This window comes from Mauremys mutica, chromosome 3 (genome assembly GCF_020497125.1).
Source record: "Mauremys mutica isolate MM-2020 ecotype Southern chromosome 3, ASM2049712v1, whole genome shotgun sequence".
NCBI classification, from domain to species: domain Eukaryota; kingdom Metazoa; phylum Chordata; order Testudines; family Geoemydidae; genus Mauremys; species Mauremys mutica.
The window spans coordinates 168,469,871-168,758,228 of NC_059074.1; the positions used below are offsets into that span (position 1 = coordinate 168,469,871).

The window sequence follows — 288,358 nt, forward strand, 5'->3', positions numbered from 1 at the left end:
AGCCCATTTCTGTGGGGACAAAGAAAATTCTGCATGCACAACATTAATTTCTGCAAAATTCTGCATTGCACAGTGGCGCAGAATTCCCCCAGGACTATTTACTGACAAGCCATAATATTAGAGGCCTGCTTTAGACAAGACAGCATTCCTCCAGACAAGTGTGATGGATACGTAAAGAGTCTGAACCTGCTCCCAATTAAGTCAATGGGAGTTTGTATTGTATTAAAAGATAGAGTTTTCCCAAATTCCATCCTTTCATGTCTTTGTTGAAGCTCTGGTGGCTTTGTATTTCACCAGCAGTAATCTACAAGGGTAGATCAAAGAATGATAAATTTACAACACTAATCTAAAAGCTAGTCATAATGTAGGGGAATGACTGAATCATGGTAACAGGAATTATTTGGTTTTAGTTTGGGAGACAATTTTTAAAAAGATCATATTTGTTGAGTACAGTTGTCTACCGATGTTAATGGTGCAAGACACCCAAAATTGAGTTAATTGCCTTATTTTGCACTCTACTTCAGTGCCTTGTGATAAGAGGTGCTGAGTACCCTCACTCTCAAAGTCAAGTGGCTGAGGACAACAGAAGTTGAGGGTGCCTACCATCTCACAGGACCAGGCCCTTTCTGAGGACAGAGAATGAACAGACTAATATAGAAACACAAAGTAGGGGTAAAAAGAAAACCACCCAAAAAGCGTCAGGCAGGAAAATAATCAAAACAGGCACTACTGTAGCCAATAGGAATGATTGCAATCGTTTATGGATGAAAGTCTCTAGAGTGCTGAAAAACTGTCTTCTACAGTATCTGCAATAAAACCAGTCAGTGGTTTGGGTACTCTTGCCTACTCCACTATAGCCTGTGAACTTGTTTAGTTGATAAATAGAGCCTGTGACACCAGTAAAAGGGCATGCCTTCATTTCTAGTAATCACTGTGTTTTGAACCTTCATTTTATTAACATGCTCTGAGGATTTTAATTATGTTTAGAAACTATGCTGTATTTGTCAAGTAGCTGAATCCATAGCTCTCGCATACCAGCAAATCCTCAGCTGCTGCTGTCAGCCAAGGAGCTAGACCCTACTTTAAGGCTGAATTGTGGCTTTGCCACAAGCCCAGCACAAGGGGCAGCATGTAGATGTGCTGCCGCAGGAGCAGACCGGGACTGTGACCGCGAGTGCCATGTCCCCTCTTGCTCAGGATGAAGTTATCTGCATCAGTCCTATACCTGGCACAGATTCACTCTCCCCAGAGCAGAGATTCCAGATGTTCTGGCTGGCAAACGAGGGAATGGAGCCAAGGCTCTGTCCATTCCCCACCCACCTGCACAGGAAGCTGTCCTCTCTCTTGCACTTCTATATTACTGGCTAGTGCAGGGGAGTAACATTGCACCTGGGAACTTCATACTCCCTTGGATTGGCCTGTTAGGTCACAATCTGGCCCTTAATCTTTTGTGCAATTCAAGTATGAAGCCAATCATTCTCTTTCACCTTTCTAATCCTTTTTGCAAAGAGCCATGTATAGTATGGAAGTTTTTAATCCTTTCTTCAAATATATAGGTATATATATTACAGAAAAGACAGAAACCCCTTTTACGTGTAGTTTCTCCAAGAAACTTTGCATATTTTATGTCAATCCAAGGGGTAAAAAATCATTATAGTGTTATATCAAAAACCAGTATCAATTCAAGGACTGTAATCTCTGTATAATCCTAATATATAGGAGAAAAATAATTTAATCATTTGATACATTCTTGTAAGTGCTGACTGTACCTTTAAAACAGAGGTATGAAGGGTAAACAACAGAAAAAGTCAAGAGAAAATAGAATCATGCACAATTTTGAGGGAAGCAAAAAGGCCCTGTTCTGATTTCTTTTTACTACATACCAGTGTTTTTGTTCTTTGGATTGTCTGTTTCTTGGTTGAGGTTTGTTCTATCTGAATGCATACAAAAAAGACTCTGTGCATCAGCTACTGGGGTAAGGTTTGCACAAAGCTTTATCTAAAGGCAGATTTAGAATATGGGAGTGTATATTCACATTAAGCAAATAACAAAACAAAAAAACCTGCAAAACACAAGTCATAACATTGACCTAGGAATAAAGAACAACATAGCAGTCACCCGTTCTACCGCCAATTTATAAAAATCCCCACGTGAATTCCAGTAGATGATGATGTGATTAGTTTTGAAAGACAAAAACATTTGACCACATTCTATTACCTGTATATGATGTCCATGTAAAATTAGAAATTCCCTTAAGCTCTTCATATACATTTATACTGCAGGAGCCTAAATAAGTAAGACCTTTAACTTTGTGATACGCTTGTTGAATCTGAAGTCTATGAAAATCATGTATGAAAATGTTGGAAAAGCATCATGATCTAACAAAAAAATCTCGTTAGATGTACTCAACATGCGTCTAGACATGTTTTGTCTAAATTCATATGTTAATGTCTTATATGCAGGGGCGGCTCTATAAATTACGGCGCCCCAAGCAGGGCGGCGCGTGGCGCCGCCCTTCCCCGGTCCCGCAGCCGGGGCAGAAGTGTCTGCGGCGGGTGCGCTGGTTCGCGGCTCCAGTGGAGCATCCGCAGGCATGCCTGCGGGAGCTCCGTCCGAGCCGCGGGACCAGCGCGCCCCGCCGCAGTCATGCCTGCGGGAGCTCAAGCGGAGCCGCGGGAAGAGGGGACCCTCCGCAGTCATGCCTGCGGCAGGTCCGCTCATCCCGGGCTCCGGTGGATCTCCCGCAGGCATGACTGCAGAAGGTCCGCCGGAGCCAAATGCCGCCCTGCCCCGACAATGCCGCCCCACGCGCCTGCTTGGCGCGCTGGGGTCTGGAGCCGGCCCTGCTTATATGTCAGAATTGTTAATACATGAAAATGTCATTCCTAAACAATCTAACTTTTCAAAAGGAATTTGATTGCTCACATCATTTAGTGTAGTTTGGGTTCCTTTTCCAGGTTACAGACTCACCAAGTTTAATTTGTAATATAGTATGTGGTGACCTGAGATATCCCCTATGCTCTGCAATGGATTTACCTTGTTCAGTAGTCACTGTGAAATACTGTACATCACTTTAAACAGTGAAACCTGTACAAGAGACAACCCTTGACAGACACTATTTGATCTTAGAAGACTGCCTCAAAATATTCACAAATATACGTGGTTTATGACCCTTGGTTACTTATGACTTTTTTCCTGGTAGTAACTCAGTAAATAACAAGTGTGTCTATTGTAAGTGAAACCAAAATGAGCTGGGGAAATGGAGGTGGTTTTTCTTATGTACATAAAATTAACATATTTTTATTTAAAAATTTATGAGTTTGATGTTGCACCTCACAAACTGAGCAACAAACAGAACTTGAAGGAACACTTTATACTGTACCACTACTTACAATGTTTCTCGCTAATCAAAGTTCTTGGATGTTTGAATAACCAAAATGAAGTTTATTGTGCCTTACATAAAAAACAACATGCAAGACAGGAAAGAAAATTCCTGTGGCAATGTTCTGAGAAATCCTTAAGTCAATAAAAATTGAAGGCCTGTTCTGCAAATACAACCATCCGTTTGTATTAGCAGCTTCAACTACTGTGATATGAAAGGCACAAAATAATGTCAGTTGAAAACTGTAACTGGAGATTTCTTAGGAAAGGGGTTATGAAATCATTAAGTATGTGAGTATCTGAGAATCACATGATGTATCTTTAACATTATACACTTGCTGTATGCAATCACACAGTACCCGACTGTCTTTGTATCCCAAAGTTTGAACTGTTCAGAGGTAACAAGAAAGAGTTTCTTTCTTTATCCAAATTCACTACAACATCAGTAATTCTCACCAAAAATAATACAGCAATCATACCCTCCTTCTCAGTGAACACTGCACTGGGGACTTCATTAAGAAATAAGAAATAAACTGCAGTATGTTTGCTCACATACTGTAGAGTAGCAATTAAGATGAAATGAAAATTATTGTAATATATAAAAAAATCCATTTTGAGAATCCTGACTTAAAAAACGGTGTCATTACTTATTCAGTCATCCACAATATTTAGTAATCTGAATTGGATCTGGTGGTCAGTGTGAATTAGTGAGACTCTACTGTACTTATGGTACTTAGGCCCAAACCTCAGCTACACATACACACACATTTCCCTGATGTCGGTGGAAGTTGTGGGTATATATCCAAAGGGAAAATTTGTCCATTATGCTACAGCTTTTTTTTTACCATGATGTTGCTATGAAGCCAACCGTGCCAGCCTTAAATACATGCAGAGCAAACGGACCCATACATTTGGGAGTTCAATGTTCCATGCAAGCCCTGACAACTCATGGGTTAGCCCTATTTCTCTCTGCCACCCGGAAAATAGAGAGGAAATAACTCTCTTCTAGATCCCCTGTATTCCTCCTCCAGCAACAAGACTAGAAATTATGGTTCTTGAAACTCTGCAATTCATATGACCAGCCATGGAAACAAAAATATCTTTCTTTTCCCCAAAGTCATAGAACTGGTCCTTTGCCTTAGCAGTTTAACTACTACTGTTTCTTTTGTGATCTTTCAACATATTCTTCACAATATTGACATTTTAAAGAAATGCATCTCAATTGGTTTAATGAAAAGATATTTTTAGTAAACTAGTGCTCTATGAGCTTCCTATATTGGAATACATGAATACAGGAAGTGCTTTCAACAGAAAGTTACATAGTTTTACAGTACAACCTGTCTAAACAGACTTGCAAGGGACCAGAACAGTGATCTGGTCTCTTTGGGTTAGGCAGAAGCACAGGCAAATGGGGAAAACCCCAGTTTATGCCACAATGTGGAGCTTGTTTCTGTCACAGATTGAAGAAACATTTATTTTATGTCAAAGTTCACCTGATTTCACTGAGTCCTAGAGTTTTTCAGACTAATTTCACATCAGAAATGAAGTTAATGCAACTAAGTGCCTAAAAAACAAAATCAATCTAAAATAACAATATAGTCAATATTAAGCTTTCTTCCCAAGTGGTGGTGATTTTTTGTTGTTGTTTGGTTTTCTTGTTTCACAGTTTAATAATTTGTTTCTTGTATTAAAGGCCAGTGTCCCTTAATCGGGATGTTGGCAGGTCAGAAACTAAAAAAATAAGAGCACTAAAAAACCCCAACATGATAGGAGGATTTTATAATAATTTGGGGATTTTTACATAAAATATATTTGAATTGCTAAATAGAAAATAATCCCAAACCAAACAGTGTTGAATGCATCAAGGGGATGGAGCGATTGCTATCTTGTCTGTGTACAGAAAGGTTTAATCTGACACTAGTGAGGTGTCTGACAAATTAATTGAAGAAAATGTGTCAAATGTTCTGCTCCATCGCACATTGTGCATTTTTAAGGTGGAATGTTGAATTTGTTACTTCCATAACAGATCTCTTGGTGGTGACTAAGGGACAGTCTTGTTAAACATGGAATTCCCTGGAACCACAACTGACCCTTGGTACTACCTGTTAAGACTCTAGTAATGAATGCCATCTGCAGATTTGTTGTCCTTTTGATTCCTTCATTTCAGTCCAGTGATTTAGCTCCTCTTCTCCTGAGCTGTTGAGACCTAGAGAAATCCAGCCTATCATCTCTTTTCGTTTCATGCTGCGTTTATTATACACAGACAGTATGAGCGTCACATCTGAAAGCTGAAATAGTGCCACTTGAAAAATGAAGGTTTCTTTGTATACTGGATTGGGCTGCCCTCGGCGGATGGATGTCTTGCACTTGGACATCTCCTGACCCATGGAATTCAGCAGTGTTAACTTAACATATGTATCTACAAAATAAATGACATTTTGGAATGTTAGCTGTGCGTTAGACTAGGACTTTTTGCTAATGAGATATATAACAACATACTACATAAGGATACGGTGTATACCATGTTGATTGAACATAGCTCAGTTTGGACATACATAGTTATAATGTGAAGAAGATGATAAGTAAGCAAAAATATTTGTATTGCGCTAATGACATAGCTGGTATTTTCACTGAGTTAATGAATTTAGTTAAAGGTATTCCTCATAATCCTTCTCTTCCCCACCCCCTCCCCGACATCTGTACACAAAGCAGACTTGTATAGCATTAACACTTAGCAAGCTTCAGCTAGCCACAACACCGTAAAGCATATCACTGAGTTTTCAGAAAATAAGAACACACAAAGTGGAATGAAGACAACTAATGAAGAGGAAAAACGAATGTTGGTGTGCAGCAATGACATCAAAACAGCTACGAATGAAATGCTTAAAAAAAATCTCTGCATGGATGTGGTTTCTTACTTAAGGCTTTTTTATTCTGTTTACATTTAAAGACCAAAATGTAGCCAAATGAATATTTACAAAACAGATTAAATCTCTTTTATAGTTCCTAGTTTCATGCAAGATTACATTTAATGCCTTTTTGAGAGAAAATAAATAATCTTTGCACAATTTAACATGGTTCTTTAAGATGTGGCTTGCCTAGTGCTTTAGGAAGTACTTTCAAAATGCTGATGTAATGTTTAAAATATATACTGTAAAATGCATTTTAACACACATGATTTTTAGTATTTGAGTGATAAGCCTTTTATTTTTAAAACTGTATTTTTTCTTGTTTGTCATGACACCTGCATACTGTATACAGCATTTGTATTTCATAAAGTTATTACTCATTTTAAGAAATATACAATTGTCTGAAAAAAATCTGCTTTTATATTCCTATTGTATACATGACAAGAAGATTATTAAAAGATAAGAGCTTGTGTAAAAAAGAAGCTCATTGCATGTTTTCACTTTTTAGATACTCTGAAATACCATCATCCATAATCAGAGATAAGTGCTACCACTACTTTTAAGAGTGCCACAGATAATAAATGTACATTTTGGAAACTAACATGGTGGACAGCCGTGGACAGCTTTACTGCTGGCAAGTTTTCTTTTGCATGAAAAAGACAACATCCAATTAGTCTCTACAGGAACTCACCTCGGATTATATAAACCTGTCCACCTATCAAGTGTTTTAGACAACAGAACAGTCCGTCTGACAACAGGGGGTGGAAAGCAGTAAAAGAAATAATGACCAGATGTCAATAGTTTGGTGAGAGAGGGTCAAAGGTTAAAGTTTAAGAGGAAACACTGTTCACTGGAGTGGAAGAACACAAAACCTTAGCAGTTCTGTTCAGATAGAGGATTGAACAAAAGGATTGTTGGGTAAAATTTAATGAAATGAGAATTTTGTACATTCATTGTGTAATCTTTACCAAAAAAATTACACTGCTTAAATAGCAGGAGATCTTAATATTAATAGTTATTGGATTTAAAGCACATTGAACATAGAAAGAATCATGCAAGTGATCAGGTTATAAAAGACTAGGTTGATATCACTCTATTTTCTTTATCAAACCTTATGCTTTTTCATGCAAACTCCAGCATATTAAGTAAGACTACACACAGTAATTATGCTCAGTATATTACAAATTATAGGATGAAAGATTATTGACCTGAAAAGTTAATCCTATAAATGTATAATGATTTTGGTCAGTCATTATATTTAATGTTACTTTGTGACTGTTTGAAGCAGAGATGAAGTTGAATCACAAAGTGAAACTGATCTAAACTTCTGCACAGTTCACAGATGCTCAGACCTGGGATTCAAATATGGGTCCATCTCTAGTTTAAAATTTAAACAATTAATTAATTAAAACTAATGCATATAATTATTACATGAAAGTTTATGCATTACTTTAACATTTTAAATTATAATGGAATTTTAAAAATACATAAAAGTTCATCAGGATTAGTACACTCACCTTCATCACACTATAGTGATAATTATACTATAGATACTATATCAGGTCAAATTCCAAACTCTGATTGTTAGTATAGGTCAGTCTGTAGCTTGATGAGTTCACTACAACCCTTATAACAGTAATAGAGATGCAGGAACCTTTCCAGGTTTGGTTTGAAAGAACTTTGCCCAATTTACATGGGTTCACAATCCCTCATCTACGAAAAGGGTCATGTCTGAACAAAACCTTACTTTTCACAGGTGAATCTCACTGTGATCCATGGGTGAAACTGGGATTCTATGGGATCATGAGTGTTTTAGCACTCATATCAGAACGAGAAATTAGATTACATCTCAGCTTTATGGAAACAACAGAAATCTGATCTCATGTTTGCACATACAGAATTAGGCCCTCATTATTATATTAATCAAAACATAAAATAATAAGGTAATTCCCAATAACTGGGAAATGAATGAAAGTAGAATATTAGGGCACTGCCAGACTTGCCAGAAATAACAAAAAAAACCCAAGATCTAATTTGCATAAAATTTGTACACTAATGTATTACAGGAAACTGTAGCTTATTACCTCTCTCCAGCACCTAACCTCTTCTTTCTTCCCTAGGGGAACCCAGAGTCATCTCTCCCCTACCTTGATTCTCACATCTCCACCTCCATCCCATCACTCAACCTTCCATTGTCCCTCTCCACACTCATCTCTCTTGCCTGTGAGAGCCCCATCTCTCCATGCATCTTCTGCTCTTCTCCCTCCTCTGGGGTCTTTGGGTCCTTCATGTTTCTCCATCTCTCTCTCTTGCTCTCTCTTTCTCCAGCTTTTCCCATCTCTCTAATCCCCAATCTCTATTAGTTTTTTACTCCAAAGAGATGTCTCTGGAGCTGCTGCTTGGCAACACAAGGGGAGCTAAAATTACGCCATACCCTTCTCCAGCCATGACCACCAAGCTCAGCTCCATCCCTGCAGAAAGATATTTAGAGAGGGAGATGGAAGAGAAGGCTGAGACAAAGGTAATGAGTGGGATAAGTAAAGAGCCAGGGGACGGAGAGGAGAGAGTCTCAAGCCTTGGTGTCCCACTCCTGACTCAGCTGCTAAAGAGGAGAATCCCACAGATGGGCAGGATATGAAAACAGCTTTTTTAATGTAGGTAGCCTGCCAGGTAAGCCTGCAAAACAGTAGGAAAATTGCGGATTGGGGACACTGTTCCCTCCAATTTTCCCCAGCCATGTGTGGAATGAATTTTGTTATGTGCACCAATATGGAGGTGATGTCTGACACATCTCATGTCTGACACATCACCTCCATATTGGTGCACATAACAAAATTCATGTGGTGGGGTGGGACTGAGTGGTTCGGAGTGTGGGAGGAGGCTCAGGGTTGGGACAGAGGGTTGGGGTGCAGGGGGTGAGGGCTCTGGCTGGGGGTTGTGGGCTCTGGGGTGGGGCCAGGGATGAGGGGCTCAGGGCTGGGGCAGAGGGGTGGGGTGTTGGGGGGATGAGAGTTCTGGCTGTGGGTGCGGGCCCTGGAGTGGGGATGAGGTGAGTTTGGGGTGCAGTGGGGCTCCCCGGGGCAACGATGGGGAGAGAGGACTCCCCCCACAGCTCTCTCTCCCTGCAGCAGCACCTGGGCTGGAGGGGAGAGGCGCCTCTTCCTTGGCCGCTGCAGGTCTGAGGCGAGGCAGGGCTGGGCTGGGCTGGGTTGGGGGGGGAGGGGGCACCTGTCCCCCAGCCGCAGCAGGTTTGGGGCTGGGCTGGATCAGGGCTGGGGCAGGTCTGTGGCTTGGACAGAGGCATCTCTACCTGCTGCAGCCCTGAGCGCCTGCACAGCGCTTAATAGGCAGCTGTGTGGCCGTGCAGTTTAGAGGGAACTTAGATTGGGGAATAATGTGGCTAAGGTCAGAGCCTCCAGACATATTTGGCTATAACCTGCTTGAGTTAGACAGACGCCTACTGAATTTTGCCAAGTTGGATCAAAGAATTAGAATAGAATCACATAGAAACCAAATAAAAAATGGATTCTGATTAGCTGGGCTTATTCTCCACATCACATGAGAAGGAGCAACCAGTCAGGGATGGAGGTAGGATTGTTCTGGAGTCTCCAGGAATTTAAGATTAATCTGTAATTAAAGATTATGTCATGTAAGGAAACGTCCAGGAATACATCCAACCAAAATTGGGAACACTAGACAGAGGAAAAATACCATCTGGCTTATTCCATGTGTCTTATTTCAGCAAATTATGCTCAAACTCAAAATACAAACAGAAAATTTGGAGCTATTTTTAGACACAGGTTCATCTCAAACCAAGGTTGAGTTTGAGTACATTTTGCAGACTATGTTAGAATGAAAAAGTTTTCCCAGATCCATCCAATGAGGAATTTTCCAATTTAAGTGGTGAGCTGTACTGCATCACATGGCAAAGGCTAGAATTTGTCTTAGATTGTCTTCTCTGAGATTTCCAAAGTTAAATATATTTTCCAAATATATCACATACATACACAAGCCCATACACAATTAAAGACTGTAGCATCATCCCCTAGTAACAGCAACAGCTTCACCATATCTAAACTAGTGTTAGTTGGCACATACTTTTTCTTTAAAAACTAACTTTTTATTCCTGGCCTGTGATGTGAGGCATTAACAGTTTAGCGATTAATCATTATAATAAAGGTAATTTATTAGTCAGTCATCATGAAAAATTAAAACAGTCTTGTCAACTTATAACTAATATTTTGAATTTTAGATTTTTGCTATTTCCCAACTGACTAGAAATATAAAACATGAAACAGATTAGTTGATGAGTGCTCTATTTCATTTTGACTGGGTAAGACTAAATGATAGGATTGAAGTTCCCACCACTGAGAGCCCCACAAGTGCAGAAGTATTAGGATGATTTAAAAAAAAAAAAAAAAAAAAAAGATTATCACTCACTGGGTGGTCTGTTTGCTGCCAAATTTTTGAAGTGGCTGCCTTTTATCACTTCTGCTGATAGTCTTCCAGTTGTGGCATTATAAAGTAGGCCGATGAGGATTTCTGGAGCTGAGCCATGTACCAGGGACTGACAAGAGGAGGTACTTTCACTGCAGGACATTTCTGACATGCTTATTTGAGAGTCACAGCCCTGTAAGCAGAAAAAAAATATTTTGATGTGTTTTACAGGGTGAAGCTACTGGAGATCAATTTTTAGTGTAGCATTTAGGGAATTGGGCAAGTGACTTTAACAATAACAGGAGTTGCATGCCTAAACCCCTCATGCACCAGATGAGAATTGTAGTCCTTTAGTGTATTTGTGTTTAGATATACACTTGAGGTAATAAAGAATAAAGCAATCTGGAGACAAAGTTATTATTAATATTGTGTTTTCATTATTAACTAGTCAGGAAGAATAAAAGGACCAAGACAAACACAGCATTTAGGGTCTTTACTTACTTGAATTTATAAGATGAGACATACAGTGTACTTTGCTGGCATCTAAGAGCCTACTAAACTTAGGATATTTGCTGTTTTTCCATAGATAGAAATCACCATTTGAACTTGGAACACAATAAAATACTGGGAATTTTTATTTCTCCTTTGTAAAGGTTATTCGCCAGATTGAAAACTCATGAGCATACAGTTAAAGACACGAGGAGAAACAAACACAAACACACACTGCCAAGAACCAGTTTGTTTGGTAGGGCAGATTAATTGAGCCAGGCATATGGAATGTAACAGGCCTCTGTGCCCTGAGTGGCAGGGAGGGAAAGTCATGTCAAGGGTGGGCAGGCAGTGATCTAGTGTCCTCCCCCTGGGTTCCTGCAGGAAGGAAGCTTTAATTTCCACCATGGGAGCCTCTAAGAGGATGCACATCTCCCAGCCATTATGACTGTGTTGCATCTTGATCCAGGCTGATCACACCCACCTTGGCCCCTTTCAGCCCCTCCCCCCAGCAAAGGAAAGGTTACAGCTACTTTACACTATCACAGTTATTGCCCCAGTGGACTTCCTACTCTAGGGACTATATGCATATAGTAACTCTAGTGTAAACAAAGCTCTGGGTTGTATTTGGCCCAACTGCTATTTGCTTGGAAGCTGAGGAGAGAATTTAAAATGCCCAATTTACTCCTTTAAATTCCTCCCTCAAAGATCCTAAGGGCCTGTCTACACTGCAGCTGGAAGTGAGCCTTCCAGCCTGGGTAGACTGACTTGCACTAGCAGGACTCAAGCTAGCACACTAAAAATAGCAGTATGGACACTGCCACTCAGGTAGAGATTTGGGCTAGCCCCCTAAGATCATGCCCACTGACACACACCTTTGGGTCTGAGCTCAGGTAGCTAGCCCAAGTCTCCATCAGAGCCATAATATCTACACTGCTATTTACAGGGCGCTAGCACAAATCTGTCTACCCAGGCTGGGAGGCCTGTAAGTTGTACCTGCCTTTTCTTCAGTCAAAGAGAATTTGGGGTGGCTCCTTTCAGACTCAACATTATTTAAAGGAGTTGCTGGGGGAGCGATTGAAGGAGGGGAAATGGATCCATTGTTCTTTGAGGTGTTTGCTTCTCCAGTGTTCAACACACCCATACCCTTTCTAGAAATTGGTGGTAAGGGACAGTGAGATCAAGTCTGGGACCATCCCTGGCCTAGGTCAATCTTAAAAGCAAATGAAAATTTTACTTTACTCATAAAGCATGAATGAAATACAGAAGACCAAATTATAGCACAGGTATTAGTTTAGTCTAGGAGATTGCATTTGAAATGGAACCCTTGTCCTAATTCTCTTCAACAGAAACAATACGTTCAAATAAATGTAAGGATGATACAAGCTTCCCAAAGCTTATTCCAAGAATTCCAGATCTTATATGTGAATGCATAATGGTGTTACCAAATACATTCCTGCTGGAGAAGGTCCTAACCCAAATCTTCAGATCCCAGTCCCCTGAACCATCCAAATTTGCATTTTCAGCCTTTGATAATTCCTCCCAATGCTCATTATTTAGGGCTGAAAATGAGCTATGAAGTGTTTTTTAATTGCATTTACTCTCTGCTTCTTTGGTATGAGCAAATAAAAAGCCCACATTCCTCAACCTAAACTATGAAGTACAAAGTGGAAAGCTGAAAAGGAACATGACTCAGGTCCAGCAAGCACTGTGTACACTGTACATTCCAAAAGCGCTGGCTGTCAAGAAACAGATAAAATCAAGGTTTGGCCAGTCGGTTTTTATAATGTGTTTTCATAACTGCAGGTATGGCATACAAGAACAATTTTTCACAGCTGTTAAAACTACATATATTTTCTCTCTGTTGAGCTTATTCAGTTTGTCTACTTAAGCTGGAATTACACCCCATGATTGCATGACAGATATACCCATATATCGGTCAGTATAATAGGCAGTGGTGTGAGCCTATCAGCAGCCTAACCGTTGTCAAGTTTTTGTAGGCATCAGGGCAATGGAGAGTTTTAAGGAGGGATCTGAAGGATGATGAGGTATGTTTTCTGGAGTCCCTTTCAAATGGAGGGATGCCAGTGGTAAAAATGACGGGGTAGGAAAATGTTTTTGCAGCAGCATTCTTAAAGGATATGAGTGGGGCAAGGCTGCATTTGTCAGAGCCAGAGACAAGGATATTGCAGTAATTCAGATGGCAGATGATGAGAGCCTGGATGAGAGTTTAGCTGTGTGGATGGATTGGTAAGGCCATATCTTAGAGATATTACTCTGAAAAAATCTGCAAGATTTAGACATAGCCTGGATATGAGTACCTAGAGAGAGGTCCAAGTTGAAGATCACTGAGTGACAGGCAGAATGGTGGTGTTGTTGACAGTGATTGAGAAAGAGACTTGGGGGGCGGGAGATAAAGAGCTCAGTTTAGCCATGTTGAGCTTGGGCACACAGCTAGACATCCATGAGGAGATGTCAGAGAGATAGGTCAAGATTTTAGTTTGGACAGAAGGAGACAGGTCTGGGAGTAGAGAGATAGATCTGTGAGTCATCAGAATAGAGATGGTAGGTGAATTTGTGTTTGCAGATGAGATTACGAGAGATAAGATATAGACGGAGAAGAGAAGGGAACCAAGGAGAGAGCCCTACAGAACACCCACAGGAGGTTCGAGGGTGATGAAGAGGATACTCCTAAGAACACACTGAAGGAGCAATTAGAGAGATAGAAGGAGAATCAGGAGAGGACAGAGTCATGGAAGCCAAGGGAGAACAAAATGTCAAGAAGGCAGCCATGGTTATTAGTATGAAAGACAGCCGACAGGTCGAGAAGGACAACTATGGAGTACTGGTTCTGAGCTTTGGCCAGGAAGAGGTAATTATAGACTTTAGCAAGAGCCATTTCAGTGGAGTGCAAGAAGTGGAAATGAACGGTGGGGATCTAGGATAGAACTCGAGGAGAGGGACTGCAGACAGTGATTGTAGACAGTGCATTCAAAGAGACTAGAGATGAAAGGGAGAGGGAGCAGTAGTTAGAGGTAAGTGAGGTCAAGGATGGCTTTGTTTTAAAAAGGGAAAGATTAAAGAATGTTTATATTTGGGTGGAAAGAGCCAAGGAGAGTGAGAGATTAAAGAGAAGAGTAACGTAGGGTATGAGAGTGGGAGCAAGGGAGATCAGGAGATGAGATGGGATGGGCTCACTGGGGCAAGTGGAAGTGTTAGAAGAGGAGGAGAGCAGATGAAAAACCACTGTGTCTGTTACTGTGGAGGAGGAAGAGAGAGTTGTAGGAGGGAAAGGGAAGGGAAACCAAGGGGAGGGAGAATCATGTCATATTTTGTCAGTTTTCTCTTTGAAGAAATTAATGAGATTCTGTGCAGAGAGAGACATGGAGACAGGAGGAGGGGAATGTTTGAGGAGTGAATCAAAGATAGCAAAAAATGACTGGGATTGTGGGCATGGGATTAAATTATGTTGGAGAAGTAGAGCTGCTTATCTAGCAAGATGGCAGAACTGATGAAGAGAACAAATCTGTAGTGGAGGAAATCAGCCTGGTCACAGGATTTCCATAAACACACTCTACAGTGTGATAGCAGAAGTGGAGGAAGTGGATGTTGGGGGTGAGCCAAGGCAGGATGGACCTTGTGATGGGAGAGAGAGGCCAAAGAGACAAAGGGGAAGGAGGGTGGAGCATGGAGACAATCAACAACCACATCAATAGAAGAAAGGGAACAGAGGACAGGGAGGAGAGGGCTGAGAGCAGATGAAAATGCATCAATGCTGATGGACTGGAAGTCATGGAAAAATCGGTTGCTCATCTTTGTAACTGTTGTTCTTCAAGATGTGTTGCTCATATCCATTCCAATTAGGTGTGTGCGTGCCGCATGCACAGCCATTGGAGAATTTTTACACTAGCAACACCTGGTGGGTCAGCTGTGGAGCTCCCTGGAGTGGTGCCTTTATGGCGCTTGATATATACCCCAGCCAACCCAGCGCTCCCTCAGTTCCCTCTTGCTGGCCACGCCGACAGAGGGGAAGGGGGGCAGGTTTGGAATGGATATGAGCAACACATCTCGAAGAACAACAGTTACAAAGGTAAGCAACTGTTTTTTCTTCTTCGAGTGCTTTCTCATATCAGTTCCAATTAGGTAACTCACAACCCTTACCTAGGCGGTGGGGTCAGAATGAAGTAATGTGGATAGTAGGACCACTCTACCAAACGCCGCATCGTCTCTGGCCTGCCGGACGATGGCATAGTGTGAAGCAAAAATGTTTACTGATGACCAAGTTGCGGCTCTGCAGATCTCCTGGATTGGCATGTGGGCCAGAAAAGCCGCTGACGAGGCCTGAGACCTTGTGGAGTGAGCGTTGAGGGGTGGGGTAGGAACACCGGCCAGATCATAGCAAGTACGGATACAGGACATGATCCATGAAGAGATCTACTGAGAGGAGACCAGGAGGCCCTTCATCAGGTCCGACACCGCAACGAAGAGTTGGGTTGTTTTCCTGAATGGCTTCGTACACTAAATGTAGAAGGCAAGGGCCCTACTGACATCGAGGGAGTGTAGCTGCTGATCTTGGCAACTGGCATGCAGTTTTGGATTTTAAAAAATGGAAGAAAAACATCCTGGTTGATATGGAAGGTTGATATCACCTTGGGAAGAAAGGCAGCGCGAGGCCGTAGCTGCACCTTATCTTTATGGAAGATTGTGTAGGGTGGTTCTGAGGTAAGAGCCCTGATCTCGGAGATACGCCTTGCCGATGTGATAGCGATGAGGAAAGCTGTTTTCCAAGAGAGGTATAAAAGGGAGCAGGTGGCCAGCGGCTCGAACGGGGCCCCCATGAGCCTGGCGAGGCCCAGGTTAAGGTCCCATATGGGTAGAGACTTGTGGGTAGAGACGGTCCAGGCCCTTCAGGAACCTACCGACCATGGGATTGGCGAAGACAGATCGTCCGTTCACGCCCAGGTGAAAAGCCGAGATGGCCGCTAGGTGAATTCTGATAGATGATGTTGCCAGGCCCTGCTGTTTCAGGTTCAGAAGATAGTCCAAAATGAGAGGCATGGACACCTGGAGGGGGGGCATGCCGCGATGAGTGCACCAGCACAAGAATCGCTTCCACTTAGCCATATACGTGGCCCGAGTGGAGGGCTTCCTGCTGCCCATCAGAACTTGCTGCACCAAATGCAAACAGTGGAGTACTGAATGGCTCAGCCATGCAGCATCCACGCCATGAGGTGGAGAGACTGTAGGTCAGGGTGACAGAGGTGGCCGTGCTCCTGAATGATCAGGTCTGGAAGAGGAGGCAGCGGGACTGGAGCGTCCACAGAGAACTCCAACAGTGTGGTGTACCAATGTTGTCTGGGCCACGCCGGGGTGACCAGAATCAGTCGTGTCCTGTCCCTGCACATCTTGAGCAAGACCTTGTGCACAAGAGGAAATGGGGGAAAGGCGTAGAATAGACGACCCGTCCACGGGAGCAGGAAGGCATCTGTGAGAGAGCCTGGAGAGCGACCTTGGAGGAAGCAAAAAGCCGGGCATTTGTGATTGTTGTGGGAGGCAAACAGGTCGACCTGGGGAACCCTCCACTTTTGTAAGATGGAGTGGATGACATCCGGTCGAAGTGACCACTCGTGGGAGTGGAAGGACCCGCTCAGGTGGTCCGCCAGCGTGTTATGGACCCCTGGGAGAAAAGACGCCACCAAGTGAATGGAGTGGGCTATGCAGAACTCCCACAGTCGAATGGCCTCCTGACAGAGGGGGGAGGAATGTCCCCCCCCCAGCTTGTTGATGTAGAACATGGCCGTCGTGTTGTCCGTGAGGACCGCCACACAACGACTGTGCAACCGCTCCTGAAAGGTTTGACAAGGAAGATGTACTGCCATCAGCTCCCGTACGTTGATATGGAGAGAGAGCATGGATGGGGCCCATAGGCCCTGCGTCTGGATGTCCCTGAGGTGGGCGCTCCATCCCAGGGCTGACGCGTCTGTGAGGAGGGACAAGGAGGGCTGAGGGGTGTGGAAGGGGACTCCTTCGCATACCACCCTGGGATCTAGCCACCAGCAGAGAGAGGCCAGGACCCGCTGTGGGACGGTGACCACCAGGTTCAGGCTGTCTTGATCTGGGCGATAGACTGATGCCAGCCAGGCTTGTAGCAGACGGAGCCGAAGTCTGGCATGCCTTGTCAAGTATGTGCAGGAAGCCATGTGTCCTAGAAGACTCAAGCAAATTCTTGCTGACGAGGTTGGGAAGCTCTGAAGGCTTCGGATAAGACCCACTATAGCTTTGAAATGAGCGTCCATCAGGAGGGCTCGAGCCCACACAGAGTCCAGGACTGCTCCTAGTCTCTGTTGGTTCTAGTGTTGACTTTGCCACATTGAGAAGGAGGCCTAATAGACAAAACGTGTCCATGACCAAGCGAAGGTGGGACGGCACCTGTTCTTTGGTGCACCCTCAGATAAGCCAGTCGTCGAGGTAAAGGTATACCTGCACCCGCCGTTGATGAAGGAAAGCTGCCACGACTGCCATACATTTGGTGAACACCCGGGGGACCACAGAGAGGCCGAAGGGAAGGGCCGTGAACTGATAGTGTTTGCGGTTGACCACAAAGAAGAGGAAGCGTCTATGCGCCAGATGTATCGCTATGTGGAAATATGCATCGAGGGCGGCGTACCAGTCTCCAGGATCCAGGGAAGGTATAATGGTGCCCAAGAGACCATGTGGAACTTCAACTTTACCATGAACTTGTTGAGTCTGTGCAGGTCCAGAATGGGCCGAAGCCCCATCTTTGCCTTGGGGATTAGGAAGTAACGAGAGTAAAACCCCCTGCCCCTTAGCTCCCTCGGAACCTCCTCGATCGCCTCCATGGCGAGGAGCATCTGAACCTCCTGTATAAGGAGTTGCTCGTAAGAGGGGTCCCTGAAGAGGGATGGGGAGGGAGGGTGGGAAGGAAGAAAATTGGAGAGTATCCCCTTTCCACCATGTGAAGGACCCAACGGTCCGTGGTTATGAAAGACCAAGCACGGTGGAAATGAGATAAATGGTTCAAGAAAGGTGGGGTAGGATCCTGAATTACATCCAGTACATCGTCCTCGGACGTCCCTTCAAAAGGTTTGTTTAGAACCTGTCGAGGGCTTGGATGGGCCCTGGCCCTGCCCGGACTGGTGGCTGGAGGGCTTCCTCCTACAATTACACCCTCATCTCCTATAAAAATCCTGCCTCAGCCGAGGAGGGGGATAGAAGCGTAGTGGAGGCTGCTGAGGTTTAAAGGGGTTCTGCTGGGTAGCTGGTGTGTGCACGCCCAGTGACCTCATTATAGCTCTTGTGTTTTTAAGGCTTTGCAGCCTTGAATTGGTCTTGTCCAAAAACAGGCCCTGTCCATCAAAGGGGAGGCCCTGCAATGTTTGCTGAAGTTCCAGTGGCAAGCCAGAAGCTTGCAGCCAAGAGATTCGTCTCATTGCAATCCAAGAAGATAAAGTCCACGCAGCAGAGTCTGCGGCATCCAATGAGGCCTGCAATGAGGTCCGTGCCACAATTTTGCCCTATTCTGCCTAAGCCCCAAGCTCCTCTCTGGACTCCAGAGGTACTAACTCCTTGAACTTCAGCATGGAGTTCCAAGAGTTAAAATTGTATCGGCTCAGGAGCGTCTGCTGATTAGCAATCCTGAGCTGAAGTTCCCCCAAGGAATAAACCTTGCGCCCAAATAGATCACGGTGACTGGCCTCTTTTGACTTGGGTGCTGGGGCTTGCTGGCCATGACATTCCTTTTTGTTCACCATGGCCACCACCAGTGAACAGGGTTGTGGGAGCGTATAAAGTTAGTCATACCCCTTAGAGGAGACAAAATATTTCCGCTCCACTCCCTTAGCAGTCGGGGGAATGGATACGGGCGTTTGCCAGATTGTTCTGGCGGTGGTCTGGATGGTCCAAATAAGGAGTAGAGCCACCCTTGATGGAACTTTGGCGGACAAAATATTGACCACAAGGTCCTCCACCTCTATCACTTCCTCCACTTGAAAGCTCATATTCCGCGCCACCCTACGTGGGAGGTCCTGGTGGGCGTGGAGGTCTATCAGAGGGGGACCCGATACTGCAGTGCCTGCTACCACCTCGTTGGGTGAGGATGAGGAGGACGACACAGGAGGAAGAGGGTCATCTGGGGCCTCTTGCAGAGCAGGCCCAGTTGCCCTGTGCCAGCGACCTCGGTGCCTGGACCAGGAACTGGAGTTGGAGGAGGGCCTGAGGCTGGGAGAGAAGTCACCACAGTCTCCATGCCTCCAGGGGCAGGTCGGCTAGCGGTAGCCTTTGGTACTTGTGGCTCAGACGAGGCTGATTGAGAGGCCCCAGATGGAGCACCTTGGGCCTGGTGGTACACCCAGGGCATCCAGAATGGCCATTGAGTGGACCCTTGAGCTGGACCTTGATCCTGTGCCTGCCAATGTCCAGCCGCTGAGTCCAGATGACTGTGTTCCAAATGGTGGCGATCTAAGAAACATGACCCTGACTCTGACCCTGACAAATGACAGGCGGAAAGTGATGGCCACGGTGGTGCTGAGTGGGTCTGTGCTGAGTCATGCCGACAAGACGGTGGAGAGCAGCGCCGCAGTGCAGAGGAGCGGTGCTGGGATCTGGACCGGTACTGGGACCTGGAACGGTGCCTGGATCTGGACCTAGGCTGCGACAATGAGCAGCATCGACAGCAGCGTCGGATCCGGGATCTGCTCCTCAATGGCAACCGGTGGATGGAGCGGTGTCGAGACCGGTGCCGGGAGCCGGAACGGTGCCACAAGCACGACCAGCCCCGCAAATATGACCGGTGTAGCGATGGAGAGTGGTGGCGGAACTGTGAATGGTGCTGCGACTGTGAGCAGTATCAGGAGTGGGAATGGCGCTAAGAATGGGATCGGTGCTGCAGCTCGACTGATGGTGCCGGCAGATGGATAAGTGCTGGCTTGCCCCGGGACGGTGTCACACATACAGGTACCAGCGCCCTGGTCTGAGGCTGAGGGGATGCCGACACTGTCATGGCAATCAGATCCTTTGCAGCAGCAAAGGGATCTGGGGTAGACGGCAACAGGACCTCAACGACGCTATGAGTTGGGGAGTCCAGTCGCACCAGACTCAACAGCTCCGCCCCCCGGAGCTGGAGTCAACGGTGCGAAAGCCGCATGTTGCACCCCTGGGTGCTCCGCTGTGGGATGTGACTCTGCGGACAGTTCCAGGGAGGCTGGTCTTTGCTGAGGTGGGCCAGGCTTTTCCGGTTTCCGGTGCTGCTTCTGGCCAGGAGAGTGGGAGTGGTGCCAGACCGATGATGTCGGCTGTGGTGCTGGGAAACGTTGGTGCCACAGGTCTCTATCAGAGTCCAACCGCGGTGCCGTTCCTACTGCTTCCACCAGGATGCTGCACACCTAAGTGCTTGGTGCTGGATCTTGGCATGCCACTGGAGGCTGAGGGCTAAGAGCCGCCTCCATGAGGAGCTGTCTTAAATGAAAGTCCCGCTCCTTCTTAGTCCAGAGACGAAACCCTTTACAGATCCTGCACTTCACAGCTTGATAAGATTCCCCTAGATACTTCAAGCAAGAGTCATAGGGTCGCCCGCTGACATGGGCTTAGAGCAGGAACCGTGGATTTAAAGCCCAGAGCCTTGGGCATGAGCCCAAGAGAAAGACGGGAGGGAGGGAAACCCCTTCAAACCCACCAACACTAACAACTATAACTATTAAACACTATAACTACAACTATGAACTATGAACAAAACTATGAGGAATACGCTAGGGAGAGTGGAGGGCAGCACAGTTCCAACAACTATCACAGGCGGTAAGAAGGAACTGAGGGGGCGCTGGGTCAGCTGGGGTATATATCAAGCACCATAAAGGTGCTATTCCAGGGGGCTCCACAGCCGACCCACCAGGTATTACTAGGGTAAAAATTCTTCGACGGCCGTTCATGCGGCGCGCCCACACCTAATTGGAATCGATATGAGCAAGCACTCGAAGAAGAAGGTTGAGTGACAGGACAAGGGGAGGGGCTGACGGGCAATGTTGAAAGGGACCAAGTGATGCTCAGAGAGGGAAAACTCAGCAACAGAGATTAGCAAGAGAGAGAAGTGCTTGGTGAAGACTTTCTACACATAGATGGAAGCATGGACAATGTCACAAACTAAGGACTAGAAGCATTTTCATACATGGCAACAGCAATTGTCCATCACAGTGACCATTATGGGGAGATCCCACTAAACACTATAGCAAAAGCTATATGAACTCAAGGAGAGTCTAAATTAGCAGGATTTCTTCTCTACAGTATTTTTCCCAGTGTATGCTGCCCTATTTGAGTGTTGATGTGGAGATCTACATTGAAACAGATCCATTTATTGCCTTCCAAGTGACCCTCTTCTTGGTAGCAATGGCTACTGGTATTTACCCTCACTTAGTCCTTAGTCTGTACATTGCATGAAGATTTAAAAATGTAACAGTATCACTGGGCTCCTTTCCAAGTCCTATCTTGTTTTTACTCTGTGCACATGGTAGAAAATCCAAAAAGAGGTCACCAGTCTTTTCAAGAAAGTGCGGAAAGAAATGATATTGTATTACCCGCCTTCGGATGGTACCGATATTTTGATAAATAAAAGCACAATAAACAAGTGCCAACTTTTAAAATATTAATTATGAAATTGTTAACCAATACAACATGAATATAAAGATAGACACAATAAAGCTTTAATCTTATGACAATAATGGAGTGCTATTTCTGCCTTTCATTGCCATCTAAATCTGCCTTGAACCTACCTATAAATCAGCATGGAGGCCACTTCATCGCAGCAGTTTCATTGTGAGTAAGGTAAAATAAATTATTAATAATATCTTCTGCTTTTTATCCACAGATCTCAAAGCACTTTATAAAAAGATGGCAATATCCTTATTCCCATTTTGGGGATAACTGAGGCACTGGGAAATAAAGTGGTATGTCCAAGGTCATCCAGCAGAGCTGAGACTAGAACCCAGGTCACCTGAATCTCAGCCCAATGCTCTATCCTTAAAACCTGTCACAATATGTTTAGCTACACTGACCTATTCATAAAGGTGTTTGTTTGCATAAGATAATTATATTTTTCCTAGATTATCTGTGACAAAAATATATTTTTAGTACACTAAGTACAAAATAAAAATACTAAGTGGTAAAAACTTTTCCAAGCATTTGGTCAGAAGGGTAATATCTTTACATTAAAATGCCCTGATTTCTAGCTTTCCAGCTTTATACATCAGAGCTATCATCCCCTGTTGATCTTTAAATCTTTTCTGCATACACCACAGGCCTGGGACTTTACTGCGAGGTCTCTCAGAATTGATGTGATCAACATCATTCGAATGAGTGAATTTACATCCGATTGCAAGATTAAAATGTACTGTGTATGTACACATCTGAGATTAAGAGACTCTCTCTGTTAACTTCTTTGTATGTACCAAATAGAAAACAAAACTGAACCTTTTAAAAAGAATCCCTAAAGGAGTATATCAGGTACAGGAATGTTTCTATCAAACACATTATAACTGGTTCCTACTGCACAACCATCAATAAACCAAAAGAAATACAAGACCTTTTTTCCTCATATAGAGGAAAATACATATAATGCACAGAGTTGGAATGTTGAACTCCTGAGGAAAGTTTTCTTACTATCTGAACCTTAGCCCTGTGGCACATGAGGAGTGACTCCCTATTCCTGGGAGTTCAGTTCTGTTTTCTTCCCTATCAGCAAACAGAGTTAACTGGGTCAAATTAAACAGCAGACATTATTCCCTAGAAAGCATTGAAAAACCTGGTATTTGCATTGCTATTTCTTATGTAGAGTTTGTGATGTCTTGGGTCTCAAACTCAGGCCTAGGAGTCCTCAGGCAGGCACCACATCCTAGCCGCCACACAATGTGTTCTTAAATGTGGTGGGCCAAGAAGCTGATAGGACTATAGCTTCAGCCAAGGCATCACCCACAGAAGCCCCAATTGGAGGATTGCCCTGCTCCACCAATTGGTCCAACCACGCTATTTAAGCCAGAAGTCAGCATAGGAAGTTTGTCTGAGTAACAAGCTGAGTTCCTATTGTGGCTGCATTGGCCCCTGCTTGTGCCTGCCTGTTGCATCCAACCCTCTTCCTGATTCCTGCTCCACTTCTGGCTCCTGCCTCACCCCTACCCTCACTCCTGTTCCCACTATGCTCCTGCTCTATGCTTGATCCTTGCCTCTCCTCCTATTCCTGAGCTTACACCTCATCTCCAGTCATCAGTTACTAGTCTTGGCTCTGACTCTGGCCACCAACTTCTTACCCTGACTCTGGCTTGACCCTGGGCTCTGGCATTTGGCATCTGACCTTGACTCTGTGACTCTCAGCTTTCATTCCTGGTTCTGATTCGGGCTTGCCCCCTGGCTCTGGTAATTGGCAGTTGACTCCGGTGCTGACCCTAGGCTTCGTTCCCCAACCTGGACACCTGCTCTGCTCACTAGACCTGATTCCTGCTCTGACTACTAGGCCAGACTGCCTACATCCTAGTCCATAGCACAACTTCTTTGTTTGTCTTTCTTTGTTTTTTATTATTAATCACAATTTAATTGAAATAGGATGTTTGTTTCTTACATGTTCATCTCCTCCTGTGACTTATTCTGGACTTGTAGTAAGAGATAAATTCTGCTCTCAATTCAATTGAGCTCACACTGTAAGTGCAAGTACTGGGGAAGGGATATTTTCCTTCCCAATGTTTTAGGTAGGTCATTTGTCCAAACTCCTATCAGGGCCCATTTGTCATATAAAATGCTAATCCTGGTCTGCATGAGTGAAAGAGGTTCTGAAGTCTCCTGGCTGCCCAATATTCTAATGAAAGAAATCTCTTTTGCTTTGCTAAACCTGAAGTGGGCTGTGTGAGGAAGAAGCTTTGAAGAAGGCCATGTTTGCGGGGGAATCTTACATGGGTTCTACTTCCCCATATTGCTGTTTTTTTTTCCTTGGCTTTGTTAATATTGAGTATTTCATAGAATCATAGAAATGTAGAGCTGGAAGGGACCTCCACAGCTCATCTAGTCTAGCCCCCTGCCTGAGGAAGGACCAGGTAAACCTAGACCATTCCTGATAGGCATTTGTCTAATCTGTTCTTAAAAAACTGCAATGATGGGGATTCCACAACCTCTCTTGGAAGCCTATTCCAGAGCTTAATTGGTTAGAAAGTTTTTCCTAATACCTAACCTAAATCAACTTTGCTGCAGCTTAAGCCCATTACTTTTTGTCCTACTTTCAGTGGACATGGGAACAATTGGTCAGTCTTCTTTATAACTCCCCTTAGCATATCTAAAGATTTATTAGCATTCCAAGCTGGTGCTTGGGGCGGCAATCTTCAAGGGGCGGCAGTCCCTGTTGTTTTGCCCCCAGCAGCGTGCCGAATTGCTGCCGGGGACAGCGGGGGCAGTCCATGTGCCCTTAGGGTGGCACGTGCGTTTCCGCGGTGGCGGCAATTCGGCAGCAGCTTCTATGTTTAGCTGTCCGCCCTAAGGACACACGGACTGCCCCCCCACCCCGTCTGGCGGCAATTCGGTGCGCTGCTTGGGGTGGCGAAAACTGTAGAGCCGGTCCTGGGTGCCCCCGCAGTCTTCTTTTCTCAGACTAAATATGCCTGGTTTTGTCAACCTTCCTCATATGTCAAGTTTTCTAAACCTTTTATCTTGTTTTGCTCTCCTTGGGACTCTCTCCAATTTATCCAGTCTTTCCTAATGTGGCACCCAGAACTAGACACAGTACTTCAGCTGAGGCCTCACCAATGCCTAGTAGAGCAAGACAATTACTTCCCATGTCTGACATACAACATTTCCATTAATACTCCTGGGAATAATATTAGCTTTTTTTGCAATTGCAGCACATTGTTGACTCATATTCACTATAACCCCTGGACCCTTTTCTGCAGTACTACTGCCTGGCCTGTTATTCCCCATTTTGTAGTTGTGCATTTGATTTTTTTTTCTTCCTAATTGTAGTACTTTGTACTTGTCTTTATTGAATTTCATCTTGTAGATTTCAGACCAATTTTCCATTGTATCAAGGTCATTTTGAATTCTAATCCTATCCTCCAAAGAGCTAGCAACCCCTCCCAGCTTGGTATTATCTGCAAATTTTATACACAAACTCTCCACCCCATTATCCAAATCATTAATGAAACTATTGAATAGTACCGGACCTAGGACAGATCCCTCTGGAATCCTGTTAGATACATCCTCCCAGTTTGATAGCGAACCATTGATAATTACTCTTTTTCAACTAGTTGTGCACCCCCGATAGTAATTTCATCTAGACCACATTTCCCTAGTTTGCTTATGAGAATGTCATGTGAGACTGTGTCAAAATCCTTACTAAAATCAAAATATATCAAGTCCCCCTATCCGCTAGGCCAATAATCCCGTCAAAAAAGGAAATTAGGTTGGTTTGGCATGACTTATTCTTGACAATTCCATGTTAGCTCTTACTTATAGCCCCATTATCCTCTAGGTGGTTACAAATTGATTGTTTAATAATTTGTTCCAGTACCTTTCCAGATATGAAGTTAGGCAGATTGGTCAATAATTCCCCTGATCCTCTTTGTTCCCCTTTTTAAAAACAGGTCCTATGTTTGCTCTTCTCTCATCCTCCATGAGTCCTCCAAGATAAATACTAACAGTTCAGAGATTGCTTCAGCTAGTTCTTTAAGTACCCCTAGGATGAATTTCATGAGGTCCTGCTGACAACCATATGTAACTTATTGAAATATTCTTGAACCTGTTCTTTCCCTATTCTGACTTGCATTCCTTCCCCCTCATCGTTAATATTATCTGATCACCATTAACATTTTTTAATGAACACTGAAATGAAATAGGCACTAAAGGCCTAAAGGCCTCAGCCTTCTTGATGTCTTCTGTTATTAGCTCTGTTTACTGGCCAAGGGTATATCTACACTACAGGATTATTCCGATTTTACAGAAACCATTTTTTTAAAACAGATTGTATAAAGTCGAGTGCACGCGGCCACACTAAGCACATTAATTTGGCGGTGTGCATCCATGTACCGAGGCTAGTGTCGATTTCCAGAGCGTTGCACTGTGGGTAACTATCCCATAGTTCCCGCAGTCTCCCCCGCCCATTGGAATTCTGGGTTGAGATCCCAGTGCCTGATGGGGCAAGAAACATTGTCACAGGTGGTTCTGGGTACAGCCTCACCCCTCCCTCCGTGAAAGCAGCAGACAACCGTTTCGCGCCTTTTTTCCTGGGTGAACTGTGCAAACGCCATAGCACAGCAAGCATGGACCCTGCTCAGCTCAAGACAGCGATCATGGATGTTGTAAACACCTCGCACATTATCGTGCAATCTATGCTGAACCAGGACCTGCAAAACCAGGCGAGGAGGCGGCAGCTACGGCAGCGCGGCGACGAGAGTGATGAGGACCTGGACACAGAATTCTCTCAAACTGTGGGCCCCTGCGCTTGGAGATCCTGATGGTAATGGGGCAGGTTCTAGCCATTGAACGCCAATTTTGGGCCCAGGAAACAAGCACAGAGTGGTGGGACCGCGTAGTTTTGCAGGTTTGGGATGATTCCCAGTGGCTGCGAAACTTTCGCATGTGTAAGGGCACTTTCATGGAACTTTGTGACTTGCTTTCCCCTGCCCTAAAACACCAGAATACCAAGACGAGAGCAGCCCTCACAGTTGAGAAGCGAGTGGCCATAGCCCTCTGGAAGCTTGCAACGCCAGACAGCTACCAGTCAGTTGGGAATCAATTTGGAGTGGGAAAATCTACTGTGGGGGCTGCTGTGATGCAAGTAGCCAAAGCAATCATTAAGCTGCTGCTACGAAAGGTAGTGACTCTGGGAAATGTGCAGGTCATAGTGGATGGCTTTGCTGCAATGGGATTCCCTAACTGTGGTGGGGCGATAGATGGAACCCATATCCCTATCTTGGCACCGGAGCACCAGGGCACTCACTACATAAACCACAAGGGGTACTTTTCAATGGTGCTGCAAGCACTGGTGGATCACAAGGGACGTTTCACCAACATCCACGTGGGATGGCCGGGAAGGATTCATGACGCTCGCGTCTTCAGGAACACTACTCTGTTTAAACGGCTGCAGCAAGGGAATTACTTCCCAGACCAGAAAATAACAGTTGGGGATGTTGAAATGCCTGTCGTTATCCTGGGGGACCCAGCCTACCCCTTGATGCCATGGCTCATGAAGCCATACACAGGCAGCCTGGACAGTAGTCAGGAGTTGTTCAACTACAGGCTGAGCAAGTGCAGAATGGTGGTAGAATGTGCATTTGGCCGTTTAAAGGCGCGCTGGTGCACATTACTGACTCGCTCAGACCTCAGCCAAACCAATATCCCCATTGTTATTGCTGCTTGCTGTGTGCTCCACAATCTCTGTGAGAGTAAGGGGGAGACCTTTATGGGGGGGTGGGAGGCTGAGGCAAATCACCTGGCCGCTGATTACGCGCAGCCAGACACCAGGGCGATTAGAAGAGCACACCAGGAAGCGGTGCTCATCAGAGAAGCTTTGAAAATGAGTTTCATCACTGGCCAGGGTAGGGTGTGACTGCTGTGTTTGTTTCCCCTTGATGAACCCCACCCCCTTGATTGACTCATTCCCTGTAAGCAACCCACCCTCCCCCTTCGATTACAGCTTGCTTAAGGAAATAAAGTCACTATCATTTAAAAATCATGTATTTTTTATTAATTCATTATAAAAAGAGGGAGAGAACTGACAAGGTAGCCCGGGTGTGGTTTGGGAGGAGGATAGGAGGGAAGGAAAAGGCCACTAAAAAAATTTCAAAATAATGACAGCCTTTTGGTTGGGCTGTCCACGGGGGTGGAGTGGGTGGGTGCACGGAGCCTCCCCCCACACGTTCTTACACGTCTGGGTGAGGAGGATATGGAACATGGTGAGGGTGGTTACACAGGGGCTGCAGCGGCACTCTGTGATCCTGCTGCTGTTCCTGAAGCTCCACCAGACGCCGGAGCATGTCAGTTTGATCACGCAGCAGCCCCAGCGTTGCATCATGCCTCCCCTGATCTTTCTGCCGCCACCTATTATCTCGAGCATCCCTCCTGTCCTCACGTTCACTGGCATCTTTCCTGTAATTTGATACCACGTCCTTCCACTCATTCAGCTGAGCTCTTTCATTGCGGGTCACTTCCATGATTTCCGAGAACATTTTGTCTCGCGTCTTTTTTTTCTGCCGTCTTATCTGAGATAGCCTTCGGGATGGAGTAGGGAGGCTTGAAAAAATTGCAGCTGCATGAGGGAGGGAAAAAAGGGAGAGAAGTATTTAAAAAGATACATTTTACAGAACAATGGTTATACTCTTTCACGGTGAACAACACTATTCACCTTACATAGCACATGTGATTTCACTACAAGGTCGCATTTTGCATCTTAATATTGAGTGCCTGCGGCTCTGGTGTTAGAGATCTCATAGATGCAGGTCCGGGCAGCAGAATTCAACTTGCATGCGGCCATGGTAAGCCATTTTATTTCGGCTTCTGCAGCCTTTATATACACAGTGCCCTCCTTTCCCAAATACCAAGCAAAGCCCATTCAGTGCTGCTTCTTTCCTGTTAACATTCAGCAGCAGAAACCACCACCCGCCATCCAATTCTCTGGGATGATCGCTTTACCCCTCCCCGCACCGCGTGGCTGGTATCATGGAAGATCACTGCTAAACATCCCCCTTCCCCCTGCGTGGCTGGTAGCAGGGAAGATCCCAGCTAGCCAAACGCGAAAAAGCTCAGCACCAATCACCACCACCCCCTCCCCGCTTCCCCCTGCTTGGCTACCTGCAAGGAAGGATTTCTTTTAAGCAACAGGCAAACAGCCCAGTAGGAATGGCCATCTCTGTCCCCTTAATTAAATTCCTGAATTTCAACCGGGTTACCATGAACGATATCACTCTCCTGAGGATAACACAGCGAGATAAAGAACGGATGTTGCTTGAATGCCAGCAAACACCAGGACCATATGCAGCTAGGCTTTTTGTCATGCAATGATACCAGATTATTTGCTACATGCATGGCATGGTCAAGTGTCCTACCATGGAGGACGGAATAAGGCTGCCCTGCCCAGAAACCTTCTGCAAAGCTTTTGGAGTATCTCCAGAAGAGCTTCATGGAGATGTCCCTGGAGGATTTCCGCTCCATCCCCAGACATGTTAACAGACTTTTCCAATAACTGTACTGGCTGCGAATGCATCCCAAGTCCTCAGGGCAAATTAATCATTAAAAAACGCTCGCTTTTAAACCATGTTTTATATTTACAAAGGTACACTCACCAGAGGTCCCTTCCATGGCTTCATTGTCTGGCATAATGGCTTGGGAGGGCTGGGAGGGTAATTCCGTCAGGGTGAGAAAAAGCTCCTGGATGTTGGGGAGAACGGAATGCTGTGTACTCTCTGCAAGCTCGTCCTCCTCCTCCTCCTCCTCATCTTCCCCGTCCGCAGAATCCTCAGGCATGGCTGAGATTACCACCCCCACCTCAGACTCCACGGACCGGGGTGGGGTACTGGTGGCAGACACCCCCCCTAGAATTGCATGCAGCTCAGCGTAGAAGCGGCATGTTTGTGGCCCTGCCCTGGACCTTCCGTTTGCTTCTTTGGTTTTCTGGTAGGCTTGTCTGAGCTCCTTAACTTTCACACGGCACTGTACTGAGTCCCTGGTGTGGCCGCTCTGCATCATGGCCTTGGAAATGTTTTCAAATGTTTTTTCATTTTGTCTTTTGGAATGGAGTTCTGTTAGCACGGAATCCTCTCCCCGTACAGCAATCAGATCCAGTACCTCCCGTGCGGTCCATGCTGCAGCTCTTTTTCGATTCTCAGGAGACTGCATTGTTACCTGTGCTGATGAGCTCTGCGTGGTCACCTGTGCTGGTGAGCTCTTCACGCTGGCCAAACAGGAAATGAAATTCAAAAGTTCGCGGGGCTTTTCCTGTCTACCTGGCCAGTGCATCCGAGTTCAGATTGTTTTCCAGAGCGGTCACAATGGTGCACTGTGGGATACCGCCTGGAGGCCAATACCGTCGATTTGCGGCCACACTAACCCTAATCTGACATGGCAATACCTATTTGAGCGTTACTCCCCTCATCGGGGAGGAGTACAGATATCGGTTTTAAGAGCCCTTTATATCGATATAAAGGGCATCGTTGTGTGGACGGGTGCAGGGTTAAATCGGTTTAACGCTGCTAAATTCGGTTTAAACGCGTAGTGTAGACCAGGCCTAAGTAGTGGACCTATACTTTCCTTTGTCTTTCTCTTGGACCTAATGTATTTATAGAACCTTTCTTCATTCATTTTTATTTATTCTTTGGCAAATGATGACATTACCTTTTGATGAGCACATTTATATTTCAGTAGTTTAGTACCAGGGCTGCCCAGAGGGGGGGGGCAAAGGGGGCAATTTGCCCCGGGCCCCGGGCTCCGCAGGGGCCCCCAAGAGAACAGCTGAGGCTTCCGCCTCTGCCCCTCTCCTGGAGCCCTAGTGCATCAAACGGTGTCCTCAGACAGCGCCGCAGCGTGTCTCCGCCGGGGCCCCTGAGCCCCGCCCCACTCAGAGTCGCGTGGTCAGGGGGCAGGGCTGGGAGCTCCAGGCTGAGTTCAGCTCCCTCCGCTTGGCGTGGAGCTCCCAGCCCCGCCCCTCACCACGCGGCTCTGAGCGGGACGGGGCTCAGGCCCCACCGGAGACACGCTACAGCTGTTCAGCGAGGCGCTGAGACTCCGGGTGAGGAGGGAGCCGGGGGTAAGAGGCTGGGGCCAGGGGGGTTGGCTAAGGGGCAGGGAGTCCTGGGGACAGTCAGGGCACAGGGAGGGGGCAGAGGTTGGGGGAGCGGTCAGGGGGCAGGGAATGCGGGGGGTTGGATTGTGGGTGTTCTGGGGGGGGTGGATAGGGTCAGGGCCGCCCAGAGGGGGCGGGGCAAGAGGGCGCAGGAGCTTCTTCGCTCCCGGCCTTCGCCAGCGGGGGGGTCCAGCCGCTCCGGGGCGGAAGGACCCCCCGCTGGCGAATTACCGCCAACGCGGGACCCGCCGCCGACGTGCAGCCCGGTCTTCGGCGGTAATTCGGCGGCGGGGGGCCCTTCCGTTCCGGGACCCGCCGCCGAAGTGCCCCGAAGACCCGCGGCGGGGACCCCCCCCCCGTCGCCGCCGAATTACCGCCGAAGACCGGGCTGCACTTCGGCGGCGGGTCCCGCTTCGGCGGTAATTCGGCGGTGGGGGGCTCCCGCCGCGGGTCTTCGGGGCACTTTGGTGGCGGGTCCCGGAACGCAAGGGCCTCCCGCCGCTGAAGACCCCGGACCCCTGGAATCCTCTGGGCGGCCCTGGTTTAGTACTACTTTTGAACAAGCACTGGCTGATGTGGTGTGTCCTGTGCTTTTTTGCCCAAACTTGTCATTGAAAATTCTGAGAGCTCAAACCTACAATGGAGCCAGCACTATGTTGGGCAAGTATAACAGAGTACCAATTATTAATACTTAGTAGTAGTATTTATGCACTGTTGATCGAAATGTGGGAACCCTACAGACGACGAAACAATAGAAGTCTGTTATAATTTGTGAACCAGTTGGACTGGTGAATGATGTGGGCACATTTTGTGTCCGGTTAAAATTATACATTTTCCTACCTGCACAGGTTAAAAATGTGCCTTCATATTTTTATGAAACAAAAGCATCTGAGTCTTCTCAATTTTAAAAATATATGTAAGAAAGATCAGACCTTGTTGATAATCTGTCAGTAGCAAAAATGTGATTCACAGCATGTTAGTTGTGGAAATGTCTAATATTAAACCACTTAACATATATTGAATTTTTTTGGCCAGCTTTTGATTTTTATTTGTACTGTATCAATATAATGTGTTGAAATACCAGCCTCAGTGCCTAGCTGATCTGAATTTGATATTGTTAACTTTCATTTGTTTCAAGCATTCAGCCCTATATGTACTATTATTGTAGGCTTTTATAGAGTTAAGTTGGACAATGCTACTCCAAACAGTCACAGACACTCTCTGAAGACCTGTATGGTATACACCTTTTTTACGAGCTTTGTTTGGGCAGGAAAGAGAAAAGTGGAAAACTAAGTGGGTTTTGTTTGTTTGTTTGTTTTTAAGGCAAAACTGTTCAAGTAAATACATTTTTCAAACTTTTGCACAGTGTACCAACAACTCACAATGAGCACAATAACATGGTCTCTATTTGATACTAAATCTCCAAATTCACCAAAGACTACAGATTTAGGAGGAAATTTAAATTCCTCATTCCCCTTGATCTCCCAGTACTCTCCTGTGCCCAAAAGAGGATGATCTGCTTTTTCTCAGTGGCAAAGAGGAAAATTTTAGAGCACATGACAGTTCAGGAAATCTGCTAGATGGTACAGTATGCAATCACTTAATCATCATATGTTTTATAGGGCTAGCTCCCAGGAAGTCAATTTAACCTAATGATAATGAATGGCACTGACGGCTACTTAACTGGGACAGTATTAGCATAAATTCTGCTTAGTGGGAACATATTCAGCAGATCCAAAGAGTTAAGTGATGCTTATATCCTCATGTTAAATATGCATGAAATAATAAGCTTCACTCTGTTAGTAAAGATGTTGCCAACTAGCAGTTAAATGAAGAAATAAAGATTAAATGTACTGAATACTCTTTTTAATCTAGTTTTTTCCCCCCTAGTACAGCATTGTCATTTTACAACTTTCAAAACTTTTTAAAAAACGCTCTCTCTTTACTGGCTATCCTTTTTCTTATCTACATATGGACACTCACAAAAGTTAATCTAGATTAACTAAAGGTGTGAATTTAAACTGGATTAGTAAAACCACATTAAACCCCTGTTTGGACACACTTATTCAGAATTAAAATGATCTTAACTTGGTTTAGTTTAATTCTCTTTAGAAGTAAATTAAGCTAAATCACATTAAGGCCAGTTTAATTCTGAATTGGAGTGTCTACAAAAGGGTTTAATGCGGTTTAATCCACTTAAAAAATTATTTGGATTAATTTTCCTGAGTATCCCTGATTAGACACACCCTAATACTTTGGAAACCATAGGACGGTAACCTCCTAACACATTATGGGGGAAATCTTGACCCTACTGAAGTCAATGGGCATTTTGCCATTGACTTCAATAGGACCAGTATTCCATCCTATGTGTAAGCAAAAAGCTCAGGAGTAAAATTACCAAAGCCTATGTCCCTTGACTTTCACTCTGGTGTCAAGCTACTACTCCCCAGAAATTAGTAGACCAGCTCATCTGAACGCCAGCCTATACAGGCTGCAAACCATGAGCACACTAGGAAAAATCAAGGTTGGATGCCAAACGCTGAAATTTATCAATCTTCAAGGACTAAAGTTGGACCAGAAGCTGGAAGTTGTCAAGTACATGCAAATTCCCAGTACAAGACTCACATCTGGACAAAGTGACACAGGAACTGGGGACAAGACAGGCTGGGGATTTAAGCACATAACCTTAGACAGGTCTGTATGCAGATAAACCAGTATATCTGGCAGAAGAGGACTGTATTCCTTGCTGTCCAACATTATTCATTTTGGAACTATTCATTTTATAAGAAACGTTTTTTTAACAGGATACTCTGTAAAGTACATGTAAAGTTAAGATTAAGGTTAATAATATTCAAAAATTACAGAAGGAATTAATCTCTAATATTCTGTCATGTTTGTTTACATGAATAATGTTTTTCAGTGGCAAAAGATGTTAATGAAGGCCCCAATCCTGAAAACATTTAACCACATGCTTAATTTAAGCACCAGAATTGCCCCATTGATTTCAGTATATATACGTAAGAAAATTTACTAAATTGGAGTTACCATATGTTCTACTAATTTACCATATTGTATCACTCTTGTGAGTCAAATTGTTTTAGACTCTGAGCCTACTAGCATATATAAAAACTTTAACCACCTGACAAGGCTTCAATTCAAGACAGCATTCCTGATCAGGAAGCATGCTTAAGCATGTGCTTTAACTGCTTTCCTGAATCAGGGCCTAACTAAGCATACTGCAGAGTCCTATTCATGTGCTTAAAGCTAAGCTTGCAGAGTTAAGTACTGAATCAACTTAAATCACAGGAGCAATATCAAATGTTTTACAAATATTACCATTGTGTAACTTCAGTTTATGAAACAACATTCTCATTTGTATAAAATTTAATACTTTAAATGCTGGCATGTTTTCTATTTGCAAATCCGAAAATAAGACTTTATATCAACTATGATTCAACATTAATAATATTCACACTAAATGTACAATTGTTTTGATGGTTATTAAATTATTATCTATGCGGTTATAATCAGATTGCCTCAAAATTGCTAAAATGATAACTTTTCATCAAAACCTTTTCCCTTTGCTTTGTTTTTTTTTTGCTCTCAGGAGAACAAGCTACTGAATGTACTATTCAAAAAAGCTCATTTTATTATGGGCAAAACATCTGGAAAGGGAGATCAAATGAAAAATATAATTCTTTCATTCATTATAGTCAAGGGACTAAAACTCTTATGTACAGCCTTAATTTATCACTACGGAGACTATAAAGTTATATAAAATGTCCTTACTTGTATTTTAAACAGTTAGAAAAATATGCACAGCCAAATTAATGTAACAAGAAAAATGCCATATTATTCAAAGTTCAGTTTTGTTTCCAAACTCAAGATATTATGAATAAATTAGCCATAAAATGAAATGACAAAATAGAATTTATGTTCTCAAAACTGGCAAAACAGCATTCTGTCTTCCTGAAAGACTTTTAAAAAGCCAAGTAAGAGCCCTGTGTAGCTTGTCATATTTTGAGAACACTATTACTGCTTAGCGTACAGTAATTTTATAAGTCTCATAAAAGATCTTTTTCATACTAAATCCAAAAGAACAAAATGTTAATATGTACAGAAATAGTTAAACATTTTATTTCATTTGGTCATAATGTGCATCTGTTTAGACTAAATATTTAAATGATATCTTTACTTTCTACCAGAATACAGAACAGTATCTAGTTGCTCCACAGTTAAAGATCTAGCTAAGTTTCTATTTAAAGCTGAATTTCATAGCTCGTCTAAGATCCAGAAGAAAATTTAGATTAGCCTGCAAATTTGTAGGGCATGTCTGGGAAAGGGAATTTAGAGTCATTTGCACTAGAGATTTCAGAGAGAGAGAGAGAGAGAGAAAACACTCCAAAAATATCTGTTTTTAAAGTTGCAAAAGTCTTAACGCATTTTCCACAGACCTAGAAATAAATCAGAGCAAAAGAGACATAAAACTTATATAGAATCATATAATATCAGGGTTGGAAGGGACCTCAGGAGGTCATCTAGTCCAACCCCCTGCTCAAAGCAGGACCAATCCCCAACTAAATCATCCCAGCCAAAGCTTTGTCAAGCCTGACCTTAAAACCCTCTAAGGAAGGAGATTCCACCACCTCCGCAGGTAACACATTCCAGTGCTCCACCACCCTCCTAGTGAAAATGTTTTTCCTAATATCCAACTTAAACCTCCCCCACTTCAACTTGAGACCATTACTCCTTGTTCTGTCATCTGCTACCAGTGAGAACAGTCTAGATCCATCCTCTTTGGAACCCCCTTTCAGGTAGTTGAAAGCTGCTATCAAATCCCCCCTCATTCTTCTCTTCTGCAGACTAAATAATCCCAGTTCCCTCAGCCTCTCCTCATAAGTCATGTGCTCCAACCCCCTAATAATTTTTGCTGCCCTCTGCTGGACTGTTTCCAATTTTTCCACATCCTTCTTGTAGTATGGGGCCCAAAACTGGACACAGTACTCCAGATGAGGCCTCACCAATGTCGAATAGAGGGGAATGATCATGTCCCTCGATCTGCTGGCAATGCCCCTACTTATACAGCCCAAAATGCCATTAGCCTTCTTGGCAACAAGGGCACACTGTCAACTCATATCCAGCTTCCCGTCCGCTGTAACCCCTAGGCCCTTTTCTGCAGAACTGCTGCCTAGCCATTCGGTCCCTAGTCTGTAGCAGTGCATGGGATTCTTCCATCCTAAGTGCAGGGCTCTGCACTTGTCCTTGCTGAACCTCATCAGATTTCTTTTGGTGCAATCCTCTAATTTATCTAGGTCCCTCTGTATCCTATCCCTCCCCTCCAGCGTATCTACCACTCCTCCCAGTTTAGTGTCATCTGCAAACTTGCTGAGGGTGCAGTCCACGCCATCCTCCAGATTATTAATGAAGATATTGAACAAAAATGGCCCCAGGACTGACCCTTGGGGCACTCTGCTTGATACCAGCTGCCAGCTAGACATAGAGCCATTGATCACTACCCGTTGAGCCTGTCGATCTAGCCAGCTTCCTATCCACCAACTCTCTTTGCTGAGTCTAGTGTATAGTGCCCAAAAGATGTGTAATTTAAATTACTAAATGCGATTAGACCTTCTTTTGAGAATTACTTCGTGGAACTATGAAGTATTGGTGATCCACTTATGGACTGCCAGCACAATGCATAGACTTCTCAGCTACATTACTGACAAAGCTAGAGCTACCAACTCCCCCAACTCTTCTTTACCCCTCTGAAGCTAACAGGGAATGTGGAGGGGATGTTAGGGAGAGACCTGGGAGCTGAAACTCTGTCGAGAGTGCAGCTAACAAGCTCATCTCTCCCAGCAGATTTCCCAAATGGCAAACTTCCTATAGATGACCAGCTCAAAACTGGAGTTTGATGAACCAAAGCTGGTTCCTCAAACCAGGACTAGAGCTCTACAGTCTACTCCAGCTGCTGCTCTCCCTATCTGCTTGTCCCTAAGTAAGACGAGACAGAGAAAAGGCAAAGAGGGGACAAGGAGATGGAATATTTGTGGAGCAGACATACAAATTCCACTCCTGAGCTCTGTCCCACTGGTCCTATCTGTCCCCCCACCCCATTCTCAGTAGACAGAAGGTGGATTATTTAAGGTTGCTGAAGGCTGACGGGTACTTTTGTCCCCTCATCAGGCTCACTGCAGTGCCTGTAACTTTGTCAACCAACATGACAGCTGAGACAGGCAGAATGGGTCCAGCAGTGGAGTTCCTGTTTCAGCTGCACAATTTGGTCCAATTGCTTTTCTCCCCATTTCCCCGCCCCATACTTGCTCAGCCTGGATCCTTGGGATAGTAAGGATGGGAGAGGAAAGTGGGAAGGGAAGTACCTGCAGTAGGTTGTAAGGCACAGCCAACAATTCCACTGCTGGGCCTGTTCCCGGAAAAGGCAGAGAAGAGAGGACAGTGGCTTTTTAAATTGGCTCGGGAGCAGTGACAACAACTCAATCATTGATACAACTTTTCCCCTTAACAAAGATCCAGGTCTTGGTCAGTGGGGGCACTGTGTCAGGGGAAGTCCTATTTTGTTAAAAAAATTGAATTCAGAAACAATTGAACATTTCTAGTTTTGACAAACCCAGGAAAGTTGGGCCCAGGGGTGCCACTGGCTGCCCTTCTGAGGCTGGGAAAGTCAGGATGAACTAGAGAGGGAGTGGATCACCTAGAATGCCCTTGATTCATGCTACATAGACTTTGTCTAGGTCTTGGACTCGGGTTTCAGCCTGGCTAGAAGTGGTCTCTCTGAGCCAGGAGATGACCCATATGAGGGATGACACTGGCAGGAACAGGCCCAGGAGTGGACTTCAACTAGAAATGTTCAATTTTTTCTGAATTCCAATTTTTTAATAAAATATGACTTCCCCTGGCACAGTGCCCTCACTGGCCAAAACCTGCATCTTTGTTAAGGGAAAAAGTTGCATTAGTGATGGAGATGCTGTCACTGCTCCTGAGCCAATTTAAGAACCACTGTCCTCCCTTCCCTGCCTTTTCCCACCATCTGCCCCCTCACTGTTGCCTGTTATGGGTAGAGGAGGATAAAATGTCCACAAAGCTCCTTAATCCTGCTAGCCAAGCCCATCTTAACTCCACAAATTGCTCCCATCCTCAACTGAGAGAATCCAGTGATTTTATCATATCCTCACTCCCTTTCTAAGAGATACATTCATTCACTCCTGGAACAGAAACAATACTGTGTGACTAGGTTACAGTTGAAACCAATTTGGGAGTAATCGATCTGCTAAAATTTGTTTGCATAAAATATTCATTGAATCATTTTGGATAATGAACACACTTGCAATATTAAAAATCTGTTCACAATACAGAAAAAAGAGGCAATGGCTGTCAATTAGACGGTTTTCTCTGGATAGTTCACCCAACACTAAAAAAGGCTGGCAGTGGTGTCCCACATGATTTGTTCAGGTCATGTTAAATCTCCTGGACAGAGGATCCCGGATGTTTTGCAGTTTGGAAATTATCTGCTTTAGTCTTACAGCTATCAAGTAAACTATAGAGAAGGGTAAGAAGTGAAGATAAGATGGATTCTCTTGGGATTCAGCTGCCAGTTGATTAAGCACATCAGAAATACAGGAAGTGTAATGTGAAATACACAGCTCAAGGTCAGAATTAGCTGAGAGCCAAGCACTGACAAGAGGCTAACCTGCTACGGCTATAAAGGTCCTTCTTAAAGGGACTGTATAAATGGAAATGTTTATCTGAAACAGGATGAAGACTGCATGAATAGAAAAAAAGGAATGACAATCATGAGGTCTGAAATGAAGAAAATAACCCATAGTTTTTATGTTAAAATGTACGATCCAAGGAAAGGAGAAGAACCCAGAAAGGAGTCACAGAGGACAGAGCATGTAAACTGAAAATTGAAATCACAGCACAAGGAAGACATAAATCAAATAGCAAAGGCAAAAAGAAAAGGGGATGTATATAGACAATTTCCTTGGTTTGATTAGTGTCATTGTTAATTCCTCAATCCAGAGCTACCCCTCTAGGCACAAAGACTAGGGGCAGGGAGTTCAGGTGCTTTGGCTGGAAAATCCAAGCCTAAATTCCACCCACTTGGCTTCCTGCTAGAATATTCCCAAAGCTGCAAAAGATAATAACTTGTTCCAAGTTAAACAAGCCTTAGCTGTGAGACTTTTGGGGGGTGGCCAGCAAAGGGGAGGGAACATACATACACCAAGTTTTGGAAGAGGGCAGAAATGAAAAAAGATGTCACTAACTGCTGAGTTTATGGATGATTTCAGATTAGTGGAAACAATAACCAAAGAAAGAAAATAATCAGTTAGTGTTCCAATTCTTCATGTCTCCATTGCTGTGGGAAGTAGCAAGCGGGGAGAGAAAATAAAATAGAAGTTGGGGAATTGAGACTATCAGCATCTCTAAGGGAAATGGAAATTTACCTTGGAACCACGGACTGGAGAATATGCCTCCTTTGGCAGATATGCCTGAAGAAGTCTTAAGGGTCAGTTTGTTGTCTTTGAAAGTAGAAATTTTATGTCAGGTGTTGACCTTGCAAATCTTCAGCTAAAGCTCTATCAGGATGTTGTTTGTAATTTTAGGCAGGGCTGATGAGAGTGGGGGAAGCCGGTACAAATTACCAGGGCCTGGCAATCTGGAAGGGGGCCCGGAGCCCGGCTTCGTCAGCCCTGTTTAGCCAGTCCACCCTTGCTGGGGGGGCCCAAAAATTTTTTTTCACCGGGGCCCGAACCCGCTCTCGGCGGCCCTGATTTTAGGTATGGCTTACCAGCTGCTCTGTATGGTTCTTTGATGCAGCATTTAATCCACCCAGCCCTGATTTTGTGGATTTAACCCATATGCAATCTGAGTAGAAGAAAATGAAGAAGGCTGAAGATTTTCTGACATCCTTGGTGCATTTGAAATACATCTTGACTGCCCTTAGCCTGATTCCTCATTCCGATACACTGGCTTTACGGGGTTTAACTCCACTTACTTCTCCACTGATTTAGATCAATAAACAAACATCTGCTGGACACAGAGCTTCTGTAATTGAAGTAAAAATTTACATTCTGAAGTGTGATTTTTTTTTTTACATATCCTCACATGGAGGTGCAACAGAATCATTGGTGAATTTTACTAATAGATGGATTCGATTTGCTCCAAATAGGGTATATAAGGGGTGGGCCTTTCTCAAGACCAGAGGGAGCTGGTGACTGGCATACAAGAGGTCCTGCAGGGAAAATCCTAGTTTAAGGTTTGATAGGTTTTATTGATAAATCAATTAAAAGCTAACTCACAGTAAAGGGGTAAATTTGCACTTTGTACAGAACATATGTGCTCTGCTCATAGTGTGGAAACTCCATCTCCTTCCATCCCCTCTTTCAAGTGTCTCACCAAACACTTTGGCTCCTGAGCATTTTGAAGAAATTCTTTGTCTTTTGAGTATCTATGGCTTTTAAGGATGCTTGGAAGACAGTTGAAGGAATGTCTGAAATCTCATTTCTAAGTTCCTGCAATGTTTCCAGCTACAAATTCTTTTGGGGGAAAAAATAACTCCCAATAAAATACCCATATCTATGGTTAATGAACCCACAATAATATCACTTTTAGGAAGCAGCAAAGAATCCTGTGGCACCTTATAGACTAACAGACATTTTGCAGCATGAGCTTTCATGGGTGAATACCCACTTCGTCGGATGCAAGTGGGTATTCACCCACGAAAGCTCATGCTGCAAAACGTCTGTTACTCTATAAGGTGCCACAGGATTCTTTGCTGCTTTTACAGATCCAGACTAAGACGGCTACCCCTCTGATACTTTTAGGAAGAGAGATTAACCTAGATTTTGGCCCCGATTCTATATTTTCCTGCGATGGTGGCTAATTTTTTTAAACATTGTCTAGCTTTTCTGAGTCATGGGTTAGCCCTTCCTTACTTAAAAGTGGAAGATAAGCAGCCACACATCAAGTAATGTCCCTTAATACTGAAGCACTTATCCATGGTCAATTGTATCAAAAGGTCCTAGGAAGGCCAGAATGATCAAAATGGCCAACTGATTCTAATCTAAAACAGGCAGATCATCATTCATAATCATGACAGCCAAGGTCTAAATTAAAAAGGAAGGCTGGAAACCCAGATTTAAATCCCTCCCAGGATACCAGTGATGTCTAAGAACCGGGCCTGTTTGAATCCTGGGCTGGGGAGGGATAGCCCTAGACCTTCACAAAAAAAGATGAAGTTTAAGACTGAGCAGTAACTGATAAGTAATCCGATATTAGAAGTTGATTTCTTGTAAAGAGAGTATACCTCAGCTAGTAGCTCAAAAATTGTAAAGAGAGTGTTTCATTTCTGGAACACCCAAACCCATATACAGACTATGTTTTATAATTCTTCAAAACAACCCTGTATTTCAGAAGTTTCAAATAATCTCTTCTATAGTATGATGTGGACTCGAGTAGAAAGCTTCCTTTGTTAATCTTTATAGAGAGGATTCATAGACCATGGGACAAATTCACCACTGGCAAACAGTTGGCAACTCCACTGAATAAATTGCCAACATTCTAATCGCACAAAATGGAACTCTCTTGCTCCTCCCATGCCCCGCCCCTGCCCTGAGGCCCTGACCCTTCTCTGAGGGGATGATTTAATGGAAATACACCTTCTTTCTGACCTTCAGCATCCTTGGCATTTGAGTCAAGAGCCAAAAACGCCACTTGTCCTACATTGTGTAATCATTTTGTGACATGGAGAAACAACTACTAGATATTGTTGCTGTCTGAGACCATTAAACCCAATTAGAGTGAAATTCAGTTCAGCATTTAGCCTAAGTAATCAAGCTTTATGCAAGAGAAAGGCACCCCAAGATGGAGTCAGGATACAGAGCTGAAGCACAACCGTACACATCTACTGCCCATGGAGTGGGATAGTGGTTGCCTGCCCCCCACATGATTCCACTGGACCTGAATAATCATTGCTCCCATTGATCTACTGCCTGTCTTCAAAGCTGACCTACATGCTGCAGAACACGGGGTTAGTACAGAGGTCCCCTGATGCTCTGCCCCATGTTGTCTTAACACGGAATTTAAGTGGTGTCGAGAACTGTGCACTAACCCTCCACACCAGGAAGAATTTCACTCTTAATTTTTTACTAAAATCAAACACGAACCAAGGCTTTCAGACCTGAAAGATCAGTGTGTTAAGTCCATGCACAACACGCATATATCTCCTGAGAGCTACCTCATCAGAACCTTACCCAGTACATAGAGACTGTTCTTATACCGTATAATAGCCTAAATGCATAGCATCATCTTTCCTTTGCAGATCAACACATTTTAAAATTTCCAAAGTAGATCTATTCAGTTTTTCTGGTTACAGCCAATACCATTTTGAACAACCTATTGCTGAGCTGCCTTTTCATATAATACATGACAAAGTTCTGTCAAATTCACACAGCCTTAATTAAAAATCACATAACATCTTTGGTTAAAATTTGGAATCTGAAAGTCTGCTTTTCTTCAGGTATGATGCAAAACTGAAATTTATTTTGCTTTCTTTCCTTTGATTTATCTTAAGTATACCTTATTGTAAGGCTCACTTTAGACCCAGATTTAGCTATATATCAACAAACTCTGCTTACAAAATACCAGTAAGCACCAGTAATATGATTTTGAAACTGATATTAAAGATGACATTATGCCAGGCTTCTGATATTTCTTGTTGCATCACTGTTTTAGACTTTTGTCTTGCACATTAGACAGTGTCTAATTAGTGTCTCACAGTAAGCTCAAAAAGAGCTCACAGCCCTATATGTTTAATTTAGCTCAGTCCTGTTAACGTTTGGTCTTTTTTAATCCTCTATTAAACCTTGTCAAAGAAACCACAAGTGTTTCATCATCCGTACTATGAACTTCCATGCCTGATTCTACTCCTCCATATTTTATACCAAGGTAACTCAATTAATTGACTTCAGTAGAGTTATTCCTGGTTTACTCCAGTTTAAAAGAGACGAGAATCAAGCCATAACAATCATAATATCTTACACTGGAGTCTGATTTTCTACTTTCAGGATTTCCTTCAGCAACTGGATAATTAACAATTGGAATCTTACACTCTTTTCATACAGATCTCTCAATCTCATTGAAACCAGTTCTACCAATGACATGTTATATATTTGGAGTTGCCTATAATAATATACCTCTACCTCGATATAACACTGTCCTTGGGAGCCAAAAATCTTACCGCATCATAGGTGAAACTGTGTTATATTGAACTTGCTTTGATCCACTGGAGTGCGCAGTTCGCCCCCCTCCTCCACCGGAGCACTGCTTTACCGCGTTATATCCAAATTTGTGTTATATCGCGTGGCGTTATATCGAGGCAGCAGTGTAATTATGTGTTGGCCTCATTAGTGTAAAGTTTACTATAAGCATATATTGAGATAATTCAGTAGAAGGACTGTCAGAAAGTGCATCCAGGAAGGTGGGAGTGGATCCAGAGATACACTTGAGGGATAATGCAAGAGCCATTTGCTTTGAGGCTGTCTGCGACCCCCTTGATGGACTTGCCAGACAGGTTTCTCCAGGACCAAATCAGTCTCTGTGAAGGGTGAGGTGTATCAATGGAACTTGGGGGGAGGAGAGGGTGTGGAGTTTAGAGAGATACACAATCCTTCAAAGACGAGACAGGTTTTTGAGACTGAGAACCCGAAGTTTTCTGTGTGCTGGTCTGTGAGAAGTCAGACCTACCAAGGTCCCTGTCAGGAGGCTGGTTAGAGAGTTTAGGTAAGATAGACATGTGTGTAGGTCTTTTGTTTTAAGATCCTTTTCTCTGGAATGCTTTGTTTGTATGGCTAAATAAACAATACTTTTGTTTTGAGAAGTCTGATTTGGATCATGATACTCTGTTGGTCACAGGCCCCCCCCCCGGAAGAATCACAGATACCAAACCTAGCCAGATCTGATGGGTAAACACTGTTGATCCACAGGGCACTGAGATCTGTATGAGTACAGAGTTGAATTACATGTTTACAGTACACAGGTTTATGTGCAATTTTGAATTATTATCCAGTCTCAATAAGAGATTATTAAAGAAAAATCTGTTGGATAAAGTAGACTTTGTGGTCCTGAATCAAATATACAAAAATATATTTTTAAATCTTTCAGTGTTTAGTGATAACAGGATCTTACTTTGGTAGAGATGATTTTATAAACTACATTAATGTATTTATGCAATGTAGCGTAAAGTCATTGATACTTAGATTAATTTAATTTTAGACAGAACTTTAATTATATAAAATATTATGAACAAGATCTTTCATTTGAAGTTGGTTCATTTACTGTAAATTGAAATGGCTTAGTTGTTTTTCCCCTTTTAATCTATTAAACTGGAAGGCCACCTGCTAATAATTAAGATAAATCCGTATGTTCAAATTTTAATATTCAACTCCAGATTTCTAAAATAGGACAATGAATGCAATGCATTAGGGGAAGACTTAGTATGGGAATACAATCATCCACAGGTCTAAGACACAACCATTTTTATTAGGGCTGTCGATTAATCACTGTTAACTCACGCAGTTAACTAAAAAAATGAATCATGATTAAAAAAATTAATTGCGATTAATCGCAGTTTTAATTGCACTGTTAAACCATAGAATACCAATTGAAATTTATTAAATATTTTTGGATGTTTTCTACATTTTCAAATATATTGATTTCAATTACAACACAGAATACAAAGTGTACAGTGCACACTTTATATTACTTTTGATTACAAATATTTGCACTGTAAAAATGACAAAAGAAATAGTATTTTTCAATTCACTTCATACAAGTACTGTAGTGCAATCTCTTTATCATGAAAATGCAACTTACAAATGTTGATTTGTTACATAACTGCACTCAATAACAAAACAATGTAAAACTTTAGAGCTACAAGTCCACTCAGTCCTACTTCTTGTTCAGCCAATTGCTAAGAGAAACAAGTTTGTTTACATTTACAGGAGACAATGCTGCCTGCTTCTTATTTACAATGTCACCTAAAAGTGAGAAAAGGCATTCACATGGTACTTCTGTAGCTAGCATTGCAAAGTATTTACATGCCAGATATGCTAAACATTCACATGCCTCTTCATGCTTGGACCACCATTCCAGAGGACATGCTTCCATGCTGATGATGCTTGTTTTAAAAAAATGTGTTAATTAAATTTATGACTGAACTCCTTGGAGGAGAAGTGTATGTCTCCTACTCCATGGTTTTACCACATTCTGTCATATATTTTGTGTTATGATAGTCTAGGATGACAACCCAGCGTATGTTGTTTGATTTAAGAACACTTTCACTGCACATTTGACAAAACACAAAGAAGGTTCCAATATCAGATTTCTAAAGATAGCTACAGCACTCAACCCAAGGTTTAAGAATCTGAAATACCTTTCAAAATCTGAGAGGGATGAGGTGTGGCGCATACTTTCAGAAGTCTTAAAATAGCAACACTCTGATGCAGAAACTACAGAAACAAAACCACCAAAAAAGAAAAGCAACCTTCTGTTGGTGGCATCTGACTCAGATGATGAAAATGAACATGCATTGGTCCGCACTGTTTTGGATCGTTATTGAGCAGAATCCGGCATCAGCATGGACGAATGTCCTCTGGAATGGTGGTTGAAGCATGAAGGGACATAAGAATCTTTGGCACATCTGGCATGTAAATATCTTGCGACGCTGGCTACAATAATGCCATGCAAACGCCTGTTCTCACTTTCAGGTGACATTGTAAGGAAGAAGAGGGCAGCATTATCTCCTGCAAATGTAAAAAAACCTCAATTGTCTGAGTGATTGGCTGAAGAAGAAGTAGGACTGAATGGACTTGTAGGCTCTAAAGTTTTACATTGTTTTATTTTTGAATGCAGTTTTTTTGTACATAATTCTGAATTTGTAAGTTCAAATTTCATGGTAAACAGATTGCACTAAAGTATTTGTATTAGATGAATTTAAAAATACTATTTCTTTTGTTTTTTTACAGTGCAAATATTTGTAATAAAAATAAATATAAAGTGAGCACTGTACACTTTGTATTTTGTGTTGTAATTCAAATCAATATATTTGAAAATGTAGAAAACATCCAAAAATATTTAAATAAATAGTATTCTATTATTGTTTACCAGTGAGATTAATCGTGATTAATTTTTTTAATAGCTTGATAGCCCTAATTTATATAAAACTTGCCAGCCTCAGTCTCCAATGGCCATGAATCCTCATGACTGTGATGAAATTTAAAAGTTTTAGTTTTAAAATGCTTTTCTGAGAAGGTAATGAGTTGACAAATGTAGCACTACTATATCCTGTAGGACTGCTATATAATGTGTGCCACAGGTAAAGAGCAACATGAAACAAATGCACCATGCATGAAGAAATGTACAGACGCCCCCCAACTTACGCAATCGTTCCATTCTGGAAAGCCTTGTGTAACTTGAATTTTGCATAAGTCGGAAACGTATACCCGTACATTACGCAAAAATTTTCGCAACTCAAAAATCCTATTTCTGGCTTATGGAACTTTTTCCAGAAGTGCGAATTTGCGTATGTTGGGTCTTGCGGGGAGCGTCTGTATAACAAATGAATAAACATCAGCTTCTAAACTGATAAATATGAATGCCTTACTTCACTAAAAATAACAAACTAAAATGTTTCTTGCACAATTCCAGAGGCCAAATTAAGCATCTTTCCACAAATGTTTGATGCACACACACCTGCCCAGTGTCTAGTCACTACCATTGGGATCACATCTAGTATATCCAAGGATGGAGAGTGAGAAATTTAAATTGAATTATTCACAGCAAAATGACTAGCACAGGGATGTAAGGTGAAAGATCATTATGCCTACTCATTAAAAGGCATAACAGATATACGCACAAGGAAAATTATTTGTAAAGTACTGCAAGTGCTGTCGCCACTTCTGCAAGAAATCTTTCTCTATAGAGAGTTTTAAAAAGTGATCATTTCGATTGCAAAGTTGGATTAGGTAGCTCAGTAGTCAAGAAGGTGTTCAAGTGTACTAATACAGGTTTGCAGCAAGTCGAATCCGAACACCAAGCCTTCCTCCACCTCCAAGCCCTCAATTAGGAATGGACAAAATATTTTATTAAAATAAATGGAATGTACTACTCAGATGTGTTGGGATTTTCCACACTGTACCCCCAAAATTAACTTCTGAAATCAGATCCAGAGGATATTAAATGTATTTTTTTTGTTCTATCCCAAACGGCAACTTTCTGGTGGACGGTGTTAAAGGGGAGGGGTAGTGTTTTGATTTTATTCAAATAATTTTTGCTCATCTGCCAATAAACTGTTAAAATTGTTTTTCTACTCATACAATACTAGAGACTCTGATCCAATTTCTTGCACAAGACAACAATTTTTCTTATTTACTTGGATGAAAAGAATGATGAACAGTTTTCCAATCCCTTTGGAGGAAAGTGCAGAACCACTTCGGTGATCCTATCTACTTCAGATAGATCAACAAAATCTTTTGTTCAGAGGTATCAGGCTGCTAACTGATCTAAAAGAATCACATGGACACACAAACTTAGATAATCAGCCAAAAAGACCAGAACAGCTGAAATCTGATAGTGAGCATATTTGAGTATTTTCCTTTTGTGGGGAAGAAGGAAAGTAACAGAGAGAAAAATATATTCTTTACATACATACTCCCTTTTTATGGTAGAAAAAGAGCAGAGAGGAGAGCAGGGGGAGAAGAGTGATGATAAGGCTCTGGATGCAGCGGAGAGAGGATATTTTATCTTGGGTGAGGAACAGGACTTGTGAGGTTATGAGGAGGAGTTAAGATGTGGTACTGAGCCATGTATAAGGAACATAGCAATGTGGATGGACTTCAAGAATACCCACCAAGGACTGTACTTGACTCAATACCAGTATGTCCCTGAAGTGGGGAAGGTTGCCACCAGACACACCAGTAACCATATGCATCTGTGGGGTAGGGGCAGAGGTGAACTAACCTGTTGACCTGGTCTCCAGCTAGAATCATAGAATCATAGAATCTCAGGGTTGGAAGGGACCTCAGGAGGTCATCTAGTCCAACCCCCTGCTTAGAAGGGATCCCTGCTAGGATCCCTTCTAAGTATTTTTAAAGGTGGAGCTGAAGCTATGTTCCATGAGACTTATGCAGGACATGCACTGCTCCCAGACTGATTATTAGCAAATAAGAATTTATTGATATACTATCAGGCAGCAGCAAGTAAGATAAACTTGTTCAGAAGAGACTACTACAGATGTTTCAGTGAAGTTAGAAAGGTTCGGTGACACATATGTTTAATGTTTAACATATAAATATATTTTAATTTTAAAATATATTTAATATATAAATTATCTAATATGTACAATTAAAATAATGAGAACCAGAGGGGAGAAGAGAGCTACAATATCTTTATGTACAAAGGATCAATCAAATACAGCTAGTGTTTAGCAACAAAACAGACTAACACTAGCATAAGACAAATTTGGTTCTGGATTTAGAACCTATGTAAGTACGAGATTTATAATTTCCAAGTTTCCCTACTCAGTTGTAGCTGCCCAAATTAAAATAATCCTCTCCTTTTCCCCTTTAAGTAATCCTAGCCCTGCTTTTAGGACTACAAGGACAATAACATTACAAAATGCAAACCTTAACTTTACTGTGGAATCATGTACACTTCAGAGCATGCAGTCATCAGTCAGCCTTCCCACTGAAAAACTATATCTAAAACCATAGTACACAGCAACCCTTAGAATGTATGATGTTGAAAAGATTTGGAAACTGGTTCACATAAATCCAGAAGTATGAATTCCTATTCAAACTATCCAAACATATGAAGGCTTCTTTCAGGCCATTTGACCTTCCATTCCTATGCAATTCCTATACCAGCAACAGGCTATGTAGAAGACCCTTTGACCCACCAATAATCTCCATTTCCCCCATTCCTGGTATTCTTTTAGTGAAGGAGCGGGAGGGGAAGACTGAAAGCCTGGTACCTATATCTACCTTCTTCAGTGGATAACAATCTCAGTATCATCTTTGATGTTTTTCAGAGACATAGCTCCACTCTCACTCCCAAGGGCTGGTCTACACTATCATGGTAAATTGACCTAAGTTATGCTACTTCAGTTACATGAATAACGTGACTGAAGTCAACATACCTTATGTAAATTTACTGCAGTGTCTACACTGTGCTGTGTCAATGGGAAATGCTCTCCTGTCAACTTACCTTACTCTTCTCAGGGAGCTGGAGTACCAGAGTCAACGGGAGAGCGCTCTACCATTGACTTAGTGGGTCTTCACCAGACCCACTAAATTAACACTGCTACATCAATCGCAGCAGTGCTAATCTACAGTAACTCCTCACTTAAAGTCTTCCAGGTTAACATTGTTGTGTTGTTACGTTGCTGATCAATTAGGGAACATGCTCGTTTAAAGTTGTGCAATGCTCCCTTATAACATTGTTTGACAGCCGCCTGCTTTGTCCACTGCTTGCAGAAAGAGCAGCCCGTTGCAGCTAACTGGTGGGGGCTTGGAACCAGGGTGGACTGGCAGCTGCCCAGCAAGCTATCAATTGCCCGCAGTTCAGCTGTCCCTCTCTGCACTGCCATGTGCTGCTCCTGCCCTCTGCCTTGGAGCTGCTCCGGGAAGCCTCCTGCTTGCTGTGTGGGGAGACTGGGGAGAGGAACAGGGGGGTTAATGTCAGGGTGTCCCCCCCCACTCCTGCCCCCTGCTTACCTCTTCTCCATATAGAGCAGAGTGGGGACACGACAGGGCTCAGGATGGCGAGAGCTTGCTGGCCGCAGCTGCTGTCTCAACTTCCTGATCTTTTTAAAGGCAATGTACTTAGAGTGGTGTCAGCTTACTTAAAGGGGCAATGCACATCTCGTTCTCTCTCCTACACACAGGGTGTGTGTCTCTATCTCTGTCTGCCATGCTGTCTTCCCTCCCTCCACTCGTGCTGCCTTGTGGAGTGTGAGGCTACATTAACAACAATGTGTTAACCCTTGAGGGCTCAGCCGAATGCTATTTCATCATTTAGCAGTAAGGCATTCCCTGGGAAATATCCACCCTCTTCCACCCTCTAACTTCACCACCTCAACCAAGCTTCACAATCATCATTGCTCTGTACAGTATTAAATTGTTTGTTTAAAACTTATACTCTGTGTGTGTGCGTATGTGTGTGTGTGTGTGTGTATATATAGAAATAAAAAACTATATATAGTTTATTGTCTGGTGAAAAAAATTTCCCTGGAACATAACCTCCCTATTTACATTAATTCTTATGGGAAAATTGGATTTACTTAACATCATTTTGCTTAAAGTCGTATTTTTCAGGAACATAACTACAACGTTAAGCAAGGCGTTACTGTACTGGTAAGTGTAGACTGGCCTTAGAAAATAAGTCAAAATTACTTCTGATGAGCACATGAGGTATATGCTCATCTACGGCCTGATCCACTGGCTTCAATGAGCTTTGAATCAGACCCCTAATCAGAATTTCAGCCATGTGACAAAACCCGACCGAGCTTAAAACTCAAAACTTCATCACAAGAAAGCTCTTGTTAACATCCAAAGGGATGGGGGAGCAGAAGGAACTCAACTTCAGCACAATTTTCACTGACACAAAAATGTTACAAAACATATTTCATTGTTGCAGGACCCTCAGACACTTAAAAAATAGAAAATTTAGTGTATTTTCAATTTTGTTTCAAATATTTTTCATTGCTCTTGTATTAAGCACTTCAATAGTAGGAAAGTTTACTTAAGGTAAGTGAACAGTATTTGTCCTCAGAAAGCACTATCCAGGATTCCCTTGTGTTCCTTACAGAATCATAAAAAATGGGAGATGATAAAGTCCTCTTATATCACCTGCTCCATTACCAGGACTCCATATTATATTTTTTATCTGATTCTCATTTCAAATCCCAACAGATTATTGTCCTTTATAGATTAATGTGACTAAAAATAAATTAAATATTTTATTTTGCTTGTCCTCTGAAGTCATTAAAATAAGGGTTTCCACATCTTCAGGTTTCCTATTTCCATTGTTTCTGGGAAAGCAAAACATGCGTATTATATTACAAACTGGATTTTATTACAGAAGACGAAAATCACCTACTAATATAGATTTTTAAAAATGAAAGCACAATGGTTAACATGTTGATAAATCAAACCTGTAAAACTAATCTCAATATAATAATTTTATCCTCCTATTACTACTATAATATTTTATAGTGAAAATACCAAAGTAATCAAAATGAAAAAGTATAGGCAGGTTCTACACATGAGAAATAAATTTACCTAACAGTAGCTAATTGGATCCTCTCCCCCAAACTATTATTTTGCATAAAGTGTGCATGACAATGGGGAGGGGAGGAGTCAGTGGAAGTGTTGTCTCTATAAATATATAAACTATTCCTAATCAATTCAGGACAATTTATATAATTACATACTTATTCTGCTTTGTACAATACTCACAGAAAGACTGTAAGAAGGCTCCATTATCACTGGTACTGACATCTTCCCTTGAAGATTCAATTTGGTTAAGTAAAAAATCTTTTCCCCCACAATCCTCTCTTTTTTCATGCGACGTACACCATACAGTCTAAACCGAACTGCATAATTCCCAATCATCTCAGATTCAACGTGATTAAATTTGAATGTCTCTGCGAAGACAGGGCATGGTCCCCGCTGGATGCTGGTTTTTGCTCTCTGTTTCTTTATAGGTAGGAGAACTAGATGAACTTGCCATGAGTTTCCGCCTGTCCTGTTATATGTTGGGATGTCTGTGACAGCTGTCACTGTTACTAGAAGCTTCTGTTCTTGTGAGTCATAGTCAAAAGTCACATCCAGCGTGCCATATTTAGCTACTGGCTCAGGATCAAAAGGTTTAGGAAGCTGTGAAGATGATCCTCGAGCTGACATATCCTAAGGAAAGAAATATAAATGCTTTTATTTATTTATTTTTGGTATTCTATTATTAAAACTAGCATAGAAATGCATGGTTTTCTCTAAGCAGCATGATGTGACTATGATCTTTTTGTTCACTTCATAAACAAGGTAATTAAACACTGAAGAATGAAGAGGTGGTTGACTGGCAACCAAGGAAAATCAAAAGCTACTTCCAGCTGGTCAAAATAGACAAGCCCAGGCACCATCTGGAAAAGAAAAAGCTAGAACTAATAAAGTTATATTAATGACTTAATTTTTTCAGTTCCACATAAGCTTAGATAAATAAACTATCATTCATTGTGAGGTGCAATCCAAATGTCTGATTCAAGTGAGGGGTTCTGCAGAATTTTTTTAAAAAAACCCAATACTCAAGTTTAACATATTTAACACATTAATATCTGATCTGATGGTAACAGAACATCGTGAACTATATAGGGACTAGAGCAAGTAATGGGCCAAATGCTGCAGTTGGTTGCACATACAACTCCCACTGCAGTCAGATGTACATGCAGCAGATGGCGAATATAGGTTGTTAAATGTAACTTCTTAGAAATATACAAGAACCATACCTATGTCAGAAATGTCTTCTGTATATCAGTTCTTAAAGCAATTATTGCTAATGCTTAATTTTTAAAAACTTCAGTGTTCTCATTAGGTGTGCACTTAAAAATTTAATAGCTAATAAAACAGTGAAGACACGCCGTTACTTTCTGTTTCAAATAAAATCACTTTGTTTGCACAATGAACCCTTCTTTAATATGGGATGATTTTTCTCCCTTACAGCATAAGTAGTTTACTACGAATTTACTCCATTTACATGGTACTGGTAGGTTAGTGAAAGTTAACCTAGCTGTACCTACAAATATATTCTTATCATGGGGCATGATTAAGGTTGTATTTTTTAAGAAAATAAGTGCTATTTTGTGTGAAGCAATATGTCAGATTTCATAGAGCAACTTTAAATTTAATAAATACAGTGAGTGCTTCATACAGTGCTAGAAATGTTTCAGTATATCTATCTATCTATAAAGAAACAAATAACTTCTACTCACTATTTGACAAAAATTTTATTTTTAAAAAGTCAAGTATAAAGAAATAATTTGTGTGCTTCCCATTCAAAAACACAACAATATTTCAATAAAACCAACAATCTGGAACTCCTCCTATAGAAAGTGTTTTTTCAGTGGTGTTCATTCTGACATAGCATGATGTATAGATGAAAATTCTCTGGCATTTATCTGGCAGAACATGAAAAGAATCTTTTAACACATGCACTGTGGACTGACCCAAAAGATGACTGACTACTAGAATGACTGGGACAGTCCCAATATTTGGGGCTTTTTCTTATATAGGCACCTATTACTCTCCACCCCTGTACTGATTTTTCACATTTGTTCTCTGGTCCCCCTTCTGACTACAATATTTATCAATCTATATTTTTTTCCATTTGGGAAAGCCAGGTTGCCTATGTATGCACCTATGTTTTCTTTTCCCATGATTGTCCTGTGATCGCTGGTCTGTGTCAGCAGGCTCAGCGCAAGTAAGCGCTAAGAACAGGCCAGCTATTTCCAACAAAGCCCTCCTCAGCTACCTTCGTCAGCAATATTGTTTGTTCAGTAACAATCCACATCTCTCAGGTTTTTCCTCTCTGCATTAGCAGTTTATTTTTAAAAAAGGGGGCATAAAGTTTCAATGCATGTTTTACACAGCAAATTGTCAACTCCACATTTTCCATTAGATCTGTGATTACCATAAAAATAATACAGTCATAGTCATGATCAGTGACCAATTTCTACGAGGACATCAGGAGGGAGCAACAGGTCCTCAAACCTCCTGGATGTCATTAAAATTACATTAATCTCCATTTATTTATTTATTAGGGAATGGGAAAATTCTAGATCACTGAGGGAGCCATTTGACCAAAGGTTGGGCCTGAATTGAATTTATAATACAAAATAGTTCTGATCAAGATAAAGCAATGGTTCTGTATGCTTGCATACTGTACCTCAATAAACCTCAGTCCAAGGACTGATACAATTAGGAGCTAAAGAAATGCAATGGCTAGTGTGACAAAAGATACTGTATAAATAAGATTTTTTGAAGTATAATATAGATCACTGTATTATTCATATAAGAAGTATTTATTCCAAACATGTAAAACCTTAATGTAAATCCTGAGGTCCTTTCATATGGCTGAAGATATGACTTGTTCATATCAATGAATAGGAGATGCTATAATGTAGCTTTTTTGATCTAAAAATTGTTTGCTTCTGGTTTAAGAATTGATACTATTGATTGTCTTTACACATTTTAGACATCTACATATTAAAAATATTAAAAATTCAGTTTAGGAAGAATAATCATTACAAATTACAAAGAGAAAAATTAGAAAGTAAGTACATCATAAATCAATTACATTATCCATAATAAAAATATTTCTTTAATCTCAAAACCATAAGGATACTTAATCAAGATTTTTCTCCAGTTCTCTAGGGAGTTTAATATGAAAGGCACTAAGAGACATATAATTTTGATTGATTTATTGCTAAATTATTAATTGAAAATTGTTATAAGAAGCAAATTGTTAATATATAGCTCCCCATGAGAATGTATATCATAGCTTTTACTGGTTTAAAAAATAAACTATTCCTGCTGGGGAGTTGTTTTAAAATGAAGTGTCATTGAGGTCATTATAGAGAGCAAGTTAAAATCTTATTGCTATATTATTTGGCAATATACATTTTTCTTCTTTATAATAGACCTTTGAAGTTAATGTACACAGTCTCTGTAAGATATAAATATCTTGATTCTAATTTACAAGTTCTACAAGAGAAGTTAATATACTACTGTGTTACATCCAAGATGCCTACAAGTGCAGTGCTAGACTGTATTTCATTTACCTCTGGGCTAAGGACAGCAGTACTATCACTGGGTACATCCTCTTCATATCCTTTGTTATGGAAGCTTTCTATTTCATGTCCAGTGCTTCCTTCACTTGGGCACTTGTATGAACATCTTGGACTGTTGCTACAGTGGGAAAATTCACATTTACTGTCATCAACTTCAGAGGGTGTACAAGAGAGGTGAGGAGAACCACTATCATCCTGATATGGTGGAGGCTGCAGTTCATCCAGTGGAGGTGTTCTTCTCATTCTTTGAATACAGTTTGCTGTGAATAAGTGATAGGTCTTTACTTATACACTTTCTGAACTGAAAACAGATGTAGCATTTGGTTATTATTAACTGCTTTGGAAAATGACTGAATTTGAACATCTGGACACAACATTTAAACACAACAATTATCTTCAATTTCTTGATGTTTCAAATTAAATAGGATACTCCTGAAAACACACTGTATTAATAAACAAATAACTCGTCTCTTTTAGAGACAACATATAGGGAAAAAAGCAAATTACTTGAATACATGAATTGTATATGCATGACAAATATTTTACACAATATAAAAACTCTGGCCCTGATTGTGAGATGTGCTAGGCCCCTCCAACTCTATTGTATGCAATTCACTAAGTCAGAGTTTTGGGAGTGTGAAGCAGTTGGGCAAATGAAATCCACTCCCAGCCCACAGTGGAAGATTGCTGAGTAGCTCCTATGTGGCTGCTATTCCAACAGGCTGAAATAGTGACTACAACTCCTTCATGTCAGTTGTGCGAAGTATCAGGGACAATGGATCCATGTAAATGAAGATCTGCAGCCTCTCTCCTTGCCTACCGGCAGTGTGGCTTAGTACATCATCTTATGTAGGGCTGGCACAAAGGCCTTTTTTTCCATGGCTTGTAGGGACCGCATTGGCACCTCTGAGCAGGTGCTCAGTCAGTGGACTACCTGTTCAGCCTTTACACAGAGTTTAAGTAATGCAAAAGACTAGCAACATGCCCCTTCTCATAGGTGAATTTCACCCACTGAACTTAAACTTAATGGCTTCTCAGCATCATATCCTCTGTTAGTTATTAAAATCAAAGGGCTCAAAATTTGGGTATCTGGACATTAGACACTGGTCCCTACTCACTGAAGCCATTGGAAAGATTACTACTGACTTTAATGAGCTTTAGATCAATCCCCAAAGTGACTTGATTTTCCAAGGGGCTGAACATCTTCAGCTTCCACTGACACCAGCTGGACAGATAAATCTGTTTCTACTCAGCATCATGGAAAATCAAGGTGCCAGAATACAGATGTAGAAGCCTGATTTTATGCACTCATTTCAAATTTTAGCTTATTGCTTTACTACTTGGCACTACAAAGTAAACTGCAGATGGGAAAATAAAATATGGTCTGTGTTAGCAGAAGCAACAGAAATTCCAAAGACATAGGTAAAATATGTACCATAGAATCATAGAACTACAGGGTTAGAAAGGGACAGCAAGTGTCATCTGGTCTAACCCCCTGCCAAGATGCAGGGCTTCCAGGCTTATTGATGGGTCTTGGTAAGGTTGTTGAAGAGCTGGCTGGTACATAACATCAGTTTTTGTTCAGCTGATGGTAAGGGCAAAGTTATGAACAAGGTCATACTGCTGCAAAAAGGTAGGTAGTGGTCAGATCTGCAGCACTGACTCACCCCCTAAGAATGTAAGGGCGAAAGGCTTTAAAGGTGCAAGCCCTGGTGTTCAAAACCCCTTTCTCCATGCAGCAGGCAAGGTAGCACCTACCCTTCCCTCCCCTTGAGGTGTGATTATCAGGTGGGGTTTGAACCTGCTGTGGGCATTGCACTAGTCGCTCCTTTTTAGGGGGCTGGGAAGGAATTTTTCCCGCACTACCATATTGGCTTCAATGGAGTGGGGTGGTTTTTTTGCCTTCCCCACAGAGGGTGGCAGGGAAGACTTATTATGGTGGGCACAAAAGGTGGCAGGCTATATGTCGCAATTTATTTTGTAAGTGTGGGGTGGATGTCCAGTGCAGGTACTCCAGAGGAAAGGTATCCAGTGATCAGATAAATGGCCTGGTAAAGGACTTAAAAAGGAGGTGCTGGTTAAAGGAACAGAACGGTGTGGAGTTAGGGGCTCCTATGGTTGGAACGGCAGGGAGCCAATCCCCCCCTTTCCGATAGTCCATGTTACCTCTCCTATGAGGGAGGGTGGATGGCAATGGATTTGCTAGAGGGACCTGGATGGAAAAGCATGGGTAGCTGGTGGAAGCCCCCTGGGTAATTACAGAATGAACATAAGGTTACCTGCATTGTACACTTTTATCTGCTGGGTAGTCACAGACACCTAATAATAAAGTTGCATCCTGATTAAATCCATATCAAGAGTCTCCTTCTTTTGGTATAGTCGGACAAAGTCACTAATGTTATTTCAAATCTAAAGCAACAGTTTCTGCTCAAAGTGGCAAAATGCCCACAAACAACATTAAATGAGACAACTACCACCATACAGCTATGCCTCAATTTTTTATTTTTTTAAAAGTTGCAATCTACAATGACAATTTTTTTTCAGTAATTTGTGCACAACTTAGAGAAACTAAAATGTGTCCGGATAGCTATAAGCACCATAATTGTCTTAAATGAGTAAATAAAATGACTGTGAGATTCATTTTTGTTTCCACTTTGATGAACTCTCTCGTGTCCCTATGGGAAAACTGCATAAGACTGTGTGACAGAAAAGGTGCTCTTAATGTAGGTGGAGTAAAAGTGAAGAGAAGAAAATTCCTTTTAAGCAGCTAGAGTGATTCATAAATGTCAGAAAAGCAGAAACATAAATGCAAGTTTCTAACTATTTATTTTTGAAAGCTTACTTACCAAAGAGAACTACAATGTAAACTATTAAAAACAGGTTTTGAATGCCGATATTAAGGATCTAAGTACACATTTGTATAATCAATGTAAACAGGCACAAACCATTTCAGAATAAAAAAAAAGCCCTTAACTCAACATAAAGAGGTAACTAAGTCTTTAAAGGAATTAGACTGAAAATGGTTTTTGAGGTAAAGTATTTTTTTTTAAAATAGTAACAGTGGACCTTTTGGTATTAAGAATCATCTAATATTAGATAGACCTTTCTTCAGGTTAAATTTTATTTCCCCTATGTGTGCACACAGATGTAAATGATCAGTGCTGCAGAATACATATCCATACCACTTGTCCAACTCTTAATCAGAGAGGGCACAATTTCCTGATATACTGAGCAACTGCTACTCCCCTGACTTGCGTTGGAGCAGCAAGTAATCCAGCACTTCTGAAAATCAGGCCCATTATCTCACGGCTGCCTAAACTCTTTCTGATCAATTGTGCCTGTTCTCAATTTGTTTAAACTCTTGCCTCAAAGTTCAGAGTCAAGCAAACAGAAGTATGGATTAGTAACTGCCCAGCATTGTAGGCCTAATACATTCTGGATGGAATTCCACTGAATTCAATTGAGTTACACCCGAGATTAATTTGGCTCTGCATTTTTCTATTTTAAGAAGCCCCTCCTTTACAAACCAGTAGCACAGAAGCATTGCCAGTATATGCCTTTCCAATCCTACGTATATTTGTATTCCAAATAACACTTCAGCAGTCACTGAAATGAAGTAATATGGGTACTTTCCTCAGGCCTTGTCTACACTACAAGACTATTTCGAATCAACTTAGTTCGAATTTGTGGATTCGACCTTATGAAGTCCAATTTGTGTATCCATACTAAATACACTAATTCGAATTTCTGAGTCCACATTCACGGGGCCAGCGTCGACTTTGGAAGCGGTGCACTGTGGGAAGCTATCCCACAGTTCCCGCAGTCCCCGCTGCCCATTGGAATGCTGGGTAGAGCCCCCAATGCCTGCTGGGGGGAGAAATGTGTCGAGCGTGGTTTTGGGTAAGTGTCGTCATTGAACCGTCAATCACAACCTCCCTCCCTCCCTCCTTGAAAGCGCCAGCGGGCAATCTGTTCATGCACTTTTCTGGTCAGTGACAGCGCGGATGCCACAGCACTGCAAGCACGGAGCCCGCTGCGATCATCGCCGTTTTCTCCTCCACGCACTTTATCGTCCACCTCTTCCACAGTCAGCTGATGAGAAATTGGGCTACTTTGCAATGGTGCTGCAAGCACTGGGGGACCATAGGGGACGTTTTGAAAACATCAACGTCGGGTGGCCGGGCAAGGTTCATGATGCATGTGTTTTCAGGAACTGTGGGCTGCTCAGACGCCTGCAGGAAGGTAGTTTCTTCCCGGACCACGAAATAACTGTTGTGGATGAGCAGATTCCTAAAGTCATCCTCGGGGACCCAGCCTGCCCGCTAATGCACTTGCTCATGAAGCCCTATACAGGCGCCTGGGACAGCGACAAGGAACTCTTCAAATACCAGCGAGCAGCGAGCAGCGTGACCTGTGACTGTTCAGTTTCTTTACAGAGAAGCTGAACCTGCCCCTGTTTCTTTACCCACTGACTGTTGACTCTCCTCTTCGGTTACATACCCCGTTCACCCTGTTTCCCCCACTTCCAACACACGTGTAAACATAAAATACATGTCCCATTGTTACTGAAGAAAGGTTTCTTTATTCATGACTTTGCGTTAAAGGGTTGAAACTGGGAGGCAGACTGTGCTGGGTAGGGTGTGCGGTGATGTAAAGACCGCCTCTAAACTCAACGAATGACAGGCTCCTGCTCCTAGAGCGGTCCGCAGTGCCGGAATGCTTCTTTCAACGGAGCCTGCCATCCCTCTTTTTCGAATTCTGTGTGCGGGGGGATATGTGACCTTGTGGCGGAGGAGTACGGATACAGATTCCTTTGCTGCATGACTCAGCGGTCCAGGACAAGGACCGCTGTATAAGATCTGTAACCGCCCTCCCCCGCTACAAAGTCACATCCCCCCCCGCCCACACAGAACCTGGAAACCACCTCCCATACCGACCATGGTGCCTACTGACTGCACTGTGTGTGTGACCCGCTGCTGATCCTGCCCCCGTGTCTGTACCCTGGGAAAGGTGACTGTCCTATGCAATTAACAACCCCCTTCCCCACGCCCCCCATTCAAACACAGTCTTCTTTGAAAAAACATGACGGAAACAGTAATTAACAGCAAAGTATTTTTATTACTTAAGTAGACACTTAGGGGATGGAACTGGGATTGGGACTTGTGTGAGTCCGGAAGGGAACGACTTCTGCAAATGTAGGGTATGAGAGCTTTTTGGTACTTGAGCACTCTGCTGGGGTGCAGTGACAGTTTACACGGCCTCTGGCGCCCCTCCTTCTGGTTATTTTGGGTGAGGGGGGTATGGGACTTTGTGGCGGGGGAGGGCGGTTGCAGATACACTGCAGGGGGGCTCTGTCCTCCTGCGGTCCTGCAGAACATCCACAAGGCGCCTGAGCGTGTCCGTTTGCTCCCTCACTAGTGCAAACATTGTTTGAGTCGCCTGCTTGTCTTCCTCACGGCACCTCTCCTCCCGTTCGCTGTGTGAGCGCTGGCACAGAGAGACGGTCTCCCTCCACTGGCTCTGCTGGTCCGCCTCTGCTAGGTAGCAGCCCATACTTTCATCGAACATCTTGTCCCTTGTCTTTTTCTTTCTCCGCCTAATCTTTGCCAGCCTCTGCGAGGGGGATGCTGTGGCAGGTCTGGAGACAGTGGAAGCTGTGAGATGGGAAACAGGGAGTGAATTCCTTTCAAAGATACATTTTTGCGAACAATTAACTGAGTCTAGGCTGTCTCTGTGAATTCTGGGTTGAGACCCCTGTGCCTGCTGGGGCACGAATAATTTTCGCGGTGGATTCTGGGTAAATGTCGCCAGTCATTCCTTCCTCCGGGAAAGCAACGGCAGACAATCATTTCAAGCCCGTTTTCCCAGAATTGCCCTGGCATACGCCATAGCGTGGCAACCATGGACACTGTTTTGCCTTTTGTGTATGTCACCGTATGTGTACTAGATGCCGCTGACAGAGGCGGTCCAGCAGCGCTACACAGCAGCATGCTTTTGCTTTTGCATGACAGCAGAGATGGTTACCAGCCATATTGTACCATCTACCATACCATAAATTGGTAATAAGATGGTAATAAGATGGGCATGGTTACCTGTCCTTTTGCACTGCACCATTTGGTGCTGTCATAAGTGCCCCTGGCCGAGCAGCCAGGGGCGCAAAAGCCAAAATTGGGAATGACTCCCTGAGTCAATCCCTCCTTTTTGGTATCTAAAAATAGAATCAGTCCTGCCTAGAATATGGGCAAGTGTACTAGAGAACAACTGTATCAGAGAACCAGAGAGCACAGCTGCTCTGTGTCAGATCCTGCATAGATTATGAGCTGTATGCTATTCACAGGGGGTGCTCCTGCAACAACCCCACCTGTTCATTCCATTCTTCCCCAGCCTTCCTGGGCTACCATAGCATTGTCCCCCAACCTGTGTGATGAAGTAATAAAGAATGCAGGAATAAGACACAGTGACTTGTTAGTGAGAAATGAGTGGAAGGCAGCCTCCAGTTGCTATGATAGTCCACGTAGGACATTAAGGAGTGTGGAGGAGAGGAGCCCAGCATCCTGCTGCTAGTCCAGGGGCAATTGAATCTTTTCTTTACACATGAAGGGTGGGGGATGATGAAGCTCAGCCCCCTGTTGCTATGATGACGATGGTTACCAGCCATATTGTACCATCTACCAGGAAAAATTAGGTTCACCTGACACTGGGGAACCTGACAGATAGTAGTCGGCATGGTTACCAGTCCTTTTGCACTGCCCCATGTGCCAATAGGCTGATGTTGAGGACGGATACCCATCTTTTTGTACCATCAGCCATCCATAGCGTGGGGGGAGCAAGGATGTTGGTGTTGAGTGCTGCACCATCGCGTCTATCTGCAGCATTCAGTAAAGATACGGTGACATGTAAAAGAGTCAAGAGAGGATTGTTTTGCCTTTCACTTCTGGGGGTGGGTGGGTGGGGCGTAAATTGCCGAGCTATGCCCTGACCCACCGCGGACACTGTTTTTGTCCCTAGAAGCATTTGGAGCTCAGCCAAGAATGCAAATCATTTTCGGAGACAGCAGGAACTGTGGGATACCTTGCGTCCTCAGTCACCCCTCCCTCCATGAGCGTCCATTTGATTATTTGGCTTTCCGTTACGCTCGTCTCGCAGCAGCGTGCTGAGTCTCTGCTATGCCGTCTGTCCGGAGATTTTTTAAAAATACTTTGGACCAGGCGTAAGATTACAGTAATTCCCCTAATTAGATGCATGAGTCTCCTAGCGAGATCACCGTGAGGACGGGCACTGAAGGAGATAGAGAGCGCATGCTGCGTGAAATCTATCACGAACCACGGACCGATGCAGCCGTGGTCGGGGAGGCAATGCTCCCTGAATACCGCATGAAAGCCTCACGCGGAAAAGGGTGCTATCACGGAGCACCCAATAAGGCAGCTCTCCCCAGGAACCTCCTGCTGATGCTTATCGATTAACGGAAGTAGAGCTTCGTGGAGATCTCCCAGGAGGATTTCTGATCTATCACCATATATAGAGAGACCTCCTTCTCACACACTTCAGATTCCTGTTATATTAAGAATAAAAGTTAACATGGTTAAAGCACTTACCGACTGCTCCTTCCCCTGATTCAGGATCCGGGTTCATGGCCGGGGAGGGTTGGTAGGGGATCTCCGTGACGGTGATGAATAGATCCTGGCTGTCGGGGAAACCAGCGTTGTAAGCGCTCTCGCCTGCCTCGTCCTCCACAAACACTTCCTCATCTTCCCCGTCCGTGAACATCGTCGAGGAACTGTCCGTCGACACTGTCCCATCATCAGAGTCCATGGTCACTGGTGGGGCAGTGGTGGCAGGCTCCGTAGCGTCCGTTTGCCGCTTTGATTTTTTGGTAGCCTTGTCTGGGGTCCTTGGTTTTCACGCGGCGATGCGTTGCATGACGGCTGTATCCTCTGTCTGGATCATGGCTTTGGAGACCTTCTCGTAGGTCTTTGCATTCCGTTTGTTGGAGCGCAGCTCCGAAAGTACAGACTCCTCGCCCCACACACCGATCAGATCCAAGAGTTCCCGGTCAGTCTAAGCCGGGTCCCTCTTTCTATTCAGAGATTACATGAACTCCTCTGCTGGAGAGCTCTGCATCGCTGCCGGTGCTGCTGAGCTCGCCCCGATGTCCAACCACGAAATGAGATTCTAACTGTCCAGAAAGGAAAAGGAATTCAAATTTTCCCGGGTCGTTTCCTGTGTGGCTGCTCAGAGCATCGAAGCTCGGACTGCTGTCCAGAGCGTCAACAGAGCGGTGCACTGTGGGATAGCTCCCGGAGCTACTAAGTTCGATTTGCATCCACACCTAGCCTAATTCGAGCTAGCCATGTCGAATTTAGCGTTACTCCACCTGTCGGGGTGGAGTACCAAATTCGAACTAAAGAGCCCTCTAGTTCGAATTAAATGGCTTCCTGGTGTGGACGGTTGAGCGGTTAGTTCGAATTAACGCTGCTAAATTTGAATTAAAGTCCTAGTGTAGACCAGGCCTCAGACAATGCAGGTCACACAGAAAAAGGGATGTTAGACAACCATTTTCAGAGAAGGAGTTCAAATATAGCAGAAGCCATTAAAAATTAATACTTGCCAACTGCTACCATACAATTACCATGGATCTCCCCCACCCTAACCATAAGGGATACTGTGGTAGCACAGATACCATTATGTGCTAATTTGGCAAATGATGGTTTATAAATGGCTATCATTGTTTATGTATTGTTGCATGCATTAAAGTACTATCAGCAGGAACTCTGTGAAGAGACAATCTAATTGTTGATGGACATCAGAGACCAGTGAAATCACACAGAATCGATCAAAGCTCAAAATAAGAAGTTGGGCATTTTCCCTAAGAATTTAACTAGTAAGAAGCAAAATTATATAACCAACAAATAATATTTATTTGATCAACTTGTGTATAGATCAAAGTTTAAAATTAAAAAACTATGTTTCTGTATGTCAGCCCTTTCTGAGAGATTCTATTGATTGGGCATGTTAAGAACTATAGGTAAGAATCTATGAACACAAGCAGATGATGGACTGCTGGTACAATCAGCAGTCACACTGAGTAAATGGCCATTAGTGGACTGAAGTCAGAAGTAAAGATTTTCTTTAAACTCTGTCAAAAGATGGATGTTAGTCTATTTTCAAGAATGCCCCTCTCTGGGCTTGATTCAAAGCCCACTGAAGTCAACAGAAGTCTTCCCCTGCTTCAATGGGATTTCCATAAGTCCCCATAGAAACAACCTATGCCAGGCTGAATATTACTATAAACATACCATTTATAATTATGTGGACTATGTGAAAATTTTCACAGACATTTTTCAGAGCGGAATCATGCTTTAAGGTTTCAACAGCTTGCTGAATAGAATGCTTTTCTTCTCACATTTTTTGTTGTTTATAAAATGCTTCATCCCCAATTTTGTTAAATTTTTCCACTTGATTCTGGTCCATTACCTTCCACTTTAGTCCCAACAAAAGTATCCTGCTATTGGTAAAGCTCTTTTCTCTGTGTTTGCAAATGTAGGATCTTCAACTATTTCCCCCAAATGGTCATCATCTCCACAATCCTACCATTCTTTTATTTAATTTTTCCAGTCCACTTCCAAGAATGACCATCTCATTAGCATCTGGAAACTACAACCTTATTCCTGTGGTTGTACTTCCCTAGACATATAAACAATCAAAACACACTTTTGTAAGTTATCTTTGAACATCTTGTCATAAACATACAGTTAAGGGTTAATTCCTCTTTTACCTGTAAAGGGTTAAAAAGCTTGCATAACCTAGCTGACGCCTGTCCAGAAGGACCAATAAATATATGTAAATACCATCTCATAGAACTAGAAGGGATTCTGAAAGGTCATTGAGTCCAGCCCCATGCCTTCACTAGCAGGACCAAGTACTGATTTTGCCCCAGATCCCTAAGTGGTCTCCTCAAGGATTGAACTCACAACCCTGGGTTTAGCAGGCCAATCTGGAAGGGGAAAAAAGTCTTTTGTCTGTACTGTGTGGGCTTTTGCCGGCAACAGAAAAAAAAAGGAGTCATCCCACTCCTATAGGGTAGTAAGTATTTAGAGAAGAAATGTATTAGATTACTTTTATTTTCTTGTTTGTAAGTTCTTTTGCAAATAAGAGGGAGGATAAATTTGGGTTCTTTGTATAACTTTAAAGTTTTGCCCAGAGGGAAATTCTGTGTGTTTTGAATTTAATTGTCCGTGAAATTATCTTTCATTCTAATCTTACAGAGGTACTCCTTTCACCTGTTTTTCATTAATTAAAATTCTTCTTTTAAAAACCTGATTGATTTTTCATTGTTTTAAGATCCAAGGGTTTGGATCTGTGTTCACCAGGACTAATTGGTGAGGGGGATTCTCAGGCCTACCCAGGAAAAGGGGTGTAGGAGCTTGGGGGAGGAATTATTCTCAAGTCTGTCCAGGAAAGGGAGGTTAGGGACTTGGGAGGTATTTGGGGAAAGGCAAAGTTCCAAGTGTCTCTCCCTAAATATTTGGAACACACTTGGTGGTGGCAGCATAAATTTAACCTAGGCTGGTAGAAATAAGCTTAGGGGTCTTTCATGCAGGTTCCCACATCTGTACCATAAAGTTCAAAGTGGGGAGGGAACCTTAACACATCTCTTGTAAATTTTTTCTTTAAATATTCACAATATTGTGGAAGACACGCTTTACTGAAAACTTCATAACGAACCTGGTTCTGAGTTTCTTTAAATCAACAAACCTTATATAAATCCAGAATTTTTTCAAGTCATCTTTTGTAGTTTCCATGAATATCTTTACTCTCGGTGGCATCTTTCATTCCTCTGCAATTTTGCTACATACAGTATTTTTCATACTTCATTTTTTAATCTAATGTAAATTTCAAGTTTTAATCCTTCAGGGGGTTCTATGCAAATGTTAAGACAATTTTAATAAAACATAAAATGAAATACATGTTTAAAAATTAAAGACAATTTTTTATTCTAAATGATTAAGCACCCTTAGCTGTTTCTGGTATGCAGCTCAGACAGTCCAAATGTAATTTTCACATTTTAATATTTTGGATGGGAATAAAGTTCAACTGACTGAATAACCCTACATCATAAGGAGAGGACAAAATATAAATATATAATATTGAGTGAAGGGTTTATCTTCCCTTTAAAATGAAAAGATTATGTGTGTGTGTAAAATAATGTTATTTTACTACAAAGCAGATTTCTTGGCATTTTAATTTTTACAAAGGAAATTATGTACATATGATTCGCCTACCAAAATGTGGGGAATCAAAGGTCAACATGGAATGTATGTGCACAATGGGAGGGAGCCCTTTTTTAACAATCTTCTTTTTCCAAATGCTATATATTTTTGTTTTTATTCATAATACAGTAATCGCTGGTTTCTTTTCAAATTTAGAGGTTCTTAAAGTAAGCTGGAATTGACAGAACCAGTATTTAATCTACTATACATGCTGTACCAGCACACATGAATTATTTTGTTAATGGCACTTTTTCTTTGCTCCCAAGTATTTAAAATATCTTATGTTCATGCTCATTATGGGCTTGATCCTCTGCCTGTGGAAATGTTGGCATTCACTTCCATTTCAGGTTTGAATCCTATATCACTACACTGCATTTTCATTACATTCCAAGAATAGTTTGATTAATCATAGATGAATATATTCAATATTGATTGTCATATGCTAGCACAATTACTTTTTATTAGTATTAATACAAATGATTAGAGTATAATTTTTATCTGATAGAATATTAGATTCCCTAGAAATGTTAAATGTCATTTATGTACATTCTTTAGAGCAACTTCCAAATTTTCTCTCAGGAGAAGTAAAAACTCCCACAACTGAGACTATTGTTGCTGGTATAGTAAATTCCATTTAGCTTGTAGTTTGTTTCGGTTTGCTGACAAAATGTGGGAGCCTGCAGAGTCTACTGTACTTTTCTGTTGACTTCTGCTGCAACTGCTGCTTATTATTCTGCTGCAACTGTTTTTGACCTGAAAACTATTCCATTAGCTTGACCAGAAATGCATCCCTTGTGTAAGGGATAAACAATGATCAGTGCTGAATTAGTGAAGTGATTCCAAGCTTCTGAGTGCCAAAATGGACTAAAAATAGAAGTACATTATAAAAATGAAGGAACTAAGAATGGCTATCTGGTATCTACTCCTTATATTAAAAATTACATTTATCATTGTCCTGTTTCTCACCATCTCTCTCCATCCCTCCCTTCATCAGAAATGAATCTTGGTATGTCTTGAACTCATCTGCCTTCTACTTGAATAGCATTCCCTGATAACTTACTCTGTTTTTAGTAACTTGTGTATGCAATGATTGAGTTCCCATTTTATTCTTAGTTTCTTAAATATTATGTAACAATTATCCTGTACAGTGCTTTATATTGTCAAAAGTCTACCCAAATACTTCTCGGCTGTACTTATTTAAATATCTAAGCTTATTAGTATAACCATTTATATTGATCAATTTTAGCAAATTCTCTCAAGTGTTTTAAAGTTTCTGCTACATGAGCTCAAAATCTCCTCTTTTTCAGTGAGATTATGCACAAATCTCTAAAACCTTTCCTTGTAACAGAGATTCTAGAGACCTGAAATGATAATAGTTGTCTTACACTATACCCTTATCAATAATATACATCCTTGGGGATAGTAACCTGTACTGGATACAGTTCTTCAGGTAGTGTTGCCTTATGCAGTACTATTTCTTGTTTTGTATTCTCTTCTTCAGTGGATACAAGCTAGACTCTGGTTTCACCTTTTTAACTAGGGTTGTGCACAGCATCAATAACGTTAACTATTTGCACATATTACTTTCCAGAATTGTGTACTAAGTTGACTAATTAGTATGTATTCCTTGGGTTGCATCTTTGTTCTACTACTAAATTGTGTTTTCAATTTAGCAAAGTTTCTAGCTACTAACTGAGAGAGAGAGAGTTTTGTTTTTGAAACAAAACATGGGCAAATCAAAGATATTCACAAATCGGCACAAAACATTCATGATGGCCAATAAAGCCACTCAGTTTCTAGAGTACAAACAGGGTAAGTATAGAACTATTGGTGGTACTGATTGCACTGCCTATGAATAACATTGCCCAACATTCCCCCATTATATGATCCTGCTTTCAGTTGTTTATAGTTTTGCCAAACTTTTACTATTTGTCTGAAATTTTCCATACTGGGTGCTTACCTTTGCCTGAATTGCATTTGGCAAATTTCAGCCAAAAACAAGTGAAATTCAGCCAAAATTTTGGAAAAGAATTTACACATTTCTAAGAATGAAGTGGGGGGGGATATGTTGTTTTGCCCATGTTAAAAAATTCTAGCCTTTTCTTTAAATGGTTTAGTATCCCGTGCTTTGGAACAGGGACTTGAAGTTAAGCAAAAACGTATTCACATGTTTAACTTTGCACACTCTGAGTAGTTCCAATGACTTCAGTGCATAAAGCCAAATTCGCGTGTATGTCTGCAACATCAGGATCTTGGTGTGTCTTATTTTAGTATCACATACGTAACATTGCTGTATGTTGCTGAAATTATTGGTGTGTCCCTACACAGAGATATTTATTTCAAGACTGACCTCTCTCTCCCTTTCCTATTCAGACCTGGAATGCAATATCCTTTGATAAATCAGGTGAGATATGCATAATTCAATAATTTGGTAACAGACTGGAACATTTATTTTCCAGGAATGAAATAAAGCAAATTTTAAGGTCAATGTTGATGGAGATATTATTTATAATTTATTTTAAATTGCATGTAATTTCTTATTAGAGAAAGACTTCAATGAAATTTTGTTAAAGTGTTTAGAATTCTAGAAATTCTTAGAGAAATCTTCATATCCACACAAGAGGTTTTTTTTAATAATTTTCTCTTCCCTTAAAGCAAGTTTTTCATCCAACAGTTCTCTGGCAGCATCAAAGTCTCAAAATATAGACTTTGTGCCATATAACATGAGGCATAATTTAACTGGATAAAGTGCCAGAAATGTGAAAAGGCTATCGATGGGTGCAAAATCTTACTTCAGCAATGCAAAATGGTACTTTCTCTACTGGTTACTCCAGCATAGTCTAGAAACCCATGAATGAGCTATACAGCAATGCCCATTTTTTGTCACTGTATTTGCTCCAAAACTTGGTCTCAGAGACAAGGAAAAGCAGGTATTGATAATTAATATATATAACATGGTTCTTAAACATTTTAAAATGTGGAACTTGTTTCAAAAAAGTTAACATGCAACTTGACAAACATTATCAGGATAAAAATCTTTTCCAGATGTCACAGAAGAGTTAAACTTATTTTTCAGTAATTGTTACATTAATAAGAATATTAATATATACTAAATACAATCCAGTCAGCAGTTCAAATAGCCATACTTTCCTTAATTCCGAGAATTCCACTATTCTTACATTTTAGTTGATTTTCCATATCTTCAATTTAACAAGGCATGTAAGTGTTGTCTTTAAGAAGAGCTGTTGTTACAGTTGAAGATACAATTTCCCTTTTTATAGTTTCTTGGGAACAACTCCAGTTTATGCATTTAAGACTGTTACCATGGCAGCTAACTCCTGTAGTTGTATTCTGAAAAGTAACTCTCAAAATGGCAATGTGAAGTTCTACATATATTAGGCCCCATTCATCATTGCCTTGAGATTCCTTTGCACCAAGCAGACTGGAGCAAAGCAACTGTAAAACAGCTCTAAGCCCCCCATATTCCCCTTCTGAGCTGGGGGCTTCAATGCCAGACACAGAAGCCTCAGGTGAAGGGGGCAGTCTTTAGCAAGACAGGAGGAAAATGAACATGGACCAAAGGAGAGTAGGGGTGTGGCTGGAGTGGGCATATGTTCCCGTGATTCAATAGCCCTAGAGTGACCACTGCAATAGGGCAAAAGTTAGGATTTCTAGCTGTCTACTAAGGTACTTATATAGTCCCCATTTCCACAGTATCTGAGCACCTCACAGTCTTTAACATATCTATCTCCAACCCACCCCAATTACTCCCATTTTACAGACAGGGAATTGAGGCACAGACAGACTTAGGCTAGCACTTTTTTCGGTATCACTTATGTCACTCAGGGGTGTGAGTATATGACATAAATTACACCAAAAGAAGTGCCAGTGTGGACAGCACTATGTCAGCAGGACATGCTCGCCTGCTGACACAGCTGCCACCTCTTGTTGGGGGTGGTTTAATTATGTCAGTGGGAGAGCTCTCTCTTGTCAGCATAAGGAGGCTACATGAGTGATTTTACAGTGCCACAGCTGCACTGGTGCAACTGTGCCACTGTAAGCTTGCTAGTGTAGACATGGCCGAAGTGACTTACCCAAGGGCACACAGGAATTTTTCTCTGCTTTTTCATCTCATGCCTTTCAAAAACCAAATAATCTCAAATTCACCAGAATGTCCATAGAACTATGTATCTATGGGGGCCTGTGGCCTCTAGGTTCCTAGCTACTTTAAGAGATTTGCTGCAGCAGAATTTCTCAAGTTGTCGGCTATGCACTGAAGAAGAGGGGAAGAAAAAATATAGACTGAAACCAAGGGAGCAGATTAGGGGGAAAGAAAGAGGGCGGGACTGGAAGAGACAAAAGGAAAGGGGAAGAGAGAGAAGTATGCTGAGTGATTTGGAAGAGAAGGTGGTGAACCTGCCAGAAAGGAAGGTGACTGGGAGAAGAGAGACTGAGAAGTGGGAGAGAATTTTGAGAAAGAAGTGAGTATTCAAGAATTCTCATAGAGGCAGAGGAAGGAAGGTGCAAACTGGGAGAAAGAAGAAAGAGGTATTAATCAGAATTTTTAAAAATGGAAAATTACATACAAAGAAAAAAGAAAAAGATACGGAAAAAAGGAGGGAGAAAGAATGGACATAAACTAGATGAGATACATCAATGAGACACAGGGATGCAGGCCACCCAAATCTGCCACAGGTGGTGCCTCCAATCTAGGAAAGTTTGGAACCACTCACATACAGGTGCATGTATGCTATCACTACTGTCAATCATATTGTGAAAATAATTGATACCAATACTGACGAAAAGATAACAGAAATCTGAGTTACTTCATACGGGTGTCAGCAAAATCTAGAGAGCACAGCTAGTTGCCTTCCACTAGAAGCAGCAGGATGACTCTCAGATTTATTATCTGGAATTTTTCTTTGACAAAATATGCATTTAGTTCCCTGAGATTCCAGATGGGTTTGAACTCTCTTGCCTGCTAAGGTATCAGGAAGTACTTGAAATAAAACCTTTTAACTTTTTCACCTGGTGGCACAAGCTCGATAGCTTTCTTTACCAAGAGGAAATTAATTTCCTGAAACATCTCTTCATAAAAAAGGGCCTGAAAGCATTCCTGAGAAAAGCAAAATGAAGGGCTGGGTTCTAGGATCTTGTAGCCTAACTGACCAATTGTCAGGACCCACATGTCAGAGGTCATAGGGGCCATCAGAGTAAAACTCTCCTGGTCTCCTTCTAACAGGGTGTTTATGGTAGGCTAATAACTATGGCAGACTAGTTATAAGCTTCAGAGCCCTTCAAAATCTTTACAAATATTAATTCCTGCTAAAAGGGGGCTTAGGAACCCATGGCTTTTGGGACCACTGTAAATGTAAAGTGCCCAGAGAGAGAAATGGGCAGCAGACACATTTAAATCCAAAGGTAAACACATACCTTGGCATCAGAGATAGAACCTTTCCTTCCCATTAACCTAAAAAGAGTGGGAAAGTGAGGGACAATATGTTGAAGGTGGCATTAGTCTACTTTGCTTTCTCCAAAATGGCCTCAACCTGGTTCCAAAAATGTGTTCTCCTGCTTTGAGCTTTTTTCTGGTGAGAGAAAGCAGCAGACAGAGAAAGGGAGAATACCCAATCTCCTTCCTGTGTCTTCTCAAACAGATTTCTTGCACTTTCCTCTGATTTATCTGTTACTTGCCACCGTCAGAGACACAATGTTTAACTAGATGGACCATTGGTAAATCCTATGTTCCAGTGTTCCCCACAGACTTCAGAAGCAGGTGATAACCTGAACCTTGACAAGAGTGGATGAAATTGAGTCTACATAGTGAAGACAGGTACACTAAACTGCTGCAGCTGCCACCAGGATGCAAGGCTATATGCATGTTGGGTTGGTGAGAACATGGGAGAGGTGAGTGTCTTATCTTTAGCTCCCTCAATGTGGTATTTACAAGTGTTACAAGAATGCTATCTCAGCCTTGTTCATATCATAGGGGATTCAGTGAAACAGGAATACTTGCCATCTATTTAACTCATATGTAGTTTAACTCACAAAAATAAGAGTTGGTGAGTATAGTAGTCAAGAGGTGATGATGTATTTACTTATCAGGCTGTGTAACAGACTAAATGTATACATGCACATAAAAAGATTTCTCTGAAGGAGCATCCTAAATTAGCAAGATGTTATAGACCTAATTTGAAATTACTGTTTGGTACTGTTTGTTAAATAAGAGATTTGAAGGTGGTGCACAAGCAGGTAATTAGTAATCAAAGTCTGACAGCTACAGTTGCAAGATATTTGTATGATAAATTTCAAAATTGAAAATGGCTTATTGCACTCTACATGAAATTAATGTACACCCATTCAAAAGCTAAATAATTATCTGGAGAAATACCACTAAAACATTTCAATACTTTGCTGCAAGTCTAGCAGCATAACATCATTTTGGTTCAATCTATGCAGACCAGGCCTATCCATGTTCTACCAATAATATTTGGCTGTGTAGATGAGTCTTCAAATCATATTAGCCAGAATTATATTAACACTGGTTTATATTAGAAGAGTACTACTGTTTCAAATCTCAGCGTAAAGTGAGCCTAACTACCTTATCCAATGGTTTACAAAATCAACATTACATATTATATATTGTGTAATCCAGTACAGGGATCACATTATCTCAAAATGTCTGTACAGCACGTGTTTAAAAACACTTGAGATAGTTCAGCTCTCCATGCAGTTAATTATGCAGCTCATTTCTGATCTGCAGTAGTTCTCTTCTATTCCTGAACCTCATCTGAATCTACCAGCCATGCTATATTCTACAAATCATACATATTGGTAGTTCTGTCATATGGAAAAAAAAACAGGGACTAAAAAAGACTCACCTACTTCATTAATATCTATGATATAACCCAGGATTTTTACAAGGTCAAGCGCTACTACAACAATTCTTGCTGTGAACTAGTTTCAGACTGAACATCATAATATCACTGAGAATTGGTCCTTTGTCCAAATTAATAAAAGACATGGATTTCAGATAACAAATTTAATAATTCCGTAGTTTTATACTTAGTATAACTATAAGTCACCATATAGTTAAGCGCTTCATAAATAAAACTCAGTATTAAGAACAATTTAGGGTCTATGAAGTATTAACATCAAGTATAACTAAGATTAGATTTATGAAGTAATAACTATTACACCATGCTGATATTGGATAGCAACTTATAATTCAGCAAATAAAAAAGCCTTAATTTTCTTGTAATTCAAATTTCTACAATAAATATGGTAGCTTACACTACAGAAAGAGATGAATGCAAAAAAAAAAACAACCCAACAACCTGACATTAACATTTTCACCAGTCAGCAATTCAACAATGTTGAAATGTGTAGCTTAACTCAAAATCAAATGAAGCAATTTAATAACTTAAAATAAGAAATAAGTATTGAAATGTTAGAATGCTGATAAGTGATCACAGCTGCACCAGAATTAGTTTCTATAGCAACAGAGAAGAAATAATGTGATGAATTGCACTGCAATACAAGATGAATTCTTTACAATGTAATTCAAACTGCAAACTTTAAAGAATTCATTTTATTAAAAAAAATTAAATTATTGAAGTATATCATATCTTACATTTCTTTACCCTTTCTATTTTGTTTTTCCTAGAACCAATTCTAACCCATCCATTCAAATTTCCAATGATATTTTCTATTCATCATTGCAACATGCACCCTTTTTAAAAAAAGAGATTAAAGTCATGTTAATCTAAAAATATGGATTTTTAACCTTAGTCTGATCTGCATCTTTCAACCATATCTCTCGTATTATTCCTGCATAGAGGCACATATTAAATGTACCTTTCCAGTAATACATTTGTAAAACACAAAGGAAAGCTTTAAATATGATATTCATAAGAAGCTGCATCATTGCTATGGGAATTAACATTGATATGCAACTTCTAAAACTTGTAGTCATGAGACTTAGACTACCTTTTATCAGTACGCTCTCTCATGTCCTAAGCATGATTAACAAACGGTAACAAATCTATTAGTATTCATAGCTGCATACCCTTAATATGATAAGAGAAAAGCCTATCAGCTAAGCACATCTTTATATTTCAAATGTTGCCATTTTTAAGAGTTATATTGTTTCACTGCATCTTTTCTGTTTCTAGCTATTTTGGGAAACTAATTAAAAGCATATACCTGAACCTTTTATGTATTTTGCCCTTATAATGAGACCTATTACTGTGACTTACTCTATCCCTCCGAGTTCCAAAGTATCTCTGAGTTACCATGGATACGAATGACATGCTTTCTCTCACAACTGCTTTTTGTGTCTTATTAAACATCAGAAAACTGACACACTAGGAATCTGAGGCATCTATACAGGATGAATATCTAATCACTTGGTAGCACTCCTCATGCTTTCAAAAATAAAAATACACCATTCTTTAAATTTTTAATAAAACATACCAGTAGGTTATTTCCTACTTTAAATCTACTACTGTTTTTAAAGAGAACTGAAGTGAAAGTGATGATGTACATACAAAACTAAAACTAACCTGATCAACTCCAAGATAGAGTTATAAATGGTGTCCAGTGGGAAATCAATGACCTTAAACAATTTTGGGTTTGCTGTTCATTTTGAGTGGAGAGAATTTAAGTGTTTCTGAAGTGATACCCAATGTTTCTTGTGAAATACAATGTGATGCAAGTTTCAGAACTCATCACAGGAATGGAGACTCATTGGGCAAAATTCAGAGATGAGGCAAGTTAGATACCTTTAAAACATAGATTAATACCTTTAAGACCTCTTCATGTCCTCTTACTATGTGTATATGTGTTCAAGATGTCCAAATTGGTGTAATTTACATTTCAAGGAACCAGAAGAATGTGTAAAAAGTTGTAAATTAACATAATGGATGGTCTGTGAGTTGATTTTCTTGTTACACTCCTGTCTTCTGACCCTTCTTCATGTTAGTTACACCAATTAAGACTCCCTCACACTCAGACAACCAAATTCTGAGGTGATGTAAAAAGCAGAGGGTACATTATATGCTGGTGCTAACCAAGTCTAAGCTGATGTAACATACTTGGGTAGAGGGGAGGGGCAGCAGAAGAAAATATTAGTTGCACTCATTTAGACTCACTATAGGCTGATTCAGAATCACCTCTAAATTTGACCCGTTGAGTTTAACATTATGGTAAAGTGTTGGCTGCAAAGTGACTGCGCCACAACTAAGGTGGGGCAGAGTTTGTCTGGGCTTACCCAGGAGGGACAGCTCTGGTTTATGGTGCGGGGGAGAGGGGAAAGTCGGAAACTGCTGTAATGCCAAAGGGCATAAAGGTACAAAACCTGGGTGGGGCAAGTCTCTTTGTTCCACGCAGCAAGGAAGCCAGCACCCACCCTCCCTTCCCTAGTGGAGGCGAATGGCAGGCTGGGTTATGACCTGTTGTGGGCATTACGCTAGTCGCTCCTTTTAAAGAGGGTCTGGGAAGGAATTTTTCCCGCACCACCAGAATTGGCTTCAGTAGAGTGAGGGTTTTTTGCCTTCCCCACAGCGGGTGTGAGGGAGAACCTTTTCTGGTGAGAAGAAAAAGTGGTAGACCATATGTCACAACTTATTTTGTAAGGTTGGGCGGATGTTCAGTGCAGGTACTCCATAGGGAGGGCAGTCAGTGACCAGATAAATGGCCTGATAAAGGACTTAAAAGGAGGTACTGGATAAAAGAACAGAACAGGGGAAGGGATTGGGGAGTCCTCTGATTGGTACAGCAGGGAGCCAGCCCCTTGCTCCCCCTGCCCCCCTGTTCTATACAATGAAGTTCTATATAATAAAGTTGCGGCCTGATTAAAATCCATAACAAGTGTCTCCTGTCCTTCTTGCGGTGTACCCAGACAATGAGTGTGGCAAACACAACTACTATAAAGTCAAAAAGGAAGGGAGGTCACTACTGTGAAACAGGCATCCCAAAGCAGAATAATGGGTGACAGTGTTAAGGCATATATTCAAAGTGGATAACTACCGTCTAATCACTCTTCAGGATGGCATTCTTTATGAATCTGGGGAACTAAAGATTTTGTAAAAATAACTGGAAGTAAATATTTTAGACTTTTAACTTTATCACATAACACACAGGATAGATAGAGTTTTAGAACATTTCACTTCCTTTTCTCCTATTAGAACTCTTTGGCAAATAGAACTTCTGTCCAGAAAGAAATTCCAATATTTTGACATTTGTTTTCATCATGAAGCAGAACAAAACTCAAAATATTTTTAAAAATTGCAGGACAAAGTTTTAAAATTGTATTTTAAAGTGTCATAATGAAAAAATTCGACATTTTTGATCAAAATGAAATGTTTTGTTTCTACATGTTGATCTGAAACAAAATGTTTCTTTGAATTTTCCTATCAAAAATTTAAATTTTTTTCAAAATTGAAATTTTTCTGTGAAAATTGATTGTGAAAATCTGCAGATTTCATTGGGAAATTTTTTCAGCTGAAAAATGTCAGCCAGTTGTAGTTCACATACATACACTCTCATTATTTGTATTAGCTTCCCAGGTTTTTTCCTCCCATGCTTTGGTTGAAGGCAGTGGGGGATGGCAGAGCAGTAGTACATATGATGCCACAGTCACTGCAGTTTTTTTTATTTAACAACAAGAACTATAATGATATTATAAACAAGGAGAACATACACTAAATAGGGCTTTTCTGCACACAGAGTGAATTTAGATCAATGTTTACATACAATAGTTCATTGTATATGCAATGGCCAGGTGCAAGCTGGCTCTCCGAGCTGGAGAGCACTAAGTGGGAAATGATTGGATTTAATAAAATAGCTACACTGGAGGCAGCAATGGCTAAATCTGTTAAAACAGTAAAGCAAAATGACACCTTCTCCTGCACTCCCTAAGAGCCTCTCAAAGTATTATACTTTCAAAGGCTAAACAACTTCAGGGAATGCAGCTCTACCAGTTCAACTCCCCAGGCTTTGAAGGAACACCCAAAAAACCTTAACTCTGCTCTGTGGTGACATTATACAAAAAACATACAATTATGATTAATGCATATTAGTGTTTGTGCCCCCAGCTTGGAGGAAACTAATTTTAAAGATATATTTAATGTTATCTCCTTTCCCCTGCCGCCACCAGTGTCACTATAGGTCAGAGTTAAGGTTGTGTGGATGCTATACGTGTGTATTTTCATTCTTTAATGTGTTTGGATTTAAGTTTAAAATTAACTTTGAGTTTCCTGAGCTTATAATGCTTTCTTTGGGATACCACTAAATCCATTCAATGTTTGTACACTCAACTATAAACTCCATGTCTGGGAATTTTTGTCTGGGAATTTCTTTATTTTTAAATATTTCATATATAAACACTCAACAAGAAACCTAAAGAGAATGCTACCATGTGATATTTTTGAAAAGCTGATTATACACACTAGCAGCCTTGCCTTCCTTGAGTACTTCTTTAGCACCTCTATCATCCAGTGGTCCCACCGATTGCTCAGCAAACTTCCTGCTTCCACTTAAAAAAAATTGCTGGTAGTTTGTCTCTTTTGATATTTGCTCTTCAAATTCTTTTTTGGCATGCCTAATTATACTTTTACCCTTGACTTGCCAGAGTTTATGTTCCCTTCTATTTTTCTCAGTAGGATTTGATTTCCAATTTTTAAAAGATGTCTTTTTGTTTCTAAACACCTCTTTTATTCTGTTGTTTAGCCCTGGCGGTATTTTTTGATCCTCTTATTTTTTTCATGTGGGGTATTCATATAGTTTCAGCTTCTAATGTGATGTTTTTAATAAGTTTCCATGCAGTTTGCAGGCATTTCACTCTCATGACTTTTCCTGTTTAATTTCCAGTTAACTAGCCTCCTTATTTTTGTGTAGTGTCCTTTTTTGAAGTTAATTGCTACTGTGGTGGATTCCTTTGGTATTTTACCCCCTGTAAGGATGTTAAACTGAATTACATTATGGTCACTATTCACCAAGCGGTTCAGCTATATTCACCAATTGGACCAGATCCTGTGTGCCACATAGGACTAAATCAAGAACTGCCTCTCCCTTTGTGGGTTCCAGAACTACCTGCTCCAAGAAACAGTCATGAATGGTGTCTAGAAATTTCATCTCTGCCTACCAACCTTAGGTGACATGTATGGGGATAGTTGAAATCCATTATTATTGGGTTTTCTTTTTTTGTAGACTCTCTAATCTCTCTGAGCATTTCACAATCACTGTCACTATCCTGGTCAGGTGGTCCACAGTATATTCCTACTGCTATACTCTTATTATTCAAGCATGGAATTTCTATCCATGTTGAAGGATAAACTTTCAGTTATCAAGAATAATGGGTAAAATGACCAAGTGCTAAACTTCTTAAATGATTCATTTAAAATATTAATATTAATTGATAGAATAAAATTAACTGATTTACTTGTAAATTCTCATTCAATTCATGCTATACTCAAAGAATAACCACTATAATTTTGGGGGAAATACACTGAATTCTCCACACATAACACAGTACTTAAATACTTACCTTAAGGGAAAAACTCAACTCGACCTTAAGTATGAAGCTAAAAGTAGGCATCTAGATATTAAAGTAATTTTCAGTGGGTATGTCAAGGTTCCTTCCCCACTCTGAACTTTAGGGTACAGATGTGGGGACCTGCATGGACACTTCTAGGCTTAATTACAAGCTTAGATCCGGTAACACTGCCACCAGCCAGAATTCCAGTGTCTGGCACACTCCCTGTCCCCCCAAAACTTTCCCCTCCCTGGATAGCCTTGAGGCTTTTCCACCAAGTCCCTGGTGATACCGATCCAACCCCTTGGATCTTAACACAAGGAGAAATTAACCATTCCCCCCTCCTTTCCCCCACCAACTCCTGGTGAGTCCACACCCAATTCCCTGGGATCTTAAAACAAGAAAGAAAGAAAAAAATCAATCAGGTTCTTAAAAAGAAAACTTTTAATTAAAGAAAAAGAAAGGTAAAAAATCATCTCTGTAAAATCAGGATGGAAAATATTTTACAGGGTAATCAGATTCTTATGACACAGAGGAACCCCCCCCCTCTAGCCTTAGGTTCAAAGTTACAGCAAACAGAGGTAAAGTCCTCTCAGTAAAAAGGAACATTTACAAGTTGAGAAAACAAAAAGAAGACTACCACGCCTTGCCTGGCTATTACTTACAAGTTTGAAACATGAAAGACTGATTCAGAAAGATTTGGAGAGCCTGGATTGATGTCTGGTCCCTCTCAGTCCCGAGAACGAACAACCCCCAAACAAAGAGCACAACAAAAGAGTTCCCTCCACCAAGATTTGAAAGTATCTTGTCCCCTTATTGGTCCTCTGGTCAGGTGTCAGCCAGGTTTACTGAGCTTCTTAACCCTTTACAGGTAAAAGAGACATTAACCCTTAACTATGTGTTTATGACAGGGTAGTTTTAAGTTCAGACAAAATTTGGAATCTTTTAACTTTTATTAGCCATTAGACCAGGACCTATGAAAGCAAAGAAACTCAGGAGTCTTCATAGAGATTTTTTTCATTCTGAACATCACTGTCTTGAAGGATTGTTAGTCATTCCACCTATCAGGTTATTCAGGTGCAATGAAAAAGACATGAACACTTAAAAGTTTTTAAGAAAAGTGACTTTAAATATATAACATAGTATTGTATTCCTCATTTTTGACTAATCAACTATAAAATTTTGTTTTTAAAATTTAACTGTGTATTTGAGTTACAAGAACACACGCAAAATTCTCTTCACAATAGTATTTCAAAAATTACCAAATTACTTATTTTAAATGGTACTAAAACTGTGTTCTCAATGCTGAGACCTTCAACACAAAGTTTCAGATTGTGTCATGCTTTTACTGTCAAGTTAGGGATGTTTACAATACAAGAGTTTACTGTGGAAAAACATAATGATCATTAAGTATAATGAGGCAAATGGAACCACTGAAATACATTTCTTGAATAAAACAGCAAGTATCAGGACCTTCAGCCAAAGCCATCTTGAGTATACTCAAATATCAGTTTTAAACAATTCATAAAGGATTGAGAGAATTTCCATTCAAGTCAATGGAGATACTCCTGATTTACACACCGTGAGAGCAGGATCTGGCCTTCTGTCTGCAAAAAGGTAACATACTTCTTTCTGATCTTTCTATTACAAGTTTTATTTTCTAGTGTTGAATAATAAACCAGTTATGATAAATAACAGTAACCTTTCCCCCGTTCAGGTAGTGGGCTTACACATAAGTAGTAACTGTTTCAGCTAAACAACAGCAACAAATAAAGAAAAATAAATTACAAAAATACAAAACAGTTATTACAAACTACACCTGAAGTCAGACTCTTAGGTATATCTACACAACATTTTGGAGTGAGCCTCCCAGCCTAGGCTAGTGTGGCTCAGGGCTTGTCTTCACTACTGGGGTAAGTCGATCTAAGTAACGGTACTCCAGCTATGTGAATAATGTAGCTGGAGTTGACGTAGCTTAGGTCAACTTACCCTGGTGTCTTCACTGCACTGCACCAATGGGAGACGCTCTCCAGTCGCCTTACCTTACTCTCCTTGGGGAGCTGGAGTACCAGAGAGCGCTCTGCTGTCAATTTAGTGGGTCTTTACCAGACCTGCTAAATCAACACCCACTGCATTGATTGCAGCAGCATTGATCTCCCCGGTAGCAAAGACAAGCCCTCATTCTAGTGCTCTAAAAATAGCTGTATGGACAGAGCTTTGAAGATGCGGCTCAGGCTAGAGCTGGGTTCTGAAGCCTCCAGCCTGAGACACAACTTCGAAGTGCAGTCTATATAACATTTCAGAGTGCTAGCACAGGCCCAGTTAACTCGAGTCTGTTGACCTGGGCCAGGAGGCTGGCTCCTGCTCCCTACAAAATGCTGTGTAGACATACCTTTAGAGAGATCATCCTGGTATAGTTTTATTCCGCAAGATTCACATTTTCCAGATATGTACTCTCTTATTAGCTCTATTTTTAACCTGCTGCTCATATATTATACTTAAAATTCAGAACATGTTTACATTATCCATCCAGCAGGCTAATGGAACTGCACACCAGACAGTCATGCATAATTCAAATCAATATCCTCAGGCTTGCAACTCTAAGTCAAAGCTGCTTTTAAATAAGCTAGGGTGTGACTTTAACATGAATAAAGTGTATCTAATTTTTAACTTTATCTGACAAATTGATACACTTTGCAAAGTAATGTCATAAATGTGCTGCATCTGTATAATAATGCATTTGTAAACTACTGGAAAAAAGGATAAATAACAAATAAAAAATAAGATAACTATAAAATAGTCCTAGAAAATGAGCTCTAAATCTAACAATGTAGAATGGTTCAACAAGATTCAAATACTAAAAGACACAAAAAGTTAATAGACAAGTTTTTACAAAATGTTCTGTTAATATCCATAAAAGTTACAGTGTCAGAAGTTTAGGTGGTATAGAGAGTGATTTCTCCTTTACATATCAGGAATGAAATGCATTCAGTTTAGTTGGCACCAACACCCTATGCCCAGATTAATATGACTAGTACAGGCTAAGAATTAGAATATCGGAGGTGAAATCCTGGCACCACTGAAATCAATAGGAGTTTTGCCATTGACTTCCATGAGGCCAGGATTTCACTCCAGGAGCCAGATCCTCAGGATAAAATGACAATTCACTAAAGATGAGGCTCTGCCCCCAGATGTCTTACAAATCATGGAGGTCTCATGTTGCCACTAGGAAAACAATTGTGAAGTTCTTAAAAATTAAGGTAAATTTCTAACACAAGAAATGTTGCACCCAAATTGGGGCAATTATATATTAGACCTCATTCTGACAGATAAAGATGAATTGATCACTGATCTAAAAATTGATGGCTACCTAGATGCAAGTGATTATAACCAATTTCATTTGTTATTTTCGAACACAATATAGTAACAACCAGTAAAACAAACACTAAAAATATCAATGGAAATAATCGGTGGCCAGTAAAAATAAGGACAGCAAGAAGGAATTATTTAAATATCAGGAACAAATGAAATACTAGTGATGATATAGGTCTCATACTAGACAGCAAAGTTGTCAATCATGATGTAGAAAAGGCAGAAGTATTCAATAAATATTTCTGTTCTGTATTTGTAAAGAAGCATGTTGATGTAGTCATATCTGACAGTGATAATGAAATACTTAATTACATCAATAACCAGTTACCTATTGAGGTTACACATTTTTAAATCTGCAGGACCCATGAGCATAAAATGGATTGGTCAAGAGGGAGCTCTCTGAAACATTAATGTTGATTTTTAAAGATATCATGTAGCCTTGGTAAAAAACTAATATAGTACCAATACACCTCTACCTCGATATAACGCGACCCGATATAACACGAATGTGGATATAACATGGTAAAGCAGTGCTGGGGGGGGCGGGGTTGCGCACTGTGATGGATCAAAGCAAGTTCGATATAACGCGGTTTCACCTATAACGTGGTAAGATTTTTTGGCTCCCGAGGACAGTGTTATATCGAGGTAGAGGGGTATATAAAAAGGGTAACAGGGATGACCCAGGTATATAAGCTGGTTAACTTGACATTGATCCCAGATAAAATCATGCAAAAGTTGATCTGGGACATAATCACTAAAAAATTAAAAGATAATTAAAATCACCATGATTTTATGGAAAATAGGCCTCATCAAACTTGCTATTTTTTGATGAGATCACAAGTTTGGCTGATAAAGGAAATTGTGTTGATATAATATATTTAGACTTCTGTAAGGCATTTTGACTTAGTACTTGTCTACATGGAGAAGTAGGCGCAGTAACACAGGGTTTAAATTTAAGTATCAGGAGGGTAGCCGTGTTAGTCTGGTTCTGTAGAGGCAGCAAAGAATCCTGTGGCACCTTATAGACTAACAGACGTTTTGCAGCATGAGCTTTCGTGGGTGAATACCCACTTCTTCGGATGCAAGTCTTGCATCCGAAGAAGTGGGTATTCACCCACGAAAGCTCATGCTGCAAAACGTCTGTTAGTCTATAAGGTGCCACAGGATTCTTTGCTGGTTTAAATTTAAAGTGCATTAACTACTTTGCATTCACTCCTCATATTGGCAGCTTTACTGCACACTGAAAGTACCATCAGGTGATTTAGCTTAATGCACTTCTAAAATATTAGCAGAGCTATTGCATACAAAGGCACTCTTAGGTCTTCTCTATACAGGGACACTCAGGAAAGTTAATCCAAATTTACTTTTAAAGTGAATGAATACAAATCAAATTAAGGCTACTTTAATTCTATATAAAAGCATCCACACAGGTATTTAACATGGTTTAACTAATCCACTTTAAATGTATACCATTAGCTAATTTGGATTAATTTTCTTGAGTGTCCCTATATAGACAAATCTTTAGTCTGCAGTGAGAGCGTTCACAAGGGGTAGTGCATACTAGTTAGTGCAATCTTTTGCCTTGTGTAGAAAAGCCCTTTGTCTCACATAACATCATGATAAAATAATTAGCACTGTACAAAATCAATGTACCCCACATTAAATTGCTTAAATGCTAGGTGATAGACCTTAAAAAGCAACTGTAAATGGGGTGTAGTCATCCAATAGAGGAATATCTAGTGATGTTCTTGGCTGAGTGCTACTCAGTATCTTTATTATTTGGAAGTATTAAACCATTATTGGTAAAATTTGTGGACAACACAAAAATTGGAGGAGCAGTAAAAAAAGATGGAAATAGGTCAGCTGTACAGGCAAACTTAGATTACTTGGTAAGGTTGGCTCATTGTAATAAACACAAATGAAAGCTCATACATGTAGGAACAATAACAGAGGCCATACTTACAAAATTACAAATTGGAAAAAAGAGTTCAAAAAGAGCTACAAGAATGATTCAAGATCTGGAAAAACATACCTTATCATAAGACTTGGATCTCAATCTATTTAGTTTATCCAAGAGAAGGTTAAGAAGTGACTTGATCATGGTCTACAAGTATCTATGTGGGAAAGAGATTTCTGATAGTTTTGGTAAATCTTTAATCTAGCAGAAAAAGGCATAATGAAGTGGAATGGTTGGAAGCTGAAGCCAGACAAAGTCAGACTCGAAACCAGCTCATTTTTTTTAACAGTGAGGATAATTAACCTTTGGAATAACTTACCCAGGGATCTGGTGGTTTCTCCATCACTTCAAGTCTTTAAATCAAGATTGGATACATTTCTCTAAAAAATAAGCTACAAGTCAAACACAAATTATGGGCTTGATGCAAATTTTACTGGGTGAGATCAGGCAAATCCAAAATCTGACAATTTGTAGGAAACTTTGTCAAGCTCCTTCCTTCCACTATAAATGATACTCACAATTTCTACAACTCTTTTAGTCCCAGAACTCTCCTACTCTTCCCACCCCCCAAAAAAACCCCTACCGCAAGCAGAGTTCTGACCCCATAAAGGAAGAAGTGCCAGAGATTCCATGAAGTCCACTAAGGACTTTGCTATTGATTTTAAGTGGAAGATGCTCAGATATTACAGTGATGGGTGGCCAAATAAAACTGATTATAGATTAGAGAGCTCTATTAGATACTGTCACTTGTCCTGCAACAGTCTCTTCTGCAGATTGGTCTGTTTCTAGATTTTCAAACCACTGTATGATATTTTCATTAGGTATGATAAACTAGGATCCAGGGTAATATTTTCTAAAAGTCAATACACTTTAGGAACAATATGCTGAAACCATGCATACATCTTTCTATTTCATGTAGAATAATGTGTTTAAGATAATGATTGGATATTTATATTACACCTAAAGTTTCAAGGTCAGGTTTTTCAGGGCCCTTACATGAATGAACATTTTAAGATTTCTGCAACACTGACAATTATTACAAGCTTTTATGTCACACAAGTGAAAGAAACACATCTAGTTTTCAGTGTAAACAACATATCAACAAAAATTCTTGGTTCTTCAAGAATGTGTTCTTTTACACTGATACCGTACTACATCTGTGTTTGTACTGCATCTGATTTCTGTGTCTTTTTAATAATGTTAAATGCCCATACACAGTATTATATTAAGATTTTCCATTTTAGCCCAATTATTCACATAGGCTTTGCCAAGTTACTTACAGAAATCACAAAAAGATCTCATTCTCAACCCTTTGAGAAATCCCCTGATCCAGATGAGAGACTTATTAAACGAATATGTTTTAAATTAAATGAAAACCTTCCTGTAATTATTAATGCATGATTTCCATCACTTCAGAGACATCCCATAGCTAGGGGTGTATTTCTTCAAAGACTCCACATCATTGCAAAGGGTATTTCTTCAAAGACTTCAGAATGCTGGCAGGGGTAGCCTATTTTGGGAGATCACTTTGCTCACTTGCATCCATCAGAAACAAAAACTTTACATCGTAGAGTGGATATCCTCTTCTGAGATTGTTGTGTTGGGAAGGAGGATTCTCTTGTTGACAATTTTCATATCGCCATCACTAACTTTGAACTTAGTTACTACTTTTTAATCTGATGATCATCTATTGTACATATTGTTCAATATTTTAAAATGACACTATCTACCCTCTCTGCTGTTCACGACTGGGTAACACGTGGCTTTGGGGTAAAGTTTTATGTTTATCTAAATTTCCTTCACATATATCAACAAGAGACATGCTACTCTTCTCCAACAAGAGCTTGTTCAGGCATTTTTTCAACTAAGACATCTCTATTTACCTGCCCTATCTTCAAACTTGATCCTAACCTGACCTTGGATTCTCTTCCTCCTGCCACCATCTTCCATGTCTGCAAATCTACCTACTGCTATTTCCACGATATTACCTAGGTATACTACTGTGTAATTCCATCTCTGCTGCACTATTCATCTTTGCTTTCAACTTCTCTCACTTTAATTACTTAATTTCAGCTCCTGTCTATGGACTTTATACATTACAGAACTCCAGATTCCAATATGTACAGCACGTTTTTTGGCCCTTGGAGACACCAGAAACTGTCTTTTATTTTGACCAACTGCTAGTGCCTCAGTATCCTCCTTAATGAATGGGAATCAAAGTGGCTCTCTTACAGCTTCACAAAATTTGTGTCAGAAAAATATATCTATCATCGGGTGACCACAAATCCAGTCACTGGAAAATATTGTACCTCCCAACTCTGAAAAGAAGGAGGAAAGATGAGTAGAAAGCCAGTAAAATGATATCTTCACAGAAGTCAAATTACAAATTATGAATTTCATTTTTTCTAAAGATACCGTATTGACGGATTCAAACTTCTGGAGACTAAAAATCTCAAGAGAAGCCTCAAAACAAATATACATTTTTAAATGCTAAAGAACAAGAAGCCATCTGTGGTGGTTTTATATATTTTGGATAATTGTAAATACCTCCCAAAATGCATTCCCCCAAACAAAAGGTGGGACAGTTAGGGAGAAAATACCGAAGACAAAGTCCAATTTAAAAAAACCCTGCAGAATCAACTTCTCCAGTTATTTTGAGCCATGATGTTCAATGGACTCCTGGAACTTACTCACAGAAAGGTTTATTGCTCTTCAGCTGGATAACTAAGGTTCAACTTTAAAGAGTATGGTTAGAGTCTGTCAGCATCTATCTAGCCATTCCTTTTCATTTGCTATGGAGAAAGGCATCTTTCTGAATCACTTTGATTGTTACACATAATAGGACAGCAGCAGGCAATGCAGTAGACTTTGAAAGGATCTCACAGAAATTCCAGCATGACCTGCAAAGAGTCTAGCTGGAAAATGTGTACCTCTGTTTGGCTATTTACCACGTTACACAACTACAAGCTAACATTGGGATGGTTGTTATAAGTGCACATTTCTGAACATATATACAATGGAAATGACATATTGTATTATCATATTTAAATAAACTAATGAATTACTTAATCCTTTAAGAATGAATAATTACCATCTTTTCTGCAATATGGGGAATGAGGAACAATTATAAAAGTAGGAAAACCTAGCATTCTAATTAGAAAAGTGCTGAGAGTTTAGGTTATGCTATTATGCAGTTATGGAGAATATTTTCTGTACTGATATGGAGACATAATCTGATGAATATCAGAATGTTATCACTGTATTTACACATATTTTATTACAGAACAGGAATAAGTAATCTAATTTGCCAAATATAATTTTATCCAATACAATTTCACTATTGCTATCATTTGCTACTCAGTGTTCCCTCTCATTATTTTCCTGTATGCAGAATAATCAGCACTGAGAGCACAATTTTGAACACTATGAACACTTTGTGCATCACAAGAAATGAAACGCTGTTCATACACTCGCTCTTGGTACAGGTGCTCTTTTCCACTGGAGACAGAAGAGGACATCCCTAGTTCCGCTTTCCCCTGCTGGCCAGCAGCAAGATGAACAGAAGAAGAGGCGAATTTTTCCCCTTCTGACAGGAGCTGAAGGAAGAGGAGGCTGCTCAGACAAATCTTTACCACATGGAGCTGAGTGGCAGGTTCAGAACTCTGCATGATGTCTGCCAGTAGGGAGCAGGGCTTAGAGGGAACACGGTTCACCACATAATCCTATCCTCACATCAAAACACACAAAATAAGGTAGAAAACATTTTTCAGTCAGTCTTAGCTAAATATAAATATACTACAGACTTTAGACTTCTCCAGGAGCCTAGAGTCTATTGCTGCTTTTAACTTGGCAGCTCTGACACTGGCAGTGGAGTTTGAAACAGAAGCAGCTGGGGAAGAAGAGAAGACATTAATTTATCACAAAAGCTCTCTCTTTTTTTTTTATGGCTGCTTTTTTCTTGTTTTCAAGACTGCACTGACAAGAAAACTGCTTTTAAAAAATACATTCTCTGTTTTCTTCCAACTATGTCAATTTCCCACACTCATTAAAATCAGAGCCTTTCTACCTGAAGCTGCTCCTAGACTAAAAGCTTCTACATACTCCAAACTTCTGAAGGACTAACACTGCTGTGAACCTACTAAGTTAAACTAAAAACTAAAATAAAAATAGTAAAGAAATAAAAACAAATACATAAATTTATTGCACCATATACACCTCTGCCCTGATATAACATGACCCGATATAACACGAATTCGGATATAACGTGCTAAAGCAGCACTCCAGGGGGCCAGGGCTGTGCACTCCAGTGGATCAAAGCAAGTTCAATATAACGCGGTTTCACCTATAACGCAGTAAGATTTTTTGGCTCCCGAGGACAGCGTTATATTGGGTTAGAGGTGTATAACTATTTTCCCTCATCATTTTCTAACTGCGAGACCCAGTAGACAATAGAGTAAACTCATAAGGAAGACTGCTAAGGCAACATCACTGATGTGTTCACAAACAGAACAAATGAAACAGTACGGCCAGAATGTTATCATTTTAATGCCATTCACTTTAGTAGAACTGCATCAGGGATTAATTTGACCCTAAAAGCCACTTTCCAACCTTTTGATGATTTATTAAATTTCAGCACATCACTGTATATTGCAAGCTTCTAACAGCCTCTGCTCTTGGACCTTCAACAGAACAGTGTGTGTGGACTTGGCTGTGAGTAGGTTTTCCAGAGCCAGACTGCTGCAAAATATTGTAATTTTTTAACTTATACTTGAGACCCATAAAGACTGCTTATTTATCCACAAGTCATCAGAACAAATATACTATATTAGGACACTGCAACTATACAGGCTCAATATAAGACTCTGGTTCATGAAGCAATGTATTCTTAGTATCATGACCCTGGTTGTGGAATGACTTTAGATGTAAACTGACCACATTATGATCTAAGTTAAAGAATTAATTCTTTCAAAAGGCTTTCCCCCAGTAAAGGAATGTCCTCACAATATGTTCCAGAAGAAGGTAGCCAGACAAGAGAAGGAAGAAAAGGAGGAAGAGAAATAGGATGAAAAGGAAGACGAAAATTGCCTAGAACATGAAAAGACTAGGAACTAACTTCCCTTTGGGCATAATTATACTACTTTTTGTCATTTTGAGCACATAGATATTGAAGATATATGCAACTTAGAAATACCATGGATAAATTAGGCATTTGTGTGTATACCATGAGCCTCATTCCATCTCACCAATGCAGACCATGCTTCCCATGATTTTTTTTAATATATACACTGTAACATAGACATAGAGCTGTGTACTGGTAATCTATTTATTAGGCCTAGACGCTAAATCCCACTGGGAGCCTCAGACAGCTGCATTTTCTGTTAGTGCTGGATTTTGTATTTAGATCTCTTATTTAACTGTAAGACATGTATAAACTCATACACACAGATGGCTCTCTAATGCCCCTATATTAAGAGGCTCAAAAGCATGAACTGCTCTCTCAAAAATTCATAGTATGGAAATGTACACTCTATTTCTCTCACTAGCACAGGAATAAACATTTTGGCTTTAGATAAAAATACACCCCTAGTTATCAAAAAGATACAGTACAAATTCCTGAACAAAGTGTATCTCATTAAATTAGCGGACGAATCCTGATAGGTATGCAGAGAAGTTCCATTTGCCCCATCTCTGCCTACATAGACTGTAGTAACATTATGCTTTCAGCCTTGGATGGGGAGCATCATTTGGACCAACACTAGACTCTGGATTTATGGTTACGTGAGAAGACTCTGAACCACATATATGTCTTAGAAATCAAGGCAATACATTTGGTTTGTGTTACATTTGCACCGCTCAGGCAAAATAATTGAGATAATGATAGACAATGCCATGATGATGTTTTACGTATCAGACAAGGAGGAGCCAAGTCATCCCCTTTAAGCCACAAATCTGGTCTGCCAGAGGAATTGGTGCATCCACCATCAGTTCACCTCAAGAGTACTACACCTCCGGGATTACAAAACTCCTGATCAGATTTCATGCAGCTATGAGCAGCCAATAAAGGACTCTGTCATTCACATGACAAGTGGAGTCATCTGTAAATTCTGTGGCAGTTAAGTTGAATAGAATGTGTCATATCTTTTGCTACATGGAGGGGGTCTGAGTCCCAGTTCACAGTCAGACACATTCCTCATCTGTTGGACTCCCAGAGTGATGCATGCTTACCCATCAGTCCCTCTGATACTGAGGGTTTTGAGGAAGCTCAGGAAAGAAGCTGCAATAATGATCCTGATAGCACCAGGGTAGCCCACACCGTTCTGATGTGCAGGTTTTCTGTTTAACCTCCAGTAACATTGCCTCTGAATTCAGACATAGTTTTCAAGAGCAGGAAAATCTATCCAGATCCAGAGACTCTGCATCTCACAGCCTGGATGCTGGCTTCAGAAAACTTTTTCTAGAGATATCCAGAAGATTCTGATCCAAAGTAGGAAAGACTGACTTATGCAGAATGACTTATGCAGCCAAGCAGAAAAGATTCTCCATCCAAATGGAGAATATGTCACCTCTCTCCCACAGAGTTTTAGATTCCTCCTCTTTTAGATTATTTTCTGCCATTGAAAATCTGAGGACTTTATGTTCGTTGGCAGCTGTATGAGCTCACCATCCCCCTATACAGAATCATACTGTATTCTTTTATCCTACAATGGTTGGGTTCCTTCCTTAAAGACTTTAATGCATGTATTTCCCTTCGTGGGACCCCCCTTCCTCCTTCGATCTCCATGTCATTCTAGCTGGGTTGATAGTTCTCCCCCTTTGAACTTTTGGCATTATGCTTTTCACACTATCTTTCAATGCAGACAGCCTTCTTAGTAGTGGTCATATTAGCCTGCAGGTTGTGGGAATTGCAGGCACTCATGGACTCACCATACACATTTTCCACAAGACAAGGTCACACCTGATCCCCATCCAAAATTTCTACCCAAATGATCTCTAACATTTGCCCAGACCAGATCATATAGTCACCTGTTTTCTTTACTAAATCTCACTCCAATGAAGGGGAGGTAAGACACACATATGTACTAAGAACCCCCTTTTTCTGGCTGGATAGAACTAAATCATTCAGGGTCTCACTAAGATTGTTTGACATAGCTAGGAATGTCTGTCTGTTACCTGCTGTCAAGAGAGATGAGGTGGGTTGTATACTAGTTTCTACAATATGGATTTCAATGTTGTTTCTTTCATTTTAGTCCTAGTTATCTGATGATTTAGTTAGTGAAACATCTAAGGGCTCATGTTTGCTCTCAACCATCAGATAAAGATGCCAGAGAAATTGGTTTCTTGAGCTGAAAAATGTTCTCAGATACATTGGGGATTCATATTGTCAGTTATCAGGCCCTCATGACCTGATATCAATTCCAGCTTTAGGTCTGGAAATGAGCTCGTTCGGAACACTTTTGTTGAAATGAAATTTTGCTGAAATATATATTTTTTTATCAACACCAAAATGTTTTGTGGCAGCATGTCAGTTTTAACAGTGCTTGAGAAAGCATGAGAGAGACTTGCACTCTGTAGCCCAGTGGTTAGGGCACTGGCCTGGGATGTGAGGCTGAGGTTTGAGTCACTGCTCTGCCTAATTCAGAGCGATCAGTGATGAAAAATATTGCTCTGAATCAGACAGGGGAGCAAGGACCTGAACGTGGGTCTCTCATGGTCCAGGCCAGTGTCCTATTGACCAGGCCACACCCAGAATTCTGTTTTCATTGAAAAGTTCAAAAGGTTTTCGCGTGACTGCAATGTGGAACAAAAACAAATTTTGAAACCTCAATAGTTGCCATGAAATGGAGTCGTCATTTTGCAGCCAGCTCTACTGGAGACTTCTTTTGCTTGACCATCTCCCTGAGTAGCAAAAAAAGTGGCAAAACGTTTTAATGTGCTGTTAAATTTAATGAACCCTTATATAGGTATTGCTTCAATTTAGCATGTGATTCCTATTAATGTAAATGGTGGTCTCATGGTTCAGTCTAAGCATGCCATGCGGAAATAAAACAAAAATGTCTCTAATCCTGTAAACTCATAGAGCACTCATTTAAGTTTTTCATCTGTTCATGGAGAGTGTGTAGGTAGTTCTTGAATTTTAAACTGGATAGCTGTTGGCATTCTTTCATCTGTGAGAGACAGTGGGAATTGCAGCCTATGATGTAGTTGGTTTGCAATGTTTCATGTGACTGAATAGTCTAATCCAAGATTTGCATGATCTTTAGCAGTTATTGCAAATGTATGTATCTTGGTTGAGAGCTGCTTGCTTCCTACTGTCTCTTTTCTCTTCAAGATATAGGAGCCAGCTTCTGTCCTGGACTTTGATACCCTGATGGAGACGATGGCACCACTTGTTATGATCACTTGCCAAGATTTCCCATTGGTCAGGATAAATTCCAAATTCCTTCATAGCTTGCTTGCAAGTGTCTTTACAGTGAAGCTTGGGATATCCTGTTGTTCTTGTTCCCTCTGATAGCTCCCCCGTAGCATGTCTTTGGGTATACATCCGTCTTCCAACCTACTCAGATGGCCCAGCCAGTGCAGTCATCTTTGCTTGAGCAGAGCTGTCACACTTGGTTAATTAGCCCTCTGAAGAACCTCTGCAGTGGTGACTTTATCCTGCCATTTGGTGTTGAATTTGTGGTGTAAACAACATAGGTGGAAACTATTTGACCTTTTCTTTTCATGAACATAAGTTGTCCATGTTTCCCCACCATACATGAGAGTTTTAAGGATGCAAGCGTGGTACACTAGCATTTTGGTCTTGATGGTAAGCTTTGCGTTGTTCCATGCTCTTTTAGTTAGTTTGCTAAAGGTGGTGGCAGCCTTTCCAATGCGAACATTTAGTTCTTCATCCGGTAAGAGGTTGGTGGTCACTGTAGAACCTAAATAGCTGAACTTCTGGACTACTTCTAGCTGGTTTACATTTAAGGATCTTGTGGAACCCCCTGTCCTAATACATGGAATCCTAGAGGATTAGAGTTGGAAGAGACCTCAGGAGGTCATCTAGTCCAACCCCCTGCTCAAAGCAGGACCAACCCCAACTAAATCATCCCAACCAGGGCTTTGTCAAGCCGGGCCTTAAAAACCTCTAAGGATGGAGATTCTACCACCTCCCTAGGTAACCCATTCCAGTGCTTCACTACCCTCCTAGTGATATAGTTTTTCCTAATATCAAACCTAGACCTCCCCCACTGCAACTTGAGACCATTGCTCCTTGTTGTCATCTGCCACCATTGATAATAGCCTAGCTCCATCCTCAGTACAACCATTTTCTTTATGCTGATGTGAGAGCAAATACCTGACAAGCACTTGAAGGTGGTCCATGAGTTCTTGTAATAGATCTTCATTGTGCGCTATGAGGGCAGCATCATCAGAGAATATAATTTTTCTGTTTAGCACCTTTTTTACTTTGGTCTTTGACTTAAGTTGGAACAGGTTGAAGAGTTTCCCATCTGATCTTGTGTGGAGATGCACTCCATCTTGCATGTCCTTAAAAGCACAGTTCAAGAGTACTGAGAAGAAGATTCCAAAGAGGGTAGGGGCAAGAACACATCCTTGCTTCATTCTGCTTTTTGTCTCAAAGCTGTTCAAAGTGGACCCATTAATTTTAAACTGGATACATCTATATTAAATTAGTATATTTATTTCATATTTTTTATTTAAAAATGCTTGGAGCCAGATCTTCAGTTTGTGTAAATCAGCTGAGCTCTAGTGACTTCAGTGGAGCAACATCAATTGTCATTTTAATGAATAAAAATAATTCTGATGCTACTATATTTCTTTTGCAAGTTCCCCATTCAGGAGCTGAATGGAGAAAATTGTTTAAAGATATCGCCAGTGAATGGTGAATAGGGATTCCCAGCTTCAGGTACTGCAGGTTGGAAGAGATGCAGACATGCAGAATTTGGTTAGTCTGAATTTGCTTTTGTCATCCAGAAGAAACAACAAGTGGATGCTACATGAAGCGTTAGTTGGTTCTGATTTTTGTTTTAGTTGGTAGAAACAAGTGGGAGATAAATTAGAGAGAGTACATTGTTCTCTGTAAGTTTAGAAATTGTAGAATATTATTCATTGTTTCCTTGCTTTATGGTTTAATTGTCCGATACTGTATGCTCATTTTATAAGACTTTTGCTTATATTTTGTATTGTTATGTCGATGTGATGTTTGTTTGGGAGGTAGATGGACTTCAATCAACCTTGCATAGAAAGAAAGTGAACTCTACCAAACATATGTGAGGCGACGTGACTTAGCAATCTCAGACACATCCTTATCATTGTCTGATATAACTTATAACTGAGTTAGACTAAGATGTAACTGAGTTATAAGTTCTGCCATGACCTCAAATGTCATCTCTGGTGAGTATGGACTTACTGTTGTACAGTCTACAACAGGGGTCGGCAACCTTTCAGAAGTGGTGTGCCGAGTCTTCATTCATTCACTCTGATTTAAAGTTTCGCGTGCCATTCTGAATTTGAATTGACTAACAAATGCATTGGGTTTTCTCATGTCCAGAATCAGGTGCCATCCTCCTTTTATTGATAATTAGAAAATAATGGGAATAAGCCCCCTATCTCCTGTATTAAAGAGGACCTTCTTCTATTGCTATAGTGGTTAGAAGTGACTCTACCTCTTGCTGTAACACAGAACGGTCCCTTAAAAGAGCTAGGGCAGGCGGGTGATGGTAAGGAGAAAATGGAACTGTATAGAATACTCCACGTGGATGATATGCAGGACCCAGCAGTCCAAGGTGATTTGCTTCAGGCCTCTTGAAAATAAAACAAATGGTCCCCAGTGTGGGAAAGGGATATAGAACCTTCAGATGTGGTCCCAGGCAGCCCTTGAATTAACATCAAACCAGCTATCTCAACATGTTCACAGGTTGCACTGCTCACGAAGTAGTAGCAGCTGAGGGCCTTCCTCTACAGAATCTTTGTTTCTTCTTCGGTGGCTCTGATTGCTTTTGGTATAACGCACAGTAAGAAAAATGTGTCTGCCTTGAATATGTCTGGTGTTTTGTCTGTCCGAGGGACCTAGGAAACATGGCCCACGAGTCTTTTAAGGGAAGTAAGGCATGATCAACTTTACTGATTAACATATCATAGCCCTCAAAAAGAGATCCTCTATTGTAGTCTGCACTTCCCTAGGGATCCCTGAGGATTGCAGTTATGATATTCACTTCATAGTCACACCCATACCGCAGTGTCATCAGGTAATGATGAAGAAATGGCAGCTGGGGCAAGTTCAGCATGCTGATGGTGTTCATCTTTAGAAGCTTGTAACTGGTGAGGTTCAGCATCGGAAACCAGGAGTTGCTGATATCATTGAGCCTTTAGGGACTGTACCAGGGAGGCAATCTAACCCAGTAAAAGGGCAGAAGAAGAGGGCCTTCTAGCATGTTGAAGACCCCCTGGCATCCAGCAGTGAGCCAGAAGGAAAATGAGTAGGGGGCATGGTAGGGAGTCCCTCCCTATATCCCCTGTGATTATGATGATAGTTTGGGGCTCTGAAATCCCTATCAAAAGGCATAAGTTTCATATGAGTGTGAAGTATGTAGATGAACTCTCCCACTATATTGTGAAGCTGATGAGGAGAATACGACTCTTCCAATGGTGGAATAGACCTGGCAGAGGGTATCACGACATGAGCTGGGAAGACCCCTTGCCAGTACCAAAGATGCACCTGGTTCCTTGGCTGTTGGTGGATGATGCTGATGGTAGTATCTTCAGTAGCAAAGATTATAGTGGTGACTTGGGAAGAACAAATACCACTAAATCACCCACTATCATCAATCTTGGTACTGAAAAGCATCGGTACCATGAGCAAGTTAGAACCTGTCAGCATCAAAGTAGATGGTGGGGGAGGGGTCTTGACCTAAGAGTTTGGTCAGTAACCTGCTGGAGTATGTGGTGAGAAAGTTTTCTTTGCAATTAAGATAGGTTTTTTAAGTAGATGTTAGTAAGCATTTTAACTTTATTTTTCTTGTAACTATTAATGACTTTTATGCCTCATTACTTATATTCACTTAAAATCTCTCTCTTTGTAGTTAATAAACTTGTTTTATTGTTTAAACTAATCCAATGTGTTTAAATTGGAGTATCTGGTTAGGCTATTTAAAATAGTAAACTGGTATATTATTCCCTTAAAGGAATAAAGGACTTAATTAATCTGTGCTGTCCGTACATTTCTGGGGGATGATCCAGAATTAGGGATGTGTTGGGGATTACTCTGCAGTACACCTAAGGCTGGTGAGAGCCAGGGTACAGCTGGGAGGTTGCAGTTACACACAGATGCTCAAGGTGTGGCTTGCATGCTACTACAACAAGGCATTGTAAGGTACCCAAGGTTGCAGGAATGGGGTGACAACCTCTTACTGGTCTGGGCTGTACCTCTGGTATGTCACAGCCAATATTTAAAGGCTGGAATACAGTACCACATAGTCTGTGCAGGAGACAGCATGCAGAAGCTTTTTAGCAGGCACTGAAGCACATAGCCCAAGGCCTTTTTTGGGTGCCAGAGGGACCTATATGAGGCCTTGTTCTACTTTTAGATGATGCAGAATAAGGTGATCTCTGCCTCTTTTTCGTATTAGGTCCCTCACACAGTGAACTGTTTTTGTGATCTGTACAAGAATAGTGCTGTGTCCTATCTCTGTTAATTGATAACGACTTAAGGGCAGGAACAGCTGAGTGCTTTGAGGAACCAGGAACTTATAATAAATAATAATAATAATTGGAGATATACCAATCTCCTAGAACTGGAAGGGACCTTGAAAGGTCATCAAGTCCAGCCCCCTGCCTTCACTAGCAGGACCAATTTTTGCCCCAGATCCCTAAGTGGCCTCCTCAAGGATTGAACTCACAACCCTGGGTTTAGCAGGCCAATGCTCAAACCACTGAGCTATCCCTCCCCCCAGGGAATTGGCCCCAGAGCCAACACTCACATGCGCATTTCCAGAGGAAGGCTGCTCAGATCTAGGTGGACCTTGTTTACCTGGATCAGAAGCAGGTCTCATGGAGTGGTCCCAAAGAAAATATGTTTTAGGAGAGCCCCTCTTGTTTTTGTGTCCATTTAGAAAAATAAATGGCAAATCGAGTATTTCTCAAGAATATCTCCATCACCAAAGCAAACTAAATACCTTGAATAACCATTACTGAGGGCTACAACTACTTCATACAAGGGGCAATATTTAAACCTTGGATATTTTTGTTCAGTCATAAGGACTGAAGCCTGGAACTCAGTAAGCAAAAAAACAGAATAAAAATACTTGAATGGAAGTATCACAATCCCATGCTAACAACTAAAAGCTACACTAAAGGGATACCTATACACAATTACATTTGTTTAGATATGCAGGTGTGCACAGATAGAGACACTGCTCACAGTACAAGCTTGCAACCCTGGGCAATAACTGAGGAACAGTTGGCCCCACTCCATCTCTTAAGTCCTCGGGAAGAGAGAGGGACATGTGGGCACAGCAGCACTCAATGTGCAGGCATGGTCCCATTGGGCACTGCTGGCCAAAGTCCAATCTCAAGTGCATGGAGCAAACACATCGAGAGTGGAATACACATGGACAGGCATTCATAGAAAAAATCTGAGGTTTCAGTATATTTGGGATTATCACCTAAAAATCTTCTGCAGTATAAATTTCTGTAAATTCATCTCACTTTCATTGAATGCATGTGTTTCAAGGGTTTTTGTGTGGTATGAGACCAGAGACTTCAGTTTTCTAGGTCATGAGAGAAAATTCCTCAACCTTAGAATACAAGACAAAACATCTATCTAGAGAAATGTACTGAAGCATAAAAGCTCGGTTGAACTCCTCAAGGTGCTTCCTTGATTTATACATCAAAGATATCAACAAACCAGTTTCTCTCTTCAAAGCAGAGGATTCCCAGGCAATTAATTGTGTGTCAGGAGTTCTACAGTTCTTAGAGCTCTATAACCTAGTCCTGATTCAATCTGACGAAACTCAGCACTCAGGTTTAGGAAAAAAACATTTAGAAGAGACTGATAGTTTTGTTTGAGGTTAGGGTGATGTCACACTCACTTCCAGGACCTGATATCATGATGATGATGAGTGCAGCATAAATATTTAGGCTGATTGCCAGACCCGAATGCTCAAAACATCATTTTCAAAGATAGCCACATCTACACTAAGTGTGTGTTACCAGTTCAGGAATACTGATACACCAGTGATTCTCAACCTAATTATCATTGTGGGCAGCATGGCCAAGGGAAGGCACAAGAGGTGCTTCCACTGCCACACCAGGGGCTATTTAAAAAGGCACTGTCCCCATAGGAAGAGGGGGAGCGCCAAACAAGGGGCCCAGCCTGAGCCTGACCAGGTGATAGGGACAGGCAAGGCTGAAGCCCCAAACATGGAACTGTCTGGGGCAGGGGGGCCCCAGCTGAACCCGGGGACCCCACAAGAGTCAGGAGGGCTACGGTGGGAGCTCAGGGGCACTGGGAGACCACCCATGCTTCGAGGGGCACTGGGGTGATAAGAATGCACGGGGGAATCCCTAAGGGGGAGGGTGTGTAGCGGGGTGGTTACCCCGCTCCTGCCCGGAGGGGTTAAAAGCAACCCTGGAGAGGGCTGTGGCTGGGGAAAGGCTGATTGGGGAAGCAGCCACAGCTGAGGCCACGCCCCAATCAGGCCACGGCTGAGGGCCAGAGGCTGTAGACACACTCTCTCTAGCTCCTTAAAGAGAGAAGGACCTGGCTGTCTGGGAAGCTGAGGAGGGAACCTAGGGTGGAGCAGTGCTGGGGAAGGGCAAAGGGAGCTCCAGCCTAGAGAAGCCCCAGGCTGCAGACCGAGGTAAAGGCCCACAAAAGGGTACTAGGGCTGCAGAGGGGCAGCCCAGATATAGGCAGAGGCAGCTGGTCCAACCCCCCTTGCCGATGATGAGTGGTTTACCGACTGCTGTCTGCCCCAGTAAGCAGGAGCTAAATGGAGACTGGCAGTAGCCACTGAGGCAAGGTGGGGATAGGGGGTTGGGGGTTCCCCTGCGAGGGGACACCCAGAGTGAGGGATACTGTGGTGGGCAGAACCCCTGGGCAAAGAGGACCAGGGTTCGGGAGGGACATGGGGGCCAGCAGCAGGTGAGACATCAGCCGGCAGAGGGTGCTCTGGAGCTGGAAAAGTGCTAATTCCTTGGACCACCAGCAGGAGGCGCTGTGCCAGTGAGTCATCGCCCCACCACAGTCCCCCTCTTGGTGTTCCACACCAGGTGTGCTAGTACCCCTTGCACCATCAGTCAGAGATTTCTCATAGCAGTGTCTGTTTAGCCTGCACATGCATGTCAGTCAGTCTCGTGCCCTGTGCCATTGCTATATAGCACTGCGCGTGCAAGCCACCCTCAGTTCCTTTTCTACCGCAAAGCTACATAGAAGAGAAGGGAAGGAGGGCAGGTAATGGAGCACCCATAGGGATACACATCTCAAAAGAACCACAGTTACTGCACAAGGTGGCTAACCACTTCTTCTTCAAGTACTGTTCATACGGGTGCTTCACTCTATGTGACTACCAAGCAGAACCCTGTAAGGTGGAGTGGGCTTCAGAGTTGAGTCCAATACTGAGAAGATATCTGAGCAGAACACAGTATCAGAAGCAGAGTCGTGAGTTACAGCACAGTGTTCAGTGAACTTAAGTACAGACGCTCAAGTAGCGGCTTTACAGATATCAATAATGGGGGCATTCTTGAGGAAGGCGTTAGAAGTGGCAAGAGATCTTGCAGAATGAGTGCATATATTTGAAAGTGGTTAAATATTGCAAGACTCGTAACAAGAGTTAATGCAGACTGATATCCACTTGGAAAGCTTCTGGTGAGAGATTGTTGACCCTTTTAATTTATCTGCTAGCAAGACAGACCACCTATGGGTCTTTCTGAAGGACTCTGTCCTACCTAGATAAAAGGCAAGGGCTCTCCTGATGTCAAGGGTGTGTAGCAGTGCCTCCTGGTCATCTAGATGTGATTTGGGATGGAAGACAGGCAGGTGAATTGGCTGATTGATATAGAACTCAGAAGAAATTTGGGTAAGAATTTGGGGTGGGGTTGCAGTGTGACCTTGTCCTTAAAAAAATACTGTGAAGGGTGCCATCAGAGTCACTATTTCTCTAACCTGTTGTGCCAATGTAATGGCTATCAGGAAGCAGGTAACCATCAGTTCAAGCGGTGGTCTTGTGAGGCATTTAAGCACCAGATTAAGATTCCATACCAGAGTAGGACATTGGATCAGTGGATAGAGGTTTCCAAGCCCTCTGAGGAAACTCACTGTGGTTGGTGGGCAAAGATGGAATAACCCTCTAAAGGGGGTGGGAAGCCATGATGGTTGCCAGGTGGACTCTTGTGGAGCTTATTGATAGTCCCGAGGTTTTTAGAGTTAGGAAGTATATCTGGAAGTGATGAGGTTACCAATGAAATATGCTTGAGGTCACACCAACTGGCAAACTTTGTCCATTTTTGAGAGTACGTGTAGCGAGTAGACTATTTCCTGCTGTGTAATTGTAACATTTTATGCCATCTGAGCAGGTTGCCTCTAATCCCATGAATTATCGACCACCCATGCTTTGAAATGAAGCACTGCGAGAGTGGGGTGAAGAATCCTCCCACCTTCCTGGGAAAGGAGATGAGCAGTGGTGTGAAGAGTGACTGGAGAGCAAACCATGAGCTGTATCAGATAGGGAAACCATGTTTCCCTGGGCCAGGTCAGAACCATTAGGATGACGCTGGCTTTGTCTTTCTTTATTTTGAGTACAACTTTGGCTATTAAGGGAATCGGCAGGAATGCATACTGGAGAGTTGATCACCACTGAAGGTGAAAAGCATTCCCCAGGGATTGGTGACCCAGTCCACCCTTCAAGCAAAAGTGTGTATATTCTTGTGTAACTCTGTGGCAAACAAATCTATCTGAGGGGTGCTCCATTGACTGAATATGTAGTGTAATATGCTGGGGTCTATTTCCCACTCAGTCTTGGAAGAAGTGCCTGCTGAGTGCTTCCACAGTCACATTCGGAGCCCTTTGGAGACAGGCTGCTGTGATGGCGATCTGGTTGCACATGCACCAATTCCAAAGCTGTACAGCCTCAGCACAGGAGGGGGATCTCGCTCCTCCTTGGCAATGGATGTAAAACATGTATGACATATGGTCCATCATGATTTTTATGTGTTTGCCCCCGATCAGTGGTAGGAACCAGAAGCAGGCATATCTGACCACTCTGAGTTCCATGAGGTTGAGGTGTAAGCATGCCCTCTTGCAATGTCCACTTGCCCTGCATTATGTAAGTGTCTAGATGCACTTCCCACCCTAGCAGAGAGGCATCCGTTGTTATGATGACCATTGGGAAGGAAGTGCAAATGGAACTCCTGTGCACATGTTGTGATGGCCTTTCCACCAATTGAGGGATTGTTTTACAGAAGTAGGTATGAAAAGCTGCATATTTAAACTGTGTTTGGTTGGTGAGTAAACCGTTGTGAGCCACCTTTGAAAACAGTGTATTCGGAGCCTCGTGTGTTCTGTAATGAAGGTGGTGGCTGCCATGCGCCTCAGCGACTGAAGACAGTTCTTGACTGTAGTTGGGGAGCTGAACTGAATTGTGTTGGGTATGTTGGAAAGAGCCACAAACCTGTGAAGAGGGCAGGGGCGGCTCTAGACATTTCGCCGCCCCAAGCACAGCAGCATGCCACGGGGGGCACTCTGCCGGTTGCCGGTCCTGTGGCTCCGGTGGACCTCTTGCAGGCGTGCTTGTGGAGAGTCTGCTGGTCCCGCGGATCCACCGCGGGAGGTCCACCGGAGCCGCGGGACAAGCGGACCCTCTGCAGGCATGCCGCCGAAGGCCACCTGCCTGCCGCCCTCCCGGCAACGTGCCCCCCCGCGGCATGCCGCCCCAAGCACGCGCTTGGCATGCTGGGGCCTGGAGCCGCCCCTGGAAGAGGGAGATACACTCTGAATCGAGGTGTACCCCTCCGGATTCTAAACTTTGTACAGGGGTCAAAGTGGATTTTTGAAACTTCAATTGCAGGCCCAAATTTGAGGAAGAGACGTATTGCCTAGGAGGTTGCTCAAATCATCTGTTCCAGGGAGCAGCCCTTCAGCAGCCAATCATCCAGGTACGGGAATACTAAGATACCTTTCCTGTGGAGCTGTGCTGCTACTACCGATATGACTTTCAAGAAGACCCTCAGGGCAGATGACAGGCCAAAGGGGAGCACCCGTATTGAAAGTGGTCATCGCCAACAATGAAATAATTTGTGGGATGGGTGAATACCAATATGGAAATACGAATCCTGAAGGTCAAGGGCTGAGAACCAATCCCCTTACTCTACTGATGGAATTATCGCTGCAAGTGTCATCATTTTGAATTACTGTACTTTCACATAGGTATTTATAATCTCAGTCTAGGATGTGTCTCTAACCTCCACTCTTTTTTGGTACCAGAAAGTACCTTGAATAAAACCCCTTCCCTCTGTGCTGCTGGGGACTGATTGGGGTCACACTGGGGTGGGGTTCATTGGTGCATGTGCAGTAAAGTGGATGGTGTATCCTGTGGAAATCATGTCCAAAACTCACTAGTCCATAGTGATCAACTCTCAGGAGCACCTGAAGTGGTGACGGTGTAGTCAAAGGATGGTGAATTGGTGCAGCTGAAGAGGTTGAGAATAGCAATTAGAGCCTTCAACCAACCCATCAAAATTGCTGCTTGGAGGTGGATGTGTGCGAGGAAGAAGGCTGAGAGGCAGAAAGTTTCCTTCTCTGGAATCTCTGCCTCTTTCGATGACATTCATACAACCTCTGAGAGGTAAAGTATTGAGCGGGACAGGATATCTGGGCCATATGGAACTTACTGTGCTCCCTCTTGTAGGTGGGTGTGTAAATGCCAAGAGAAGGAAAGGTAGTTCTAGAGTCCTTTAATGTTCGCAGAGACTCATCTATTCTATCTGCAAACAACTTAGACCCATCAAAAGGAAAAAGTCCTCTTCTGTGTTCTGGACCTCTTTTGCGAATCCAGAAAGTTGAAGCCAGGAAGCTCTTCTCATCATTACTGCTGTAGCGATTGAATGGGTGGCAGTATCAGCAGCATCAAGGAAGGCTTGTGTGGCATTATCTGATTAAAATATGACCATGTAGATCATTGTTACTAACACTGTTGTATAATTGCAACAAGTATGTCAAGTAAGGTGCCTATGGAAAAGTTATGATATGTTGAATATGATTATGCTATTTGTATGCATGTATCACTTTTGTATTTGAAGTTATGAGTATTGGCTCTTGTGACAGGGTCAGGCCAGATGGCTACAGGAGAGTGATAGAAAGCAGATATATTAGCCCCAGGTTAAGTAGGTCCCCTTTCCCTGGGTAAGGTAACAGGGAAGGTTCCAGAACAATCAGGAGCTTTCTGGAAACAATTAAGGCAGACAGGCCGATTAGAACACCTGCAGCCAATCAAGAAGCTGCTATAATCAATTAAGGCAGGCTAATCAGGGCACCTGGGTTTAAAAAGGAGCTCACTTCAGTTTGTGGTGCGCATGTGAGGAGCTGGGAGCAAGAGGCGCAAGGAACTGAGAGTGAGAGGGTATGCCACTGGAGGACTGAGGAGTACAAGCATTATCAGACACCAGGAGGAAGGTCCAGTGGTGAGGATAAAGAAGGTGTTTGGAGGAGGCCATGGGGAAGTAGCCCAGGGAGTTGTAGCTGTCATGCAGCTGTTACAGGAGGCACTATAGACAGCTGCAATCCACAGGGCCCTGGGCTGGAACCTGGAGTAGAGGGCGGGCCCAGGTTCCCCCCAAACCTCCCAACTCCTGACCAGACACAGGAGGAGTTGACCCGGATTGTGGGTTTCACCAGAGGGGAAGATCTCTGAGGCGAGCAAATCCGCCAATAAGCGCAGGACCCACCAAGGTAGAGGAGGAACTTTGTCACACTCTGTATTTCAAATATGTGGTAATGTCCACAAGAATCATAGAATATCAGGGTTGGAAGGGACCTGAGGAGGTCATCTAGTCCAACCCCCTGCTCAAAGCAGGACCAATTCCCAACTAAATCATCCCAGCCAGGGCTTTGTCAAGCCTGACCGTAAAAACCTCTATGGAAAGAGATTCCACCACCTCCCTAGGTAACCCATTCCAGTGCTTCACCACTCTCTGAGTGAAAAAGTTTTTCCTAATATCCAACTTAAACCTCCCCCACTGCAACTTGAGACCATTACTCCTTGTTCTGTCATCTGCTACCACTGAGAACAGTCTAGATCCATCCTCTTTGGAACCCCCTTTCAGGTAGTTGAAAGCAGCTATCAAATCCCCCCTCATTCTTCTCTTCCGCAGACTAAACAATCCCAGTTCCCTCAGCCTCTCCTCATAAGTCATGTGCTCCAGCTCCCTAATCATTTTTGTTGCCCTCCGCTGGACTCTTTCCAATTTTTCCACATCCTTCTTTTAGTGTGGGGCCCAAAACTGGACACAGTACTCCAGATGAGGCCTTACCAATGTCAAATAGAGGGGAATGATCACATCCCTCGATCTGCTTGCAATGCCCCTACTTATACAGCCCAAAATGCTGTTAGCCTTCTTGGAAACAAGGGCACACTGTTGACTCATATCCAGCTTCTTGTCCACTGTAACCCCTAGGTCCTTTTCTGCAGAACTGCTGCCTAGCCACTCGGTCCCTAGTCTGTAACAGTGAATGGGATTCTTCCGTCCTAAGTGCAGGACTCTGCACTTGTCCTTGTTGAGACAAGGTATTTAGCCTACACATCTTGAAGGGACTATTCGAAGTTAAATAAGTAACACAACTCATAATGGACCATGGGAGACACCTATCTATACTTAATCAACTTTCCTGCGAACATTCCATCTGGACTATAGGTAATGGCTCCTGCTATGACTAAGCGAAATGATGCATGGACATGTGACTTGCCCGTGTGACCCCAAACATCATCTTGTTACCTGTAATTTTCAGTTTCTCTTCACTTGGAGAGGCTATAAAAGGCACTGGAAATATATCCATTTTGCCTCTTTCCTGCTCAAACCTCTGGACTATAAACTTATACTAATGGGAGCATTCTAACCTTCCAATGATTTGGAAGCAATCAGAGACTTAACAAGAAAGCAGTTTATTCCATCGCTGCTACAAACCTGATCCAAGAACTTTGCAATTATTGTATTGTGAAAGTAGAATGAATTATGTTACAAAAATAGATAGGATTAAAGAAATGCTGTCTGTACCTTTAAGGAAAGTCGCTGGAATGCTGGAGTCCAGGTGTCAGGAAAACAGACATTAACATAGAACAATTGCACCGTTTAAGGGCAATTGGTGAAGCATTAGCCTTAGATCGATAGGAGTTAGTAAGGAAGTAGGATATGCATGCTACGCCCCAGGTGAATTTTGCTGTTTTCTCCTTTGTCCCTTTGTTTGATTCCCGCTCTTTTATCTGTATAAATAAGATTGTTTGGGTCTTGCATGGCCACTCACATTATCTGCATGATATTGGCGGAGCGCTGCGCTAATAAAAACAGAGTGGTCTGACAAATTGTGAGTCTTGATTCTAACTTTGACAATTTGGAGGTTCCACCGAGATGGCAACCGTCTTCACTGGGGCTGTGTGATCCCTGACCGTTTTGTGGGACGACCGTGGCAGCCGGCACCTGGGCATTTGGCCCAAGCGGTCCTCCTTCTGAACGGAAGGGTGCACAACCACAGTGAAGTCTACGCCATCGAACCTGTTGGTTCCCACTCTGTTCTGGTAGGGATCCCAGGATCTGGCATCAGGAATCTGGTCAGGTAATTATATCTGTGTTTTGTCCGGACTGAGGACTGTCCTGTCTCTGTGTCTATCCGTCCTCTCTGTGGAGTGTTTGAGTCTGGGTGCCGTCTCCGTCCGGGGATTGGCCGACCAAGGGGTTCCTGTCCCCGCGGTCTGAGTGAGTGAAATCTGCACAATCGCAGCCGCACCACACCTTGGGTAAAGCCCCTGGTGTGAAAGCAAGGGCGATTGAGGCAGTAGCCTGTGGGCTCCTTTTGTGTGTGGCACCGGGCATCGCTCTGACGAACCCGAATTTCCTTCTTGTGTGATTGGTGTGTAAAGTCCTCCTGTATGGGTAACCAGACGTCTAAGTCGGGGCAGTTCCCTAAAGGAACCCCGGCTCATTTTATGCATTTTAGGAAGGGTCCGGACTCCTGTAAATTTCTGGAAAAATGGTCTAGGCTAACTCAGGGAGATCCCAAAACTCAGTGGCCACTGTTAGGATCTTGGGACAAGGACCGAGTAGACGTCTTAAAAGACAAACTCGGCCAATCTAAAACTAAATTGGCAAAAGGAGAGGTTGACTGTTTCATGCAATGGTGGGAAGAGGCAAATCGTAGATGGACAGAATCAAAACTCGCCTCTCTCAAAGATTCAAATGATAAGTTAAAAGCTTTATTGGAAACCTCCTCTCCCACCACTAGACCGAGCGCTCCCCTTTATCCTGTTCTCCGAGCAGACCCCCCTTCATACTCCTGTCTCCGGGTGGGAAAAGACAAAGAAAACCCCTTGCTAGATTCCGGGGACGATGATGAGGAAGACGCACTAATTGGCCTGGCAGCCTTGCGTCGGATCAATAGACAGCCACCCATGGCCCCAGCTCAGGAACAACCGTCACCAGATTTCTCAGCTCCTGAACAATTCCCAGAAATCTCCAGTTCAGACCTGTCTGGATCATCTAGTACGGCTGAGGCCCATTCCTCTGAACCCACTCTGCCCCGTAAAAGCTCGCGCTTGGGCCTTAAAAATGTCCAGGCTCCCCTCCGAATCCTGCATACTGAGGGCCGAGAAGGGGGTCCCACTTGGAGCTATAAACCCTGGACTCGCACAGAGCTCCTTTCAATTGTAAAAGGCTTTCCAAAGCCCCGGGAAAATCCTACCAAATTTGCAGAGGAATTTTTGTTAGTATGTGACACCTATGAACCCTCTGAGGCAGACCTCCTGCAGCTGTGCAAGCTACTTGTAGCAGCCCCAAGTGAGCATGAAAAATGGCTCACAGCAGCAAATTGGCTCACTGCTGACCGCCACTCTACTTTACCGGACACTGGTCCTGATACTGATTACCGGAAAAAGTGTAAAGAGCGAGCTAAAAATCTATTTGAAGCCATCCCTCAGGTATGGACTCCTAAAACCAACTGGATGGTCATAAATGGCTGTAAGCAACGACAGGGAGAAAACCCGGGCGACTATCGCACTCGGCTAACTGACATTTTTCTGCAACATTCTGGTATACAACAGCCAGACAGAAATGGACAGGGCGCCCTGGCTAGTGCGTTTGTTAATGGCCTCCTACCTGCTATTGGCAATATGCTAAAACGAATAAGTGTTGGGTGGGAGACTGAAACCATGGACAAATTGCAAACAGTGGCAGAGCATTGCCAACGTACTTTAAAGGGAAAGGAGGAACAATCAGCTCAACAGTTAATGGCCCTGCAAATACAGCATTATTCAGGGCAGGGCAAACAGTTCCGGGGAAAAGGGAAAATACCAGGGACGGGGACGTGGTCGAGGGAGGGGCAAAGGAACTGGTTTTTCGGGTTATGGGGATGTTTGTAATTACTGTAAACAGCCTGGACATTGGAAGAACGAATGTCCCAGCCGCCCTGGTAATTCTGTAAATAACCAGCTAGACCCCCTGCCAGCACAGCCAGTCAGTCCCCAGCCTTACTTTGTCTCACAGCAATGATGGGATGCCGGGGAACCTCAGGAAATTTTAACTCCTTTACTACCACTCACTCCTACGGGTGAGTGTGTGTTAACTATCAATGATCTTTCTCTCCCTTTCCTTGTTGATACGGGAGCTTCACTCTCTGCAGTTCGTACTACTGATCTGCCTGCGGTTCCCCGCTCCGGAAAAACTGTGTCCGCTGTGGGCATTACGGGAGTCCCAACCTCTTATCCCCTTTCAAAACCTCTACCAGTCCAGGTTGGTCCCCTTTCTGCGGATCATGCCTTCCTTCTCTCTGATTCCACTCCGGTAAACCTTTTGGGTCGGGATCTGTTATGTAAGCTTGGCTGCACCATATACTGTTCCCCGGATGGGGTCTATTTACAAATTCCCCAGTCCTCTCTGAGTGATTCTGTAGCCTCCCTGCTGTCTGAAACTTCCCTTTCCACTCCAGTCCCTTGTTGCCCACTGGTCCCATCCCTTGAACACCTGATTTCGCAGGTCCCATCCTCTCTGTGGCCAACCCATCCCTCTGAGGTGGGCCGCTTAAACACTGACCCCGTCTGCATTACTGTGGACTCCTCCAAACCCCTGCCTCGCCTTTCTCAATACCCTTTAAACCCTGAGGCAGAGGCTGGCATTGCTCCAGTCATAACTGCCCTGCGGGAGCAAGGCATTATTGTTCCCTGCTCCAGTCCCTGTAACACCCCTATCCTCCCAGTTCGAAAAGCTGATGGCAAATCATGGCGATTTGTTCAGGACCTCCGAGCCATTAATCGTATTGTCATACCCGCCTTTCCTGTTGTCCCAAACCCAGCAACGATTCTGGCTTCTATCCCACCAGCTGCAACTCATTTTACTGTTGTTGATTTGTGCTCTGCTTTCTTTTCTGTTCCGGTTCACCCTGACTCCCAGTACCTCTTTGCCTTTTCTTACAAGGGACAGCAATATACATGGACCACGCTTCCCCAGGGGTATACGGAAAGCCCATCTTACTTTTCCCAGGCATTAGCCCGAGACCTAGCTGACCTTGTTTTCCCATCCGGGTCCACTCTAGTCCAATATGTGGATGATCTACTCCTCTGTTCCCCCTCGTTATCTGCCTCAAAAACTGATTCTTTAGTGCTCCTTACTGCCTTAGCAAACAAAGGTCACAAGGCTTCTCGCTCTAAACTACAGCTCTGTCAAGCCTCTGTCACATACCTTGGTTTTCTCCTCTCCCAGGGTTCCCGTATGCTCTCTCCCACCCGTGTCCAGGCTATCCTTAGCTTTCCCCGACCCTGCTCCCCACGCCAGGTCCGAAAATTTTTGGGCATGGCTGGATTTTGCAGGCAATGGATTCCCCAATATGCCTCCCTTGCAAAACCTCTCCAGGAACTCACTCAACTCTCTGTGCCTAATCCCATGCCATGGCCCCCTGAAGCAGACTCTGCCTTTGTTTCCCTCAAACAAGGTTTAGCTTCTGCCCCCGCTTTGGGGCTGCCAGACTATTCTAAGCCTTTTACCCTTTTCTGCCATGAACAATCTGGATGTGCACTTGGAGTTCTTACTCAGGTGCACGGAGAAAAGAACCGCCCAGTAGCTTATTTCTCTGCCACTTTGGACCCTGTGGCCCAAGGCCTACCTCCCTGCCTGCGTGCTGTGGCTGCCGCAGCGCGCCTAGTCGAAATGTCTGAATCCCTTGTCCTTCGCTCTCCCCTTACTCTCATGGTCCCTCACTCTGTGGAAACTCTGCTGTTACAGCGTAACACAAGCCACCTCTCCTCCGCTCGCCTTACCAGGTACGAACTTCTACTGCTGTCGGCTTCGTATATCACCATAAAGCGTTGTTCTCAGTTAAATCCTGCCACTCTCCTTCCCTTGTCTAATGATGGTGATCCCCATGACTGTCTTGCAACTGTGTCTGCTGTCACTGTCCCGCGCCCTGACCTTTCCGATGTCCCTCTCCCTAACTCTGACCTTGTTTTGTTTACTGATGGTTCCTGTTTTCGAGACAGCCAAGGTCGTCTCCTTGCAGGATACGCTGTTGTGTCACTCTCTGAAACCCTTGAAGCTGCGCCTTTACCTTCTGTAACCTCAGCACAAGTTGCTGAATTAGTCGCCCTCACTCGTGCCTGCTTTTTGGCGGAGGGACGCTCCGCCACCATTTACACTGACTCCCGCTATGCTTTTGGGGTTGTACATGACTTTGGCACCCTGTGGCAAGCTCGGGGTTTCCTTACCTCCGCTGGTACCCCCATTAAAAACGGCCCCTACATTGCTGCTCTCCTGTATGCAGTTTTACTTCCCTCTGCCCTAGCTATTGTTAAGTGCCCTGGCCACTCGACGGCAGATACTGATGTTGCTAAGGGTAACGCATTTGCTGATGCCTCTGCTAAACATGCTGCTGCCATAGAACCTTCCCCAGATGCATTTCTAGGTTCCCTTTCTGTTTCTATAGCACCGCCGTCCCTCACTGACCTCACCCTACTCCAGGATTCTGCCCCAGAAGCCGAAAAAGACTCCTGGGTTGCCCAGGGTTGCTCTCTGCATCCTGATTCCCTTTGGCGTTCGCCTACTGGTGCCTTTGTGGCTCCCTTTTCACTCTACCCGTCTCTGGCCGCCCTGCTTCACGGTGTTTCGCATGTCGGAAAGGAGGGGATGGTCTCTGCTGTAACTAAGGTGGGATGGTGGGCCCCCCATTTTAGCTCTTTTGCAGCCCGCCACTGTGCCACCTGTACCACTTGTCAACGCCACAATATTGGTAAACCTGTAAAAGTGGCTCAGGGATTCCGGGGCCTGCCCCAAGCACCCTTCTTGCATTGGCAACTTGATTTTGTACAAATGCCCAAGTGCCAACGATATGAATTCATTTTGGTTATGGTATGTTTATTTTCTGGTTGGATTGAAGCCTTTCCTTGTCACAAGGCTGATTCACTGTCTGTTGCTAAATGTTTGTTAAATCATATTATGCCTGCCAAGGGAATTCCTGCCACTCTGTCCAGTGACCGGGGTACACATTTTACTGGACAAATTGTTCAACACTTGGATCGTATATTACATATCACACACCTGCTGCACTGTCCCTACCACCCACAAAGTGCAGGTGCTGTGGAAAGGCGAAATGGTGTACTTAAGAATAAGCTTGCTAAGATTTGTGACTCCACAGGGTTAAGCTGGCCAGCAGCTTTACCACTAGCCCTTATGGAAATGCGATCCACTCCATCCCAAAGACATAAACTGAGTCCCTTTGAAATTGTTATGGGACGCCCTATGCGAGCTGTGGCTACCATTACTCCAGTCCCAGACTTGAACTTGACTCACAGTACGCTCCTTCAATACTGCAAGGGATTAATGCAAGCTGTAAGTCACTTCCATTCACAGGTTCGAGCCGCCTGGCCGACGGAACCCACCTCCGACGCTTGCCACAACCTCGAGCCAGGTGACTGGGTCTACGTACGGCACCATCATCGAAAACACGCCTTGGAACCCCGGTGGAAGGGTCCTCATCAGGTACTGCTTACTACCCAGACGGCTGTTAAACTATCTGGCATCGCAGCGTGGATACATGCTTCGCAGTGTAAGAAGACACCCTCCCCGGCGAACCAATCATCACCTCAGGACCGCGCAGAGTCAATTTTGACTCCAGAAGAAGACGCAGAGGAACAGCCTGCAATACCTTACAATCTACGCTCTCGTAAGGGTTGCCAGAAGCAGACGACAACCTAAAGTAAGGCCCACCAAAAGAAGCAGTAGTGAGCCTAGCGCCTGCTGCCTGGTGGATGTAAAACCGTGACTGCGGTTCCCTCAGTTGAGGTTGTCAGAACCAGAAGGGCCTTGCCTCCAACATGCACCTCTGGTGGCGCCTGTTCCTCGGCTGCTGGTGTCTTAAGGTCTGGGGAGCCCACAATGACAATTCTTTTATCCAGCAGCAAGTGTGGATAGCTCAGACCCTTAATATTTCTAAATGCTGGGTCTGCAGCCACATCCCAGCCCATTCTCAAGCTGGTATTCCTGTCCTGGCTATCCCACTCAATTCCCCAGATCTCACTGGAGGACCTCGTCCATTTAACAAAACATGGAACAGCAATGACACTTGGGAAGCAGTGGGAATAAATGTATCTAACTGGATAAGTGTGGTGGAGGGAAAGGGTCACTGGTGTTGGGTGTGTAATGGGACAGGGCTGGATCTGGGAAAAAGCCGTTGCCTTCAGCATATCGTGGCCAATGGTGTATGGGATTATTCAAACAAAACTAAAGAGTGGCGGGCCGGGTATGGGGATATGAATTTTTTCTCAACCTGGGATCAAACAGAAAAATCAATCTCATGTTTCCCTTACAGTAATCTTAGTAAAAATAATACAATCTTTCAATGCCATACAAACACTACCACTCCTCGTAAGGAGGATTACCCTGTTCCCTTTGGAGGATATTACTCCTCATTTACAGACACCTATGTAATAAATGGATGCAATCGACCCTTCCCGGCCTTAATAGGCCATCATTGGGTTTGTGGAACCAAAGCTTATACTACATTACCAGCTAACTGGTCAGGTATCTGTTATCCCGCCCAACTCTTCCCACAATTCCGAGTGCTAGGTTCCTTCCCACGAGAACGCCTCCGTAATTTCAGGCAAAAAAGAAGGGACTTACCAGATGCCCAATGGTATATAAATAACATAAGCCCCTTAACCTGGGAAGATGCCATTGGCGGTTCCCTTATCCCACTTGGGGGAGTAATACACCATGCAAAAAGGCTCCTGAGGTTACAAGCAGTAGTTGAAATAATGGCAAATGAAACCGGAGAGAGTTTAAAAACTCTGGCCAAAGAAACAGAGGCGATCCGACAGGTGGCCCTTCAAAACCGTCAGGCATTGGACATAGTGCTGGCGGCCAAAGGAGGGACCTGTGCACTCATTGGAAAAGAATGTTGTGTGTATATACCTGACAATACCAATGAGGTAATAGATCGCGCTAGCCACTTAGAACAAATCGCATATCTTCCCCATGAAGAGCCGAGTTCTTTATGGAAGTGGCTAAGCAACCTGTTCAATTTCTCTGGCTTAGGAAACTGGTTGTTTCAGGGAGCCCTGACTATCCTGTTTGGAATCTTAGTGATTTTTGTATGTTTTCAGTTAATCTCCTGTTGTATCCAAAATTGTGTAAAATATGCCACCCAGGTGACTGCCCCAAAACAGAGTGCTAATATGATGATTTTAAATATCGCTGATGAACAAAAAGATAAAGAACGGTTAATATGTGGAACCCAGTCCATCGTTGGTCATGGCGAAGCGTGACCAAAAGGAGGGATTGTGAAAGTAGAATGAATTATGTTACAAAAATAGATAGGATTAAAGAAATGCTGTCTGTACCTTTAAGGAAAGTCGCTGGAATGCTGGAGTCCAGGTGTCAGGAAAACAGACATTAACATAGAACAATTGCACCGTTTAAGGGCAATTGGTGAAGCATTAGCCTTAGATCGATAGGAGTTAGTAAGGAAGTAGGATATGCATGCTATGCCCCAGGTGAATTTTGCTGTTTTCTCCTTTGTCCCTTTGTTTGATTCCCGCTCTTTTATCTGTATAAATAAGATTGTTTGGGTCTTGCATGGCCACTCACATTATCTGCATGATATTGGCGGAGCGCTGCGCTAATAAAAACAGAGTGGTCTGACAAATTGTGAGTCTTGATTCTAACTTTGACAGTATGTATTTAATTCCTTTAACCAATTTTAACTCTCACATTTCTTTCTTTCTATAAATAAATCTTTAAATATTAGATACTAAAGAATTGGCAACAGCACAATTATTGGGTAAGATCTGAGTTATATATTGACCTGGGGGTGGGGGTGGTCTTTTGGGATCAGAAGAACCCTTTTGTTTGATGAAATTGGTTTTAAATAACCACTCATCATTAAGTCTAGTGTTTTTGTTGGTGATACAAAGACTGGAATGCCTAAGGAAACTGCTTTTCTGACTTCTTGTTAGCCAGTGTGGTGAAACAGGAGTTTACTTTTGTTGCTGATTTGGTATATCTCAGTAGTCTGTCCTGAATCTGGTATTCTCAGTTGTGACCCACAGAGGCACCATGACAGCTTGCAGAGCTGTTCTGGCAAGTAATTGGTCCTCCACAATAATTGCTTGGAACTGATCCCTGTGTTCTGTTGGTAAGTGGTCCACAACAGAGTTCAGTTTGGTAAACCTGACATGGTTATATTTTGCCGTTGACATCTGATAATTGGCGATTCTAAATTTTAAAGATGCCGAAGAATAAGACTTCCTCCTGAGTAAATCCAGACGCTTATGATCTTTTTCTTGAAGCGTGGTTTTAGTATGGTGCTGCCTTCCACTTTCATTAACTGCATCAACTACCAACAAGTGAGGGATGGAAAAATAAAAACACAGTCCTTTGCCAGGACCTAATACTTCTTATTTTCTCTTTTCCATGTAGGTGGAATAGAAGATGGCGTGTGCCAGGTGATCTTCGCTGGGTCCAGAAGAGCTTTGTTAACAGGCAAAGCTATGTCGCTGAACAGAGACTATCAAGCAGCTTATGATGAGGCCCTTCCATGTCCTCAAGAGGAATCTGCAAGGAGTCTGCAACTCGCTTGATCATATCCTGGAAGTGTTTAAAGTAATCTGCCAGGGATGGAGGAGGAGGAGGCGGCATGACTGCTTTATTTGGAAATGAAGAGGAGATGTTGGCTGTAGGAGAAACCTCTTCATCAGCTTTAGCTTCCTGCTCCTCAAAGATTTCTGTTGAGGGTCAGGTCTCCTGGAAGGAGCAGGTGAAGCAGGTTGCCCCTTTTTATAGCAGGTGGTTCTGGATGCTCTGGAAAACTGATGGTGATAAGCCACTCAAGGGTCCCAATATGGGCAAGGAGGAGATGCATAAGGCACAGGAGCTGGCACCCAAGGGCGCTCAAACAAATGAGGTGTTGGTGGTAATCTTAAGCCATGAGTAGTTACAGTTTAGTTGAGGCTTCTGGAAAGGGGCCTCGACAGGAGTGAGGGGGAGAACACTGTATTGACACTTGAGACACCAAGGCAAGGTCTTCGTCAGAATCCTCTTCCTCAAGCTAACTCTGGAATGGTGGAGTATCTGGAGAGATCAGGCGAATTTCAGGCAATCTTGATGTTCTCGGTACCAACAGCACATCGGAGCGAAACAGCAAAGAATTGGGCGTCTTAGATACAGCCAGGTCCCAGGGGAAATGGAACTCCTGTGGTACCAAGAGTGTTATCAGTACCAAGCCTGCAGTCTGCACTGAGGTGATCATAGCCAACAGCGGTGACAGTACTGTAGATCTCAGGCACTCAGCGGGAAGTGTGGTTGCTGATGGTACCAAAGGTCTCGAGCGCTCCAACAAAAGCATAATCGGAGCCTGAGCGGGCTTCTTCAGTACTGAGGAAGCAGAGCTAGAGCCCTTCTTGCTGCCTCGGTCCGTTACCAGTACCTCTCTGGGCCCAAGGCTTTGCCATCTTTTGATCTAGCCATGCCCTGGCTCCCTGAGGAGCCAGCAGCCTTGTGAGTACATGACAGAGCTGGTGATGTTGGGGTAGCTGATGATACCAACAACCTTGGCTTTTTAGAGGTAGATTCTCTACCTTGTGAGCCAGGGACACGTTCCATTGAGGACTTACGGAAAGAGTCCTGAGTCTTCCTCTTAGATGACCTGGAGGTGTGGGGCATAAAGGTCATGGAGGCAGCAGACTTGCTTGGAGACCAGCACACCTGGGGGGCAGGGGAAAGGGGAGTGTCCATTGGCCTGGGTCAGAAGATAGGTGTAGAGATCTCCATCATGAGCTTAATCTCTGTTTTTTCTGACTCTTGATTTCATTGCCAGACAAAAGTTATACCTCTGGACAACGTGCGATTTCCCAAGACAATGGATGCAGTGGAGTACCTGTCACTGACCAGGATTGCCTCCCAGCATCACAGAAAGCATCTAAAGCTGGGAGAACTGGGCATAACCTCCCAGTAAAAGAAAAAATACCCACTAGCTAATATCTATCTAAATATAAAGAAAATCAAATAGTATTTAAAGAAAAAATAACAAGCTAAAAAAATTACTATTTACTAAGCATAGAAACTAATGCTAATACTACTACTGACTATTAATAAAAGTAGCGGAAAGTTGAGGAAATCTCAACAAGACAACTGCCAGATCTCTTTCTCAGGCTGAGGTGGCTGAGAAGGAACTGAGGGTAGTTTGCCTATGCAGTGCTGTATAGCAATGGCACAGGGCACAAGACTGACTGACATGTATGCACAGGCTGAACGGACACTGCTATGAGAAATCTCCAATCAAAGGCACAGGGGGTACTAGCACACCTGTAGTGGAGCACCCATAGGGACACTACTCGAAGAAGGATCAGAGCTTTCAGAGTTCCAGAGAAACCTCTGCCTTCCTATTCAGAGACACTAAACTGAGCAGCCACGTGGCTGCAGTCCAATAGATATGTAAGCATACCATGCTGCTAGCCTAGCTGGGAAAAAAAAGAGATGGGGAAGTAAAAAAAAAACTATAAGAGAAACTCCTTGCTCTACACAATGTACAAAAGGTTGATAAAAGCCAGTATCATATGCCTGATAGAGCAGCAGATTCTCATTTCAGAGAACTTCTGTTTTCTTACTGTAATATTTTAGCACTTTCCAAAAATCCTTGTGAAGAGTAAGACACAAATTAATCTTACAAACCAAATCTCTGAACAACCTAGTCTTTAGCCACAGGGCCACTGACTGCAGTGTTGTTAAAAATACTTTAAAATAGGATGGAGATGGAATCTACGGTTGTACTGCACTGGAAATCTGTAACTAACTTGAGAACACCTAAATATTCCTTAAAGCTTTCTTTCTTTTTCTTTATGTTGCCACTGACTTTGTCTTACAATTCCAACTATGTTACCACATATCAAGTGGTACTGAGGATTTCCTGATAGAGGCAATAACAGCAGTGTCAATTTTGGGAACTATGCCCTGGCTATCATCTGGAATTCAGCTGATCAAGAGATTTGGGAAAAGCATGCTTAGTCAGGGGCATCCAAGGTGTACTTAGACATTTTTGCACATTATGAATATAAAAAGCAAAATCTTTTTCACTCCTTTGGGTAACCGGGATTTAGAGGATTTCTTGCTTTTAGAAACAAGGAAAAATCTAGGGCTTTTGACATCTGTCTGCAATGTCTCAGTTTCAGCATGTTTGTCTTAATATTATCAACTTCAAAAAAAAACAAAAAAACTTATCTTCAGGAACCTCGGGGGACTGTTTCTCTAAAGAAAAAAATACTGCCCTCTTCTGTAGAACTGTTAGAAAAGGACAAAGGCATGACAATTTGCTTGTATGGCTGCTTTGGGGGTTTTTTACATTTAATAAGGAGCCACGACAGGATATATTAAGAGGGCCAGTATGACAGATTAGCTAACGTCTGTTGAGAAATCATATTTCATATGAATTGGAACTAAAAAAGTAGGGTCACTTTAAAATTATGACAGAGATACTGACAAATTGCCTTAGGTTTAAAAATATAAAAGGACAGTCAACTTAAAATTAATTCTTGTAAACAAACAATTCTTTACTTATATTGATAATTAGCAGCTTGTATTATGAAAAATGAAATTTATTTACTTTTTTTAAAAAGAATTTTAACAGAGTATGAAATATTCACTCTTTGTGCTGAAATAAAGAATTTTTTATATGTAAAAGTGGACCAGATCCCGCAAATCAGATAACATTGTGTAAGGAAGATTACTTTATATCTAACAGTATCATAGCAGCATTTGAAATGCTAGGAAAAATAACTATACCTACAATAGGGTGACCAGATGTCCCAATAAAATTGGGACTGTCCCGATATTTAACCCTTTGTCCTGCGACCCCATCAATGTACGATCAGGATGCCATTTGTCCCGATATTCAGGTAAGGAGGTGAGTGGAAGGGAGGTGCCGACTCTGTGGGTGCTCCAGAGTTGGATCACCCACGGGGAAAAATTACAGCCAAGCTCCCCCCCCTCGCCTCCTTCTCCCGCCCAGCGCGCCACGTCCCCACCCCTCCCCCCATCCCAGTGCTTCCCGCTGCCTAACAGCTGTTTGGTGACGCTTGGCGCTTTCCAGGAGGGAGGGGGAAGGAGCGGGGATGCAGTGCGCACAGGGGAGGAGGTGGAGTAGAGGCAGGGCAGGGGCGGGTACTTGGGGGAAGAGGTGGGAAGTGGGCAAGCACCCACCTGGCAGAGGGAAAGTCAGCATCGTAGGGGTGAGTGGCGGGCGGGAAGGGTGAAGAGGCGAGTGGGAAAGGTGAAGAGGCAAGCGAGCAGTGGGTGAGGAGGTGAGCGGGGGACTGAGGAGGGATGCTGCAAGCCAGCAGAGGGCCGGGGGGATGAGGAAGGGCATGGGGGGGGACAAGTGGGGAGGTGGCGGGACTTGGGGCAGAGTGGGGGCAGAGCCTGGGAGGAATGGGGGTGGACTGTGGGCAGTGCTGACAGCACCCCAAAGTATCCTGATATTTTAGTGTTGTGATCTGGTCACCCTAACCTACAGTAAAGAGGGGATATCATTAAAAGCAATATGGCAATCATACTGGGATAGGAACAAGGAACAGAGGTTACTTCACTCTCCCTGAGAAAACATTATTGTCAAGATGCTAATGCTACACATACTTTCTTGTTTAATATAATGAGTAAGTTGACACCTGACCACATCAAAAGAGGGTATAACAGGATGTCAAAAAAAAGGAAACTGACATTGGGATCTGAACAAACATCTAGTATGTCATGGAGAATGGCATATGTCCAAATCCTGGTGAAACTGACAAAGAGAAGTCTAGAAATGTAGGCATTACATTTGCTGATCTCTTTTCTGTGACTTCAACGATTTGGGCCTATCTGTGCAAGGCGAGGGAATTTCAGGCCTAGGTATGTCTTCAGTGACTTTTAACCTTGCTTTGACTTGATCTTTTCTTAATTTTGTAATAAACTAGGGTTTATTTAAAGACACATTTGTATCTTAGACTGAGGTAATTCACTACAGCTTGTCCCACGAGAGGTAAAATGATCCTTTGGCCTATGCAGAAAAGCCTGAATCTAAACCCAGTTCAGGTCAAACTTCCATTACAAAGGTAAATTTTGATTCTGCAGAATCTGAATATATCATATTTGCTACAGAAATACATGAAGCAAGACAGATCCAGCTCATAAGATGTGTTTGACCTCCTGGAATTAGAGGTGGCACATTAGAGACTAACAAATTTATTTGAGCATAAGTTTTTGTGGGCTACAGCCCACTTCATCAGATGCATAAAATGGAACATATAGTAAGAAGATGTATATAGGTGCTCAAATAAATTCTAAGGTGCCACAAGTACTCCTGTTATTTTTGTGGATACAGACTAACAAGGCTGCTACTTTGAAACCTGGAATTAGAAGAACATTCTTTTTCTAATTAAAATACTTTACGAAAGATTAATGGAGCAAATTAAAACGGAGCCATAAAACAATGCAGGTAAAAACACAAAACCAGAAATAATGTTACAAAAATACTGATATGTTGTTATTACTTGTTTTCTCCATTTGAAGATTATTAGACATGCTATATCATGATGATATGTCATTTCTATACAGTACTTCTAGGTGGAAAGAAAGATTAATATGCCACCTAGAGGACAAAAGAATGATAACACAATATGCCACATTCTCTTATGTTTCCAAGCTTCAAAATAACACATTTTCAGAATATATGCATCCTGTAAATGTGAAATTAAATAGAATATGCTGGTCAAGTATTGATACATGTTTTATAATTAATGTCAGTATTATATTAGTAGTATAAGAAGATTTTAGGATATTATAATTGAATTTTTACACTTTGGGATTACAAAAATCAGGTAATGTATCAAGCAATGCAATCTTACTTAACCTCATATGTTAATACAAGATTCTGTTTCTTGTCTGTCCTGTTGTAAGATTCTGTGTACATGTTGTTGTTTTTTAAACAAATAAGAGCAGGACTAGCCAAACAAAAAAAGCAAACAAAAATATAAGTAATTGTGAAAGTGCAGAAGAGACAGCTATTGGTAAAAACACATCTATGGATCCCTTCTTTGAAAATATATAGTAGGGTATATACAGTCTGACAGAACTACTGATTAATTGTCAAAAAGAAAATAGCACACACGTTTCTGAAAATGGAAAACCATTGTAGTTTTATCAGCTCATATTGCTCCTTTTGATTTCAGTAGGAGTCATGCACAGGGATTGAAGGCTTTAATGTTCTGAAAGTAGAACTCAAATATCTAGGGTGTAGAAGTAGAAAAGATTAAACACATTTGTGAAAACCTAAAAACGTGGGGCGCAAAGATATTACTAAGTATTAAAACTGTTTATTTCTTACATGACATTTTCCTTAAGTACACAGAGCAACGTTGTTCCATTTTCCAAAGCATTAAGAAATGTGTCTATTATTTGTCTTTACATCATCTATGTTTAAGTTATATCACGTAAACTAAAACTAAACTATTGATTGAAAAATCTCAGTAAGGGTTGCTGTGATGCCTCATAGCATTAAGGATTCATGTCCAGTTTTCAGAAACAGTAAAACTTGGCATTGCATAATTTATACTGAAACAAAATGACTAAAACATTTTTGATGTTCTTCACTTTTAATGTGAGACTGTAACTTCAAATGTTTAAACATAGTGTTCTCTGAACATATCTGAACTAGCTGGCTGGTTGTACGCTCCAGCCTCTTTTTATGAACTGCAGGTGTTCTTTATCAGGGTCCCACTTTCTCTGTCACTAAAGCTCTAGGATGTGAAGCTTGCCTTTCTTGGTGAATAGAACGCAACCATGCATACTCTTCCTTGTCTTTTCCTGTATTCAGAGCAAATTTGTATGGAACATATTTTAATAATAGTGCAAGAAATTTGCTGTTGTATCTGAAATTGTTCTGGAAGAACTAGGAAGTATCAACAAAATATATACTATAGTGTGCCACCTTCAGGTCATAACATATTATAAAGAACACTATGATTTTTTTTTTTGTTGACTTGTGTAACATGATTGAGCAGCATCTCATGGAGACTAATGGCTACAGAAATAATTATAAAACATGGCCCTGATTCTACAAATGCTTTGCTCACAACTGTAACACACCTGCAGGTTTTCTGGTAGACAACACTGCTGGAGCTCAGCTCTTGATAATGGGTTGGAAAAGAATGTCATCTTACATAGAACAGCAAATGCAAAATAAGCATTCACAAAACTCTGATCAATATTACTTTGACATTTTTTCTGTAAATTAAAATATAGAAAATATATGGAAATAACCTGAAATTGAACATATTTTAAATCAAACTTTTTAAAAATTTTCCTTAATTTTTTTCTACAAACATTTCCATTATAATAAATTAAATTAGTCAATTTACCACTTAAGTTGTTGACTTTTTTCTTGTGACAATCACCCCATTTCTTGAATGGAGACACTGTTTGGAAGCATGGGCACTGATGACAACTGCAGCAGGGCACATGAAGCAGGGTGGCAAACTCCTAGCTGCTGTGCTTAGAACCTGACAAAGATGGCCCATCTTTCATGGACCCCAATCACGTTCTAAATTTCCAGCTTGAGGAATAAGGACTCCAGCTCAGGTGAAAAGGGGAACCCAGCATGAGCCTCAACATTTTCAAGATAGGAGGCAAAAGAAGGTGGCTGGTAAAATCTCACTGCCCCTGCAAGACAAGCTTGGAAGCAAGGAAGGGGAAGAAAAAACGTTAGGAGATGGGTTCAGATTCAAATCTCAGAAACTTTGAGGTAGGAGGAAGTGGGCAAGTGGGAGACGCTTGACAGGAAAGAGGCAAACACCATTCAGATTCTGTATCTTTCTTCTCCTATTTGCTGATGGCAACATCTCCCTTTCCCTTTCCCATCCCCAGCTAAGTATCCCCTATACTTCTCCCTTTAAGCAGCTCCAGGTGAAGATGGATCCCCACATAGCATGGAGTACATAGGTGTTGTGGGGAAAGGCAGCAGGGAAGGAGAGGGAATGTAGATGCTGCTGTTGGCAGTTTAAGTAGCTAAAAGGAATTGAAACATCCTTCTACCCTTACTCATCTTTGCCTTTCTCCATGTGCTTCCTGAGCAAACAATAACCATCACTTCTCCTTTTTCCTCCCTAAATGCTCAGACTCAAGCTCGCCGATCTCCTAAGATGCTGTTTTGAAGCAGAAGGACTGAGGAGTTTAGATGGTGAAGAAAGAAAATTATCTTACTCTGCTGCGAGCTTCAAGTATGGCTTATTTATTCTATCTCTGTGTCCTGCCATAGGTATCAGAGTACCCATCCAGCCCCTGCTTCCAAACTAAGAATTGGAAGAAAGGATCACAAAAACAACATCTCTTTTAGCTTAAGTTGTAAATGGACATTTTTCCAAAACAAAAATAAATTAGGCTCTCACATTACGAAAAGACTTTCAAAATTTGTAAGGATGTTTTTAGGTTGCAAGCTATACTTACATGTAAGCACTAGTACATGAGATGTATTACTTTTTGCTAAGAAAAAATATTTAATCTTTTAAAATATGGTATCCATTAAAATACACTTTCAGTTTTATTACATATACAATTAGAATTTTTAATTCCTCCATCAAGAAAGTCTTACCCTTGCACCCACATGAAAAATACTTTTTTTTTTTTTTTTTTTTTAAACTGGACCTCAGCCAGAACTCTGTTTTCATGCTTGGAAATGCTTACAGATACAATTTTGCACCTGGAACTATTTCCAGATGCAAATGATATAATTTTGACATCTCAGTACCTGACTGTGTACTTAGCTATCTACATGGCAATCATGGGGGATGATTGCAGCTTGTGTAGACGTACCTTAGCTAGCTTTAATCTAGCAAGCTTGGATACCAATAAAGCCGAGGCAGCTCAAGTTTCAGCGTGGCTGTACAAGCCCACTCAGAACCCTGGGTAATTACTCAGCTGGCTAGCCTGAGCTGAAGCCCAGGGCTGTCGTGGTTTCACTGCTAACTGTACCTGAACTAGCTAAATTAAAGCTATTTCAGGTATGTCTACTCAAGCTGTGATCACACCTCACAATGGCAGTGTAGGCACTTCCTAACTGACATGAACGGAAGATTCAAAAATATGCCACAAAAAGGATCTATTTTCAAAATTTGACCTTTAGGAATTTTTATCAATAAAACAACTTTTTCTGGTTTTTCCTGTGATTTAAATAAAAGGCATGGGACATTCCTGCCATTTACATGTTAATAATATAATAGAATAATTCCACTGAATGATAAGCTATACTTTGGAGCTATAAAAGTCAACATATGTATAAAGTATACCTCTGTACAAAGGATCCAGCAAGTATGTCTTGTAATTTTGTACCTATACTACTTCATCAGAAGCCACCATGTTTCCCTCTCAATCCCCACAAAAATCAGCTTAAAAGGAGTTCTTCCAAGAAAAATGTTACTGTTGGTAAAGTTGCATGCTATTAATTCCTCCTATATTAAATTCCATATGCAGTGCTTTTGGGAAGGACTTGAAAGCATGCCAGTACCTGTGTTTTGTAATGTGTGCAGATATAAAAAAAGATGTTAGAGTTACTAGCAGATAGTAACTATTTCTAAGCCAGACAGTCTTTAACTGCACATTCTTATCCACAGTGTAACCTGAAGGTGAGGGATGATGGGAGAAATATTGTAAATCACATCTTACCTTCATCTATCGAGGCTTCACTACTGTACCCATCATACTCTGCAGACAGAGGGCTATATTTTTGTCTAGTTTCCCAAATGTAATTTTTTTGCTGTCTGCTATCTACCATTGGTGGCCTGGAACTTTGTGTTCTGGACAAGGCCTCATGGTATTTACCCAATGCCTCATCTTCACTTTCAGAGGAAGAACCATGCTGGTCTTTATTCATGTACGAGTTGTCTGTTTGAAGAAAACAGAACAGTAAATGACAGACAGCTCGGGAAAGAGTGAAACAAAATCAGTCAATACAATTTAAATATTTTCAATGTTTACTGACATTTTTTGAGAAAAACCAAATATATTTAACCAACTTTTGTCATCGTTTTACACAGGTACCAGATTGAACTGCAATACCTCAGAAATGTTTATTGTTTTTCTACAAAAGCAGAAAAATTACAAATTCCTAAATATTACACAGTATATTTAATGGGAAATAAGCTATGGTTGGTTTTTTTATTGTTTTTTTTGTTTTTGTTTGTTTGTTTTAGGAAGCACACTTATCCAATTTCTTGAATCTCTTTATTTAAGAAATAAAATTCCCAAAGATTTTATGTTATCACAGACAACATAATGTAATGTCATATTTTGGATTACTGACTCATATTATAAAGTCAACTCCTGATTCTCTCCTGTCAAGGGGCTTATGGTATAGAATAAGGTATAAATAAAATTCTGATGTCAAAACAAAACAGATGACAAAATTACGTAAAAATATTTCAGGCTAACGATACCTAAAGGAAAAAATGGTATGGTAATACTGTTGCTACATTTTTAAAGACAATCTAACAAATTGACCAATATGCTCATAGCTAAAAGCAGAAGTTTTACAATACAGGCACATACCTATATATGTGAAGGATGTAGAAAAGTACTCAGTTAAATGAAAATCAAAATGGGCATACAGAGTCTTATTTTACTTAAAACCACTGATGATTTTCCTCAAACCTGGAATTAATACAGATTCTCATAGAAGCCACCTGGCAATAGTTAAGGTTGCATAGAAGTTTATATTCTAACCTCTGTTTTTATCCAGTCATAAATTCTGAAATCACCACATTTGTGTTTAAAATTTTCCAACTTAGGGACTTTTGAAGGTTTTTTTGTTTGTTTGTTTTAAGTTTCAACAAAGATTCAGCTGTTTTCAGAATGGAGTGAAAAATAAACATTTTCCATTTTAAAAATCCTACAAGGTTTTTAGTTAGTTTTTTTTTTAATTCCTCCATTTGAAATAGCTATAGTTTAAAAGTTGAAGTTTAGCAGGAAAATAGCTCTCACTTGGGAGCAGCGCACAACCATGTTCCAGAAAAAATTGTTTATTTTAAAAATTCATACCACAAGTAGACTGATTTTTTCCACTATGCACATTACGACAAAAATTCACTCAGTGCAGATGGCCAGTACAATATCTACACTATCTTTAAGTTCCACTTAACCCTTATATAGAAATATACAATGTAACTATGAGGCCTGAAACAGAAATTATGTACTCTACCCCAAGTGGATATCCAAAAAGAATAAGCTGGATAAGTATTTCCAAGCAGACTTAGTTTCACAGTGAACTGGCTAGTAACATAAATTGTTGCATATTAAATTGGAATAATTGGGGCTGAAACTTTGTATGGTGTGCAAGGGCTGGGTAAAGACTCCTACAGTTTGCTGGGGGCTGGCACCTCCTATGGTGTGCAAAAGGATTAAGGAAGGGGTCTAACCAATTTTGTAAGCTGCACAGTAGCTGAAGCAAAGGTTAGTGTGGATCTTAAGGTCTAAGAGGGATAAGGATGGGCTCCTGAGAACCTGATAAAGGTCAGCAGGATCATTGCCTGAAACTCCAATTAACTGCATATGGTCAGCAGAAGCCCTTGCCTTTGCCCCTCCTCACTGTGGTAGCTCCACAAATGGGGAAGGCATTTGGCTGAAGGAAATCCTGAATAGAAGCTCTTTTCCAGTGGAGTTTAGGAACATAACCAGACTAGAATGAAGTCTTCCACAAGTGTGGAGTTCTTCAATTGCACAGGAAAGAGGCTCTCTCCTGTACATTTAGCATACCCACCTGAGCTGCACAAATAGGTTGGTTGGGGCTACATGCACTACTAACAAGTGCACACTAGCCTCTTCAACTATGATTACAATTTAAGATAAAGTTTATCATTTAAATTGTTTTACGTGGGCAGTGACTAATTTGAGCAAATCTCATAAACAAAGGAGAGGGGCATTCTAGTGGTATAAGAATGGCCATACTGGGTCAGACCAAAGGTCAATCTAGCCCAGTATACTGTCTTCTGACAGTGGCAAATGCCAGTGCCCCAGAGGGAATGAACAGAACACGTAATCATCAAGTGATCCATCCCACTGCCCATTCCCAGCTTTTGGCAAACAGAGGCTAAGGACCACAGCTGCACGCAGTATTCAAGATGTGGGCGTATTCTGGATTTATATAGAGGCCATATGATATCTTCTGTCTTATTATCTATCCCTTTCTTAATGATTCCCAACATGCTGTTGGCTTTTTTGGCTGCCGCTGCACATTGAGTGGATGTTTTAAGAGAACTATCCACGATGACTCCAAGATCTCTTTGAGTGGTAACAGCTAATTTAGACCCCATCATTTTATATGTATAGTTGGGATTATGTTTTCCAATGTGAATTACTTTGCATTTATCAACGTTAAATTTCAACTGCCATTTTGTTGCCCAGTTACCCAGTTTTGTAAGATCGTTTTGTAGCTCTTCGCAGTCTGCTTGGCACTTAACTATCTTGAATAGTTTTGTATCATCTGCAAATTTTTGCCACCTCCTGTTTACCCCTTTTTCCAGATCATTTATGAATATGTTGAACAGCACTGGTCCCAGTACAGACCCCTGGGGGGACACCATTATTTACCTCTCTCCAATCTAACCAAGAAATTCCATATTACGACGTCTCTGCCTCATTCACCACACACCTTCCAATTTTTGCAACAAATGAGTCAGAAGTACTAAAGGCCTCTTTCACTAAACAACCATGCATGGCCCATCCTGTGCTTTGAATCAAATGGGAATAGTGGAAAAAAATAGCACGTGTTCATCTAATTAAAGATCGCATCACAATGCATATGCACAAGGGAGCCAAATTAAGGTTGCACAGACAACTTTAATACTGACATTTCCTACATTTTTTGCAATCTTAGCCTTTTTTCTACGTAAGTTTTTTGTGTGCAACTTCCCAGGTTTCTGAAAAAGCAAACTGAAATAACAGAAATTCCACCATTTGGAATCATATTGACACCCACGAGTCATCAGCAGAACTGAAATCCTTAGATTCACAGCACAGACCTTTGCCAATTGAGCTAATGGAGTATGGTGGCAGCAACAACAGGTTCTCATTCTCTGTGTGGACCAGCCACTAGAGGAAGATGAGACACACACTTTGCCAGTGGATTTCATAGATATTTGCTAACATTCTAGGTTCTGAAGGGGAGTGTGTTCTAGTGGTCACAGACCCTTCTGCTCCACTTTCCCCCAAGCCTGACTCTGTCCACCCCATTCCTTCTACTGTCCCTCTCCTGCCTCTTCCCTGCCCCCCCATCTCTTCACCCCAGTTCCCACCACTAGTCCCTTCCCCTAACCCAGGTCTTATTGCTTAGCCAACCCCCATCTCCACCCATGAGCTCCTCATCTCAGTCCCATTTTCGATACCAAGCAAGTATCCCTATCTGGGCTTCCCATCTGAGTCTTGTATTCCCTCCACCCCAACTCCTAGGTCCAGTCAACTGCCCTGGTCTCCTCTCCTCAATTTCAATGCCCAATGATTCCTGGAACTTATGTCCCAGCTCCACATTCAATCTCAGTCTCTCTCACCCAGCCCATAACTCCCAGTCCTCCTAGTCTAGTCATTTCCCATTCCCACCGCCACCCCGTTCCCAATCGCAGTCATCTTAATCCAGGGGACTCTGAATTACACTCAGGCAGTTTCTTCCTCTAAACAATCTGAGAATCAGCAGTGGGAACACTGAAAGCACAGGGGAGAGAGTCTCCCTATTGTTAATTGTGATGCTTGACCCTAAAATAGCCCACAGCACTCAGAAACAGCAACTGCTCAGAAAGTCCTGTTTGGCCTCTTAGAATGGAGCATGCCCAGTGCAGACAGAGTCTTCCGAGAATTTAGCTCACAAACTATAACAAGCTGTGATGTTATCTGATTAAAATAGGACCATATAGATAATTGTTGCAACCACTGTTATATATTTGCAGCAAATCTTGTACAAAGGTTGTCAAGTGAGGCGTCTATGAAAAGGTTATGATTTACTGGTTATGATTATGCTATCTGTATGCATGTATCATTTTTGTATTTGAAGTTATTATTGGCTCTATAGCTGGATTTAAAACGTTCGCTCCTCGGGTACCGCCCACAAGGTAGCTCGCCAGCACATCTTGGAGGGACCACTCAAGTTAAGTGGTTCATCAAGAAACACTTGGTTGACAATGGACCATGGGAGACGCCAATCTACATTGAGTGGACTGTCACGTAAATGTGCTGTCTGGAGTGTAGGTAATGGCTTCCTGCAATGACTAGGGAAATTGGATATGAACATGTGACTTGCCCATGTGACTCCAAACTCCATTTTTTGCTGTAATTTTCCACAGTAAGAACAATGGAATGCCCTCCACATGGCAAAAGCTATAAAAGGCCCTGGAAACATCTCCATCTGGTCTTCAATTCTGCTTCTTACCTCTGGAGAACATTTGCTACAAATTGAAGCTCTGAACAAAGGACTGAATGACCCATCCAAACTGTGGATGCACTCCAGAGACTTGACTTAAGCCAGCAATTTATTCCATCACTGCTACAAGCCTGAACCAAGAACTTTGCCATTACTGTATGTAATTGATTCCTTTAACCAATTTTAACTCTCACCTTTCTTTCTTTTAATAAATAAACTTTTGGATTTTAGATAATAAAGGATTGGCATCAGCATGATTTTTGGGTAAGTTCTAAGTTACATATTGACCTGGGTGTGTGGCTGGTCCTTTGGGATCAGAAGAACCTATTATTTAATTAGACTGGTTGTAAAGTACCACTCATCTCTGAATACAGTGCTTTTGGTGGTAATATCAGAACTGGAATCCCTGAGGAAACCGCCTTTATGTTTTCTTGTTAGCCAGTGTGATGAAACAGGAGTTTACTTTTATAAGATATATCAAACCAGCCACAAAAGAATAACCACCAGTTCTGGGTTGTGTTTGCCCTATTTCTCAGCAGTTCGTCCTGAATTTGGCATCCTCAGTTGTGACCCACTAAGGCATGGTTACAAAAGCCTCTATTGAGTACTTACAAATTGCAATTTTCCTAGAGGTTTATAACTTGGTATAATTTGGGCAATTTTTCCACAGAAACAGCAAAAGGCACTTCTCTTACACCAGAACACCCCTCCCACACTCCCAAATTTCAAGCTCTTGCTCCATAGCAGGGAGGTGCAAAAGCATCTCAATGAAACTGTTATACGATTTTTTTTTTAAACATGGGCCAATTTATTTTTCCCTAATCTCATTCCTGGAACCAGCTGAAGTGTTTTAGCTGAAACTTAAACAAAACTGGAGCAAGGAGGCATGGCCGCCTTCTGAGACTGACAGGGAGGGACCACAACCTGCCCTCTGGTGGGCTGAGCCAGGAAGGCCACGCCCGGCCCACCGGAAGCAGAGGAGCAGGACAGGAGCCAGAAGTATAAAAGGCAGGCCCTGCAGCTCAGTTGGGCTGGAGCTGCCAAGGGAGACAGATGCGTCTCTTGTGATGCTGGAACCTGAAGAGTATCTCAACCATACTGAGAACTTGCTATAGCAACCGGCCAATCGAGATGCCGAGGAGTTGCTGTGGCTACCACTGGCCACCTGCCCTGGGAAAATAGAGGACACCCACAAAATGGAAGTACCACACAAAAGGGATGTAGGAAGTAGCCCAGGAAAACAAGACTACAGTCTGGTTGAGTCTTGGCTTGATTCTAGATCAGTGTGTTGTAGGCAGATCCCCACTGACCCAGTATTGCCCTGGACTAGGACCTGGTGGAGTAGAGTGGGCCTGGGTCCCCCTGCCATCCCACCCCTTGGATGGCAACCTCCCCATCTTTAGGCCAAGAGGCCTGTGTATTTTGGCCAGCTGCTAGAATAAGGACGCCTAACTATTTGATGCCTTCACCCTGCCTGAGGACCTGGGCCCCTAGACTTTTTTGCTGTTCTGCCCTGACTACAGACCAGAACACTAGACTGTTTGGTGCTCCACCCTACCTGGGGCCTGGGTTCCAAGACTCTGTATTGCTCTACGCAGACTGATTGTTGCTCAGCCCATCTTAGAGGGCCCAAGTATCACAAACTGCTAATTTCCTCCTTTGATAGATTGCCACTTTAAGGGTGTGGCCTCCCTCTGAGATTGACAGGGAGGGACGGCCATACATGCCCAAAAAACCCAAAAATCTGACTAAAAAAAGAGACACAGCATGGAAAATTTCGGCCTAAACAGTAGAAGTCTGGCAAAGTTATAAGCAACTGAAAACAGAATCTCATAATGGGAAATGTCAGGCAACTGTAACCATACATAGTGCTATCAACTCTATTTTGAATATGTATATATGACCATATCTTAAGTTACCATTTATTGGGTGAGTTGATGCCTTAGGATATTGCTAATGAGGTCACTAGTTTGAATCCAGTCCAGCTCAAATAGGGATAAGAGGTATTTTCCATTTTATGCCATTATATGTAGGGTTGCCAACTTTCTAATCGAACAGAACCCAAAACCCTTGCCCTGCCCCTACCACACCCCTTTCCAGAGGTCCCGCCCATTCCCTGGCCCTTCTCCAAGGCCATGCCCCCACTCGCTCCATCCCCCCTCCCTCCCTCCCTTTCACCGGGCTGGGGTAGGGGGTTGGGGTGTGGGAGGGAGGTGAGGGCTCCAGCTGGGGGTGCGGGCTCTGGGGTGGGGCCAGGGGTTTGGGGTGCGGGAGAGGGCTCCGGGCTGGGTCAGGGGTTTAGGATGCAGGAGGGGGTGAGGGCTCCGGCTGGGGGTATGGGCTCTGGGGTGGGGTTGGAGATGAAGGGTTTGGGATGCAGGACGGGGCTGGGGCACAGGGTTGGGGGTGTGTGGGCTCCAGCAGGGAGTCTGGGTGTGGGAGGGGACTCCGGTCTGGGGCAGGGGATCGGGCTGCAGGAGGGGGTTCGGGATCCTGGCAAGTGTTCGCCAGGTCCCTGCAGCCCCTAGATGCCACCCCCTGCAGATTCCATTGGTCGCAGCTCCCAGCCAATGAGAACTGCGGAACCAGCCCTCGGGGAGGGGGCAGTCGGTGGAGCCTCCCTGACCGTCCATGAGTCTAGAGGCTGCAAGGACCTGGAAGCTGCTTCCAGGAGCCTCGTAAAGCCAGGGCAGGCAGGGAGCCTGCCTTAACCCAGGGCACCCCGCTGTGCCGCCGACTGGACTTATAACAGCCCGCTCAGCAGTGCAGGCCAAAGTCACCAGGGTCCCTTTTTGACCGGGCATTCCAGGAAAAAAATCAGATGCCTGGCAACCCTAACTATATGAAATCAGTTTCATAGGTTCCAATTCCATCTCTCACATCATAAACTCACCAGTTTGCTTTGTTCTAACTGGTAGATTCAGCAGAGAAGTCATGACCTGCACATGACATGGAGAAGGACCCCCTGCTATCTCTAAAGAAAGTTTTTGCCTGCCTCTCCCTCAGATCAGGGTTGAAATATGCTGGCAGAACAATGTGTATAGGACATTTGCCCAGCTGCTCCCCAGATTTTCATTTATCAGGCTGTCACCAACTGATGCCTTTCACCAGCAATGAATCCACATACTTATAAGTATACATTTCATCTTAAAAATTAAGTTACTTGCAAATATGAAATTTAGCTCATTAAATAATTTGCGTAGTGTCACATATGTACATATTTTATAAGCACGGTATGCTAAAAACACATCACAAAGCATATTTACCAACAGCACATATAAGAAATCTCTCTGTATCAGATTAATCTTCCTTAAGACAAGTCATAGAAATAATTTAGTAAAGTGCCAAGTTTTTAAGTTTTTAAGTCTACAGGGTTCTTAATTACCTCTTGTCAGTGATTATTTTATCCTAAAATTACTGTGTTATTTAAGCAGAAAACAAATGCTGGGAAATTTTTCTACCACAGTACAAATATATCAAAAATTCAGTTTTTTGTTTATCATATGCCTTCAAAATCCCATCCTGAATGTTTTCTGCAGACCTTAAAAAACTGTTTTCTAGATAGTCTTAAAAAGTGCACAAAAGAATTTAAACTGCTTTCAAAGAATAAATGGAAGATTAATTTTGGATTTTTGTTGTTTCTGAGAGAATATTGTAATTGCAAATAAAATGTTAGAAAAATAAATTTAAATCTTAAGCTCACATATATGTTCCCTGATCCACATGCAATAAGGGCAACACAGATGCTTTGAAGCTGTTCCTAGACAATATAGTACAGTTTGCGGCACTAAGTGTTCTCTTACACATTCTGACCAGGACCACTGAAATAAACAGACTTTTAGGAACATTCTAGAGCCAAAGACTAGAGAAAAATTCCCAGTACCCGACAGAAACCACACAAAGCACTTCAGAAAATGCAAAATAGTTTTTATTTGGAAAAAAGAAAATTTAGAACAAACGACAGAGATTTAATCATGAGTACTAGAATAGACTCAGACTTGAAGATCAGAGGTGACCATCATGATCATCTAATCTAATCTCCTACACACCCAGTCATTCCCGTAATAGACCCCTAACCTCTAGCCGAGTTTCTGAAGTCCTCAAATCATGGTTTAAAGACTTCAAGTTACACAGAATCCACCATTTACACTAGTTTAAACCTGCAAATGCCCCATGTTGCAGAGGAAGGCAAAAAAAAACCAGTCTCCGCCAATCTGACCCGGGGGGAAATTCCTTCCCGACCCCAAATATGGTGATCAGTTAGACCCTGAGCATGTGAGCAAGACCCACCAGCCAAACACCTGGGAAGGAATTCTCTGTAGTAACTGAGAACCCTCCCCATCTAATGTCCCCTCATCGGACACTGGAGATATTTGCTGCTAGCAGTCACAGATCAGCTACATGTCATTATAGACCGTCTTATCATACCATCCCCTCCATAAACTTATCAAGCTCATTCTTGAAGCCAGTTATGTTTTTGCCCCCACTGCTCCCCTTTGAAGACTGTTAACAGAACTTCACTCCTCTAATGGTTAACAACCTTCACCTAATTTCAAGCCTAAAAACTTGTTGATTGTCAGTTTATATCCATTTGTTCTTGTGTCCACACTGGTACTTAACTTTAACTCCTCTTCCACCCTGGTATTTATCCCTCTGAAGGAATCATATCTCCCCTCAGCTTTCTTTTAGTTAGGTTAAACAAGCCAAACTCTTTGAGTCTCCAATTACAGAAAAAAATTAACTGGTTTTCAATAAATATCATTGCAATTAGAGAATAAATTACCTAGAAAATAAAATATACTGTAAAGTGATCTCATTTAAAAGGAAGAATTGTTCTAGTGAAGTCTGTAAATTAGGAGATAAAAGTAGTATGTAGAAAAAGATGCAGGAAAGGCCTAATGGAAAAATTTGATGAAAGACACCTCACCTTTTTCTGGTGTCTTCTTGCTACTTACTTCTCTTGAAATCTTTTCTGATTCCTTATAGTTTCTCTTTTTACCTTCTTTAGAAAATGTGGTTGTTGCATTTTCTTCATGTTTCACTATAGTTTGTTCATTACCATCTGAAAAAGTTTTGTATTTCTTTGCTTTTACTTCATTAACACAATCAGGATGATCACTCGGTGTCTTTTTAAAATTTGATTCTGGTAATCTCTGCTTTGGTAGGTCATTTGCTTTTGCTTCTGAATCCTTGTATCCATCTGTACAGGGCTGCTCTTTGGGGTCCTGAAAATCAATCGCTGAAAACCTGGATTTGACTTTTCTATTCAAGTGAGCCGTAGAATTCTCCAGTACTGCATGTAACCCATTGCCTGAGTCTTTAATAATAGGTTCATCTGTTATAAATTTGTTACTATTCAAATTATTATCCTTTGAAAACTTTTCATTTTCCAAGTATTTATTTCCAGTGGCTCCTTTGCTTTTAACATGTCTTCCTACTTTTTTCATGTCTTCAGATGCTTCCATATTATTAGAATGTTTGTTAGCATCGCCCCGTTTTAATTGATTGTTTCTTTTGTCCTGGACATGAACTGACATTCTAACTTGATTCAACTCTTGTTTTAAAGAATCTGATGAATCAGAATGATGAGTCTGCTTATGTTTATCTTCTTCAACATATCTTTTTTCCTTCATATTAGTTTCCTTAGAATCTGCTAATGATGTTATATTTTCCTCTCTAATAAGCATAGATTTATCCTCTTGCATTCTAGAGTTTTCATCTTCTGTGCGAAGGCCATTTATCATGCTTGTTACCTGCTCTGTGACTGAATCAGCTACAGTATAGCTGACCTCTCCAATAGCACTGGTCAGATCATCTACAGCATTACTAAGAGAGTCAACCAAAGAAGACACAGAAGGAAGGCTCAGATTTTGTTGAAAGTTTTTGAAAAATGCCATTTGTCCAATCTTAACCAACAAATTATTTTTGGTAGAAAGTTCTTCAGTTTTGTGAATTTGTCACCCACCCAAAAGACTCAATTTTACATTTATCTAGTTTTGCTGTCCAAAAGCCTACTATATAACCTGCAGCCACTGCAGCTTTGTTCTTGCCCAAAATTCTATATGTACTGAAGGAAATAATAAATTGAAGTAAAAAAATCTTTGAAATGAAGCCAAGATCAACTAGCTCAAAACAATATTTTTCCATTGCAAAATAAGTAGTCTTTCATCAAAGTTCAGTATCAACTAGCCATAATACAATGAGTATTTGTTTTCAAAAATACAACAGAACAAGGGGAAAATGTGTATTTTATTCAATACCTGCAAAGAAGAAGTTTTAAACACTTTAAAATTATGTACTTTTACTAAATTAATTCACACTGCAATGAACTACTGTAGATTAACATAATAGCTGCACAATAGCACATACCCCAAAGGGTATCCTCAGCTCAAACCATTTGTTGCTTTCTAAGCAATGTGAGATACTTTGGGCCACAGACAATTGTTCCACAGCTGGAAGGAGAGAAAGAAGCCCTAGCCCCTGCCCCAGAAAACAAAACCTACTCCTCCCTTTTGGGAAGCAACTTTCAAGAAGGCAGGAAAGAAGAACAGCCCAAGTAAAATAAACATACCATCTCCCATACTCTATAGCTCCTTATCCCAGGCCTGTCTCTTCTTTACAAGAGAGCCAACGAAGCCAGCTGGAATTCTTCCAGCCCAAAGGCCATTTTACCAACCTCCAATCCCAGAGAAATACAAAATTCATAACCCTGATAGCGTAGTTTCTCTATTATTAAATTTTTTTGGACAGTCAGGATCCAGTAAGCCAAAGATAGGATCCAATCTTCCATATAGACAAGCTCTAGATATGAGTTATTAGCCACCAAAGAGAAACCTTTGTGTTTTCTGGTGAGTGATTTCCTTGAAATTTCTTCCCTGACTAACTGAATGAGCCACCTCCTGTGCAAGGACACTGAAGGACTTACTCAGCATGCTGAGTACAATCTCCAACAATGTAGTTCACCTACATCTATTTGAGATGGGCAATTATAGACAACCATGCAATATTTCAATTGGCATTATGCATCCAGTATCAAGGAGCATAGGGAGGGAAAAGTATCTTCTCATAAGCCAGGGGTTCTCAAACTGGAGGTCGGGACCCCTCAGGGGATCACAAGGTTATTACATGGGGGGTCATGAGCTGTCAGACCCCACTTTGCCTCTAGCATTTATAATGGTGTTAAATATATTTAAAAAGTGTTTTTAATTTATAAGGATGGGGGTCACACTAAGAGGCTTCCTATGTGAAAGGGGTCACCAGTACAAATGTTTGAGAACCACTGTCATAAGCAAAGATAATCTCTTTGGCTATATAGCCATGGAGACCTGTAGAGTTTCTGGGGGCAAGCAGTCACAGAGGCTGCCTTTCCTCCAAATAGCTCCCAGTCATCATAAACTTTTATACATATAACAGGTCTCTTTCATTTGGTCCATTTTGTATTACTCTGTGAAAGTGTTTATTAACTTTTACAGAATTAAACTGAGTAGAATATATTTCAGATACTTACAAAGTTTGTCTTGTGAATTCTTCCTTACATTGTATCCTGAATCAAGGTCTGGGAAGCCACCAACATTTTCAAAACACATCTTCTTATTAATATATAGAAAAAGAAGCAACATGAGGATAATGAACACTCCAACAGCTGACAGAAATCCAACTGCCTCAGGAGATACTAAAAGAAATAAAAAGAAAAAAAATCTACAATAGATTTCAGAATATGATGGTTCAATAACCAATACCCACAGCGTCTCTAATGTATATGCAAGATTACTAAAATAAAATTATACTACTTCAGTTTTGATGTATTTTAGATATGGTGTTAAAAAAAAGTGATCAGCTGATTAACCTACTACACCTCTACCTTGATATAACGTGACCCGATATAACACCAATTTGGATATAACACCGTAAAGCAGTGCTCGGGAGGGCAGGGGAGGCTGCTCACTCTGGTGGATCAAAGCAAGTTCAACATAACGCGGTTTCACCTATAATGCGGTAAGATTTTTTGGCTCCCGAGGACAGTGTTCTATCGAGGTACAGGTGTATTTTCTTATAGTCATCCAACACGTCCTAAATTAGTTCTCATGTAAGAGACGTCACACAGATTTGCCAAAAATAAAGGTATTTAACATCTCTGGCATCATTTTGAATATTTGTCTTACCATGTCATGTTATACAGTTTTTCATCACGTCTTGATGAACTTCAGCTAGTCTACCAGAAATTGAAAACAGAATCATCAACTCCTTTCACATTGATCAGTATGTGCACAAACATGATTTTTTTTTATTGGAAATATAGATTGTTACTAAAAAGGTACATCCATACTGTGGAAATTCCAGAAAATGTACACGTACAGAAGAGCCCTGAATTCTGTAATGATTATATTGAATAGGCATGGAGGAAATACTCAACTTCAAGAAACCCAGCTCATACCTACCAACAGCCAAGGTATGTTGAATCAGAATGTTTGATTGATTAACCTAATGAAAACATAACAAACATATGAACTCATTTCTGAGAGGAGAGGTTACTTACCTGTGCAGTAAATGGAGTTCATCAAGGTGCGCATGTACCCAATGCACCTTCAATCAGAGATTTTTTGTTGTTGTTGCCAGAACTGTCTGCTTAATCCATGCATATGCCTTAAATATCCTCATGCACTTTATCGAGGATACGTAGGCTAGTGTGGGACCAACTGCCAATCCAGTTCCTTTTCTACCATGGAACCCAGCCTAAACTAGGGACTTTGAAGCAGATGGGAGGGAAGGTGGGTTGTGGAGCACGATGCAGATAAGTAACCACTCCTTTGCTTGTCCCTGTGGGTGCTCTATTCTAGGTGCCGCCCATACAGGGATTCAACTATGAAGGTAGGTGTTTCAGAGATCTATCGAAGACAGACTAAAATACAGCCACCTCAAATGAAGCATCTGCTCTAGCAACCTGTATGTGTAGTTGCCTTACAGATGTCAACAACAGGAGTTTTTCCTCAACAAGGCTGTTGAAATGGACTGAGCATGCTGAATGGGCTCCAAGGTTAGGAGGGGAATCTACAGTCATGATTTCTTAACATGTCTTATACACCCTGAAAATTACTTAGACAGTCTCTGTGTGGAGATAGGGACATCCCTAATCCTTTCCACAAAGAAAATTAAAAAGCCTCAGGGAGTTTCTGAAGGGTCTGTTCTCTGAAGATAAAAAGCCAACACAGAATGTCTAATATACGTAACCTACCTTCCTCATGATTGACATGAGGTTTAGGAGAATACTAGTAACTGAAAGCAAGTCTACACTATCAACTTTTGCTGACTCAAGTTATGTCAGCATAAAGCCACCACGGTCAATAGATCGCTTGTGTGCATGCATAGTTGGCTCCTTGCATCAGTGCTGCACATTCTCACCAGAAGTGATTGTGCCAATACACCATGGGTAAGTATTGCTGTGTGCAACCCACCACCATCATGTGCATAGTCCTTTGGGAAGCTTTGGCAATGCATGGTGAGGCACTCACAGAAACAAATGGCACAGGGATGACGGGGCAAGAGGTCAATTTCCCAGCATGCAAAGAATGGCACTCGTGAAACCAAAAGGACCATATTAAGCTCCCAAACCAGAGATGTCTCCTTAATAGGTAGAAAAAAAATATAATCACCTCTTAAGAAAACTAGATTTTGTACTCAAAAAAATACGGCAAAGCTTTCCAATGGATGGTGAAAGACATTAATGGCTGCCAAATATACCCTTATGAAACTTGTGTATGAAGAGTTCTTTTGCTGCCTTGATGTAAAAGATCGGACAGTGCTGTTAACTGTATCAATAGTCAGGCTGAGACAAAAGGATTAAAGATATGGGCCAATTTAGTCTATGTAACTGCTATACTAGTTGTACTTAATGTTAATTTATACTTAATGCATACTAATGTATATATGGTGCAGATAATATCTATTTTTAATTTATATTATATATATATATGCTAGTCGGCATATATTGGTCACCAGGCCCCCACTTGTCACCTTGCTAATTGTTATAGCAAAAGGTGACACCTTTGCCAAATTAATATGTGAAACTGTGGGGAGGGCCTTTAAACATAATTTAAAATGTATTACCCCTGCATAAGTGGCAATACATAATGAACACAGCTAAAATTAATACACCTTTAACCACAAGTAAAGCTTTAAATGGAACTTGTGTCCAAATGAGAAATTAATATTTTAAGATCCCCATCATGGATAAGGTCTGCCTTGTGCATGTCATTGCTAATCTAAATAATGTGTATGTCTTTTGTGTCTAGTAATGTTTTTAAATTTAAATGAGTGAATTAATATGCATGTTAAAGACTCACTTTTGATAACAGCTTTATTTTGAAATTGGAATAGGCATTATTACAGTGTCCCCCACAGTGCTACATACATGAAAAGTAAAACAGAAATTTGGAGTAGTAACATTACAAGTCAGGCCTCCATACTGTCCATCCATCTTAAAGGTTACCCTTACTGTGGGTTGTCGCCATTTGGTAAGCTTCACTGGGCAGGAGACAGGAGCAGCTCAGCTTCTCTGTTCCATTGTACTGGCCTGAACCATTATGGCCATATACTGGAGTCGCAATCTCAAAAACATTGCATTGGCACATGTATTGATCTCTCTTAGTGGAACACGCAAGATATGTGCGGTGATCTCCAGGTGTGTGTTGCTGTGCGATACCAATAGTGAAGCTAAATCCAATCACCCCTCGTAGATGCATCTTTTAGGTAACCTACTGAATGGACAGTAACCAAGTTATCAAATATTGTAATAATAATGTAAAAAAAATCATACATGGAATCAGACATTGAGCAAGACTGTTTTGAACAACATATGGCTTGATTAGGATGTGATATCACTGACATCAAATTACAAAAAGTCTTCTACCCAGCCATTGAGTCTTGTGCATGTTCCTGATAAGATGCTATTATATTAACAAAGAATACAGTAATGATACATTTGCTTTTACACAATAGCGAAATTCACTATATAATTCACATTCCACTAAGAAAGGGAATTTGCCTACATGATTCAACGTACTACCGGTTTACCATAGTTTTTGTTATACACTGAGGGAAATAGCAGTTAGCTAACTGTTCATCACTAATAAGGTCATGCAGTTTTCCTTTCTCAATATTCCCTAATGAATTGGTTATGGTAGTTAACATGTAATTCCCATAAGCAGTACAAATATTTATTTACCTTCCTGATTTTCCTTTACATTTTTATTTGTTGGAATTAATTTATTAAATTTTGCTTGTGTTAGGTTAAACAGGTTAGCAATGTTGTGCATATTATACACCACATACTTTTTTTTGTTTTTAGTAGCTACACCTCAATGCCATGAATTATGGATTTAGAGAGAGTTTCCAGTTCTTGATGCTCAAAACCACTAATGTGGGTGAGGTTTATACATACATATTTTTCATATTATCCCTGTTCCCAATAGATATTCCAGATTCAAATAATCCTGAAATGTAACCAATAATTCCATCTAGATTGTGGAGTCTCCTGTTTTGAAATATACTAGACTGCTGAACAGTCTTTTGCCCGACCATTGAGTCTTGTGCACCTTCCTGATAAGATGCTATTATACAATTATCAAAGAAGTATACAGTCATAATCCATTTGCTTTTCCACAATAACCAAATTCAGCCATATTCCACTGAGAATGATTTAAAAGTACAGGTATATGCATAAACTAACTTTGCTTACCAACATACAGTTTAAACAACAATTAGGCCTGGCTGGGCTAGTGGTCTTTGTAATGTTTCTATAGTCGATTGCATACTCAGTTGTCCATATACAGTATGTTGAAGTGTAGTTGTCCAGTCTTATTTATAAACACACTATCTTTTCTTCTTCCAATGCCTAGGGCATCTTCACTAATATCTTCTGGTGTCTTCTGGCAGTGGGATGTTGGTTAACTTTTTTTTTTTTTAATTTACATTTCCCTTGTTTTCAGTAAACCAAATTTATATACAGATTAACTTAGTTCATTTACAATGTAATAGGGATCAAGTCACTTACAATACAAACTACACTTTGATACAGCATATGACAAGAATGACCTGGTTATGTTAATCTAATTTTTTCCCCCAATTATTAAAATGGTTTTGATTTTTATTCTGATTTTTCCAATTCTTTCGCACAAATTAAACATGATTTAGATGCTTTTGCAGTTTTTGCATAAAAACATTCATTATTACTCCTTCAATATGTGCACTACTAGTTTTTAAAACAGATATAGTACTTGACTGCTAAAGCAGATGCTCGCAATCTTCTGTGAGAACATGCATTGCGCTCCCCTGTTGAGCACTCTGTTTTAGCTAGGGAGTTAGTCACAGAATTTTTACCCAAGCTTTTTAGAATTAATCTGCTTGTGGTAGCAATTGAATTTTTGTTAAATATTAGAAAGTATAAACCTTATAACCAATACCTTTTCTTAGCATAACACAAAATAGTATAAAAATTAAACCAAAATGAAGTTTACATGCAGATTTATGCAAGCACTTGAGGGCATTAAACTTTCATGACATTTGCTTGTGCTTAGAAGACAAAGTTAGAGACCTGCTGAAATTGTTTGGTCAGCTCTAACATTTTGCAACATAATCAGATATAGCAACAATGTTGAACAATATATATTATCCTATTTATATCTATATTTTAATATTTAATAAAGGGGCTAAATAAGTTTATAGACACTTTATTAAAATATGATTTTATTAATATTACCTTTACATTAATGTTGAGGTAATAAGGTAATAATAGAAGTTTTTCCCCTACAGCAGCATTTCTCAAACTGGGGTCCGTGGACCCCTGGGGGTGGCCCAAGGGTACTCCAGAGGGTCAACTCCTCCCCCCACCCCGCATCTCCAGGAAGCTCCTGAAGCCAAACCAGGAGATTTTAAGCGCTAAAAGTCCAGCAGCGCAGTGGGGCTAAGGCAGGCTCCCTACCTGCCCTGGCTCCACTCTGCGCCACTCCTGGAAGCAGACACCACGTCCCTGTGGCCATGTAGCCCTTGGGCACTGTCCCCCCATCCAGAGCGCCATCTCTGCAGCCCCCATTGGCCAGGAACTGTGGGGGCAGTGCCTGCAAGCAGAGACGGTGCATGGAGAACCCCTGCCTAGGAGCTGCTGACAAGGAGATGTGACAGTTGCTTTCAGGAGCTGCCCGGGGCAAGCACTGCCCAACCCACGCCTGAACTCCTCACCCCCTCCCACATCCCAACCCCCTGCCCCAACCCAGAGCCCTCACCCAAACTTCCTCCTAAAGCTGCACCCTGCACCTCCTCCCGAACCCAAACTCTCTTCCAGAGTCCGCATCCACTTCCTGCAACCCAACCCCCTACCACAGCCTGGTGAAAGTGAGCGAGGATCGGGGAGAGCAAGTGACAGAGGGAGGCGGGATGGAGAAAGCAGGGGTGGGAAGAGGTGGGGTGGGGACAGGGTCTTGGGATCAGCAGGGGGACTTAGGGGTCCCCAAAAAATTTTTAAATCAGAATGGGGGCCCTGGGGTTACTAAAGTTTGAGGACTGCTGCCCTACTGTTTTTTTCTCCTTTGATCAAAAAGCCTTTAATTTAAAAAACCTTTTTGTTTGTAATTGCATTATTTACTAAGACTGAAATATATGTACATATATTTATCACTACAGCCTTTTTGAGCTTTGCAGAAAAATTTAAATTTAATGATGGTTATGATCCAGCCTTAATATTAAATAGTATGATACCACTTATATTAATTTTTTTAATTATGAGTATAAATTTGGCTTTTTTGCAACAACAAAAATTAGTCAAGTGACACACAACATAAGACAATATACATGACAAAGGGAAAACTTACAATTAAAGATCAATGGTGCCAAAATTGTATTTATAGCAATACAAGATAAGGCATTAAGACCTTAAAGTTATTAAGGCAACACATTTTGGAAAGCAAAAACAGTAAACAAAAGAATTAAACACTTAATCAGCAAGTTTTTATTTAAACTTGTAATAAGCATTGATAAAAATCTCTATTAAGCCATTTGCCCACTTTGTTGTACAGTATTAATTAAGTTAACTTAAGGCAATTTCCATTACTTGTTACTTTTATCTTAAGAATACTGCTATACAGAAATATGGAAAACACGTTTCTTATATTAGTGGCTAGGATTTGAAGCAAAGTTAGCATTTCTGTTGCTTGGTAACTATATCTCAAGAAGGTTGAGTATCTTCAGCTGCTACATCTCTAAAGAGCTAAAATCAATTTACTGGACTTATAAACTTTTTATCTTAACCATTTTGATGGTTTCTTTGGGTTTTTTTTCAGCTTCTCCATTGCTCTTTCTGCAACAGAGATTTCTGTAACAACTATAAACTTTTAACTTTTAAAAGAAAGGGAGGGCAGAAATGAGGAGAAAGCAATGTGGGAAGGGAGAGTGACATCAGTCAAGAGAGATTAAGTGAGGGCATTTCAAAGTACAGGCAGCTAAACGTTAACCAAGTTTAGCAAACTGAGGAAGGACAAAAGGAAAAACTGGACCTGTACAGAAAAATATTGGAGATAAAAGTTATATTACTAGCTCTAAGAAAGGAGTGGGGTTCTTTGGCTTAAAGTAGAGGATGGAAAGGAGGAACTCTCATTTTTAACCCCCTCTGGTGAAGGGTGGGGCTTGCTATCTGTTCCCACAAAATCTGAAATTGTTCCCAAGTGCCTGTTACTTTTGTCTGCACTTTTAATGGATTATAGAAGTGTTCTTCTTCTTGCTGTAATTAACTAGGTTTGGGCAACTCCAAACAGATTTAAGATTTTTAGTCTGTCTTCAACAGCCTAATTTTTCTCCCTTTCGTTGGCTGCATCTTGTCCGACAATTTCCTAGTCTTCCCTGCATTTCTTGTAAACTGTGAGCAAGAGGGGTATTACAGATGCTTATACCTTCCACTTGCTGTTTTAATTTACTATTTTGATCTTTTTCTAGTTTTAACCCTTCTCTTAGTTCTGTGATTTGTTTTCTTATTTAACTTTTACTCTATCTAATGAAACCAGGGGGTCATTTATGTGCTTCATGTCCTGCATAAATGAACTGCCCCTATATTTAGTTACTGGTTTTTTTTTAAACAAAAATTTCAGTAGCTCATTATTTACAGCTATCATAATTGCTACTTCTTGGGCTTTGGCACTTCACCATTTTTGCCCAGAAAGTTTCACTTGTAATTAATCTTTCTATATTGTTAAAGAATGGCTTTTCGCCCAGGAATTCCTAAAGTATTGGCATTTTGCCTAGACTGCTTTATCATGCACTTTCTATAAAACCAGTTACTTTTAAATAGGAGTTCCACAGGAGTAGTGCTTATTATATCTTTTTTTAAATCACAGCAGCATCTCCTGTGCGTACTGGAATTGTGGGAGCGCTTATAGCACTCATCAGTCCAGCCACGGCCAGCTTCATTAGTGTACGTGAGATTAATGAACACTAGAGTCCCATGCTTCACTGAACGTTAACCCCTTCCAAGCAGTTCGGTCATGACCCTACACTGCTTGGCTCGATTGACATTTTGGTTAGATGGCTTCTGGCTAGGCTCACCACTTTGTCGATAAACTATATAATCAATTGTTTGAACACACTTTGGTTCAGTATGAAATATACTCAAGAGACAAAATAACCAATGTCAGTCAGGTTTATAAGCCAATAATAATATAATACAGGAAAAGGGTTCTATACATTACCAGTCTTCAGGAAGCCATCACATGCAGCTATGTTACTCTTACCTTATGCAGAAGATGTGCTCCCAAAATTACACAGTTCATCTGGTATTATTTATGATGATTTTGCAAGTTACACACCTCTTTACACATCACTAAAATCCAACCCATCAGTTTATCCCAGTTCCCTAACTTGTTTTGTTCCTTCCTTATTTTTGTTTTGGATACTAGCATTCGAGGTACTGGTTCGTGAAGGTATTTCCCTAGCTTGTATTAAGACACTGAATGAATATATCTACTTGTGCCAAAACTTACTTCAGATAATGCAAGGTGTTATGGGATATTTAACATAAGAGAACTGGATTGTAGCAAAGGTATAGGCCAATTGTAGGCTTTGCTTTATAACTGCTATGCTATTTGTGCTTAATGCAAACTAACGTATATATGCTATTTATTTTTATATATATGCTAGCTAGCATATATTGGTCATCACTGCAATGCAAAAGGTACAGATGCACTGAGTCAAAAAGTTTGCTAATGCTCAGGTTATTGATAGCTTTGCATGCCCAGGGTTCCTAAATTGTACAGGGGCAACTAATGGGATCTATGTGCCTGCCATTTGCTCCCCACCAGGCCTCAAGTCTATAAACAGAAAGGGATATTTCTCCACAGTGTTACAAGGCTTGGTTGTGGGCTAGCTCAGTGGTTTGGGATAGCTCAGTGGTTTGAGCATTGGCCTGCTAAACCCAGGGTTGTGAGTTCAATCCTTGAGGAGGCCACTTAGGGATCTGAGGCAAAAATTGGTCCTGCTAGTGAAGGCAGGGGGCTGGACTCGATGACCTTTCAAGGTCCCTTCCAGTTCTAGGAGATTGGTATATCTCCAATTATTAAATTAAACAAACATTAATGCAGTGTTAGAATCTTTTCCAGAACTCCCAACTGTTTGCCTTAATGAATAATGGAGGAGTTGTCCCCAGGAACACTATCAACATTAATGATGTTGAGATTACGCCTGTCATTCTGGAAAACGCCACTTATCTTCTGCTTCCCTTGCTGATGAAGCCATATAGGATAGAAAAAAGGAACTGTTCAACCATACCTTGAGCAGTTGCAGGATGACAACGTGCATCTGGCAGATTGAAAGGAAGGTGCTCTCTCATGACAAGGTTAGAGGCAGAGCAATATCTGCTCAGATTACAAATGCATGCTGTATTTTGCACAATAGAGAGAGCAAGTGGCAGAGCCTCAAGAATAGGTGAGAGGCAATGGTGCAGAGGTTTGCTAGGCACTCTGAGCAGCCCGTAAGGCATCTATTGCAAAGTGCAAATTGCCACAGCACAATATCAGGCATGTCCTTTGCTCTTTCTTTAAGGCTGGGGTTTGAAAACATTCTGCTGTGCTGTCAGTAGTAATTTAGGGGAGGGGAAGTGTTATATATTTGTTGAGTACTGGAGATGATATCATGAATTTTTATAAAATCATACAGTGCTGGTGTGGCACATTTAGGTTTTATCATATATTTCACATTTTGAGGAGGCTCTTATGATTTTTTAAAACCAAATACAGTGCTCTTATGTGGAAACTGGGAGTCTTGGTGTATTCCATGCACTGTAGTTTCTTTAAGGTACATTTAATGGTCTTTATTGTATAAATTGTGCCAGTACAAAACATATAGAAAAATAAAACTTGGATAACATTTCAAATTGACAGACAAACATTATACACAACCTGAAAGATACAATGTGCGACTAAGGAACATTTACAAACAATGCAATGGGAAGGAGTCATCAGATAGCAATGGGGAAGAGGCAGCACACACTCCTGGTCACAGGCATATGAAGGTCTTAATTCTCCTTCTGATCGCCCTGCCTTAGGGGCTAAAGCGGTGTGGGAGAACAGCCTCTGTTGCAGTGGAGGGTTCAAATAAGCTTGGCTCTCATGCACTGCTGTTCTTGCCACCATGTGCTGGGACTTGAGAGGGAATGGCCACTGACTACAAGGTTGTAGGGCAACCACAGGGTACATCTGTTGCTGATCCCAGTAATCTGTGTTATCTAAGGGTTGGAGAACATGACAGTGTCCTGCTTGAGGATTCTGCATTGCCTATTGGCCTAGCAGTAATATATGTTCCAGCAAAGTATTTTGCCTGTTAATTGCCTCCAGGAGCTTCCTCTGCATGTCCCAATTCTTCTCTACAGCATCCTTGGTCAGGGCAATGCTAATCCAAGTCAGGTCCATGCTGTCTCTGGCCAGCTGCCTATCCTTCTCCCACTCAAAACAGCAAAACACCCTTCTGGTGCTTGGTGGCTTTGCATTTGTTCTACACTGAAAACTTATATAGATATAGCTACGCCTCTGAGGGGTGTGAAAAATCCATAGCCCTCAGAGACGTAGCTATTCCAAACTAACCCCGATGCAGACAGTACTAAGTTGACAGAAGAATCTTCTGTTGACCTAGATACTGCCTCTCAGGAAGATGGATTAACTACAGTAAGGAAAACCCCTCCTGTTGCTGTAGTGAGTGTTCACGCTGAAGCACTGCCACTGCAGCATTTCAAGTGTAGACATACCCTACGAGTCCATCAGGAGAACTCCAAACATCTCCTCTTTTGACATCCATTTCTTCCCTCTCAAATTTGCCAGCTGTTGATAAAGGATCTATCCTTGAGGGTCTCACCAAATCAGGTGCAATAGCTGGGGGAAGGGTTTAAAAAAAAAAACACACACCAAGTAGTTATTGTTCAGATTAGTACTACTTCAGTAGAAGGAAAGTATTCCCTCTATTTCTGAATTTCATCTGGAGATTCATCCCAGTCTTGGAAGACTTCAGACAGGGTAAGTCGTGCTCATCCTTGCTCCTCTTATGCATGTGTGTCCTACTCTACATGTCATAGTTTTAAGGATATTTGGGGAGGTGAGTGGGTGTATGTGTTTCCTGGGTTAAGTCTTATACCTCATGTTGCAATTTTGCAATATGCATACAGATGGATGATGTGGATGAGTTGGGTATGTATGTGTGTATCCTAGGTTGGGTCTTACAGCGTATGCTGTAACTTTATGTTAAATATCTGGATGGTGGGTGTAGACAACGGGGATGAGGATGGCTAGGGTGTGGGAAGAGCTTGGACAGTAATCCCTTCTGTACCTCTTAAGACAATCTTGACTCTTGGCGACGTTATATTAATGTAGGTGATTAGAAGGCAGAGAAGGGACTTATTCAAAAAGGCAAAGGGAAGACCAGCAATATGCTGTGATGTGATTCACCAAGATAGCCCCCCTGGAAGTGCTGCAGGAATGGAAGGGCAACCATGGAACATCCATGCCAATAGAGAGCACTTCTTTGCCTTTAATTTTGCTTTAACTCCTCTGCAGACATGAAGAAAGTGCAGAAAGAAATAGAGTGGGTTTTGCACTGATTGTTTGAAACCTTAATGGCTCCCAGTCTTTTTCTATACACTACGCTATGAAATGTCATTATGTAACATTTGCCTAATTGATTGCAATGAGGAAAAGGTACTGGATATACCTGAGCTGGTGGCCTCAAAAGCTCTAAATCTATGCAATCCTTTTACTTACATATTCTTCTTGTACACTAACTAAGCTAAGCTGAAAACAAAACTAACCTAAACTTCTTTCCTGTATAAAACTCTGGTTGCAATGTTGAAAAGGGTACTTGATGTGCCTCAGCTGGGAGCAATAGCCTAAATAGCTGTATAGGTGTGTGATCCCTATGTCTACACTCACCCCTCATGTAAATTGTGAAACCTAACCTATCCTTTTTTCCTGCACTGATTGTTTCAGTAAACTTTTAAAACTTTGTACAACAACAAGGTTTCATTATTTGAATCTACTTCCCAAGGAGAGAGGGATTAGGGCCACCGTATGTGGATGCCAGTTTGGGCATACAAATAGGGCTGCTGAGGGGGATCGGCATTCACCAGCCAGTGGAGAGAGGCAGGCAGGGAAAAGAAAATAAATAGATGGATATGTAAACAATCAACGTTTGGGATGTCAGTATGAGTTAACGGCTGAATACCTGGCCCAGTTGCCATTTTGAAAATGTGTTTGGTGGAAAGGGGGAAGAACGGGAGACACCGCTGGGCGAAGGAGAGAGGGAAGCAGGGGCTAGGAGCTCAGAAAGGCTCCTAGCTCACATCCACTACAAATGGCAGCTGCCACCAGGCACAATCAGTTACCACTGCTGTAAAGCATAAATAAATAAATAACAACAACAAATTATAGTGATAGATAGTTACATGCTGAGGTCCCCTCAAAAGGATCATCATCCTGTGTCTTGGATAGAGTATCTGGCTGGGCTATCTGTATGGGTACTCTTAGTGTTTTATTGAAGGAGAGCGCCTTGGCTGTTCGGGAAGATCTCCTCATCCTCCTCTGAATCTTGGTCTTTCTTGGAATTAACAGTCTCCTTGCTGGTGGCAGTGACAGTGTCAGCACTGTCCACACATGAGCTGGGTTTGATAGTGGGGTGCCTAAAAAAACCCTGTCCACCTCCTCATAAAATGAACAGTATACAGGGGCATTACTGGAGATTTGATTTGCATCCCTGGTTTTCTTGTAAAGGATCCTAAGCTCTTTGCTCTTCAGGTGACACTGATTAGTATCCCAGCTGTGACCCTTTGCAGACAGCTACTTCACAAAATCTATGAACATGTCTTTATTGTGGTGGTTAATGGCAAGAAATGGCTGCACTATTGCTTCTCCCCAGATGGCAGGATCTCTGCATGGCTCTGAGTAGATGCACAAGGTATTGTGTAGCACTGCTGTAATAATACCACTGTAATATTGATGTATTCAAATCCAGGTACAAATGTACAAATCCTGGCCATGTGCGAGATTTTAAACCGGGGAGGGGAGATCTGGTCAATTTGACCTCAGAGCAGTGGACGGCACACAGGTAAACAGGTCGGTCACAGCAGCATGCAAAACAGTGTGGTATAGCAGTTGGAGGACTGATAAAGTAGTGTGAAGGAGCATTCAGTGCACTCAAACACTTAATTTGCCCAACTCAATTTGCAACAAACTTACTACACTTTGAAAGTGTATTACTGATTGCACAGTTAGGGAGTTACTATGCTTTTCAAGGGTTTTTGTTGTGTACACAAAGGCCATTTCAATGTGCACAAATTCAAGTTAGTGTGTAGCAACCCCCCCCCACCTATATAGAGTACCATAGAGTACCAGCTTAATATGTTCATGAAATGACACACTTAACAAGATGACTACTGAATTTTGCATTAGTTGCAGTTTCTAGATGGATTTAATATGCAGCCCCATGCAGAATACATTGCACTAGTCTAATCTCAAGGTGACAAATGCATGGAATACATACATAAGAAACAAGTGTACACTTCTGGCCACCAGAGATTAAAAAAGCCAGCCTAACTCTAGCTGCTCCTGCTCTTCTAGCAGAGGTTGGGAGTTTAAACCTGACTCTCAGCTTGCAAACTCAATCCACAAAATAGTACACACATACTTCAAACAAAGGAGACTGATATTATTTCCTGACAAATCTTCTGGTTGCTTCCTTCAACCAACCAAAATCATTTCCATTTTGACTGGATTGAGTCTCAGCCACCTTTCCCTCTTCCATATTTCAGTCTCCCACAGACAGTTAGTAATGTATCTGACCATTATGGAAGGCTCAGCTGAGATGGGAGACAAAGTTGTACATCATCAGAATACTGAATACAATACAATCCATGTCTCCACACTAACCCTTCTAATGACCTAGTCCACTTTTCTAAGCATGTGATGACAAGATGGATCCCCTGAAGATCCACACATGAGAGCACCTTCATATTGGAGAAGTAGCCTACCACCATCCTGTGAGAGTACCCACTAAGCCACTCAAAAGCAGCCTTTGCCGCCCCACAGTGGTTCACAAATAAGCCAACAAAACCTCATGGTTAACTGTACTGAAGAAAACTAACAGATGTAACAACATCAGCAAGGATACCTGACCTTCATCCACCACTAGGAGATCATCAATCAGCACAACCATAGCCACCTCTATTGTACCCGGGTCATTAACCAGATTGACAAAGATCAAGATCCAGAGTAGGGTCAGAAGACCTCTTACATTTCAGGCTGGATGCATATAGCACAGAATTCACCCTCTATGCTGATACTTCTTTGGCTCATGCCGCACCAAGTACCCAGCCAGAACCAACTGTACTAAAACTGGTTCAGCAGCATTGTTCAATCAGGTCTCTGATCTATTATACATACAAAGTCATGGGCCTCATGTTTAACCAAGTTATACATTGTTGTTGGCATACCAGACAATTGATTGATGTAAGGTATTTGTTTAGTTTGATTTTTTTTTAACTTCTCATCAGAAAGCTACAAAAAGGAAAGAGGACTGGCCAAGCAGGGAGAAAAGGACAAATGGCCCAAAATTACACAGGCCCTGGGTAAGTGGCCAGCTACATTTTTTTTAAAAGCATCCTGCATGAAAAGTACATGGACAAGTGTTTTGTGTCTTTCAATGTTTAACTATGCAGACAGCACATGGATGTCACCAGCAGAAAGGAAATGGACTCTTATTTGCTACGTCTGCAATTGTTTTTCTGCTGGTTAGTGGGTTTCTGATCAGTGGCCCCACATGGGACAGAGGGAGGGTATGAAATAAGTTCTAATTTAAAAATAAAAACAAAAAACTAACCATCCAAGTTAACTACAATTACTTCATCCTAAAATCAAAACATATTTTCAAGTATTATGCACAATGATATTTAAAATTAAAATAAAAACAACTGAAAGTGCTTATATCATTAACATTTATAATGCACAGACTATTCCTGTCAACCTCAAAGGTGATTCTGATCTATTCAACATGAGCCCTGAAACAGAAATGAACCTATAATAAAGCAGTTTGTTCCACAATACAGTAGGCCTAGTATTAAATTAATTAGTATTCAAGTAGTACTCAAGAAAGGAAATAAAAAACCCTGTAACTAAGCTATGCAGCTCTCTATGGATACACAGTATCTGATGACATCATTCTGAAGTGAAGACAGCACAGTATCTAACCTTACTGAAAAGACTGAAACTTTAGCTCCGGAAAGCCTAATTATTAATGTAATTTAATACCACCATTGGACTTTGATACGAAAAAGATAATTTCCAGTTTGCATACATGTAGAATCTTAATGCTTGTACATGGACTGAATATATTATCAAGTTAAATTTTTTTTTTACTTTTAATGCTATTATAAAAAACATAATAAGTAAAACTGTATTGTGTTAAAACTGTATTTTGATTTTCCATACTTTTGTGAAGGTATCATCACTAACAGTGTAGTATATTATGAATAATGATGATTGGATAAGTCCCTAAATTAGTTTCTCATAGTTCAAGTGCTAATCAGTTGCGCTCCTTAGACAGAAAACAATAAGATATGGTCTTTACTATATTCATGCATGAAAAGGATTTCATTCAAAATATGTATTCATGTAAATTCTAACTAACAATCTAAACAGACATTCATTAAACCATTAAAAGTGTATAAGAAAAAAAAACTGAGTTTCCAGTGACTATAAAACTAGAGCAGAAAGGTGTTTTGTTTTTTTTACTCAAAATACTTTCTGTAAACTGGTCAAATTCATATATTTTATTTCACTAACTTGATAGTTATCCTCAGCTTATATTCTAAACAATATAAAATAATGGCCGAAAGGATGGTATGGTAATTAACGTAATAACGCTCTTTCAACATATTAAAAAAACTCAAATGTCTTACCACAAAGTTGGTATTATGACTAATGTATTCTGGCTATGAAAATTAATGTTATAGAAAGTATACTTAGTCTACAATAGTAATATGGAAATATTAAATTAATACATTTTGATTACTAATTAGGACTACATTAGAGTACAAACTTACCTTATTTTAGCTGAGCTGTCTTAAAACATGAAAATTAGTGCCTCTCTCTCAAATCTAATTTCTGTTATTAAAATGTTACAAAAAGCAGTTTCAAATGTACTGTATAATTCTCCTTATCAAAATACATAATCATCTTTAAAAATATCTTGAAGCCAAATAAAAATGTAGATCTTCAGATATATAATCTTGAAACAAAAATATTTTTAAAAAAATAGTTTAATTTAGAATGTGTAATTTAAGGCAAATTATTTTTGGAGCTCATGCAATGTAGTGTAGTTCTCACCTGTCCGTTAATGTACGAAACCATATGGTAACCTAACTCTATGTCAATGAAGCTTTAATTATTTATTTCATAGATGAAATCTTACCTGCCCTTTTCACAACTTAAGTAACTGTGGACTTGATCCAAAGCCCATTGAACTCCCATGGATTTCAATAGGCTTTGACTCAGTCTGTATGTGAGAAGCAGCTTGAACAGAAAAAAGTATACCTGCTTTCTAGTTTAGATACTGGATTTTTTACAGGAATTTTTATCTAACAGGTTCTCTTTGTTTTCTTCATTACTTGATATTTAAGTGCTAAAATATCTGTTCTGAATCAGTTCTAAGAAAAATTATTCATCATTAATTTTTACATTTGTATATTTTGAAATTTTAAAAATGTAATTATCTAGCTCATAATATTATTCTAGTACAAAGATTACTCATTGTAGTTTGTCATTTTAATCAACTATCTTTCTGAAGTTACAGGTGAACTTTCCCTCTTGCTATACAAAATGCATACAATGAATGACAAAAAGTGATTCAGCCCAAGATTCCTCCTATTCATCCTTTATTCTCCTCTGCATACTGTGTGTGTGTGTGTGTGTGTGTGTGTGTGTGTGTGTGTGTTTTTCTAGCTAACAACCCATGTCACAATGAAACTCCATCAGAGTTAGTTTTTAAGTGACGTATTAAGATTGACTAAATAGCAATAAAAGCTATAATTTTCTATGTTTGTATCAGTAAAGTAGTTTAACTGTCAAAGAAGAGATTTTTATTATCTGTAATTACAACACCCAGGATATTGATGACTTCTCTAATAACAGGCAACTGAACCTGAAGGCTACTTTAGTATTTTATTCTCTTTAAAAGAGAGACTGTTGGTTGAGAAAAGCAAGTTAAATACACAGGGCTTCAAAATGTGGAATTATTATTCACCTGGGTAATATTGTACTTGTAGCAAGCTACTCTACATCTTTAATTTATCATAAATAAAATACTATAATTAAAATGATAATATTTTATTCAGCCTTCTGCTCTAATGTTTCAAAAGTGAAAAAATAGATCCATTATTACTTGATAGAACATACTCTGTATCTTAATAATATTCAGGTGTCATCTACTCACCCATACAAAAACAAAAATGTCTCAAACAGATATTGAGCTGTTTGTGCTCCCACTTAAGTCAGTGGGAGATCTGTGAATAACTTCAGGGAGAGCTCTTTCAAAAAGTTTTGCAAACCTTTAAAAAAAAAATAAAGATAAAAATTTGCAAACATTTTCTTATATTTTGTCTCCCTACTTCACAGTTCCTTCCTCTTCCTCACATTTCATTGGAAATTGTGATATTAAGCAACAGAACAAACAAGTTTTAATCCATGCTGTTTTACTAACACATAAAAACTTCAGCTGTAAGAACAAGCACTCAAAACTCAGGGAGCTCCCAAATTGATGGTTGTACATGCAACCTTAGCACCTTGTGCCTCATCCACATGAATTACATCAGGCTAATTATATAATCACATAATATTACTCACTCTTTTTCTACAAAACATATATATTTAGCAACTTGTAACATTTTCCCTAGTGTTGGACATTTATACTGAGCTATTAGGCATTGAAATCAGGGTAAGGGACAAATTCTGGCTCAGACCATATGTGACATATATTGCAACCAAGTGTAGTATCTTTGGGGAGCATATTGTATTTTATATTTAAACTACAAAAAAACTAAACAAAAAATATATTGAGATTGGTCAGACTGTATGAGCCGTAGAATATTCATAGCCCTTTGTACCAATACAGGTGATGGGGCTAACTTCTACAGAGATGTAATCTTCATCCATCCAAATCTCCATCTGTGATATCTCCTCATGGATGTCCAGCCATCAATTTAAACTCAATATGGTCCAAACTAAATCTTTGATCTCCCTCCCTCTCAGCTCTCTACATCCCCTTCTTTACCCCTTTAGACATGACAATCCCCCTCCCAATCATTCCTGTGATCTTGTTGCTACTTCAAGTCAGCCCTCTCTCTGTCTAGACCCATATATCCAGGGTGCATCTAATCATGCATCTTTTTCCTACATAGCATTTGAAAGATCTAGCTTCTTCTGTCTGTTCATATAGCCAACACTTGCTCATGCTTACTGTAATCTCCTCTCTGGCCTTTATATCTGAAGCCTCCCCCCTCCACTCAAGCTTATTCAAAATACTGTTGCTAGGATCATCTTCCTGCCTCACCATTCTGCCCAAGTCACTTTCTTTAAAAATTTCCACTGACTATCCCTTTCTCCATTGCATGAAACATAAACTTCTTGTCAATACCTTGTAAGGGCTTCAAGATTTAGACCAGACATACTTATCAGCTCTACTGTCTATCAAGACAACTGATCTCCTGCCTTCATTTTACCAATGCCAACCTCTATCAGCTATTCATTCGCTACTCTCACAAATGCCTCCACAATTTTTTTCACATATCCCTTTCCATGCCTCCCTTTATATGTGGGAAAAACTCTGTCAAAAATCTATAAAGCCACTATTTTAGCTTTCTTAAAATTTAACTCTGCCATAAAGCTTTCTGAATACTGCGGGATAATAATGTCTCAGTACAAGGTGACCTATGACTACAGCCTACTATGCAAAATATTCTCTTTCCATGTAAAAATGTAAAGTTCTCCAGCACAGGAACTATGTTCTTGTTATTTGCTTAACTAGTGCCTAGCATAATGTTCTTTGACTGGGGCTATGTGCTATTGTAGTACAAATAATAAATATAAAATAATAATAATAGTAAGTCCCATTCTCAACTTGTATACAGTGCTCTAGGTTAAGAGGGAATTTTGGTGGGGGAAAGAAGCAGCAGCAACTTTTAAAAAAAAAAGTTTAGCATTTCTCAAACATTTAGAAATTTGATTTGGGCACTTTGGAATATTTCAGGGGACTAACTAAAGTAACCAAGCATATGCAGCAGAGCCTACATGCATTTATAATATTATTAAACATCTGTATCAACTGTATTGCTCATGAGTGAAGTATAATTTTCAAATGGACACAGCTGTCAAGTAAAAACAAATTTCACCATAAATAGGACTACTACCTTGCCAAATTTCAGCTTTATATTCTCAACTATTTTAGCACTTACAGCTATTAAAGTCTCAGTTTTTTCTCCTTCATTTTTTTTTCTTTTTAATAAATGAGAAAATGGATTTCCCCATGTACATACTACTTTCAAAGTTCTGGTTTTTTTAATTGCTCAAACTTAATAAGGAGTAAAAAAAAAAAAAAACCTTTAGACAGAGACTCAGGCTAGAAAATTTCAGCCCCAAAAGTTCAAATTTTGGAAAGTTATGATAGACTGAAAACATGGGATCAGAACAGAGCTTATTCAACCTTAACTATCAATTCCCCTACAATTAACAGCACTAACAGTTAATCAGGTTGTTAGCAATTGGTGTTAAATAAACAAAGTGAAGACAACATGAATGAGGGACAGAGTCTATACTATAATACACTGAAGAAAAATATAATATTTTAATAATGCTTTATGAACATTGAAAATATTCAAATATTACTATATATTGCAATATTACTGACAAATATCACTAAGGAAATATGTCTTCCTTCATTCACTTAGAGCTTGTCTACACAGGGGAATTTACTGGCATTACTATACAGGTATCATTATTCCACTATAGTTATACTGATCAACTCCCCACTGTGGATATTCTTATTCAGAATAACAGTGGCCTTTTTTTAAGTTTAGTTCAGGAGTTCTCAAACTGTGGGTCGTGATCCCAAAGTGGGTCATGACCTCATTTTAATGGGGTTGCCAGGGATGATGTTGGACTTGCCGGGGCTCAGGACTGAAGCTGAAGCCCGAGCCCCACTGCCTGGGGACAAAATCAAAGCCCAAGGGCTTCAGCCCAGGGCAGCAGGGCTCAGGTTACATGCCCCCTGCCCGGGGCTGAAGCCCTTTGGCTTGGGCTTTGGCACCCTCGCCTCGGGTGGTGGGGCTTGGGCTTTGAGCTCCCCAACTTGGGGCAGCAAGCTCAGGCTTCAGACCCCACTCCTGGGATCATGTTGTAATTTTGTTGTCAGAAGGGGGCCGAGGTGCAGTGAAGTTTGAGACCTGCTGGTTAGTTTATGTTGTTTCCAAAGTATAAAAATGTAACATGTAAATAAAGAATTTGATATTAAGTTACCTTAGCTAATAGGCGGTGCCATCTAATGGCTAACTTATAAAACATGTACAATCTGTCTAACCTGTCACTAAATAAAACCAAAATCTAAAGGCTTGTCCACATAGGGAAATTTATCGGCATTACTATACTGGTATAACTGCATGATGTGCTCTTATTTGGAATAACAGCAGCCTTTTTTCAGTTTATCTTGTCACTTCATGTTGGCTCAATGACTCTCTGTCACTACTGTGAAGGTAAATCAGATATAGGATTTATAAAATGAAAAATCTTGCAACTACAGCTGAGGGAGTATTAAGATGGTAGACACTTAGCTGCTCTTCTTACACATCATCATCAATATCTAAAAGGGCAAAAAGTGAGGAGGATTAACCATGATTTAACTTTGCCTGGATTCTCATAGCATCCACTTTGCACTTAATAAATACAAATAATATTTTACATTAATATAGTGATTTTCAACAATCTAGCCTTGCTCCACCCCAAGACTTTCACTGGAAACCATCAGAGACAACTGCAAACAATTGAAAAGGAACATTACAACAGAGAATCGCCATGACTATGAATAAAGATAAATGACTTTTTCAGTGTCACACAAGGTGGGGAAAGATACTCTGTATCCTTTTACTGAGGAGACATCTTGTGGTGTTTTCATGAAAAATTTAATCCTGGTTCCTGTGAAGCCAGCCAGCTCTGCAACAGACTGGACTTTGGTGGGGAGAGGGGAAAACCTACTTTACTAGACTGAAAAGACAAGTGTAGATCCAAGTTTGTGTTTTATTATTTTGTTTGTATTGTAACCAGTTTTTTCAATCACTCCTTCTTACTTCTAATATAATGTCTATCCTTTTTTAAATAAACTCTCTTTTGTTTTATTACAAGTTCTCACTGTCAGGAGCAGGGGGTTAAGGTAAAAGTGGAGTACACTCTCCTTTGGCTGCAGAGGATTTGGGATTTCTGTGAATAGCCAATGTTAGAGTTTGGATATCACAGGGGAACACTTCAAAGGGACTCAGTTAGTGGGGTGCACATATCGTTAACCCGCATGGTAAAGTCAGGGCTGGAGGAGAGCGCTCAAGTGGCTGATAGGTTGGTGGCATTAGGGAGTTAACACCCAGACACCCTGGGCAAGATTGCCTCACACTGGAGGCAGGAGGTAACAGGGTGACCCCAGTCCTGGATGCCCTGAGAACCATCACAATTGTCTACTGGAATTCTTCTTCTAAAAAGCAACAGAACAATTCCATGACTGCTACTGTAGCGGTACACACCTCATAATGTACACAGGATATGGGAATGAGGGGAAAAAAGCCAGAAAAGCCACGTAGTGATGAATCCATTGGCCTCCTCCATCAAAACTCATGTACTCTGAGGGACAGCAAATCCCAACTGAGTTGTTCAGTTGGAAACTGGTGTGGACTCTCTTATGAACTCTAAGGACTCACTCCTCCCTAACGTAACAATTCACAACATCCAGGACCCTCTTCACCCACTGAGAAAGGGGTGAGGACTGGGTATAATCTTTATATGAATTAATTTTCATTAAGATTGCAAACAGATCAAAAACAGGATTTGTACTCCGTTAGTCTCCATTGTATTTTCTGTCAAAGCATTTATTATAGTTTATCATATGGTTCAGTCATAAGTACAAATCTATGACAAAAAAAGCTAAACTAGTTCTTAAGTTAATTTTATGAACTATTCACTAAAAGTTTTTGGTTTTATATATTGTATAGAATTTATACAAATTATTACAAAGTAAAAGTATTTCTAGGAACTGAGGTTCATAACTCAATGTACATCATCTTACACCCTTAGTACCAAGTGTTTAGTATACAAAAGTATGTTATTCTATCACAGAAATTCAAATAAATAAGCTTTCTAGGGAAACATCAGCAAGGAGAGAAACATTTTTTTAAAGTGTTACAACATTAATCTACCGTGTGCTTGCAAGTTTAAGTCATCATTATGTTTGACAGATTAGTTTTGAACATATTTTTAAAAAAATCAACAAGGAAATAAATCACCTGTGATTTTGATTTTTTATATCTGCTTTAAGAGAACACTGTCAATTAAATTGGGGCTGATATCTGACCCATTTAAAAATTATTATAATTGGAAGGGAAATTCCCTCTGTTTTAAAATATTTTGTTTTTAAATCCACCACTCATTTTTATTTTGTGCTCCTTTGTGATATTTTGCAATACATTTTATAGGCTGCATGTGACTATTGTTAATGTTAATACATATTTCAATATTAAACTGAAGTAAGAGCACATACTTTCTCTATAAGAAAGAAAAATTACTTACCTTTATAGCAACTGAAGTTCTTCAAGGTATGTTCATATATATTCCACTCTTGGTGCACACATATCCCATGAGCTGGAGATCAGAGTCTTTTTGTCAGCAATACCCATTGGGGCTGTGCATGCACTGACTGTCCTCCTGTACAGAGGACTTAAAGGAAAGAGCAGGCCCAATCACTACTCAGTTACTTTGCCGCCACAGAATCCAAGCATAATAGGCCTCCATAGTAGTGTGGAAATCATGGAATATATAAGGACAATACATGTTGAAGAACCCCAATTATTTTAAAGTTAAGTAATTTTTTTACCTTTTCAAGCACTCATCCATGTGTATTCCATTCTTGGGGATGCCCATTGACCTGCTATGAGGAGGCAGGTGCTTGGAGTCTACTTAAACAATGACAGGTTTCAGAGTAGCAGCTGTGTTAGTCTGTATCAGCAAAAAGAACAGGAGTACTTGTGGCACCTTAGAGACTAACAAATTTATTTGAGCATAAGCTTTTGTGGGCTACAGCCCACTTCATCGAATGCAATCCCTCAGACACAGACAAACACCTACAAGATCTCTATCAAGTGTTCTTAAAACTACAATAACCACCTGCTGAAGTGAAAAAACAGATTGACAGAGCCAGAAGAGTACCCAGAAGCCACCTACTACAGGACAGGCTCAACAAAGAAAATAACAGAACGCCACTAGCCGTCACCTTCAGCCCCCAACTAAAACCTCTCCAGAGCATCATCAAAGATTTACAACCTATCCTGAAAGATGATCCCTCACTCTCACAGAACTTGGGAGACAGACCCGTCCTCGCTTACAGACAGCCCCCCAACCCACTAACCCAGGAACCTATCCTTGCAACAAAGCCCGATGCCAACTCTGTCCACAGATCTATTCAAGTGACACCATCACAGGACCTAATCACATCAGCCATGCCATCAGGGGCTCGTTCACCTGCACATCTACCAATGTGATATATGCCATCATGTGCCAGCAATGCCCCTCTGCCATGTACACTGACCAAACCGAACAGTCTCTATGCAAAAGAATAAACGGACTCAAATCTGACATCAGGAATCATAACATTAAAAAACCAGCAGGAGAACACTTTAACCTCCCTAATCACTCAGTGACAGACGTTAAGGTGATAATTTTGCAACAGAAAAAGCTTCAAAAACAGACTCCAACGAGAAGCTGCTGAACTTGAATTAATATGCAAACTAGATACCATTAACTTAGCTTTGAACAGAGACTGGGAATGGCTCAGTCATTACACTAATTGAATCTATTTCCCCATGTTAAAGTATCCTCACACCTTTGTGTCAACTGTCCGAAATGGGCCATCTTGATTATCAATTAAAAAGTTTTTCTCCCCTGCAGATAATAGCTTCTCTTAATTAGCCTCTTACAGTTGGTATGGGCACTTCCACCTATTCATGGTCTCTGGATGTATAAATATCTTCTTATTGTATGTTCCATTCTATGCATCCGATAAAGTGGGCTGTAGCCCACGAAAGCTTATGCTCAAATAAACGTGTTAGTCTCTAAGGTGCCACAAGTACTCCTGTTCTTTTTACTTAAACAATGTTTTCAGTAGAGTTCTGCCAAAAGAGGCATCAGACTTTAGTGCTTCCACTGTGGAATAATGTTTAGTAAAAGTATGGACTAATCTCAAATGGCTGCCTTACAGAGATCTGAAATTGGTATGCTTCGGAAGAAAGCTTTAGAGGCTGCCATGAGTCCTAGTAGATTGAGCCCTAATGTTAGCTGGGTGTTCTAAACCAGTGGTTCTCAACCTGTGGTCCACACACCCCCGGGGGGTCCACAAACTACACCACTACCCCGCTATAACATGACCAGATATAACATGGGTTCGCATATAGCGCGGTAGCAGCAGGGCTCCGGTGGCGCTTTAAAGGGTCCAGGGCTCCAGCTGCTGTAGGGAGCCCTAGGCCCTTTAAGTCATCACTGCAGCCCTGCCACCACTACCCCAATATAACAGCGTTTCACTTATAACGCAGTAGGGATTTTTGGCTCCCCACGACCGCGTTATATCGGGGTGGCGGTGTATGTCCAAGGAGTCTGCAAAAGACATACTGAAAACTGACTAAACAGAATTCAACTATATATACAGACAATAGATTTCCAAAGGGGTCTGCATCTCCATTCAAAATTTCCAAAGGGGTCCACACCTCTATTTGAAATTTTTTAGGGATCCACAAATGTAAAAAAAAAAAAAAAAAAAAAAAAAAAAAGTTTGAGAACCACTGTTTTAGACTATCTCATAAGACACTAATACACCCTGATAATCTCTGGGCTGGAACAGGTTGACCCTTCATTCTTTCAGCAAATACTCTACAACAGTTATGAGGAAGCCCTGACGGGTTTGGTTCTTTGCACATAAGAACGGTCATACTGGATCAGCCCAATGGTCCATCTGGCCCAGTATTCTGTCTTCCAACAGTGGCCAATGCCAGGTGCTTCAGAGGGAATGAACAGAACAGGCAATCATTGAGTGATCCGTCCCCTGTATTAGCTTCTGGAAATCAGAAGTTAGGGACACCCAGACCATAGGATTGCATCCCTGACCATCTGGCTAATAACCATTGATACACCAACCTATCTACCATAAAAAGCTAGGGCCCTATGAGCATCTAGGGTGCGCAACCTAGACTCTCCTTGATTAGAATGGATTTGGGAAAGAATATAGACAGACAGGTCATTTCATTTAAAAGAAGTCTGTGACTCTCCTGGGTTGCAGTTTGGGGTGGGGGGCTGAGAGACCCCTTATCTGCATGGAATACAGTATAGGGAGGTCCTGCCACGAGAGCCTATATGTTCCCAATTCTTCTAGCTGACATAATAGCTACCAAAAGAGATCAGCGTAGTACAAAACAAGTTGCTAGGAGGTTCAAATGTGGGGCCCATTAAATCTGCCAGAACCATATTAAAGTTCTGGGTACTAGAAGCAGCAGGTTCTCTCACCGGTGGGAAAACCTGAGTAAGACCCTCAGGAATTTAGTCACACTGGAAAAGTCCTGGAAAAGACTGTGTAGCTTTGGTGGTAGGGTGATATGCAGAAATGTACTTTAAACAGAGCTAATCAAGAGTCCAGGTTTCTTTAAAGAGAGGAAATAGTCCAAGATAATAAGAATCTGTGAGTCAATAAGATATAACTGATGTTGTTCACATCAAGATATAAACCTTCTCCACTTAACAGCATACATTTGTCTGGTGGAATCCTTCCTACTATTAGTCAAAATGTTCTGGACATCTGAGGAGCATGACGTCTCTATGTCTGACATTCATACAGTAGCCAGGCAGCAAGATGGAGAGAGACTAGGTTCATAAATCAGATAACTCTGTTTGTCCTGGGATGTTAAGTCTGGTAGTAGGGGTAAGGGTCTTGGAGGATGAATCACTAAGAGCATCAACTCCAAGTACCAAAGCTGCCTTAGCCTGGCAGGAGGTCTCATGATGAACCAGACAGCAATTGGTCTCATCTTTCTGAGTACCTTAGGAATCAGAGAAATTGGTATGCATACATTCAGTACCAAGGCTTAGTGAATGAGCATGCATGTGAAATCCTGGGCTCTGACTCCATCTGGAGCAAAAACTAAGACACATGTTGTTTTCATCTGTCACAAACAGGTCTATTAAAGGATTACCTAAATCCTGAAAAAAATGGGTGAATCGCAGAATCTTTCATTGGCCACTTGTGGTCTGCTGGAAAATGTCTGCACAGACTGTCTGCTAGAGCATTCTGGAGACCTAAAAGGTGAATCTCTGTGAAAGATACGTGATGTCAAATGCACCAGTTCCACAGCCGAAGTCTGCATATGGAATTTTAACTTTCTGATGTAACTCTTCAGTTTCTTCAGCATATGATGGGGTGAAGGCTCTCTTTCTGTTGTGGGATGAATAAGTACCTAGAGTGGCAGTCTTCCTCTATGCTGCTTTAGCATGTCTTCGTCAGCTTCCAGCCTTAATAAAGGAACCCATCTCTTCTCTGAGCAGTCTCTCTCAGTATTTCAGAGGAATATGAAAAGTAACAGGGAAGGTGGGCTGTATGTGGTTTGGGGTGGAACCTCCAATGTGCAATCAAATTGGATTATTTCCAAAGTCCAACAACCAATAGTCCCCTAATGGGAGGGGAAGAACAGGTGGTAACTGGAATGAAGACTCCAACTGGTCTCTCATTAAACCTGCCAAATCCGATGCCATCAAGGCACTGAAGAACCTGTCTCTATCTCTATGGCAGAGGTCTGCAACCTTTCAGAAGTGGTGTGCCAAGTCTTCATTTATTCACTCTAATTTAAGGTTTTGCGTGCCAGTCATACATTTTAATGTTTTTAGAAGGTCTTTTTCTATTAGTCTATAATATATAACTAAACTATTGTTCTATGTAAAGTAAATAAGGCTTTTAAAATGTTTAAGAAGCTTCATTTAAAATTAAATTAAAGTGTAAAGCCCCCTGGACCGGTGGCCAGGACCCGGACAATGTGAGTGCCACTGAAAGTCAGCTCGTGTGCCGCCTTCGGCACACATGCCATAGATTGCTTACCCCTGCTCTATGGGCTTGTGGCATAAGGGCCCACCACATCAAGCACTGACCTGGAGAATGGCCTTCCCTGAAGCAAATTAGACAAGTGTGTATATTGGACTGTGGGAAAATGGAGGGGTACAATGAAAATCATTTAAAACTGGCCTTCTTGGAAGCTGGGTCAGCCATGACATCCAGAACTGAACCTGAAAAACTCTCGGAACTAATCTTTGCAATGGCTCAAATGCTACCAAAAATTGATCTAAAACTAAATCTAATAACTATTTACACAAATATATTCTGGAAGAGGGGGGAAGGCAGGAGGTTAGACTTTGGATACAGCAACATTCCTATACCTGCAGCTTGCTGTAGAAAAGAAGGAACTGAAGTGATTGCGGCTGCATGACCACAACAGGCACTACTTACCGGAAGATTCAAAAGCTCTGCAGCCTCAGCAAGAATGCACCTCATATGTGGGATATACAAGAATGCACCTCAAAGAACAGTATTTGTGTTTCAAGTCAATATTTCACTGCTCCAAAAATATCTGGGTATAGATTAGTTGTTCCATAGATTCATAGTAAAATAGTCAACAGCAAAACAATTTAATATCTTAATATTTTTAAATATAAAAACTTTAACCTTCAGTTTTCTAAAGGCTTAGAGATATTCTCTGAACATCAAAACCTCAGTTATAGGTTTGGTACTCGTGGGATAATTAATTATAGATTTTCATACAGGACATTTATTACAAAAACAAATATAAGATAGATTTCTGCTTTGCAATCATCTAATGAACCGATTATTGCTGTCTTCTGAAAGTGCTATAAGATTATTATTTCAAAAATTGTATTTTGTTTTTAGTTCAAGGGTTTTTATCCATACTTAAAGCAACAAAGGAAAGCTGGTAACCTTTGTATCTTCAATATTTATGAACTACACACTGAACAGTAACATGAGATAATTACATTTTGTTTCACTTTTTAGTCATGTTACCTAAGTTAAAGAAGCTTGTCATGCTCTGCAGTCTCCTCTTTCTCTTGAGCTCTAACTATAAGCACCAACTGAATGAGAGGAAGGGGAAACAAAAGGAAGAATTACTTTTTAAAAAGTCTATTTTTTAATGTAGACTGTGTCATAAAAAATAAAATGTTCTTTGAGTTTCATAAATAGTTTGATTCTACCACTCAATAAATGTCTCTAGTAAAAAATGAGATTCACAAAGAAGTGTGAATGGATTTTTTTTGTACATATTATATATGAATGAGATGAAACACAGATACATCTTGGTAACTTCACAACCAAAAAAGATAAAAATCAGGAAATAATATTGCCTTGAATATTTAAAGGGACAATGACTACTTAAAAACATAAAATCGTGCTTCAGTTGGATTTTATTTTAAACAGCTATTGTTAAGTGACATTTAGCATTACTTTACTTGAGTTAAATAAATGATTTCAGTATTTTCACAGCGTCTTTATGCTGCGCATTTGACAGCACTGCGTGTATAGTCAGTTTCACTCTCTCTCTCTTTCTGCTCTATAAACAGTTTGCTGAAGTTTCTCCTGCTTGTGTAGGTCTCTCACAGCAACAGAAAAGGGAAGGGGAAAAAAAGGGTAATTTATTAACAAAAAAGGATAGCAAGACCACAAAAATTCACCAAGCTACTCAGGACCTGGTGACATACCCAAAACTACTTTTACCTCATTCATTAAAAATGGACTATATTTCAGAATTGATAGTGTCCCTTAAAATCTTGGAGAAAAAGTCAATTTGTTTTTAGAATAACTTTCATGGGGTAAAGTAATAGTTTGTAAAATATATTTATCATTTTTTTTAATTTACAATCCAGTAAAATAAACAGCTTGAATTTCACACACACTGAAAAAAAATGCATGAAAGAGTTCAAAGCTTAATTAAAATACCAGTATGTCTGTAACATTCTATACCTTGGGGGAGCATCCTCTAACCCCCATATTTCTCATTTATATATAATCATGATATTGCATATAAAACAGGCCATGTGAGGTATCAGGGTAAAGGTTATGATCTGCTGAAAGTCACTGTTCTATTGAAATATGTATATCATTAGTGTATATGAAGTTATGAGACTTGTGTTGTATGGTAGTCACTAAAATATGCTGTGGGTCTGGGAGGTGCCCAGATACTAGCTCTCCGGGGACAATACCAAGGAAAGTAACCAACACCCAGGTGGGTGTCAAACCCTTCAACAGCAATTATCTAACAAGGGAGCTACAATTCAACGACTCACCTACATAAGGCCACACCAGGCAAATTGCTGAACCTTGCCTGGGGATTCAGCAATGCCCACTAGATATGCCTGGACTTGTGTATAAAACAAGGACTAAGAGTATAAAACAGAACACAGAGGCCCCATGCTTCGCCTTTCTCCTTCCCCCTCCTATGCTGCAAGCAAAAAAGACACTCAAAAGACTGAAGACTCCAACAGAGGAGACTGGCCCAGGTTTAAGGGACAAACCTGAATATTAACGACTGCAATATCCAATGGGATGAGAAAAACTGCTGAATCTAGATGCCCAGCCTAATAGGATTGATAGTTTAGACTGCGTGCTTATATTTTCTTTTCTTGTGATAACTAACTCTGACTTTTTACGTTATAATCACTTAAAATCTACCTTGTGTGGTCAATAAACTTTTTATTGTTTATCTTTATCAGTGAGTTTGCCTGAAGTGTGTGGCAAATCTGCTCCGGTTTGCAAAGGCTGGTGTATATCCACTTTCCATTGATGAAGTGGTGAACCAATTAATAAATTTGCACTGCTCATCTTGAGCAGTGCAAGATGGTATATTCCTGAGGTGCAAGGCTGGGAGAGATTTGGCTGGCGCCTTTCTCTGAGTAATCCATGAGTGGCTCTGGGAGCATTCATGCAATCTAGCTAGGTGTGGGGCTCCACATGCTGTTGTGCTGAGTGATCACAACGCCTGGAGGAGTTTACTGCTTGTCATTAGCAAAGCATTGTGAGAGACAGCCCAGGCTGAGAGGTAAGCGGGCTCAGTGGTCCCACAGTCCCAGGCTGCACCCGGGGATCCCGTCACAGTCTAATAATAGCTAACTAAAAATTGGCCAAGCAGCCTTGCTGCAGTGCAGCATACAGCCAAGTAAATATCCAAGTTCTTCTCAACCTTAATCTTGAGTTCCCTGAACAGGTAACATGCTAGGGACCTAGAAGAAGGCAGCATCTTGCATAATTCTCAAGCAACCACCTCTGAACATCCCAGAAGCTGTATTGCTCGCCTCTAGAGGGTGTTGGGAACATAAACAACCTAAAACTAAAAGGAGGATTGGATGGATTAAAAGGCAGAAAACATTTCCAAAAAAAAACAAAAAAAAAACCCTGTCATATCACCTCTTTCTATTAGCTCAAGAACCCCAATTAATTTTGTAAAGAAGCTATAATACCATTCTTCACTGTCTAACTTAAGACATGGCATCCCTCTGTATTATAAGTTGTATTACCCTGGCAACAAACACTACTGATCAAAAATAATTAATTTAATAGAAATATGTCTTGAAAGTGAATATAAACTAAAGCTATGTATTTACCATTTATTTAAAGTAAAAAAACCTGTCTATTACACTGTTTTGTTAAGTTCCAGACACAACTGTATAGCTACAATAATACATACTGTTCTCTATTTTACCAGACTCCCTCGGGCTCTCTCATCACCACTATCCTTAGCCTGCTATTCCGCTTCTCAGCTTTGACAGTTCTGGACTGCTGCTTGGCCCTCAGCTTCACATGTCTGTCTCTACAATTCTATGTTTTTTCTTCTTCAGCCTCTCCCAGGAACCTGATCTTCCTGATGCTGGAAGCACAGAGAGAATGATACTTTGAGGGCCTGACCTATGGGTTATTGGACCCCACTTCTCTCTATTACTTGCACACGTCAGAAGCTTGACCTTTGACTACTTTTCCTTTTCTGTTCTCTCACTTCCTAGAGATTAAACAATTTTATTACACCTTTTACCTATCCAAAACAAATTCCACTGCTATTATAATTAAACATATCAACCAACTGGGATAGGAGAGGCTCTTGCATGGAATGAAATAATTGACCTATTCAGATACTGTGCCTCCTAGTCTTGTTCACCTTTGGGGGCTTCAAAGCTTCCCACCACACCCTGCGTTGCAGCATGTCCTCCCATACAATTTTTACTCCTGGGAAAAGTTCGAGGATCTGCCCCCAAGTCCCTCTTAGCTTTGATCAGTAGCATCCTTCTACTTCATACTCTTGGATTTCTCATTCAAGGAACAATTTTATTTTGATAAAGCTATGCCTATGGAATGTGCAATATTTCTGTTCAGCATTTGAGAAATTTAGTACAATGCTTCAACGTGCAGAGATGCAGGAAGTAGTTTACAGCAAGTAGTGCATTACTCAGAGAACTTTTTGTTTGCGGGCAGGGCGAATTTGGATGGTTGTGTTAACCTGATGGACACCTTTCAAGCCATTGCTTAAGAACTTGGGGTAGCCCTAGTGAAGGAAAAAAACAGAGGGACCTTCCACTATACTAATCTTCCTGGGGATTTAGATAGACACACTGGCAGGTATATTGCGACTCTCTAAGGATAAGATTCAGGAGCTACTGGGCTTAATTAGGAGAGGTAGAGGGGCCTATGACAGGCAGGGCCTTGCTGGTCGCGTTGGGGCACCCCCGTCAGTCCAGTATGTGGGTGGCCCGCTCCGCCGCTCAGTCACAGACTTTCCCTTTAAGCGGGTGATCTCTGCCAAGTGTGGGTGACCCTGTCCAGGGGCCAGGCCAAACGGGTGGTCCATGGATTCTGAGCGGCAAAACAGTCTGTGGGATTAGCCCCCTGGCCAGGGCGAAGCAGCAAGCAGGCTGCAACCCCAGGGCAGGGCAGGGCAAGGTAAGCAAACAATCAGTCTATAGACCTCATGTCTCTCAGGGCTGGAGAAAAGTTTAGGCAGCTTCCTCAGTGGGCAGGGGCTCGGCTTCCACGGCGGTCTCCGTGGCCAGCGGGTCATCTGGCAGGTAGTCCAGGTCCCCAGGCTTTACCGCCAGGGGCAATACAGGTACCCCTGCAGGAGCCAGGGAAGTGCTCCCTTTCTCCCCCCTCCCCTCCCTTGATTGGCCTGGGCTGCCTCCTTTTATGTGAGTTCTCCACTTGGAGCATGTGCAGCAGGGAAGAGGAGATGTGGCCTCCTGGGCCCACAATGAGTGGTTTGCCCCTGGCAGCCCACTGCAGGGCTGGTACACCCCGTCACACACCCTTGCCCTCAAGTCTGGACCAGATGGCAGTCCCCGTTTACCCCCTTCCCCTCCTACCTGGGAAAAGAAGTCTGCATTTGCATGGACTCAGCCCGGGCAGTGAAGTACCTCAAAATTGTAGGGTTGGAGGGCAAAGTATCACCTCATAATCCTGGAATTAGTGTCTTTCATAGAAAGGCGCCATCGGAGGGATGCATGATCTGTGATGAGCTGGAAGTGGTTCCCAAGGAGGTAGTATTGTAGTGCTTCAATGGCCCATTTCACAGCCAGTGCCTCTTTCTCAATCGTTGAGTACCTGGTCTCGCGAGGGAATAACTTCCTACTCAGATAAAGCACCAGGTGTTACTCTCCATGATGCTCTTGCGATAGGATGGCTCTCAGGCCTACCTCTGAAGCGTCAGTCTGGAGTATAAACCTTTTTGCAAAATCTGGGTGAAAAAGAACCAGCTCCTGACTTAACCGTGACTGCAAGGCGTTGGAAGCATACTTGCAGTCCCGGGACCACTGTACCCTCTTAGGTTGGGAATTTTTTATCAGGTCTGTTAGGGGTGCTGCTAATATGGCAAACTCCAGGACAAAGCACCTGTAGTAGCCGGCCAGGCCTAGAAACTGTCTCATCTGCCTCTTGGTCGTGGGGTTTGGACAGTCCTTCAGGGCTTGGACCTTATCCACGAGTGGGCGCAGCTGTCCCCACCCCATCGTGTACCCCAGATACGTTAGCTCCTTTTGCCCTAGGTGACACTTGGAGGGCTTGGCCGTCAACCCAGCTTCTCCAAGGGCTTGCAGCACATCAGTGAGGTGTCCAAGATGGTCCTCCCAGTTGGTACTGTATATCACTATATCGTCAGTATAGGTGGTCGCATATTGCTCATGTGGCCGCAGTAACTGGTCCATAAATCTCTGAAAGGCCGCAGCAGCCCCATGTAGCCCTAATGGCATGGTCGTCAATTGGAAGAGGCCGAATGGTGTGTCAAAAGCTGACTTCCACCGGGATGCTGGGGGATTTTCCAGTATCCTTTTGTGAGATCAAAAGTAGATATGAACTTGGCATTCCCCAACCATTCCAGTAACTCATCTACCCGTGGCATAGGGTATGCATGAAACCTGGAGATCACATTTACTTTCTGAAAATCTATGCAGAACCTCATGGATCTGTCTCGCTTGGGTACAAGGACAATAGGACTCCTCCACTCACTATGGGATTTCTCCACAACCCCCAAGGCTAGCATCAGCTCAAGTTCTTCCTTTACGATCCCCCACATCTTCCGGGGCAACCGTCAGTGATGATCCCCCACTTTCTGTCCTGGGCTGGTGGCTATGTGATGGTATGCCATCTTAGTCTGCAGGGTGACAGAACGGTTGACAAAGACAGGATCAGTTGTTGTAGTTGTTGCCGTCTTTCTTCATTGGGCTCCTGCCCCATGTCAATCGTCATTGCGTCAGGGAGGCTCAAAGCGTCTGGCCCTAATTCTGGGTCAGTTAGGTAAGGAGCAATTAGCATGCCCTCCTGGGCTTTCAAGGCCTTTAGGAGGTTGACGTGGTACACCCACGTCTCGTGCCACCATCTGGGCAACTGGACCTCGTAATCTACTAGTCCCACCCTTCAGACTACTTCAAACGGTCCCTGCCATTTGGCTAACAGTTTGGACTCAGATGATGGGAGTAGCAACAAGACACGATCATCAGGTTTGAAGGTCCGCAGATGGGCACCCTGATTGTACCTCTGCTCCTGAGTCTGTTGTGCTTTCATTAGGTTCTCATGGGCAAACACTCCGAGCCTCTTAAGGCACTCTCACAGTTGTAATATATAGGGAACAGACCCAGTAACCCAGGTTGCCTTCCGTACAATAGTTAAAATGGGGAGAACCCCGTGGACGCTTGGGATACCTCCCATATTGCAAACAGCAAGGCAGGTAACAGTTTATCCCAATGTTGTGGATCATCCTCTACAAGTTTACAGAGCATCAATTTCAAGGTCCCATTAAATCTCTCAACTAAGCCGTCAGTCTGGGGATGGTAGACGGAAGTCTTCGGGGCCCGGCTGTTTAGCTTGCATAGCTCTGCTACTAGTCAGGATGAAAAGTTGGCACCCCAGCCTGTTAGAATCGCTTTTTGTATCCCGACTCAAACATTTCTAAGAGTTCCTTTGCTATGGCGGCTGCCATCATTGAACGCAAGGAGACCATCTTGGGATATCGTGTTGCATAGTCTACCACCACCAATGTGTAGCAGAACCCTGAACTACTCTTCTCTAAGGGCCCAATTAGGTCCATGCCTATCCTCTCAAATGGCACTCCTACCACTGGGAGGGGAATAAGGGGTGCCTTGGGTATCCCTTTGGGACTGGTGCACTGACACTCCGGGCAGAAAGCACAAGAGTCACTTACTTCTTTATGGATGCCAGAAAAACCTAAGGGCCACCTGGCGTAGGGTCTTCTCTCACTCAAGGTGTCCATCCCAGGGCACCAAGTGTGCCAGCCACAGCAAGTCCTGCCAGAACTTACATGGCACCAGCAGTTGTTGGATCACTTCTTGGGTTTGTGGGTCCTTGGTCATCTGATATAGGCGCTCATTGTGGTCCTCAAAGCGGGGCCCTTGGGGTGGCTGTGGGTTGGCGTCCCTTCCTCCTCGGTTGGGGTCAATTGCTCCCATGCACGACTCAGTGAGAGGTCCTCCCTTTGCTCACTCAGGAAGTCCCCGTAAGTTACCAGCCATTCACACAGGACATGGTCCAGAGTCCTCAGAGGGGCCAGAGAGGGGGGGGAACTCATCCTGTCCCTCTTCTTCCTGCTTGCCCAGGAGTCCCCTTGCTCGTGATCTTTCGTTTGTTTCCGCCGGCGGCCAGTTCCCCCATTCTTGCATGACTTCCCCAAACCAGCGCCAGTCACGACCTAGAACTGCGAGGTATGCTAGTTTTTTGTCCAGGGTGGCCCACCACATCTCCTGGCACCCGCCCACCTTCAGTTTAATCTTGGTGGAAGGGTAGGGTTGTACCTCCCCATGGATACACTGGAGGTATATAGGAGCCTTTGTCCAGTCTAGTGACTTCACCAGATCAGCCCATACAAGGCTGCAACCCGAGTCAATAAGACCAGCTACTAGGGTGCCATTGACCTGTATAGAGATGAGCAGTTTCAGGGAGCCCCTTTGCTGGGCCCGAGAACCTGCTACCCAGACCTGGCCATAATTACAGTCCACGAAAGAGCAGTCACGTCAGAAGTGCCCCACCTAGCCGCACTCATAACATCAACCTTTCAATGCATCTGCCTCTGAGTTGAGCAGTGCCAGCACAGGCCCACTGGCAGGGACCTCTTTCCCACAGGGTTGCCCACTAGGTCTCCACGTAACTCCGGGATGGGAAGTCAGCCCTCATGACCCCAGTCTGAGGTCCTCCTTTTTCTGGTTTGTGCGGTTTTTCTCTTGGGTCCCTCCTGCGGTCCCTGGGGCTCTCTGGTTTAGGAGTTAGAAGTCGGGGCCCTTTTCCAACCAAGTAAATTTCCATCATGGACACCGCCTCAGTGAGAGCCCTTGGCCGATGTCTGCGAACCCATTCCTTCCCCCCAGGGGAAGGATCTCTGTAAACTGCTCCAGTATGATAGCCTCCGCCACTTGAGGCCCAATCAACTTCTTGGGTTCCAACCACTTCCAGCAGTAATCCCAGAGTTGCTGAGCCACCACTCAAGGCCGTGCCCCTGGGAAATACCTCTGCCTTCAAAACCACTGGTGGAATGTTTCGGGGCTCACCCCAGTTTGGTCTAAGATGGTGGCCTTCACTTTGGCATAGTCAAGAGTTTCTGTAAGGTCTACGTTCCGGTAAGCGGTTTACGCAGATTCGGTTAGGTATGGGGTCACTAGGGTAGCCCAGTGTTCTGGGGGCCAACAGGACGCCGTGGCAACCCATTTGAATGTGACCAAGGAGGCCTGTGGGTCATCCCCGGGTCCCCTTTTGGCCAGCCTCACCGGTAACCCAGTGAGAGTGTTCTCCAAGCCCTGGCTCCCTGCAACAGGTCCAGATGGTCCCCACGGCTGCAGGAGCACCGCCATCTGCTGAACTAGCCATTCTTGCTAGCTCCCTAATCAGCTGCTGCTCCTCTTGGTGCTAGGACATGTGTTGCTGTTGTCAGGCAGCCATTTGCTGTAGTAGCTGGGCTTGTTGTTGTTGTTGCTGGGTAGCCTGCTGCAGCTGGATTTCTAGCATCCATTTTAATATCTGGTCTGTGTCCATGGTGTTCTCACATGTAGCTCTCCTTGAATTAGTCCTCTTAGCAGGACCTGACCGTTGCCCACATTCTCCACCACTTGTGATGTGCAGGGCCTTGCTGGTCGAGCTTGGTCAAGTCAAGTTCAGTATGGTCAGATCAGTATGGGGGTGACCCACTCTGCCACTCGGTAGTAGGCTTTCCCGTTAAGCAGGTGATCTCTGCCAAGTCTGGCCTAGCCCCCGGACAGGGTCACCTAAATGGGTGGTCCATGGATTCTGAGTGGCAAAACAATCAATCAGTCTGTTGGATTAGCGCCCTGGTCAGAGTGAAGCAACAAGCAGGCTGCAGCCCCTGGGCAGGGCAAGGTAAGCAAACAATCAGTCAGTCTATTTACCTCATGTCTCTCAGGGCTGGAGCTAAGTTTAGGCAGCTTCCTTAGTGGGTGGCGGCTCGGCTTCCATGGTGGTCTCCACAGCCAGCAGGTCCTCTGACAGGTAGTCCAGGTCCCCGGGCTTTACCACCAGGGGCGCTACAGGTACTCCTGCAGGAGCCAGCAGTGTGCACCCTTCCTCCCCCACCCCACCCTTTACTGGCTTGGGATGCCTCCTTCTATCTGAGTTCTCCACTTAGAGCATGTGCAGCAGGGAAGAAGGGGGTGGCCTCCTGGCCCCACAATGATTGGTCCGCTACTGGTGGCCCAGTGCGGGGGTGGTACACCCCGTCACAGGTCCCAAAAAGTAATACTCTGAGCCGCAATCTATTATTGGGCATGCTAACTTTGCCTGAGGTGTGGTAGTCCCAGGGCAGGCATTCTGTGCCTGGGTTGCAGCGGCCACCACAGGCATAGTAACGGGGCTGTCCCTAGCTATTCTGGGGCCCTATGCAGCCCCCCCACAGGCGGTGTGGGGCCCCAGACCTCTGTGGGGGGGGCGGGGCTGGCTTGAGAGGCAGGGGGGAACTGCCCCTCAGCACCCACCGGCGGTGCAGCTGGGACCGGGTCACTGCACTTCCCACTGCCGGTGAGTGCAGGCCCAGCCCTGCTGCAGTCCTCAGGGGCAGGAAGAGGCGGGGCTGGGACGGAGCAGGGGCAGGAAAGGGCAGGGGCGGAGCAAGGCAGGGGCGGAGTGGGGACAGGGCTGGGACATAGCAGGAGCAGGGGCAGGGGCCATGGGGAAGAGGCAGGGCAGGGGCTGGAGCAGCAGGCAGCCTATGCAGCTGCATACTTTGCATATGGGTAAGGATGGCCCTGCATAGTAAGATCTCACCATTTTATATGAATTACTGGAGAAATGAAGAATTTGGGAGTATGGGAACTGTTTCTGAGTCATTTTAATGGAGTGCCATTATGGAGAGAAGAATCACCAGACCTTCAGATCACAGAAGGTTAGTGAGGGCATTTCTACAATGTTTAAACTTTAAACATCTGTTTCTCTTCCAAGCACATGCCACGGGTTGATAGCTGGGTTTAAGTGGTGAAGCAGTCCTGAGCTGGCATGGGAGGAGGGCTATGTTATGGGATCAGCTGATGCCCCTTCTATACACTGTGGAAGCATATGAGCAAGCACCTGATAGAACTATAACTCAGCTTGAGGAAAATGATTTTGGAATGTGTAAAAGGGTAGACCTAACAATCAAAGCTAAGAGGGACTTGGGGCAGATCCTGGAACTTTTCCAGTTGTAAATATGGTGTGGTCGGACCTGTTGCAACACAGGGTGTGGTGGGCAGCTGTGAAGCCCACACAGGTCAACAAGGCACCAGAATTACTCAGAAAGGATGGGATCCACCTGTCTGACTTGAGAGCTGACACTTTTTGGCAAATATTAAAGGGGCATTAGGAGATGTCTGGGAACACAGCTAGGTATGAGTGGGGTAAGGCAACCAAGCTAACTGCTGGTACCTCTTTGTAATGGCTGTCCAGTGCAGGTACTCCATAAGAAAGGGATACAGGGACCAAATAAAATTGATTGATAAAGGATTTAAAGCAGGGGAGGGCAAACTATGGCCCATGGGCCAGATCCAAACCATCAGGGCCTTCAATCCAGCCCACAGGATTGCCAGCCCCATGGTGCAGCGGGACTAAGACAGGCTCCCTGCCTGCCCTGGTCCACACCACTCCCAAAAGCAGCCAGCCCCACATCCCTGAGGCCCCAGGGGGAGAGAGGGGGCAGAGGGCTCCATGCGCTGCCCTCGCCTGCAGGCACCACCCCCTGCAGCTCCCACTGGCCGGGAACAGGGAACCGCAGCCAATGGGAGCATCAGGGGTAGTATCTGCAGGCAAGGGCAGCACGCAACGGAGCTGCCTGCCCTGCCCTGCCCCACCCCACCTCCAGGAGCCACTGCCGGACATGCTGGCCACTTCTGGGAGCAGCGTGGGGCCAGGCCAGGCCAGGCCAGGCAGGGAGCCTGCCTTAGCCTTGCTGTGCACCACTGCCACCCCAGACCCACTCGCACCCCGCACCCCTCCTGAAACCCCAACCCCCTGCCCTAAACCCCCTAACCCCCTGCCTTGAGTCCCTGCCACACCCCTCCTGCACCCCAGCCTCCTGCCCTGAGCCCCCTCCTGTACCCCACACCCCTCCCACACCCTGCACCCCAACCCCCTGCCCTAAGCCCCCTAACCCCTGCCTTGTGCCCCTGCCACACCCCTCCTGCACCCCAACCCCCTGCCCTGAGCCCACTCCTGCACCCCGCATCCCTCCTGCACCCGAGCCCCCTCATGTACCCTGCACCCCTTGCCTGCACCTCTACCACACCCCACACTCCCTCCCACACCCCAACCCCGTCCCGGCCCTACATTCATGGCCCTACATACAATTTCCCCACCCAGATGTGGCCCTCAGGCCAAAACGTTTGCCCACCCCTGATTTAAAGGAAGTAATTAAACCACATCCAGTGTCTGCTGACCTTCTAGCATAGCCAGACAGTATCCAATTGTTTGGTTTTTTTGTGATATCTTACATTCTGTGACAAACTGAGGACAACTAAGATAGTTTGAAGATTTTTTTAACAAGCATTATTTAATTTAAATATTTTTAGTTATTGGTTCAAGTAACTTCTGTAAATGTGTGTATAACTATAACAGGAAGTGCTTTGCTGAAAGGTTTTGGAACTTCCTGTCACAATTTTGTAGAGGAATGTTTCTCCTTAATTTCTGAAAACGTCAATTCAGGTAGACTTATATGAATATATCTGGTCTTTCAGCCTAATGCAATCCTGGCCTCTGATTGCTGATCCTATGCCTGGATAGTAATAATATCCACCAACTTTTTCAAACTGGTTTGGGGCCTGATTTTGCAGGGGATTGAACGCCCCAGGCATGCTGGGAGGCATGATTCCCAGCACAAGTAGACAGAATCGCCTGCATCCAAGCCCGCCCAACCTCCTGGGTCCGAGCTTGAGCGGCCAGTGCTGCAACATCCACACTGCTAACTTCAGTGTGTTATCTCGAGCTGAGTTACTGCGAGTTTGTCTACCTGTGCTGGGAATCTCACCTCTCAAATGCAGTATAGACAAACCGCACCGAGTTCTGGGCTTCAATTTGTTAAGAAAGTTTTTCCATATCATGTTTTTAAAAAGGCAGAAGGGGGAGGGGTTCTGCCCTCTCTTAAAAACAAACAAAAACATTTGCATGGAAACTGGAACTTTGTTTTATGCATTCATCTCCTCCAAATGCTTACTTCTCACTTGCAATAATATTTCTGTATTTGTTTATGACATCACAATCATCCCTGTAACAAATAAACTGACAAAAATAATGGATTATGATTTTAGGTAGGGAAGAAGTAGCCAGAGCAAATTAAGAATCAAGTACCTTGTTTTTGTCACAAAATACAGAACATTCAGGGTAGAAAAATGCAAAAAATATGGGACAGAAACAGCATTTGCCAAAAAAGTGGCAATGGATATTTCTTTGAAAAGAAAAAAGAAAAATACTGTAGATGGCCTGGTAACATAGCAGCATCACACTGCACTGCCATATGGGATTTTTAGGTTTGTAAACAACCTTTGGATTGCTTCTTTAATGGTCAGTGAAAAATAGGCATGTCATGAGATGAAATAAGGAAATTGACCAACTGTTTAAGTAAACAAATGCCTAATTTGGAGAGCTTTCTACTTAGGAAGCAAGTGTTATGGTACTTATAGCAGTCATTATGGGTTGAGGTGATGCATGATACTGAGCAGGGAAGCTAAGGATGCTCCACATTTTCCAGGATTGGGCCAAAATTGTGGATAATAAATAGCCCCAAAATCCCGACTGAATTGTGTCCAAGTAAGAAACCTGAATCTTTGGCCATCAAAAAACAGGAAAAAAAATTATGAAGAACTTGTATTTGTTTTTTTATTTCTTTATTTCCACTTTTTCCTTTAATTGTTCCTTTTCCTTCAGTTAGTTAATTGCCCTCAAAGCAATCCAATTAACTCAATTCATACTAGTTCAGAGCTAAGGATCATAAATCTGTTTGCAAACTGACACATATGGCTCGCAGGACACTCCATCAACAAGACAAGTGTATTATTGCTTTGGAAAAGGCAGCTGTTAGTCAAGCAGATTCACCACACAAAACCATTCAAGCAAATCTGATATCTAAAGCAAAATGAAAATGGGGCTTTTCTAACAACTTGATGAAGTATTTCTGCAAGACTGTCACTGAGTCTTGTTTGGTCTGGTCAACTGCTCCAATGGCTGGTCAGCAAAAGATTTTTTGTTTTAATTTTATTTTTAAACATGAGTACACACTTATATTTATATATCTAGATTTTAAAAGACAAAAAGACACCTATCCAAGGTACTAGGTGCCCTAACACCTTCATTATATACACAATATAGTTGAATCCCAGTAGCACTGGAATAATCATTCCAACTAGAACTCAGCCAGCTAGACACGTACAAAAACCCCTTCCCACCCTTTACTGTTATGGGAAGCATACCCTTAGCTGTTTCCAAACATTCTATCAAACAGATGTCCTTTACAGTATCTAGGCTATTTTGGACCAAGTTCCAGAGTCTGGAGCCCTCACAGAGAATGCACTGTCAGCTGCCCTCTTTCTTTTATAATGAGAGACGCCCAGTTCAGGAACTCCTGCTGTCTGCAGTTTGGTAGTATGACTCAGGGAAAGAAACAATCCACCAAATAGGCCAGTCCCAAGACATATATGACCTGTAAAGCCACATATAACACCTCAAACTCCACCCAGAGATCAAAAGACAGCCAATATAGATCCAGAACACTGACATCATATGCTCCCTGCTAGATGTCCCATTCAATAAGCAAGCCACAGCATTCTCCACTAGCTTCAGTCTCCAGATGGTTTTGAGGTATACCCCATTGAAAAGTGCACTGCAATTGCATAATAGGGAGGTAAAAGTATGGGTATCAATAGCAAGGTCTGCATCCAAAAGGAGAATTCGCAATCTCCTAGCCAGATAAATATGGTAGAAAGCTAACTGGGTTACTTCTGTTTTACGATCGCCAAACAGTTGTGGGGCCTAAAATCACCTCTAAATTGTGAAGCCTAGTAACTAACGGCACACATACTTCCTCAATAAAAATAACTGATATTACCTTTGGCATTTCCACACACCTTTAAAAATAAAAATAATTTATATATTTTTAAAGAAAACCCTATTTTATAGTCATTTTATAGCAATAAACCACTTTTATTTCAATTTTAAGTGTAAGTTATCCTGAAACAGGGAAAAGTACAGCAGAACTCTGATTATCTGATCTAACTGGGCACAGGACCACATCAGATCATCAAAAATTCAGATAATCAGGAGAATGGGCGGGACTCTGGCTGTTAGCCCCCCGGGGGCGGCGGGGCTGACAGCCCAAGCCCCGTCATCCAGAAAGACAGATAATGAAGGCCTGGATAAATGGCATTTTATTGTATTCTAATTATTCACATTTTCTATTAAGCAAAATCAGTTAAAATTCTCAGAATAAGTTTGATTTCATCCACACAAATTTATCATCTATTAAATTATACATCAACTTGAAATCAAGATGATTTTTAAACAATAAGTTAATTAAGACCTTAACGTACTTGCCCTTAGTCCATATACCAACTTGCCCTTAGTCAAGTTTCACAATCAGATTTCATTTTGTTCAAAAACCTTTGTTTCTCACCTGTTGCTGCACGAAAGACTCACCCAAACAAAAGGGGAAACTGACTGATAACCCATGAAAGATTATGAAATTGACTATTCTCGATGTAAGCAGAGTCAGGATGAGCCCCACCCTGACATCTGGTGGTAAATTATGGGGAGTGCAGAACAAAGTTTAAAGTGTTGCATTGGTATTTCGGTTATTTGCATGGGCACTCCCACCCCACTTAGCATACCGCAAAGCAGCATGGGATAGTTATTTTCACATCTGTGAGAGCCCCAATTTTGTTGTTATTGGGGCAGGAGGAATGAAATGTTGTCACCCTGATTGGGTAAATGGGGAACTACAAAATTGTCTTGTGATGGGGGATTTCATTGTCAGCTGGATAGCGCTTGCTAGATGGGGCACATGAGTTCCAAAACCCATTGAAAGGAGAGAGGCTGGGGATAGAGATCTGTACTTGGTGGTGCAGGCTTCTTGTGTGAGCCAGAAGCACCAGTCCCACTGGTGCCTCTCTCCACTGTGGAATGTCAGAGTTAATTTTTGATTCCCTTAAGAATCTAGATACAGGTTACTGAGCTGAACTCACTGGTACTGGGGCTCCCCTACTAAGAGCTGAAATCACTGAAGAGCTGGACTTGCTGAGCTGAGAGCACTAAGTACTGTGCTTATGAGTGGGGGAGCCTGAAGCAATACCGTGGAGCAGAGCAGCTGGCAGAGCGGAGTGGAGCAGTTTGTGCAGCCACTGGGTGAGTGGAGCCAAGCAGCTCGTGAGGACGGCTGGAGTGGCTCACAGGACAGCTGGTGGACCAGAGCAGCTGGCAGAGCGGAGCAGCCCACAGAGCAAGCGGAGCTGAGCTGTTTGCGGGGACGACTAGTGGAAGCAGAACCCCACGAAGAGGCAGGGCAGTTGGCCCCGAACCCACGTAAGGTGCCCCTTTCTACCCAGGCTGGGGAGGGGGACCTCTGCAGAGAGACTCTTGAACTCTGGGGCTGCACTGACCCCAAGACAGAGACTTTTGGATTGTGGGACTTTTGGGACTGTGGGTGATTTGGGGGTTGCTGGACTCAAGGGCCCAGAGAGAAGGGCATGGCCCAATTTGCTGGTGTGGGTCTTTGCTCACGGTTTGACCTATGAACTCTAGCTGAGGTATTTTCCCAATTTAATGCTTCTTGTTTATCATGTAATTAAACCTTTTCTGCTACACCAAGACTCTGTGCTTGCGAGAGGGGAAGTATTGCCTCCTCGAGGCGCCCAGGGGTGTGTGTAAGATTTTCCCAGGTCACTGGGTGGGGGCTCGAGCTGGTTTGCATTATGTTGTGGGGAAGGGACCCCTATGTATTGAACCCGGCCCTTGCTGCTATTGTTTCGGCCCGGCAGAAGGGTTACATCAAAATGTTGAGAAACACATAAAGCAAACAACCTAAAACAGAGAATTTTTTTCTTTCATCTCTCAGTTATAATAATCGTAGATATAATTTATCAGAGCAGTGGATAAAATATTTTCACACACACATGCATATAGATTTTTAAGGCCCTGATCCAATTTCTATTAAAGTCAGAGGAAAGACTACTATCAAATTCAATGGTATTGGATCAAGTTCTTAAAGAAACACAGATGGTATTTTACTATACATCTCCATTTATTTCTAGCATTTCTGCTTTATTTCTTATGTGCTGGATGTAAAGCAAAGCAACATAACAGGTTCCCTTTAATATCAGTTTCCCGCATACCCTCAAAAATATCAACTGCATTCACAGGATGAAAAAGATGTGAAATTTTAAGCATCTGCAAGTATTTCCATTCCAAGAAGTATAATGATAAAGGGGTAAAACCTGACCTCTGCACTAAGGCTTTCTACTGGGTACTGGGGAGACAAGTTTCTGACACACATTCATAGATTGCAGAACACCAGCATGGCTGCTCAGTGACTACTAATGTAATCAGAGGACTGAAATGGCATTCTGTCTGTCCATCTAAGGTACTTATCACTATGTCATACAAGAACTTCCAGCCCACAACCCTTTTCTCAAGTTTTATTTAGTGAATTCACATAGTGGTGGGTCAACTGGGCATACTCGTCCTGCTTCTCCACCAGCCTGTCTCTGCCAATAAAATCCCCTCTATAGTGGCACAGAGAAAGATGCCATGCAACAGAGTTCTGTAGGATGATGGAGAACAGCTATTCTTTGTGGTGACTCTGTAGGGCTAGTCAGAAAGCTCTCCAAGTTGTACATCTGTCATCCAATGAAACTAAAAGACAGCATGTTTAAAACAAATAAGAGGAAGTATTTTTTCACACAACACTCAGGCCATGTCTACACTACTCGCCAGATCCGCAGGTACTAATCAATCTATCAGGGATCGATTTATCGTGTCTCATCTAGATGCGATAAATCAATCCCCAAATCGATGCCCAAACTCCACCTTGGCAGGAGGAGTAAGCAGAGTCGACAGGGGAGCCGCGGCGGGCGACTTGCCGCCGGGAGGACAGCCAGGTAAGTCGAACTAAGATACTTCAACTTCAGCTACGCAAATAGCGTTGCGTATCTTACATCGATCCCCCGCCCCAGTTTAGACCAGCCCTCAGTCAACATGTGAAACTCATTGCTGGGGATGTTGTGAAGTCCAAAAGTATAACTGGATTAAAAAATAATTAAGTTCATGGAGGATAGGTGCATCAATGGCTATGACTCAAGATGGTCAAAGATGCAACCCCATGTTTCAGGTGTCCCTAAACCTCCAACTGCCGGAAGCTGGAACTGGACAACAGGATGGATCACTTGAAACTGCCTTGTTCTGTTCTTTCCCCCTGAAGCATCTGGCACTGTATACTGTCAGAGACAGGACACTGGGCTAGATGGACCACTGGTCTGAACCAGTATGGCTGTTCTTATCTAAGACTGTGCAGAAACTAGTGCACATATACCAATGGACAATAAAAGACTTGGCCAGTTCAGGTTAAGGGGAAATAGTAGTAAGTAGTGGCAAACAGCGCCCCTGAATGTCCCCTCTAGCTATAAAAATGAGTAAACGTTTATGGATAAATGAAACAAACTAAAAATGCAAATTCAGAGAAAAATAGTACCAAATCAAAAATTAGATTTTAAAACCTGGTCTCTGAAGTTAATAGAAAATCTGTGTGCCCACTGTGCCAAAAGACTGTTAACCATGTTTAACCGGAGAATATCTAATCTGCAATATCATTACAAAACATGCTATCCTAATGTTTGCATATTTTTAATAGTGTACCGTGATAAATGTGTGTACACGCTGTATATATATTTGCCTCCTGTATTTGGTGTAGATATCTTTGATAGCCACATAAATTTGCATCACCATGTGATAAACAGCAGTCATGTACATATGAGTGCTTAACCTGCCCTCTGAACCCTAATCCATCACCACCAGGAATTAACATTCCAAACCTCTAAGCAGCTTTCAAACAGTTTTGATACAAAGATCAGGAGTACTTGTGGCACTTTAGAGACTTACAAATTTATTACTCCTGTTCTTTTTGCAGATTCAGAGTAGCAGCCGTGTTAGTCTGTAACTGGATACAAAGATCTTTCTTTTTAAAACAAGTACAACTTTACACACTGGGGGGGAAAAAAAAATCACATGCTCCTCCCCAAAGACAAAATTTCCTGCCTAAACCACACTTGTCTGAGACACATGATGGGCAACATTCAACTTTGGACCAATGACTAGCAAGATTCAATAGCTCACAAACTACAGGAGGTAAAACCAGATATTTTTGTACCACCAGAATAAGAGTTCTCACTTTCCAGTGGTATGCAGCATTTTTTCAAGCTCTAGTAGGTCATGAGGTATTAAATCTTCATTCAAGTTGAGAGCTTTCATTATGAAATCTATTTTCAATAAACTTTGGAGATTTTGAAAATTTACTAAATTATGTTTCTCTGTGGTTTGAATGGTTATGTCAAGGTAATGAAGGCAGCATAATGTCTTGCACAGAGCTTATCACAGAATCATAGAATATGAGGGTTGGAAGGGACTTCAAGAGGTCATCTAGTCCAACCCCAGTTCAAAGCAGGGCCTAGCCCCCAACTAAATCATCCCAGCCAGGGCTTTGTCAAGCCTGACCGTAAAAACCTCTAAGGAAGGAGATTCCACCTCCTCCCTAGGTAACCCATTCCAGTGCTTCACCACCCTCCTAGTGAAAAAGTTTTTCCTAATAGCCAACCTAAACCTCCCCCACTGCAACTTGAGACTATTGCTCTTTGTTCTGTCATCTGGTACCACTGAGAACAGTCTAGATCCATCCTCTTTGGAACCCCCCTTCAGGTAGTTGAAAGCAGCTATCAAATCCCCCCTCATTCTTCTCTTCTGCAGACTAAATAATCCCAGTTCCCTCAGCCTTTCCTTATAAGTCATGTGCTCCAGCCCCCTAATCATTTTTGTTACCCTCTGCTGGACTCTTTCCAATTTTTCCACATCCTTCTTGTAGTGTGGGGCCCAAAACTGGATGCTACTCCAGATGAGGCCTCACCAATGTCAAATACAGGGGAATGATCACGTCCCTCGATCTGTGGGCAATGCTCCTACTTATACAGCCCAAAATGCCGTTAGCCTTCTTGGCAACAAGGGCACACTGTTGACTCATATCTAGCTTCTTGTCCACTGTAACCTCCAAGTCCTTTTCTGTAGAACTGCTGCCTAGCCACTCGGTCCCTAGTCTGTAGCAGTGTATGGGATTCTTCCGTCCTAAGTGCAGGACTCTGCACTTGTCCTTGTTGAATCTCATCAGGTTTCTTTTGGCCCAATCCAATAATTTGTCTAGCTCCCTCTGTATCCTATCTCTACGCTCCAACATATCTACCACTCCTCCCAGTTTAGTGTCATCTGCAAACTTGCTGAGGGTGCAATCAACGTCATCCTCCAGATCATTAATGAAGATATCGAACAAAACCAGCCTCAGGACCGACCCTTGGGGCACTCCACTTGATACCGGCTGCCAACTAGACATGGAGCTATTGATCACCACCTGTTGAGCCTGATGATCTAGCCAGCTTTCTATCCACCTTATAGTCCATTCATCCAGCCCATACTTCTTTAACTTGCTGGCAAGAATACTGTGGGAGACTGTATCAAAAGCTTTGCTAAAGTCAAGGAATAACACGTCCACTGCTTTCCCCTCATCCACAGAACCAGTTATCTCATCATAGAAGGCAATTAGGTTAGTCGGGCATGACTTGCCCTTGGTGAATCCATGCTGACTGTTCCTGATCACTTTCCTCTTCTCAAGGTGCTTCAAAATTGATTCCTTGAAGACCTGCTCCATGATTTTTCCAGGGACTGAGGTGAGGCTGACTGGCCTGTACTTCCACAGATCCTCCTCCTTCCCTTTTTTAAAGATGGGCACTACATTAGCCTTTTACCAGTCATCCAGGAGCTCCCCCGATCGTCATGAGTTTTCAAAGCTAATGGCCAATGGCTCTGCAATCACATCCACCAACTCCTTTAGCATCCTCGGATGCAATGCATCCATCCCCATGGACTTGTGCTCGTCCAGCTTTTCTAAATAGTCCTGAACCACTTCTGTCTCCACAGAGGGCTGGTCACCTCCTCCCCATACTGTGCTGCCCAGTGCAGTAGTCTGGGAGATGACCTTATTCGTGAAGACAGAGGCAAAAATAGCATTGAGTAAATTAGCTTTTTCCACATCCTCTGTCACTAGGTTGCCTTCCCCATTCAGTAAGGGGACCACACTTTCCCTGAACTTCTTCTTGTTGCTAGCATACCTGTAGAAACCCTTCTTGTTACTCTTAACATCCCTTGCTAGCTGCAACTCCAGGTGTGATTGGGCCTTCCTGATTTCACTCCTGCATGCCTGAGCAATATTTTTAGACTCCTCCCTGGTCATTCGTCCAATCTTCCATTTCTTGTACACTTCTTTTTTGTGTTTAAGATCAGCAAGGATTTTACTGTTAAGCCAAGCTGGTCACCGGCCATATTTACTATTCTTTCTACACATCGGAATGGTTTGTTCCTGTAACCTCAATAAGGATTCTTTAAAATACAGCCAGCTTTCCTAGACTCCTTTCCCCCTCATGTTATTCTCCCAGGGGATCCTGTCCATCAGTTCCCTGAAGGAGTCAAAGTCTGCTTTTCTGAAGTCCAGGGTCCATATTTTGCTGCTCTCCTTTCTTCCTTCTGTCAGGATCCTGAACTTGACCATCTCATGGTCACTGCCTCTGAGGTTCCCATCCACTTTTGCTTCCCCTACTAATTCTTCCCTGTTTGTGAGCAGCAGGTCAAGAAGAGCTCTGCCCCTAGTTGGTTCCTCCAGCACTTGCACCAGGAAATTGTCCCCTACACTTTCCAAAAACTTCCTGGATTGTCTGTGCAATGCTGTGTTGCTCTCCCAGTAGATATCGGGGTGATTGAAGTCTCCCATGAGAACCAGGGCCTGTGATCTAGTAACTTCTGTTAGTTGTCAGAAGAAAGCCTCGTCCACCTTATCCCCCTGGTCTGGTGGTCTATAGCAGATTCCCACCACGACATCACCCTTGTTGCTCACACTTCTAAATTTAATCCAGAGACTCTCAGGTTTTTCTGCAGTTTCATACTGGACCTCTGAGCAGTCATACTGCTCTCTTACATGCAATGCAACTCCCCCACCTTTTCTGCCCTGCCTGTCCTTCCTGAACAGTTTGTACTCATCCATGACAGTACTCCAGTCATGTGAGTTATCCCACCAAGTCTCTGTTATTCCAATCACATCATAATTCCTTGACTGTGCCAGGACTTTCAGTTTTCCCAGCTTTGTTGTTTTTAGGGCTTTGCTTCAAACAGAAAAAATGTTCACGCACTTAGAGAATTTCAGATGTGTGCACTATATAAATAAAATAAGTTGCAAGCATGAGACTATAAAAAAATAGTACCAATAAATATTGTCATAAGGACACCAGATTAAGAACTAGACTAAGATCGCCAGCACAGTGCACCCAAGAGCCAAAATACAACCACAACCTCCAGTGACTATTAAACTAAATGGAAGAGGCAACCTATTTCAATACAGAAATAAAACCCCCTCTGACTGCATACCCCTAGTTGTCATAGATTCATAGATTCTAGGACTGGAAGGGACCTTGAGAGATCATCAAGTCCAGTCCCCTGCCTTCATGGCAGGACCGAATACTGTCTAGACCATCCCTAACACCCAACACTGGAACCCATACAGGGTAGTATCAAACAAATACAACTCCTCCTCAATGGTGACTCCATCCTGAAATATCCTTTCCTGAACACCTCTTCTGTCCTTTGAAGAACCGCCAAACCACTCCAAGTTCAGCATCAGAAAGAAGCTGCCCACAGACCAGGACAAACCAACTCAAAGTGGCACCAGACCCTGCCAGAACAACAGATACAAAACCTGCAGACATATCTCCACTAGGGATGTAAAATATTAAATGGTTAACCAGTAAGCATTAGTCTTACCATTAACCCACCCTAACCATTAACCCCCAGCCCCGGGCCGGCTGGAGCAGCCCCAGACCCGGGCCAGCCACCCGGGCTGCAGCAGCCCTGGGCCAGCTGACCCCGGCCCCAGCCCCGCAGGCCGGGTCAGCTCGCCGTCCAGAGCAGCCCCAGCCCCAGCCCAGAGCAGCCCCAGCCCCTCTCCCTTTAATCAGTCAACCAGTTAAATGATATTATTTTAATCATTTAAACAGTTAACTGTTTAAACGATATTTACATCCTTAATCTCCACTGCTACAATGATCGACACTCCCCACAATATATCTTTCAAAATCTATGGGTCCTACACATGCCTATCACAACATATGGTATACCTCATCCACTGCATTAAATGCTCCAACAGCAACTGCGTTGGTGAAACCAGACAGACAATCACTACGCTCTCAAATGAACTCACACATGAAAATGATAAAAGACAAAAACACCACATCACCTGTTGGTGAACACTTTTCATAAAGAAATCGTTCTATATTGGACAGTAGTAGAAGGAGAGAGCCTGAAACATGAGGCCTGGTACAAGGCCTGAGGCCCGAACTAAAATAGTGTCAAGCCTTGTAGATATAAAGCAAAGTTAACAAGACTCAGGTTGTGAGTAGAAGTCAGGCCCTGTTACAAAAGATGCCTGCTTTCAAGTTCACAGAACTTGGCAAGAACTGGGCTGGCATTGCAAAAAACACACACATTCCTAAGAAGTGCTAGGCACAGGACACTCACACAAACACATTCCAGAAGGGTGGCACTGTGGCAGATTTTTGTTACCAATCTGACTGAGGCATCAGGTGATTAGGCTGAGGCCACAGGATTTTTAGGGAGGAGATGATGAAACACATTAAGTGTTTACTTTTTAAAGCTTTATTAATAAAATAATAAAATAAACAGCAGAGATTGATGGGTGCTTTTTATGTTACTTAGAGGAAGGAAGAAAGTGTTAGTGCCCCAAGCCCTAACCCACTTTTATACTTACACACACTTTACCCGAGGCCAGCCAAGCCTGGGTGTAAGGTAAGAAGAAGAGGGGGAAGGGTGGATGGGAGTTTTGTTTTGGGCCCAGGCCGTTTGAGGTTTGCTGTTGATTTTTGAATTGCTTTAGCTTTTAGGAGGGTTTTTAAGTTTAGGGGTTTTTTGGGGTGTTTTGTTTTGCGACCTTTGTTGTTGGTGTTTTTTGTACCAGTTAAAAATGGCTTTTTGTGGAGTTTAACTTTTAAAAAACACACTGACTAGACTCTGTTGGGTTTTTTTTTGGGGGGGGGGGGATTGTGCTGGCCTTTTGTGACAGTACCAGAACACCCCGATACAGGGTTATAGTGTAAAAACACTCCCTGAAGATGATACAAGGATACACTAACCCCCTCTTAAAAATAAGGTTACAATGACAGGGTGATGGTGGAACCAACATGTACAAGGTAAAGGGTGGTAACTAACCACCTCAATACATCAAGGGGCAATATATAACTTGTTTGTATTGGTGTATAAAAGAAAGGTCACAGAGGATCTGTCTTTGGCCAGTCAAGAAGGGAATGGAAAGTCCCACCATTCACTAAATTGCATCCAGTGCAACAGGCATGCATGTGCTAGTGTAACTGTAAACACTAATTCGGGGAACTAAGACCATGCTTCGTTGACAATAAACCTGGCCAGGTGCCTTCACTACTAAACCAAGTCTTGTGGTCTGATTGAGAAGTTCGATCAGTCTCTTCTGTATGGGCTATCTGGCCAGAGCCAGTGCAGCATGCAGAGAGAACACACACGCAGCTAAAGACTTACTACACTGACCTATCAGTCCTCATCCTCAAAGGAAACCTGTATAACACTTTCAAAAGATGAGCCTGGGAGTTTAAATTTATAACTTTGCTACATACCAAAAATCATGGACTGAATAGAGACACTGGATTTGTGGCTTATTACAACAACCCATTAAAACTAGCCCCAGCTATTTCCTCCGACCCTTTCCTTTCTTCCTATGACTGGAGGGGAGTTAAAAGGCCACTTCACTTTGAACAGTCCCTTGAAATGTGTGTTAACTACTTATGCTAAACAATCTGTTCCATGTTTAGCTGTGACACTCTGAGGAAGGCTATGTCTACACTACCACTAATGTTGGTATAACTTATGTCGCTTGTAACAGAGTGCTAGGCAAGAACTGCTGGGCCCGCACTCTGGTCATGGCAGCTCCACTCAAACAATGCAGAATAGAGCTGGTTAAACAGAGCTGTGCCTAATTGGTTGGGGAAGTAGAGCTGGAAGGCTAATTAAGCCATTAAGCAGAGGCTATAAATACGTACAGGAAGGAAGTATAAGAGGGGAAAAGCAGATAGCAGGAGGAGGAGATAATTTGCTCTTCCCTGCTTGTTGCAGGAGCTGGGGGCTCCCTAGGATGGTTGGAGCAGAGCTGTATATGGTATGAAGGGGTGGGAACCCACATTGTAAACAGACTACTCAAGATGTTTGACCAGCACAAAGGTCTCTGAGTGCTTTGTGGACCAGAGCAGAGACAGGAGCCAGGGGGCCCTGTTACATTGCTCAGGGATGTGAATAAACCACCCCCCTGAGCAACATAAGCTTCACCAACAGAAGCACCAGTGTGGTCAGCATTACATCAGTGGGAGAACATCTCCCACTGACATAGATGCTGCTGTTCGTTGAGGGTGGATTAAGTCGATGGGAGAGCTCTCCTGTCGTCTTAGAGCGGCTACACTAGATAGCTCCCAGCAGCGCAGCTACATCAGAGCAGCAGCACAGTTGAATGCTCTCTAGTATAGCCATAGCCTAAGGCTATGTCGACACTAGCACTTTTGTCAATAAAACTTTTGTTGGTCGGGGCATGGGTGGGGGGAAACCACACACACCCCTGAGTGACATAAATTTCTCCGACAGAAGCGCCGGTGTAGACAGTACTATGTCAATAGGAAAGCTTCTCCCATCAACATAGCTACCGCCGCTCATTGGGGGGTGGATTAATTATGCAACCTGGAGAGCTCTCTCCCGTCAGCATAGAGCAGCTACACGGGACACCTTACAGTGGCACAGCTGCAGCAGTACAGCTGTGACGCTCTAAAGTCTGTAGCATAGACATAGCCTAAGTTTCCCAGACCTGAAGAAGAGCTCTGTGTAAGCTCCAAAACTTGTCTCTCTCACCATCAGAAGTTGGTCCAATAAAAGATACTACCTCACCCACCTTGTCTCTCTAATATCCTGGGACTGACATAGTTACAACAACACTGCATACAAACTAAATGGAAGTAATTTTACAGCAATTTGAAAGTATAGCATAAATATCCAGTTTAAAATATTTCTTTGTTCCCAAAAATTAGCCTTAAAATTAAACTAAACACCCATTTTAAAAAATTGTGTACCTTTTCTAATGCAGATTAACTCATGTACGCCACAGGTTCGTTCTCCACCTATTTGGGAAAAATAACATTAGAAAATAGTAAATAGATATTATGAAATGTATTCTAATATTTAATGAGGTTTACAAACTGCAAAAAAGATAAAGGGGGGAAACTGAGTGTCACTTAATGAGGACATTACAAAAAAATAAAACAAGTTCCTTTTTTCAGAGGATATTATATGTAAAATAGGAAATATGAAAACTCAAACAGTTCTTTGGTATTACCATTCTACTAAACATGCAATTATTCATGCATTGGATTCAATGTATTAGACTGAATATTAAATTATCCCTAAACTTTTCATGTGGAATTTACACATTGAAATATGTGAGCTGAAGTCACCCCGAACTTTTTCCTAACTGTAAACCAAGTCCTCTAGTTCTGAAAAGTTAGTTCTGAAAAGTTAGTGAGCCAGTTGATCTGCAAATGAAGTTTCAGAAAGCCAAAATTTTAGAACATCATGTTGACATTCTGTTGCAATGTCTAATTGATAAGTTGTACAAAACAGGTTTTATCTCCTCAGGGGAAAACCAAGAGGTTATTTGTGTCATTCCCATCACCCCAGGTTTTATCAGGTTTTTCCATTTGGTGAGGGTGTTTTTTTAAACTTATGTTACTTTGAAGTACTTACATGGGCATAATATATATTTAAAAGCTTTTTGTTACTAGAAAAATTAGGCTGCAATTTCAGACTGTGAATGAAAACTTTAACTATTCTAAAATGTTCAAAGGGAAGCAATGAGAATATCGAAACTTGTCATGCCTACTAGGGAAAGTTAAGAAGTGTCTAGAAGCCTAAAGAAAAAGAATGGGATTAGTCATTGGTGATTAGAGAGAAAGGCTTGGTTTTTGGGTGAACTAAACGGTCATTAAGTGTTAAAAAAGGTGTGTGTGTGTGTGTGTGTGCGCACACACCCATTTTACACAATGTTTTAATTTAAGTTTGACATCATCCAAACTCAAACACTTAAACTCAGGGTAATACTAAGTTACAGGACACTTCTTAACCATATCTTAATGCCCATTAACTTCTTTCTGCCTCCAAAAGATAAGGAAATGTACATACAATACATTAATCTCCCTCACAGCATAATGCAAAACCTTAAATTAGGCCCTCAGCAAATATTTAGAGTTGACAGAAAGTGCACAGGTTAAGTGTGTGGTGTGTTAAGTGTTTATGGGGGAAGAGTGCATGAGACTGTAATTAATGTTACCTTATAAGGGAAATTAATGTGTTGTACATAGTATAGTTTCTTATATGTTGGAGACAAAATATTCCTTATGAAAATATGGAGTTTGTTCCTGTCAGTGGACAGATGCTGTGTAGACATAAAGGTATGGTAAAGATGTAACCCATGACTAGGTATTTTCTTGAATTTTAGAGCTTGAGTTGAACGGACCACTAACTTCAAGCCCTTTTAAACAAAGTTTCTGTTTAAGGAATTTTCCATATTTTTAATACAGCAAATGTAGGAGAGATGTTTTGTTTATTTTTTAAGGGGGGCAAGGCCAAAGGGTGATAAGGATGCCTGGACTTCCCCAATGGCATGGGGCTATGGAGGGAGTGGGAATGTTTGCGGTGGGGGAAGGGGGAGACAGCAGGCATAGTGAGGAGAGGACTAACTGTGTGAAGAAAGGTGCGGGGGGAGAGAGGGGACAAAGAAGGCCCTTCTCTATGCTTCTAACTCCAATACAATAGCTCCCACATTCTGGAAAGCAGGTTAGGAGATCTTGTCAAGTGCTGGATTTGCTCAACTGGGCAGAAAAAGTGTTCCTCGTGTATGTCTATACAGCCTGGGCCAACAGACCTGGACTAGCAGGGCTCACGCTAGAGCTCTAAAAATAGCTGCGTATGCAGTGCTTTGAAGTAATGACTTGGGGTAGCCCAAGTCTATCAACCAGGGCTGGGAAGCTCACTTCTGTAGGCTATGCAGACATACTCATAGTCAGAGGTACAAAGCTTTAACAAGGCTGGAGAGATCTCAGAACTGGAGCTCCAAATTCCTCTCCCCTGGGAATGCTAATCACTGCTCCCCAATTGAGCCAAAATTATGGTATACACCTTCTCCTCACAGCTTCTCAACTGTAGACCACAGGGAAGGACCCTTTTCCTGTGGATAGTTTGTGGCTTCAGTCCCACCAGAAACAAAAGACCCAAGAGGTGGCAATTTTGACTAGGGGCAGTCTCACTTTCACATGGCAAGCAAGCACTTAAGTATACTGGACTACAGGTGAAGTAGATACCCAGTTTTCTGGGGGATGGAAGGGTCAGAAAAAGCTCTCCATCAAATTATTATTCATCCTTGTGAAAGGTGCACTGAGCTGGGAACCAGAAGACCATGAGTTCAAATCTCATCTATTCCATTCACTCCAAAGACTTTATTATTGAGCAACATCTCATATCCCTATATTATGAGGGGGCAAAATATCATCCATGACTTTCACATATGAAATAACTGAAAGGTCGCACAAGATCATCTCAAGCAGAGCTGGGATAGACACCAGGGTGAGAGTCTTTCCCCAGCTCTTGCCACTTTAGGCTGCTTCCCTACCCTCTTGCCCAGCATCAAGAGCCTCCAAAAAGATCCAATTCCATCCAGGAAATATTCATCTTGATGCAGGGACTGAAGACATCTGCAGGCCATCTTCCAAAGACCCCCTTCAAAGTCCTTGCATAGGGGCATGCCAGGGATAATATGGCTGTGTGTGGGAGGAGTACATCAAAAGTGGGGCTGAAACATGTAGCAATGCAGAGATTCAGGGCAGCACTACTGCCCATGGGCAGCCAAAGACAGGCTATTATAATTTACATGCGACCCTCTCCTGGCTTTAAAGCCACCTTAGTGCCTCTTCCTCCTGGCCTGTTGATTCTGTGCTGCACCTCTCACTTTCTATCTTTAATATACACAGCCTCATTGATTCTGCCCCTCAAAAAGCATTTGCCAAATCTATGTGCTTTGCTACACTATCAGTAACCATGGTTCTAACCACAAGCCTATGCACCTCTCAGAATTAGAAACAGAACCCAGCATTCCTTACTCCCAGTCCCCCTGCTACTCTAACCAGAAGACCATTATCCCCTCCCAGGTGGGAATAGAATCCAAGAATCCCGATTCCTAGCATTATATTGCTGTCTAGCAAATAACCAACCCACTGGTTAAGTGCCACTTCTCCTTTTGGGGACATCTCTTCAACAAATAAAGTAGTGGCCATCTTTATTGAGGCTATGAGTAATTTCATACCCAATAGGTAGCTTCAGTCCCACTGTAAATTATGGAAAATGATGGCCATTTTTAGCAGTGGAAAATTGTGAATGTGATGGGAAAGACAAGAAAATACAATTGTTAGAACTTTGCTTAATTACAATCTGTTTTTATTAAATGCATTCAAGGAATGCTGGCAATAACTGTTAAATTGTATAGAAAGTGTGAATGATGATAAAACAACCATTTGTTAGCAGAACAGATATGGAGAAAAGTCAAACACTAAAAAATGTTTTAAAGTCCCATTTAATTTTAACTCAAAGTAAAAGATTTAGTTTGAAATACTTCTGAAAATTCAGTCTTTACTCAGACTCTGAGCTTGAAGTTTGGGGAAGATACAATGTATTTTTCATGCAAATCAAAGAATGAATCTTCCCAAATTAAAAAAAATGGAACCCAATCTTAATTTAGAGGTGATACCGCTCCTCTGTAAAAAGGTATCTAGTTCATCAATCTTCAGTCTCAACAGGGTAATTTATTACGTGGTCATTTCTCATTTTAAGTGTAGAATATGTGAAAGCTTCTAATCAATATGCTATAACAATTGTTAATGATTCCTTCATTGGCATATAAATTTATCTGACTCGACATGAATGAAGATGAAAGAAATGGTGGGATCAAATAAATCAAAGCAATAAAACCAGGTAACTCTTTCACACTAAAATACAAAAACTGTCAAGAATTGTTAAGTAGCAAGTTAGAAAGGGCCATGCTCGTCTTAAAGAGCAGAAAATCTGTTTCTTCTGATTCATCAAGTCCAAATGTGTCATTGACTGAAACTTCATCTACTGAATGGGAAAGATAGACTATTGATGAGTCTGATGATCCTGCAAGTAAGATTTTTTTCACGGTCAACACTGTTATCAAAATGTAGCTAGACTGATCATTAAGTCCCTGTTCAAGGTTTTCCAGCAGCTTTTCAACATCAGCTTTGTTTAGGAACAGTATTTTTGTCCTTGACACACAAAAAACTGACGAAGAATAATGAGAGATTTGGCTGTTTTTATGGCATAAAGGCTCAAACCTGAACTCGTTAAGATAGTCATAACCACTTATGTCAACATAACCACCTTCAATGGAGTACAAATAAGACATTTTAAAAGAGGCAGAAATACTTCTCCCTAGATACACTCCTCCGGATAGATTTCAACTCACTAGTAAAGAAAGAAAATTATGGAAAGAGCTAAAAGAATCAACACTGACCTTAGATGGTTGGTTGAAAATGAGAAGTCACTCAATAATTACTACAAACATCTAGTCAAGGAAATGTATTCTTGTTTAATGCTACTGATTCTACACATGAAAATAAAAAACAGAATACTGTGTCCAAATTGCTGAAAATCCCATCCAGAAATCCAGAAAAAAGTTAAACAAAGAGGACTTCACCAATTTTCAGAAAATGAAAATAAATTGAAAAAAGACGACAGCTGAAATCATGCTGAAGCAACATACTGATATTCAGCACACTACTTGATGCTTGTTGAGAATAAAGTATCAAATACAGTTCAAAAGCATTAGTGTAAAAACCACCATCACCGCTCCTGGCTGATTGGATGAAACTGGAGGACTGATGTCCCAACTTCTCAATTCAATTGAGTAGAACTGAGGAAAACTGTCTATACTGCCAACTACCATAAGTATGCCGAAATTTGCCCTTAGCACAAGGAGGACAAAACATATTTTATACAAGAAACTCTAGAAAGCCACTAAATCTATTTTTAAAAAAATAAAGAATTTACAGGGACTTCGTAGATGTGAGGGAGAAACCTCAATGTTGATGCAAAATTATATTAATAAAACTATTTTTGCTTAGGTTATTATAAGTTTGTCTGCGTCTTTACCGAATATTAAGATACAACTACAAATGTATTATAGCCAGAATGCTTGAAAATACAAAAATATCTGTGGTATGTTTAAGTTGATTATGTTATAAAAATTTCAGGTTGGCTAAAGAAATTGTGGTAGGTTTCTGCTTTCTGTCTCCCAAGAACAAGCAAATCGTCTCAGAAGATTATCAGACCTTAGCCATAAAACCATGAGTGTTATACAAACTAAGAAAAGCTGCATTTTAAACATTACCTTGCTTTAACTTTTGTACTATTTTTTGTTCTATGTTTAAAGAATATATTGGTTATTGAAATTTATGCTTTGTACAAAATATCTGAGACATTTAATTGCTATACCAGATAGACTGTAAGTCTAAGGACCTTGGATAAAGAGACAAACACCTGGCTGCATATTCAGAAGCTGAAGGTAGCACCTAAGCCAACCCCAATGGCAGGAAGCCAATGAAAAGATGACAGCAACCAACTCTGAATCTAAACAAGCCTGAAAAAGATGTGTCTTCCTAACTTCACGGAAACAAAAAGGAAAAATATTTTAAAGAACCTCAGAAGTAAGTACCCACATACACAAATCCTGTGCTACTCTACTTAAACAGCAAACATTCATCAACTTATCCTTTCCATCTCTATAAGCAAGCTGCCACAAAAGCTAAGGAAAACCGGAGAAGACTCAAGGGGAAAAACAACAAAAACACAAGTATAGCTTCCCTAAGATTTCAACATGGATTGGTGAAAGAAAGTTAACTAAGACACTGCCAAGAGATTAGATTTAAAACTCTTGTAATGATTTTATTGGGATATGAAAATGCTGTTATAAATTAAAAACATTAATAGTTGCTCCTGTTAATCATCAAATGGTTAGACCACATACACCTGGAGAAGAGTCAAGGGCTTAACATTGGAAATAAAGGAAGAGGGATTTAATTGGATCCAAGATTCTTAATGTTGGTCAACTGCCCTGTCTCAAGACAGCTCTTTAAATGGCGTCTGCTCTAAAATCACTGATTTGAACACCTCCTTCAGTTTCATAGGATTGAGTTAAGTTTGCTTACTTTGCCCGCCTATAAACTAGCTGATTATTAATAACTAGACAACTTCTATCTACCCTTAAAATAATTATTATGTCCATACAGAAACAGCTTCTAAGTATCTAGTAAGATACTAAGACTGGGTTCATAATAATTTTGGAAAATAATATACTTTGGTTTTAACTTATCAAATGAAGAGCATCCCCAGCAGTGGTCCACTCTCAAAGGTATTATATCTGTAAAAGCTCTCTATAGCCAGATGGACAGAAGAGATTGCAATGAAAGTAGCCAATTTATCACTTGCATTTTATCATTTGTGTTATAAAAGAAAATTTTAATACTTTCTTCAATAAAAAACATCCATGGTTAATAATTCTGATTTTGCTTGGTTTTAATCCTGGTGTCCCCTAAGGTATGTAAAAAAAAAAAACCCTTTGAGTAAAATGAGTCAGATTCCATGAGTCAGAATGATAGGCTAATGAATAACCTGTGTCAATCTTTTGATTTTGGGTTTACCGGATTTGTCAGTAAGAGAAAAGAGCTGGTCTACCACTTCGTGTTTCTCTAGATTAAATTTTTCAGTAATTTTTTTAATAAAATTACTCTGTTTTCAACAATTTAAAATTATCCCTTTCTACCCCACCCAGATTACAGGCTGGTGACACTATTGCTGAAATGCTGTTAGAAATTTGGCTTGATCTAACTAAGGGCTTGGCTACACTTACAGTTTGCAGCGCTGGTAGTTTGCAGCGCTGGTCATCCAGCTGTGTAGGAGCAGCGCTGGTGTGTGGCCACACTCACAGCTACCAGCGCTGGTGTGTGGCCACATTTGCAGCATTTCCAGCGCTGTTGGGAGTGATGCATTATGGGCAGCTATCCCAGCATTCAAGTGGCCGCAACGTGCTTTTCAAAAGAGGGGGGGTGGAGTGGGGTCTAGTGTGACAGGGAGCGGGGGGAAAGAGAAAGGGGATTTTTGGAGCCAACACTGTGTGTTAGCTTCCTGACTTGAAAAATCAGAACATTTTTCCGACCCCTTAGTCTTAACTCTTAATTGCAAACAGCATGCAGGCAACATGACTCCCCGCTGTTTCCCTGCCTGCCTCTCATTTGATTGTTTACAGCCAGGTACAGATGATCACAGCAAACAGGAGCTGTGTTTGTTTTTTAGATAGCAACAGCAACGGAGGAGCTCCACAGAGCTCATTCACAACAGGGAGGAGGATCTCATTTGATTGTTCACAGATTGATCACAGCAAACAGGAGCTGATAAGCAGCTCCGGTAGAAACGGGGAGCTCCGGAGGTTCACAACAAAACAAAGAGAGGCTGCATAACAAAACAAAGGGAGTAATTTAGTTTAAAGCATTCTGGGATATCTCCTTATTCCCTGGAGGCCAATAAAAGCGCTGGTGTGTTTCCACACTTGATGAGCAGCGCTGGATCACCAGCGCTGCAATCGCTACACCCCAACCTGGCCAGGTGTACAGCCAGCGCTGCAGCCAGGGAGTTGCAGCGCTGGATGTGCCTTGCAGGTGTGGACAGTTACTAATTGCAGCACTGGAAAGCCTCTACCAGCGCTGCAACTTGCAAGTGTAGCCAAGCCCTAATAAAAGAACTGGAACCACACAAGAACAAAATCAAAACATGATTCAGAGAAGCTATGGAACCTTTCCATTATTTAGCCAAACATGACTGATCCCAAATATAAAGATCACATGTTGAATCCAGAATAAGAAGAGGCAGCTGAAACATGGCTGATGGAATATAATCATCTCTCTTGTCATTTTAAATTGAAGATTTAGATTTCTACCACAAATCTGTGTTTGTATTCACAGTTCTGACTACATCATAAAGTAGAAAATTGCCCAAATAAAGTCACAGGAGATAGGACAGTTTAATTTTATCAATTTTTAAAATATCTGCATTCCTATCCTGTAAACTTTGCATCATACGATCAAGTTTTAGCTCATTCAGATAGATTTAGTTGAAACTTTATAATAGACGATGTTGAAAAAAGAAAGTCAGGAAATGTCACTCTTCATGTTGTATGCACAACCTTAGTTCTGTGTGTATGCATTACAATAGCCTTTAGTTATAAGGCCAAAAGCTATTGCTCAAAGTACAGTATATCATACAATTTCTTCTACATCCTTGGTTATACAGGTCATAATGAACTAATATATCTTTCCTGACAGACTTTTTATATGATAAATTTTCTTCTCTCTGAGGGATGTATTTTAATAATTCAGGTTCTATATAACTTCACTTCACTTGTGGACCATACGAATGCATGGACTGGGAATGGCAGACAGTCAAGGAAATATCATTATACAAAAACTACAGTAAGCCATACTTACAAAACATATACTACATATTAAATCTAAAACAAACAACAATAGTGAAAATCTTCAGGTTTCTATAGGCCTCCAAAGATTAATTCAGAGCAAACCACTTCATCCCCTTAACTGCACAAGGAAGACTTTGATGCTGGATTTAAAAAAAAAATGTACAGATGCAAAATATCCAATACAGAAGCAAGTAAATCTAGAGTTTGCATTTGTAAGATATCTCAGAGCAATGTGCCCTCCTGCAAACTTCATATACAACATAAAAGTCCTCCCAAACATTTATATGAAAAGAATATTGAAGGTGTAAAGAAGCTAAGCATTCCTCTGGTATCCCTTTTATGGATTTAGGGGGAAAACAGTGCAAAATGTGCACGCAAAGCATGACATTTTCAAGGGGTAATAAATCCATCAAATAAAAAAAAAAGTTTACAAGAACTCACAAAAGGCATTTATCTTTACAGAGAATTACTCAAATGCCAATTTCAGTGTTTTCCAACCATTTTGGCTACAAAGCTGTGAAAAACATGACAAGATTTCCTTTTATTATGGGAAAGCATAATTGATTTACTCTTTTAGTAAAATCAGGTGAACTCTTTTTGCTCAAATAAAAAACAAAACCCCTTTGGGGCTGAAAATAAGCCTGGAAAATTTCAGCCTATGAAGGTGAAAGATTCAGAAAGTAAAAAAAGCAACTGACAAGGGGCTTGGTATTGAACTCATTAGTTATCCTTAGCAACAGAAGTCTTTGCCTTTAATGCTAACAGTATGTATTTAAAAATTATTACTGCTTATTAATTTAAGGATCCACATTTTCTTCTTCTGTCTTCATTTCATCTTATCAATCGTTGACGTGAAACTGAAATTTTATTTTAAATGTACACCTCTACCCCGATATAACGCTGTCCTTGGGAGCCAAAAAAATCTTACCGCGTTATAGGTGAAACCGCATTATATCGAACTTGCTTTGATCCACCGGAGTGCACAGCCTCCCCCCCCCCCCCCCCGAGCACTGCTTTACCGCGTTATATTCGAATTCGTGTTATATCGGGTCATGTTATATCGGGGTAGAGGTGTAGGTTTTTTGGCTATCACTATACTGTTCAGCATTTGCTGGTATTTGTTTGATATTTTTATAAACTTGGAAGAGAAGAACAGAATTGTGTAGTAGATTACCAACTCTTGAATGCAACAGTAGCTTATTGTGTCAATTGCTTTCTAATGTATGAAAACCTCTGCTTCCCATAAAATCCTAAACATTAGGGTCAGAAGAGACTACTTGAATAACCCAATTAATCTCTTGAATATTGCAGAACTATTCTCTATATCATTCCGATTAGGTTTCAGCTACACTAAGATTTTTCTGAAAATCTCTTTTTGTGGCACTTATGTTGTTGTATTCATGCAGCTCTGTAACTGATATCACTAATACAGAATGGCTCCTAATTTTTAGCACCTTGTCATCCAACCCTGAAGGGTGGTAATGTGGGCACCTGATCTATGTTAGTACTCCAACTATTGCTAGCACCAGTGGAGCTAAAACCAATTCCACAGCAATGATGGGAGATTTGAAGAAAAACGGCAGTGTAGGAAAGGGCCAGTATATGTAGTCTAACTTGTTCTTAAGTATTGACAAATATGGAAATTCAACCATCTCCCATGGTAAGCTAGATCCCTGGCAGACTGCTCCTTACTGTTAATAACATTTTCTTAATGCCCAGCCTAAACTTTTCCTTCCTTACCTTCAGGACATTTGTCCTCGTCCTGCCATCATCAGTAATTGATTTATTCCTTCCTTAATTTATACTGTTTCATGTATGGCTTCAGTGTAACTGTAAATTGTACCCTGTCCAAGCCTTCTTTTAGAGTAAGCATATTTACCTCTAAGGACTTCCTCATATGCCCTTGAGCCAAATTTGTTGTTCTTACTCTAGTTTTACATTTATCCATCCTAGCTTACGGGGAGCACAACTGGACACAATAATCCAAGTATAGTCTCACAAAGCTATGCAAAGAAGCACTATTATCCTTCTGGGTCCTTATGTTATTAAAGAAAAATACTATTATTTGGTTAGTGTTTTTTAAACAGCACTGCACTGCAAGCTCAGATTGAGTTTGCTATTTCTCTACTAGATTCACTATCTACTGTCCTACAAAAGGTGTTTTTCAAACTTACTGGTTTCCAACCAATTATCCCTCAATTTGAATCTGTGCTATTTACTTCCTTTTCATGTTGCATAATATACCTTCATAATTATTAACATTAAACAATCTCCACTCCTCCCAGCAAAACCTGCAAGAATGAGTATAAATTCAAGAACTCAATGAGTTTGAACTGGTGAATTTCTAACTGCATTCTCACCTTGAAGAAATCAGGTGTACAACTTTAGAGAGTGAACAAGAAGGGAAGCCCAGAAATGTGGCAGAAGTAGAGGATTTACAGAGCTATCCAAATGCATCATCTCAGATCATAAAGCATTCATTCTGTCCCTGTACTTTTCCCTCTATCCTTCATGTATCATAGCTAAAGAGATGCTATCATCGGCTTCTCAACTGGGTCCTGTTTCACCAAAGCTCTTTAGCAAATGTCTGAGCTTAGCCCTTTCTCCAAGAGGGAAGGGAGTGCAGGTGTGAAAGTGAAATTAATGCTGCTACAGGATAAGCAACATTAACGTATAAAGTGTGAATATGAAAGAAGCATTGCTACAAAGAACAGCTCCTCAGTGGCGCTCGCTCTCTCCTCCCATCCCAGCACACTGCCTGAAATCCCACAGAGCCCCAAATCCCAGGGAGCTGTGAGAAAGCAGCCCCAATAGAGTCAGAGAGTGGAGTTAATATGACACATTCCTTTCAACGGCTACTTTTGGTGACTTACTGCTCCATTTCACTTTCAGTTTTCCCTCTTAGGGAGCCCACTCTTCCAATCTCTCAGTCACTTTTCCATTTGATACTATCATTGATTGTGTTTGCCACTCCTCCAATTTTTGTGTTCTCTGAAATTTTTATTAGTTGAAACTTTACCTTCTTCTATTATTAGTGGAAATATTAAACAATGTGCTTCCTGTATCTACCCCTCCAATGTATCTTACACTTGACACTATGCGTTACTTGTTTTGTCTGAGGGAGAAACATATCACAGGTAAGGCTGTCAAAGTAATTCTTTAGTCCCATTTCAGCCTGCACCTTTCCTAGTTGTCCTCTACTGTTTCCTGGTACTTCTGGAGTTGCTCAAGCCAAACCCAAACTATCTACCTGATATTTTAAAAAATGTTAATGTATTTTTTTAAAATTACTATCCCCACAATGACTGGAATTTCAGCTTCATAATGACATTAAATTATTTATTATTTTATAACAATGTTTATTTTGAGAAATCATCTCAGCAAGTTTTATAATGGTAGCTACTAGCAGAAAATGTGGCTACCCGAACTTCACCTCATGAAGTAATATTTCGTTTTTAAAGCTTTGTCAGTAACCAAGGTATTACCACACTGCACAAATGTAGCTATAAATAATTTTACTGATCAAAATAAATTGCACTTGCTTTCTTCCCTACAACTATTAATATAAAGAGCTTTACATGAGAAAAACAACTTAGGTTTTTCAGTTAGCACTGATGTAAACTGGTGTATGTTAACATGACTGACATATTGAAAATGATAACTAAAATTCTTTTAAATATACCAGAAGTACTTCTTTACTAGAGCTAATAAATACTATTTTGAAGCTGATATTTTAATTGTGTAGATTTCAAATGTAACTACAATTACTTTGTTTCAAATGTTTAAAAAAAAACCCTTTGATATTTATTCTAAATGCTGAAATTTTTTACCTTGCAGATTCCCTGTAGTTACAAATAGTAATAATATTGACCTAGTACATAGTGTTTTTTAAAAACACTATAATACTTTCTATGAACATATTTTATGTCTAATGATGTGTGTGAAAATGTCTTGAACATAGTTATTTCTGTATCTTAGTGCTGTAAGATGGAAGACCTGCTGCTAGCCGGACTTGCAGTAGGGAAGACAAAAGAAGTAGCATGTACTAAGACTAACTAATATAAAAAAATCAATTTGATTAGTTGACTGGTAAAGGGGTTTGTCAAACACTAAAGCCAAAGGCAAGGTGCTAACAAGCAGACCAAAGAAAAAAAAACCAAACTTGGGAGAAGAAGGGATTATATATACCTATCAGTAAAACTGAAAAAAAAAAGTTATAATTTATTAATAGAATGGATGCTACACTGTTGCTACAGCCTATAGTAATGAAATTCACTTCAACTGCTGCCTTGACCAAGAGAATTAAATCAATACTTAGCTGCTCAATTTCATAATGGGATTTGCATCAGATTTTCAGAAGAGCTCAGATCCCATTTAGGTCACTATATTTAAGTGTCCAAGTGGGAAACTGAGTTCTTTTGAAACACTGGCCCCCACTGCAGGTGGTGAGCACTTTTGAAAGTCTGAATCTTTTTTTGTTTTTTAACATTTTTAGTAGTAGTCTTCTTCCTACCACTCATCTTTCAAAAATAGATTTCAAATATAGAATTCAAAGGGTGATAAAAAAATATCTTCAGACCCAATAAGCTCTCATGCATTTGGAAGAGATTCTCTATTTTAGGGATAAAAGTTAAGGCACTGTTTTAAAGGACACTGTCAACTTGATTTGTTTGTAGTGACTAATTTAAAAGATTCCAATTAATAATAGCACATCCTTTATATTATATAGTAAGTCATGGCTTCTTTCTCCCCACCCCAAATAAATAAATAAATAAAAGCTATCTGAGAAGGGATTTTTGCTCCACTGCTATTTAAAGGGGGCTTTTCAGAATGGGAGAAGCTGATCAATTCAGGTTCCTATCTTGCATGCTACTCCATGTGGGTAAACCCCTGCATGCACACAGCATTCCCTTGATTCTGTGTGGGCACTGGAATCTACTTGCATAAAGCAACTTCCACAGTTATAGCAAGCCAAGCCCCTATCATGTGACAGTGGAACTGACTAACGTGCTGGCAAATATACAAAATAACCAAACTAATAAATAGTTTGGGAATTTATTTTTTAAATTATAGCTTCTTTCAGCTACAGTAAGGAGAAAAAATTCTGACAAACGTTTTGAAATTGACAGTGTATCTTTACAGTCTCTTTCACTGGAAATTGGAGTTTGGGGGGTTGTGAGTTTTTAATTACATTTATAATTTTTGTCAAGATTGAATGAGGTTTCAAAACAAACTGTGCCGATTCAGAAATGGCACCCCTTTCGAAACAGAGGGTCATCTTCCAACAGTACCAACAAGTGTCTATCATCCCTTGTCCTCCTCCCAAGTGCCCACTTGAGCCTCACTCCTTTAAAAAAAAAAAAAGTGATGAGTGTAAAGAAGCTGGAGCAGGCACAGACAGCCCTGCAAGTCTCACTCCCTGGGTAGCAGGGAGAAAGAGGGAGACTCCATCCTTTGGAGGAATGAGTTTTAAAGCGACTGATGAAGTCTCTCCAGGGAGGAAGATGGGGGAGTTATGCTGCGTGGGTTTCGATGCGATCCACAATCTCTGTGACAGAAACCTGAGCCGCTCATTCCAATGGGCTTGAAAACAGCGGCAGCCCCCCAACAGGCTGCGTCCCGACATCTCCCGCTCTGCGCGGACACCAGCCAACCCCCACTGCCGCCCCGCCCCGGGCCCCTGCCCCGCCGCAGCCTCGCACCACGGCGCGGAGCGCTCAGAACCTGGGCTGGTCTCCGGCCAGCGAGCAGCGAGAGGAAGCTTCACCCCGCCCCAGGCGGAGTCCTCGGCAACACCCGCCCGGGGCAGCTGCCTGGCACCCCCGGGGATTATGTATTTACCTACTCAGCGACTCCTCGGCGCAGACACAACAGGGTGGGCAGCGGCCCGGCGGGGAATAGCCCCCCTCCCCCCGCGTCCCCACCCACCTCTGGGGTAGCTGCTCTGCTGCAGCCACTGACACCTGGCACCACAGGCTGCAGCCAGCCCCACCGGCCACCCAGGTACCACCGCGACCGCTTAGCGCCACAGTCCCGCTTTGCCAGGGATTATTTACCTGAGGGGGGAGCGACCCCCCCCCCCGCTGCTCCCCAGCCCAGGGGAGCCCCCTGCTCCCCACGCCCGCTGGCCGGTGGGAGGGGGATGTTCAGGAGGAGGGGAGCCCGTTATTGGCCTACTTACCATCAATCGCCATGATCTTCCAGGTGGGCCGTACCAAGTGCAGCGCACGCAGGAGACACACCGACAGGCAGAGGCTGGAAGAAAGAAACAACGGGGGAAGGGCGGGGGGGCTAAAAGGGGCGGGGAGAATGGCGCGTGCCAGGACCGCGGAGCTGCGCGTGACTCCGCCCCTTTCCCCCGGCCACAGGCGCGCCCAGATTCGAAAGAGCGGCAGTTGGGTGGCGGTGGTCGACACCGTACCGAGCCCAACGGCTGACGCCGCCCTGGTTCGCGACTGCCGCTGTCAGAGGCGTCAGTGACCCGCTCTGCGTTCCATCCTGCCGCTGCTCTAAGCCCTGCGCTCCTCCACCCCCTGCTATGCCCTGCCTGAGCCCAGGGAAGTCAACCGGGTTTAGGGTGACCAGATGTCCCGATTTTATAGGCACAGTCCCAATTTTGGGGTCTTTTTCTTATATCGGCTCCTAGCAGGGCCGGCTCCAGGCACCAGCTGAGCAAGCTGGTGCTTGGGGCGGCAGATTCTAGGGGGTGGCATTCTGCCCAATCCTAGGGCGGCACTGACGCTTTTTTTGTTTTGTTTTGTTTGCTGCTCTGGCCGCCCTGTAGGGCGTGGAGGAGGGGAGCGCCCTGCAGCAAACTCGGCAGGGCAGCCCACGTCCTTCCCTCCTGCCGACTGGAGCAGCGCGGAGCTCTCCCGGCAGATGGCGCGGCAATCAGGGCCATGGGGTGAGCACCCCACTGAAGCGCTGGCCGCCCCCCTTCTCTCTCTCCCCCCCACTCTCCCTCCCCCCCACTAGACCAGGCATGCACTCTGTAGCACAGGGAGTCCCCCTGCACCCTGCGTCCGGCCGCCCTGTAGGGTTTTTTGTTTTGTTTTTACCCCTGCTTTGCCAGCCGCGCTGTCGTCCCCCCCGTCGTCCCCTTTGCCGCTCCAGCCGTGTTTTTTTTTTCTCCCCCCTGCTTTACTGCTCCGGCTGTGCTGCAGGTTTTTCTCCCCCTGCTTTGCCATTCCAGCCGCGCTGTTTTTTTGTTCCCCCCACCCTGCTTTGCCACTCTGGCTGTGCTGGGTTTTTTTTGTCTTCCTCCCCCCCCGTTTTACCGCTCCGGCTGTGCTGCAGGTTTGTTTGGTTTTTTCACCTGCTTTACCGCTCCGGCCGCACCGTGTTTTTTTTGTTGTTGTTTTCCCCACACACACACTTTGCAGTTTCAGCCGCACTGTTTTTTTCTCCCCCCCGGCCGCGCTGTGGTTTTTTTTTTCCCCTGCTTTGCCGCTCCGGCGCCCCCCTCCTTTTTTTTTTTCTTGCTTGGGGCGGCAAAAAAGCCAGAGTCGGCCCTGGCTCCTATTACCCCCGTCCTGATTTTTCACACTTGCTGTCTGGTCACCCTAACAGGGTTTGTGCCTGTGACTCCAAAGGAAGCAGGATTTGGCCCTGTTAGGGGGTACAATGGTCTTTTCTGCTGTGCAGCCAAGAAAGTGGGGCCCAAATCCTGACCACACTACAATGTGATGGGAATTTTACCTTAGCATTCAGTAGGATCATGATTTGGTCCATTTAAAATTTGGCATAAAGTGCACATTATATATATATAGATATATATAGATATATATATAGATATATAGATATATATATTCTTCCCCAACTACCAAAGACAGTTACTTGGTGGGGGGGTTTTCAGCAAAGGCAGAATTTTTCCCATCCAAAATAAGCAGAATTTTGAAAATTTGCTCATCTGGTATCAATAGCTGATCATAGAATATCAGGGTTGGAAGGGACCTCAGGAGGTCATCTAGTCCAACCCCCTGCTCAAAGCAGGACCAATCCCCAATCCTTGAAATTTTAAAAACATTACAGCTATTGTTAAAAATGGTATATTTTCAAATGGAAACCCATACAATGGTCCAGGTTTTTGAACTTTTGTTTGTTTAAAAAACTATGCATATAGAAAACAAAAAGACATAAAATTTAAATAAATTCCCAATTTTACATACACCACGGTAACTTTAAGCACATGAGCTTTATGCACTAGGTAAATGTGTGTCTATGGGATCAGGGCATATATAGCGAATTCTGGCATTTCCTAGACATTAACATTCTTCTACTGTACTGTTTATGCAATTGCCTTAATTTTAAAAAATGTAAAAATAAAAATTAAAAAATTGATTATATAGAACCATACTGACTCTTCTCCCCTATATGGACCATCAGCAGGTTTGAGATCTTTAGATTCACTGCACTGTCCTCTATCAGTTGAGGTAAGTATAACCAGTAAAAGACTTATTTCCTATGTGGATCTTCCGCTAGATGGAAACACAGTGGTTTTCATAGGTATTTGCTACACAGAAAAGGAATGGGTTCAATTCCATGTTCTGTAAGAGAGTGTGCTTTAGTGGTTACAGACCCTTCTTTTATCCACTTCTGCTCCTCTCTCCCCACCCCCGTGGCCATACCCTCTTTGCAGCTGGCCCCTCTTCTCCATCTGCTCCTATGCATCACATTATCAATGAATCCAAATCCTCTCCCCCATTGTTCCTGCCCTGTCTTCTAACCTACTCAGCTCCTGCCCTGTTCCTCCATCCCTAAGCTCCTGCTCCTGCCCGCCCACCCTCAGTTCCCCGTCTCTCCACATTTGATTGAGGCAGGTTCCTCTTTCTCCTCCTCACTCTATGGGCATCATAAGAACAGCCATACTGGGTCAGACCAATGGTCCATCTAGTCTAGTATCCTGTCTTCTGACAGTGGACAAGGCCAGGTGCTTCAGAGGGAATGAACAGAATAGGGTAATGATTCATCCCCTGTTGTCCAGTCCCAGCATCTGGAAATCAGAGGCTTAGGGACACCCAGAGCATGGAGTTGCATCCCTGATCATCTTGACTAACAGCCATTGATAGATAAATTAATGGAGGGATAGGTCTATTTCTTTTGTGAACCCAGTTATACTTTTGGCCTTCACAGTATCCCCTGACAATGAGTGCCACACGTTGACTGTGTTTTGTGTGAGGAACTATTTCCTTATGTTTGTTTTAAACATGCTGTCTATTAATTTCATTAGGTGACCCCTGGTTCCTGTGTTATGTGAAGGGGTAAACAACACTTTTTTTCCCCCTTTTGCCACAAAATTCTTGATTTTATAGACTTCTATCATATCCCCCCTTAGTCATTTCTTTTCCAAGCTGAATAGTCCCAGTCTTTTTAATCTCAACTCATATGGAAGCTGTTCTATACCCCTAATCATTTTTGTTGCTGTCTCTGTACCTTGTCCATGTCTAGTATATCCTTTTTTAGATGGGGTAACCAAAGCTCCATGCAGTATTCAAGGTGTGGGTGTACTATAGATTTACATACTGGCATTATGATATATACTGTCTTATTATCTATCCCTTTTCCTAATGGTTCTTAACATTCTTTTAGCTTTTTTGACTGCCACTGCACTTTGAGCAGATGTTTTTAGAGAACTATCTACAGTGACTCCAAGATCTCTTTCTTGAGTGGTAACAGCTAATTTAGACCTCCTAATTTTGTATTTATAGTTGGGGATTATGTTTTCCAATGTACATTACTTTGCATTTACCTGCATTGAATTTCATCAGCCATTTTGTTTCCCAGTCACGCAGTTTTGCGAAATCCCTTTGTAACTTTGCACTCCTCACTATCTTGAGTAATTTTGTATCATCTGCAAACTTTGCCACTTCGCTGTTTACTCCCTTTTCAGCAGAGGGAGTACTGAGAGCAAAAAGAGATACAGTCTCCCTGCTCTCCATTCCTGTGCCCAGCACTACAGCTGGTAGCAGCCAGAAGTAGTAACTGCAGGAAGAGTCCTGCTTAGCTCCTACAGCCCAAGGCCAGAGTATATTCAGTTGCTATGTAGGGATGACACCAGGGGCGGCTCTAGACATTTTGCCGCCCCAAGCACAGAGGGTCCGCTGGGCCGAAACCGCGGGACCAGCGGACCCTCCGCAGGCAAGCCGCCAAAGGCACCCTGCCTGCCACCCCTGTGGCACCAGCAGAGCGCCCCCCGCGGCTTGCCACCCCAGGCACGTGCTTGGAGTGCTGGTGCCTGGAGCCGCCCCTGGATGACACGTGCATAGTCTGGTTGATGTGTATGAAGGGATGGACCATGCTCATTGCAGATAGATGTTCAGATATTGTACCTGCCAAAATCTGAGTCTCACATGCTCAGAGAACTGAGATTTTTAGTGGTTTATAATTTGGACAAATTTTCACAAGGGCACTAAAGTACATCCCAGTCAAATTTCAAGTCCCTGCTCTAAATTAGAGAGGCACTAGATCTTTGCAGCTAAACCATTGTAAGAATTTTTTTAAACGAAGGTAAAACATAATTTCCCCTAACATCACTCTCTGAAACAGCTGAACCATGTTAGCTTAAATTTAAAAAAAAAAAAAAAAAAAAGCCTGAGGCAGACACCCAACATGTAAAATTTCAACTCAAATGATTTACATTTAGCCAAGTTATCAGCAACTGTAAACAGTGTCTTATAATGGGAAGTGTCAGGGAACCTTAATTATAGGTGTCACCACCTGAACTGTCTATAATATTTACCTCAATTCTCCTAATCAGACACAACAGGAGATGTAAGGAAAAATTCTTAACTCCTCATCCATTCACCATCCTATATCGACCCTCAGATAGCTTTCCATATATCTATCAACATTAACTTATTTCCTCTCTACATTTATTTTTGTGCCTTTTTAAAACCTGGAAAAAACAAATACACACAATAAAAAAAATGATAATTTTGACTAATAGTTGTCACCAAACAGTGCTGCATACACTTTCTTCCTGAATATTTCCTGTTTTAATCACACCACACTGTCTCCATGCCGTCTTTCATTTGAACGGTTAGCCTGGGTACTATTTTTATCTGAGTTTGATCCTAGGAGAGACTGAGTTTATATCTGATAATTTGTTTTGAACTTTCAGAAAATCCTTAAAAAGAGGCTGTGAGGGTTTGGTTTGGTGCTGTAGGAAGAATATAGTATATACTATCCCTAAAAACTTCCATGCAATTTGACTTGTTCTTAACAACCATCTTGTTTGACTATATTGTACGGCTGGTTCTGAGTACTGGGTTAAGGACTCTATTGGATCCAAGTACTTTTCACCTCTGTTAAGGTTGTTATTCATATTTTTTTGAGCAGTATCTCCATTTTGTCGAGGTAATGTCATGTCACATAACCCACTGACTTCAGTGGGGCTCCTGCTGGGTATAGGAATCTACCCCCACAGGTCTGGGCTCCAGTTTGAAAGACATTAATGAATCATCCCAAATTTGTGGGTGGCCTGCAAAAAGTCATCCCATTGTCACATGCTTGCACACCATTAATATGTTGTGACACGCAAGTTTGTCTCGTTGGACAAACTTAGATAAGTGGTAATCCTTCCTCTGGAGGCTGAGAGTTAATTGGTGCTTGGGTCACAAGTAAAATGGTGACTGGAAGTCTCATCCCAGTCCCCGTTTTTTCACATCTGAAAATCTCCACACACTTTTTCCTGAGCAAACAGCTAATTGGGACTGAGTTCCAGGACTAAAATAATAGGTGTCACTCCAGGTCAGCAAAGAGGTATATTGGCAGAGATGTGTGAGGAAGCATGAACACTGCTTGCCAGCACTATCCCTAGCTCAAGTCGAAATTAATACCTTACATTCAAATGTACTATGTTTACATTTTTAAATTTTTATACTAAATCACTAGATCATAGAATAATGTAGTAGTCAGCAATGTCCTGTTTTTTTCAACTGCAATGTTATTAAAAGAGGGACAAAGCTTTAAATCAAATTGCAAAATTAGTTCTTTTTTCGGCCATATAAATCAGTTTTCTTTTAAAAATAATGTGGATGCTTGTGACAAACTGAACTTTGTCTGAATACATATTGCCCTTTATAAAAGTAATTTAAAGGATCTGCTGATGTGTAAAATTCTCTCTGCCAAATCCAAGGAGCCAATCATTTTATTGAGAGTATTATTATTATTAAGGCTACAATTATGTCACAGAAGTCATGGAATCTGTGACTTCCAGAGACCGCCATGACATTTTCTGCTTCAGCCCCAAGGCCGGAGCTGTCAGCCCGTGGGGGCGCCAGAGCTCTCAGCTGCAGGGACCCACCAGCTGCCAGCCCTTGAGCTCCAAGCTATGAAGCGGGGGCCCCCCACAGCTCCTAGGCCCACAGGCGGTAGAGAGTCTGCAGGTCCCAGGCACCTGCCCAAATCTCCAAGCTGCCGAAGCTCTGTGCCACAGTGTGGGGACCCCGGAGCTTCAAGCTGCAGCAGGGGCTCCGGCAACTCCCAGATGCCAGTCCTGGAGCTCCGAGCCTCCACAGGCAGTCAGGGCTGGCAGCTCCCAGCTGCTATGAATGGCAGCAGTGGTGAGTGCTTTACCTCCATACACCCCATTTTGTCAGGGTTATTTTTAATAAAAATGTCACAGACAGACGCGCTTCCGTGAATGTTTGTTTATTGCCCATGACCTGTCCATGACTTCTACTAAAAGTTACTGTGACAAAATCTTAGCCTAAATTATATATGATGATGTTAGTCTGCCATTTGTACAGGAGGGCATTAATATGCAATTATGCAGCCAATTTATTATAAGATTTTCAGCAACTACATGAGAAAACAGCACAGTGACCCACAAATGCACTAACTGAAAGCTGATTCATAGGTTAGCAATAGGTTTAATACTTAAAGAGAATACCATGTGTGTGACAAATCCTTTATTCACACTAACTTGCCACAATGATTCAAATAACTGGCAAATTATAGAGCACTTTTTATCCCATAAGTCCCAACGCATTTAACAAGCTATCTACATAGGGATCGCTTCACCCATTATTGAAACGCAGCCAATTCTGGGATGAAAAAAGCCTTTGGAAAGTGCACAACAGAACTACATGATCACCTGGAATGGAAACTGAAAGATCTCTACTACAAGGGAATTTTTGATAATCAGAATGCCATTACCTAATTGGAGTTGAGGCCTGGTGTCATCCCAGTACTTGAAAAATGTTCCAAAAGATTTTTTAAATAAATATTAAATGGACAGGACCTAAATTCACATTGCATATGAAAGATGACATCTCAACAACACAGAGCCCCTTATCATACTGGGCCATTGGTTAAATAGGAAAAGTGCCACTTACAGTATCATTTGCAACATTTCCTGCACCAAACAGATTTTCCTTACAGGTTACCTATCCAAGTAATAAAACCCCCCAAAGTCTGCTTAGTTTGTGAGATCTATTGAGATCATAGCACAAGGAGGTATAGATGAGAGATAAGTAAAAAGTAAAACAGGAGAGGAAGGATTGTCCAGTGGTTAGGACACTAGCCTAGGATTTAGGAAATCTGAATTTAAATCCTTGCTCCATCACAGACTTCCTGTGAGACTTTGAGCAAGTCACTTAGCCTGTCTGTGCTTCAGTTCCCCATCTGTAAAATGGCAATAACAGTTTCCTTTTGAGAGCTATAGTGATTGGGCCATATAAGTACCATAGATAGAAATTGATGATTACTTCTTGGGATCAGTTCTTTTTCTATAGTGTTTTAACCACCAGCATGCAGACTTGAGGTGTACCATTGTAATGTACCATTGCTTTCTAGTGGGCAGAACTAGTGCAAGTGTGCATCATTTTGTGCTTTTTTGGCAAATTCATCAGTTTCATAGCAACATACAACCCTGATGACTTTATAAGAAAATGTAGTAAAAAAATAATCATGAAAGGGCAGATCCTGTTCACATCATATTCAATGGGAGTTTTACAATGGGATTACAATAAGAGCAACATGAGACCCAAAGGAAGCAATCTGACAAAGGTCCTCTTCCTTGCAAACTTGAATTTTATCAAGGCTACAAAGTGGATATGGCTGTACATAAAGGAAGTTTGAATGCCATGCAGATTGTCAGAACAGAAAACACTAAAAATACCCAGTAATGTGACGTTTGGATTACTGATTGAGCACATCAGGGAGAAGATAGAGGATTATTAAAGAAGAGTATTGTCTTTCTGCTCTTATTATTTTCATAAGTTTCTTATTAAAGCATATAGGATTAAATCCTGCTTCCACTGAAAAAGTGAGTGAACAACTTCCATGGGCTTCAATGGGATTAGTATTTGGCTGATAATGTATCAATTCATGTGGCGCTATATTTTTTCTATTCTCATAAATATACACAGAGGCTACAAGAACTTCCATTGAAATCCATGGGAGTTCTTGTATTTTGTGGGCTGAGGGAGGGGGGCAGGCAAAGTAAACATCAGAATTGCAAGGATTGTAGCCAGACAGCTTTGTGAAATTCCATCCTAATCATTTTCATATTTCAGTGAGATATGAGGCAGACATCTAGAAGTGCAAAGATTGTGAATGGCACAAATGGCATATTACATAAATGTGGGCTTTGCAGCTAAAAAATGTACTTTCTAACTAATACCAACCCCCAAAATACACTTTTCCAGCTAAATAATGCCAGCAAAAACTGTAAGTCCTATTTGTTGTGTTATGTAATTTTGTCATACTAATAAAATTATATTATACTATACAACAGAATGTAAAACTATACCTCTTTACCTGCCAAAACTAGCAATGGAAGCTTTGTACCATTGGAAAGGGGAGATTTCCAGCTTTTCAGCAGAGGAGATACTTCTGTCTCTGGAATGTTGTGAGCTATTGGGTCATGAAGTATCATAATACAATCTGAGCAAGATTGTACAGAGGAACAGTAAGTGAATGGTTCAGTATTTTGTTACATATCCCCCTTAATAAATCCAATTCCCCCATAATAAATATATTAACATACTGTTTTGATAATATTTAATGTAACATGGGAATACAACATACACTAAAGAGCATGAGCAAATAATTGTGAAAAACTATCAAATATGCAAAACTACCTAGGAGACTGAAGCACAGCTTTAAAATAATGCCTTAGTGCAACTGCATATGTTATCATTTGACATGTAAATATGATCTTGCCACCATCTCGGAATAATATCAGAAGATTCCAGGGCTTTTTTTTTTAAGAGGGGGGGAAATTGCTCTCTTCTGTGCAGCACACCACACTAATTTTCATCAAAAAGGGCAAATAAGTTATCCCAGAGACTCTACTGAATTATCTGATTTTTGCCCTTGTTGTAAACTGATTCTGTGCACACCTGATGCATGCGCCATACAGAATCTGTTCTAACTTTCTTTTATTCCCTGGCGTGAATGATCATAACCGACAGCAGAAGTGACTGACTAAAGGGCAAGAGAATCTAAGCTTAGAAAGTATAGATGAAAAGATTAGCTGTCATGGTACAATTGATAATGTAGGGTATCAGCAACCAAAGAGGCTAAAGAGAAGATCAATAATGTGCTAGTTCAGAATAAGGGACAAAAATTGCATGATGTCAGACAGACATGACATATATAATTGTCATATATGTGGACAGAATAGGTACACTGCACAATGTTTAATTACACTTCCATAGAACTAGTAAAAAATGTTTGACATAATGTTTTTCCATTGGAAGATATCATTTTGATTAAACCTAAACTTCCTGATGGAGTGTGTCAGGAATCATGGCCTGCAGCACAGTTAGACTTCAGGCAACCTAATGAGCACAGCTGGCCTGTAGTAGGCTACTTAATTGACTACACCACCTGAATGGTACCACTGACACTGGCTTCTAATTTTCCCCAGGGGTGCTCAACCCCTGCTCAGGCCTTGCCCCCACACCACCCCTTCCCTGCCTCTTTCTGCCCCCTTCCCCCGAGCACACCCCATCCCTGCTCCTCCCCCTCCCTCCCAGCACCTCCTGCACACTGTAGAACAGCTGATCTGAGGTGGGCGGGAAGCGTTGGGAGGGACGGGGAAGAGTTAATCGGTGGGGACTGCTGGCAGTGGGGAGAGAGTGGAGCTTGGCTGCCAGTGAGTACTAAGCACCTGCTAATGTTTTTCTGTGGGTGTTCCAGCCCTGGAGCACCCACAGAGTCGGTGCCTATTAGTGGTACCAGCTCAGCAGACTGGCTTTTAAGCCAAGCTGCAGCAATTCAATAGGTGGTCAAAGCATTTGCCCATGGCTGTGCTAGTTCCTGCCCTACTCTACTCCATTCCATTCCACTCCACGTAACGCAGTTCTGACCCTCAGCTCGGATTTCTCACTTTGGCTCTGACCCTTTGCTCTTGCATCAGGCCTCTGATTCCTGGCTCCTTAAACCATCTCTAACCACTGGACTCAATGCCTGCTCTCACCACTAGGTACAACCACCCATCTCCCAGGCACTGACAGATTGTGTCACTTTCAACTAATTTTTGTTTTGAACCCCCCCCAAAAAAAAAACATTGAAGTCAAAACATTCCATTCTAAAATGTCAAAATGTAGCATTGACTATTTAATTTCAGTGACTGTTTTTAAAATGTTCTATATCTATAGATAGATCTATACACACACACACTGAAATGAGATGTTTTTATTTTTATCAAAATTAAACATTTCATTTGACCCAAACCAAAAAATTTTCAGAAATTTCATCTTGTGGGAAACTTCCAAATTTTTTTTGTTCTCAATCAAAAAAAAAAAAAAGCAAGTTTCCATTTCACAGGAAATTCTGCAGATTTGAAATTCTGGTTCCCACACAGCTCTAGTGTTCCAGAGTCCCAGCAAGAAGCAGAACAATGTGCTGTACAGTACATTTCTGAACCCTCCCAGTGTGGGGAAAAGGGTTGTTCAAGGGGACTTGAAAAATATCAAACTATGCAATATCATAAATAATGTACTAACAAAGAAAACACCAGACCTGCTCAAGACAAAACCTGTCTTCTCCCATATCTTCAGAAAAATTTTCTCCCAGGACATTATTGCACTAGCAAATGAAGAGATGGTTGAAACAATTATGATACAGTGCTATGCCCCAATTGATTTGGGAGCTCAGTTTACATCTTTCGCTAAGAATTTTTGGCAGCAATGTTGTGAACACTGCCAACTGGAGCTGAAATTGATATCCATTCAGATTAGTGTCCCATGAAAAGTGTTCCCTATTAGGGCATTAACAATATACCTTCTAATTTGAGGGTTTGCATAATCATTTTGTTGGTACCAAAGAAAGTTTGAGTGAATATCTGTGACTCTTATTCTTTGTCCCTTATGGCTTCTGAAAGCTTCCCTCTACTGACAGAAATTGTTTAGCCTGCTTTGGTGAGAACAATCTACCAGCCACCATAAAGTATGAAATAATTTGATCAGTGCTCAAAAAGATGACTCTTGAAGCAAATGATCTGGTCAACTATTGCCCAGTGTCTAACTTAGCATTAATGAATAATCTATTGAGAAAATAAAAAGAGAGCATTTCCAACAACACTTAACTTCTACCATCATCCTAGACTCCATATGGTCAGGTTTTCAGTGAGGATCTGGTACTGGTCAACAATCGCCTTAAGCTATGGCAATGAACAAACAGTTATGATCAGGGTTCCTATTGTGAAATATTTCAGTATCATTTATTTTCCACACATATATAAACATTAACATTTTTATGCATTTTGTTATTTTATTTAGTGCTCCATTATCCAAGTCCCGTAACAAAGCAATCTTTTGTCCCAGATAGAATGGATAATTAAACTTACTGGTATACTCCTAAAAAGCCAGACCTGCTCAAGTTACCAAAGTAAATCTTACTCCACAGTGTATACTGTACTTTATAGTGTTCCAAAACAAATAATTAAGTTACAGTTAAGGTTTTAAAGTGCAATTCAAGAGAAAATATCAGTAAATACATACTTTTTACACACGTGGGCACATGCATGTACACACACAGAGATCATGTAAACAATTCTTGAACAAAATTAACACAAAATTCATGCACACACATACCATTGAACAAAACATATCTCAGTAGCAAGCATGCAAACAGCCATTGCTCCATCCTGTAACAAAATATTCACAATACTTATAGTCTAAATGAACCATTCATCTCCATTTTCAAAATTATACATAAATTTAAAACAATCTTTACGAGTAAGAATAAGGTAATAGGTCTGGCCTGTCCACAACAATTAGTCACAATCACATCCCTTATCATAGTATGTAAGCACATCCAAATTATAATAGTTTTTTTGCCGAGAAGAATAATTCCATGTACTTCTAATTAAAGAGATATCAGAGATTAGCAATTGTATGACTGATGTACTATATAAACATATATCAGTTCATAAAACCATGTCCACTATTTAAAAAAACAAATTGCCCTTGTCATAAAAAGCCATCACACTTGATACCATAGAACAAATATATGTGCATATTCAATTAGCCATATAGAAAATGTTAAGAAGGTATGTAAGGGCATTGTCCAACTCACATTAATTGATCAGTATTAAAATCAAAGGAAAGACTACCATTGTCTTCAACAGAAGCTGAATCAGATCGATAGATATGAAGAGCTATGATTGTTTGGGTGCTGGTGACTAAGAATTTTTCTGTTGAATAGTTTGTTTATGCATGAATCTAGCGTTTTTGGTTTTTTGTTAAGGTTTTTGTCAGAACTGTTTTAAAGTTGTAGTTGGCCAAAAAAAACATGAGAATATTTTTTTACCTTTCAAAAAGTGCTCACGTTTGAGGGCTTTCCACTTAAATTTTTTCTCCTACACTTTTGAAAGTCTATTTTTTTCTCCTCCCTTAAAATAATGAAACCATGTTATTATTAATAGTTCTTTGTTATGAAAAATTATAAAGGTGGAAGGAGAGTCAAAATATTCCTTTAAGACGTTTCAATGCATCTCTATAATATATTTAATCAATGAGGTTTTTATGGTTCTTACCATTTCTCATTTTATACCTCATATTATATAATTTTCCAGAGTATATGGAGAGTAATGGGCAAGGTATGGGAAGTGGAGTACTGAAGTTGGTCCATGGGGGAAGAGTGGTGCTGATGCCCATGTCCACCAACCCCTAAAGCCTAAGGCTTGTAAAGGGGATGTTTTTAAAGGCAGTGGTGGGGTTGCTGTGGGTTAATTTGGAAATGAAATTCCTAAGAGTCTCAAGGTATTTTCTAGTGTTAGTAATTTACAAATCATGTGCAAATCCTGTTTACCTTGAGCAGCATTGGGCAAATAGACACAGGCTTTTCCACTTGTCCAAACCCCAGTTAAGACACCACTAGGTCAGCCAAGAAACAGCTCCCTTCATTCTCACTCTTGGTGTCTGTCCAAATGCTTTTAGTGCACTGTCTCGTTGAATATTCTGCTTCCCTCTCTTCCCATCCTGATAACTCATTAGCCCAAAGCCAAAAGCTCTGGACAACATGGGTGAGCTTTGTGTAGCTGCTCTGCACATAAAGGAACCTCACAAAGATTTGTCCACAGAGACCAATTACTCTGCTAGTCTGTATTAGACAGAGAGTATTTACCCACTGAGTCCCCTTAGCAGCCATTTGGGTGCAGTTGCAGCTGCCAGACCTTAGAGTATTTGTATGCTTAAAGCATTTTATGCAATAGGAGGTGTATATGCAAATGAAATGTCAACTGTGTTGTGTGATTGAGTTACTTTTGATGCTGCAGTCCCAACAATGCTAGTTTGGCATCTGCAAAGGGTTTAAAGGAAAACATTGCCTATCATGCTGACCACTATTGTCTCATTGTTTCCTTGTACTCCCCTATCTTATACTGAAATTGTAAACTTTGGGGCAGGGATGGTCTTTTTGTTCCATGTTTGTATAGTGCCTACCACAAAAGGGTCTTGGTCCATGACTGGGTCTCCTAGGCACTACCACAATACAAATAAATACAATTATCTGTATCCTGACAACTCTCACATGGACAGAAACTAATCCTTGGGATGGAATGGAGCTTTGAGACAGAATGTTTGCTGGTGTAACTGAGGCTACGTCTACACTACCCGCCGTATCGGCGGGTAGCGATCGATTTTTCAGGGATCGATATATCGCGTCTCATCTAGACGCGATATATCGATCCCCGAACGCGCTTATATCGATTCCGGAACTCCACCACCGCGAACGGCGGTGGCGGCGTCGATATGGAGAGCCCCGGAGATCGATCCCGCGCCGTGAGGACGGGTAAGTTATCGATATAAGATACTTCGACTTCAGCTACGTTATTCACGTAGCTGAAGTTGCGTATCTTATATCGATTTTTCCCCTTAGTGTAGACCAGCCCTGAGAGGCAGTCAGACAGAAAGAGCAGCAGGACTGACAGAAGAAGCAGCATTGTGGAATTGAAAGTCATAAGGAAATTAGGTCCTTTCTTTATAGGATGCACTTTTCATGTAACAGAATCATTCTGGCGTTTGTATATGTTTGTACTGTCAAAATGCCCTTTTCATTACAGAGGTTATATAGTATAAATTCTACACTGGAGACATGTTATGAAATTACTGTGCAGAACTGAAGTAAAAACTTAATGTACTTGATGTAGTAAAACATATAGTTTGATAGAGTTGTAACGTAGGAAAGACATGCAGTTACGGTTTTAGATTGTTAACTATTTCAGATTAATGTATATAAAGCTGCCCTGCTGATTTCTGAGTTAACATATGTGTAATTCTGTGTCTTATTAAAATGCTCAATTATCAGTTTTTGTTTATAGTGAGACATCTTAGAGACACGCCTTATGCTGATGTGGAATATTTAAAAAAAACAAACCACAACCAAACCTATTAAATTAATATGCATTTACACCTGTTTGGCAGGTATTTCTAATGCAAGGTTCCTAATGCTTATGAAAAGGTGTGATTACCAAATTAATTTTTCAAAATATTGATACTAGCTCTTCTATAGCACTTTTCTTCAGTAGATTTCAAAGTACTTTACAAAGAAGGTACCATTTCCCCCCATTTTTAGGATGGGGAAATAAAGGTAAAGAGAGGTGACATGACTTACCCAAGGTGACCCAGCACGATGGTAGAAGAGTTGGGAATAGAACCAAGTGTCCTGAATCCCAGTTTGGTGCTATATCCACTTGGTCACATTGCCACCAAACAAAAAATTGAAAAATGTTGCTGTTTCTTTCACCAGTTCTAGCTAATATGTAATTATCTTAAAGTAGGAGAGACATATTTCCAACATATTTACACCACTAATGCTCTTAACTAGGGTAAATAAAAACCATTTTTAATTAAACAAATGCATTAGTCCTCAAAGAACACTATAAAACTTGTCTGAGACAAACTTCAGCAACTTTTGCTATGGCCCTGTTTCTTTTTCTGCAATACAGTTCACAAAATGTTTTTTTACAGTGAGAATCGTCTGATTTGTTTCAGCTCTCCCATAATTCAAAAATAGCTGATGGGATTCTGCTCAAAATTTCCACCAAAAAAACAAAACAAAAACAAAAAAAACTTGCCACTGACTAAGATCAGTTATGGAAAATTTCAGTTCAAAATGTTAATGTTCTGGAAAGTTATGAGGATCTAAAAATTGTGGATTATTGTGGAGCTTACTAGCTATAGCAGGCAGAGGCACTCGCTATAATTACTCTTTGTGTAAAGAATATAGGGCTGTATTCAGTTAAAACAATCAATCATCTACCATGTAAGAAGTCAGCTGCACCAAAAAAGGCAGTTTTTAAAAAATGACTTCTTTTATCTGGCAAAGAATGGACCAGAAAAGCATAATTCATTTGGAACTGGACATCAAGGCTCTTCTGAAAATCCTACCAGGAACCTAAAAACCTTTATAAATCTAGCTCTAAGCAACTTACCCAAGGTTACACAGGAATTCTGTGAAAGAGAAGGAAATTGAACTCAAGCCTCCCAAGTCCTAGGCTAGTTCTCTAGCCTGAGAGGATGGATTATACAGTGGCATCGAGGGAAGATCACTTCTAGGAATGAGAGGGCTATTCAGTTTCTATGCCAATTCATTCCTAGGCACCTCCAGCTGAGGCTGCTAATACAGGTGCAATTTGGTACCAACTGTGGTGGTGGTTTTTGTGATGAGAACACCTGACAATTGGGAACTGAAGCAAGACAAAAATGCCAGCTGTATTTTGTAATGAAATTAGTAACAAATTGATCAGCAGTTGAGACTGAAGCCACTTTGCAATAGAGCTCCATGTACAGGTCAAGTATTTAAGGCCAAATACAAACCAAAATGAAATTTCATTTACATTAACAAGGTCTAAATATGGATTTTGGTATCTGCTATACTTATATTTAATATGTGCAAAATGCCATAAAAAACCCCACAAGTATGCATAAGAAGCAAAGCAAAGTGGTAAACATACTGGAGATGGACACATTCACAATGCTAACACTACATTGCTTAAGGATCCTCAGGGATAGAAACATTTACTAATAACACATTATAGTTCACAATTCTAATATTACAATTTAAATTTGTTGTGATGGATGAAGGTTCCTAAGGGGAAATAATGCCTGTCAGGGTTCCCTCCCCACTCTGAACTACAGAGATGGGGACCTGCATGAAAGACCCCCTAAGCTTATTAACCCCTTACAGGTAAGTAATTCTGTACCTCTGGCCAGGAGGAATTTATGTTACTGCATGCATAAAGGTTGTTACCCTTCCCTTTATCTTTATGACAAAGCCAGACTCAAAAATCACAAACAGCAGGAAATAAAGATTAATCCCATGAGATCGCATAGTTAAAATTGTCTGGACAAGACCTTGGCAACAATGGTTGAGTAGAGTTGATTTGGGATGGGAATGCATGGTGTGTGTTTGTTAGCATCTGGCTGAGAGTATATGAGGGAGAATGTAATGCATATAGCTTTAATTTGTATTTTCTGTTTTTTTGTGGTTTTGAGTATGGCATAATTGTCCCTTAGGAACCTTAACTAGTTTTCACAAAATAGCTTTTATATCTGAATTTCCCCATTTTGATTTTTTTAGACAAACATTATTATTTGGCTTCATTTCAAAGTTTCAATTTTTGTTATTTCCACCTGATACAAATAATTTCTTCCCATTTCTCTGAAAGGCAAGAAAAAACCCTTTTTAAAAAAAAAAACAGGCAAACCATGTAAAATGGGGAAAAACATACTCTGACTCATTAGAGAAGTTGAAAATTATCCAAAGAACCAGTTACTAGGTTTAGATTTTGTTGTACTATAAGATGCAAATTAGACCTTTTTCAACAATTGTCATCAGTGATTCTAGCACTCTGCCTCCCTCATACTCAAGTTTGTTTGTTTCTTTTCAGCTGCATATTGTCCCCAACTGGAATCTCTCTACTCCTGGTAACAATCTGTTTAACTGCTTTGCCTTGGCAATCACTGTTGGCTCCTATAGTTGTTTGTGAGTCCAAAAGGTGGTCCAGATGAAAGCTGTGTTCTCCATTACTGTCCTCTGGTACAATTCTCCTCAAGTTGTTGGTTCCCTGTGTGACACTGCACCCCATTTTCTTCTTAGTAATATTATTATGCTATGGTTATAGCATAATTATGATGCATTTTATGCAAGATGAGTCATGTGCAATGTTGTTAGAAAAATTATGATTTTCTGAATATGATTATCCTATTTGTATGTGTGTATCATACAGATTATAAATATTGACTATGTATCTGTACTTCAAATGTAGTTATCCCTGAGTAACACCCATTAGACAAGATGCATTCAGTCTAGAGAGGTGGTTGGGAAGGGTCTATTCAGGGCAATGAGCCATTAGGGAAAACAATAGGCCTTAGGAGAAGCTTATCTCTCACCTGGAGAGCCTTTCTGAGAACGCTACAGACAGCCTGTGAGTGATGACTGCTGTGACTCTACAAGGACATGTGACTAGGCCACATGATGCTGGACTCCATCTTGGGATGTCAGTATTTTTCCATAGACTGGTCTGGAAACCAAGCTTTGGAACAAAGTATTCCCACCATATGCAAAAGCTATATAAGGCAGAGAGAGACATTATCTGGGGTTCTTCATTCCCTATATAAGAAGACTCCTGGAAACACCTGAGGAACAAAAACTGAACTGGGGGAAGTGCTGGACCCAGGCTAAAGAGATTTCTAGTCTGTGTTTGACACACCTGGGGATTCCAAGCTGTAAAGCAAGTGCAGCTTGACCCTTAAGGATCTGCAGCCTGCTTGTATCATTTTTCAGGATGAGAATCTGCTAATTCATATCCAATCTATTTAGTATATTAAGTTTAGTTTCCATTTTTTATTTATTTACTAGGTAATCTGCTTTGATCTGTTTGCTAAGACTTATAATCACTTAATCTTTTGTAGTTAATAAACTTGTTTATGTTTTAATCTAAACCAGTTAGCTTTGACTGGAGTGCTTGGGGGAAATCTCTGCTTGGTTACCACAAGTGTGCATTGTTCTCTTCACACTGAGGGAGAGACTGACCGGTTATTAAACCCATATTCTGGCCAGATTTGGCCAGGGTAGGATGGTACTGCTTTGTGGTCCCAGGCTGGGAAGCTGGTGCTTAGAGAGCCTGCATGTAACTGCAGCAGGGTGTGTCCCTACCTGTGTGAATGCTGGTTAAAATGCAGGCTAGAAGGCTTTGCAGCTTGTCACAGCAGTACAGTGGTAGAGGGAGCCCAGGCTGGTGGGTCAGGGAGCTCAGTGGTACCCCAGTTGTAGGTGGCATCCCGGGGGGAACCAGTCATACCCTGGTCCTCGCCAACATCTGAGTTCTCTTCTCCACTTGCTGCTCTTGGGAGGTCATTCTCTGGGTCTCCGTTCCTCTTCAGCTCTCAACTCTGGACTTTGATCTGGCTGGCTCTCTGTCATGGGGTAAGTGTACCCCCTCCCCTTTGTTGGCTGGAGGGAGGGGTGTAACAGGCCTGTGGTTAAGTTCTCTTGATTGCCCTTGACCTCAGGACAGTCTGGCCTAATGGCCAGAATCCACATAACTGCCCTCTCCCTCAGGATGGTGTTGCCTAATGGCCAGAGTCCATATTATTGCCCACTTTCTCAGGGCTGTGTTGCCTAATGGCCAGTGGGGAATAGTGAGCTGCCATCTAGGGGTGGGTGGCAGCTGGGGTAGGGGGACCTGGGCTGTCCGTGCTCCACCAGGTCCCAGCCCAGGGCCCTGTCAGTGGTGGGAGTATTCATCACTGAGTCAGCAGGGATCCTACTGAAACACACTGACATCCCTCAGCACAGTGGCTAGCCCATCCCCCTCCAGGCTACTTCCTACCATATCCCTTGAAGCAGTGACCCAGGCATCTCTGGGGTCTCCAGGTTCCTCAGCATAGGTAGCGCCAGGGGACTCTGAGCTCCCTCGGGTGTCTGTAGGCATCTGGGTATCTGCCTGAGTCTCAGCATCTCTGGCTTCCAAAGTCTGGGGCTTCTGCAACTCCCAGGCTGGGGCCTGCAGCAAGCATCCTCCCTCCTCAGCAGTCAGCCCAGACTGAGCTGAGCTGCTCCCTTTATACTACTTCTCCAATTGGCACATTCCCAGCAGGGACAAGGGGGCATGGCTTCCTCAGCCCACAATGTGGGGTTAACTCTTCCCTGTCCAGTGCAAGATAAGTGCTTCCCATCACACTCTCCAAAAAGAAATGTATTTCAGTGGAATTACTTTGGACTTACATTCGTGTTACTTTGGGCAGGTTTGGCCTTTCCTCTTTAAATTGTGTAGTGAGAAATTTATCTGATTAATCATTTGTATCAAAATAAAATCTTTTATTCCTAAAGAAAAAAAGTTGAGCTCCTTTGCTTAAAATCTCATAATGAGTTACTTCACCCTGCATTAAATTGTTGATATATAAAGGAACTACTTGATTACTGTTGTGTTTTACTAATTTCTGTGGAGTTCTATACTTTTTTTTAACCTCAAAGGTAGTTTTTGTTGTCATTGAAATATAACTGACTATCCAGTCTCTAGAAACTCCTTTATGTACATATTAAATGTATATATGTGTGTGTGAGGACGCTGCATTTTCATCATTTAAAAAAAAAATCTGTAAAGGGCTGTAAAAGAAAGCTATAAAGAATGGCTCTTTTAACAAAAAAGAAAGAACACTGATTCTCCGGTATTTTCTGTTTGGGAAGATTTAATTCTATTTAAAAAAACGCTTTTGGAAAAAAAGACTGTGATGAGTCTGTGTGGAAAAAAAAACAAATCAAATCAAGTTGTCAAGACTCAGAGTATGTTAGTAAGAGGAAATCACATAGGGAAGTGATGTAAATGGTGCTGTAAGTCACACATGGGTGTAGATTGGTCAGAAAATAGATGTCAGCTTCAAGGAGCAAAGTAGCACAACTTGTAACAGTTCGGCATTCAGTGGGGGTGCGCAGTGTGTGAAACTTATATTGGGGGTAGGGGGAAGTTGTAACAGTTAAAGCAATTAACATATGGGGTAAGCTAAAGCGTGTTCCCCCCAAACATCATGATATGCACCTACCATAGATCCTCACAGTTACGAACACGTTGGGAATGACAGTTGTTCGTAACTCTGAACAAAACATTATGGTTGTTCTTTCAAAAGTTTACAACTGAACATTGACTTAATACAGCTTTGAAACTTTACTATGCAGAAGAAAAATGCTGCTTTCCCTTTATTTTTTTAGTAGTTTATGTTTAACATAATACTTCACTTTATTTATTTATTTATGGTCTCTGCTGCTGCCTGATTGGATACTTAGGTTCCAAATGAGGTGTGTGGTTGACCGGTCAGTTCATAACTCTGGTGTTCATAACTCTGAGATTCTAGTGTACCTCTCTGTCTTAGGTACTTATATAGCCTCCCTTACCATAGTATTCAAGGGCCTCAATCTTTAATGAATGTATCTTTTCAACACCCCTCTGAGGTAAGGAAGTATAATTTTCCCCATTTAACTGGTGGGAAAACTGAGGCAGAGAGAGACTGCACAACTTGCCCAAGATCACACAAGAAATCTGCTGCAAGCAGGGAACTGAGCCCAGGTCACTGACTACCACCTGCAACACTGGACAATCCTTTCTCACCTACCTTATCTTTACATATGCCCATTATTTGTTTTTCCTGATTCACCACCTCCTTCTGTGCTCTGGGCATGAACATTGCTTGGTTTTACACACACACAGCCAAATTCCATGCTCTATCCTGCTTACACTAGCTGAAGTAACTCCTCTCAAGTCGGTTGAGATACTGCAGATTTGCATTGGTGGAACTGAGCAGATCTGATCTAATATCATTCATGGAAAACATCCTGAAAAGAGCCACTAGTCAAAATGTGATTTCCTGTCTGAGTGATAACAACTATGTAAAATAAATGTATATTTAACTAACTACACCAGTGGTTCACAAGTTGTTGGAGACTGAGGATCTCTCTTCCCCCAAACAGAGATTTGAATCCCTAAATAAATCTATTGAATGGTCTAAGTGTGCTAGGTTCATCAGTTTGCCATCATAGTGAAAATCCAACAGTCAGCTTCAGCTGCACTAGTTAAGCACAGCATACATAGACAGATCATCTCTAGAATGTAAGCTTGGACATGAAAGTTCAAATCTCAGGAATGTTGCTGCTACAATGACACCCTGATATAAGGCAATTCATACTCTGGAAAAGGACAGTGTCTTAAAACAATTTGCCTTTCTTCATTCTCTCTGTAGAAATGTGACATTTCATTTCATACCATTAGGATTTTTATTTCCAAACATATCTCATTTTAAGCAGTATTTTTTATTAGCTGAATTTTAGCTACTTTGTTCCCTGAATAAATAATTTTGTGAAATGTAGTTTGCTTTTTGGAATACAAATTCCTAGCTTGAGGTTCTTAGTTTTAACAGAAATAGATATACACAATAATCATATAGGTATTTAAAAAGTAAGCAGTGGGATTCACAACTATATGAAATATGTGGTTCTGTTAATGATAGATTCCAGCAGGAGTTAATATATTGAAATAATTATTGTATGTACACATTCTATTATTCAGCTGTATTTCAACAATGATGGCAAAACATTTTTTACTGCCGGAGCAAACCAGTAGGATTCATTATGTCCATCCAGATGAGTAATAGTACTAGATATTTTCCTTGACACAGACAGAGTGCCATTCCCTTAGGTGGGGCTAATCTGGTAAGTCTAGACAGCCAACATTAAAGTGGAACTTTTCACTGCAGTTCTATTTAGTGATATAGATCACAGCTTGTGTCCTGACAAGATGATGGACGATAGACTACAAAATACTGTTATTTGATACAAAAAAGTTAGTTCCTAGCTATGGGTGCATGATAAAAACACACTTCAGATGATTCACAGGCTAGTCATATAACCAATCAATGGTTAGTCATTAAGCTATGTAAAAAATTCCTGCATTAATTACTAATCTATTTGATGCCTCTGCCTTAAACTGGAGATTTCCACTTTACCTCAATAGCAGTTATTTCACTTCTGGTCAGGACAAGAACCACTTCTTTCTGTTTTGTTTTGGGGTTTTTTGTTTATTTTTTTGTATACTACTTAGCACAATGGGGCCCAGCTGGAGCCCTCATACTGATAAATGACATCTAATTTAGTCACATGGTTAAAATCATAAGACGACAACTGTGTGGGCTGTTTTTAGACAGAGTGACTAGGCATAATGGAAGCTGAAATGTGCTGTTTATTCATAGCCCACATATGCTATAGAAGGACAAACACTGCACTGTTTCCCTCCTCTCATCCTTCCTACAACTGGACCCTTTCTAGGAATGAGAAGTTATGTTACTACCTGTTATTTCTTGGCTTACTCCTCCACGTTGGTGACTAGGTTTATAAAAGGTACACTACCTAGTGCTAACAGCAAACTGAAATGACAAAAAGCAGAAGTCAGTGGAGTTGCCCCTCACAGGAATTATGCTGGGCTAAATCCTGCCTGTTGTGATGCAGATACATCAGGATACAAGCATGTCAAGAAATCAGTGGCTTTCAGACAAACAGCAATGCACAGGGAGTTGGAGAGGAGATGTATGTGTATACATGAGGTAATCTTAATCTGGGACATTAAATACAGTCCTCACAAATGGATACAATTCCCATTGAACAAAAATTGTCTGCTTATGACATGGCTGAAATTGGATCAAGGGTGTGGAAAGTTAGGCAAGTATAACACCAAAAGAGGCAGAAATCCGAGAAATGGGCATGAAGACAGTCAGTAACCCAGCATTTGCCTCTGCAGCCATGTAACAGATGGACAAGATGGTCACAGAAGCAGCATCAAGAGGCAGTGTATTGGGATGCCCCAATACATCTTCCTGTCCTGCACAACCAAGATTTCTTTTGGACAAGAGGAATCTGCTGCCCCATGAGCTGCAAACAAATAATAATGGTGCATGAGGGAGGGTCACTGCCTCATTCACAAAAGGAGACCAGGAATGTTTGGAAAAAAAAATGTAGCCACATGATGATCACAGTTGATCTATTTAAGTACTCCTAGTGACATGTTGCACCATGAGCAATTTATTAGATTGCTCTGTGCCTCCGTTTCTCTAACTATAAAATAGAGACATGGATAATTAGCCAACTTTAGAGAGAGCTTTGAGATCTATGGTTAAAGTGTGCTGTGTATGTGAAAAAATATAATTTATTATTATTATTTCTACTTGGGAGAGCGTTGTAGTTTGTGGCACTCCTTTTTCAGTGCTTTGTTTTAGCATATTTCATTGTGAATATCTTGGATCATCTCTCATCACAAAATCCATTCAGTGTATCAAGAATGAGCTATGTAATCTCTTCATGAGCCTGTTTTTCACACTTTATTCCATACTAGTAGGAATATTCTGAAGAAACAAAAGAGCCATTACTTTAAAGAAATTGTTGAATCTGAACAGCAGCTTACAATTGTTCATTAGATAAAATACCGGTACATTTAAAATGCAAGCACAGATTGAGATGCTTGAACTGGATTAGTATTTACTATGCATATAGAGTACAACCAGCTTGGAGATATTGTTCGCTTTGGAAATTTTAGCAAATGATATAGCATGTGATATGGCTAAAGACAATGGGATTGGAGGGAGCCCAGCACTTTGTATGATCACATCCATACTGTGCAATTCTCACTCAAAAGATTCTGCAAGAAAATAGTGTTCTGCTAAAAGCTTCATTTGCTTCATGCCAGCATATAACAGCCATGCCAGTACAATCAGCCAAATGAATCTCATTCATCTTCAAAGCTAATGACTTAGTCTAGAATATTATCAGTCAAAATAAAGATCATGTTGAGAAGTGAGCCAGCAATATGTGCTGCGGGGCCTCCCCCTGCTGAGCATCTTCTACCTCCCCGAGGGCTCCCTCCCCCAGGTGGTCCTGCCCCGGGAGCTCCCTGGGCTTCTCAGTCATTCCCCCCTATTTGCTACTTTAGCTCAGTTGTCTAGGCTGTTCTAATTTTCCCCTGGAGGTTGTGGGGCCTTCCCTTGCTCCGGATCCACCTCCCCCAGGGCCTTGCCCTCCCTTTCCAGGGTTCTCTTTCCCCTCTTTCCCGGTCGCTTCCCCACAGCCGCCTTTCCCCTCAAGGGAAAGCGCCAGTCCTACCCTAGTTCCACAGGGTAAGCTAACCCTTCAATTACCCCCACCTGCTTCCAGGTAAACCCCCCGTCCTCCTTGAGAGGTACCTGGGCCACGGGACAACATTTCCTATCCCCGTGGATGAAGTCCACCCACATCCGTCCCCCAGGGATAAGCCAGTGCGGCTTCACCAAGCGCCGCTGTACAAAGGGGCGTGTGGAGACCGTGTCCACCAGACCTCTCTGGGGTCTTTTCCCTACCCGCACCGGGATGGTGGCCAACCCACACCTCCTTTCCCACACCCCACTCCCAGTCCATCCACAAAAGTCCACTGCCCCACACTCCATCACCGGGCAGTCCCGACTTTTGTGTCCCAGCTGACCACACCGCTAACACACGAGCTGCCCCGGGCGGCTAGGGGTCCCCTTGGGCTCCTCCCATCGCTTGTCCGGCTGCTTCACCCCGCCAGGCTCATGGGGTTTCCTGCCCCCCTCTGAGTCCTGCAGGACTCAATGCTCCCTCACTGGGAAGTCAGCCTCTGCCTATTCCTCGGTCCTTTGCACGGCCGCTTCCAGAGTGGCCGGCTGATGTCGCCGCACCCAAACCCGCACACTGTCAGAGAGGCCCTGTAGAAACTGTTCAAGGACCATTACCTGGCCCACCGTGTGGGCATCAGGCCTCAACCACCGGGTTGCTCAGTCCGTTAACTTTTGCGCAAAGGCCTGGGGTCGCACACGCCCTGTCCACCGAAGCTTCTGGCGATATTTCTCGGCCAACAGCCCGACGCGGTCCAAGATTGCCGCCTTCACCGCATCGTAATCCCTGGCTTGGTTCTCCGTCAGGGCCATATATGCGGCCTGCGCCTCCCCGGTGAGATAAGGACCCAGCCGCAGGGCCCAGGTGGTCCAGTCCCAACCGGGGCCCAGGGCCACCCGCTCAAAGGTACCCAAAAAGGCATCAGGGTCATCGGCGGGGGCCATTTTACAAAGGCTGAGGCCTGGAGTCCAGGTACCATCCCCCACAGCAGGACTCACCAATCTCTGCAGGAGCTGTTGCTGTACAGTTGACTGTTCTTTGATGAAGTCCTGTAGGGCTTTCTGCTGCTCTGTCTGCCAAATGAAGAGAGCCTGCCGTTCCACCTGGTGGGACTCCTGGAAAGACTGTAGCGTCTTTTGCATTTCAGTCTGTTGTTCAGCGAGCCATTACAGGGTGCTCTCCATGCCCAGGCCACCACACTGCATCTATGGCAAGGATCCTGGACAAGCCCCCCCATGTAACCGGGTTCTTTCCTCAGCCCCCCCCGCTGAGCTCTTTGCTGTTCCAATAAAGCACTACGAGCCTTTTCTTGATGCAGCACCCATGGCTTTTATTCACACAAAGTTCCCACCACCAGTGAAACTATTTACAGAGCCTTACAGGTCTTACTGTCTCCCCTTTTACAGGGAGTCTCCCCCAGCCTGGAGACTGCCCTTTCTCTGGCCATTCCCCCCTTGCTCTGGCTGCCAGCCAGCCTTTATGGCTCTTCAACCGGCAGGCCCACAGGTACAGCCAGTTCCAGAGGCCAGGCACCAGACTTCTCCCCAGCCGCAATCTATTTCCCCTGATTGGGGCTGGCTGAGCAGGGGCTAATTAGGTGCCCTTGCAGCAGCACCCTGCTACAGGAATATTTTGAAAAGTTTCAACAAAAATGGTTTAGTTGTTTCTGGGAATGAAGCAGGGGGAGGATGTTTTAACAAGGTTAAACCTTTGTTCATGAACTCTGAACATTTTACTGTGAATGTTCCTGTGTCTCAGAAGCAGCCACAGAAGCCAGAACACATGGGGCATAGAAGAATGATTCCTCCTCCTTTTTTGGGGGGGGGTGGGTGGGTAGTGTAATTGTAGAGCTGGCTGGAAAAAAAAGAAGCTGATTTCCACAATACATTTCTATTTTTCAGTGTTGAAAATAGACCAAGTTGTCATTTGTTATTTACATTTTTAATAGAATATTTTTTCAAAAGCTTTCACGTTTCTGAAAATGATTTTTTTTTCATTTATGAAAATGACAGGAAATGTAGATAGGTTTTTCAGCTATTTTTGAAAGGAGAGAAATAAGCCCCAAAGCTTTGCTTCTTTAGAAACACAAATTAAGGTCATAGGGTAAAATGTTCAGAGGTACCTAAGTGACTGTGGAGCTTATGTCCCATGAACCTCAATGCCATGAACCTCATGCCGACTCCACCGGCAGCCAAACTCCCCCCGCCCGCCCGCACTCCTTCCTTCCTTCCCCCCAGTGCGCTGCGTCCCCACTCCTTCGCCTACCTTCCAGCGCTTCCTGCCGCCAAACAGCTGCTGTGCTTAGGACTTTCCAGGAGGGAGAGGGAGGAGTGGGGACGCGGCGCACTCAGGGGAGGAGGCAGAGAAGAGGCAGGGCTGGGGTAGGGATTTGGGGAAGGGATTGGAATAGGGGCAGGAAAGGCGGAGTTGGGGCAGGGACTTTGGGGAAGGGGTTGCAATGGGGGCAGGGAAGATGTAGGGCAGGGGTGGGGCCTCATGGAAGGGGTGGAGTGGGGGCAGGGCCGGGGCAGGGAGGGGGCTTTAACCGAAGTAATTCTAAAAGTAAATGCGTGTTTTGTTGTTTGAGTGAGGTGCATTACTGAGTGTTTATATTTTATTAAAACCCCTCTTTGCATTACAGTTTTTAAAAAGCTAATACATTGACTTTTAATAGAATACTATATTACTTTTCATTTTTTACTATACTTTTGTATCATTGTATGAAAAGGTTTCAGTGATGAGGCCCTTGGGCCAATGTACTAGTCCTCATGTGGCCCTCGTGGTGATTTGAGTTTGAGATCCCTGTCCTACACCCTTTGAGAAGAAAATTCTGCCCAAGGAAACAGGTGTGCTTCTGCTGCATGGAGGCAAGATTTGGGAAGTCTGCTCATAGGGACCTGCAAGCAGTCTGTGCACTGTGAAGCTGAGTTTCATAAGTTTATCCAAGAGAGCAGAGAGTGTATGTAGTAGGCAAGATAGGTGTGTGGTTATGAATCCATGCATATGTCATTTGGCTACATCCTCCCACACAAGGGGTGAAGCTTTGCAGACAGGGGCAGCTCTAGCAATTTCGCCGCCCCAAGCACGGCGGCATGCCGCGGGGGGTGCTCTGCCGGTCGCCGGTCCCACGGCTCCAGTGAACCTCCTGCAGACGTGCCTGCGGAGGGTCCACTGGTCCCACGGCTCCGGTGGAGCATCCGCAGGCATGCCTGCGGGAGGTCCACCGGAGCCGCCTGCCACCCTCCAGGCGACCGGCGGAGCGCCCCCCGCGGCATGCTGCCCCAAGCACGCGCTTGGTGTGCTGGGGCCTGGAGCCGGCCCTGTTTGCAGAAGCTATTGCAATGCTGAGGTTGCTGTAGTGGCCGTAAAGTACCTCTGCTAGTCTTCCACAGCCTGGAGGGGAAGATTTTGCCTCCATGAAGAACCCTGTATTTCACTTCAGCTCACCACAGTGGAAGGGATTTGACCTTAAGTACAGGATCTATTGGCATGAATGGAGAAAGAGCCAGTGCCCTGATTTGCCAGAGCTTAGAGACAGCAGTATTTTTCTGTTGGCTTTTAATGTACTGTTGCCATAGTGGGTATAGAGAGACCTGTTTCTGTTCCCTGAAGAGGATATCTTTGAGAAGTTACAGAATAGCAGTTCAGGAAAGCAGACAAAGGCAATTACAGAAGCTACAGTGAAACAAGATTACCTTTCAATCCATTTATGGCAATGCTTTGCAAATTTGATTTTAAGGCTGGGGAAACAATAATAAATACTGAGCAAAGGAAGTTAATCTATAGCTAAAGAATTATATTAAAAAAAATCATCTCAGACCCTTTGGCTCTTGCCCACACCTAGATGACAGAAGAACCCAAGGCAGACAAAGCAGGGACTGCTCTGCTGGGGGAGAAAGTAAAATGGGGCCCAGTCAGGGCCATCTCTTCTCCCAGCACCCTAGACCCAGAACAGACCCCACCCACCTGCCCACAGACTTTGGGGTCACTAGGACCCAGACAGTCCCTCTGCCCCCACCCCCTAACCCCCCACACCCCTGCCATGCATCATTAGGGTAAAATTGCAGCCAATCACACTGCACCCACTAAAAAAACAGAAACAGCCAAAACAGGGGCCTCTGGACATTCCAGTCAAAACTGAAAAGTTCTGATATTCCCTGCCCTGTGCTGATTGTGCTGATTGCTCCAACTGTCTCCTTCCCCTCAAAGTCTCTGCATTTCAGATTTACTCCAGACCTCCCCATTTACCCTCTCTCTCCTGCTTGTCTCTCTCATGCCCCTCCCTTCCCTTTTCTTTCCATTTAGCTGATCTGCTTCCTACTGAATCCACCCAAATAAATAAATAAATTGTTGAATTACCATGCCATTTGCTGCCAGCCCCTTGTTCACTCTGTTTTTGTGTTCTACCCCTTCCCCCACCCTCATCTGAGTCTGTCTTGTCTATTTAGATTGTAAGCTCTTCGGGGCAGGAATCATGTACTACTCTGTCTGTGCAGCAACTTGGCCAACAGGACTCTGAACTGTGACTGGGACCCATAGGCACTACTATAATACAAATAATAGGTATTCTCAAAATCAATTATCTCTTACTGTTATATTGTTCATAGTTGAGAACTATCATATAAATTTTACTCCAGGATCTCTAGTTTCCAGAATTCCAAAAATCTATGTATCTAAGGACAAGTCTATACTACAAAATGAAGCCAACCCAATTTACGTTGACATACAGCCACCACAGTAATTAAATCACTTTTGCATGACCCAAACTATGCTCCTTGTGTCAGTGGTGCATGTCCTCACCAGGAGCACTTACACTGATTTAACTGTCAGGGTATGGCTACACTTACGGTTTGCAGCGCTGGTAGTTTGCAGCGCTGGTCATCCAGCTGTGCAGGGCCAGCGCTGGTGTGTGGCCACATTTGCAGTATTTGCAGCGCTGTTGGGAGTGATGCATTATGGGCAGCTATCCCAGCGTTCAAGCGGCCGCAACGTGCTTTTCAAAAGAGGGGGGTGGAGTGGGGTCTAGTGTGACAGGGAGCGGGGGGAGAGAGAGAGGGGGGATTTTTGGAGCCAACACTGTGTGTTTAGCTTCCTGCCTTGAAAAATCAGAACATGTTTCCGACCCCTTAGTCTTAACTCTTAATTGCAAACAGCCTGCAGCCAACACGACTCCCCGCTGTTTCATTCGCTCCCTGCCTGCCTCTCATTTGATTATTTACAGCCAGGTACAGATGATCACAGCAAACAGGAGCTCTGTTTGTTTTTTAAATAAGCAGCAGCAGCAGCGGCAATGGAGCTCCGCGCGGAGCTTGTTCATAACAAAACAAAGAGAGGCTGCATAACAAAACAAAGAGTAATTTATAAAAGCATTCTGGGATACATCCTTATACCCTGGAGGCCAATCACAGTGCTGGTGTATGGCCACACTTGATGACCAGCGCTGCAGCACCAGCGCTGGAATCCTTATTCCCCATGCTGAGTGAGGTGTACGGCCAGCGCTGCAGCCAGGGAGTTGCAGCGCTGGAAGTGCCCTGCAGGTGTGGTCACTTACTAATTACAGCACTGGTGGAGGCTTTCCAGAGCTGCAACTCGCCAGTGTAGCCATACCCTCAGTGTGGGCATTGAGGGATGGCTTCTGAAAGGTAGCAACAGTGTTTACTCTCACTCTGTGTCAACCTAACTACATCAACCTATGCATTACGCCTCTCACAGAGGTTGAGTTATTAAGTTGGTGTGTTGTGTGAGTTACATCTGTGGGAGCAACATTTAAGTGTAGACACTTACAGAGTTAGGTTGACGTAAGGCCTAATTCTTTACAAAGAAAGAGAAATATGGGTTAAACCTATCTGACACTCAATTCTTATTGAAGGTAATTAACGCATGCACAGAGGGGCATGGATCAGTGTTCATGTCGCACTCCCCATCAGTACCTGGCCCATGCTGGGGAAGCTAATGATCCAACCAGTGGACTTAATTCGGTGATAAATTCTGATCACATGCCACCTGAGGCACGTTGCGCATATGCTAAGAAGAATGCATGCATGCACACAATGATATAATGTTTCTCACACCCCATTCCTTTGGATTTTTCATGATGACGATTTATGGAGTAATATTCAAGGCCTACCATGCATTCAAGCTTGAAGAAAATACTCTTTTTGCAACTCTCTTGTTAGTTTTAGAAGACTCGGGCACAGTCATCATGTTCACAAGTTAAAAGGTGTGTAATTGTCCAAGTTCTGATACAGGGAAGAACACTTACAAAACATTTATGCAAAACTACCTTTGATATTTTTTTTTAAAATTTATTTCATATTTGGAGCCCAATCCTACAGTTTTTGCACACTCAAAATTCCCACTAAGTTTTGACTGCACAACAAAAGCAGGATAGGACTCAGAGTGTATAAAAATTTAAGAGATGGAGCCCTGTCAGCAGCTGCCCAGATATGAGTTTCGGGGCTGTCGGAGAAAAACTTCGTTCTCGCTTTTTGTTTGGGTGCAGCAAAATCAAATACTTTATTATTTCTCCAGTAATTACAATGGAGGGAGAGAGTGCCATAGGACACAGGGTCACCCCAGTCCCGGACAGGTCTCTCAACTGGTAAACAATTACATCAAGCCTTTATACCTTTGTTACAGACAATTTCTAGCAATAATACAGACGGTAAAAAGCAACAAATACATTTTGTTTATACATAAGCTTTTCTGTTATCTTATTTGTCTCACTACTAGAAAAAAGCAAGACTGCATATTGCAAGGTCATAATAACTTTCACACAGTTCACTCTGTCTTACATTATCTTGCTTCTACAAATCTCACGTCATTAGGGTCACAGCTAGCCTAACTCATGCTAACTAACTAACATTCATTAAGATTTCTTCAAATCCTTGTTAATTATTAATTGGCTTCCACAGGGCCATCACCAAGGCAGAGGTTTACCCATATAAGCACATGGACAGACCACACCTCTATAGCTCCTGTCATGGAGGCTTGTAGAATAAACTCTCAATTATGTTTTGAGGGGGAAGCCATAGTAATGGTCAGCTTCCAGCCTGTATTCTAGTGAATAGACACAGCTCTTCTGTGTGCAGTAATTGCTTGCATTTGACCCATAGGGAAAAGTTCTACAGTCCACTGTAGAATAACTACTTAAATATAGATAAACCCTTTGTACATTTTCTCTTAAATCCACTGTACCAGATCACCACCACCTGAGGAAAACCCATAGAATGGGGTTTAGGTAGTGTAAACCAGTGGGCTAGTTTGCCTTTATTATATTCACTGCTTTGCATTATATTTTGCTTTGCATTACATTCAGCAGTAATGCAAGAAACTTATAGGCCTGTATCCTGTAAGACATTAGCTTCAGCAAATCAGCATAAGGCTTGAGGCCTATTACGTTTGAACATTTCAACAGAAACTTTGCCCAGATAAACGGCCCAACAGAAAACCCCAAGTATTTGGGAAGCTAAAAATAGAGTTTAAGGGAAAGTTCTGACCACAGGTACATGTGTGACGTTGCAGTCTATATGATTTTATAAACATGTGATAATGAGTAAATACAATGCAACTGGAATATGCTTCATGCAAAAGGTCTCTTGTAAGGTATCATTACAAAGCTTATAATCTACCAAGGCTATGACTACACTTGCACTTCAAAGCGCTGCCGCGGCAGCGCTTTGAAGCACTAAGTGTAGTCAAAGCGCCAGCACTGGGAGAGAGCTCTCCCAGCGCTGTCCGTACTCCACCTCCCTGTGGGGAATAATGTACAGTGCTGGGAGCCGCGCTCCCAGCGCTGGGGCTTTGACCACACTGGCGCTTTGCAGCGCTGCAATTTGCAGCGCTGGAGAGGGTGTGTTTTCACACCCTGCTGCAGCGCTGCAAATTTGCAAGTGTAGCCATGGCCCAAGTGTGGTCATCTTATTTGTATAAAGGTATCACGCTTGTATCTAAAACTAGAAATATGAAATAACTGAGGGCCTATTGTAATTATGCAAAGTGTGGGCCATTAATGGTGGTTTGGAATCTTAATGGCTCCCATCAACCAGGACAATTGACTGGATGGCTCTGTTTGCAGGCAGGCCTTCCTGTGAGTCAGGCTGGGAGAAATGAAAGCTTGGGGGTCTTACAGTGACATGTCATCATGTCACATGAACTGGAATCCATCTTTAACCTGGTGCTTTTCCAGTGAGGAGGGGTGGAAACCCAGAGGGACAAAGAATTCCCGCCTTATGCAAAAGATATATAAAGGGGTGGAACAGAACAAAGAGGGAGAGAGCCATCATGAAGAATCCCCTTGCTACCACCTGAGCTGGAACAAGAGCTGTACCAGGGGAAAGAATCGTGCCCAGGCCTGGAAGGTGTTCAGCCTGAGGAAAAAAATTACTGAAGCATCTCTGAGGGTGAGACTATCTGTATTCAGTTTGATTAGACATAAAATAAAATGTGCAAATCTATTTTGCTTGGTGACTTACTTTGTTCTCTCTGTCACTATTTGGAACCACTTAAATCCTACTTTCTGTATTTAATAAAATCACTGCACATATTCAGGAATTGTTCCTGAGTAACCAGGTTTGTAATGCCTTTCCCCCACACCCACTTATTTACCAAATCTCTCATTTCATTGGCATAAGCCACATTACTCAATCCAGATCCCCTCTTAAGACTCCTGGATTTAACCCTGTAGGTTTCAGGTGTAACCTGAAACCATTTCAAAACTAGATCCTTAAATTTACCATAGTTTGAAGAATCATCAATAGGCATCTTATTGAATATGTCCAGTCAATTTTGCTATCAATGTGGTCATCTTTTGATCTTCAGGGATGGCATGGAGGGTGCACAGTCTCTCGAAGGTGATGAAATATTTGGCAATATCACTGGATTCCTCATACTGTGGACACAGTCACTCCCATTTATGGTTTTTGGGGGAAGTGGAGCCAGCAGGTGGAGGTTTTTGTCTCTTTGACTCCATTATAGCCAGTTCATGCTTCTGGGCCTCCCGCTGGGCCTCCATAGCTCTCTCATGGGCAGCTGCCTCTGCCTCCACCCTTGCTGTCTCTGCCTCCATGGGTCTCTGGTGGGCAGCCTCCTCCCTCTCCATGAGTCTTTATTTCTCTTTTGCTTCCAGTCTAGCCAGCTCTAGTTTGTTAGCTGCTTCACTAGTAGTCATTTTCCTGCTTTCTTCTGCTGGGCCACACCCCCTCTACAGTTCACTGAAACTGGGATGTACTCAGCCCAGTGTTCAGACTTTATTTTGCTTCCGTTTACAGACTAATCTCCTTTTAGCCTGGATCCAGCAATCACTCACACCCCTTGCAGTCACTGGCCTTTGTTCCAGTTTTTTCCAAGTATCCTGGGGGTGGAGATGCTCTCTCTTTAGCCAGCTGAAGACAAAATGGAGGGGTCTCCCAGGGGTTTAAATAGACTCTCTTGTGAGTGGAGCTCCCCTCCTCACCCCTATGCAAAGTCCAGCTCCAAGATGGAGTTTAGGAGTCACCTGGGCAAGTCACATGTCCATGCATGACTCTCAGTTTTTACAGATAGCATCCATTGTTTACATGCTACCTTGGGTGGCAGCTCCCAAGGGGGTTTCTGTGATCCAACCTGTCACAACATGACCACAGAAGTGTCCTGGCAAAGAACTGACATACATAACAGGTACATGAGATACATCTAATACTAGTCTGCTTACTTGCCTCTATATATCTTTTCTTACAAGTTGCTTATTTTCTTATGGTTTTGATTATTTGTTTTATTATAATAGGTTTACAGTTTTATATTAAAGTATATTTTGGCTCTAACACAAGGGACCGACAGATCATATCCTGTAATGTTGAGCTAGGGCAAGGTTAGCATACATATGTTTGGGAGCTAAAGTATAAGGTCCATATATGGCTACCACTTTAATATAGAGGATGAGTTGAAGTAGGTTGGTATAGGGGGCTTCCTAAGTTCATACCCTTTTAAATTTAACAAGACACTACAATTTGGAAAGAACCGAAAGGACCGGTTAGGACAGAAATAACAAACGTGATACCTAACCACAAAAGAGCTACGGTATTGAATTGACATATATAATAAAAAGTTGAGATAATTGATATACTGTACTAACCTATATTAAAAAAAACCTATATTAGTATGGTGAAGAGTGAAGGTAAGAGAAGAAGAAGTAGTCCTTGGGAGGTGCCAGAATGATGGCCACTAGTGATGAGGGGGAAGGTGATGGCGATGAGGAAGATGATGGCTAATGTTTCAGGTTTTTCTACAATGGATGGTGAGAGTACGTGGATGTGCAGATGTACATTCTGTAGTATATCTACCTACCTTACTGAGTTGGGGTGTGCTAAATGTATCAATAAACTATATTTGTAAATATAAAAAAGTTCCTATAGTGTGAGTGTTGCAACTGTGCACAACAGGGTTCCCAACTATATAATAATTTAAATAATACTGGGCCTGATCTTGGGGCAAGAACCTGTCAACCCTCAAAGTGATAACTGGGGATTCTTAAGTAATCAATATAATTAATACATAATCTAAAGATTGGGCAACAGTAGAAAAACTGCAAGGAACTTTCCTTCTGGTGCCAACTATTCTGATGGGAAGGTTTAGGCTGTTGGAGATTGAGGCTGTGACATTACCCAGGGTACAATCTGGACTGTAACAGCTGTATCCCCTTACCTCTCCAGCCTAGGGTGCCTTTTACATTGCTTTGCTGTAAGAACAGCCATGCATAGCCTGCTCACACAGCCTTCAGCATGCAAATTCACTCCCAGCTAAATACATGAGCACTCTGACCAGTCTCTCATGAATTACATACAGGGCAACTCCCACAAATTCTTAGTCCCAACCTTGTTCCCCCAGAAATGTGCATCTTATACTGTCCAGCACACTGCTTACCAATGCAAGCTCATAGAAAGTCCATAATTTCATCAAAGGAAAATTATATATGCACCAGCTTTGTTATCCCAAATGGAGTTTCCCTACACACTCTAATCCAAACATACTGGTTAAGATAATAAACTTATCTTATTGTTTTAACTACAGAAAGATAGATTACAAGTGATGATGCATAAATGTCAGGATTGGTTACAAAGGAAAATAAATGAGTGATATGGAAGCTAATACCTAACTTAACAAGCTAAGTGAACTTAAAGCAAAGGTTTTATCTCACCCCTGTTGTAAGTTTCATAGGCTGGGTCTCTTTTTCAGTCTGGGGCCACTCCCCCTTAGTTCAGTTCTTTGAGAGTTGTTGATGTCATGAGCTGAGAAATGGGAGGAGAGGTGAAATGGAAGCCACTGTCTCTCTCTTATATCACCCTCCCCTCTCTGAGGATTACCCCAACTGCGGTGTGGATGTGAGAGTTGGACTGTCTCTGTGAAGAAATGTAAATTTCTTGTTTACACCTTCCTGTTGCTGAAGAATGGCTGCTTGAGCTTGTGTTAGCTCTAACACCTGACTGGGGCCAGTGTGTCTTTGTCTCCAAAAAACTGGTTTGTGGTTTTACAGAATTACAACATAGTTCACTAACAATTATACAGTAGAATCTTATAACTGCACATATAATGTAGCTACACATATTTTACCAGGACAATAATGTTCAGCAGATTATGGTATTTCAAATGATACCTCACTAGGCATACTTTGTACAAAATTTATCATAGTCTCATAAAAGGTGGTGATCATAATAGTATTGTTATCCCAAAAAATGTATTTTGGGATGTTGCTATAATAACCTTCCTATTGCCCCCTTAGTGTGTCCTTCCCAAGGAAAAAGTTCCTGAAGCTGCTAAGGAAAACACCAAAGAACACGGATATAACCTTCCAATAAGGTAATTGAGACAGGCAGTATTCTTTCCAAAACAAAGTATCTTTTTATTAAAGTGTCTAATAATCCCTACTACAATCTGATCTAAAAATCCTAAATAAGGCACAAAATCCCTTATTGCAAGTTAAAGAGCATTCAAACTACAATAGCATATAGTTCAAATGATACTAAGCAAAGCAATTTGTTGCAAGTGCCCAGTTTGCAACAAATTGACAGCAGATTGTAAATTCCTTTAGTTTACATAAATAAAATACAATTAAACACACACATTTCAACACACACGTTAAATGCTATATACTATCCTAAACTATGCTTATAGTAAATTATAATTAAAAGAATATTAAGCTTACTCTATAAATCCATGGCTTTCTTTTAAAAATCAGATCACTGTGTTACTGTTCAGCTCTTAATCAGCCAACTCTGCTCTGCTCCAGCTCTCTTTTCTCTCTCTGCAGCAGTCCTTCTTTGGCTTCTCTTGCTGGCTTTCCGGCTCTTCCTGCACGCCTCTCTCCTTCTCAGACGCAGCCTCCAGACTCTGAAAGTGCTGCTGGCAGCTGGCCTTGTATGCTAAATTGTAGCTCTTTTTTTATAGACCTTCCTTTTCTTAGCAACAGTTACCTCATTCGCACATGCTCAGTCCTTTAAAGCAAGTTATGACCAGTATGAGTGGGTTTTGACCAGCTAGCTGCTTAACTGACCTCTGTCACCCCTTACTGCACATGTTAATAGTTGCCAATCTTGCACATGCTCACTGTCTTTGACCTCAGAACTGTGATTCTGCCAAGCCTCACCCACAAACATTTGGCTCTTTGCCAGGGCACTTTTTTTTTTTTTAAAGAAATCCAAAGTTCTTACTGAACATGCTCAGGGTCTGCAGTGCCCATCTCAGGGTGGAGTGATTTTTGCTTATTCAGAATGGAGATCAGAAATTCAAAGTAGAGACTGGAGAATTTTCCTCTGGTAATCGTACAGACTGCCACAAAGGCCTTGCTCACTCCCAGCCCCATGAATCCCAAGGGCCAGAGAGGAAGTGATTTCCTTTCCACATGGAGAAAGGAAACATCATATAGCAACAATGCTCGGCTTTGCTAGTCTTCCCACTTTCTGATAGCGCTGCTAGGAGTTGCAATGCCATTGGCTTCATCCCACTGAGGCTGCTCAGTAACAGAAAGACCCAATGGAAGGTGAATTACCCCAGCCTACATTTCGGCACTAAGACCTGGATGCAGGACAAAAGATGAAGCTGAAGGGAGCAGCATCTCCCCTATTTCACTCTTTTGTGTTCCCACAGGGCTCCTTCTATGTGAAGCTTCCAAGGAGGGATATCCATGCAGAGGTTGCACCTTCTCACTTCTGCATGAAAAGGGAGAAGCCCCTAGATACAGAAGCCCCCCTCAGTGAGCAGATCTCCAGCAGATGAGCTGGGTCAGGTTTTGGAAGAGAGAGCTTCATTCTGCAGTTTCATTAACTATTCATATTAGGCAAAGTAGTAAAAGCAAAGGCACCCTGATGCATCTGAGCAAAACCAAGCTCCTTCTACTTCCTACAAACCATACATGGGCAAAACATCTTTAAACATGCCCATTCTGGATCTTCTTAAACATCCTCTTTTTCCCCCACCTTGTAACTATCCATAACTAATTGAAACACCTGCATGATCCATCTGAATTACTTAAATGGAAGTTCTACTTGGGAAACCCTGACACAGTGTAATAAGAAGTGTCGTTGGTATTGTTCATTCTCAGTCTTGACAAAATTAATTGAATTTTAAATGTGTGATTAATTTTAAGACTTTGGTCCATTAATAATGTTTGTGTTCTAATTATCAGATTTAACCTACTTAGTGACCAAGATAATTACCAGGCAAAACACTTAATTAAATTGGAGTTAAGACTGTAAACACAATTTTCTTAATGGAAAAACCTTAAAGAGAATGCTCAAGATCTCAAAAAATACAAATTTACAAGAACCTGGAAAGTCAAAGTTAAAACATATATTTGAGTGTAACTGTAAGTTACAAACTTTGCAAGTTAAATATTAAGGTTATCCAACCAATTTCAACTCTGTCCCTTTTCTGTCTCTTATATTCTCCCCCCTGCCCAGCCACTGCATCTTGTATGAGAAATACTGATATTTTGATGAAAGGTTTAAGAAGATCTGCTTTATTTGGGGTATTTGTTTAAGAATCAAGGGGCTCTGAAGCACCTCTTTGATTTTACAAGCTCTTCAGGACAGGCACCATCTCTCTATTATGTTTGTACAATGCACAATGGGTTCCCAGTCCCTAAGTGGAGGCTCTAAACAAGACTGCAGTAGAAAAACACCTCCACAATGGAAATAATAAATAAACTATATGTGACTATGAGATGAAAAGTCTGTTCCTATCATCATGCACCTGTGGCATGTAAGCTACATAATTTTTGATCCAACTCCTTAGGGGTTCAGAGCCCCAGACACAGTAGACTTTGCCCAGCATGTCTCTCTTCCTACCATTCACCTCCAGGCAATCCCTTCATGATTGTTTCCCCCCCCCACCGACTCTCTAGAGAAGAGCAACCGCTTCTGCTTCTCCATGCAACTCCTACCCAAATTGAAGTAATTGTAATAGAGCAAACTTGAGCTCAATGTGCTTATTACTCACGTCTCTCATTGTGTATTCTGAAGCTGCAATTAAAATATTTATTTAAGATTAAATCTTTGCATATTGTGTCAGGAACCACTCTTTCACTTGACATATTGGTATTGTTACACACGTTCTTATCCACGTCTCCTCTCAACGCTCTCACCTTCACTTGCAGTTCTAACAGAATGAGACTTCCCCAGACACTCAAAAATTGTACTTGCAAATACAATTCCCAGCTTTTATGAAGCTTCTGGATGAGTAATGCAGACACTAATGTTCTTGTTACCTCCCAGCTCGCGGTTAGACAATGTCTCTCAGTTAACACTTAACAGACTGTACTCACAGAGTGCCAGAAACGTACCCAGTCACTATTAGATCATATAAATGATGGATTGTCTATGGATAAAATACAAGTCTAAAATGTACAACAGGAAAAAAAGAGGGGGGGAGAAAACATTTACCCAGAATTGCACTGTGTCATATCTATGATGGTTCAGATAAACAATTCTCCCTAGGCCAGTTTCCCTCTGTCATTATATACTTTCCTAATAGCTCTTTTCCATGCAAGCAATTGCTACAGTTGCCAAGGGATTATACATGATTACGAACAAGAGGAGAGCTGCTCCATTCAACAGTGAGTGGGAGGTAGTTGTGCAACAGCTAATGGGAGAGGAGGTATGCAGGAGAAGGAGATACACTTCCCAGTAAGATGCAGATTTACACTATGAAAAAATTTGAGAAACCCTGTTATGTTCTATTATCCCTGTACACCTGATCCCCTGCAATTAAACCCAGATTCTTGTTTTATTACTTCTTTGCATATGCATCATTTTATCATTTAGCTGTCTACAGTTGAATTTCTCTGTCTTCTGTAGTGAGTTCTGCTGAACATTTCCTAGTAATAGTGATGGGGAGTTTAATTATGTATATTCAGTAATGGATAGCTATGTTCTCCCATATGCAATGGGCTGTTTGCTGTTCAGTCATTCGTTCCACTGCTCTAAATTCATCATGACAGTATACCAGTGCTGATAGTGTTAATTACAGTGCTGGCCTGAACTGAATATGCTCTGTAGTAAATGCTTTTGGAAAAGCAACAAACAAGTTTTACAAGGATCTTTAAGTTGCACAATCTTGGGGACAGATTTCTTAAAACTCTATCCATTTTCTAGGTCCCACAGGCTCCATAAATATACTTCAGTTTGCACGGCCTTCCATAGCATGAATCACCATGTGAATGGAATTTATTGACTGACTTTTAGGAACTAAATGTTGAAATCAATACTTTGCAAGCTGATTTACATCGACACTAAAAGCTTGTATTTCAAAAAGTCAGACCTGCAATCAGGGCCGGCTCCAGACCCCAGCGCGCCAAGCGCGCGCTTGGGGCAGCGTCCCACGGGAGGGCGGCAGGCGGCTCTGGTGGACCTCCCGCAGGCGTGCCTGCAGAGGGTCCGCTGGTCCCGCGGCTCCGGTGGAGCATCCGCAGGCATGCCTGCGGGAGGTCCACCGGAGCCGCGGGACCAGCGACCGCCAGAGCGCCCCCCGCGGCGTGCCTCCATGCTTGGGCAGCGCAAATCCTAGAGCCGCCCCTGCCTGCAATGTGATGCTCAAAAACACACATGAATTGTACAGTTAATTTGTGCATATAGTTATGGTAATTTAATGTGAATACCTGCTCCCTGCATGCTGTCATGGTGCATGAAAGTTAGGCATGCAATTGAACATGCTTTTTTTGCACTCTTGACTTTTTGAAGTTAGCCAATTAGGTCAGTGGTAATTATTTAAAAGGAATTATGAGGTTAATGTTTTGACTGACGCAGTGAATTTAATGACGTTTTTATTGCTACAAATTTAAGTTTGATGTGACTGCCATGAAAATATTATAAATCCAATGTATGACTACATTAAAATTCCATGTTAGCTAATGCTATCCCTTCAAACTTTGGGCTCTCTCTCTTGATCATACTCTTGTCGTCCAACCATCAGAATAGATTTGGATATATATTTGGACTTCAACACCACCACTGGAGCCTTCAAAAAAAGCACCAACTTGGCATTCACCATTTAAAATATAACCTCTAAAGTCCTATAAGAAAATTGTTTTATGCTTGCAGCCAAGTATACATTATTGATCAAGATGCATTTAAGATGTTAGCAATAAGTACATCTTAGAAAAGTAATTGTATTCAATCAATTTTGATATTACTTATCACAATTAAATATCTCTCTTTTCATGCAGCATAACCACAAATGCCCTATTATCTAGGAGTCAGCTGTTTTTTAATTCAATTTAAGTGTAAAAATTGTGTTAATATAACATTAAAGGATGAGCATTTAAATACACAGAAGTCAGAAAACTGAAGCGTTTAGGCTCTTAAAGTAACACTAACACAAACAAGTTACACATATGAAGTGGGGCCCTAAACTACAGTCTTTATTCAAGCAAAAATTCCATTGACTCCCTCTTCAGGAATTGTGGCTATTAAAATAAATACAGTTGCCCCAAAGTGTATACTTTCTTTTTGCGCCAATAGCTTTATTCTGATGCATTAAAACGGACCTGCATTTGCCTGTGCACCACTGGTAGAGACTTTTGCCCCCAAACCCAGCATAGCCATGGCCAAAGGAAGATTACACCAGTTAGTAGGGGCCTCCAGTGACAGAGAGCTGCTGGCATAATGGCTCCTGTGCTAATCCACCACTCTGCCAGCAGAGGGGGAGTGACTGGAGAGAGGGGACTTAGCCAGGGCTTCCCTACAACGCATTCATGCCTAGCTGCCAGTTGGGCCCTTTGGGGCCAGTGGCACTGAGAACAATTTAGAGCATCTCTAAATTATTCCGGGGGATTTAGCCACCCCAACACTGGGGAGTGTAAAGGCCACTTTTGCAAGCCTTCCTGGGCAGTGCTGTGAGCTCTTTAGCTGTAGCTGCTGATTTAGACCATCAGATCTGATCCTACTCCCACTGAAGTCAACAGCAAATTTCTGAAGGGAGCAGGGTTCTCTGCCACATAAGAATACTAACAAACATTTCTCTATCTTTTAAAAGGATAGCATTGAGAAGGCATGTTTTGATTTGAGCATTTTAGAATGATTTATATTGGCTAATGCCAAGGAAAGGCAACTCAGTTCAAGAAACTTTTGAATATTTATATTCTTTGGTCCAGAATGACACAGCAGCAGTTAAAGTTAGTTCCACCATTACTTGGAACAATCCCAAACAAATATAACTGTATATATAATTTATCTTTGAATCACCATCTTGTTGTTCAGCACTTCTGGCCACAGTGTCTCTCAGAATATCATCTATATACCGAATGTATATCTTTTACCCTCTGAGTAAATCAGAAGACAGATGCTAAGAGCCAGAATGCAAATATTTTTAAATAAAAAGTCCTTTATTTCTTCCCCTTTTTTATATTAATACTCTGTCATATTTCTCAACAGGAGATTGCAAGTTACAATTCAGACAGCTTATTCATAAGAAAGAAAGAAAGAGCTAATTAAGGACACTATAAACCACTAGCTAAAAATAAAATAGATGTAGGTACAGTTAAAATGAAAAAGTAAAACTGCTTTAACACTAACTAGTACATCCTATGGGAGACAGAAGTACCATATGAGGTCTAATCCCACAGACTTTTTTGAAGCAAAGCTCTCATTGAAGCCATTGCTGCTGAGGCCAGTTGAAGTTTTTTTCTGAGAAATGATAGCAAGAAAAGGCCTACAGTAAAGCACCTGGATTTAGAACACAGTCTCGAGAAGTGTTGACCTGTCTGAAGCGAACTGAGGACGGCCTGTCTAAACAATGGATATCTGTTTTAACCGACATCCATAGGAAATGGCTTTGAATATTCTTTTCAATTTACTGCAGGGCATTTACCAAAGTGTGAGAAATTTCATGCAGCATGTGACTTTTTCCTTCTTTTTCTACCATATTCATTTTGTACTTAAAAACATGGAACATTCTCCCAAGCTAAATGTGATCCCTAATAGATACTGTCCCAACTGTTCAAGGTTAACTTAGGCAACAGCACTATACATTCAAACAAACATTGGGTAAAACAGTCACCTTGCAATTTTTTAAGTAGGCAAAAGAAGGAGAAATGTAGAACTCTGGATAAAGTTTTCAACTCAGGAAGTAATAATGGCCCTTTCAAAGATAAACACAATCTGCAAACATCTGGGTTCCTAAGACTTACTTCCTACCATATTACCCTTGTGCATACAGTTTCACCTATCATGAGTTTTAACTATGTTATCATAACTCTCAAGCCTCCTCTTTCAAGAGATGTCATTCATTTTAGTCCTAATAATCACCTGCAGCCTACAAAATATATCCTCTCACTACTGTTGCTAAAAATTATTTACACCAGAACACAGACTTATGAAATTGAAGTTATGGAAAGAGGTTTTTTACACTAAAGAAGGAAATTTCACAGCATTGTAAGTCTCCTGCATGCATCATTATGCCATCATTCATCCAATGGGTCCATGTAATGAAGTTCTGTTCATTTGCAGTTTATGACTGACCCAAAGGGATGCTAGTTTTGAATTGTATGTTTTCTTCCAGTCCAACTACACTCCACAGGGTTCTTTATTTGACATTGTAGATCCACTTGGATTAAATGTATACGTTTTTAGAATAGGTGCATTTTATAAACAAAACAAAACAAACAAACAAACAAACACATACATATGTGATGTGTCCCATGAGTTAAGCTAGTGCAAACTTTGAAATGAAAGTTGTAAGCTTGGACTTCAGAGAGGAGAAAATTGACTTCACCTCATTACTCCTTCAAGACCAGTCACAAGATGAGCAAAACTGGTGCCAATTCTATTCTCCCAGCCAAAAGTTAAGAACAGTGATAATTTAATAACGAAAGTAATTGCACTCTTGTAGTCACCTTCATTGGTGGATCTTTAATGGCTTTATAGTCATTAGCTGATTAAGTTGTACATTATTTGTTAAGACATTCCACAGCTATATTGTAATCACTTCTCCCAACAATGAAATGCAACCACTTCTGGGGCAGAGTACAGCAACTGTTTAACACCACACAGCAATACTACACAACAGTTTAGGATAGGAAATAAAGAACATCATTTTCAACTAAAGTTACATGTTGAATTTCTGTAGGTAGGATATAACTACAAAAATGGAAGTTAGCCTCGACACCAGGCATTTTTGAGCACTCAAGAGTCCCCATCGACTTCAGAGGGAGTACAAAAAGTCTGGGATTGGGCCACAGATTTCCTAGCAGAACACTCTGCAGGAGCTTTTATATTAAAAAGGGTGGTTTCCTCCTGCCTCATATGCATTTGTAAGTTTGTGAGTTACAGCTACAATACCTTTTCTGCAAGGTATCAACACTATGCTCATCCACAGAAACAATATATTTCTTCTAATAACATATTTTAGATGAAAACATCTTTATGGAGAGTTTTAGATATCCCAGATGGATCATTTGAACACAGGTTTTCAATCATTTTCCCCAAAAATGTCACATGCATCACAGAATCCTATACATTTGATTTTCATATGCAACCTCTGAGGGGGAAAAAATACATTAACTTAAACATCTTTGAATGAAATTATCTTCTGCTACCTGTCAGTGTTATGGATTTTTTTCAATACTTTCTGTTTGAAGAGGAAAAGTTAAACATTTCCTCCTCAAACATACAAACCACATAGTTATCCTTCCTCCTCTGGGGAGTATTGTTGCTCTACTCCTTTATAATAATAACCCACCTTACAATAGGTATGAAATTCCAAGAGGCCTCTGGACAAGCTCATCAGGACTAGTCCACAATGTAATGATCAGAAGGCCATTTCTGAAGCACTTGCAGCCACTGATGTCAGCTAAGGAAAACAAATAATTTTTAAATAAGAAAATGAGATTTGTCAGCAACATTGGGAATCTTCTTCTTGGGCACAGAGATACTGCAGCTGCAGTACCAGGGAGACCCAGAATATCCACAGAAATCTACTCTAGCTTTCCTGTTCATTCATTTTTAAGTGAATACAAAGCTAATATAACAAAAGAAAAACTGACTAACTACACCTGAACCAGTTAATCTTCCTGATTAAAACAAAAATCCTGCCCTAAGTAAACATGTCTGCAGACCAGCTGTCTACCTAGAGAATTTTTTTTCACATGCCACACCTACCTCTGACACTAAGAAAGAAAGGATGTCCTAATTGAAGGCCCCAGGTCCCGCCTCCTTTCTAGGTCACTTCCTGTCAGGACAGTCCTCGGTCAATTAACCTAGGTCTGTTTATCTACATACTTCTATGGCCCCCCACCACTGAGCTATCTGAGCACTTTCCAAGCATTCCAAAATAAGAACAATAATTATAGATCACTTCCTTCCTTCCCAGCTTGTATAAGAAATAGCTTGGGGGGGGGGTATAGATGTTATTGAAGGAAAGCCAGGTCAGAGATCAGGGGGTTTGCATTTAGTTCTGAAAGAGGTGAAGTCTACGGTCATTCTTTTCTCTTGAGAGAGCAAGTTCTGTAGTGTAAGTCTAGCTTCTGTGATCTTTCATTCTCCTGTGCTCACAAACCTCAGACTGCTGTTTGACAGTATTGTTGTTCTATTGAAATATAGCTGTCTCAGGAGCCAATGACCACAGAAGGACCAATCTCTCAGATGGGTAGGGCCAGTCACACGAAGGGCTTGAATATCAGGATACAGACCATTATTGTACTCTGTAGTCATTTGGAAGCTAGTGCAGAGAGAACAGAGCCCCAGGGCAATGTGCTCACAATGACCTGGGCTGCTGCCTTTTGTACCATCTGGGGTTTTTGGGATGTATGGCTTCATTTCTAGGAGTGTCATTTCCTACATTTATCCTAGAGCATGATTTCATCTACTATGAATTTATGAGAGAGAAGTTCTTAACTTCCAGGCCAGATAAAGGCTAGACAGATATAGCTATATCCCTCTTCTGTTTCCTTTCAAAATACCCACTTACACCACTGGCACGTATCTAAATAAAGTGCTGACAGTCTGTGTCCTTTTGCTGCCAGACCAAACTAGGGGAACTTTGTGGTTGCTTCGGGTCTGCACCTCTAAGCAGCTGGCCCCTGCACCACAATTTGGCCCTAGCAGCTAAGTTAAGGGGCACTTAGGGCTTGGCTACACTTGAAAATTGCAGCGCTGGGAGTTACAGCGCTGGTCGTGCAGCCATGTAGGGACAGCGCTGGTGTGTGGCCACGCTGACAGCTAACAGCGCTGCAGTGTGGCCACACTTGCAGCATTTCCAGCGCTGTAGTGAGAGGTGCATTGTGGGCAGCTATCCCACAGGGCACCTCGTCCCATTTTGGCGCCGTGGGTTGTGGGAAGGGGACGGAAGGGTGCGGGTCATTCCACTTCCTGTCCCAATGCCCCGTGGTGCATCGCTTCACATCCCAGCAGTCACAGTTTTTCCGGCCACATTTGGCGCCATTGTGAGTCGCTTGCTGTGTTTTACTCTCTCTGGGAATCGCGATTTCTGTGGGAAATGGAGCCCGAGCTGCTGAGGACTGTGCTGATGAGTGTCGCCAGCACAACACATTTGGCAGTTGAGCTCTTCCTTCAGCTCCAAAGTGACAGTGAGGAGTCCGACGATGATATCGAGTCGCCTGCCGCGTGTGACACTACATTGCTTGTGGCATTCACGGAAATGCTCAGCACCGTGGAACACCGCTTTTGGGCTTGGGAAACAAGCACTGAGTGGTGGGATCACATCGTCATGGAAGTCTGGGATGACGAGCAGTGGCTGCAGAACTTTCGCATGAGAAAAGCCACTTTCATGGGACTGTGTGCTGAGCTCGCCCCCACCCTGCGGCGCAAGGACACAAGATTCAGAGCTGCCCTGACAGTGGAAAAGCGGGTGGCTATTGCAATCTGGAAGCTGGCAACTCCAGACAGCTACCGGTCGGTCGGGAACCAGTTTGGAGTGGGAAAGTCGACCGTTGGAATCGTGTTGATGCAAGTTTGCAGGGCCATTAATCGCATCCTGCTAAGAAGAACCATGACTCTGGGGAACGTGCAGGACATTGTGGATGGCTTTGCAGAAATGGGTTTCCCTAACTGTGGAGGGGCGATAGATGGGACGCATATTCCTATTCTGGCACCCCCCCACCTAGCATCCGAGTATGTTAATTGGAAGGGGTATTTCTCTATGGTTCTCCAGGCGCTTGTGGATCACCGTGGGCGTTTCATTGACATTTACACAGGCTGGCCTGGAAAGGTGCATGATGCACGCATCTTTCGGAACAGTGGCCTGTTCAGGAAGATGCAGGCAGGGACTTTTTTCCCAGAAAGGAAGATCACAGTAGGGGACGTCGAAATGCCCATTGTGATCCTTGGAGACCCCGCTTACCCGTTACTGCCTTGGCTCATGAAACCCTATACAGGGAAGCTTGACAGGAGCAAGGACCGGTTCAACTACAGGCTGAGCCGGTGCCGAATGACTGTGGAGTGTGCTTTTGGCTGTTTAAAAGCGCGCTGGAGGTCCCTGTATGGGAAGCTAGACTTGGGGGAAAGCAGCATCCCCGCGGTTATATCCGCTTGCTGTACCCTCCATATTTGTGAAGGGAAGGGTGAAACATTCAGTCAGGCATGGACCACAGAGGTTCAAGTCCTGGAGACTGAATATGCACAGCCAGAGAGCAGGGCTAATAGAGAGGCCCAGCACAGGGCTACAAGGATTAGGGATGCCTTGAGGGAAGAATTTGAGGCTGAAAGCGAACAGTAATGTTTGCTGCCATGCATGGGAGTGAAGTGCAGTGATTACACTGTTATTCTATTATCCCTAAAATGATTTGCAGTGCCTGTTTCTTTACTGGGCTAAGGTATCTTTCACTATCTGCAATAATAAAGACTGTTTTCAAAGCCAAGAATTCTTTTATTGAAAATAAAAAAACTTCCTTGACAGACAGACACACAACATTTCAGGAACATAAGAGGGCAGGGGGGTGGGTTGGTGAACTGTACAGTCACAAGTTTGCATATGTCCTGTCTGGAGTGCTGTGCAATGACTGCTGCACTTCAGGGTGCATATACTGCATGGTGATGGGGGCTGGGGAAGGGGGGTTTGAGTTGACATTGGGGCACAAGGGAAAAAGCTTTGGGACGGAGGGGGCGGGGGAGTAGCACGGTAGTGCTCTGCTTGCATGGCTACGAGTGACTCAATAGAGTCCGCTTGGCGCAACAGGATGCTTAGCAGCTGCTCTGTGCTTTTCCTCCTGGCCACTGCGTTTCTCTGGCGGATCCTGCTTTCCTTTTCTCTCCAGTCCTGCAGGTTTTTACTCTCTCTAGCAGAGTGATCAATAACTGTTTTCAGCATGTCTTCCTTGGTTTTTCACAGCTTTTTCCTCAGATTTTGTAGTCGCTGTGCTGTGGTGGAGATTGGCAGTCCAGCAGTCAAGGTCACTTTTGGAAGGCAAAAATGGCAACAGTTAACAGGGTAGCATTGTTCATTATCTCATCCAGACAGTAATTCCCACACACTGAAGGAGTTTACAGTCTTCACTTTAGCATACTTTTCCCATACCAAATAAGAGCACACACATAACACAACAGGAGCCACGAAATGGTGAGTAAGGGGGACTGATTGCTTCAGGGCTGTGCAGGGGTTTCTGTGCGTTGGGGACAGCAAACAGCTGCAGGGGGGATCTGCACTAAACAGTCTCCCAACATTTTCCACAGGAGTTACTCCTGGAAGATATCTCGCTGCTGCGGGTCACCAGGGAAGAGCGGGAAGGTCTTCTACAGCAATGCGGATTCCGCCCTGGCCCCTATGCAGCTTGCCTGTGTGCAGCAATGGTCCCCCCACCCCTCGCGGCACAGTGGCGCGGACGCGTTAGCCTGACTGGGACAAGGACCACAGTGGCTCTCCCTATAAACCTGCGCAGGCACATTGCCCACGCTCTGGCTGAAACTTTTGAGGAGATTACTGCAGCCGATTACCGCGACGTGATAGACCACATCAATGGGCTATTCCACATCTAGGCATGCATGCATGCAGCCCTAACCCCCCCTCCTCTCCCGAAACATTTCCACCCTGAAAATAAAAGCCACTTACCGGTAACCCGCTCCTCTGCTTGTCCTTCAGCAACTGCTAGCTGCTGCTGCGATTGGCTACCTTCCTCCTGGCTTGAGAAGAGCTCCTGGCTGCATGTGTCCTGGGACTCTGGGGTGTCTTCCCCCATCCCAGTAGCTTCACTCGCGGTTTCCTCCACCCCTCCCTCCCTCCTCCTCCTCCTCCTCCTGCTGCTCCTGTCCCCCACCCTGCTCAGAAGTGTCCATCATGGTCCTCGGATTGGCAGTGGGGTCACCCCCAAGTATCGCGTCCATCTCCCTGTAAAAATGGCAGGTCGTGGGGGCAGCGCCGGAGCGGCGGTTTCCCTCGCAGGCTTTGTAATAGGCACTCTGCAGCTCCTTTACTTTAACCCTGCATTGCAGCACGTCCCGCTCATGGCCCCTATCCAGCATGGACCTTGATACCTGCCCAAAGATATCATAATTCCTACGGCTGGAGCGCAGCTGGGACTGCACAGCTTCCTCCCCCCAAACACTAATGAGGTCCAGCAACTCGCCATTGCTCCATGCTGGGGCTCGTTTGCTGCGTGGAGGCATGGTCACCTGGAAAGATTAACTGATTGCACTCCACACCTGGCTGCAGTAAACAGGAAGGGGATTTTTAAAATTCCCGGGGCATTTAAAGGGCGGGTCACCTGAGGCCAGAGCAGTAGAGTGCAAACTGATGAGCAGAGTGGCTGAACAGGAATTCTGGGATATCTCCTTATTCCCTGGAGGCCAATTACAGCGCTGGTGTGTGTCCACACCTGATGAGCAGCGCTGGATCACCAGCGCTGCATTCGCTACACCCCAACCAGACCAGGTGTTCAGCCAGCGCTGCAGCCAGGGAGCTGCAGCGCTGGATGTGCCTTGCAGGTGTGGACGGTGACTAATTGCAGCGCTGGAAAGCCTCCACCAGCGCTGCAATTTTCAAGTGTAGCCAAGCCCTTAGAGAAATAGAGCTAGTAGCAGCAGCTGTGCTGCACACATTTTGGTTGTTTCATAAGCCAGCAGGAGACAGTGACAGAATATCCCCAAAGCAGACAGGAATTTATCAAGTTCTGTCCTACATTTTCTCTGTGCTGCTATGCTGAAGAAGGCAATTATACGGTGTACAGAATGAGGCACATTCAGAGCTGACATATGCAGTTGCAACATCAGTGAAAATAAACATGGATTCAGAATCTCATCAGTGAAATCTAAACCATCAGGCTCTTTATTATGCCCTTTGTGTTGATCACAAAATGACCTGTAAAGCTAAATTCATCACTGGCATAAGTGGACACAAATCCATTAACATGGGAGAGAACAAACTATCTTATATAAAAGATAATGGTCTTTTGCCAGCATTTCATCCAGTGATTTTAATGGGACCCAGATTCTCCCCTTTACAAGGGTTAATTCACTGATTTGCCTAATCCTAGAAGCCATCAACCTATCTATTGTACTTACCTTAGCACCTCACAATCTCTTGTGTTTATTTTCACAACACCCTTGTGAGGTAGGGTAGTGCTGTTATCCCCATTTTATGGGCAGGGAACTTAGGCACAGAGAGACTAAGCAACTTACCCAAAGTCAAACAGGAAATCTGTAGCACAGCAGGAAATTGAACCCTATTTTCCTAAGTCCAAGGCTAGCAATCTAACCAATCAACCCAGCTTCCTAACTGACTCTAGAACTCAGTGGGGATTTTGCTGTAGATTCAGGCCCAGTGGTTGTACATTGCTTTGTGATCCTTGGATACAGGGTATTTTAATAGCACAAAATGTGTTTATTATTCATATTATCATTATCAGGAACTTTTAAATCATGTTGCTGGCAAATTAAAACTAATACCTGCTTATAGTTGACTCAGACATGATAAACACAAATAAAAGAATAGATTTGTATATAATAAATTATGTTCTGAACCAGGGGTCGGCAACCTTTCAGAAGTGGTGTGCCGAGTCTTTATTTATTCACTCTGATTTAAGGTTTCGTGTGCCAGTAATATATTTTAATGTTTTTAGAAGGTATCTTTCTATAAGTCTATAATATATAACTAAACTATTGTTGTATGTAAAGTAAATAAGGTTTTAAAAATGTTTTAAAAGCTTCATTTAAAATTAAATTAAAATGCAGAGCCCCTCGGACTAGTGTGAGTACCACTGAACATCAGCTCGCGTGCCATAGGTCGCCTACCCTTGTTCTGAACTGATTCAGGATTCGTGTAGTAACAGCTTGCTATTAAAAAAACCATTCCATTCAATAGAAATTAACTGCTATGGGTTCCTTAAATTATTTTTAAAAATATTGTCAATAGTCTAATATACTAAAGTGAAGTCACAGAGGAAATTAGTGGGCCAAATCATCAACTTCTGGACAACAGAAATATGAAAAAGTTATAACAAACTTGATTTTAATGTTACCTGATGTATTTATATCCATGATTTTTTAATGTGATATCCTCTCATTGAGCCAAGACTACAGATTTCGGCTCTGTCAAATCTCCCAATGACTGCACTGAGGTCTTGCCTAGCAGAGCCTTGCCTTTTTCCCCTGAAAATTTCCCACTTTTGCTACCACCAGGTCAATTCCAGTGGTGGAAGCTGTAGCATAGACAACACACAGGCGTTTTTATCAATATATCACCTATGCCTACTCAGAGATGCTACGTTGGTAGTGAATTATGACTGTGAAGTTTGCTACTGTAGGCAAGGCCAAAAGGTGTCAGTGTAATTTGTGGAAGTTTCAGCCTAAATCAACAGAAAGAAGGAAGAAATCATAATGTTTAATCTGGGCCTTCCCTGCTCCATAGCGCCCCATAACATGCCTCCAAACCGGCCAAGGTCCAAATGTAGGGCACAATGTGGGAGACAGACTCAAAATAAAAGAGAAAAATAATTCATGCAGGAAACATGCTGCCATGGGACTGATTCCTTCCTTCTGTATAAACAGCTCTGTCTCCAACATCCGTTTCATAATTCTGTATATCTGATTTAACTCATTTTCATTTCTCCCCCCTTAGTCGTCTCTTTTCCAAGCTGAAAAGTCCTAGTCTTATTAATCTCTCCTCATTCCGAAGCCGTTCCATATCCCTAATACTTTTTGTTGCCCTTTTCTGAACTTTTTCCATTTCCAATATATCTTTTTTGATATGGGGCAACCACATCTGCACGCAGTATCGAAGATGTGGATGTACCATGGATTTATATAGAGGCAATAGAATATTTTCTGTCTTATTATTATCATCCCTTTCTTAAGGATTCCCAATATTCTGTTCGCTTTTTTGACTGCCACTGCATATTGAGTGGATGTTTTCAGAGAACTATCCACAATGACTCCAAGATCTCTTTCTTGAGTGGTAACAGCTAATTTAGACCCCATCATTTTATATGTATAGTTGGGATTATGTTTTCCAATGTGAATTACTTTGCATTTATCAACATTGAATTTCATCTGCCATTTTTATACAGTGAAATGTCTGACATAACTGAGCTAAAGTTGATAAGGTCAGATCGCCAGGTTTATTGTGGACATATGAATGTTGAATTGTTGGAGCAACAGCCAATCAGAGTGCAAGGACTTGTATACTGTACAGTGACTGTAAACTAGCCTCTAGTCCTTATTGCATTGACTCCTTGAGACCATCCATTTAATTGTAACAAAAAAAATCAAAGCAGTAATTTGTGCTGCATATTAAGTTTTTGTTTGTAACCAGTACAGTTGAGTAGGTAGCACATTGAGTGATTGGTTGCCTAGCAACTTCAGTTAATTTAGCAAAATTTAATTTCCATGTATTATTTCATACCAGGTACAGCTGAGTAATAAATTCTTCCATTTTGCCATTTGTTGTGTTTAAACTTTCCCTCAGAGCTAAAACAAACAGGATCCTGGAATGAAAGCAGGGGTTGGGGAGGAGAGGATAGAATTAAGGAAAGACATGCCAAAATGTGACAACTTTAAATTATAATTAAGCAGATCTTTGGGCACTAAAAGTAGCTCAGGAGCTCCCTGACTCTTCACCCCTTCCCCTAGAGAACAAGTGCATTTTATTAAGATCCTACAGCACAAATACTCAGTACAGATGCATTCTTTGGAAAGTGTCATTCCCCTTTTTAATGAGCAGCTGCTGTAACACTGCAAGGTGTAGGGCCATAGCAAAAGGAAGGACAGGAACTTGCGGTTCAGGCCATTGTGTGTGTCTTTCAAGTGAGGAAAGAGAAATTTTGCTACAAGCATCTCACAACTAGCAAGTCTATAGTTGGCTTGCCGCTCTAGCCCACCTTTGTTTAGAGTGCCACCTAGTGTTTCACACACTATAAAATATTTACAAGGATACTTATTTCAGTGTGATACAGATGCTAGCCAGAGGGAAGGCTCTGTTACATCATGGAGATCTGTTACCCAAGAGGAAAGCACTATTTTTTGCATCTATTTTATAATGCTATGGGTAAACTTCCATTCCAAGAGGGAGAATAGTTTGCTGTGTGAGTTATACCGTGGTAGAGGTCTCTATAGAAAGGATCTTGGGGAAAGTTGTCTGATGAGTTTGGATTGTAGGGGTGAGTTCTGTCCTGAATAGTTAAGAAGAGAAATACAGGCTAAGATGTGCCAGAAGTTGGTGGTATTATTTAAACTCATTTGAGTCTGTGACAATGCATTTGAACCAGCCCTCTGAACACAGTGAGCTATTAAAGAAAGAAAGCCACAGAGATGAACGGAAAGGCTGGTCTACATATCAATGTGCAATGTGAATTAACATCAGTTCAGTTCTTTTGGTGCAGGTGTGGGAGGACACTTATTTCAGAATACATGTGGCTACAATCAATCAATTTAGCTAAGGTCAGTAACAAAACTGAATAGGCTAATTTGATTTTAGCCACTTTTATTCTGAAATTAAGGTGGCCACACAGCCTGGCTCTGAAATAAATTTGTTTTGGTTCACAGCTTTTGATGTTTTGTGCAAGTCTGTGTACAGATCAGTTCTAAACAAGAATGTAAACTGCTGAAAGATAAGACATCATCATCTGTGGCTACACTATAACTATGATGTGCAGTATAATGTCTGTCTATGGGATGCTCAGCGAGGCACGAGCCATTGCTTTAGGCAAACTCCAGTCTAGATAGACTGATGATTGGATCCAGTGAGGCAACTGCTGTGTTTTAAATGAAGTACTGAATTACCAAATGCACCAGATGGACAAATACAGCTGACTATGATAAGCCGATGAAGTGAGAATTTCAAAACAGTTATAGGTAATAATTGGAGATATACCAATCTCCTAGAACTGGAAGGGACCTTGAAAGGTCATCTAGTCCAGCCCCCTGCCTTCACTAGCAGGATCAATTTTTGCCCCAGATCCCTAGGTGGCCTCCTCAAGGATTGAACTCACAACCCTGGGTTTAGCAGGCCAATGCTCAAACCACTGACCTATCCCTCCCCCTGGAGGGAGGGATAGTCTTATTTCACAGACTTACATCAGCACTAAGAAACCAAGCTGAACAACAACAAGTGAATAGGTATAAATACTATGCATGCCATTAGAAATGTCAGTAGCAGTGACAGAAAAAGTATATTTATGTGTATTTTGAAAATAGAAACTTTGGAATAACATGGTTGACCAGGCTGGTCTTTGATTGCAACATGTAATCCAACAACAGAGGTTAGATTTTGGACACCACAAAAAATAAATAAAATTTTAAAAAAATCAAGTATGTGTTGTGTGATTTTATACATGTTGGAGGGGGTTCCTTACACGCTCGTGAGCATGTATTCCTATTTGTATAAAAATGTATTAATTGGATCATGCTTCTTTGTGGCTGGGGTTCCCTTGAGGAGGGAACCCCCTGGACCCAGCCAAACTCACTTTCAGTTATTGTGGAACCCTTTTAAGGATGACTGCAAGAACAGACTAGACATTAAAATCAACCTAATAAACATGCATCTATACCTCCTCTTGGTGTATAGATACCAATATACTACATAGGTATTTACTCTGTACAATTGTTACATAATTTCCAATTGAAATCTGTGTAATTTGTATGTGTAGCTCACTAACCCCACACATATTCTTAAAACAGTGAAAGGTCTACTTAGGGCAGGTCTATACTTACCTGCCGGGTCAACGCGTAGCGTTTGACTTCTCGGAGTTTGAACTATCGCGTCTAATCTAGACGCGATAGTTCGAACTCCGAACGCGCTCCCGTCGACTCCGGAACTCCACCACCGCGAACGGTGGTGGTGGAGTCGACGGGGGAGCAGCGGACTTCGATCCCGTGGCGTCTGGACGGGTGAGTACTTCGAACTAACGTAGTTTGACTTCAGCTACGCTATTCGCCCACCCTACCCCCCACCCTAGTGTAGACCAGGCCTAAGTGAGCACTCGAAGGGGCTGATAAAAGTTGGTCTTCTTGACTCTCACACAAATGAGCAGGTAGTAGTTTTGGATACAAAGGAAGAGGAAACTGTAGAGGAAAAACTGCAGCTCCTAAACTGAAAATCTGCAGATACTCTCCTGATTAATGTGTCCCTGTAGCATGGCGCAGACTCACCCCATGGTGCCTCCTCCTGGTCGTCCTAGGGAATTAGCTCTTCAACCCAGGAGCGCCCTCTGCAGGCTGGTGATCCGCTTGCCGTTGGCCTCCTGTGTCCCTCCCAGGACCCCAGTGCCCTTATCTCAGGGTTCTGCCTCCTGCAGTACCCCACAGTCTTACTGGGTTTCCTCATCCCAGGGGAACCCCCACATCACCTCAGGCATGGCTACTGCCAGTCTCTGTTTAGCCCCCATGCCCTGGGGCGAACTGCAGTCTATCAGCCAATCATCACAGGCAACAAGGGGTTTGGACTGGCTGCCCCTCTGCAAGCCCAATCCCTAATTGGACTAGAACTAGGCCCTGCAGCCTGGGGAGTTGCTGGCCTAGGGCTTCCCAGCTCCTGCAGCCTTTCCCCAGCCCAGCCCTGCCCTGCCCTGCCTCCCTCTAGGCAGGGGCGGCTCTAGGAATTTGGCCGCCCCAAGCAGGGCGGCATGCCGCAGGGGGCGCGCTGCCAGTCGCGGTCCCGCGGCTCCGGGGGACCTCTTGCAGACGTGCCTGCGGAGGGTGCGCTGGTCCCACGGCTCCGGTGGACCTCCCGCAGGCATGACTGCGGAAGGTCCGCCAGAGCTGCCTGCCGCCCTCCCGGCAAAATGCTGCCACAAGCGCGCGCTTGGCGCGCTGGGATCTGAAGCCAGCCCTGCCTCTAGGTCCCCTTGGTGAGTTCCCCAGCAGCCAGGCCTGTCTCCCTCTCAAGCCAGAGAGAGACTGCTCCTTCTGGCTTCCCTGGCCTTCTTATAAGGCCCAGTTGCTTAGAGAGGGGTGTGGCCCCAGCTGCAGCCACTTCCCCCAATCAGCCAGAGTTTTACTCCCTTGCCCGGCCCTTTGCAGGTCTTTTCCAACTCCTTCTGGGCTGGAGCAGGTGTTCACCCTGCTACAGGCCCTCAGAGAAATTTTAAGAATCCATGGGGAGGTCATTTTCCTTGGAACGGGAAATAACAGCTGAATCTGCCATAGAGGATATGGTGATTTGTCAGAAAGATCCATAGGGAGCTTGTATAGTTTCTGAGCAGATTTAGAAAAGTAATTTATTTGAATCTGGGGAACTACATGTTAACTCCACAATGTCAAAAACAGAAGGACTGACAGGAAGGGATCTCTTGATTTTTCCACCCAAGAGTAGCAGGAGACCTTTAGAAATCATGCTTTATAGTAGGCTCTTCAACTGCATTACAAAGAAAACATTCATGAGTAAGAAAGTTCACTTCTCCAAACCACCTTCCTGGGTAGACGGGGCATTGAATCACAGGTTTAGACTCAGAAGAGTCTCACCAGTTCCCTCTTTTTCAGAGGAAGAAAGATAAAACAGAGGAGGGTGGAGCCAGACCCTTGGCTGCTGATTTGTAGGGAAGTCTGCTTTAGGAGAAGTAGTGAGCAAATTCCTTGCAAGATGAAATACTTAGGATTTCATTGAATAGGGGTTTTTTTTAGTCTTCTTTTTTGGATAACAGACTCTTGCCTGGATTGGAATGGCAAAAATGATTGATTTAGCCAGGCAAGATCTGCAAGGGATAGTTCAGGGAGTTGGAAACCCGTGAATTTAACTTCACGGGAGGTTGACCTTCCATGGCTTTGTCGCCCATAGGATCCATAGTTTCAGGAGAGTTCTCTGCTGTTATTGGTGAGCTTCCTGTTCTTCTCAGGCTGGAAGGGTGCTCTGCAGAAGGACCACCGACTCCGCCTCAGAGGAAGTTGAGGGCCAGGGGTGGGAGTGTTGATTGCTTTCCATAGGTCACATTCTGCCACCCTTACTCAACAGGACTACTCAAGTCTTAAATTCTCAGAGATAATTTCCTGGAGCTCTCCACCTCTCCCCGGCCCATTCAGGGCTCCAGGATTCAGCTGTGGGGTGGGAGATCTCGGAGCTTTAGCCCCATGGGGCAGAGGAGAGCAAATGTTACCTGTGGCAGCTATAACCACAGAACTCCACCAGGACAAACATTTCTTTCTATATTTATTCTTAATTTTAGCCTTTTCTGCTGACTTAGAAGATTTCACAATGAGTTGGCAAGCCAAGATTGTGTCACCAAGCAAGCAGCAGGTGTTGTCTCCCTGGTTCTCTAGTGAGGCAGAATTAAACTGGGAAGCTGAGGAGAGCTATCAGGGGTTGAGGGAAAATACAGAAATGTGTCAGTTTGATGGATTAGTTCCTATCCTGCCTGTTGCAGCTTTTTACTTCAACTTCTTTTGTCAAGTATCTTATGACCCTTCCACAGATTGATGGTAGGGTGGGACAGCAGGGTTAACTTTTTAAAAACAATTATCATCAAGACAGAGAAGTCACAGACCATGATTTAAGTAAACACAGTTTGGTGTTAGAGCAAAGTAATAGGACAGCAAGTGTGGCAGAAGCAAGAGAATTCTCATCCAAAGTAAACAGATATTATAATACAATAAAATATTTATATTCATCGGATCCCCTGGTTGTTTTTGTAAGTGTCATTTTGTTCATAAACTAAGGATTGCAGCCAGCTCATAAAAAATGGCTCATATCTGTTTTCTCATCTCTAATTTGTACATAATTAATATGTCCCATATCCTTTGAAACCAAGCAATACCATCTGGGAGAGCTTTCCTTTCCCAATATTCAGCAAGTGAGTAGCTGGCTGAGACCAAAATATACTCTGGACTGTTTAAACAACAGATAACCTTATGGGGAAATTTAATGATACCACCTGAGACTGTGTCACACTGGGCCAAATTCATCCCTGTCACTTTATAGAAGTCAGTGGAATGACACCAGGAATGAATTTGGCCTAGTGTGGTTTTGCTCTGGTAGGTGGAACTGTCAATGTTTTCATTACAAGTTCTTTCAGTGGAATGTAGGACGTTGCTCTGAGATCGCAAGTTATGCTACCAGCTGGTAAATGCCTGTGAATACAAGTTCTGTGTTTCATTTCCATGTTTGTATGTGTGAGTGCGACCTTTGTTTTCACAGCTGTTAGCCCATTTGGAAAGGTTCTGTTCCTTTACAGTTAGGGATTTGCTGTATATATTAACAAGGGCTCCCTTGCAAACTCCCAGGGAACCAAGTACAGCTCTTCCATATCCCAGGTGGTAGGAGGAAGGGTCAGTGATGGTGCTTGCAGAGAGCATGGGACCTGGACCGGAACATCTATTAATGTATTGCCCATTTAGCAAAAAATAAATAAATAAAATGCTTTTCACAAGGAAGAAGACACATAGCAAAGAAACTAATAGGAACTGCACTTTTCTGGAAAGGTTTACACTTTCCCTGAAAAACGGAGTGAGCTCCCTGGTCGTATAATGCAGCGTTGACAGAAAATGCATTCTTGAATTTGAAAGGCAGCAGGTAGGGTGGACACCTTGCTGGGGAGCTTAGGTATGTCCTTCCCACTGGCTTTTATAATGCCTGCCATCTGGCTTAGTCCAAATCAAAAAGTTAGCTCTTCACAAGCATTTTTACAAACCACAGGGACAAATCATCTCTGGTAGGATGGGTTAGCAGAATCCGGAGAGGAAGTGAACACTAGCACAGGCATGAATTAACATCTATCTTTGCTTTAGCCTTCCCTCTGCAACTTCAAACTAAATTCTTGGCAAACATCCTGTAGAAGGGTGGACTCACTGCTAGAGCACCTCTTCATATCTAGGCATGGTGGCCTTCTCCTGTCTAGCACCCTCTCCAGACAGTCACTCCACTCCTACAGTGTCCACCTCTTTTTGTGACTCAGCCCTCTAGCCAGGTCATGTTCTAGTCCCCACCCCTAATAGAAGGTCCAGCAAAAACAAATGTCCAATATGTCCATCCCTCTGCCCACAGTTCCGGGCCCAGTGGCTCATACACCCTTCTCCTCAGGCTCTCAGTCATCCTTAGCCCCTTCTCCGGGGCTTCATGGGACTGGTAGGGGAACCCAGGCCCACCATCTACACATCCAGAGATCCTAGGACAGGCATTCGAGATTCACTCTGCCAGACTCTTTGCAGCCACCTCCCTGGATTCTTTCCTACTAAGCCTGTCAGCAGGCCCTTCCCACAACCTTTCCAAGTTCACCCTTTTCTCAGGGCCAGGACTCCCAGGGTTCTCCCCTGGAATCCCCTAACAAAATCTCAAATGTGCTTCTGCCCTCCTCCAGTTTGACCTTTCATCCCTTTCTGTTGCTCAGGTGAATGCCTCCCAGAGATCTCTCCCTGGAAGTCCAGATCCAGCCCTATTATTAGGGCTCACCACTGAAGCTTGCTCCACCCCAGTGACTGCTCTGTGTGCCTCTTGACCTCTTGCCAGATTTAGCTCCTCAGAAGAGGACTGCAGGGCCTACTTTCCCCGAGGCTTACCCCTTGATCCTCCCAGCCTCTCCACTCTAGTCCCAGAGAGTGACTGCAAATTTCTTCCCGCAACCCCTGCTGCTCCAGACTTCCTGCCTTTATAGTTACCATCAAGCTCCTCTCCCAGCTGGGACTGATCTTTAATGGGGCTTGGCCCACACTTCAGGTGTAGCAAGGGTGTTAACTGGCACCTGAGGCCCCACATTAACCCTTTTAAAGATGGGATGGGATATATACCTCACCACACACCCTTGGGATGGAATAAAAAGAAGAGAGTGAAACAAATCCCTTTTAATTCCTTGTAAGGGACTTGATGCCACACTGAGTGCAATACAAAGGACCAGACAGATTAGATTCCTGCCTCCTATTGGGCTTAGTGGTGGCATTTTAAAAGGCTCACAGCCAGTACAGGCGAGTCGCATCATACGCGCATTTAACTTACGTGAATTTAACTATATGTGCTCTGCAAAAAAAAGAAAAACAACAAGATACCTGTAAATAGTGTGGGCGATTCCACCCAATGAGCATATGCCCCGGAGTGAGCATGAGATGGGAGACGTGAATCTGCTGTTCCCTCAGTCGGTCTCAGTTCCTGCGTGACTCTCATAGTGTGAGCATCTCACTGAGTGTGATTCTAGTGTTTAAAGATACGTATTTTTCATACAACATGGCCCGTAAACGCAAGCCAACTACTTCATCTGGTGCTCAACCGAAGAAACAGCGATCTGTTCCAATGCTGGAGGAAAAACTGGCTGTGTTGGACTTACTGAGAGATGATATGTCGGTCTCCAACGTGGCGTGTAAATATGGCCGCAACGAATCTAGCATCCGTGCCATCAAGATTCGAGAGAGAAATTCATCAAGCCGTGGCATCAAGTGCTCCAATAACTGCTAAGGTGACGACCCAGGTGCGTGAAAAGACTTTAGTGAAGACTGAAAAGGCATTAAACTTATGGCTGGAAGATATTAATCGTAAACGTGTGCCTATCGATGGCAACACGTTGCGAGAAAAGGCTCTTAGCCTGTACGCACTGTTCAAACCTCCTGCTGAAGAGGGACAGCCTTCTGATGAGAAGGAATTCAAAGCCAGCCAAGGTTGGCTTAACAGTTTTAGGAACCGCTTCAATCTCAAAAACGTGCAGACTACTGGTGAAGCTACATCTGCCAATGAAGAGGCAGCAAAAGCCTACCCCAAACAATTAAAGAAAATCATAGACGAAAAGGGCTATCTTCTGGAACAAGTTTTTAATGTTGACGAGACTGGGCTCTTCTGGAAAAAAATGCCCAACTGCCCTTACATTTCAAAATCAGAAAGACAAGCTCCTGGCTTCAAAGCAGCTAAAGACCATGTGACTGTGTTGTTTTGTGGCAATGGGGCTTGCTCTACAGGGCTGCAAATCCCCTTGCCCTAAAAGTCAAGAACAAAAATCTGCCTGTGTTCTGGCAATCAAATAAAAAAGCTTGGGTGATAGCAGCATTATTTCTGGATTGGTTCGACAAGTGTTTCATTCTGGAGGTCAAGCGCTACCTCGAAGAGAAAGGACTTGACATTAAAGTGTTGCTGATTGTAGACAATGCTCCTGGCCACCCTGCGGCACTTTGGTTTGCACATAACAATGTTGAAGTCATCTTTCTCCCCCGCAATACCACCTCCATCCTCCAACCTCTCGACCAAGGCATGATTCGCTGTTTCAAGGCCACATACACGGATTCTCACAGATACGTAGCACTATGGATGCTGATCCCAATCTTAATGTGATGGAGTGTTGGAAGTCCTTCAACATTGCCGATTGCATCACTTATATTAAACAGGCAATGGATGCAATCAAGCCTGAAACAGTCAATGCATGTTGGTGAAACCTATGGAAAGAATGTGTGAATGATTTTAAGGGTTTCCCGACTATTGACAAAGAAGTGAAATGCATTGTTCAGATGGCCAGGCAACTGGGTAGTGATGGCTTCGTCGACATCCTTGAGGAAGAAATTGAAGAATTAATTGAGAGTCATAGAGAAACATTGACTAATGAAGAGTTAGAGGAACTGATAAAATCGTCTACAGAAGACGAAGATGATGACGACGAACAGGAAGAGCCAGCAAGTTGGAATCTTCATAAATTTGCTGAAGTGTTCCAAGCAGCGAAACACTTGAATGATTTAATTTCTGAATATGATCCCTCTGTGGAACGAAGCCTCAAAATCACATGTAGTATTACGAACAATTTGAGACCATATCAAGAAACGTTTGAGCAGCTCAAGAGACAACAGCAACAGTTGCCGATCACCATGTTTTTCAAGGAAAAACAGCCAGCAGCAGATCAAACTTCGCAATCAACTTCTCGAGCTGAACCAGAGCCAACCACTTCATCTACAACAACTCGCTCTCCATCACCCAAGCTCACCGTCACCTCCGTTTCCTGGATCGACATCAAGCCCTGACAACTCTCTTTAATTACCCCCTGTAATTCAAAATATAGTACTGTAAAATTATATTTTGCATATGTACTCTTTATTATATACTGTACATTACTGTATACATTATACATTTATACATATTACTGTACAGGGTCATATACACAAAACCATGTACATTATACTGTACTTTATGGGCAATTTAAGGGATTTTCAAGGGTCATTTTGACTATACGTGACTTTCCTCTTACACACTGACTTTAGAACCTAACCGCCGCGTAAGATGTGACTCCACTGTACAATTTTTTTTATTCAAAATTTGGAAACCTAACTGTGGAGGGGTCACTCGCCAGCCAGTGTACCCCCTTATGGCCTGGAATGGTACAGCAGCCTCTGAGGCTCCAGTACCCCCTGTCAACTGCCCCACCAAAATTGTGGTGATTTGCCTCTTCTCATGGCTCAGCCCTTTGGCCAGGTTGCTTATAGCAGTGGTTCTCAACTCAGACAGTGACTTATTTATACTATTCTATATACAACATCAGTGGTCCTTAAACTGTGGGTGAGTTCATTTTAATGAGGTCGCCAGGGCCAGTGTTAGACTCGCTGGGGCCCAGGGCAGAAAGCCGAAACCTGAGCCCTGCTGTGCAGGGCTAAAGATGAAGCCCGAGTTGAAGTGAGGTGAAACTTGGGGTAAACAAGACAAATCAGATTCCTGAAAGGAGTACAGTAGTCTGGAAAGATTGATAACCACTAATGTAGAACAATCTTTAGTTGTATATCAACACCCCCTATTGGTATGTTTTTTTCTGGAGCTTTAACTACCCATGATATTTTTTGTATAGAACTATGAACGGTTTTTACTAAAAACAAAACTTAAGCTGTATTGTCTTAAAAAACATGGTAGCAGAAGCAACTTCACATAGTTTTTCTGACAAGCTGAGGTGACAAATGCAGTCAAAACCTACAGACTAAAACAAAACTGGTGCTTCTCAGCTAAATAAACACTGACATCTGTTCACATCAAACTACTTTTTCTAACTTCCTCTGTTAAATTGTTCAAGCCTATTCTCCTCTCATTTACACTTGTGTAATTCTGGACTAACTCCATTCAAATCAATAGTTAACAGAGGTGTCAGGCTCAAACTTGACCATCTCATGCTAATAAGGCAACACTGACCAATCAGCTAAATTACTTTGCCAGATTAATTTATTTCAATGTAATGTTAATTATATTGTCCCTATTTCAGGAGCTTATAAATAGAGCTTCTGGTTTTTTATTTTATTTTTAACTGATAACGCACAGATTAAAACAAACCAACACCAAAAATAAAATGAAATTGGCATTTATCCAACAAACATTGGAAATGATTACTTGTGTCTAAAGGCTTCCTTGCACAGAACAGCAATGCAGACTACTGGGGTGTGATTTCTAAAGGGCACTAATGTGTTGGCATTAAGTATTCCATGTAGACCCTGCTGGTGCACACTAAAGGTTCTCTAGTGTGCTTTAATGTAGTGCTGATTGAAAAGTACTATGTTAAAGCACACTAGGGGACATTAGAAAGAGATTATTCATGACAGCATATATTACTGTTGTCAAGCCTGATTCCACACACTGGCACTTCGAGTGCAGAAGGTGGGGGCCCGCAAGGATTCTAAAAATTAATACTGTACCGGTCACGTTAGGCTTGTATTAAACTTCCAAGGTTACAGCTTTTTTCTGACCTTAGCTGGGGGAAGGATAGCTCAGTGGTTTGAACATTGGCCTACTAAACCCAGGGGTGTAAATTTAATCCTTAAGGGGGCCACTTAGGGATCTGGGGCAAAATCAGTACTTGGTCCTGCTAGTGAAGGCAGGGGGCTGGACTCAATGACCTTTCAGGGTCCCTTTCAGTTCTATTAGATAGGTATGTCTCCATTTTTTTTTAAGATGCTGCCACCATTCAAGGACAAAACCCCCTTTGAGAAACCAGGAAGGCACACTTGGGAATTCCTTCCTGTGGGGTACCCTCAAGTCCTTTCTCTCTCTCTCACACACACACGCACGCACACGCACCCACTGGGAAGAGCTGAGAAATGAAAACAAAGGAAATGGGCTGTTGCCATCAGCTAAACAAACAACATGTGCACAAACCTTTTTAGGACACAAAATCCAATTCTGTTTTTTAATAAAATTTACCTTTTTTAAAACAAAAAGAAAGAAAATACATTTGAAAACTCAGGCTATTGCTAGATTTAAAAAACCCATTTACAAGAATTAAGCATCAAGAATAACCTTTCTGAGGTCCAGCTTAAAGGTTACAAGGAAAACAAAAGCATTTGGGGTTAACACAGAGGAGGCAAAAAGCCATAAAGAAATAAAAATAAATAAACCTAATCATGTCTTTCTAGACATTTTCTGATTTACTTACATATCTGGGGGTTTTAAGTGAGTAGTTTTTAGGTATGAGTCAGATGATTTTTCATACCTGGCCCAAGCTTTTTACAGCAAAGTTCCAGCCCTGTTTTTGCTTCTCTCCGAGAACAACAACAGACAGACAAAAGGAGAGTCTTGTTTCAATTTTATAAAGTTCTAGCCTTCCCATTGGCTTTTTTGGCCAGGTGCCCACTCACTTCCTTTTACTTTGAAACCTTTACAGGTAAAGCAAGTAGAGAACAGCTATTAAGAGGGATTTTATAGCTAACTGGCTGGCTGGGTCCATAAAAGGGAGCTCTCCTTCCCCTTCATTTATCACAACTGTAATGAGTAAAGTATATAATATAGATTAATCATTACAGTTTATACAGAGAGAGACCTGAAAACCCTGATTTTTTAAACTTTATAAAAAACTCAAATTAGTAAAAAAAAATCCCTGAAAAATGGAATTAATAAACCTTAATAAACAGAAGCCCAGTTTATACAGCAGATTTGGTACATGAAAATACATTTCATTTTTATATAAGTCATTATGGATAGACTCTATGATAGTTCAAGGGCACAGCCAGTTTGCATTATATGCCTCTATTTTAGCTCCCCTATAGCTTTGAATTTTAAAATCATCCCATTTACTCTGAAGGCAAAGGAAACCTGTTTTGTAAAGTTTGAAGAAAACTCATAAAATAGTTCTAGCTTAATCTCATTAAAATATTACTCTGATTCGAAATTTTGACTCATCTAATGTTTTCTTGCCCTGTCTAGCTGAAAAATGGCTTGCTATTGACCCTTGAAACTTACAGCTCAGTTTCCTCATACAGTGGTTCTATCTGAAGAAAATAGGTTATGATCAACCAAATAATTACATTTGATAGAGAGATTTTTTTTTGTGATTAGTTTTGAGCCCAACCCTGCTCCTTTTGATGGAAAGCAATTAAAGGTTTTTGCCATTGACTTCAGCGGGAGCAGGAACAGGCACTGTCCATGCAGGAGTATGTTGTTGCAACAGACCAGGCATTCTGGGAATTGTAATTCAATAGGGGATCATGTGACTACAGGCTGTAAGCATAGCCTGTTGGGGCCAAAGGCTAGGGCCCAGGACTATGGCTTTTTACTGCATGAGACCAGGGATGAGGCAGGTCTTTGTAAGGGGCTTGAATGCTGTGGAGGAAGAGTTCAGTAGGGATCCAGAGTTTGAACTGAAATTGGCAATGGGTACCTGTTGAGATGGAGCTGGGAGAGGTTACTTGATGCATCCTATAACATAATGCCCATCACTTCCTGGGCAGGGAAGTGGCCAATAAATTGTCAGGACAGTTTGGCAACTGGCCATAGCTGGAGCAGGAACAGGCTCAGAACACTGAGACTCAAGGAACGGCTCATCACATAAACAAGGAGTCCAATGATCCTATACTAGGTCTTCAGTCCAACCCTAGTCTCGGGAATCCTTGACTCTCACATCAGAATGGCTTTTACATCCCTTTTAGAGAGAAGACATGGGAGAACCCAGATCTTCTCTCTATTCTGGGATCTAGCGCAGGAGCCCTGTATTAAGCAGGTAAAGTCTGGATCCTTAGATTCATTCATGTTTCCCCTGGCCACTTCCTACCTTCATCTGCCTCCAGGTCTCATTCACAGAACGCCTCCTTCCACTGCTTTGTACCACTCCCTGCCAATTTGTAGCTGATGCAAAGGCCCCTTGAAAGCCTCCTTTCTGCTGGATATGTAGATTCTTATCCCAGCTGTTGATGGTCCATCAATTAGCTGCAGTTGAGGTGCTATGTACTCAGGGTATGTCTACACTACAAGAGTAGTTCGATTTAACTTAGGTCGAATTTGTGGATTCGACCTGATGAATTCGAATTTGTGTATCCACACTAAGGACACTAATTCGACTTTGTGAGTCCACACTAACGGGGCAAGCGTCGACATTGGAAGCGGTGCATTCTGGGCAGCTATCCCACAGTTCCCGCAGTCCCCGCTTCCCATTGGAATGCTGGGTAGAACCCCCAATGCCTGCTGGGGGAAAAAATGTGTCAAGGGTGGTTTTGGGTAACTGTCGTCATTCAACCGTCACTCCCGCCCTCTCTCCCTGAAAGCGCCAGCGGGAACTCTGTTCGCGCACTTTTCTGGTCAGTGACAGCGCGGACGCCACAGCACTGCGAGCATGGAGCCCGCTGCGATCATCTCTGCACTTATGGCCGTTGTCAACTCCTCGCACCTTATCGAACACCTCTTCCACAGTCAGCTGCTGAGAAATCGGGCGAGGAGGCTCCGGCAGCGCGGTGAGGACATGAAGTGTGAGAGTGGCACAGACCTCTCACAAAGCACGGGATCCCGCGCCGCGGAGATCATGGTGGCAATGGGTCACGTTCATGCTATGGGACGGCAATTCTGGGCCCGGGAAACAAGCATGGACTGGTGGGACCGCATAGTGCTGCAGGTCTGGGATGAATCACAGTGGCTGCGAAACTTCAGGATGCGTAAGGGCACTTTCCTTGAACTGTGTGACTTGCTGGCCCCTGCCCTGAAGCGCCAGGACACCCGGATGCGAGCAGCCCTGACTGTGCAGAAGCGAGTGGCCATAGCCCTCTGGAAACTTGCCACGCCAGACAGCTATCGGTCAGTAGCGAACCACTTTGGCGTGGGCAAATCTACCGTGGGGGTTGCTGTGATGCAAGTAGCCCACGCAATCGTTGACCTACTGCTCTCAAAGGTAGTGACCCTGGGAAATGTCCAGGTCATCATAGATGGCTTCGCCGCGATGGGATTCCCAAACTGCGGTGGGGCTATAGATGGCACTCACATCCCTATCCTGGGACCGGCCCACCAGGCCAGCCAGTATATTAACCAAAAGGGCTACTTTTCAATGGTGCTGCAAGCACTGGTGGACCATAGGGGACGTTTTACCAACATCTATGTCGGGTGGCCGGGCAAGGTTCATGACGCGCGTGTGTTCAGGAACTCTGGTCTGTTTAGACGCCTGCAGGAAGGTAGTTTCTTCCCGGACCACAAAGTAAGTGTTGGGGATGTGGAGATGCCTACAGTGATCCTCGGGGACCCAGCCTACCCGCTAATGCCCTGGCTCATGAAGCCCTATACAGGCGCCCTGGACAGTGACAAGGAGCTCTTCAACTACCGGCTGAGCAAGTGTAGAATGGTGGAGTGTGCTTTCGGACGTCTCAAGGGGAGATGGAGGAGCTTACTGACTCGCTCGGATCTCAGCGAAACCAATATCCCCATTGTTATTGCAGCTTGCTGTGTGCTCCACAATCTCTGTGAGAGCAAGGGGGAGACCTTTATGGCGGGATGGGAGGTTGAGGCAAATCGCCTGGCTGCTGATTACGCTCAGCCAGACACCCGTGCGATTAGAAGAGCCCAGCGGGAAGCACTGTGCATCCGGGAGGCTTTGAAAGCTAGGTTCCTCAGAGAGCAGGGTAACCTATGACTGTCCAGTCTCTTTACAGAGAAGCTGAACCTGCCCCTGTTTCAGTTACTATTGACTTTTTTCAGCGGTTACATACCCCGTTCACCAGGTTTCCCCCCTTCCAACAGACGTTTAAAAATAAAGTTATTGGAACATTTTTAATTAACAAAGTTTTCTTTACTAACGAATTCTCGTTCAAGGGTTCCAACAGGGACGCAGACTGTGGTGGGTACGGTGTGCGGTGATGTACAGACCGCTTCTACACTCGAGGACTGACAGGCTCCTGCTCCTACAGCGGTCTCTGGGGGGAGGACGGTTACAGGAGGGTCTGCAGGAAGGGGTGGGTTTGCAGGAAGGGGTGAGGGGTGTGTGGAAAGGGTGAGTAGGTGTGGGGGGATGATGGCTCTGGCTGGGGCTCAGGGCATCGGGGAGGTTCATGGCTAGGGTGGAAGGGCATGGTAAGGGCAGCCTGCCTTGCCATTTGTGGATGCCAGGCGCTCGGACCCTGGGGCAACATACACCTCCCAGACTGACCTGGGGCAGCAGACACCTCGCAGAGTGACCCGGGTGCCTAGTGACTGCACTCTGTGTGTGACCTGCTGTTGATCCTGCCCCCATGTCTGTACCCTGTTAATGGTGGCTGTCCTATGCAATTAACAAACCCCTCCCCCGCCTTCACACAAAGTCTTCTGCAAAGAAACATGACGGAAACAGTAATGAACAGCAAACTATTTTTAATACTCAACTACACAGTTGGGGGATGAAACTGGGATTTGGGATCGGGTGAGCCAGGAAGGGAAGCAATTCTCATACTTTAGGGAATGAGAGCTGTTTGGTACATGAGCGCTCTGCTGGGGTGGAGTGACAGTTTTCACGGCCCCTAGCGCCCCTCCTTCTTGTGATTTTGGGTGAGGGGGGGACAGGACTTTGTGGCGGGGGAGGGCGGTTGCAGATACAGTTCAGGGGGGCTCTCTGCTCCTGCCTGCGGTCCTGCAGAACATCCACAAGGCACCGGAGCGTGTCCATTTGCTCCCTCATTAGTCCAAGCAGCGTTTGAGTCGCCTGCTGGTCTTCCTGCCGCCACCTGTCCTCCCGTTCGCTGTGTGAGCGCTGCTGCTGAGAGAGGGTCTCCCTCCACTGGCTCTGCTGGGCCGCCTCGGCTCTGGAGCAGGCCATCAGTTCAGCGAACATCTCGTCCCGAGTCTTTTTCTTTCGCCGCCTAATCTGCGCCAGCCTCTGTGAGGGGGATGCCGGGGCAGTTCGGGAAAGAGCCGCAGCTGTGTGATGTGAAAAAGGAAGTGATTTCCTTGCAAAGATACATGTTTGCGAACACTGAACACAGTCTACTCAGTTTCTGTGAACAAGACCATACAGGGCACCTAATCTCATGTGCTCTCAGGACAAGTTCGAATTTTCGGCATTCGCTTTCATTGCCTGGGGTCTTGCACTGGAGATCGGACAAGCGGGGCAGGACAGCAGAATCCGTGTAGCAGCCAGGCCTGGTAAGCCGTAAACTTTAGGCTGCTTAACAGTTAATGGATAGCAGTGCCCTCCTGCTGCAGGCAATCTGGAAAGCATAAAGTCTGACCCTGTTCCAGCCCCTCGCGGCTGTCCCTGGGAAAGATCCCTGTATGCTTTTCCTCTGCAGCCTCCAACACGTGGTTGTTAAACGACGGTCATTGTTATGCAAAGGAAAAGTCAAGCATTCACAATAGTAACATTAAAGTAATTCCCCTAATTAGATGCAGCAGTCGCCGAGCGAGATCACCCTGAGGCGGGTCTCCAGGAGAAACAGAGAGCGCATGCTGCGTGAATCCCTGCACAGACCAGGGTCCTATGCTGCCATGCTGGTCGAGGCAATGCTCCCACTATACCTCAGGATGGCCTGGCGCGGAAGAGTGTGCTTCCACGGAGCACCCAATAAGGCACCTCTCCCCAGGAACCTCCTGCGGAGGCTTTTCGAGTACCTCTCCGAGAGCTTCGTGGAACTGTCCCAAGAGGATTTCTGTTCAATCCCTATATGCATTGACCTTCTTTTCATATAGTTTTTATTCCTGTTTTGTTAAAAAATAAATGGTTACATGTTTATAGCACTTACCGACTGATCCTTCCCCTGATTCTGAGTCCGGGTTAACGGCCGGGGAGGGTTGGTAGGGGATCTCTGTGAGGGTGATGAAGAGATCCTGGCTGTCGGGGAAAGCAGTATTGTAACCGCTGTCGCCTGCCTCATCCTCCACAAACCCTTCCTCATCTTCCCCATCGGCGAACATCGCCGAGGAACTGCCCATCGACACTATCCCATCCTCAGAGTCCACGGTCACTGGTGGGGCAGTGGTGGCAGACCCACCGAGAATGGCATGCAGTGCCTCGTAGAAGCGGCATGTCTGGGGCTGGGCTCCGGAGCGTCCGTTTGCCGCTTTGATTTTTTGGTAGCCTTGTCTCAGGTCCTTGATTTTCACGCGGCACTGCGTTGCATCCCGGCTGTATCCTCTGAGTGCCATGGCTTTGGAGACCTTCTCGTAGGTCTTTGCATTCCGTTTTTTGGAGCGCAGCTCCGAAAGCACAGACTCATCGCCCCACACAGCGATCAGATCCAAGACTTCCCAGTCAGTCCATGCTGGGGCCCTCTTTCTACTCTGAGATTGCATGGACTCCTCTGCTGGAGAGCTCTGCATCGCTGCCAGTGCTGCTGAGCTCGCCACGATGTCCAACCAGGAATTGAGATTCCAACTGGCCAGACAGGAAAAGGAATTCAAATTTTCCCGGGGCTTTTCCTGTATGGCTGATCAGAACATCTGAGCTCGGACTGCTGTCCAGAGCGTCAACACAGTGGTGCACTGTGGGATAGCTCCCGGAGCTACTAAGTTCGATTTGCATCCACACCTAGCCTAATTCGACATAGCCATGTCGAATTTAGCGCTACTCCCCTCGTCGGGGTGGAGTACCGAATTCGAACTAAAGAGCCCTCTAGGTCGAATTAAATGGCTTCCTGGTGTGGACGGGTGCGCAGTTAATTCAAATTAACGCTGCTAAATTCGAATTAAAGTCCTAGTGTAGACCAGCCCCTAGTCTTTTAACCTGTAGGCAGCTGTGGCAGGATGGGGTTTACACATCACACTACTCCTAGTGGGCCAAAATGAAGTTTGAAAAGCAAATAGCTCCAGGTGTAAAAACAAACAAGAAGAGATTCTTTAAGTATCTCAGAAGCAGGAAGCCTGAAAAAGAATCAACGGGTCTGTGCTGGGTCACCATGGGCTAAAGGGAGAAATTAGGAAGATAAGAATGTTTCTGAGAAGCTAAATAATTTATTTACACTGAGGATGTTGAGGAGATTCCTACCCTAGACCTGACTTTTCCTGGTAACAAAAATGAGGCATTCTTACAGACTGAGATAGCAGAGGAAGATGGGCTGGGAAAATAATTATTTAAAATGCAATAACTCACCAGAGTTTACATCCAAGAATTCTGAAAGAGTTGAAGTATGAAGTAGTTGAGCTGCTAACAAAAAATTATAATTGCTAAATAAAAATATATACTGTACTAGAGGATTGGGAGATTGGAAATGTTGTACACATAATTTTAAAAGCTCATCTTCCCCTCCTTGGGTGCATTTCCTGATAGTCCTGCTATTGAATTAACTCAAGAGGTGCACACAGTAAACATCACAGTCAACACAAAACATTCAAGAATTATTACAGGCGACTCTAAATCCATCACAATTGCTTTGACAATTAGCAACTCCTATGATATCATACTTCAAGATTGAGCCAATATCTGCCATAAAATTGGGGGCAGGACAGGGAAAGCACAGTCTTTCCATATCTGGAGCTACCAAGCATTTCTGAATTGGGCATGGCCATCTCTAACCTCCAATCTAAAGGGAGATTATGTCTTGAGTCTGTCAGTTCAAGACAGAAGTTCACAGAGATGGATGGGACAACGGAAAGCCAAAGGTTGGATAAAGTGGGCCTGACCCTGGAAGGTGTTGAATGACTCCAACTCCCACTGATGTCACTCATTAGGCAAGTAGGAGGTTAAAGGTGCTCAGCACACTGCAAGTTCGGCCTCAATATGGAGTAGCAACCCTAGCCTCAATTTCACTTCTCCTCAGTCACTGCCAGAGGGCAGAAATCTTTGGCCCAGGCTCTGAGCCAGAGGAGAGCATGGAAAAGAGTGTGTTCTAAAGATTAGAGGAGAGAGAGGCAAAGAGCCATTCCTGAACTTTCCTTAGTGTCACTGCGCCGTTTCTTTCCCAGAGAAAGCTAACTGCTGCTCTTGACATGTTTGATGTCAGCTGGAGGAACAGATGGCTCAATGGTTTATTTCAAATTGTTCACTCAGCCAAACAGCACAGCACAAATTGCATTAATTGCCTCACAGTATGAACAAAGAACTAAGCCCTCCACATGTCCACAGCTGTGAATCACTGAGATGTCTTATCATTATTCTAACTTGACAGATCAGTTAGGAACTCATCCATATGGGGGGAGGGGGACAGAGTAAAGCACATAGCGGGAAAGATGATGTCTGTGATGGGTACTCTGCATGTGACAAGAGATTCTGTAGAGTCAATTGCTCCTTCAACACTTAGTTGAGCCTTAAAGTGGTTTTAGCAGCAAAATTCCACTTTGTGAACTAGTTTTTCTAATAATGTTAAAAACATGCAATAATGCATTTACTGAAATATTGAGGTGGCGGCGGGGACAAGAACGGAGCGTTACCCATCTAACCTAAAACCAAATTGAGACCCATGACTTCCTAAATATCCTGTATATACTCTGATCAGATTTCCATAGCCCATGTCTTGCCACACACCCCGCCTTACCCAGGTATGTTCTGCTCTCCCTTGATTGTCCAATTCATTACTTAGAACGAAATTCTGATAACTTCAATATACTCCAATGGGGCTATTTGTGGAATAAATTATATACTCCAGTGGGGCTATTTGTGGAATAAATGTCTATTCGACAAGAAGAGAGGTATCAGAATCTGACCCTTAACTTGTAAGTTTAGCCAAACATTGAAACACCTCACATCTTTGTGGCCACTATATAAAATATTTCAGTAAAATCTTTAATCAAATAGAAAATTGGGGCCAGGGTGGGAAGATGGCAGCAGTACAATTGAGTTTTATACCGTAATGCTCAGTTTTTTATTTAATTTGTGTGGTGCTGGTTGTAGCAAATTTCTGTTCTTGGGCTTGTAGGTTATTGGGGGTATTTTTATGCCAGGTCAGCCTTAGAGATTCTTTGAGTTCAAGCACTAAAGAAATAAAAATGTATTATTGCTAAATTCAGCAATGCCACAAGGCACAAAAGTTACACAGAAAATTATTATTTTTTTAAATACAGCATTTATTTTAATTTCATCAGTGGGCTCCTAAGAAATGAATTAAGGACAAATCAGCCAGGCCAATGGGGCAGTCTCTTATGTGTGAGGAATAACTTATTTGGGAATATAGACCCAAGTGGGTTTCACCTTGATAGGCTTTCAAGTAACATTCCTCTGTCAAAATAACGATTCCAAGATGAGCTGTTTGACTTATAGCCAAACAGCTCATCTGTTCAAACATTCAAAAATAGAAATATTACTGTAATTGCCTCATTTCCACAAGAAACAACTGGAGGTAATTGTATTGCACATAAGTCTGAACTTATTTTTAATTTTGCTGATGGATCAGTGTTGAGTAACTGGATATTGCCTTTTATCAATCAGCCATTTTTACACTGAACTTTCAGAAACTGGTGACACAATGTCATCTCAAGACCTTTTTCACCTGGATAAAACCATGCCAGCTTCCTCAAAAGTGATCTCATGCATCCAGATATGAGAGTCCATGAGACTGCTAGAGCTGAAGAGTATGCAACTCCGCTAGTGTCTTAACTGGCTTATTTTTCCTCTCTCTATTTTTATTAGCTGGGAGATGTCCGAGTGTGTCACAGAGGCCCACTGGTGGTTCACTACTCTGTGAACTCTACTCTAGTGAGCAGAGGCAATGGAATGCATCGGGGGGAAGGAGGCAGGGCCAGCTCTAGGTACCAGTAAACCAAGAACATGCTTGGGGCAGCACAATTCCAGGGGTGGCAGTTGGCTCTCAGAGGTTTTTTGGGTTTTTTGCTTCGGCAGTTGCGCTCTCTTTTGCTTGGGGTGGCAAAAAATCTAGAGCTGGCCTTCAGGGGAGGGCACATGAGGGAGAGAAGAATAGCATGGCATGTACTCCAGATAGCATGGAGTCCATACCCAGCAGGGAAAAAACACATTGTCTGGGCTTACTTTTCAAAGAATACATTTCAACGGTTTACTGGACTATAAAAAGAAAGGGGAGAAAACCCCATAGGTATCCTTTATTGGGCATATAAAAGAGGCCAGGGATCTTGTACATTTGAGAAAAGTGACTCATTCAACAAAGGGAGTTGTAGCCAATGATTTTAGTTTATTCTTTATTTATTGTGTGATATTATAATTACTATATATAATCACTGTATGCTAAATAGAGTTAAATTGTAGGATTATAGAAGTATAAGATTGATCAGTATGTAGAGGGAATAATCACGTATTAGTTATCTAAATAAGTAGAGTTGAAACGCAAGACCTACAGGCTGAGGCCTGTAAAATTTTATACTAGGCCTTTGAGATAAGGAATGCTGACATAAGTAAGTGACCGAAGAATAACCCAATGCCCTAAGATTATGGGAAAAGAGGTACCAAGTGGTAATATTGTGAAAGATTAGCCAGAAGATTAATTTTAATTCATAAAAATGCTGCAAAGGCTCCTCTGTTTCTAACGTGTGTCTTAACCATAGGATACAGGTTGTGCGTCAATGCTTATGAGAATAAAGAGAGCCTACTCAACCTATAGAAATCAGGGTCCCATAAGTTTCTAGGGGACATCAGACCAATAAGGAAAAAGATGGTTGACACTTTTATGGATATGCACAGAATGTAGGTATAGACAGAATCACATTATAAAATGAAAGTGCCCAGAGCGGGAAAATAGAGCTCCCTATGGGAAACTCTGCAGGAACCTCTGCTGATGATCCATCCACGAGAGACGCATCAGACCCTAACACTATTGTTAAGGATGTGAATATAATTATATTTGTAACTTATACATAGATCTGTTTAAAATTTCTATATGTTTGTGTAATAATAACTTTAATTGTAACTTTAATAAAACTTGTAAAATAGACTAGACTTTGCACTTGTTAATGTAAAGACCCTTGGTCTTTATGTGTTTCTAGAGACTCTAAATCTGAAGCAAGTGAAACTGTAGCCACCAGAGCTGAACCCACAATGGTGTAATACCACATTACAAAATTATCTTTAAATAAAATAAAAGGCTATGGAGTTGAAGGCTCTAGGAATTGAAAATAAGTGAGAAACCTGCTTAGGCAATAATTATAACTTGCCAAAGTTCAGTTTTAGTCTTAGAAGCGTACTTTTACTTTTGTTAGTTCGTACCCATTTCTATCTTTCAGCCTTGTACTTGGTATCACTTAAACCTATGACTCTTTGTATAATAAACTTGTTTTACTATAAACTCATTCAGTACTGTGATTGAAATAAGAGTATGTCAAACACCTTTTAATGAGCTGCAGCGTATAGACTCTTTAAAGGAGCAACAAACTTAATGATGTCCAAGAGTGTTCCAGGAGAGGACACTAGATAGGGAGACAGTTTGGGGAAAATTTGGGTGTTGGGGGTCACGCTGCAAAAAGTAACTGGGTGGTGGAAGCCAGGGTTGATCTGCATGCAGATTGTTGGTGTCAGCCCTGTGAGCCACAGCAGCATAGTATTGAAGGTTACCAGACAGGCGGAGACACAACCCTTTACTGGTCTGAGCTGAATCCCAGTGTCCCACCAGCCTTTTTATATTTTTGTAGTGTTAGCGTGTGGAAGCGTGGTTATGTGTTACGTGTAAAGAGGTATATCCCCAGATATAAACAGCCCTAAATATTGCCTCACTGAATTATTCATTAGACAAAGTTCTGTGTTCTGTTAAAGTCCTGAGAGAATTGAAATTGTCAGTTGTAATTTCTGGTAAATAAGAGTTGTCAAACTTTTGCTTATCACAAGTGTTTTGTTAAGGTTTGTATTATAATATCTCTGTTGTGGGGAGGGAGGAAAGGGATAACCCCACAAAAGAACAGAATTCTAAGAAGGAGGCTTTATAATTGGCCACGGTTGTGGTTTTGACATTAGGGGCATGAGTCATGTAGGGACTTAGATGTTGCAATGTTAAGCATCATGGTGCCTAATTTTTAGATGCCTAGAAAATCACAAGAACAACATTGCGATTCCCAAACCCTGATCTAGGTGCCTGGGCTCCCTATATAATGAATGGGGAGCCTTAGAATGCGATCCACAAAACCTAGCACGCTAGGTGAGGAGCCATGTAAGCTAGCAAATAGGAGATGCTGACCAGAGGGCTGTGTACTATGCCCTGCCCCTCTCACAGAGATAGGCACCTAAGTCCAGGCTACAGGGAGGCATCTAGACTGATCCACAAATAGAAATCCCTCTCCTGTAGCCAGGTGAATTAGGCACCTAAGGCATTTCTTGTGGGAATAAGTTAGTCACCTGCCTCACGCCACACAAAACAGTTGGAGGAGGAGGAAATGGTGGTGGTACAGGTGGTGCCCACCTTATAACGTTTAGCCTAGTGATTTGTGCACTCTCTTTCATTTAGACACAGAAATGTTTATTTTTAAGAATTTTTTTATTTTTATCAATTTAAATTTTCACAGCTGCACAAAATTATGGATTTCAAAACTTTTTTTTCTATTTTGATCTATTTAAATTTTCACAATTGTGGAAAATTATAGCAGGGTGCCAGACAGGAGGATCAGACAATAATTATTCAATAACAGTAGATGTTGCGATTCGAAAGCTAAAGCTTTATAACTGTTCAAACACAAATTGTCAATATCACATGCCAAAATGTACAAAGTAAATGTCCTTAAAACAAACTCTAAGGTCTCAAGCAGTATTTTTCTTACTTTGCCTATCTGTAAATTTCTATTCTCATCAGTGGAAATACTTTTTCATCAGTCTGTGTCTACGGTGAAGTCGACATTTACTGATAAAAATCTAATCTTTCTAAGCCTATATTTACTTGATGTTGACATATAACAAAAGGCATCTTCTGGTGTCTTTCTGGAACACATAATTATGTTTTCTGTATAGTTATCAGTTTGAAATCCACATGGAATATGATAGAAGCATGGAGCAGAACATTGAGATAACCATGCAAATCACAATAGTGCAATAATTGCTGTTTAGGAGGTTTTCATTCAAGCACTGCAATTGCACAGTCAACCGCACCATATGCAATACCCACCGAACCAGAACAAGCTAAACATAGCTAAACCCAGTGATTAAAAAGCCCTCTAAATCATCTGTAGCGTATTTTCTAAATGACCACTGGACATGGCTCATGATTTCTGAAGAGCCATATTTTCTATGCCATTCCCAAAGGGGAAAAAAAAGAAGACAGAAGAGTTTCTAAATTCTAGCTGCCAATTAAAGGGAGAGAGTAGGAGAGAAAGGAATGTTAGAATTAACGCAGTAACAGCCACATATGTTAAACTTTCCACTGCATCCTTCATTTCCACAGATGCCAGCTACAAATCTGTTTAGCTTTATTATGGTAAAATTATCATCAGCTAATCCTGTGTTTAATTTGAGCATTCTGGGCATTTGAATGGTTGGATTTGACATATTCCAGGACTGTAAAAAGTTGGAAATCCTAATGTACATCAGTTTTGGTTGTCTGTGCATAAATGTCGTTGACTTCAGTGGGACCAAGATCTTGCCACGTGTGACTAAATTGATGGTAAGTAGCCACAGTTCGAAAGCTTGGACTCAAAATTATAGCAGACGATATTAACATGCTGGTAATCAGATTAAAGGTCATTGACAAATGCCATAGCCACTTAAAAAGTAAAAACAAAAACATCCAACTGGCGTCTGGGGAGAGAGCTAATGGAAAATTGTATTGATTAATCCAAATTCTTATTTAGACTATTACTGATTATAGAGCCAGGTAAAACTGTTAGTAAATCCACTGTTGCACTAATATTTTGGGTGCGTAATATTACACACCCAGAATATTTTTGACAGGGTGGACTGGTATTAGCTTTCAAAGGTAAGCAATCCCAAACTTTTCAATCTCTTTTCATATAAGAGTTTTTCCAGGGCTTTCATCATTATCTTCAATCTTCTCTGAACACATTATTTTTGAACTGTGATGACCAGAACTGCACCCAGTGTTTTACATGAAGCCCTACCAATCACTTATATAAAGGCATTATAATATTTTCCATACTGTTCTGTATCCCGTTCTTTGTGCATTCTAACACATTTGCTTTTTTGACCACAGCTACAAATTGAGAGCAGGTCTTCACTGAGCTATCCACAGTGATGCCCAAGTCTCTTTTCTGAGCTGACAGAGTTAATTCAGAATGCAGTAAGGTGTAGGAGTAGTTTAAATTTTCCCCTCCAATGTGCATTGCTTTGCATTTATAGAACATTCACTTTAATTTACTGTCATACTACCTATGCACGTAGCTTATTTAGATTCCTCTGAAATTCCTCACCATCCTTTCTGGACTAAACAGCTTTGCCATCTGCAAATTTTGCTACCTCATTGCTACCCCCTCCCCTTTCCAGATCATTAATAAATATATTAAACATAAGATCTGCATTGAAACTTGAGGCATCACACAGTTAACGTTGTTATTATGAAAACTTACCATTTATTCCTAATTTTGGTTCCTCTCTCTTAGCCAGTTTTCAGTATATCACACTACTTTGCATTTCATCCCATGACTGTAGAGTTTCTTTGGTAGCCTCTTGTAAATTATCTTTTCAAAGGCCTTTTGAAAGTCTAAATAAATTATACAGACAAGGTGGGTGAGGTAGTATCACGTATTGGACCAACTTCACCTATAGAAGAGCTCTGTGTAGGTCGAAAACGTATCTTTTATTGGACCAAAAGACATCACCTCACCCACCTTGTCTCTCTAATATCCTGGGGCCCACAGGGCTACAACAACACTAAATAAACTATGTCAACTAGTTCTCATTTATCCACTACTTTACTGGAATGTTCAACATGAGTTACTACATCTGGCTGACATAATTAATAGCTATAGTATCTATTTAAAACTGTGACTTAGTTCCTTTCTTGATTAAAAATATCTTTCGTCTGTTCAGCTAAAGTCAAATGTTCTTGGTTTCTTTGCTAACCTATTAATTAAATGAAGATAATGTCTTTCTATATCCGACACCTAGTACAAGTAAATAACATGGAGAGAACTGCCTAGTACATTGTTATATTATGGTACAGCAACATGCTTTCAATTTTAGCCCATGGGACTGCTGTCATATGGATGTAAATGTAGAGTAACTACTGAAGTTACAGAATTCTGACAGGTTTCAGAGTAGCAGCCATGTTAGTCTGTATCCACAAAAAGAACAGGAGTACTTGTGGCACCTTAGAGACTAACAAATTTATTTGAGCATAAACTTTCGTGCGCTACAATATTTGTTTTTAACAGACAATGGAGTTATTCCAGATTTATATCAGTGTAACTGACAATAATTTGGCCCAAAGCTTAGTATCCATGTACAGTAGATAAGACTTTGGTGTGTTTTTACATCTAAAAGACTAGGGGCCAACCTTTAACCTCTGTTACAGTGTCCTGGTTATGCCTTCAATTGTTCCCAGGTTAATGTGCTGTTTCTGTCCCATGTGTTGTTCTTTCCCCACTCTTTAGCGCATTCCCTCACACTTGCTCTACTGAAGATTCCTGGATCCCTTCTACGTGAATCAAATCTTCACTATTTCCCCATGTCTCTCTTAGAGCTATAACCACTTTAACATTTCCATTCTAGTTTTCTGGTTCAGATTCAGCAGTAATCAAATCCATCAGTTGTTAACCACTTCTACAAAAGGAGTTGGTGGTCTCAGTCCAATTCCTGGACAGCTGTCCACATCAAAGATACCTAACTCAGTTGAAACTAATGGCCATTTCTATATAGGCTTTAAAACACCCATCACTGTAGTAATTGTCTTTTTCTTTCTGGCTCGACACAGTGGACTAAAGATTTAAAGGGCCAGGGGACTGAAGTATGCTCTCACCTAATTTAGGGCTGAGGCATATTAGTGACACAGGGTGAGAATCACACTGTGGTAATATAAATAATAAACTCTGTGGTGCACCAGTATTTATTATAGATCTAAGGGTATGTCTACACTGCAATGTAAGCCTGGACTCAGACTTGGATCCTAAACCAGCTTCTGCTACAGATCTCTAGGACTCAGGCTCAGACCCAGGGTCCTAGATCCCCAAGGGGGTGGGAGGTTCAAACCCATGTCCAGCTGAGACCCAGGTTTCAAACCCTATCATTCTGCTGCGTGGATGCAGCCACACCAGAGACAGGGCCTGGGAGTCCACAAACGCTCTCCAACAAAACCATGGGCCGGTATCTCTACCCCACAAGTCGCCAATCTACTCCAAGGGAATGGAGGCAACCCCCTTTATTAAATTAAAGTGCAGCTCAGCGTTTAAGCCTTCTATTTTATCCTGACCGCTGAGCAGAAAACGCAGTGACCCTTCTCTTGCATTGGCAATGGTCACTGACCAGAAGAAGTCCTTTGCCAAGAGTGCTGCTTCCTTTTTGCAGGAGCACAGCCAGATTCTGGTGACTTTATGGCATGAGGCAAGCAAAACATTCCATCTTAGTAGGGGTGCTATGGATGCCAACACCTAACAGCAAATAGCAAAGAAGCTGGCAGCGTTGGAAATTTACCGGACTGATGACCAGCGCAGGGAGCAGATTAAGCAGCTCAAGACTGATACCACAAAACCAGGAGCCAGAACAGCACCTCTGCAAACTTACCATCATCCTTCCCGTTTTATGATGACTTTGACTGGGGGTCTGAATACTGTGCCTAGCATGGAGCCAACAATGTGCACAATGACCTGGTCAGGTGGGATAGTGTCCTGCTGTCCCCAGAATCTAGCATGGGAATGGATAGGAGCCAGCAGCAGGGTCCCGATGTGGCCACCAAAATGACTCTGGTGATGAAACCAGTCCCCGAGGAGACTTTGTTGCAAGTGTAGCTGCAGCATATCTTTGAGTTGTTCTAGGAGGAGCTTTTCGATGTCCCCCCCCCCCCCCAGAGATGCAGCCCACCGCAGACCTGGCAGCAGGAACAGAAGAGGCAGAAATCACCCCAGAACCAGTAAGTTTCTGGCTCCATTTCTGTGTTTATTAATATACTATGGGAGGGATTTCCAGTTTATGAACCAATGCAAAGGTTATTACAGGCCTCGGATAGCAGTGTGTATCCGTGAATGGCGGATTGCACGCCAGCACCTTGGCATTTCCCCAACCATGTGGAATTCAAAATGGAGATGGGGAAGCACAAGCAGTGAAACAAGTCTCTACAGAAAAGCACAAATTTTTGCTAGGACAGGTCACTTTGTTAGAAATAAGAACCCTATATTGTCTTCCCTGTAAGCACACTGCTCTGTACCAATCCAGTGGTGTAACAAACCCTCTGCAAACAGTAAACTGTAGCAGGGAGAGGCTGACGTGTAGTCCTTTTACAGCTGTAGACTATTTCAGTTAAATGTAGTCCACATGATACACGGGGGATAAAATCATGTGTCTGAAATACATCTGGGAGTTTGAATTAAGTCCAGAAACTGGTGGTGTGGGGCAGGTAAGGGGGATGCCAGTGGAGATTAGTGTGTTTGCAGGCAGTCATAACAGGCTGTATCAGAAGCAGTGGCAAGGCACCAACCCATGCAGATGATAACACAGCATCCTGTTGATTCCATCATGAAGTTTGACCCAATCTCGGGTGCTGATAGTTGCAAACTTTTCCTGTAGCGGAAACTCCAGATAGGTGGGCACATTTTGGGGAAGGGCGTATTTTTCAGGGCCACCTCACTGGCTGACCTGCCCACTCCACTCACAGATGTGCTTTTCACTCACCATACGTTTGAATATTTCTGTGCCATATATGGCTGGCTTCCCATCAGCAGCTTGGAATAAAACCTTTCTTTGCCACTCTGGAACCACAAGAACTGTTATGCCCTCCAAAATGTGGAATGCCTGCAATGACAGAGGCTTATGCTGAACACCGTCGCAACCACCCTCCCCCAAAGCCCAAATTGGTCTGTGTTTTCTAGAAAAAAAGCAGTTGTGATTTGTAACTTACCATTCCGTGTCCATGTTCCTCACTGCAATTAACCCAGCTGTGTCCAGGGAGCTTCTGTGATCCGAAGCTTCCCTTTAACAATCTACTGAAATACAGTTGTACAAAGTAACATTTTATGCCCTTGAAATTCCAGAAGGAGTTCTTCTGTGCTCATGTACTGAGACAAACAACCTTCTGCGTGTTGTCCTCTTCCAAGCCCATTGACCTCTACAGACCACAGTACCGCGACAGATAACTGACACAGCAGTAGAAGCCTGGGTCACCGTACCATCATGGACCAGTCCAAATGGAAGCGTTTCCATGATGAACTTAGGGGTTGACATTCTGGACAGGGCCAACAAGCTGGTCCAATACCAAAGAGAGGGGCAATTACAGCAAGTGGAAAGGCTCGAGCTGGCTGCACAGCTTGAGGGCAGGATTTCAGTGCAGAAGCAGACACTGGCTTAGCAGTTCCCGGAAGAGGAATGGCCATTAAGGGAGGAAAATAGAACTGTTTGAACAGCTGCTTTTTCTAATGGCCACAAGACTGAAGGCTCCTGCAGTGCCCACCCCATGGCTTGAGTCCCCGCCCCGGTACAATGTGCTGCAGACTAGGAACAGGTTTGACAATTCCATGATGGGGTGGGCCAGGCAATCAGGCCCTATCAGCATATGGACAGACCAAATGTACCCCACGCAGTCCCGCATGCTGAACCCCTCCCCTGGGGGTGCCTCCACCCCTCTGCCCTGGCACCCAGTGAGCAGCAAATGTGTAAGGAGGGGAAAAGAAGAACAGGGCACCAAGGGACCTGCCATAGTAGTAACCTCCACCACCACTTTACCCACAGTTGACTTTTCAATGCCAAACTGGTTGGCAACAAACCCATAGAAGTCTGGCACAGCCAGCTTCCAAACAGCTATAGCAGCCCACTACTGGACCAGCATGGCCACCCTCATGTGTCTCTCTCTACACTGGAGGTTGGGGCAAGCTGCTCACCGAGCTTCAGAAATGTAGCTTTCCTCATGTGAAAGTTCTGAACCCACTGCTGGTCATCTCAAGTCAGCAAGAGGATGTGGCTGCACCAGCCTGCGCCTATAGCCCTGCTCCGGAAGCATCAGTCTACGCATGTGGCATCAGCATCTATATCAAGTGTCATGAGCAGCATCAGCCAGTTCAAGTCTGCCCTGTCTGTGTCCTCCTCCTCCTCCGTCATTAGCTCTCTCAGGTGCCTTTGGTGAGTCAGAAACCACTGCCGGAACGCGGACACTCGGCCCATTTCTTGAAACAGGATTGAAAGCACAACCAAGAGAAGTTCTTCAAACGGCAGCTGCTCCATGTTGTTGTCTCTGGTTGCTGGGAGCATGCAGTGGCGGCATGCTTTGATGGGCTGATCAAACTTGCCATGATGTGTGTGTGGGGCGGGGAGACAGACAGTCAAGTTTTCTCACACTACGCCGCAAACAAAGGGCTAGAAGAGCCCCATTTTGGGGGGGTGCTAGTAAGTATGGGGATACAGTTGGTTGTACTGAAACCTGTGTAAGGCAGTGTGGATGCTGAAGCCCAGGTTCAAAAATCCTCACCCTGGGGTTAGCAAACAGTGCAGATGCTCACACCCTGGGTTCTCAAACCCAAGGTTTGCTGACTAAAGATCCACTAACTCTGGACTTACATTACAGTGTACACATACCCTAAAAGGCTTGGGCTGGTTTTAAGCCACCCTTGTGCCCTCTCAGTCCTGGGCTGTTCTGTAGACAGTCCTGGGAGCCTGCCTGAGTT

At 42.3% G+C, this 288,358-nt stretch overlaps 1 protein-coding gene across 8 annotated transcripts; it reads right to left on the reverse strand.

Annotated features, from left to right (window-relative positions):
• Positions 1 to 4,493: 4,493 nt before the first annotated feature.
• On the reverse strand, positions 4,494 to 220,096 carry SYT14 (synaptotagmin 14). Of its 8 annotated transcripts, none has more exons than XM_045011360.1 (10): positions 204,309 to 204,377; positions 189,609 to 189,656; positions 166,835 to 167,014; positions 164,161 to 164,228; positions 135,752 to 135,916; positions 123,507 to 123,725; positions 54,935 to 55,203; positions 51,561 to 52,010; positions 10,731 to 10,920; positions 4,498 to 5,800 (listed from the first exon to the last, which is right to left on the reverse strand). In XM_045011360.1, exons 4-10 carry the CDS (start codon positions 164,180 to 164,182, stop codon positions 5,487 to 5,489), a joined length of 1,629 nt encoding a protein of 542 aa, XP_044867295.1. In that variant the 5' UTR covers positions 164,183 to 164,228; positions 166,835 to 167,014; positions 189,609 to 189,656; positions 204,309 to 204,377; the 3' UTR covers positions 4,498 to 5,486. The 8 variants fall into 8 exon arrangements, with proteins under 8 accessions (XP_044867292.1, XP_044867299.1, XP_044867295.1 ...); XM_045011362.1 differs by lacking the exon at positions 204,309 to 204,377 and adding an exon at positions 204,056 to 204,093; XM_045011364.1 differs by lacking the exons at positions 164,161 to 164,228; positions 166,835 to 167,014 and adding an exon at positions 6,982 to 7,038 and having other exon boundaries at positions 4,497 to 5,800; positions 204,309 to 204,403.
• Between the last annotated feature and the right edge of the window lie 68,262 nt (positions 220,097 to 288,358).

Coding starts and splice junctions, on each gene's coding strand:
- SYT14 (XM_045011357.1), bottom strand. CDS start 134,141: ATGGCATTTTTCAAAAACTTTCAACAAAATCTGAGCCTTCCTTCTGTG. Junction 123,726..133,171: donor CAAGAAGACACCAGAAAAAG/GTGAGGTGTCTT, acceptor TTCTTCAAACAG/ACAACTCGTACATGAATAAA. Junction 55,204..123,506: donor TGAAGCCTCGATAGATGAAG/GTAAGATGTGAT, acceptor ACTTATTCACAG/CAAACTGTATTCAAAGAATG.